The 222,234-nt window shown below is 42.3% G+C and overlaps 16 protein-coding genes and 1 long non-coding RNA gene across 34 annotated transcripts; 7 read left to right on the forward strand and 10 right to left on the reverse strand.

The window, feature by feature from the left end:
- Nucleotides 1-3,176: 3,176 nt before the first annotated feature.
- Nucleotides 3,177-4,379, reverse strand: LOC125967542 (uncharacterized). The gene is made up of 2 exons (XR_007480759.2): nucleotides 4,284-4,379; nucleotides 3,177-4,193 (listed from the first exon to the last, which is right to left on the reverse strand). It is a non-coding gene; the product is annotated as an uncharacterized lncRNA (long non-coding RNA).
- A 2,641-nt stretch (nucleotides 4,380-7,020) lies between these two features.
- On the reverse strand, nucleotides 7,021-9,969 carry si:ch211-107o10.3 (uncharacterized protein LOC407663 homolog). 2 transcript variants are annotated; one of them, XR_011086731.1, is made up of 8 exons: nucleotides 9,692-9,969; nucleotides 9,022-9,162; nucleotides 8,765-8,956; nucleotides 8,504-8,665; nucleotides 8,328-8,444; nucleotides 8,053-8,254; nucleotides 7,752-7,920; nucleotides 7,021-7,720 (listed from the first exon to the last, which is right to left on the reverse strand). XR_011086731.1 is itself a non-coding variant. In XM_049717696.1 (7 exons), the coding sequence occupies exons 1-7, from the start codon at nucleotides 9,765-9,767 to the stop codon at nucleotides 7,824-7,826; spliced, it is 987 nt and encodes a 328-aa protein (XP_049573653.1). In that variant the 5' UTR covers nucleotides 9,768-9,968; the 3' UTR covers nucleotides 7,021-7,823. The 2 variants fall into 2 exon arrangements, 1 of the variants encoding a protein (XP_049573653.1); XM_049717696.1 differs by having other exon boundaries at nucleotides 7,021-7,920; nucleotides 9,692-9,968.
- Nucleotides 9,970-10,305: 336 nt separating this feature from the next.
- tmed3 (transmembrane p24 trafficking protein 3) lies at nucleotides 10,306-12,864 on the forward strand. The gene is made up of 3 exons (XM_049717697.2): nucleotides 10,306-10,535; nucleotides 11,355-11,600; nucleotides 11,682-12,864. Exons 1-3 carry the CDS (start codon nucleotides 10,389-10,391, stop codon nucleotides 11,913-11,915), a joined length of 627 nt encoding a protein of 208 aa, XP_049573654.1. The 5' UTR covers nucleotides 10,306-10,388; the 3' UTR covers nucleotides 11,916-12,864.
- A 733-nt stretch (nucleotides 12,865-13,597) lies between these two features.
- znf710b (zinc finger protein 710b) lies at nucleotides 13,598-25,357 on the reverse strand. The gene is made up of 5 exons (XM_049717695.2): nucleotides 25,218-25,357; nucleotides 16,314-17,894; nucleotides 15,654-15,845; nucleotides 15,391-15,562; nucleotides 13,598-15,230 (listed from the first exon to the last, which is right to left on the reverse strand). The coding sequence occupies exons 2-5, from the start codon at nucleotides 17,850-17,852 to the stop codon at nucleotides 15,052-15,054; spliced, it is 2,082 nt and encodes a 693-aa protein (XP_049573652.1). The 5' UTR covers nucleotides 17,853-17,894; nucleotides 25,218-25,357; the 3' UTR covers nucleotides 13,598-15,051.
- Nucleotides 25,358-38,604: 13,247 nt separating this feature from the next.
- Nucleotides 38,605-75,082, forward strand: LOC125967521 (semaphorin-4B). Of its 3 annotated transcripts, XM_049718700.2 has the most exons (16): nucleotides 38,605-38,752; nucleotides 38,841-39,077; nucleotides 53,776-54,196; nucleotides 61,589-61,749; nucleotides 62,027-62,089; nucleotides 62,557-62,655; nucleotides 63,714-63,825; nucleotides 64,328-64,444; nucleotides 64,953-65,110; nucleotides 67,231-67,415; nucleotides 67,570-67,720; nucleotides 67,801-68,011; nucleotides 68,132-68,247; nucleotides 69,082-69,239; nucleotides 69,900-69,991; nucleotides 70,450-75,082. In XM_049718700.2, exons 3-16 carry the CDS (start codon nucleotides 54,076-54,078, stop codon nucleotides 71,220-71,222), a joined length of 2,517 nt encoding a protein of 838 aa, XP_049574657.1. In that variant the 5' UTR covers nucleotides 38,605-38,752; nucleotides 38,841-39,077; nucleotides 53,776-54,075; the 3' UTR covers nucleotides 71,223-75,082. The 3 variants fall into 3 exon arrangements, with proteins under 3 accessions (XP_049574657.1, XP_049574655.1, XP_049574654.1); XM_049718698.1 differs by lacking the exon at nucleotides 38,841-39,077 and having other exon boundaries at nucleotides 38,630-38,752; XM_049718697.2 differs by lacking the exons at nucleotides 38,605-38,752; nucleotides 38,841-39,077 and adding an exon at nucleotides 44,566-44,777.
- Nucleotides 75,083-76,339: 1,257 nt separating this feature from the next.
- serf2b (small EDRK-rich factor 2b) lies at nucleotides 76,340-77,766 on the reverse strand. The gene is made up of 3 exons (XM_049718711.1): nucleotides 77,607-77,766; nucleotides 76,809-76,917; nucleotides 76,340-76,717 (listed from the first exon to the last, which is right to left on the reverse strand). The coding sequence occupies exons 1-3, from the start codon at nucleotides 77,611-77,613 to the stop codon at nucleotides 76,645-76,647; spliced, it is 189 nt and encodes a 62-aa protein (XP_049574668.1). The 5' UTR covers nucleotides 77,614-77,766; the 3' UTR covers nucleotides 76,340-76,644.
- A 6,255-nt stretch (nucleotides 77,767-84,021) lies between these two features.
- LOC125967523 (RNA polymerase II elongation factor ELL2) lies at nucleotides 84,022-100,499 on the forward strand. Its single transcript, XM_049718701.2, has 12 exons — nucleotides 84,022-84,824; nucleotides 85,047-85,094; nucleotides 92,725-92,852; nucleotides 93,687-93,850; nucleotides 96,302-96,543; nucleotides 96,973-97,097; nucleotides 97,194-97,311; nucleotides 97,393-97,840; nucleotides 98,236-98,287; nucleotides 98,974-99,145; nucleotides 99,230-99,274; nucleotides 99,382-100,499. Exons 1-12 carry the CDS (start codon nucleotides 84,681-84,683, stop codon nucleotides 99,490-99,492), a joined length of 1,797 nt encoding a protein of 598 aa, XP_049574658.1. The 5' UTR covers nucleotides 84,022-84,680; the 3' UTR covers nucleotides 99,493-100,499.
- A 114-nt stretch (nucleotides 100,500-100,613) lies between these two features.
- Nucleotides 100,614-108,223, forward strand: wdr93 (WD repeat domain 93). The gene is made up of 16 exons (XM_049718703.2): nucleotides 100,614-100,883; nucleotides 101,035-101,147; nucleotides 101,287-101,488; nucleotides 101,586-101,650; nucleotides 101,723-101,801; nucleotides 101,896-101,960; nucleotides 102,096-102,165; nucleotides 102,243-102,312; nucleotides 102,379-102,443; nucleotides 102,568-102,654; nucleotides 102,742-102,873; nucleotides 103,758-103,962; nucleotides 104,036-104,096; nucleotides 104,176-104,332; nucleotides 104,469-104,664; nucleotides 104,741-108,223. Exons 2-16 carry the CDS (start codon nucleotides 101,043-101,045, stop codon nucleotides 104,814-104,816), a joined length of 1,635 nt encoding a protein of 544 aa, XP_049574660.1. The 5' UTR covers nucleotides 100,614-100,883; nucleotides 101,035-101,042; the 3' UTR covers nucleotides 104,817-108,223.
- On the reverse strand, nucleotides 105,982-108,420 carry LOC125967527 (putative gonadotropin-releasing hormone II receptor). The gene is made up of 4 exons (XM_049718708.1): nucleotides 108,299-108,420; nucleotides 106,891-107,414; nucleotides 106,541-106,745; nucleotides 105,982-106,475 (listed from the first exon to the last, which is right to left on the reverse strand). Exons 1-4 carry the CDS (start codon nucleotides 108,321-108,323, stop codon nucleotides 105,982-105,984), a joined length of 1,248 nt encoding a protein of 415 aa, XP_049574665.1. The 5' UTR covers nucleotides 108,324-108,420.
- Nucleotides 108,421-110,638: 2,218 nt separating this feature from the next.
- ddias (DNA damage-induced apoptosis suppressor) lies at nucleotides 110,639-114,087 on the forward strand. Its single transcript, XM_049718702.2, has 5 exons — nucleotides 110,639-111,041; nucleotides 111,141-111,302; nucleotides 111,450-111,558; nucleotides 111,631-111,938; nucleotides 112,372-114,087. Exons 1-5 carry the CDS (start codon nucleotides 110,920-110,922, stop codon nucleotides 113,465-113,467), a joined length of 1,797 nt encoding a protein of 598 aa, XP_049574659.1. The 5' UTR covers nucleotides 110,639-110,919; the 3' UTR covers nucleotides 113,468-114,087.
- Nucleotides 114,088-114,271: 184 nt separating this feature from the next.
- Nucleotides 114,272-120,644, forward strand: zgc:123258 (uncharacterized protein LOC641502 homolog). 4 transcript variants are annotated; one of them, XR_007480757.1, is made up of 17 exons: nucleotides 114,272-114,468; nucleotides 115,236-115,346; nucleotides 115,604-115,786; nucleotides 115,901-115,990; nucleotides 116,105-116,238; nucleotides 116,376-116,527; nucleotides 116,608-116,704; nucleotides 116,797-116,898; nucleotides 117,145-117,226; nucleotides 117,388-117,462; nucleotides 117,536-117,592; nucleotides 117,843-117,896; nucleotides 118,229-118,328; nucleotides 118,450-118,530; nucleotides 118,663-118,823; nucleotides 119,058-119,144; nucleotides 120,191-120,644. XR_007480757.1 is itself a non-coding variant. In XM_049718704.1 (17 exons), the coding sequence occupies exons 1-17, from the start codon at nucleotides 114,415-114,417 to the stop codon at nucleotides 120,229-120,231; spliced, it is 1,611 nt and encodes a 536-aa protein (XP_049574661.1). In that variant the 5' UTR covers nucleotides 114,272-114,414; the 3' UTR covers nucleotides 120,232-120,644. The 4 variants fall into 4 exon arrangements, 3 of the variants coding, with proteins under 3 accessions (XP_049574661.1, XP_049574662.1, XP_049574663.1); XM_049718704.1 differs by having other exon boundaries at nucleotides 119,108-119,144; XM_049718705.1 differs by having other exon boundaries at nucleotides 119,111-119,144.
- Nucleotides 120,645-121,209: 565 nt separating this feature from the next.
- trpm7 (transient receptor potential cation channel, subfamily M, member 7) lies at nucleotides 121,210-148,128 on the forward strand. 8 transcript variants are annotated; one of them, XM_068650473.1, is made up of 45 exons: nucleotides 123,959-124,942; nucleotides 125,697-125,776; nucleotides 127,112-127,150; nucleotides 127,832-128,039; nucleotides 128,160-128,373; nucleotides 128,663-128,787; nucleotides 128,862-129,033; nucleotides 129,237-129,411; nucleotides 129,508-129,631; nucleotides 129,988-130,060; nucleotides 131,388-131,488; nucleotides 131,937-132,071; nucleotides 132,158-132,211; nucleotides 132,294-132,434; nucleotides 132,518-132,652; nucleotides 132,800-133,077; nucleotides 133,189-133,417; nucleotides 133,984-134,139; nucleotides 134,226-134,369; nucleotides 135,241-135,369; nucleotides 135,444-135,695; nucleotides 135,919-136,093; nucleotides 136,304-136,436; nucleotides 136,717-136,895; nucleotides 137,048-137,180; nucleotides 137,350-138,098; nucleotides 138,189-138,503; nucleotides 138,939-139,012; nucleotides 139,097-139,193; nucleotides 139,266-139,345; nucleotides 139,590-139,627; nucleotides 139,992-140,020; nucleotides 140,253-140,306; nucleotides 140,433-140,477; nucleotides 140,653-140,718; nucleotides 141,028-141,311; nucleotides 141,402-141,484; nucleotides 142,657-142,862; nucleotides 142,944-142,995; nucleotides 143,192-143,298; nucleotides 143,511-146,123; nucleotides 146,194-146,294; nucleotides 146,649-146,725; nucleotides 146,814-146,856; nucleotides 147,404-148,128. In XM_068650473.1, exons 1-41 carry the CDS (start codon nucleotides 124,889-124,891, stop codon nucleotides 143,585-143,587), a joined length of 5,994 nt encoding a protein of 1,997 aa, XP_068506574.1. In that variant the 5' UTR covers nucleotides 123,959-124,888; the 3' UTR covers nucleotides 143,588-146,123; nucleotides 146,194-146,294; nucleotides 146,649-146,725; nucleotides 146,814-146,856; nucleotides 147,404-148,128. The 8 variants fall into 8 exon arrangements, with proteins under 8 accessions (XP_049574649.1, XP_049574652.1, XP_049574651.1 ...); XM_049718692.2 differs by lacking the exon at nucleotides 123,959-124,942 and adding an exon at nucleotides 121,210-121,409 and having other exon boundaries at nucleotides 137,350-138,503; XM_049718690.2 differs by having other exon boundaries at nucleotides 123,958-124,942; nucleotides 137,350-138,503.
- bcl2l10 (BCL2 like 10) lies at nucleotides 148,119-151,096 on the reverse strand. Its single transcript, XM_049718710.2, has 3 exons — nucleotides 150,942-151,096; nucleotides 149,480-149,959; nucleotides 148,119-148,795 (listed from the first exon to the last, which is right to left on the reverse strand). Exons 2-3 carry the CDS (start codon nucleotides 149,954-149,956, stop codon nucleotides 148,670-148,672), a joined length of 603 nt encoding a protein of 200 aa, XP_049574667.1. The 5' UTR covers nucleotides 149,957-149,959; nucleotides 150,942-151,096; the 3' UTR covers nucleotides 148,119-148,669.
- Nucleotides 151,097-151,393: 297 nt separating this feature from the next.
- Nucleotides 151,394-161,712, reverse strand: gnb5b (guanine nucleotide binding protein (G protein), beta 5b). 2 transcript variants are annotated; one of them, XM_049718709.1, is made up of 13 exons: nucleotides 161,618-161,712; nucleotides 160,741-160,892; nucleotides 160,389-160,500; nucleotides 159,941-160,077; nucleotides 155,996-156,037; nucleotides 155,183-155,259; nucleotides 154,753-154,885; nucleotides 153,849-153,992; nucleotides 153,682-153,773; nucleotides 153,327-153,375; nucleotides 152,902-152,998; nucleotides 152,657-152,823; nucleotides 151,394-152,468 (listed from the first exon to the last, which is right to left on the reverse strand). In XM_049718709.1, the coding sequence occupies exons 2-13, from the start codon at nucleotides 160,864-160,866 to the stop codon at nucleotides 152,457-152,459; spliced, it is 1,188 nt and encodes a 395-aa protein (XP_049574666.1). In that variant the 5' UTR covers nucleotides 160,867-160,892; nucleotides 161,618-161,712; the 3' UTR covers nucleotides 151,394-152,456. The 2 variants fall into 2 exon arrangements, with proteins under 2 accessions (XP_049574666.1, XP_068506575.1); XM_068650474.1 differs by having other exon boundaries at nucleotides 152,657-152,998.
- A 466-nt stretch (nucleotides 161,713-162,178) lies between these two features.
- Nucleotides 162,179-189,230, reverse strand: myo5aa (myosin VAa). Its single transcript, XM_049719082.2, has 42 exons — nucleotides 189,006-189,230; nucleotides 184,323-184,433; nucleotides 183,128-183,299; nucleotides 182,807-182,951; nucleotides 182,060-182,216; nucleotides 181,472-181,615; nucleotides 181,305-181,386; nucleotides 180,719-180,826; nucleotides 180,389-180,495; nucleotides 179,893-180,158; nucleotides 179,673-179,754; nucleotides 179,455-179,595; nucleotides 179,238-179,363; nucleotides 178,089-178,172; nucleotides 176,124-176,279; nucleotides 175,942-176,039; nucleotides 175,767-175,853; nucleotides 175,536-175,644; nucleotides 175,248-175,459; nucleotides 175,010-175,166; nucleotides 174,660-174,899; nucleotides 174,338-174,586; nucleotides 173,161-173,254; nucleotides 172,723-172,853; nucleotides 172,546-172,659; nucleotides 172,313-172,447; nucleotides 172,143-172,199; nucleotides 171,825-172,052; nucleotides 171,225-171,325; nucleotides 171,065-171,121; nucleotides 169,634-169,714; nucleotides 168,932-169,130; nucleotides 168,723-168,788; nucleotides 168,083-168,176; nucleotides 167,852-168,001; nucleotides 167,594-167,748; nucleotides 167,187-167,276; nucleotides 166,915-167,065; nucleotides 166,555-166,837; nucleotides 166,197-166,371; nucleotides 165,949-166,029; nucleotides 162,179-165,734 (listed from the first exon to the last, which is right to left on the reverse strand). Exons 1-42 carry the CDS (start codon nucleotides 189,036-189,038, stop codon nucleotides 165,582-165,584), a joined length of 5,661 nt encoding a protein of 1,886 aa, XP_049575039.1. The 5' UTR covers nucleotides 189,039-189,230; the 3' UTR covers nucleotides 162,179-165,581.
- Nucleotides 189,231-192,958: 3,728 nt separating this feature from the next.
- On the reverse strand, nucleotides 192,959-196,456 carry arpp19a (cAMP-regulated phosphoprotein 19a). Its single transcript, XM_049719088.2, has 3 exons — nucleotides 196,257-196,456; nucleotides 194,705-194,827; nucleotides 192,959-194,515 (listed from the first exon to the last, which is right to left on the reverse strand). The coding sequence occupies exons 1-3, from the start codon at nucleotides 196,311-196,313 to the stop codon at nucleotides 194,342-194,344; spliced, it is 354 nt and encodes a 117-aa protein (XP_049575045.1). The 5' UTR covers nucleotides 196,314-196,456; the 3' UTR covers nucleotides 192,959-194,341.
- An 843-nt stretch (nucleotides 196,457-197,299) lies between these two features.
- Nucleotides 197,300-220,864, reverse strand: atosa (atos homolog A). Of its 4 annotated transcripts, none has more exons than XM_049719084.2 (12): nucleotides 220,121-220,864; nucleotides 204,578-204,762; nucleotides 204,141-204,337; nucleotides 203,695-203,820; nucleotides 201,828-203,589; nucleotides 201,422-201,547; nucleotides 200,921-201,009; nucleotides 200,433-200,529; nucleotides 200,016-200,174; nucleotides 199,775-199,843; nucleotides 198,674-198,873; nucleotides 197,300-198,599 (listed from the first exon to the last, which is right to left on the reverse strand). In XM_049719084.2, exons 1-12 carry the CDS (start codon nucleotides 220,149-220,151, stop codon nucleotides 198,446-198,448), a joined length of 3,195 nt encoding a protein of 1,064 aa, XP_049575041.1. In that variant the 5' UTR covers nucleotides 220,152-220,864; the 3' UTR covers nucleotides 197,300-198,445. The 4 variants fall into 4 exon arrangements, with proteins under 4 accessions (XP_049575041.1, XP_049575043.1, XP_049575044.1 ...); XM_049719086.2 differs by lacking the exon at nucleotides 220,121-220,864 and adding an exon at nucleotides 217,687-218,122; XM_049719087.2 differs by lacking the exon at nucleotides 220,121-220,864 and adding an exon at nucleotides 213,913-214,074.
- Nucleotides 220,865-222,234: the final 1,370 nt, after the last annotated feature.

A 222,234-nucleotide genomic window follows, 5' to 3' on the forward strand; every position in this document is an offset into this window, starting at 1 on the left:
AACCCAGATTGACATTTCATCCATATTTGACAAATTTTCCCTCCCTACAGGTAAAGAATATATGCCTGATAATTAAGATCAGTTGAAATTGTTGGCCAGGTAGCCCAAAAGCAGCTAGCGTGGATTCCAACTCGTAACATTAATGAGGACAAGCATTATAGAAAATGGATAAATGTGTAATCAACACATTTTATTAACATTGATTTAGTACGATTTAATTCCGATTCCCACAAGCTTTGCACCTTGCTGTTTATATGATGTATGCCAATGGCTTGCAAATGCCATGCGGCCAATCTGGAGGTGAAATATATTGATGTCATCATCAGTTATAGGGTTGTCCTTGACACACATTTTGATTTTTTTTTTTTTTTTTTCAGGTGCTTTGTAGGCAACATCTGTCGCTCGCTATGGTTTCGGGGATACGGTGTGCTGAAAGACATGTGCTCATTATGATAATAAAGTCAGTGTGGATGCATCTTTAGCAGATCATATTTTATGTTTTTAGGTCAACGTGTGTTAGAATTACAACACAGACTGCGCTCGCCAAGGAAATAAATCAGGTCAAATTATTAGAGGCAGGCGGCATAGCAGATTCCAGCATGAAAGGAAAAAAGAGTTTTTAGTTTTGGAAGTAAAAACCACTTAGTTGTGATAAGAAAGTTGAAAACACCATCAGCGACTTCTGTTGTTCTTACACGTGACCTTTTTTTCTTTCTTCTTGTTCTTTTGAAAATAGAATTTTTAAATTACTCCTGCTCCTTTCTCTTGACTTCTTGCTTCCCGAAACTTGGACCCTCCACCTCGCAAACCTCGAACTTTGAGAAAAAAATAAGTTGACATCAGATATTATCATTGTGCGACGTTTTAATTCTCACAGCAACCTATCTGACACCAAGTAGGACAGTGGCGCCCTCTCGTGCTTGAACGCGTTATTGACAGTTCTGAAGTTTGCCGTGTTTGCAATTTTAAGTGTCAGGTTAGCGCTTGTTCTCTTTTGGGAGCCGGTTGGTGAGCAGCCAATCATAGGGCACATAAAATACAACAAATAGTTTTATTTCCTCCATCAGTGTTGTGTCAGTATTATGACTGGCTATTACAAGATTCCACGCAGACTCGCCTTATCCCACAAGGCATGTTTTTTTTTTTTAATCTTTTATTATTTAGTGATTAAATTCATTTTAAACTTGTGTGACAGGTTGGGCTGTTACAATGTACTCTTAAATTATATTTCATGATGGCAACAGTTTGACTTTTGGACAGATTCTGTTAATAGTGTGTGCTGATTTTGCTTTTCACTTGGAATAGGCCCCAACATGTTTGGTTTGGTTTGGTTTATTGAACATACAAACATAACAAAAAATATTTGATTTGATGGAAAAGGGGGAAAAATATCATTTTTTATAGATGTAACATATTTTACATATTCAAAGGGAGTGGGTGGAAGTACAAAGAATTTACTACTGTCATCTGTGTTTTTATTTAGATTATATTTCATTGTGCATCATGCTGTCAGTTTTGTTTTCTTGTATTCCATGTTTATGTTCTGTCTCGCTGAGCCCAGTCACTTGTGTCAACCAATCAGCAGGCCCGGCCGACCGGCCACTCGGTGTAACTTGCTAGCTCGTCAATTTGCAATTTGTCATATGTCTGTTTTTGTTTAAATCATACTTTCGATTTGGTCAGTTTGAATTTGTAGTTTAGTTTTTGATTCTCTTTTGTTTGCCTTTATGTTTTGGGGAAAATACAACTTTTTTGAGCTTCACCTTGCTTTGCCTCCTTGGGTCCTCCACCTTTTGCAACACCAGAAAACCCTGACAAGATAAGAATAATAGAAAGTGATGGAAAATATTTTTATTTCACTTCTATGTGAACTCACTGCATAAAAAAAACACATCAAGCGCAGCACAAGGCCCGATCGGTGGGAGCCAGAAGGGTCCCAGGAATGTGCACACTCTAATCCCAGAAAGGGACACAAGATGTTTTAGCAGAGCTCCTCTGGTCCACATGAGTGGTCCCGGCATCCGACGCTCCCGCAAACTCCGGAACCGGATAAAGTGAGGCCGAAGCGTGTTTGCATTGCAGCAGACTTTCACACTGACGAGAGCAAGTCAACTAAATAATCGGCAACAATGCCGACAGAGGCGCTTACAGCCCTTCCTGTCCTGACGCTATGCTAAGACATCACTAGATGTTAAGTGCACACTGTCAGGCCATGTGGAAAGAGGGATGTGTGTTTAACCCTTTACTGGGTAAAGAGAACTTAACTTTTCCCTTTTTGTACAGGTTTACAACATTAAGTACAACAACTCCATCAAATGAACTTTAGTACCTACAAAATTCTCAAAGTTTTGTTGTTTGACTGCTTGTCTTTTTTTTTGTTGCTTTTGTTTTTTTGAATCTCAAGCAAAATTTCCAGATGTGGTGGCAGCGGACTCAACTCATTTCTGAACAGTGAAAAGCTATTGAAAGTGAAAAACAAATCTTCAAAAAATAATCTTTGAAAAGTTGAACTGTCAAAATAACCCATAAAAGAAAGAGAATTGTATATTTAAAACAAAACTTTGCCTGAAAGTGTGCACACATAAAGGACCAACAAATATTTTTTGGGCTGTTTTACAATACATTAAGCCATAGGTGTCAAACTCAAGGCCCGGGGACCAGATATGGCCCGCCACATCACTTTATGTGGCCCGCGAAGACCAATTGTGCATCAATTTCGTGTCATTACTAGAATAGCAAATTGTCTTCACTTTTAATAATATCTTATTTTTAATATGTGACCAGTTTTTACTCGTCTGATTTGAAAACGAGTTATTTGTCAGTTTGTTTTGTAGCTTTTACTTTATATAATATGAGGTGCTCATACATTTATTTGGGTTGACAGTCATAATGGCCCTCCGAAAGAAGCTATGACGACAATGCGGACCGCGAAAAAAATGAGTTTGACACCCCTGCATTAAGCAATCGTTATTTGAATTATTTTGAGTTGCCAGCATAATCATGGAATGAGTTCAACTTTTATCTCAAGGCATAATTCAATGACTCAATTTCCATGAAGTAAAGAGTTAACAATAACTTAGACTAAAGTTCACGTTCCCAATGGGTAAGGTCAAGGGCATATTTAATATTCCATTCCATACACAATAAAAATAATAAGAACCGCATAACACCAATGCTGCCTGAGGACCTAAAGCTCCTTTATTAAATGTTGACTTGATTTTATTACTGCAATAAATGTAAATATGTCAGTCAATATGGTTTTGAGAGTGCAGCGGCTCTTAAGAAGCTGTCGGGAAGCATGTGGCACATTTGCAAGCGGGTGGGGAGGCTCAACGTAGCGTGCGCTGAGTGGATGCGAAGGCTGTCTGACTCAGCAGCTTCTCTGCTGTCTGCGTGCTCGCTCCACAGTGCCTTTATCCCCAGTGACGGGACACTGCCTCGGGCCTGCCAACACACCTAGCAGTCAGCCTGGAGTGAGATCTGGATTTGTCTCATTGATCCAGATGATCGCACCACCTTTCATTTCCAATCATACCAAAAGTGACTGATGTGTGTCTGCAGACTAGTAGAAATTCTGAGATTAGGATCTTGGTTAAGTTCGATATTTGTGGACGAAAAACTTTTGGTTTTAAACTCTGGAAAAGGGTGGGGGGGCACTGCAAAAAAAAAAAAAAAATTACCCCCCCTGATCCCAGGCCAGATAAGTAACATTTCCACCCTTCCTTCGTAGGGAACACATTGGAGGCCCCATAAGCTAAAAAAAAAAAAAAAAAGATGCCATCACTTAAGTCACACCGATCCGAGCCAAAACGCCTTTTTTTTACTTAGCTTTTTTAAAAAAAAAATATCCTTGGCCCCTCACGAAAAAAATCCTAGCTCCGCCAGTGCTTCTGGAAATTACACTGAGGTTCATTGTGCCCAATGTGAAAGAAATACAATAAAGCAGCAAGCATAATGTGCTTTGAGGGTGTGTTTAAGCCCATGTCATTATAAGAAGCACAAACAGGTTCTTAAGAGCAACATGTTCTGTCACCCACTCGCCTCTTTGGTCTTAGTCACTGGAGTTGTTCTGATGAAGCTCCACGCATGCACAGGCTAGTCCCACAGTCAAGACAACCACGACAGCCCCCCTCCGTGATCAGCCCGTGAATGCGGTAAACCTGCATTCCCGCACCTGCCTCAGGCGCTCATTGCTACAAGAAGGAAAAAGGTCATGGAGGTCAGGATTGAGAGAGGAACTTCAACTCCCCCCCCAAAAAATTGTCGTAGGAAGGAGTGCATACCAAAGGGGCAGACAGCACAATCCCTGCCTTCACGCATATTCTCCTCCAAATGTTATGATCTTTCCAGAGTTCTTGTTGGGGAGGGGGGGGGGGGGGGGGGGGGCGACTGCATGCCATTGCCTGCACCTGTATACTATGTAAAAAAAAATAAAATACACGTGTGTGTATATGTATGTGTGGGTCATTGGGTTGAATATGTATTCACTAGAGAGAGAGCGAGAAGAGAGAGATTTAGTTTGACATTATGGCGACAATAAAGGTTAAATACAACTTACCTGATTTATTCTTTCGTTCATGATGGGGTTTTTTTGCGGACTCTCAAGTTATGGCTGAAGAGCTACCATAAAGACATTATGAAAAAGTACACATGGTAAAGTGTAGGGAAGCACTAAAAGTATGTGTCCAGTCCAGTATGGCTGGTGCACATCATGACAAAAAGTTCTTTGGATATGACTCGCATGTGTTTACACTTGCTTCGTGCCTGGAAGGCACAAAGCAAGCATTTCCCGTGACATCTTTTCCTGTGACGCCGAGCTCCACCTTTCTTAAGCTGGTGCTTGAGAGAAATAATGTGGCTCTAATTTTGCATATGCGTGCCACGGGGCCTCTGCCTGTCCCTCCGCGTGGGCCTAGCAAAGCAGGAAAGCAAAGAGTGGAACAGGATGGAAGAGGTCTCACTCTGTTGGAGTTGACAGGTATGCATATATTGGAATTTGCACGTCAGCGTGCACACCTGTGAGGAAAACACACTCACTGAGCCTGTCCTCTCTCATCCTGCTGGCTCACATGACTGACAAGGACTGAGAAACTTTTTATTTTTTTTCTGCACAGCATGGGGGCAGGTTGGATGACCTTTTGGACCAATGGCGTGGAGAAGACGTCCTTACATAGCAGCCAGGCGGGGCCACACTGAAATAAAACTCCTGAGTGGGGTGTGTCTCCCAAAGGTTTGTCAGCAGTCAAACTGGGAAGAGCAGCAGGCTTCTTTTTTTTTTTTAAAGGAGAGAACCTTTTCAACCCCGAGGAGCTTCTCGACGGGACTCCAGAATCTGAGGTCGGACGGACCACTGTGAGCAGGGATGGCGGTTCCCCTTGCTTGAGAGGACCTTACTTATTAGTCACTTTCCAATTACGTGACATCAATGCTGTTTTTATCGTAGTCGCTCACATCTCCTTATCACTTTTCCAGCCCAGCTATTGATTCTGTATCCGTTGGACGGAGAACTGATAAGGGCATGTGCATGACATTACCACCAGAGAGGCGACATCAGGTCCTAAATGGTGACCAGAATCACTTGTTGCTTAAGTACAAAATTGTTTGGGTGGGTAATCGAGAAAAGAGTTTTGAGTCAAGTCCCAAAAACTGATTTGTTGTTGGTGTTGAATGCTGTAAAAAAAATTGAGCATTTTTTTTTTTTTGGCAAAGGGCATTGCAATTCATGTCTGTTGTGTTGTTAATAATTTGATTTTATCTAAAAAGTCTAACTTCATTCTTTCATTGCAATTTCTGCGGTGAAATCAGTTGCAGGGGGAATATGAACGGAAGCAAAACAATTCCCTTCAGGCAGCTCAGGGCACACCTGGTGCTTTGCTCATGTTTGTCCCAAAAAATGCAAGCGAGAGCCAAACTATTCCCGGTGCAGACAATGTTTGCAGCAGTCATTCAAATAATTGTGCAAATGTGCTTTAGACTCATTGGCACCTTAATGCAACTTTAATTGGGGGAGTGCAGGAATTAGGTGAGTCATGTTAACGTGTGCTGCAAAACGCCGGCTTGCGTGTTGAGTTTTTTTTTTTCCTTTCTTTTTTCTGAGCAGCCAAAAGCGCAGTCTTTGCATACTTGTGTTTTTTTAACGAGCGTGCATCTCATACTTTGCTCAACGTGCAAGAGCGAGCTTGTTAAATAGGTGCAAATTGACACTGGGCGAGTGAACTGACACGAGATTCAACTCCTATTTAATGAGCTTTTTTAGCAATCGTCATGTAAGACGTAAATCCCCCAATAAGGCTCATAAACCTAGTTTTTAATTAGTGGTGTCAAAGGTGTGGTCTGGGGGCTATTGGTGTACCACTAAATGATTGTTACTGGCACACATCAGGTTAGAATAAAAAATTCAAATGTTAGATGATATCCCAGAGTTTGAAGTTTAAAAAAATCCTATCTGTTTTGCACCAGTAATCTTGGTGCAACATTTTTTTTTCTGATTGTTTCTTGCATTAATTCTGTTGTGTTTTTTTTTTAATTATTAATTTTATTTATCACTGTTATACCATTCATCCATTTTCCATAGCACTTATCCCAAATAGGCCCACATGTGAACTGGAGTCCATCCTAGCTGACTTTGGGGAAAGGTAAGGTACACCACTGGACTAATCGACAGCCATCATTCACCCCCACATTAACAACTCTGGACCTTTTTTAAGTCTGTAATGAGCCATGCATGTTTTTGGAACGTGACCGTGAGAGGAAGCTGGAAATAAGCCACACAAGGAGGTGGAGAACATGCAGAGTCCACACAGAAAATCCCAAATTGAGATTTGAACCTCCAATAATAGTGATTTAAGCTAAAGGAGGACTAGTGCTATGGGAAATGGATGAACGGGGGTTCTCGTAAGGTTAGAAAATTTAAGTATACACACCCAAAGTCACAACGCCATAATAATGTTTTTTTGTTCAAACTTAAATATTTTTAATTTGGTGCACATTGTCATACCACGGGGCCATGACAGATGGGAGTTGTTTCATATATTACTTTTATTTATGTTCAGTCAAACATTGTAATACTGTTCAAGACATATTTTATTCTCTGCATGTTTGCGTGCCTAGGTTGGTAGGTACGTCATGATTCATGTTGAAACTGCACTTTAAACTGGAACTGCAGGTATGCAAATACATGCAATATTATAAACTGGAATTTGAGCAAACTCAATAGTTGAATTACCTTGAAAAAAAAAAAGATATACAGAGGATTCAAAAGTCTACAGGCCACTGTTGTTGGGTTTTGTGCTATAAAAAATGGGAACAAGAACAATCATTTTGAACCTTTTTTTTTTGTTGCTTTTTCTGACTTTTTTCTTTCAAGCATAAGCCTGAAGGTTTTGTACTAACACTGCTAATTACCAAACAGTGACACCACCTGTCACAAGAGGGTGTGCACACTTGTGCAACCACATTATTTCAGTTTACGGGTGTATATCATTTTAGGATTAAAGTTTTGGAATAATTTATCATGGCAAAAATGTAAGATTTGAACAGGGGTGTGTAGACTTTCTCTATCCATAGACAAAAAGGACATTTGCGACAGAGGACATACTGAAAAGACAGTCTTGTCTTCTCATAACAAATTATCTTTTTTAATATTACAATTTTATTGTAACTCTTGCGGCCCTAATAATTTCACAGATCACAGAATGTTTATAGTGCAAAGTTTATGAGTCTCATTAAAACCAATGTGGGAAAAAAAATGGCAGGACATGAAAATAACTCTACCGAGTTTTTGGCCTGTGCATCATGAATGGAGGGATAGCGGGATGCTGACTTCACACCAGGCCGACCATGGAAGAACTGAGAGTCCACAGTTTCTTGGCCACGATATCATCCAAGGCCGCTGGGGCAGGAGTTTTGGGGGCGCAGTCACTGTTGCAAATACAAGGAGAGGACACCTCATGAACATGGACTTGAATATCAAAATATCATAAAAGTCTTGAAAGCTAGAGGTTGGTTCGAAATTTTCCATTTTCTCATATTTTTATCTTGAGTGATCCTTGCCTGTAGTAGAGGCCACTCTCGTTAGCCAGGCTCTCGTCCACGGCACAAAAAATGGAGGTCTGAGCTCCTTCCTGGGGAGTTTTGATGGTCATCAGGTAAGGCAGCAAGAGCAGGTTCTTCCACATGGATGTAGGACTCAAGTGGCGGCCCAGCTCGGTCCGGACGACGCCGGGGTTGAGGCAGTACGTGTTCACGCCGGTGCCTGACGATGGGAATGCGTTTGACGTTAGAGCAAAATAAAACATCACAGAAAATGGATGTTTATTTTAGTGCACCTTTCATCCTGTTGGCCAGTTCTCTGCTGAAGAGCACATTGGCCAGCTTGCTTTGGCGGTAGCTTACGTTAGGTTGGTAGTCTAGATCCAAGTTGATGTCCTCAAAGTGGATGCGACCTGGAAGAAGCCACACTTACCATAGGTACATTAAGAAAATAGGAAGAAACAAACCTTACCCTTCTCATGCTCCAAGCTGGAGACGATGATGATTCGACTCGGCGCGGACCTCTTCAGCATATCGATGAGAATGTTGGTGAGCAGGAAGTGTCCTAAGTGGTTGACGCCAAACTGCATTTCATAGTCGTCGTCCGTCTTCCATTTCGGGCACATCATGACACCTGGGAAATAAACAAGAAACTTGAAACAGCTCTCAAATACTTTGGCCGACATTTAATTGTCGGAGCCCGAGTTAGAATATCTTAGTAGAAAAGACAAACCTGCATTGTTTATGAGAATGTCCAAGCGCTTCTCTGTCAACATAACCTCCCTTGCCAAGTCTCGGACTGACTGCAAAGAGGCCAGATCCAGCTTCTTCACCACCACATTGTCGTTGCCACTCTGCTGGCGGATGTCATCTGCTGCCATGTGGGCTTTGGTCAAGTCCCTGCAGGCCAGGATCACTCTGGCACCTAAGAAAAAAAGGGGTGCTATCAAAAAAATTCTAGATAAGAATCTAGGGATGGTGAGTGCTAACCTCGTCGCGCCAGATCCAGGGCTGTCTCCTTGCCAATGCCGGTGTTGGCGCCTGTGATCAGCACTGTTTTCCCATCCAGCCTGGCCTTGCTCCGACACACTCCCCCCGCCATCCACCTCCGCAAGGCCAGCAGGCTTGCCCCTGAAAGAGTGAAAACATGCTATTAAGGCGTACAGCCATGGTTGTGTTTTTCAATGTTTTTATTACAAAATTTGCCATTAAAAGGTGATTCTGGTTAAAGGAAAATAAAGCAATGATGTGCCAATGATGTCATCACATATAGAAGATCAGATCTGTTCTGATGTCACCTCTTTAAAAAAAAAAAAAAAAAAAAACACCTTCAGCTGCCCGCTTTGCCGGCTTCTTCTACATTGACAGAAATGGTCGAAGCAATATTGTGTGTAACTTATAATAAAACACAATTTCCCCCCCTACAATCACAAATTAAAGTGCAGATGGCTGGTGGTGTCCATTGCATGTGGATTTCAATGATGAGCTGTGATCTATCATCCAACAGTTTGCTCTTGGCAAAATTACTTAAGGCAGTACGCATTACATTTTTAAAAAGTGTCAAAGTAATTGATTGTACCCCCCTCCCACACTCGCGTCGACGGTCACCATGGAAACGTATTAAAAACATGATCAATTAAAAAATATAAATCCGTTTTACCTGTTACAACTGCGACGGTGATACCGATGGCGTGCGTTTTAACAAACTCTCTCGCTGTCTCAAAGTAGAGTTGCATTTTAGTTTTTGTTATTGTTGTTAATAAAAGAAAAGTCAATTAAACAATTGAAGGAGTGTTTTAACTCATTTACGTTTGACGCTTTTTGGTAACACTCGTGTCTCACACTCATCAAATCACTACCTGGAGCAACAAACGTGATATAAAACTGTATGAGCTGTAACCTGACGTGATACTTTAATAAACATTGGCACGAAGCGGAAATGACGTTATAGACTTTTTAAAAATAAGTTCTCGTATAATTCAGCAGTTTTACTTTTAGAATCCCGGTCTTTTTGCTTTCATTTGTTCAATTTAAGAGTAATCTGGTGAAGCTGAAATGCAATGGAAAAATTTACATTGCGACGCTTTTTTAATTGCTTTTATTTTTGTAACTTAGTTTCCATTTCCTGTTTCACTATTCAGAATTTGTATTTATTTAATAGAAAAAAATATAATATATATGAAATGTTATTTAGAGAATATTTTGGCGGAGGAAAATATTTAAAAACTATTAAAACATAAAAAAATATATATAAAATATATCGGAACCCGGAAGAGTCGAGCCGCCGTGCCACGTCACAGGTAACCATCAAGTAAGCAGTACTATCATTGCCAATTTCATGCGGCGCTACTGTAACAATGCAACAGCTGGTATCGCTGGCCTGTCTGCTCTTCCACGTTTTCGTGGTGTTCGCCACTGAGTTCACGTTTGAGCTCCCCGATAATGAAGAAATATGTTTCTACGAGGAGATGGAGCATGGTGACCAGTTTGGCTTTGATTTCCAAGTAAGTCTTCAAAGCTGCATGTAACGATCTGCTTCCTGCGATAAAGCTGCTTGACTTTTAAGTTTCACTTTTTATGTTTCATGTGTATTCATCCATGCATGTACGTGCATTTAGGTCAGAGGTTAATAGAAAAGTTTGACCAAATTTGACATACTTTTGTGGGATTATTGTAACAGCTGTCAAGAGCCTAACTTGATAGAATCAATGCAGGGTACTCCGTTGACGACAGAGCGACGTACGTAACGAACGTGTATGTAAGTCGGAACGAATCAAGGGACATTATTTAATAATTGTATGGAAAAGAATTATAGTCCATAAAATTTAAAAAAATGGCCGATAACCCTTCTTGTGCTGGGTTTACGCCATGCCATGTTTTATTTTTTAAAATAGAATATTTATTTGGAGCACAAAAGTGAAGAAAAAATATGACAAAGTCAAAACAGTGAAGTCACAACTAGCGTGCATTAAATTTGTATGCCAAACACTTGTTGGCCAGAAGTATAATCAGTGGGTAGTAACAGAGTTTGTCTATGTAATCTAACAGGTAGTGCCTAAGGCAGGTAATTAACCTAAGCTAACCAGTAGTAAAGACACAATTTCAGTGAATATTTAAATGCAAAACTCTGTAAGACCGTCAGTTTAAAACAAACAAATGAAAACTGGTTACTCTGTAAGACCATGAATTTGAAACAAACAAATGAAAACTGGTTAGTATGTAACTAGTTAAATGTGCGTTAATGTCAAAACTTTGTATGTGAGGGACAATGTAGATCTAATATACTATCTTATCATGCAGTGATCTCTCAAATGTCTTCAAAGGTAACATCTGGAGGAAACTATGACGTGAACTGTTATGTGGCGGACCCTCATGGTAAAATTTTGTACGAGGAGGAGAAGAAACAGTACGGCAGCTTCTCCCACACCACCGCCATGAAGGGTGTCTACAAGGCCTGTTTCACCAACAAATTCTCCACCTTTTCACATAAATACGTCTTTCTGGATTTCCGACACGGTGGCGAGAACCCTCTCCTGCCCGAAATGATCAGAACCACAGCGCTGACTCAGGTAAAACAGTCTCATTTTTTGATGAATGGCTTTATGTGTTGCATAAAAAAAACTTGAGTTTCTGGTCTTTTTCCCTCACAGTTGGAATCAATGTGCGTGTCAATCCACGAGGTTCTGAAGGTGGCTTTGACGTCGCAGAGCTGGTACCGGCGCAGGGAAGCACATGACCGCATCAGAGCAGACCACATCAATAGCCGTGTCACTCAATGGTCCATCGGCGAAACGGTTCTGCTGTTAGTCGTCAGTGTGGGACAAGTCATGTTACTTAAGAGCTTTTTTACTGACAAGAAAGGCCCAGTGGCTGCCCCGACTTAGACACCTCATTCCAGCACTCCAGGAATGCACTGTTTTTTTCCTCAGTGTCTTACAAATTGTTTGGAAAGCGATACCACTCAGGCTTGTTTGAAATTCGATTCTTTTAGTGATCATTTATTTTACGTTACTTAGTCATAGTGCAATGTGGAGGAACCAGGTTGCCTTTGTACTACCCCCGGCAAAAATAATGGAATCACCAGTTGTGTTTAAAGTTGTGTAAAATAAAAAAAACATTTAAGGAGAAAACAGATCTGGCAAAAGCAATCAGAATATTGGAACCAGATTGATGAAGAGTATTGTTTTCAGAGTAGGTTCTAATGGTGTGTTTGAAGTGCTTTAGCAATTTTTCATGATTCCATTTTCCCCCCTGTGCTAGGTCTTAAAATGTAACTCATTGACTGCAAGATTATTTTTTTTGTGTTTCATAAAGCCAGAAAGTTGCCATTTGAAATGACTTCACAATTGTGTCATGTCTGATCTGCTGGTGATTTCATATTTTTTGCCAAGGGTTGCAGTATAAAATGTCATTGTTACTCAAGTTAAAGCTGATATGTTTTAGTGTTCTTGGTCCTAAATTATGTGAGGAAAAAGATGTTCGAGAGAAAAGAGTTTCTACTTTTTCCATTTGCTATTAATGTGATTTATTTTATACTGAATGTTGGTGACTTGTAAAATAATAACAATTCATCTTATCCAACTGAGTTTGGTAGGAGGGGAACCCTGAACTGGTTGCCAGCCAATCGCAGGGCACGCAGACAGACAACCATTTGCCCTCACAATCACACCTTCGAGGAATCAGGTGTGGTCAATCGGCCATGTTTTTTGGAATGGCGGATAAAACCCATAGGAAACCCTCATGGGCACGGGGAGAACATGCCAATTCCACACAGGAAGGATAATGTAACAAAGAAATGTGAATGTTGAATGAAAAACCGAATTCATATAGAAAGGCTGGTTTGTTGTCATTCTGCATCACGTGAAGCTAATGGACAAAAGATGATGGCCGTCACCATAAACCATGAGGTAAGGGCTTGAAGTCTCCCTCTTATACTCCAGCTCATAACATGACAAAACTTTTTGCCACTTACTAAATCCTGAATTGCTAAGTACAAAAACAACACTAAAAACGACAGGGAAAAAAGGTCAAAGCAGTAAATGGAAGAAAAAATAAATACCAGTTATTTCCAGCAGATGTCAGTATTGTCTCCGGGCATGAGGCGTTCACTGCTGTGCCGTACAAAACACATCCATTACATTATACACCATTGAACCGATTCATTTTAACTACTGAAATTAAAATTCCCATGATTTGAATGCAGCAATCTGAAACAGACAACTTCTGACTCAGTCATATTAGTAAATATTTAATAGTACTGCTGTTGAATATGACTTTATTATAAGTCTCATTCCTGTCTTATTTCCATAAAAAGTTTTCACCCAATATTATATTGTCTTGATTCTCGTCGTATGCAGTATATTGCTTAATTTCAGTGTGACCCAAATGTGTTGAGAGAACGCTGCTATAAAATCAACAAATTTGCCCTTGTTTTTTAAATGTCTTCTTAGATTAACTTGATTTACATATGTGTATGCTTAAAGGAGCATCAGTCTGATTTTATTATTAACAGTGGAATTCAGATTACTTCTAGAATTTAAAGACTCAATGATGACATGCAGGCAAGTCATTTAAACTAGAGATTTTTTAATTAAATAATTCATAGTCAGTTCCCATGACATTTGAAGTCCTCATCAACTAGTCCAGTGATTCCCAACCGGAGTGCCGCCGTGGCACATTATTGTGCCTTAACAGTTCACGGGAGCTGCAGTAAATGATTAAATTCCAATTAATTTGTCAGGATATGATGTATTAATTACAAATATATCAATTAGGCCAGTTACATAAAGTGACAGGAAGAACAATGACTCGCTCTTCTATTTAATAGCCTAAGGTACAATAAATTGTTCATTTACCAGCTCCCACTGGGTAAAAAATAATTTTTGAATGTGAAACGTGTGCCTTGGCTCAACAGGGGTTGGCAAACACTGACTTGGTCGACTGTTGCGATGGTTTTGTGTGCATATCGAAGTTGACTGACCTGCATGGCAGGACAGGGGAAGCAACAAAATTGTCAATAGAAGCAGGACTAGTCTCAGTCCACTTTTAACCCACATTTCTTTTGAACATGTACACAAGCCACACTTTGGGAGCTTTTCAATCAAACGTTTTTGACCAAACTGAATAGAAAGTAAATTGAAAACAGTTCTTCAGAAAACAAGCCTCCCGGAATGGCTTTGAACCACAGTTTGTCTTAAGTTTACAGTAACGGAAATCATATTGACAGAGCTTTTTACAATCTCGTTTCCTCCAGCCCAATGAATACCACCTTAAAAAAAAAAAACTTCCTTAACAAAATCTTCATGTGACGTTTGCTCAATTCTTCAAAAGATTAAGAAAAAATAGAAGGTTAGATCATTCAAGTAAATCTAAACTGCATATTAACTTATTGGGGTGAAAACCTGCTGATTGGTGTAGATAAGAGGGAAACAAGGTGCTGATACTACTTGAGTCCTTTCACCACAAAGATTCCTGGAGCTCTCAAAAATATGAAGGGTGGACCAAAAAAATATACTAAAATGAGAGATTTAGACAGCAGGAATTCAAACAGAGGAAGGAGCGCAAGAACTATTGTTTTTGGTAGCGACTACAATGACTAGTATTTTCCAGAAGTCCAGGTAACCTTTGTGATGTGGTGAGCATATCTGAAGCGATCTTTTCAGTTCCAAAAACCAAGAATTCTTGGAGGTTGAGGCAGAAATGAGTCTACAGAAGTGCACATTAGAACTGTCATGATGAGTAAGTGGGTTCAAACCTAATAAGAGTTGAGGATGTATTAAAGATGGTGTTTAAATAGACTATATAGCGTGAGTACATTGTCGTTTTCAGTTCAGACAATAAGGGTTGCTTGTGCATGACATGACTCACATCAAATGTTATTGATGAATATGGAACTTTTTTTCTTTTTTGTAACAAATCCACACACAACATATAAGGTTCGAGTCAGTGGTGGAGCAGCTCAATGTCAGTTGTTGTTAAACCTTCCCTCTGGGCAAAATACACACACACTCGTTTGTCCACTCAAGGTGTGGTGTAGGTGCTGGTGTCCTTGCCGAAGTTGTAGTACTCCTCCATGTCGTCCATGTTGGCTGTAGTCAGCTTGGTGAGGTTTTGCGAGCCGTTATTTTCCATGTTGTCGCCGGACGGGAAGTTGAAGTTTTGGCCTTCGTACTCCGCCTGGCTCTCCATTTCAGGAAGTACTTCAGCGGAATAGAAAAAAAAAAAAAAGGTGTTTAGCTTATCAGCCAATCGGAGAAAGCTGTTTCCTGTGTCATTTTTAATAAATGCTGGTTTTCTGTGCTGACCAACTACCTGTTGAGCTTAATGACATGTCTGTGTCATCGCTCCATACTTCCTCACCTTGTCCTTCGGGTGACACATCCATGCCGTGCTTGACTTTCATGTGCCTGCTTAAGTTGCCCTTCAGATTGAATTTGCTGGTGCAGTAGGGACACTTGAAGGGTTTACTGCCAGCGTGCAGATGCATGTGGCCCAGCAGGTTGTACATTCTGTTGAAAGACTTGCCACACACCTACAAACAATACACAAAAATATATTTTTTTAAGAAAAAATGCTACCATGTTAGGGAAGGACAAGTGCCACCCTGCTGGGCAAATACCGGCCTTGCATTTAAAGGGTTTGACGGGCAGGTGGACGATCATGTGCGTCTTGAGGGTTTGCTTCTGGATGAAGCTCTTGAAGCACACGTGACACTGGAAGGGCCTCACGCTGTTGTGGATCAGCATGTGTCTCTTCAGGTTGGCTGACAGTGTGAACTCTCGTGAGCACACTTCACACTTGTGCCCTTTCATGCCCTGCAAAGGTCCCAGAGAAATTTAGCCTTTGAACATGTGACATATAGGGTTAAAATGATGAGTTGCTAGATTAAAATTCATTCCCCTATTATTTGTGATTTCCCGAAAAACTCATCTATTTGCAGTTTTTGAGTGCAGGTTTCCAATTTGAAAATTTTGTCTTGGCGCCATCTTGTGGCTGTATAGTTTAAAGCATCTTGGACCAAAGCATCATCTGACAGAAATAAAAAAAGAGCTGGTGTGCTTTTTTTCTGCAACCAGCATGATTTAGGCTCATAAATGCTTAAAAGATTTACTTGTTTTTCCAATTGAGTTGAACAGGTCACATAAAATGTGGAGTGTTTTAAAATGATTCCTCTTGGTCTCATTTTCACCAGGCATTTTAACAGTGGCAGTTATTAACCTTTTTAGGTTAGACCCGAGCTATCAATCCCATGAGTGACACACAAATAGTGAAGACGAGCTTACCTTATGTGTGAGCGAGTGCTGGCGGAGGTGGTGCAGCTGCATAAACTCCAAGCCACATTGGGAGCAGGTATAGGGTCTGGGGCTCTGGTGCTTCAACAAGTGGTTCTGGAGCTGACTGCGGTAGGCAAAGGACTTGTTGCACTCCGTGCACTGGAAGGTGTGGGGTCCCTGGTGGCTGGTCTGGTGGCGCTTGAGGTGGGCATAGGTAGGGAACTCCAGGCCGCACTGCGAGCACACGTGGCAACGGCCGCGCTCGTGCTTGACCTCATGCGCCCGCAGCTCGCTGGGGTAGGCGAAGCCGCGGCGGCAGAAGCGGCAGCTGTACGGCTTGACGTCGGTGTGCTGCAGCATGTGGCGCTTCAGGTGGCTGGTCTGCGTGAAGCCCTTTTTGCACACGGTGCACTTGTGAGGCCGTGTGCCCTGGTGGGTCAGCAGGTGAGTCTGGAGGTGGCTGGGCTGCTTGAAGAGCTTGCCGCAGTGGGGGCACGCGTGCGGCTTGATGCCGTTGTGGCCCAAGATGTGCGTGACCAGATTGTACTTGGACGTGTACGACTTGTCGCACATGCGGCACTTCCAGCGCTTCAGGCCGTCGCCCACGTCCACGCAGTACGACTCGTCGATCTGGATGTTGATGTCCAGGCGGTCCACTCTGCGGCCGCCGTGTCGCCGGGGGGGCTGCGGAGGTTGGGGTTGCTGGTGCTGCCCCCCTCCGCTGTTACCCCCGTCCGTCCACATCATATTTTGGCCGCCGTCTTCGTATTCGGTCGGCATGGACATTTCGCCCGAGTCGTAGCTGCCCACTTCGCTTGTCTGGAAGTAGCTGCTGATGGCTTCATCTTGCTGGTTAGGCTTCATCATGTTGTTGCCCTGATGATCTACCTCCTCCTCACCCTCGCGGACGCCTCCAGCGTGGCCCCCCAGGGGGCGCTGGCCCTGCAGTCCTCTGTGCTCCGCCCCTCGGTGGGCCACTTGGGCGGGAGGAGGAGGAGGAGGGTGCACGTGGGCGCCCGCTTGCTGCTGGTTGGATGCCTCCCGCTCGCACTCGGAACAGTTCTTGTTGGTTCCTCTCAGGGTGGCCGGGTCCACTTGAACCAAACCCCCCCTGGGAGCCATATTGTTAAGCATGTGGACGCATGAGGGCATGACAGAGTTCACCACTTCTCCTTTTATGTGAGGAACGGTCCCGTCAACACCTTGGAGGGTGTGGCGATCGGGGAGCACCATTTTCACATCAGGGTGCTGAGGTGGCCCCTGCTGCCACCGTCTCTGACTGCAGCTAGGTTGCATCTGTCCGTCCTCCGCCAAGTTGTCCCCGAGGTAATCTCCGTTGGCGCCGATGAGCTGGTCCGCGTACTCGTAGTCCACGCCGTCTACCGGTGGCGCCGGCGACTCTTTGGGCTCGCCGGTGTAGAAGCCGTTGGGTGCGATGGTTGCGCCGAAGACTTCATTCTGGGAGATGAGACCTAGCACGGCAGCCTGGGCCAAGGACAGCACGACCACTGGATCTGTTTGCGTGCCTGTGTCCACCAACCTGGCCATTACCTTGGGCTCACATCTACCCAGGCGCCGGCTCGCCTCCTCCTGGAATTATAGACACAGATGCTTAGTCACAAGAGCAATGAAGAAATGCATACAGTAGATATTTGTTGTAGCACCAATACATGACATATAGACACCACTGCTAAATCCAGCCAATCTTCCAGCTGAGACACCATCCCTGATCCAACAAGCTTGCCATGTGTTTTATGTGTTTTCCGCGTTGAGGGGGATTAGATGACCCACCAAGCTACACTAATCAACAAACGGCCTACGAGGGAAGGAAGGGAGATTAAGATTAAAAACAATGGGGGAAAAAATGTAACAAAAAGATGACAACAAAATAGATGGAGAGGAAAGATGGAAGCAGACAGGAGAAAGAGGTAGAGAGGGAGAGGAGAGGGGGGAAGGGCAGAGAGAGAGTGACGGAGGAGAAGAGGATGAGAGCCATGCCACAGAAGGAGGAAATACGTACGTATATGTAGGAAGACAGAAGGGAAGATGATCAAGACAAAAAAAGACAAGCAGACTGAAAAAAAAGCCCTGCTTAAGGACCAATTGGAACAAAGTTTAAAAGCCCCTTAGTTAAAAAAAAAAAAAGCAACCACTAATGAAGCCACTGTAAACTCACCACATTTCTTCTGCTGTGAAGCTTCAGGTGCTTTAAAGATCTCATTCCTGAGAGCGACAGTGCCGAGTGAGATGAGGCTCTCTCGCTATTTATACGCCGAGGAAAAGGGGAGGCGGTACCTGTTTCGGCCGACCTCCCTTCATCTCGGCCAAACGAACAAGCCGGCCTTTTTTTTATAAAAAAAAAAAAATAATAAAACTGAAGCCTCATCACGAATGCTCGCCGACGAGCATCTTCTGTATTGCGAACATCCATCATGCATCAGTGTGCAAAGGCGTAGACAAATGGGAGAGAGGAAGATGCTGTCAGGTGACTGACGTGTGGAAGAGCGAATGAAGAAGAGATGAAAAAGAGGGAGGGGAGAGGAAGAAACCGGGGGATGGGAAGAGAGGAGCAGGATGTGGTAGAAGAAAATGAAGAAGAGAAAAAACAAGGGAAGACTCCTGCCATCGCACCTCCTTCACGTTTGTTAGACAAATGAAACAGAAGGAAGAAAAAAAGGTGTTAAAACTGCTAAATAGCGCCAACTGCAGGCCAAAGAATCCATTAACAGTATGCTCATAATGTAAAGGATAAGGTTTTCATTGGCAGGGTTAAAGACGTATCGTATCAACACTGTTATTGTTATAGATGTATTTGCAGTGGTGTCGAAAAGTGTGACAACAACCACAGAAGCGGAAATGGCATGATGGAACGAGATCGTTGTGCCAAAAGTGCTACAGGCGTTTGTCCTGGCTGGCTGCTCAGGACAATATGGCTTAAATGACTTTGAGACAACAACAACAATGGCGGTGAATCAGAGTGAGCCAGTATCGGACTCTGGCGATAAGGATAAAATTGGGAAAATTCCATGGATTCCAGAAACTGGGTTGGGGGAAATCGGGCCGTGCAAGATTGACATTTTAGGCAGAGAGACCTCACAGAGTCCATCCGAATATTTCTTGTTCTGTCTCTACGCCAGACACTTTAATCACACTGCGTCCTTACTGGCAGGGTACGTACGTTCATGTCACAATTCTTGAAAAAGTACAAACGCACTGTTTTTTTTTTTTGTATGAAGTAGACCAGGCGGTGTCAGTGTGACACCACTGTTTTTGAGGCTGAGAGCTTTTTTGGGGGTACTGATTAATGGGAAGAGCTCCCAAATTCATACACATTTGTGAAATAAAATAATCTATTCAAATTACCTTTAACAAGGTTATAAATAATCAAAATCAATATTCAATCCTTTTTTTTTCTTTGAAACTGACAATGTTTAAATTTTTGAATGCCAAATGTCCCAGCACTGGTGAACTATTTTTAGAACAAACAGGCTACTCATTTGGTCTTTGGGGGCTATGGGAACCTCATTAGTGACCCTGGAATTAGATGAGGCACCGAGTAAATAAATTCAGTGTAAATTAGAGGAGTTGCGCTTATTTAAGGTGCTACGTAATAAAAATTATGACTGGCATTTTACGAGCAAAATCAAGTGCGACTGTGATGTGGCAGTAATTGTCTTTTTTTGGAGAGTGTTTCATACAGCCTGTGAAGTAACGCTTATGAAGTGATGGGGATTAAAAATAGTGAAGAGGGAACAATAATATCTTGCTTATGTTTGTGTGTGATTTTTTTATTAAATTAAGAGAATTCCATAAAGTAAATCAAGCGCATTTAATATACAAATAAAAAAATTAATATGGCATAATGTAAAAAGTAATTTGATAATAATAATAATTATATCAAGATTTATTTGTTGACTCAACCAAACTATCAACAACATTGTGCTCAGGTCTTGATTTGTTTCTGCACTGATCATATTACATCATTTTGAAGGTAAGCAAATATATTTATTCATGCATTCAATGCGCTTGTCACACACAGGATAAAGTCTGATCTCTCATAATATTTCCATCGGGTTGTGCTCTAGCCACTTGTTGCGTGCATATGCAAAACACCAGGCAGGTTTTACCAAAGAGCAAGTGACTGGCGAGTTAAATAACGAGACTGACGTGCACAAAAAAAACGGATCGACATTGTGTCTAAATTTTTGCCTTTGTCAAAGTTTGTATTTTCAATCTCACTCGTCGGGGTGGCCGGAAGGGGGGAACAAACAACAGGATAGAGAGAACATGGAGAGAGAAAGGAGGAAGGCTGCAGAGGACAAAATGGGGGCACAATAGCGGAAGCAGGGGAAGAGAACAGATGACTGCATGGAATGAAAGAGAGATTGAAGGGGGAGGAGATAAAGAGAAACAGGCTGGGAGGAGGGAGAGAGAGAGAGAGAGAGAGAGAGAGAGAGAGAGAGAGAGAGAGAGAGAGAGAGAGAGAGAGAGAGAGGTGGCAGTGGGGGAAGGGAGGATGGAGAGGAAGAAGGGAGGAGGAAAAAAAATCAAAAAGGAAGAGAGGGAGGATGATTGGAGAAAGTGTGAGAGAAGGGTGACATGGTAGCAATGGAGCGAGAGAGGGAGTGAGAAAGAGGGGAGGGGGGAGGAAAGGGGAAATGAGAGAAAGAGCGAGAGAGAAAGAGAGAGATTGCACAAAGCAAAGCCTCACAAAAACATGGCTGCAGTGAAGAGAGAAAAATTGGACTTGGGCATTGTTGGTTTGGGTGCTGTTCTGTTTTTTTTTTTTTTTTTCCTTCAACACGCGTGACAATTAAGCATGTGTCACATGTCAGCACCAGGCTGGAGTGCCATGTGTTCAAAGATCTTCCATGGACACATCATTAGGTACACTCGAAGAGGTCACAGCTTACTTGAAGATTAAACTGAATATAATAACCTTAAAGACGCAAACTTGACCATTTCAGGTAACCTTTGGAGTCTTTTGGCATTTTTTTTGTACCGGGCAGTACTGACTTAGTAATAGCAGGTACTATTTTTAATATAAGGTCAGCTGGGGATACAAGTGTGGCGAAGCGATGCCATATCGGTGCGAAATTGCAGTCCTGCCGATCGCTCATCAGATGAGTACAGCCCGTTTCTCTGCATACGGCAGTATTGCACTTCCCCTTTGCTGCAATGTTTCATTTCCTTGCTTCCATCGCTCTCGTCTAGAATAACATTCAATATCATTACCCCCGGCCCACGGCAAGAAAACTTGCTGCGTTACAGAATGGAAAGCAGAGACTGCAAACACAGACGTTCAAACTGCTTGCATCATGCTGTTCCACTCCAATCCTGATGGTGGCAGTAGTGGTCGTTATGAAGTGGCCAACTGCCAAGCAAACAAAGCAAAACTAAAAAGCTATTATCTTGCTAACACACACCCCACTACATCAATTCCTACTAAGGTAAGCGCATCTCTTTTGCATTAAAAAACAAAAAAGAAAACATTTAGCTTCCAATTAGAATAGCTCATCTTTCTATCCAACAACATCAAGTTGTAAACTCGATTTGAAGCAACATTAATATCCGAGCATTTGTCAGTCCAAAAAAAAAAGGCCAAAACCAAAGTCAGTGTTACCACTGGTGCATTGATGGAGACATTGTTACAGAAAAGAGGAATGGAGGAAGCCATGTGTATAGGACACACACGCACACACAGACACACAAAAGCTAAAATTACATTGAAGCGGTCACAAAGTGGGCCAAGTCAGTCAGGCAAACAGAGACTAAGAATACTGGTTTTGCCATTGAACAGTCTAATCAAGCACCAATGCTACATAACAACAACCAGAGCAAACACAAGGACAGCTTTAACATTTACATTTTACCCCAATTGAATTTAAGCCCCCCCAGAATGCACATGGAAGAGTCTAATCCATTTAATCATAAATCAATCTCGAGACCCCAGGAAACAGCCTGCTAACTAGCACACAAACAAATCTCAACGACACCTCAATCCTTGTTAGCCACTTGCTGTTAATTTGTCAGACTGTTCTGCTGATGGTAAGAATCTTGGTTAACCCGTCAGCAGCTTTTTTTTTTTTGCTATTGTTTAGCTTTAGAATTGACAGTTTTCCTATTAGGCTTTAATGGTTAGCTGTCCATCTTATAAGAGAGTTAAGTTATATCTGTGGCAGTGTGTGACTGAGATTTAAGTTTTGAATTTGTTTGTCATATTATTGCATGCCAAAGCCCTAAAAATCCAGCAGGCTCCTATGCTCAAAGTCCATAATTAACGGATTTACCAACATGTTTTGTTTTCTTTCAATAATGAGGCAATTACTTTCTTGTAGCCTTTATTTTTCTTTAAAGGCTTTCCTGGCACTCATTAAAAAGTAGAGTACGCTCAGCATGGTTGGAACATACATACTCGACACATTTGGCTTCTCTGATTCCAGATTTATCAGCCTCTTTTTTTTGAAAAACAACAAAAAAAAAAACCTGCCTGCAGCGCAGCAGAGAACCGCAATATGCTGACACCATCATCAAATATTCTAAATCTCTTAGCATGGCTGCATTATTTCAAAATGATAACTAACGGGCTGGGTTCACTATTTACCACTGCTGGACCTGAAGTATCATTGGAACAAAAAGAAATCTCATCATACTAATTCAGACTTCACAATTAAACATTGCTAACTCAAGTCACTACATGGTGATTAAACCAATCATGCTGTTTAACGTGTCAATAAAATTAAAGCCTGTGTTTTTTCACGCTGTTGCAGAACTCGGCTGGGCTCTACTCAACACTAAATTTTCCAATTCCATGTAATTATAAATATTATTAAAAATATATATATAATTGGTGAAGGACATTTAGTCAAATGTGTGCCACTTTGTGTGAATGAGGCTTAACTGCCACCATGACAAAGCTGTGCATCAATTTTAATATAGCAGCCAGTTAATTAAGATTTAGCCAGCGGCCATTAAACAGCTTCATGCTATCATCAGCCTTGACAGCATTGCAGAATTGTGGACACTCAAAACCTGAGTAGCTGCAGTCACTTAAACGAGTTTCTTGGTGAACTCGACACAGACAAATACATCAGGCCGACTCCCCCTGCCCCCCATCGGGCACAGTGAGAGGATGAAAGTCAAAGTGGCATCAAAATGGGTCACTTTGGCAACCAGTAGAAAATGTGCAGCATGAAGGAACATCTGCATCGTGCTGATACCAGAGTGACATTTTACTATCACCATCCATGACTCATAGACCGACAGGAAGAAGAAGAATAAACGGTGTACTTATGTTTAGCGGCAGCCACTTTGTTTCCAGCACAGCACTGGACAGCTGAAGCAGGGTGCACAAATACTGATAATCACGACTCATTTCAGCATTTTTCTTCTTTTCGGTTAAAAGTCAACAAAGGCCAGATTGTCAAATGTCTCTAATGCTCTCACACATTTTGATCAATTAAAAATCGTTACATGCAGCTTACAGAATCAGCATACCATTGACTCTAGGACCAATAGGGTGAAGTATTAAGACACACTTCTAATCAATCAATCAATCAATGGTTGCAACTGACACCTTCGTTGCGCTTCTTTTTCAGGAACCAGGTGCCCTGACATTTTTGTCAACATAGTTGGATCCTGAGGTGAAAAAGTCAAGTGTTGGTTGTTGCAGCCAGACAACATGAGGGAGTCGAGTGTCAAAAATTCCACGGGAAAAGGTGCGCCTAAAATGGAATCTTTATCACAAAGAACAAAAGCTGAACTGGAAAACATGCTAGGACGCAACCACAATACCCCTCTTGGCAACTTCTACATAATACGTTGGTTGGTAAGTAAATTCACCAAGATCCATCAATCTCCTGTGGGATAAAACTACCAACCCAAACTACCTACCCAAGATGGAATTATACGAGACTCGTGGTTGTTGTCGCCCGTTCCGAATGATGCACTCAATGCGTCATTTGTGCAGTTAGTTACCCAGCAAAACTAGTTTGAAGGCAGGTTCTGTGGCTCCTGGTTAACAAAAGCGCTACCAAAATTTACAACCATCATTTACGACTAACCTACGGCAATGTCGTTATTACAGGAGGACATGGTGTTACATTTCGAGGCCCCATAGATAAACAATCAAATGGAAAGATGCTAAGTGCAACAGAGCATGCCTTCTTGTGTTGTGAGATGAGTATCGAACTTTTGCACAAACTAGGTTGGAACCTTGAGAGCACAAATATCAGGACAGTAAACGAGGGGTCTCCAGTATTTTGCAGGAAAAATGTTACGTCTTACCCTCAGAATGCAAGCACTTTCTGTACCCTATAAATATAGAACTACGTTGAAAACGTTTATGCCGTTGTTAGGCTCCTTGCAAGTCCAATGTCAAGTGCACAAAAGTGACTGGTACCAAACCAGTGAAAAGCCCCAATGACCCCGAGAGCACGATCGTGTACTTTTAAATGATATTAACCGGTTAATATTATGCAGAAAAACAAACATCACAAACATAAAACAACAGAACATTAAGTATAAGATCGGGGCCTGTGTGCGAGGCATCCCCGTGTTGCGGGGCAGGGATGGGTAGAGTGGGGCTAATGTGGCCTGGTAGCCCCGGCTCCTGCTTCAGCATGCGGCTCGTCCACCCCCTCCCTCGGTGCCTACTGTTTTTGGCACGGCCCGACATGCCCAAATACACGAAAAATGCAATCGAGGCGGCATATGGCCGTCTGTGGATCAGCTACGCCGCTTGTTTGTGGCACAACACAAAAAGAAGCGACCGCGGAAGAGATGTGGTGGTCAGCCCCCGAGCGGGGGAATCGAACCAAGTTACCGTTGAAGCAGTCCGATTAAACACTTTAATAAGCGATCACCTCGCTCCGATGTCCGGGCGGAAGGAAACTAGCGAACGTGGTAGCTTACCTGGTTCCAAAACGGGTTTATGGTGGCGACGAGACTGGTGGTGGTTTTTGAACGGAACGAAGCAAAGCGGTTGGAACGACGGACAGCGGCCGTTGTGTGAAGCAGGAGGGAGGGGGGGAAAGGAAGAGAAGGGAGGCGAGGGGAGGCGAGGGGAGGGGAGGGGAGGGGAGAGGAGCTGACGTGATGAATAAACAAGAGCGCTTCCTTTCCTCCTTTCTCGTCCCCTAAAACAATATTCTGGTCACTAAATGTGGTAAATTTTATTTATGTATATATCGCGTTTGTAGCAATCTACATAAGTAGCAGATCTCACGTTTGTTGTTTTTGTTTTTCCAATTGTCTCTCGTGCTTTTTTGCACTAATGTAATACTCAAATTGACGTAAATGTATATTTAGATTAGACAAATGCAATCATAAAATGCTATTTAATGTTAAAAGTAAAATATGGAAGCCAATTTCACGTTTATAATGTTTACGATTTTGACGTCACTTGCGTCATTTCCGAGTGATCCACAAGATGGCGTCATGCCTTTTAGATTGACATAAAATGTAATCTTCTCTTTTAGTCTTTTCTCTCATGATTTTTCATGTGCACGAGTATAAAGTGTCATTTTGACTAATTAACAAGCACAATTAAGGCAGTGACCATAAAAAACACTTTATTTTTCTCGGTTTCCTTTTTTTTTTTAGCTTGTGCTCTGTGAAAACGTCAATGTGAGACTAAATGGTAAGTTTTTATAATAATAATAATAATAATAATAATAATAATAATAATAATAATGACAGTCTGACTCCCGAGTTTTCATTGTACGGAAGAGGATTCGGGCCAGTGAAGACAAAAAAAGAGGGTGACAGAACTTTAAAGTGAGTATCTGAAATTGACCACTTGACACTAGGGGGCGTTAACACCCCATATTTAATCCTAACCAAAGCTGCCTCAAGTAGTATTACTCTCAGTGAGGCCTCCTTGTGATTAACGTCCCTTCATTAGTTTTCTCTTGATCATGAGGGAGCATAGACTTCCTATTATATTCTGAGAGTTTAGGAGCGAAACATTGTTCAGAATCTCAGCAGTAAATCAATCGTTTCTGTGGTCACTGGGTTCAACTTCAGGAAAGATGGCCGCCATGTTTATTTTGGATTAAGTCAGAGAATGAACAAGAAAAATGAGCACAACATGAGCAAAAATTAGATAGCCCTGAGTCGGGTGGAGCACAATGTGGAGCTAGTCGGATGCTCGCAAATTAACACTGTGGCGTTAGCTCGTATTTTGAACAGATTTGAGTCAGCAAAAGAAGAAAATTATTAGTCCTGACGCGTGGACTCATAGAACTCTTTCACCAGTTCAGAGCAGAAAAACAATTGATGCTCACATTCAAAGTTTAGTATTCAATGAACTCATCATGCATGTTTCTGGAACGTGGGAGGAACCCAGAAATAAACGTGCAAACCCAGATAGCCCATACAAATTGTTGCAAGCGCAGTAGCAGACAAACATTCATATTCGAACCCTGAACCTTAGAACTGTGAGGTCGATGTGCTAACCATTAGGTTGCTGTGCTGCCCAAGCTTGAAATTACGATTTTCGACGATGCATTCTAATCTGGACCTGCATGGCAATGAGCTGAATGCATTTGTGATTGTGAATAAGTATTACTTGTGGGCGCCAAGGCGCTGCAATTGCCTGCCCACCTCCTCATGTCTTTCATGCACAAATAACCACAAGTAGGCAAATTGATTTTTGTTTGTCTCATATGGCAACTGTTCCACTTTCCTTCATTTCCTTCAGGTAGAGCGAAGTTCAACAAGATAATAACGAGTGAGCATTAACCTCTTCTTCTGATCAAGGCTCATAATTTTTGGTGTGGTGTGTGTTGTTGGTCTTCACGAGATGGAGCACAGTACATGCATGCCAATTTTTTTCCTCGCACCATGGGGTCTTGCGCATTTCATAAATGGGTAAGAAAATCAGAATGTATGTAGCCCACTTCAGAGACAATCTACCAGTAAATATTGGGTTGTCCATCCAAGCGAGCCACTTGCAGCTGACATCTGGTTGCGAGGATGTGAAGCATGTTGCATAACAGTCAATGAGAAACAGACATTGTGCGAGAGGAGGAAAAAGGAAGAATCTCGGCCTGCGTATCAACCCGTTGTGTCATCAAGTAGATTTAACAAAGAAAGTCACAGACGTACATATGAGCACGTGCGTGAATATAGAATACTTGCAAAATTACTTATTTGCTAAAATTTTTGACTCATGTCTCTATAATGTTTGACTCGTTCCAAATGGCAAATATAGTGAGCAATTATGGAGATGTTAATACAGAAGGTAGATCAAAACCATATATGATTTATACTTTTTATTTCTTAAATGGTTGTTATCTTTATACGCTATTTTTCGTCATCTGTTAACAACACGAAAAGAGCCAGATCGATAAATGTATCAATCTGCTCTTCAATCTGCACTGCGATCTGCTCGCAAAAGGCGGGACAATTAAGTATTCTTCAAGATGATTGGGTGACGTGACAATTTGTGCAGGCTACCAAACTGACCAATCACGGCAACGAAAATCCTAATCAGGAAGTAAAGAAAAAAGCAGAAACCTCTTTTCCAGTTCAAAGTCTACAAACGCCTCTCGCTGCGCTTCCAAAAGAAAACTGTCAGTAAATCTGCGAGAATTATTTGCTACTGGTGTTGCCATATTACTTTTTATATTTTCCCGGCGTTTCATTTTTTAGCGGCAGCTACATATCCCGCCCCACAATTACATTGTTGCTTTGTGATTGGTCCGGTCATCCAGTGACCGGCTCAGGAAATGAGCGGGCTCAGGACAAGCCGCATTATCTATTTTCGTGTTTTTGTGAACTCATAAATACTGTCATAATTCATCTTACATTGAGAGCTCCCTTCAAATTGTTTAGCAAACGTGGTTTCCTTTAATTAACACCCACACCAATTAGTAACCGCATAATAGAGGGAGGAACACGCAACTGAGCATCTGTTCGTAGTGCTTGGATCCACGGTATGTTTTGGTTGGGCGTAACAGAATGAGCTCATGGCGCTCTTGACAGCTCGCAGTGCTTTGCTCAGATGTACATACAGGGCGTGTCTGGGCAGCTCAAGTTCACGTTCAAATTCTAAACACATCCCTCGAGAATGCAGCTTGAGATTGCATAAAACTCTCTTTCCAAGAAAAAGAAAAACATTTCTTTTTCTTTTTTTTTTTGTCTTTAAGCGCGCACGTTCCTGTGCAGCTGTTACGGAAATTCGATTCCATATGTTAAAATTGGTTCAGTCTGCTCAGATCAGAGCTAATATGGTGTGATGGTGAGGAAAACATGATTTGTAGAACTGGTGGCATCATCTCATACAAAATTCATGCAATGTGAGTTCACGAAACACGTGACTAAAGTTGTATGTGCGGTGTTTTAATATATAGAGGTTGCAATGTTATGAAAGTGGACACTTGTAAACAATGGCAATTGTCCCAAAGGAAATTAGCCGAGCTGTTGACATAATATAACATTCATCAGAGCAGCATGTCTTCAGGAGAAGTTTGAGAATTTGTCTGGACAATACTTTGCTTTTTGACAACTAGTTAGTTGGCTGTTTAGGTTTAATTTGAGTTACAAATGCATGTGGAGGCTTACCAAAATCTACCTGCTAACTACCAAATGAATAAAACTCAACAATGTTTTCCATTTCACCTGAGTTTTCTCTCTTTGCCATGTGAACCGTTATGCTTAAATCAAAACCATAGATCTGTCACACCCTTTGAACATTTGAGTTAATTAGCTGTTAGCAGGACACACATTCATGTAAATCTTTTGTATTACAGATTCAGAAAAACATTTGCGTCTGGGTCCACAATAAAGACCATTTGCAGATGGTGAAGCTGCAAACACAGACAACATGACAGATTGGCCATCTCCTTCGACAACTTTACATCATCCATCAGGTCTGCTTGCATTTCCTTACAAACATACTTTTGTTAATCAACATTGTGCATGGCTTCTAGCAATGTGTGTTCTTCACGCATCTATTTTTAAAAGGGGCTGGTAGGAGCTGCTTTGATTGGCGACGAATCAATTTTCCTGTGTTCACGCCCACAACGGCGCAAAACGCCCATTTCTAACTGGGTGTGTCTGCAAATATACCAAAACGTAGTTGAACCTTATTTCTTTAATTGCCATACATACGTTTCATTAGGAAAATTCATGCATATTTTAAATTAGTATGTATCAAAGACAAGGCAGCAAACAGGCTTGATGCTTGTACATTTAATCCTTGGATTGGAGCAGAGATGTGTGAACTCCAGCGGCAATGTAAACACCACAGCTGGTTCGCAGCATCTCAACAGTGAGCTAAAGGTTTACTTTAAGCCTTTTTGGAAGAGACCGGCAGTTAATGCCAGGAGCATCCCCTTGCTGACTTGACTCGTCTATTTAAGGCTACAAGGCTCAGATTTAGTCTGCTCAGGAGTTCACCGTGTTAAATGTGGCCGTGTAGACAGGCTGTCCAGAGGGAAGATGTCTTCATGAGGGGCTGTCATGGTGGTCTTTTCCCTTCTGCAGCTAGAATTTTTTTTTTTTTCACAGCCAGAAGCACACTGCATTTATTTCCGGGAATCATTTCAGGCGAATAAAAGGTACATCAAATGGTTTCAAAGTGTATTTATGAGCTAATTACCACCTGAATCATCCTTGATAGAATGTTTGCTGTGCTTTTGCAGACGTGATAATGCTTCTGAAGGATATCCCTCATCAAATGATGGTGGAAAATAGAAATGGCATTGACCAGTCGCGTTTCCATGGCAACACTTAGCTGTTCCACAATGCGTTTCATTTTTGACTCACAAAACCGCTTGTACTGTATGGAGTGTTAGATTCATTTTCATCTCAAATTTCACCAAATTAGCAAAATGAGGGTGCGTGACTCAAAGATTTATTAAGTTGCCACAAGTAAAAAGTGATTTTGGAATGAAGCATTCCACTGCTCGATCAAAATGCTTACATCAGCAACACGCAGGTCACCTCAGCGCACCTCTGCCATCTGATGCGTGTGTCATTGATACATGTTCTAAAATGTCCATTAGCTCGAGCAGTCAGAGGTTATCCTCATATCTGTAGCACCGACGATCGCTCGGTCAGCACATCTCGTTACGGCACCGAAACAAGAAGCTGTATTCATCCCAGAAGCAGGATATGCTCTAATTAGACTTAATTGTCAATGGGGATGTGACTCATGTGGTTGAGGTTCAAAGACTTTTTTTTTTTCAAGTCTTCTACTTTTCTGTGACGTTTGAAGTCAGATTTTTGAGGTCTTTTTTCTTAGGGTTGACATTTGAAGACAAATGTAGCATGAAGTCATCACGCTTGAATTGCTCATGGTCACTTGGAGATAATCGTATTTTATGATCAGCAGACCATCTCGTAATGGCTTTTTTTAATTGTGTTTCAACTTTTTGACACCAAACAATTTTCACTTAGTGTTATATTGGCGTAACAGCTAAACACCCTGAAGCGAATATACAATTTCACATTTTCCTTTGAGTTTTCAAATATCGGTAAGATCAGTTACACATTGCACCCATCCAGAAACTATAATATTTTATAGCGTCTCGATAAGTGGTTGTAAACTATCATGGCCGCATTTACCGTATTGCATTACATAGCGTGTTTCTCATTCAGAGAATTTTGTGTACCTCAGCTGTAAGAATTTAGCAACTCAGCACCCAGTCGAGAACTTCTGAGTAAGGTGACAGAAGACGCCGAAATGAAAAGCATTACCACATTGTGTTAAAAAAGAAAAACTATTGTCATATATCACGCGCTTATTTATGTTGCTATGCAACACGAGAAGATGAAGCATGACGTTAAAGGGCAGAATTTTCTAAATGAGTTTATGATTCAGACACGATGTCATACGTATGCATCATATCCTCTCATTCGGGTGAACGCCATGGGCCACCATGACACTTCTTGAGAAAGAAGTGTTTGTTCTCTGTCAGTCTCCTCAAATGTGTCAGCCCATCAATGATAGATGGACCTCACCTTCTTTCAACTCGACTCATCTTTCACCCACAGCTCACCTCCCAGAGGCTCAGTCGGTCAGCCTCATTTTTTTTTTTTTTCTCCCACTGGTGCAAGTAGATGAAACTGAAGAGCCATTAAAATGACGTTAAACAGGGTTTTTATTTCATCCATTAAATAGTCTAATATAATTATAAACAAATTCATTATTAATTGCAACTATTAAAAGATAATATTCTATTCACAGAGGTCTGCACTCAAACTGAGTGCTCTTGTATTTTCTTTTTTTTTTTTTTATAGCATGTGTCCACAAGTTACCATGGCGCCCTTGTATAAGAGCAGAAGGGTGATTATTACAACTCTACAGTGTAGCCCTGCCCCTGTCTGACCGCCATTCCGAGCAGCGGCGAAATAAAACGGCTAATGCGGAGGCTGTAATTCTATGTTGTCACAGCCTATTGTGCCCAAGCCGAGGCCACGTCTATTCTCCTCTGGTGTTGTGTGTTAAATGCAAGGATGCCTCTACAGGCTCTGTTATGTTGAGTAGAAGCAGCGAGAATACATTTCCTCACAGGCGCTTCAGAAGTGACGGAATGTTGAAAACCGTTGCTTGTAAATGGAATAATGCGTTTATCTCAAATGACACATTGCTGCGGTCGGCGTCGTACAAATATGAGCAGTTTGTAATTAAAATGGCTTTTGTTGCCAATAGCTTTTTTTTTAGTTGTGCTTTATGTCACATATGGCATATTATATTCCAAAATAATTATTTGTAATAACTCACTCCATCCATCCGTCCATCCATCCATCCATCCATCCATCCATCCATCCATCCATCCATCCATCCATCCATCCATCCATCCATCCATCCATCCATCCATCCATCCATCCATCCATCCATCCATCCATCCATCCATCCATCCATCCATCCATCCATCCATCCATCCATCCATCCATCCATCCATCCATCCATCCATCCATCCATCCAATTTTAGCTAGCTAGCTAGTTGACATGAGATAAAATTGTCACCCTGATGCTTCTGTGTCATCAAAGAAATAATATATATAGTAAATTATAGTAACTATAATTACAGAAAATAATGTTTTCTTTTTGTTGGTGTGATGAGCAGCTGGGTTAAAAGTGTCCTCCACCCCCATTAAGTCTTCCCCACTCCTCCTCCATAGATGCAGCCTACACCTCCCTGAAGGGAGGACAAGCAGAGCGTGGCCTGAATGTAAAGTGTCCCTAATGATGCCATGTGCTTCTATGTGCATGGTCTATCCTGTGGATCTAATACAAGAGCTGTACCCCCAACATCACAATCCTCAATATTTGACTGACAGCGCCACTGAGGTGTTAATTCAATGATTAGCATTGAATCACCGTAGTTAATTTATTCCAGCTTTGTGGGTCCCTATACATGCCCGAGAACTCAATTTTAACAACATGCGGCTGAAAATTGTTTGGATTCTTGTTGTTGCAGTTTTCAATGTTTTTTTTATTTTGCTGCATCTCAGTTCTGCCAAATGTTGTAGCCGGTGAATCAGGGTAAACATCTCCCCGCCCTTTTGGTATGGAGTCAAACGATTATGCACACAGCATGCAGCCATGAGCCAGAATCTACTCGCCATTTAGCCTGGAGCATGTTGACCTCATCAACATGAGACTCCTAAAAAAGGTTGACATCATGGATAAATGATCCACTGCTTTAATATTAATCCACTAAACCCTTCCCTTTATATAACGGACCTCCAAAGTCAAACAGCTCCAAAGTCAAGTACCATTTGAAGTTCAAACCAAACACGCTGAAAAGTAATTGGCGACTTCGGGAGGTGATGCCACCAGACTATCCCAGAAATAGGCCGGCCGTTCGGAAAAATCAATTTTCCCGACATTCCCGATAGCCACCACGCCCCTTGCCTGTGATGGAGTGGCAACCAGTCCAAATTATTGTCTGTCCGTCACTCAAAGTCAGCTGACCTAGATTGAGTAAAATAGAGATGAATAAATAGATGGACTTGGCGCAACTTTAACTTAATAAGAATCAGTATGGATATAAAAAAACATTAAAAGTAAAACATCCAAAAATTGTGCGTTTGAGTTTGGAGGTTTCCAGCTGTAAAGCAGATTTTTTTTCCCCCACATCTGAATGAATATTTTTTCCTCTCAAATACCTTCCATCAGCATTTTCCTCATTTTCCTCATGTGCCCAGCATATAATCGTTCTCGTGGATGACTGGCTGCAGAGCTGATTAATCGGCTGGCTGGACACACTTTTCAACCAGGGAACAGCGCCGCGATTGTGTGACAGCACGGCGGATTTGCGGAAGCCTCTGACTGATCCAGGTGGCCGACTGTCGGCCGCCCTGGCTGGCTGACAAGCTCATCCGTTTGCTGTTACCCGATGGAAAAGACCGGAATGATTTTGAATTTGACGGGAGGCAGCACGGTGCCTTGTGGTTAGCACCCGACACATCTAAAGTTCTGAGTTCGAAACTCGGAATCAACTTTTCTGTGTGAAGGTTACATGTTCTCCCCGTGCTTGTGTGGGTTTTCTCTGGGGACTCAGTCTTCCTCCCACATTCCCAAAAACATTTTAGTGAATGTTGTGCTGTGTGAATCCAGCTGGAAAAGTGTTCCAGAAAATGGATGGACAACTGTGTAATTAGTGTGTCTTTTTTTAGAATAATCTAAAATGATGGTGTTCATAAACTTACAAATTTTTGGATTAAAAACTTACTACCATGTTTTCAATCCTAACGGACCACACTGTTGAAGTTGGATCAACGTTGTTTTTGTCTTTAAACCTCATGTGAGCCACAATCCCTTATAAGGTGAGGGTCACGTCTTTCGACTCAATGGACCATTCAGTCAATCTTGTTTTTAACGTTGCATGAAAGGGATTAGAATGATAAAGATGATTTTATTCTAGGTTTTTTCACAAGTTATCTCCTTAGGTTACGGCAATGATTTGTCTGTCCAGGCCAACAAAACAAAATGTTCCGCACGTGACCTCGCAGTCAAGGATCTCGGCGAGACAAGTCCTTATTTGTCCCTGTTTCAATCTCTCTTAACGCACATGCTCTGACAACTCTGAGTCTGTCTCTCGATTATCAAACAAAGACCAAATAATCCCTTCAGTGTTAACATGCAATAAGAAAATAACATGACAAAATTAGCATAAAACATTTTACTGCTCCAAAGCCAATGCATTTGTGTTTAAGAAAAATACTGCAAGGTGACAATTAGCTCCTTCACTGCTAAATCTTTGACGTTTAAAGCTGTCAATGGCAGTGAATGAATTAGGTCACTCTTGCAATCTTGTAGAAACGACCATTAGGCGTGAACATTTTGCAGTAAGTGCTTTCCGCCCTGCTGTTATCAGCTCAACATCTGCTTTTGCTCTTAAAATTGTACCCGGGCCTTGATGAATTACACTTCCACTCAGCAAGAACAATGTGCTTTTCAAGTGGCTCAGCCGAGAACTGACTCGTAAAAGGTTTGGTGCGCAACTTGAATAAATATGACCCGAGTCGTTTGAAAGTAATACCGATCAAAACTGAATTCAAATCTGACAATGTAGACCTACTGTATGGTTGCTAACAGGAAACACGTTTTGCTACTGGTTAGCATGTCTGTATTTTGAGGTTGTGGGTTTGAATCTTGGCTCAGGTCCTTCCTGGTAAATTTAGCATGTCCTCCCCGCGCTTGTGTAGATTTTCTCCAGTACTCTGGTTTCCTTCCACTTTACGGAAACATGCATGTTAGCATTTTCCAAAAACGTGCATGTTGGCATTTTCCAAAAACATGCATGTTAGCGTCATCAAATTAGCCGTAGATGTAAAAATAGACAAATGGATGGTATAAGCAGCATTTAAGGCCACTACATGCAATACATTGTGGACTAATGGCTTTTATAATTTGTAATTAGGCCTTATTCTCATGTAAACGTACTTGAAATGATGCACCGCGGCAATCAAGACATAAATTCACACTTATCAGCTGAAACCAGGGCGCTCCCCAAACGAGGGAATTTGATGAAAAATATTCTTTGCTAGCAATGCATTATCTGCACACAGCCTTCTGTATTTTGCAAAATGTTCACGTGGAAAGAAATTTCTTTAGGCTCAGAGAAATAACAGGATTCTACTGCCTTGTAGTCGGGCATCCATTTCTCCCATTAAGGTTCCCAAATATGGTTCCTTAGCCTTCACTCAATAACATTAGCAGCTCATAACTTTCTTCTGTTCTCATGCAGTCATGAAGAAGACTCGATTCACTTCCTGTTGAGCTTTTGATTCTTTTTTTGACAACCCACGGTCGTAGGAGTGTCGCATTGGAGGCGGGCAGGAAAGGATGAGCGTGTGCACCTTTTTCGAAGAAAAGTCCTCCAGCTGCTCGGAGGCGAGCACACAAGTCACCGTTGTGTCCCCGGAGAAAGAGAGAGAGAGAGAAAAGAGAGCGAGAGAGAGAGAGAGAGGCCCGGCTGGCCTAAGGTTGCCAAGGCAACAGGGAACAGTGTAGGCATGGTGAAAGAGCTGACAGGGATGAGTGGCGACGCCAGGGGACACCTTTATGCATGAAGACACTGACTTTTGGAGGAGAAATAGAGAAATATACTTTTAAAACAAATCGAATTGCGTTATTAATAGCTCTGCTTAGGCGCCGTCCCAAATCGAAGGGCACAATGCTCGGGATCGAACCTTGCGGGCAGTATATTTTACGCTACCCGGTAAAGGATGAGTGGCTCATTGCTTTTATTCCTGCAATATTAAATACAAAGTCTGCAGCATATTAAACGTGGTTACACTTAAAATGGTGTGAAATTATTCACAAGATTGATGAAAAACTTCAATCGACTGTTACGCTTTAAGATTAGTGTATGTCCACTTCTGAAACATTGGTGTCAAACTCAAGGCCCGGGGGCGACACACGGCCCGCTACATTCACATTTTCAAAATATTTGAACAGTTTTTACTTGTTTCAGATTTGAAAAGGAGTTATTCATGAGGAGTACATTTATTTGGGTTGACTGCTTCTTCTCAACAAAAATGAGTTTGACACCCGTGCTCTAAAAGGAATCGGTAAAGAACATCTGAAATCTCTGTACAAGAGTTTTATCTTCTTGTTAACGATTAATCCTCGAAGGAGGTCTGTAGTTTTGTTATTCTAGTTGTCTCACTGTTTGTCGAGTTCGCTAACCTTCTTGTGTGTTGACACAGTGGCCTCACTCTTCATTTGTCTCCAGCTGTTCTCTGTCTACATTTGCTTGTACTTATTTCCACGCCTTAAAAAAGAAAAAAAAAAACTCCCACATTAGTTCATCTTCCTGCCTGCCGGATGTAGCGTTCAGCCAAAAAAATGGCCCAACATTTTTCCAGAAGTCTTCCTTAAAGTGTCCCAAAGCAGAAGTGACAAAATTGGACGGATCCAGCGAATTACCCAGAAAGCCTTGTTGACTTTACAAACTACACCTTCCTCAGACAGCTTCGTTTTGTTTTGAGGCAGCTTCACTGGAATTAGAAAGATATACAGTGCCAGCGTTCTGTTTCTCTTTTGCCTTAAGTGCATGTTAACATTTATTTCTAAATGCGCTTTCCCAAAAAATGATATTGTTCACAGTGGGATGACGCATCCCACGTCTCTATTTCCTGCAGCGTCTGTTGGCATCGTAATAAATAGGAACACGTCAAGAACGTTGCGATGGAACAGCCTAAATTATTCACTTCCATTAACACAGGCGCCCATTACACATTCGATTTGTTTAGGCCGCAAAATGTCTGCGAGCGATCGGTCATAAACAGGAAGTGAAGAATATACTGCATGACCAATGAGGGCTCTATTTTAAACATGCTTTATCTTTAAAAAAAAAAAAAAAAGACATATTATGCTTTTTTGGCGGGGGTAGAAATGGGTTTATTAAAAAAAAAAAAAGAAAAAAGGTTGTTAGTGCTTCTCTCAGCATTATTGACGTGATTTCAACACATTTTGAATTCTGACTTTGAAGTATGATACAGTTAGTTAAGGCGGGGCAAAGTATCAATACAACAATGGATCATACCGTGCAAGAGTATTGATACACCAGGATCAAAATATCAATACAGTATGTTAACATGCCGGCGGTTCTGCCTCGGTGGTATTGATTTCTTCATAGATCAATACTACAGGGCGCCTCATGGTGGCGCTGATCAAAGTCAAATATCCTGAAATGTTGTTTGACATCCTTAGGTTTTTCTTGGAACAGCACAGTCTTCACTTTGCTACACATTTTGGGAAGGAATTACAAATCAGATACCTTCTTCTTCATATTTTGTTGTGAAAGAGTGCATTTGGAAAGAAATGAAACATTTTAAGAACTTTTAACATCTCTAACTTTTCTTGAAACACACCGCTACTGCAAATAGCTGTCATCAATTTTGCTCTTTTAGACTCACTTTATTAGTACTTCAAAACTTTACCAACTATTTCAGCTGCGTTCACTCCCACAACGGCGCCAACGCCCCCTTCTACTTACGCACACAGTTCAAATGTGACGCTGTAAATGTGATTGCTTGTCTGTCTTCTTATCTGCCCTGTGATTGACTGGCGTCCAGTCCAGGCTCTTGTCCAACATCAGCTGGGCTAGACTCCTACTGGGATGGATTGTATGCACCTAGAAATCCTTGGAAGAGGTCTCCAGTTATCTTCTAAGACGTAGCCACACTATCTCCTAACTTGATGTGTCTGCTTTCTCCATCCCGACCTTGATGCGAGGCCCCTGCGTTTACGCCTGGCGTGTGAGACTCTGATTTAACGGCGAGAGAAGGACTTCCTTATCAGTATGTTTCCCGTGCGGCTGCTGTCTCATTCTCGTGCTGTTATGACCCTGAGCTGTCATTGTTTTTACTCCTGACACCCTTTTCCTCCCAAATACTCTCCCCCTCCTCGCTTTTCCTTTTTAGGCTCCACTAACAGGTGATGTCTGTATGCTCTTGCGCAAAAGCTTTTTCCACACCCGAAAATGTCAACGCCAAAGACGTCCATCAACGCTGGTTCGAACTGACAAGTGAGCCATTAGGGGCGTTTGAAAAAGGGCGTCTTCGCCAATGTCCATCTGCTGTTCACTTTTAGCCGCTATTACATGATGAAAGCTTGCTTTATTTACTGTCTCCCTCTCAATGGTTGTTAATCACAGCTCTGTGCAGGTGCATCATGACCATGTTTAATCATCCTGCAGAAAATATACAAGGACACACACACACACGCGCGCACACACACTTTCCCCCACCCCCTGCAGAACACAACCGTTCTCCTCGCCCATGATGTAATGCTAGCAAACCCCTCCTCTACCATCTCTCGCACACCCTCTCCTTCCCTTTCGCCTCTTTCTATTGGTGGTTCCAGTCTGCATCTGCTGGATCAGCACACACACATGCACTCACTTTACACACCGGTAGGAAGAGGATGAGGAGGGGGATTCCGCCGCAACTGCAGGCTTAGATTACTCCACCTGGCTGCGGTGAGTCTCTCTTTTTTTTTTTTTTTTTCATATATGACAGGCGGCCAGTGTGGCTCACACAAAAGGATGCTTTTACTTTGTCGTTCAGGGGGTTGATGAAGTGGAGTGAGAAAGAGCACCGGTGCCGTGGTCGTGCATCACACTGAGTCAGCTTCTTGGCTGGTGCGTGTGTCTTAAAGTCGTTTATAAAAGATGGCATGCGCTCGGTGGCTGCTAACTAGGAGGGATGTCGGTCACCTTGTCGGGAGATAACGCACGCTGAAGATGCTGATGATGAGGAGGCTGCGTTAAGTTCTCAGGGAGGAGTGCAGTGATGTAGTTTGCGGTGAGTCCTGGCCAGCTACACAATGAAGATGCATTGGCTACAAATAAAGCCCTGACACTGTCATTATGTGGAGGGTGTGTGTGTGCGTGTGTGTGCATGTGTGTGTTTGTGTGAGAAACATATGCATGGCTCCTCCTTGTCCCTGAAGTCCGCGAAGCTCAATCACTGGAAGGCTCAGTGGGATTTGTAAAAGGAAAATGAGTTATTTTATCCTGACCTCAACCTTTTTGAATTCCACAAGAGCATATATTTTTTAATCTATTTTATATTTAAAATTAATTAATTTGATTGTGACCTCAGCGCATTGAATTCCAAAAGAGCTGAATTTATTTTAAGTCTGATATTCAAAACCCCTCCTTCCCAAAAAGTTTATTTTGCTTACTTGTTTCAAGTACTTTATTTTTTGTTTAATTTAGGGTTTTTTCTATTTATGCAATTTTATTTCATTTGTCATTTAGTTTATCATGATCTCAAACATTGAATTCATCTTTTATAATTCATAAATCAAGTCTAAATAACAAATCAATTTTAATTTTTAAAATGTTAAAATTATTTTACATTTCCAATTTCGGGGACCACCTGCAATACCGCCACGGCCACTAGAGGGCCGCGGACCACCGGTTGACAATATCTGATTTAAAATTAATTTGTTGTCATTTGTCTTTTATTATTATTAATATTTTTAGTAATTCATTTTCTATTATGATTCCATGATAAATGCATTTTTATGTGGTATAAGTTGGTATTTTTTAAAACGTGTAAAAGTATCTGTTACATAATTTCATTAAATGATAACACACCCTATTTTTTGCCTCGATGAAATTAGAAATCAAGCCTTGTCTCATGCGAGTAAACGACCTTATACCCCACCCTGTATCCTGCCATGTCAATGGCGTGTTCAGCTTTCATTACCATGACAACCGGGGGGAAAGCCCTGATTGCAGTGACTTCCTCTTGAGCCAAGAGCGCCCATGAAGACCATAAAAGCATTTTTACTCATGGAGGCAGTACATCATACACTACTCTGGGGGTTGGTGCATGCCCGTGCCTCTTCATGCTCCAGACAGGGTGTGGTAAACCCAAGTATTTTTGCAGTTCACTATTTGCAAATTGACCAGTTTTTTTTTTTTTGGTAGCGGTACCTCAATGTAGCTATTTGGGGGGGGGGGGAAACTCACCTAATCGCTAGAATAGGCAGATCACAAAAGATTTCGAGACCAAACTATTTGTCTACAAGCAATGAAAAAGCTATTTTCTCCAATAACATGTCCCTTTTAAGATTATCTCTCCACTTCATGTGGTTGTCATTGATTTTCCCCAGTGAGTCGATCCATCATTTCAAAGAGCTATCGAGTCAATCTGTAGAGAAGTTTAATCCAGCTGCAGCAGCAACAACACGTTATTCTCCACGCCGGGTAATCAACGTGATGCTCTTCAATTAACCAGCAAACAAATTAGCTTTGCTGTGCCTTTCAACTCACTCATTGCCAGTGATTGCAACCATCTTCATCATTGTCATAATCGTTGTTAGAGATTTGCTCACTCCAACTTATTTTGCAAGAACCACAAGAGACAAGGCAAGTTCTTTTAGACACCTGCAGGTGGAGAGTCCATTCGTCGCTGTCTGAACAGCGATTATCGAATGAAGTCTGAAAGGTCTCCTTCCTGCAAGGGCATATTTATTAGGAGGAACAGAGTGGGGGTATGAGTGGGCTGAATAGAAAGCCCTTGTCCTCTAGTCTAAACATCTCAGGGGATGTTTTACGATCTTGTGATAAGGAGGACAAGGTAAGGTATTTATTACCTGTTGCATTCCAACATAATCCTATGATAAAGATAACCTGGAAAACCCTAACAATCGTCATCATCGTTCCGAAGATTTGGAACTTGGGTGGGTGGCAGTTGTCGCCAGCCGTTTTTTGTGCTTAAGTTCCATGTCGAGTAATAATTTGAGCTGGCACAGAAACAAAGCAAAAAGTAATTAAAAACACAATTCGCCATTACACTGAATATAGTTAATTAATTAGTAAATAGTGGGAGCTCAGTGTTTGTTTCTCTTCCACATGGCTTGCGGTAAAAAGCCACTATGATGCTCAAAGTGTGTTATTTATGCCATTAATCAATTCCAACCCAAGAAATGTAGCAAAGTTTTCTATATAAAAAAAATCATAAAAATAATACAAGTGAATATAAAACATATATTTTTAAAGAAACATTTGATCGTCATGACAACAATAGCATACTCCGGGTTGAACTGTTTGCTAGCAACTGAATTCAAGCCAAGTGGTCTCTTACGGTAAATACCTGAAATGATCAATATCTTTATTTTCCGGTCAGCATCAAATGGCCCATGGACCGGTGGTTAGGACAGTTGTTGTACAGGATGTACAGTAATTAGGCTGCAACTCCAAACTAATAAAGCAACAGGAAATGGGTGCTGTCGGCTCCTCGGAAGGTTAACGTGTGCTCTTGCTGAGATGCTTCATTGATTTCTGACCGCTTTAAGTCCCGTTACAGTCCATGAGAGACACGCTGTCTCCATGGTGACCTTTTTAAAAGTGGCCTCAACACTTAATATTGTAGCTGGACCAGCAGTGGAAGAGCTGCTATCGTCCATCTATCCATTTCTACAAACTGTGAGGCGCACGTGCAAACCACTAGGACACCGTGCTGTCCGTTTTGCCTTCAAGTAAGGAAAATCTGACTATCTGAGCTCACGAACGGAGACGTGGCCAAGCAGCTGTTGAACCAGTTTGCATCTTGACTATATTGACGTTCCAATCACCTTGATGAGTCGTTCAGCCTGTTTAATCGTATTAACTCTGTGAGAGTCCAAGCTTACTTCCATATGATTTGAACCAAGGCTTTTACTTCCTTTAATGGCTTTTTGGCTGGAGACAGAGACGCCACGACTACACTAGACGCATCATGTGATGGCGTGGGGCTCGTCTCTGGAAAAAGCCAACGGAAAAGTCCATCCTGGAATCTCTGTTCCATAAGTGGCTAAGTGGACGACCTCAGCTTCCTCAGCATACTTGTGTTGGACAAATGTAAAATCAATAAGGCTCTTGCTTTGACGTAGGAATGAAAATTGAAAGATTGTTTCAAACTTGTCTTCCTGTTAAGAAAGGAAGATTAAATATCTTGACTCAGGTATTCAGAGTTGGTGCAAGATCTAGTAATATTTGATATTTAGTTCAAATATTGGTCTGCATTTTTACAAAATCATTAACACATCATCAATGCCAGTTTCTTTCTTACACCCCCAGCCGCCTCAATCCTCCCATTGTGCAGCTGTGCAGGACCTTGACCTCTGCCCCCTTACACAGACTGCAAAGGCACAAAGAAAGTGCAAAATAAATGTAATATATTCATCGGGCGTCTCATTAGAAGCCCGCACGTGGCTGACGTCATGTCACGCCGGTCCCCCGGGGGCATAAGCATATTAAGCTGGAGATAATTCATATTAATGCCACATGTCCCGCCATGGCAGATATTGTCTTTTATTGCTGATGGAAGATGAAGAGAGGAAGGGTTACTAGTTTGGCATCAGCAGGCGAGCCGCTGCCAGATGGCTTTTGGTCATTATTTCACTTTGGTGTTTTTTTTCTCTTTGTTCACTGACCACATGACATCTGCGCAGCAATAAACTTCATTTAACCGTGAGCCTCCCGGCACGGCACGACTAGACAAAACTACTCAGATTAGTGTTAATGAATCTGGTGGGTCAAAGTCCAACGTAGCCTCACTTTCCCGAGGTTACGAGTTGAAAATATTTTTGGAATGCATACAAAAACAGTTCTCCCTTTTTTTGTCGTCTGTCTGACTTTCATCTGAAGGGTTGAAGGTTATCAGACACTGAGTCATGTGATGCCCTCGTGATTTTGTAGTAGCCTATGTCAGCATTTTTGCTCCCCTCCGAAAGGCCTCTCTGATGACACTGATGCACAAATCCAGTGTGACAAAGAGAGCTTGTCATGTACTTAACCCCAATCAAATGTGACCCGATCTGAATGGCCGCAGTGTAGTCGGCGGTGCGTTGGCTTGTCTGGACAACGGCGGGATGTTATTGGAGCATGGCGGAAGATTGAGAGTGATGTGTTCAACAATGGAGCCCGCTGTCAAATGGGAACCTTTGGCAAAGTGGAGGCCACTTATTGTTTCTTATCGGATTGTGATATGGTTGCAGAGCACCTCTTTTATATTAAAATAGGATTTACTGAACAATTTTGACTTTTTAACACGAAGGCCAATATACACTGCAGGATAGCTGATACATTGCATGAATTGTGTCAACAAGAGAGAAATATAAAGCGACTAAACATTCAACTTCACTTGCATAATTACACACAGTACATAAGTACACACCCTTGCACATTTCACTAAAACAAATATGTCTTAAAAGTTACAAAATGTCTGTAATGATGCCGACTTATACTTTTTTTCCATATAATGAACAATAGACTATAAATAATGTCACCTTAATCAGGACATTGTTGATTTTGTCCCGTAGAGGATTAGTTTTGACATTTTTCTTTAGACATTGTTAGGGGGCGGAGTTATATGGATGCTCTTTCAAGACAAGACAAAAGTGATCAAAGCAATAAAGACAATACGATGCAACAAAGATCTTACATATAACCCCGCCTCTAACTGCAGGCCTGCTCCGAAAGTCGTTGGGAAAGTTGTTGCTTTAATAAGCACAAGTATACAATAGATATATATGATACTTTTAAGAAATGTTCATCATCACATTTCCCTGCAAAGCAGATACGGATGGTGTTGTTTTAAGCTTAACTGATGTCAAAGCATAGTGGAGATGACTGCAGTGTGACAAGCACAACGTGACATTTTAGTCTTTTTTGCAGCAGTGAAAGGAGATTACATGAATGGCTGCGTCCGCCTGTGTTCAAGTCTTTGCCTTTGCCCGTAATCCTCTGTAATGCTCTTTGTGCCGGACGCTCGCTGCTCTCCTTCATTGTTCTACTTGGCTGCGGAGCACAGCAGAACAACAAGAAGAAGCAGCAGCAGCAGCAGCAGCAGCGACTTAGTCATAGCCAAAATATACACACAGTAAAGACAACTTTGCCTTCAAGTTTAATCTGAACTAGTCCAGAATTCATCATCTTGAAAGATTAGCCTAAAATAAATAAATAAACAAATCCTTGTTTCAAAATTAAACAACTTGAATCTGTGAATTAAATCCAGCTGGTTTTGATGCGTATTTTGGTGTGAATCCACGTCATCTGCAAAAAAAAACAAAAAAACAAAACAAGAAATGTTTGTAAAGTCTCTCCAATACAAACTTTTTTATTCTTTTTACCCCATGTGTAGTTGAGAAGCTGTAATATCAAACTAGAGCTGCTCAAAATTTGGATTTCATGGATGACAAAAGTTGAGGACTCCCTTGTGGTACGTGACGTCACGAAAGACAGGCAGGGGGCGTGGCTTGTGGGCGGAGCTTGAAGTTTTGCAGCTTGTGGAAACTACACAAGCACACATAGGCAGAGTGGACTTCATTTGAGCGACACGTCAATGCGAGGAGTTGCGTTTGCCGGATTTAAACCCTGATCTCTTTTATGTTTTTTTTTTTAACTTCTTTTCAGCACCCCAAAGACTTCAGCCATCAAAGGATCGTTTGCATGGATGTGCGTGCGTTTTTTTTTTTTTTTTTTTAACTGCAATTGGCAGCCAGGAATGGTGAGTAACAATTTTCTATGTATACGGAGGTTTTTAACGGGTTTGTTTCTTTTCTTCTATTTTGTTTTAACTGTCTCAGGCTTCTACAGTTCATTTGAAATGAAGCAACTCAGTTGGATTCCAAGTATTTTCTGTTAAAGTCAGTCTAACAAGTTTAGTGATGTGCAAACATTGTTGGTGTTGACCTAATCAATATTTAAAAGGACTGAGTTGAGTGTAGGGAGGAAGACCATCTTTAAATATTATTGTTTGTTTAGGTTTTATAATATCAGGTACTTTTAAGACACTGAGAATTTGTGCATAGGCCGACACAAGAAAATCAGGATCAAATCCAGATTTAATTTGGTTTGTTTTCACAGCATCTTACACATAATTAATAAATGAATAGCATTTAATCTAGAGTAATTTGTCTTTCATAGATTAAAACTGTGACATCATCAATGAGCCTCAAAATCAGGATCAGAAACTCTTTTGCTCTTTTATACTGCATAGATGGTAAATTGGGTGCACACTGTTTTTTTTTGTAGTTAAAAAGCAAGAGATTGCAGTTATAGTTCATGGTTGAGGAAGTGTGAATGTTTAGTGGTTAGCACACCTGGCTCACAGAGCTGAGGTTCTTGGTTTGAATCTCGGTTCAGGCCTTTCTTTGTAGGTTCTCTCTGAACTTGCGCTGGTTTGCAAGCTTAACCAAAGACTCTGAAATTAAATTCACCATTGGTGTGAATGTGTGAGTTTTTTATGTGTGTTCCGACTTCCTCAGGAATGTCTCTAAATCATAGGTGTCAAACTCAAGGCCCTGGGGCCACATCCAGCCTGCCGTATCACTTAAGTGGCCCACTAAAGCAAAGAAAGCATGTCTACTTTATTTCTTGCTCAATATCTTATTTCTCTTTTAACGCTTTTAACTATCACACACCCAGTCCACCAAATAGTTTCTTAAATTTAAAAACAGTTGTATTATTTCATAGTTGCATGCCAGTCCAAACAGTTTGTTGAAGAGTGAAATTTCTTAAGATTTTACAAAACATTCAGGACGTGACTAAGCTTTTCTTGTGTAATATTTACCCAGAAATTTCACTTTTGTATGTGTAAAAAACAAAAAAAGCCTTTACAGGCTTAATCAAATTGATGAGTGTCTTATTGTGACATCACACAGAGGGGGAGAAAGATGAAAACAAACCTTCAGACGACCTCATGTGAGAATGAACAACACTCATCCTCCCTCATTTTACTGTAAACCAAAAACTGCAGGAAGCAGTATTCCTTGAAACACTTAAATCCCCCCTCCTCTTCTTCCGCATCCCCTCATTTTGCCTAAAAAAAAAAAAAACTCACACGCACACACATGGGATCCCCACCCACACAATCACATACACATTCAAGCACTCAAAACAAACATACATGCTCCACCCACTGCTCTGCTGAGGAATGGTCAGCATGTGGAGACCAGAGTGGGGAGACACTCATTCCTTTTAATAAAGGTTCACAAGGGCCCTTTAGTCTCTGAAAAGCAGATAAAGCGAACCCCCAATCCATCCGCTATCGACTTCAACAAAAACAAACCGGCGTGTTGATAACACTGCATGTGCCTTTAAGAGGCGGGGCTTGGCAGGTTAGCGTGTTAAAGTGCCTCCATGTGAGTGTCTGGACATGAGATGTGCTTGACAGCAATTTCTGTGGGACTGTTTGTTTTTTTTTCTCACTGTGCCATGCAAGATAAGCTAGCTGCCCCCATCCGGCCGGCCCCGTATGTCAGTATCAGTAATATCCGATACAAGTTTTTGCAGTCAGTCCACAAAGCCTTTTTGTGTTGAATGATTTGCATTTGCTGCATCATGTATGTGTCTTCAAAGTCAAGTTTTTTTTGGCTTGCCTGTTCATATTTAGGACCACTTGCTGCTCTTAGGGAATGCTTGCTGTTTTTTAAAAAAATATTATTCTTTTTAGATGCAGGTCAGCCAAGGTCCATCTCATTTGTCTCCCTTGACTTACTCATTTCCTTATCTTCATTTGGTTACACTGTATTAATCAGTGTATTTTTGTGTTTTTAGCATTTCTGGACCTTACACAATCCGCATTACCTTAATTTAACTTTGCATTGGTAGTGACACCGAGGATTAAGTCTAGAAAGAATTACCTGCTGATGGATTTGAAGTCCTTTTGGAAAATTTCTTAATATTTAACTTACATTTAATTCTTATCAACTGTTTTGTGGGTCATTTAATGTTAGTCTGAAGAAATTTATTCTTATTTGTGTTTAAAATTATTATTATTGTTGGTTTTTTTTTTTTCCGTGGCGATATATCGGGGGTGGCATTTAAGGGAGGCGCACGTTTGTCACAACTTAGTATCGGTATCAGTTTGAAGAAGTCTGAGATGGAAATGTATTATGCAACAGGCTCCTCTTTCTCCAGAGACAAATTCCTGCCTCCCTCTCTTTTTTTTTTTTTTTTTTCTGCTTCTCTGTTTTGAATCGAGTGCAGGGGAAAAAGATGAAACTCTTTCTTGGCGATGAAAAACAGCTGGTCGGGAATGAAAATCCACTCTTTTTCAAATCTCGCTGGCTTACTACGTTTACTATTGTTAAACGCAGCTATAGTATTGTGGGACCGCAGCTGTCATTCAGAATAATACAGGGGAGCAGATGCTTATTAGAAAAGAGAACATTCAACCCAAAAAAAAAAGCTTATTATTCTCAATTTCACAGTTAAAGACAAATGGCTTCAATGTGACTGGTTATTATCTATGGCCTCCATCAGGGAACTGGTGCCAGGAGGGACCGCCACATGCTGTTTTATGACTTCCTTCATTGGCACCAATCACAAAACCAAGGACCACTTACCTGATATCTAACAAAGAGCCTCAGCTGGTTTGTTTGAAACCTGCCAGACAGCAGAATAGCGCAATAGCAGCAATCTCCACTTGATTTAAATGGAGACGAGCTTGATAATCTGGTGGATTAATCGTGTCCTGAGGCAATTCAGGCAAAATGGAGTCCACTATGGGTTTGAAGTTGAGATTCATCCATCTTTGTGAAGTTTGCTCCACTTCTTGCATTAGATCTCATTAGATCGTGGAGATGTACAGACGTCTATGAATGCCCTTTTCAAAACCTTTTGTCCAGCTTGTCAAAAGCGGTAATGAAATGAGTCTTCAGGTTGATGAAACCGCAGGGGATTTAATGGCTTGCTTCCAACACTGATGTGGAAGTCATGAGATTGCTGGTCCGCTGTGGCCAGTCACGTATTTACTTTTGCTTCCTCGTGTGGCGTAATCAGCGCAGTGACCTCACGGAAGGCCTCGTTGCGTAATCGCGTGAGTGTTACTTGATCGCTTGCACGTCGTCACGCAGGTGGATCATCTACTGTACAAGCTTGTAAACAACAACAGGGTTTATCTTTGGGGAACATTTTTTCCTGAGCAATTAAATTCTTATTTCGCAGTTCAGGTTGATGAAAATACCTAAATTCCAATGTTTGAAATGCAAAAAGAGTACACAATTTAGTATAATTAAGTTGCACTCTGAAGAGATTGGAATAGCAGCAGTAGTCGAAGTGGAGCGCTTGTTTACATGAATGTAATAACACTAAAGGCCTCTAGGGGCGCAATTCATGTGCATGGCCATTTCCTAACAATTTCTCTCGCGTCACGCTATTTCAAATGAGTCGACAAGTTAAACGCACAGAGAGGTCTTGGAGCCGGGTAAACAAAGGAGATTAGTTTAATCTACTTTGCTCCTGGTTCTGAGACTAATGGCGGCCATTTTTAAATGCCATAAAGGGATTTGCTGGTAAGTGCGCGGCAGTTTGTGTAAGAGATGCCGTGGTCAAGTGGCGACTATGGGGAATTACGAAACGCAGCCCATTAATTACACTTTAGACTTTTACTGAAAATGATCTCCTACGGTTCAAAGTCAACTGCATATTAGTGGGCAACACACTTGACCCCCAAACTCTCCTTTAAGCACTCCTCTGGCACTCTGGAAAATGAAGCCTGACTCTTCAACAATACTGAGCTGTGATTGGCCGACGACAGTTCCAGGAAGAATCCGACCTTTTGCCCAAAATCAGCTCTGCTTTACCGCGACACGACTGAAGACAAGCGCTATAAATAAAAAATACATGACTAGAGCATCCTTAATGGAAAAAGCTGTTTTGTGGCCACTTTCATGAGTTGGAACACGTTAGCAAAATAAAAAAATAGTTGTGTTATTTTAGCTGCGGTCTTCTGGAAAGACGCATGTTGTGTCTTGTTTGGCCACCACATGTGCGTGCATACAGCTGCAACAAATATGCGCGTCGTCGTCGCTAATGTCATGTTGCGGTGCGCCGTGTACTTAAAATGATATATGTGTCATTTTTGGTGCCTGTATTTATGGATGTGTTTGCCACGCGTGACATTATTGTAACTGAAGGCCGTTCAGGTACGAAGTGAACAATTACTTTGTATTATTTGCAAGTATTTTATTACTGATTATCTTCTGTAGGAGTCATATTAGAGGAATTTGCTTTGAGAGTCTTATCTTGAGCCGCGAGAAGCGGCTCGACTCAAGGCCGCCGCAAATCAATAGAAAGATGATTCGGTGAATAATTAATGATACGTTAGGGGAGCCCCCTGTGGGATGTTTCGCAAAAGATGCTTTTGGTTTCAATTTGCACAGATATTCATATCACCAGTGTCCATTTCTAAGTACTGTCTGTAAAGGAGCTTGCTTATATTCCGAAGTTAGGCTCCATCTTGCCGTGACTTGGAATGCGGTGAACAGTAAACAAAATGGATGGTAGAAAACAAAAGTAAACACAAATGCGAATGTAGTAAATTCTATTGCTGTGTCTTGGCTCTGGGTGATTTATTTTATTTTATTTATTTTTTTCTTACCAGGATTTAAAAGCATTCACAGCTTGGCTATCTTGTTTCACAGTTCAACATACACTTTCATAATGAGCCAACTTCCTCGTTGCTAATTTTTTAAGCCTGCTCCTGTTTCGCTCGTGTTGGAAGTTGCCCGGAGACCGACTATTCTATCGATTCATTAATCGAATACTCGAATAATAATGATTCAATCGAATAATCGGGTACAATTTTATTTTTGTGTGAAAGTGTATTACTAAATATTTTTCCCCATTTACTGTGTTTATTTGGTATTGTTTGGTGATAAAAATAACAAAAAAATAAAACAATAACGCACACAAGGTTAATATTGTACTCGTCAAACTCCTTGAAATGTCCTCAGTTAGTGGTGCGGCGATTATTTTCTGAAGTAAAGGCAGTACACTCTAAAGTCTCCACTTTGCTACAGTGCTCTGTTTACTTTTCGCCCTCTTTCTCTTCCTGCAATAAAACATGTTTCATCAGGGAAGTAAATTCAGGAGTGCTATGTTGTCCCGCATTTTTCTTTTGCTGAAGCGTCCGATACCCGCCTGGTTTCAGTAGTTTCCAGAGGAACAGTTCTGAAATTCATAACTATTATTATTTATAATTGTGAAGGTCATGTTGACCTGTTTTAAAAACCTTACATACCTGCTACTGTTTGATCTTAAGCTGTGATCACGTCTACCTTATGATGATAATAATGATGACGATGATGATGAGGTAGTCAAGTTTAAGCTTGTTATGATAGAAACTAGTGCAACCACCCCTTGATGTCATATTGCACACTGTAAAAGGTGTGCCACACGTTTCGTTCCCAATGATGTCATCGCACTCTCCTGCCCTTTTTTATTATTTTCATCTGACTTTGTTTTGTTTTTTTTGCCAGACGTGCTGAGTCACGCTTTGTTGCAGAAAGTCACCGGCGTCGATGCATTAAGTTGTAGTCGATCGGCGGCCGGCCTGACTGCGACAAGGAGGGGCTGCAGTTTATTTTTAACCCGCTAGTGATTTATTTAGGAGTCTGGGAGACGGCTGCAGGAATTCTGTCTCCGTAGTCCCCACCTGTCTTGTTCCTCCCACCTGTCTCATTCCACACGTATATTATTGAGCGTGAGGTTTTGGGTTTGAATCCCAACTGCCGGCATAACAAAATTCCCAAAACATGTAGGTACAACATGTACATTTGTATAATGAAATATTAAATTGTAACTTAAAACATTGTCTCCAAAATGAATTAATATTTCACGTTGGTCACAGATTAATTGAATTCATTCAATTAAACATTTTTTTTAAGTGCAAATTTTATATACTGTGAACAAAGTTTAACAAGTCAATAAAAAAGCTTGAGTCAGTAAAACTTTGCTGCATCACCACTATGGCAACATCTTGATACCTTTGTGAGGCGATGAAGATGCGGCTTTTGTTATGCAATGTGAACAACTGACAGCGGAGCTTCGTGTTGACTCGTCTCTTTCCCTAATAGTGCAATTCAATGGAGTTCATGCTGTGACAAGCTCATCCTTTTGCTAATTTACATTTTATCGCCCATTTTGTTATGTTTATAATATGCAAATAAGTGAATAATGCACAGAGTGTTTTCGCCATAAATTCAATCCAAGATCATAGCTTGGAATTGGAAAGTTAATGTACTGTACGCATTTTAAATCTGTTTTTTCCCCTGCTACATTTTAGTAGACTGCGCTAAGTGTGAGTTATAAAGACAGACCCAGCATGATCCCTCTGTCTTGTCAGTCACCCACTGAGCTCTTTCTCCTCAACACAATGGCTCCGGTAACTTTGCTGGAATCCCAAACCCCAACCGGTGTGGTTTTCAGGCTTGTATTTGGGAATAACACAAAGCTCTCAAGTAGTGATAATAGTAGTCCTCCTATGAGCCGTTTTGAAGTGCCGTGACTCTGAGACCAACTATTTTGGTAGCGGATGCCTAACCAAGCATCACGTCGATTGCCTCGGCCGAAGACTCATGAGAGACAAGATGATTGATTGCATGATTGAGTTACTTGTGGGTTCGACTCTAGTTTTGGCTTGGACCGGTTGTGCGGAGTAGTTTGCATGTTTTGTCTTGCCCTGGCTTCTGAAGGCTTTTTCTTCATTCCCCATTCCCAAAATGTGCTTCGGTTAATTGAGGGCTTGACCTTCAGTGTGTCTATATGTACCCTGTGATTGACTGGCGACCAGTCTAGGGTCTTCCCTGCCTCTCGCGCGAATTTCTTAGTACCCCGATGATTACGAATGCGACTGAAATCGGTCCAATGGATGAGGTCCTTAGCATTCACGCTCTTCCAGACATGTCATGACCCGGTCCGGTCTATCAACCAATGAGGTTGTCGCGTTCTTTCCTTCATCTCAACAGATGTAGGTGTTAATGTGGAACCTCCAGGGGAGTTCTCAAGGTTAATGAATCTGTTGCTGTGAGCAATATGGCACCAGATTCCCTCAATTATCCATACAGTGCACGGAGCCTGATGAGACAGATGGGCTACACGGCACTAAACTTGGTGGTTATTTCTAGTACCAATAAATTACTTTTTTTGTGCCCCTTGGAAATGCGGTTAAATGTTTGATAGAAGTAGCCAGTTTAATTTAGCATTCGGGACATTTGAAAATTGAAGTCACTTTATTGTCAGTTGCATCCCTATTACTAAGGTCTTAATCACGGGCTGTTGCGTTAACTGGATTATCCAAATCCTCACGGTTTAAATTCTCCAATTCTTTGAAAGCATGTGATTTTTCCATTCCGTGCAAGCTGGCATGGATGCTTTGTGTGACAAAGCTGTATCAGGCCACCAACTGTACATTCACACCAGGTAAAAATCATTGTTGGTGGCCCTAAGCTTCTCATTGAGGTAACAAAAGGTCAGGAGAAATGTTTTGACACATTTTCTCTATGGATTAAACTCTATACCATTTCATAAAGAGTGCCAAGATTCCTCCCTGAAAGCACTCGCTTCTCATTAAATATTCAAAGACGTCTCATGTTGAGTAATGATATGCTGGGGAACTCCAGTCAGGGAGTAGTTTCAGTTAGAATCACAATGTCACTGTGAATAGTACTCAATACTGTTCCCCTCCAATCCTGTGGGTGGCAGTAATGAGCATCATCATCTTGAAACTATGTATTTTTTCCATCAAAAGTCTGCCTAGTCTCTTGTTACTGGGGTTAGAAAACTGAACGGCCGCATTAATATAATCTTCTATCATTAGAGTTATCTTGTCTGCTTCCACTCAGCGACTCTGTAATGGTGCCTGCCAGCTAAAGTTACGACCACCAGGAAGTCTGCCATCAGCGGTCACCAGACAACCAGGGGCCGGTCGCCCCGCCCCTCTTACCCCCTCTCCAGCCGTCCTGCCCTGCCAATGGATTTATTACCTGCTCTAAAACCCTTTGAATGAGCTCTTGAGGGAACATTCACATTGATTATAAAAAAATAAAAAAAAGGAGAAAAAAAGGCCTCATCCAGGGACGCCATTAGAGTGCTGTTTACTCTCAAAACTGTTGGGGACATAAACATTATGTCTCTTGTATTTCATGATTCATGTTCAAACTTTTTCAAACAATTGATATTCATCAATTATATCCGATTTTTTTTTTTCTGGAAGGGTTTGTGTACATGCACAACAAGCCAATACGTCACAAAGCAAAATGACAGAGTTGTCTTTGGACTTGCTGTTCTTTCATTCATCCTCATGGCATCCAAAAAATATTAAGTCAAGCTTCCCTATGATTATCTGCGGTTGCTAATGACAGCGTAGTTTTTTTGACTGGGGTATGAGAAAATCGCAAAGGTTTGTGGCGCTACCATATGCATGGAGTGCCAGCCGCTTGCATTTTGATGGCGTTCTTTTGGCGGCGTGCTCAAAGAGTGGCCTCGCTTTTGTTTTTGGCATCACTGTGACAAATACATGTTGCGCTCTCGGGACGGAGAGTTAAGGGTGACGCCTCGTTTTCATTGGTCGAAAATCCGAGTATCTCTCGCCGTAATATCCTCAGCCAAATTTCTCTTTTTGTTCTCAGAAACGGAATGTGTTGATGTAACTCAGCTTTAATTCTGCCTGTTCTTGGATGAGACTTAGAGAGCGTATTTCCCCTCTGTTCTCTTCACAGATGACCATTGCTTGGAGCTTAGTGCGGATCACATCCAGCAGCAAAAAACAAGCAGGCTTTTAATCCAGAAAGGATTCCTCGTCTTTTTGCAAAGAGTCTGCTCGCCGTGTGCGAGGACGACCAGTGGGAATACAAGGATCAAGTCAAGGGCACGTTCGTTACCTTGCTGTACCTCTTCCAAAGATGCCGGCGAGGATAGAAAGCTGAGCTCGGGAGTTTGGTGGAGCTTCATGAATTCCGAGGAAAGTTCAAACAAACACTCTTCCCCCTTGTGTTTCTTGGTGTGAGGCTACGATAACCATGTGGACGTTAGCGGCAGGCACGCGCTGCCTTGCGTTTGCCACCATCCTATTGGCCCTCTGCGTCCAATCAGCAATGACCGTGGATGACGACGTCACGCCGCGAATCACTTTCCCATACGGTAAGTGGAAAAAAAAAAGACACCTATAACATCTCACAGCTCAACATTTTTGATGAAGTTGTGACTATTTTTCCATCTCATTCCATATAGGGAACAGGTTTTGACAAAAACAAAATATCGCCAATGGGTTTTAATGGATTTTTAATGTTTCTGAATGTTCTGAACTCCTGTTTCCATGTCAGTGTTATATTAGGTTATCATTTTAAGCCGTTTATTGACCTTCAGGATAACAATAAAACACATTCACGCTGTAGCTGCTGCCGGCCACAGCTCACAACCAGACTCTCACGCCGCTATAAAATCCAGCATGCTCAACTTTTTAATGGCCTCTGTACAATACATACAACCATTTCTTTACACCTCATCCTTTGAAATTAGTGTCAGTTGCTTCAAGCCACAATTCATCAACAATCGACAAAAGACCCTAAATAATATCATATCAGGGTGAGAATGCTCTGATGAGCGAGCGAGAAATCCCAATCAATGCTCGGCCATCTGCAGGACTCAAGCCTTCATTTGCATGAGTGAAATATCGTGATGAGCGAGGCGGACCGGCATAAGTGCTTGCAAGCCGAGGTGCACGCATGCCCAAATAAAATGCGTGCAATCATAATTGTGCCCACACACACACACACACTGACGGTCATTATGCTTTGTGTTCAGGAATGGATCCACATGGCAACATAGTGTACTATACAAATATGTCTGTGCCAAGGATAGACATAATAAAGAGCGTTTATTCTGTTAGGCAGGTGTCCACTGCGTTGTAGTGCTCACTACAGCCACCTACAGGGCCGGGGTGGAATTTTCATTTGAACAGTTTTTCTCAGTGGCAACCAGACTTTGCATGAAGCAGAGTGGAAAATACTGTTTATGACTACAGCTATTGCCAAATCACTAAAGCATCATGGTAATTTAGATCTGGAAAAAAAATATAGGTAATAACGCAGAGCGGCCAATAGATGTGGTCAGTTGTCCCTTTGGATTATCTCCTGGTTTGTAACAGTCCAAAATCCTCTTTAGAAAAATGCTTTGGTTGGAAGTCACATGTCACAAGCTGCTGTTATTCATTCTCAAGCGCATCCTTTCTCTCGCTTAAGCCATTTAACTTCTTTGTCAAAGACCTAAATGGATTACGCTAAGTCACTTTGCAGAAACAATTTAAAAACGCAAATAACTAGCCTGTGCCACACCATGTCAAACAACTTTGGTCACAATTGCATGCATGGAAAAAAAAGGGGAGGGGGAACTTTCCCTCGCTTAAAGTGAACTTTTTTCCCTGGAAAGATGTCTTTTTTTTTTTGTCCTTCCTCTATTGACTGCCATTCACCATGCCTCTCTCCTAATGAGCAGGCTAATCTCTCATGTGCGCCGAGTGGAGGGTTTTTGTGTGGCGGTTGCGGCGGGAGCGCTCGTCTGTTATTCATTAGGGCTGCACGAAGGTTCATGGGAATAAAGTTGGGCATGCGGCGTGTTTTTCATTATCACAAACGTCTCTCGAGCCAGCGGACGTTTATTTCTTTCTTTGCTTGCATCAACAAAGAGTCGCTCTGAGTTTTAAACCTGAGAAGATTGGAGGTAGTTGTTTTTCACCACTGTGATGTGAAAAACCTCAGTAATGTTTGCATGTTTTAGCGCCGGGTACGATTTCATGTGGACTTTTCACGGCCTTTTCACATTGTCTGTTCCATGCTGCTCCACCAACGGCGTAAACTGAAAAAGAAAAGTTGAACGACCATTTGTTATCATAGAAAAGAAATATGCTAAAGTTACTGACCTAAGACTTTGTGGAGATTTTTTTTTTTTTTTGGACGGTTAATCTAGGGAACTGAAGCAAGAATTTTATTAAATAGTAAAAATATGACAACATAATGACTGAACAATTGGAATTTTCCCAAATCATGATTTCACGTTTCAGTTACGCCTTGCAGAATTTCTCTCCCCGTGATTGGCCATTTTGGCAAAACAATCTTAGCATTAAGTGTGATTAGCGTTAGCTTCCCATAACCAGCACATGCTCAAATGTTCGTCGACTAATCTCGAGAGCGATGTCATGCGCCATTTCTCCTCCAATAGTGGACATAACACACACTTTGAAATGATTTTTTTACTTCTGTGGCATTTGCTCCTTTCGGTGTACACGGTGTCCTTTACACACACGTGTTTGCTTTCCATTGGCCGTATATTGTGCGCCGGCTTTCATGCATGCTAATCCAACGACCTTGGCAGCACGCAGACAAGCAAAGGCGACCTGCCCGTGATTTTAGGCATCGGGCCCAAATACTAGTGTCCCTTTTAGACATGCTACGATGCACTCCTAAAACCTAGAACACGCCTACTGATCCTGAAAGAAATCCAGGCTGTGAAACCACGACTCGTAGGGGGGGGTCGTACTCATAAGTGCCTTCGACCGACGCCATCAATGACAATAGCGACGTCATTGCGACACTTCATGTGCAGTGCTCTAGCCTCTGCAAAAAAAAGATAAGAGGGAGAACGATGAATTATATATTTCTTAAACAAAATTGCTTTTAGAGCGTTTCTCCACACTCGCTGATGTCAAATGATCACTAAGGACACGCCCACTGAGCCTGAAAGAAAAGCTACCTTTGGACCCCCCACAAGTGACACTCATTAATGCTCGCATCCGACTCAACAATGGCGACGTGATTGCGGCACGGTTTTGATAGCCTCATCCCCCCTTTTTTTACACGCTCCAGAGGATGAGAAGAAAAGTTCCGCTGTGACACATTTGGACAGCTTGATTGGCGCAGAATAGCAGGCGGCGCGAAATGACCTTGTAGAGCTTAATTAAGGTGGACAGACAGGAATGCCAGGGTCATGACACTCATTTTTAGGGATCGCTGCGTTAATTTTTTTTCTTTTTTTTTCGTGTAGGCAGAGATTTTGTAGCGGTGTGATGCAAAGCTGTGATTTATGAAGTCTGGGCAACATTTCGCAACAAGTCATTTTATTTTACGACAATGACAGATACAATGTTTTGGCGGTTTTTTTTTCCACTGCAATGTCGCATTTGGAGTGCAATTAGCATTCAGCATGCATATGCAATTTTTGTCAAGAAATTACGAATTAGCATGAATCAAAAGTGACAACTTTCCCCTGATTTTGGACTGTAGAAGACATTTAAAGCATCCAATTGGCACAACTTTACTGTTAATTTTTTCCCTCTAACTAATTGCAGTTTCTTTCCATTTTCTTGAAATGGATTATGGACAGTCATGCTGCAAATTATTGCAATATACCAGATAGCATTCAAATACGTTCTCCAGAGACGGTCAGCAGCATAAATCAGGGCTTTTGCGTGATTGGATTGGGAGATTAGGTAATGTTTTGATCTTCTGCTAATGCCATGACATCATCGCTGTTATGTTTTCATGTCAAGCAGTGAACAAATGCGCAACCATATTTAAGGCTGGAATGCTACTCAAAACCAGTATTTGGAGATTTTATAATTCAGTTCCACAATAAAAAAAAAATCACCTGAGTGAAATTTGCAATCTACACTCTTATCAAGAAAGCCTCCTCCTGGTCCTTATCAGAACTCAGCCCCCGGCTGGGATAATTGGACCAATCAGCAAAGCGATGCTCGCGTGGAATACGGTGACAGGAAGCGAGCGGTGGCGGCGGTGCGGCTCGGTCAGCGTTAAAAGCTTCCAGCTGTTTGAGGAGCGCGTGCACAAAACCATCAGCATGCGACGCTCAGACCGGCCCCAACCGCCCGCTCGTTCTCTGGGCTTACTTTGCGGTGCGTGTGCAACCAGAGTGGCAGACTACTGCACAACTCATCATTATAACACACATGCACACACAATTGTGGGTCTGTATGCTGCGTTAGCACTTAGGCCTCAATCACATGGCTGCTTCCAGGGAGTGCACTTAGCAAGCTGCACAAACCATCTGCAAGAATGTGCAAGTGACTGAGACTGCGAATGTTAAAGTATGTGCACGGCCACAGGATGGACGGTCAAAAGTATTGGGACAGTTGTCAAGGTAACTGAGACACTGGCGGAGCTAGGTATTTTTTCCTTTGGGGGGGGATATCTTGGGTCTGCAAAATAATTATGAACTCAAAAGATTCTTTGGAAAACACTGATAAACACTCACAGGATGAAGAAAAATGGGAAAAAAATGTTTTGTCAAAAGGCCAGAGCCTGGAACATGCATTTTTTTTTTGGGGGGGGGGGGGGGGGGGCATTGCCCCCGCAGATCCCCTTCTAGCTCCGCCAGTGAACCTAGAGTATATGCCAGTTGAAGTAATTCAACCGCCACCTCTTTGAGTTGCTGGGCTCTCGTTGCCATGACAACCCCCTTGTATATGCCTCCTATTTCTCATCTGTCAGTCAACAGCTTTCTTAGCACCAATCAGTACAACATTTACTCTGACATTCTTTCACACAACATTTTTTTTCAGGGAACTACATATGACATGTCGGAATAAGTTGCTTGCAACCCACAAAGGCATACACATTCCACCTCGGGGATACAACCACCAACATGCCTGCAGAATGACACCTGAGAGACACTGATGACAGAGCTGACTCTTGCTATGCTGTCATCCTCGTGTGTGTTGATTCTGCACAGGTGTTAAGTTCCTCTGTAATCCTCAAGTGCCCGCATTCTATTTACTTGTCACCATGCGACACCTTCTATGTTGCTTAATCAACATGCATGAGGCACTGCCAGCCTGTAGTTGTTGTTATCTGTGAGGTGCAGCCGTCTCTCACTGTGATGTGCACACACACAACTCGGGTCTCTAAAAGCTCCGCTGAACAAAATAAAAACTGTGCATGAATATCACATAGAGAAAAAATCATAATTAGTTAATCATTGATACTATGGTCAATATTATCTTATTCTGTTTTATAAAAAAAAAAAAAAAGCGTAATCAAGAGCAAGGGCAAAAATTCGAATGTATACTAGGTGTACCTAATGAAGTGTCCAAAGCTGGACATCGCTGCCTCGTGCTGCTTCCGTCAACGCGAGGCCATGTTTACAATCGGGCCTCGTAGGAGCGATTAGCGGCCCCACCTTCGGTCCGACTCGGCGCAACAAAACATCTGGAATGCGATATGCAGCTGCGTGTACGTGCATGTGCGCCTCTCCTTTGTATGCAAACTGGCGCCAGAGAATCATTTCTGCTAGCTGAAACAATGTGAACCAAGAGACCCGAACCATTCCAAAAATGTATTTAATTCCGCAAAAATGTACAGATGTTAATTTATGCTTTTCGGATATATCAACATCTGCTTCATTTTATGGTTTGGCGTGTTTTTTTGCAGATAACATCATCGATAATACTTGGATTAAAATGCATTGTCTGGGTCGTCGTGCATGCAAAGTTGATAGGCTGTGGCGATTTCATCCCGGGAGCCTTCGGATCAGAATCGAACACTATCAGATGCAAGATGATGTAGTTATGTATGAAAAGTTCTGCATATAGATAGTCAAGCAGATACAATTTACATATTTTACGAGAACCCCGTTCGGAGAGTCGGTTCAAGAGTTGAAATGAGACTGCGTACCTCATTGTCTTGCGGACAGTTTGCACATGGTCGCTGTGGAGCAGCTGCTCGGATATACGACTTGCTCCTAGCATCCTTTATTTATTGAGGGGGGGGCGTCTTGAATGAATAGGCTACCGGAATTGAATTTCACCTGATTTATTGCTAACTTCTACGATACGGCCAAAAGTCTTGGGACAGCACACAAAGTTCCTAAAAGCAAGTTTGGATCCTTCTCTCTCTCCCTCCTGTGTCTAACCACAAATGACCTCTTCAAGACACAGTGACATGTTTTTTTTTTTTTAGGATGACCTCTGAATGTTACCACGGCTACTGTTGTTAACGATGTCCATTCCTCAATACCGCGACTTTCATGAGTGTGCCCTCCTCTGCTTTTTATGTTATTGTCCTGCACGGTGATGTACGTCAGGACATTAATGTGCCAAAGGGAAGCAGGTTTTTTTTTTTTTTTTTAAGTGAATGACTAGAACCCACCGGACCAACAGACTTGCAATGAGCAGAGATGGTGATTAACATAATTTCATATGTTTAAGTGTTTTGTTTCCTTTAATTGGATTGTAATTTTATTCTTACCAGATTAGTTTTAAATAGTTTTTAATCATCTCAAGTCCTTTTACGTTCTTCTTAGCATTGTTTCCTTATCGCATTTGGCCAGTGTTATTATTTTATTTATTGCATTTTTCATTTGCGCAGTATTTAATATTTTATTTATTGCATTTTTTTTATTTATCATTTTTTTTATTTATTTTAGTTCCTTAAACGATTAGTGTTTACGTATACTGTCTTTTATAGATTTATTTTTTCTTTCCACATGTAATTCAATTGTAATTTATTTAATTGTGATTTCCCTGCCCTCATGGCAGGAAATATGTATATATGCGTCCCTGCCTATGACTCAAATGACAGGCTTTCTCTACATTGACTCCAGATGTTGCAGGATATTCCGCAAAGTGAGAGCTTTTGGTTTGGAAAAGTCCTTGAAATGTGATGTTTCGGACAAGATGAGTCTTGTGCAGCTGGCTCGTGTCGATTTTCTTGCCAAAATGCTTTGAGTGTCGCTTGAAGTGCAGCAAATATTCGTGTTTACAAGCCGTTTATCTTATTTGGACATGCGGCAATTTTGGCTTTAGTGTCTTGGTCAATTCTTTCTATGTTTACCGGAGGAAGCAATAGATAAACATGTAGCAAAAACAATGGAGGAAAGAGCCTTGCAAAGTATGTAAACAACAAAAGTATATGTTCGATTGATTTTTAAAGGCAACTCAAGGTCTTTATTGGAGAATCAACAAGTTGCTTCTCGCTCGCTGATTGTGACATCATCTCCAAGATGCTGCATGTTTCTGTTGTCATCTCATAACGTCTTATAATTACTAGTCAACTAATTCTGAACATTCCTGGACTTGTTTCTCCCCGCCAAAGAAAGAAACCCAATGGCTTCTTCCAATGATATCACATCCAAAGCGATAAAACTAGCTGGCATCAAAAGTTGTATTTGTGAGTATTTTATTTATTTATGCCTGCCAAGTTTGTGGTGGTGTAGTGTATCGGCTCACTTATCATGGAGGAGGATGTGAACAAACTTCGTGTTAATGCCTAGCCTGAATTCCGCATTGCTGGCTGATAAAGGCTGCATTAGCTGCTATTAGTTCGATTCAAGTGGTTAGAAAACAATTTTTTTCTGCCGGAGGAGTTTTTGAGCAACTTTGGGATCGAGCAACGACATGCAGTAACACTGCAATTAATTTTGCAAGGTAACAAACATAGCCCCAAGCCCCCGCCTGAAATGTTTTTGCTGTTGCTTCTTTGTAATATTTGTAATAATGGCATTGTTGTCACGTGTGCCCCGCAGATGCAAAGGAAAGATCGGCCAAGAGGTTCTCCGCCGAGGGCGTCTTCAATTACACGTCGCTGTTGCTCAGCCAGGAGGATGACATGCTGTACGTGGGGGCCCGGGAGGCGCTGTTTGCCCTCAGCCTCTCCGACATCAGCAGGACTAAGCTGCAGAAGAATGTGAGTGTGTCACGCTGCCAGACGTGTGTGCGCATGCAAAAGTCTTGCCGTGAAAGTACAATTTCGCCAATTCATGAAAATAGCAATCTGTAAATAATGCTACAAATATATATTGTTGTAATGATAATATTTTGGCATATGCTTTTGGAGTTATATTTTGATAGGTATTTTTATTTTATTCTAATTTTAGCTGCTTTTTCAACATGAGGTGGTTGTTGCATTTTATTTATTTATTTTTTTAAATAAATAATTCATTCCAACTGTTTTTGCCCTTCAGCTGACTTGGGCTACTCCGCTTGGAAAGAGAGAAGAATGCAGCTTCAAAGGGAAGAACCTCGAGGTGAGATGTACCAGTACTGCCATCGACAAGGCTGAAACAACCGAAAAAGTTTCCAGAGGATTATTTTTATTGTATTGTCACATTCGGGAATTAAAACCTGAATGTACTACACCAACCTGTACAACTTGAGCCATAAGCAGTATTGTTTGGAGCTTTGATGCCTTGAGTTGGTGTCACCTTCAACTTTTATGTTTTGACACCATTCTACATTTACCAGGTGTGCATGGGGGATTTCTCCCTTTTTTTTTTTTTTGCTGTGTATGTGCGCCCTTATTGTAATAGCAGCTGTCGTATCCTCAGGCGACAAGTTCTGCTAATCTACGTGGTGCTGCTGTGTAGTCCCAACTCAACTCCAACAGCTTTTCTCCCCATTGAACACTTTAGTTGTTGTCCCCGCTTTATTTGATCATTTCAGGTATTTTTTGGAAAAATAACACTCATGATGTTCTTGTTTTTTTTCCCTTCAGACCGATTGCTTCAATTACATCAAGATTCTGCTGCGTCTCAACAGCACGCACCTGTACGTGTGCGGCACCTACGCCTTCAGCCCCATCTGCGGCTACATTGTAAGTCTTCAAGTATGCATTTTGTGACACTGTTGACCTCTCAGCCAAAAAAAGCAACAAAAACCCAAAGAAGCTCACTACACTCAGCCAGCATCTCAACGAGCAACTCCATTGACATGAAGTCAGAGGCGATTTCACGGGATAACGTTTTTTGCGGCGTATTTTCCAGAAAATCTAAGAGGTTCCACTCTTCAGTATTATCGAGTTCGGTTTTTCAAGCTTGTTTTTTTTTTCTGCCTTCCGTTGCCATCTGAGCGTGACAGGACCCTGCTGAGGCAATTTATCCAGACAAGTCAACAGGGGGCTACTTCGTGTGTGTGTGTGTGTGTGTGTGTGTGATTTCCAGCGTCAGACGTGTTTATTTAGCAGAGGAGCACGTCAGGAGTGGCTGGTAGACTCGCAGCGGTGTGACACTAACGTCAGCTCTGTAAACTTTGGCCGCTTTTGACGTCAAAAAGCGAAACCATAACAGAGCGTCTCAGGCTGCGGAGGACAGGGTGAATGCTCTTGATGTTGACACAGTGCAGGACGCTCTGTCACATGCATATTATTACATGTTTATTTTTGTAGCTCTTCTTTAAATAGGCAGACATGCCTTGGACATCGAACTCATGAAATGGATTTATGCTGTATTGTGCAGCGGGTACCATTTTTTTTTTTTGTACTCGATTGGCACAGTTGGGATTTGTGTCATGGCAGGCTCTGAAAATATATATATTTTGGGGTTGATTTTGTTTTAGTGGAAACCTGCGCCGATACTGAGTTTACATTCATTCTCGTTGATTCAATTACAAATGCCTCGGCGCTTTTTTATGTGGTTGAAAGAAAACAGATGTTTGATCAGCGCTTGCTTATTAAAGCAGCGTATTAAAGCTCACATGCCAGATCGAAGACTACTCTGCTCACAATCCAAACCATGTGTGTGGTAAATGACAACCTGTTTACTCACCGTTCACACTGCCAGTAAGTCAGCGCTCTCTTGTGTATTTTAGCGCCGGAGGCTGCTGAGGTCATTGTAATTAGAATGACATCATCACACTGTGCCTGTCTGTCTGCAGAACACGTCCACGTTCACTCTGGCGAAGGACGACGCCGGCGAGGTGGTGATGGAGGACGGGCGCAGCCGTTGCCCTTTTAATCCAGAGTACAAATCCACTGCCATCATTGTTGGTGCGTTAAATGAAATTTTGCCAGTCAATGTTAGCAAGTTTTGCTCTGACCAACCAATCAGAGGATAGAAATGTGCCGATGTCATCAAGGGCCAGTGCCAGGACAAATTTGACATTTTTAATCTTTTGTTATTGTAGATGGCAGATGGATAAACAAAAAAAAAAAGAATCTAACATCCACATAAATGAAGGAAAAAGTCTGTTGGAAATAAATGAATACACTTTTATGGGGCATATATTAGAATTTAGGTTGTAAATGTTGGTCAGTGCTCTTGATATTTTGACTCAAAAGGCCAGTTGAGAAGGGTGATGAGTCATCATTTCCCATCTGTCTTCTCTTCTGCGTGTGATTCAGCTATCAGTAAATAACGAGATTATTTTTAGTACTTAGCTAATCCCACATTCAGATTTAATACAAATGTATCATTTCTTGCTGATTCTTGCTCATACTGCATTATTAGATAATCCATTTTAACATGTTGCATTTTCTTCTTTTTTAATAGATGGTGAGTTGTACACTGGCACAGTCAGCAATTTCCAAGGGAACGAGCCTGTCATCTATAAGAGTTTGGGCCAAGGAACAGCACTAAAAACGGAAAACTCTTTAAAATGGCTGCAAGGTAGAAATTCTTTTCATCCTCACGTATACATAACTTGATTGTACGACATATTTTAGTTTTAATAACAGAATGAGTTGCCTCGTTCTCAAGAGGTTCTGGGTTGAATTGTGAACTTGGCTTGTATTACCATTATGTATCTGTCTAAGTGAGCAGGTAAAGCTTCCACAAGTGCTCATTAGCAGGTCGCATGCGGAGAGGACAAGTTTCTCTTTAGATGGCTGGCTGGCTGGCTGGCTGGCTTCTGTCAGCGGGCACACATGCTCTTCGTAAGCGCTCTGCCAAAGGACGCCGCACGCTGTGCGCAATTAAGACCTCTTTTCTATTTGGATCTGTCGGTAATTCATGCTGATGATACATCTGAGTGCAATTACAGTCGGGCTTTGAGCTTCATCTACTCTCCCAGGACCGACTTACAGTAGTCATACATTTAGCAAGAAAAACAAGTTGCTGTGAATAAAAGAAACACAATGATGCCATTTTTGTTTGTTTTGCTCTCTTTTTTCCGTAGATCCCGTCTTTGTAGGCTCGGCTTATATCGAGGAGAGTCAGCCGCTAGGGAACCTCGTCGGCGATGACGACAAGATTTACTTCTTTTTCCAAGAGGCGGGGAAGGAATTTGACTTCTTTGACAACACCATTGTGTCAAGGATTGCTCGCGTGTGCAAGGTAAGACGACACCTGGTCGGCTGCGCACAGACAGGAAGAAAAAAAAAAAAAAAGACGCGACACGGCCTCCAGCTGCCTTTGTCTTTAAGTTGGATAGAATTGCCACTCTGAGAGGCGAGACGCTCCCACGTTGGAACATGCATGAAGCGTGATGGAAATAATGCATCACTATTTTTCTTTCTGTCTGACTGTACCAACTTGTTTTCTGCACATTTAGTGTTGCTACGTGGGAATATTCCTCCACTCTATTTTTTTTAACTTCAATCCTCACATACACAATGTCGTTGTGGATACGCAACGTCATTACGACAACATTTTTGGTTATGTGTGTGTGTGTGTGTGTGTGTGTTGTCAGATAAAGTGGACCATCTTTAAATATCTTTGACGGTTTCCCGCCGTGTTTCTACTACTGTTTTGCTCTGCCTCATTCCGCTCGAGAGTTGCTGTTTTTCTTTTCCGACATGTCCGCCTCCTTTTCTCCCACTCAGACTTTCCTGTGTTTATTCAGGTGTGCCCGCTGGATGCGGGGATGAGGAAAAGGTAGCGGTTTACTCACCGAGGCATAGCACTGCTGCTTTTTATCAGCAGTCGGAAAAAATGGTGATATAGCGCCATACAGTTATCAATACAACAACATCAGATATTAAAGTGGCCAGACAAGTGCAAGGGAAACAGACAACCTATTCACATTCACACCTTTAGACAATTTAAAGTCTTTAATAAACCTAACATGCATGTTTTTGGAACGTAATGGCAAGCCAGAGTACTATGTTTTAATAGCTGAGAAACAAACAGAAAGCTTTTTGCTTCATTTTTATAGCCATTAACCCGTTTTTTTTCACCATTCAGTAGAATGGAAAAGTCCATTTCTCTCTTTCCCTAATTCAATAATTCTTGATTTATATGCACATTTTGTAGTTGCTATATCATTAGCGAAATGTTAATGCTATTCTGCCTGCCAATGTCATTTCCCTTCATAAAAATTATATTCACTTTATAATTCATGACCTATTCCAATTTATGCATTACATTCTTTCTGTACGTCATACAATCACTATTGACGTCAGTACGCAACTACTGTTTCTGACTGCTTTTAATAGTTTGATATACGCACTGGAGGGAAATGAAGTATAATTATAACCTTTAGAGGTGAACTTAGTTTGACCTCTTAAACTTTTAAACTCACTTGTCCCACATCTGAGTGTGTCAATTCTGACATTTCACCCAAAAGACAGTTTTTGTGAGTAATTAATTTTATTATTATTATTATTATCCTTTGTATATAATGTGAAATCTTGATGTTATAGAGGCATATTTTCACAGTCCAACTATCTTTAGGGATGGCCCCCATGCAGAAGTACAATGCAGGCATACTTTACAAGAGCGGTGGACAGCTGAGAGAGCAGGAATGCACGCTCCTCATTACGGCAGAAGTGCGGCCTAATTGGCTCCCAGGCCTGCAGCAGTCCCACCAGGCCCTCACCTCAACACGCAACGAGACGATTGTTCATGTTTAAGAGCTCGCGGCGGGAGGGAATGTGCCACTTCTCACATGTTCTGCCCTCCCGTGCTCTCGTAAGGGAGTTTGGGGTTATCGAGGGCTCGACGCGGCTACAACCTGTCGAGAGATTTCTGTGTTTTTGTTTCCTCCTCCGCACGAGCCACCTGGCTGTTGGCTACTCGTTGCCACGTGTTTACAAGCTCGCTGATAATTACCCGAGCCCGACGAGGTCATCTGATGTGTGTTTATGGAAAAGATTCTTCCTGCCTCCGTTCAAATCTCAGGGGAAGGAGTGTGGCCCGACCCTAAAATCTTTCATTAATATCTCGGCTTTGTTTACACTTGTGCACGCTCCTTTAAAAGGCAAAGGCAAGCAAGTTGTTATTCACGTTTGTAGTTTCATTCATTGACAAGTAGTACTTTTTTTTTTTTTTACAAGAAGGGGACCTCTGTCCACAGCCATGTCCACAAACTCAACTTCTAGTTTGCATAGGTCATGTTAGAAAAATAAATAAATAAATGCACTGGGGACAGAAAAGAGCCTTTTCCAAACTCTTCCCATAGAAGCATAAAAATGTCCAGCAGTTGCTAACACATACTTGTTGACACTTGTTTCCAGGGAGACAGAGGTGGTGAGCGTGTGCTGCAGAAGAAGTGGACCACCTTCCTGAAGGCCCAGCTCCTGTGTTCTCTGCCCGACGACGGCGGCTTCCCTTTCAACATCATCCAGGACATGTTTGTCCTGAAGCCCATGGGAGACAGCTGGGAGAGCACCGTCTTCTACGGGGTCTTCACATCACAGTGGTGAGAGACGTTTAAAAAAAAATACAATATATACTGCATATACTATGTTGTATAAGAAGAAGTGGATACATATCATATGACTAGTAATAAGTATTTTGTGAATACCATTTTGTTCATCATCATAACATATTTCAATTTGTAACTTTGTTGACAGGTACAAAGGTGCGTCTGGCAGCTCTGCAGTTTGTGCCTTCACCATGGCCCAGGTGGAACAGGCCTTCAGCGGGCGCTACAGGCAGGTCAACAGGGAAACCCAGCAGTGGTACACCTACAACCACCCGGCACCAGAACCGCGACCCGGAGCGGTGAGTCGCATACCGAAATGCATACTTTCTATTTGGATGAATGTGTATTTAATTATCTGACACTTATCCCCTGCCCGCAGTGTGTCACCAACCACGCCAGGCAAATGGGAATCCAGTCGTCCTTGCACATGCCCGACAAGGTGCTCAACTTTGTTAAGGACCATTTCCTGATGGACAGTGTGATCTGCAGCGCCCCCTTGCTGCTGAAACGCAGCGTGCGCTACACACAAATTGCCGTTCACAAGATTCAGGGCATGGAGAGGGCCTACGATGTGCTCTTCATCGGAACAGGTTAGACACACAACTGTGCCGTGATGGTTCTGGTCAGGACCCAAAATGCATTGTTCTGAATGATCTGCAGCTATGGTGGATTTCAAACGTGCAACTTTTTTTTCCCCTTCTTGCGCCCAGACGACGGAAAACTACACAAGGCCGTCAACGCTAACGACAAGATGCACATCATCGAGGAGATGGTTCTGTTTGCTGACCCGCAACCCGTGCAGCACATCGAACTGGACCCTCAGAGGGTAAATAGATTTTACAGAGCAAGTCAGAAAGAAGAACAGCACAAGAGCTAAATTTACCAAGCTGCCCAGGGACATCCCTCCCCTCTGGGGCCTTCTTGCTGCATTTTCTTAAGAGTTATTTGGCCATCTGGAGCAGAGTTTATGATCCTCGCTAGTGTTTTAGCCGCTGCTCAATTTCATTACCTTCCTTTCTTTATGACATAATGGCCTCTCCCAGAGGCCAAAATGGACCCTTATCGAAAGATTATGTCATTCTAATAAAGCCCGGGCTACTTTACCACGTATTTTGGCCGATGAAAGACAAACAAGATGATTCAGTAATGTTTGCTTAATACACTACTGGGAAAAACAGCCTTAATATAAACTCTATAGCGTGTGCATCAAAGCTGGTGAAATGAGTTGAGGACAATATTGCGTGTATGCGTGGTCACCCCCAATTTAACGACCCTACAGGCGCCAAGCAGGAGAACATCTGGACAGATTTTTGTGCTCTATTTACTTAAATTGTTTTTAACTATGTAATTGTTTTGGCATGAGGCAACACAGAGGAATAGCGTTAAGCACCGTTGCCTTGCGGTTCTGAAAATCTCATCTTGGGCCCAAACGTGCCATCTCCAACAGCGTGTCCTCTAGTGGTTAGCATGACTTCCTCACGGTTTTGAGGTGGGGGGGGGGGTCAAGCAGGGTTAGAGTGTACGCCACTTCTTACCCAAAGTTAGTTGCGATAGTCCAGCTCACCCTGTGACATTAATAAGAGCGATACAAAAGTGGATTTGTGTGTTTAACTGAAATATGAGAAGCTGAGTGTACACGTTTCATCCTTCTCCTGTGCAGGGTCTTCTGTTTGTTTCGTCCTACTCGGGCCTGGTGGAAGTCCCTGTGGCCAACTGCTCCAACTACCTAAGCTGCGGAGAGTGTGTCCTGTCCAGGGACCCTTACTGCGCCTGGACTGGACGGCTTTGTCGGGACGTCAGGATGGCACCGCCTGACAGGTAGGGTCACATGATCGGAACGGCAAAATAATTTTGGCATCACTCACTCAAAATAATACAATCCATATGGAAATTACAAACCTGTAAGTGTAAATATTTATCCTGCAATGACACTGCCTCCATTGAAGAAAAAACAAAGCACTGGTTGTGACGTCATTGAAAACATTAGAGCTTTTCTTAAAGGGCCACTTAACCCTTAATGATAGGGTGGACAACAATTTTAATCTAAAATGATTTGACCTAAGTCCACTTGCATCAGTTTCTCTTAGCAGCCCTTGTTAAGGCTGCTCCTTGTTGCCAAAGAAAAAGAAAAACATGCAGTGTTAACCATTTGTGGCGGGCCGACCGGACGTTTTCATGATGGCGTTGTGACTTCTGAAGTTCTAAGAGGCACATTTTGGTGGATTGAATTACCATATGTAACGTACAACTTAAGTGGATCCACACTGTGTATCAAAACAAATAAAAAACAGACCATCCGTCACGTTGTGAACTTGGACAAGATGGCGTTAAAAAGAAAATTGTTCCCTTTTGTCAAACTGAAGCGGCTTTGTGATCACACCATTAATGAAAGACTTGCGCTAGATGGAAGAGCATGTGCACACAACATGTCACTTAACTGCAGCTGTGGGTGTTTTTGGATGTCATGTTCTGTCTCAGCCACTGGCAGCAAGATGTGGAAGAGGCTGACACTCCGGCCATTTGTAACAGGACGCTCTCCGGCCCGAGATCTGCCCGACCAGCAGCTACCCGTGAGTGTTGATTTTTAGTGGCATTTTCAAAATAAATACAACTTGCCCCCCCCCAAAAAAAATTGATGTTGTGGCACGCAAATGAGTTGGAGTTTATTTCATGGTATTTACAACTCGGCACAGAGCACCTTTTGTTAGAAGCCACCCACGTTTTAAATTTAAATGTATTGGAACTGAGTTTATTAAATTAACTTGAAGTGAATAAGGCATCCTGTGACAATCTCCATGTAAATCTTTCTGTGTGGATGTATTGTACTGCCCCCAGGTGGCCAATGTGTGCATTCCATAAGGAGCTGCACAATCACAATTGATTCTTTACATTGTATTTCACTCATTCACTGTCAGCCCAGTTGAAATGGATCTATAGCCGTCATTGGCGGTGACTGAGTTAATTATGGAATTAATAATCATAAGGTTAAGTTTACATTTATTGTTGTTTGTGTGCACTTTTGGGACAGGTTGGTCCCGTTGCCAGCTGATTACAATCCCCACCAACACATTCCGGGTCTTGCCCTGCAAGCTGCGCTCCAACCTGGCCCAGAGGAAGTGGCGCTATAGCGCCAGTGCTAGCCAGTCCCTGTACGCCACGCTCGAGGGCAGCCTAGTGGTGGTGGCGCAGGCCGACAAAACGGAGACCTACGAGTGCTGGTCGGAGGAGGAGAGCTTCCGCCAGCTGCTGGCCAACTACTGCGTGAGAGCGGAACCCCGGCAGGAGGGCTACACCACAGCGCCAGGCCACTCGCGCACGCCGCACGTGAAGCTAGAGGAGGTCATGATCCTCCCCGGCAAGTCTTCCCCAAACCAGACCCACACCAAGACCTACTGGAACGAGCTCATTGTGGTGTGCGCTTTGCTGGCCTTCTCCCTCGTGGTCTTCTCCCTGTTTGTCATCTACCGCAACCGCGACCACATGAAGTCCATGCTCAAGCAGGGCGAGTGCGCCAGCATGCAGCAGAAGAAGCCCAGGATAGTCGGCAAGCCCGCAGAGAGCCTGCCGCTCAACGGCAACACCATCCCCGTGTCCACGTCGGACCACAAGGGCTACCAGACGCTCAACGACAACTACATCTGCAGCACGCCCACCCGGGAGTCCTCGCCGGAGAGCAAGAGCTTCTCCGACGCTTCCGACGGGCGACCGCTCAATGTCAAGGAGAGCCACGTGGAGTACTCGCCCACATTACCACGTCCCAGAGTGCGACTCGGCTCGGAGATAAAAGACTCCATCGTGTGAGAGCAGATCCCGGCAGCTTTTTATTTTGCTCAGTCGTTTCCTTTGCTTTCAAGCTGCGTGTGGGACGGGAAAAGCAGCTCCAACAGGGTTGAGGACTCGGCAGCCGCTTTCCAATAGTTTTAGTCAATTTCTTCACAGCCACTAATTGCATACACAATGCCTGCAGAGTGGCAATGCAAGACAGAAGACGCTCTCTCAGTATTTATGTCTTCGAGTCCTTAGACGTCCCCCGGCTGCACAAAAATCACCAAGTTCAGGTTCAAGGAGGACCAAAAAAAAAAAGCGCTCTGACTAAGACTGTGTGACAATGATGAATCGATGAAGGACAATGAGACTGTATGACATTGTAACAGATCTAAGGAGCGGCGAAAAGGGCACCAAACGCCTCGTACTGCCTGAATGTATGGCTGGAAAAGACAAAAAAAAAAAAAAGTCTGGTCTGTTCACACTATGGACCATCGGACGGCGCGCGCCTATACCGAATCGTGCAGGTACTACAAGCATTAAGCGGGGTACATGCATACCGATGACATTTTCTTTCCCTTGATCACAGCCAAGAAAGGCCAGATTTTGGGATGCCACAAAAAGATTAACCTGAGCGATTAGCCTGTGGTGTCTTTTTGTAAAAAGATCAAAAAACATAAATGTTTAACCTGATCAATATATACAATTTGACACGATTGTTCATTTCGTGGTCAACACTGAGGTGAGCTAGCCAAACTTTGTAGTAGATTGCCTGGGAGTGATTCCGAACACAGCCTCAATCGTCTTTGAATTTCTTCTTTGTGTTTTTTTTTTTGGGCTAGCTGGATGCACCACGCTGCCTCTCACAGGTCAGTCTTGGAACTGCAACAGATGTGTTGATTATTTTGAGCACACCACACTATACGAGCGGTCAAACACACTTTGGAATTTCCTCGTCATGCGTAAAAGTCGGTATGTGTATACCCCGCTTTACTTAACTGAAAGCCAAGGAGGGAAAAATAAAATCTTCAGGGTCACACCGAACCATCCCATGCTCTGTGCCAAAAAAAATCTAAACAAAAAAAAAAAACAATTATCGAAATGCAATAGTGCCATTGTGTTGTGATGACCACTCCCACCTTCTTCGTTTTTAGGAGCACACAGAGGCCTTCGCGAAAGGCACTAAAGTATCATCCTGTGTTTGGTGGCGCTTTTACACAGTTTTAAAAAACAGTTGATCACAGACCATTTAAGAAATCTACACTACTCACTCCTAATTGTCTGTTTCTCTTACTACAATATAATCAACTGTGCAGACCACAAAAAAAATGTCAAAACTAAAATTGAGTCTTTGTTAGCTAGCAGGTAGAGCAATGTAAAACAACAGAGTTGCTATTTCCTGGTCACGTCGTACGTTATTCTCAGTCACTTGTTGCTAGGCGGGACTCACGGGCGAAAACATGCCCAATGGAAAATTCCTGTTACTCTATGTGTCCTTGACTCATCACCATTGAGTATTTAGTTTTAGTTGGGAATTCATTTACAATCTAGTCTGTTAAAAATATACATATTTTGTTTCAAATTTAAGATTTTTTTATTTTTATTAGCTTTACTATGGCAAGTCTATTGCCACAGTTTAACCACTACTCAGTATTGAATATAAATTATATCATCTGCTGATTTTGGGCAGCGCAACAGTCCAGTGAAAAGCACGTGTCTCCAAATAAGGCATTTGTTGTGTCTTTGTTTCAATCTATTTTTATTTTTTTTTATTTTTTTTTTTAATGTTTGGGTTTGTCTTCACTCAGGATTTTGTCAGGATTCGGCCGCCCCACGCATATAGCAGAAAACATGAAGACAAGAAAATCATTTGAAAAACACAACGATAAGGATTATGAGACAAACTTATTGATCCACAGTTTAATTGCTACTATCGAGTTTAAAATGTGGCACCTGCTGGAATTAGTTGTGCAGTGCAACACTGCAAAATGGCCATTTAGTGGGAAACATAAAAGCTAAAGTCATTATTTTTTATTTTCTCATGCCAGCGTCGTGTTGAGCTGGTGCGCAGCTGTAGCTCAACTTCCCCATAGTTGACGTCACTTTCTCCAAATTTCAAAAACTCCCTTCTCGATAAATAGCCCAATTATTTTTTTTGCCAAACTTTGAAGAATGTAATCGTTTGAGAGGTCAGTGCAGAGATAATCTCAATACGAGCTCCCGGGTTTCATCATCACTCGAGTCTATGTGAAAGCACAAACCAGGTTCTTTGCACAGCATGTCAATTTCCACATTAAAATGCAACTACTGAGAAAACAGCAAGAAAACAGGGACCATTCTAAACATTCTTTGTATACTCTTGAGACTTAAATGACTTTTCCCAAAGATGTAAGAAGCTTGTCGATAACAATATTACCACCGCCGAGCAATAGGGCACCGCGTCACTGAACCACAAACTTGCAGCATCTATTTCAGCAGAAAAGCTTTTAAGAACAAGAATGACCGACATCTGGATCTGCTCCCCCCCCCCCCCCCCCACATCCATTTGACAAAGTAATTGCACAGCATAGAGCGCACAAAGTGGTCTGTGTTTATTTTTTGCTTTGATTCTATCGACTGTCTGTGCTTAATATTGTGCGCGTGTGTGAATTTTTAAGGGACCTTGTGTAAGACGTGTTGTAGAACTAGAACTGAATTGTTTGCTACCCACAATATTTGCTGCCGCAATAGTCTACTGCTGATGAGTGCACACGTGTTTTGTGGATCAAGCATATTCAAGCAGGAATGGTATCTAGTTATAATAATGTGTAAATGTAAATTTAACATGCTGCTAAATCGATTGGATTATTTCAAGAGTGAGCCTAGCACAAACCTAATGTAAGCAAACTGCTAAAATGTATTAAATCTGAACATTTACACTTTTAACCAGAATTGTTCAACTCTACAATCACACTGATATGGAAACTTTGACACGACAGCTTCAAAAATATATCTTCAAGTTTAATTTCCTTCAACCTAAATTTGGTCACTTATAGAGCAAGCCAAGCCAAGCCAAGCGAGCTGGGTTTGCAATTTTGTACCACTAGGAACTAATGAAATTGTATTAATTAAAGACCCTGGGAACTAGACTACATGATCAAAAGAAGCATATCCTGCTTTTATATGCTTGACAGCCTCATAAAAGTATAAAATGCCTTTGTTGTTCTGCCTTTTATTTCTTCGGCCGTGTGCCGTGTCGTACTGCCCAGCATTTACAATTCACAGTATACACGGGTCATGTTAGCATTGTTTACCGTAACTGCTAACCATAACACTAGGGGCTGCTCAAAATGTTTTTTTTGTTTTTTTGTTTGTTTGTTTGTTTATTTAATTTTTATGCACACACACATGCCTTTCTGAAGACACAAACTGACGTACGGTTACCATTTGGCCTTAATTGTCATGCGTATTTATTTTATTCATGACGAGCTTTTTGTTTCAGAGCAATTCAAGCTTAATTTTGAGTGGCTCCTCGGTGATGCAACGAATACTGTACTGGACATGAATGTAATGGCCACCTCATTGTCTTTTGTGTAGGATTTATTTTTTGTTTTGTTCAAACAGTCCCATAATATAAAGACCAGCACAATCCAACTAACATTTGATATATATTGGCGTCATTCACTGAGTTGACTGAGAAGCAAAGTAGAAAAATGTGGTCTTGCCTGCATGATTCCCTTCTATTTTTTTTATTATTATTGTTATTATAATTATTTGTCGTGTATATACTTGTGAACTGTATTTTTTTTGTATTATGGAAATGAATTGTGACTGTTGTTTTTGTTATAATGTACATAAAAAGCACTTTATTTTAAAATCTTTCAGATAAATGAATAAAATCAATGTTTTTAACAGAATCATTCATGACTACTTTTCATTGTTTGATATATATGTTAAAAAAAAAGTACTAAAAGCGATATTGAGAGCCACTCGGCGTTGAGAAGATAATTCTACGTCACATGGCGCACAAGCAGACACGGACCCAAACAAAGAAAAATATAAAAAACAGACATGCGTGGTGATCGCTGATATAAAAATAATAGAGGACACATGTCATTGCGATCCGTGAGACCAAAAAATATACAACTCTGTGTTTTTCTTCTTTATCTGGCTGCATGTCAGGTGTGCGTAACCTGCGTGTGACGTGTTACCGTTACATGCGTTCTCGACTGCGATTGGCTGACTCAGGGCGACTGGGCGAGGCTCAAATAGGGACGGAAAACTCGGGAATGGAGGACGATGCCCATCTCTTGGTAAACAAACAAGAGAACCGAGACGGCAGGTTCACAACCCCGACAAAATGAAGAGGGATTATTCTTCTGGCGGTTGAAAAGGAAGGGGAAAAAGGTGGCGAAAAGAATGCAGGACAGCGGTGAGTGTGATATGTTACTGTGTCGTTTAATGTCTCTCAATTTTAAGTAACCTTACCTGCTGTGCTCCACCAATTTAACCATGCAAACAAATTACATCACCATGCCATTGCTCCGAAGACCGAGTAAATAAAGATGTCACGTTTTAAACTCATGCTGACTCATTTCGTAATGCCAGAATGTCGTACTTTTGTGTGTTCACACACACTGTGCAGCCTGTCAGTATTTTGTATTGTAAACTGTCCCGTAGAATATTTGATTTTTAATTGTACTTTATCCAGTTCGTTTCATTTTGAAAAGAGAAACATTAGCACATTTGTTGGCAATTTTATTTTTAATGTTATTTTAAATTGTTTTATATGCTCAAAATCAATCTTCTCAAAGTTTTTTCTTACTGGTATCAAGAACATATGCACACTTTTTGTAAAAAGTGCTTATTTTCATGATCGCCATTACCCGCTGTTTGAAAGCCTGTTACATACTATTTGACCGTCATTGCTTGCTGTAGCTCATTATAATTATTTTTTATTTTACGGTACAGCCCGGTACTTTCGACATAAGATCCTGTTATAAGGTTAACAACTGTTCTCATCATCACTGGTACCTTTTTCACTTGTCTTTGCTGCCACCTAGCGGTATCACTGCATCAGTCAGATAAAAAAAAAAATCTGCTATATAAGCGTAACCCCCCCAACACTATAAATGTATCTCCAACTGAATCGATCATAAAGAGCCAAGCGAGCGTGAACTACAAAGATACTCTTTATTTGTAATCATTAGGAGACATGTTTATACAAGAAAAAAAAGTTACGACGATGCTTTGTGTGGACAATTGTTCATCTTCCTCCTGCTACTAAAAGCACCGACGCTCCTCTGCATGCACAGTGTGGGATAATGACGAACAATTTCACCCCAGAAAAAAATATTCCATTGCCATAAGAAGAGAACGTAGGCTGAATTCTATGTTGAGTCTCGGATATTTAAAAAATGACATTACAGGCGTTTATCTTTATCAGGAAGGAAGCCGAATACGGGATGAAGTCAGCTCTTCACTTGGACTTTGGGTTGTCTTTTTCTCCACCGTCTGACTTTTTCTGCTTTTGTTGCATTATTTCAGCATCCCTGGAGGGCAAAAGACAAAAAATGTCATTAAGATTAAACTAATATATCATGAATGTTAATGATGTGTTTTTCGAGGCATGTTGTCTGGTACCTCTGCTTCCGAGCAGCGGCTGAGAGCCCGTCGTCAGTTCTCTTCCCTTTGCCGGTCTCGTTAGCTTTCTTGGCAGCCTTTTGGCGTGCAAGCTCACGCTGATTTCCCCCTAAAAAAAAACGTGTTAATGCCACATGTAGTGAACCTCTAATCTACACGAATGCAGTGACGTCACAATTATAATCAATACTTGTGTTACAAACATTTCTAGGCGTTCGTAACCTCGAACTGTGTTATGTCGTAAAACCGAGGAATGATGGAGCATACAAAACCGGACGACGTGGCAGGGCGGCGCTGTGGAGCAGCTTCGCACCTCAAACCATAACAACACAAAAACAGGTCGGGCAACGTGCAAGAACGTAATTAGAGGTATAAATAGATATATTTAGACACACCCGTAATCTGGCTGACGCATTTCACCGAAAATTAATCATAAAATGTTCTTTTGAGTGATCAATTTGACAGACAGCGGCGCTTAAACAGCACTTGTATCAGTCAAATCCAGTGGACCAAAAACAAGCAAAAGCAGACACTAGTATAACAGAAAAATAAAAATGATCATTCTTATTACAGTTGCTACTTATGCAGTGCGCATCTTAAGAGGAAAAAAGAAAGTTATGTGGTCTTATTATGGACAAATTCGGAAACGTCCAAGCCCCGCGAGAGGACATGACGTCTTTTCCAGCAAATAGACGACGACGGGCCTCGGCTGCGCGAGTAACAGAAACGAGAACACTTCATGGAATTGCTGTGAAGTATATATTGCCTTACGGTAAATTTATATATGTCGATACCCACTGGTCATTTTAGTAACCGATGCTTCCGTCGACCCAGATCCACAAAAAGCTTAGCCTAAAGGCCAAAATGTCCCTCTGCGTTGTGCCAGTCGCTCTCTGCCTGGTTGTGCTGCGTCTCTACTGCGCCTGCGTACAAGACAGCCCTTGACAACGAGAACATTCCGGGATATCAGAGCGCATGCGCAATTAGTCAGACTGTAATGTGTGACATTTGCAAGTGGAGAGTTATTTGCCAGTTTACTTGTATTATTGTTGAGGACAGTAAACATACAAGAACATGCCGGTGCATTACTGTTTTCTTTTGTATTGTACTGTACTGTACTTACTGTACAAAATAGCAAATCCAGTGACAGTATCTGGCCAACAGGGGGAAGCCTTTACCAGCAAATAAAAGCATCACTGGGCCTTTCGTGTTATACTATTAGAATAAAAAAGATCAAACTGAATTGTCATGTACAGCACTTCAAATTCAACTAAGAATAAACTAGGGGATAAACAATATGTGGACTTTTAACAAAGGAAGAAAATCACATTTTATCAAGTGAATTTCAGATGTACAATTTTATTGTAGTATTGCACCTTTTGTTCAAGTATAAATTTGTGCAAGTATACATTTGTTCTCAAATTGCATGGAAAAAATACAACTGTGGTTTAAAAAAGGCATTACTCCGACAGTAAACAAGACAGTCACAATTATATCCAACTTTTTGAAGGTGAAGTCAAGTCAAACATTTCTTTAGTAATGTGTTCAATGCACTCCCACTACTTTTAACATTCTAATTAATACTGCGTTTGTGGGTTTAAGCAGTAAAAAGCCACCCGTGTTTTCCACTCAGTGGGCGGCCATTTTGCCACTTGCTGACGACTGAAAATGACATCACAGTGCCTTAGGGCTCAGGTGATGAAAAACCACGGCTCACCTGTTTTCTGAGTTTGGTCGGATCCACCAGTTGCCATTCATATAATTCTGGAGACAAGGTCCTCATGATTTCAGTATTCATACTTTTCTGTGATATTTTTGTTTAGTGGTATGTCGTGATCTTGGCCCAATGAGTCGTTGTAAACAGTACGTCTGTTGCCAGCCATAACTGAAATTGATATGTAGACTCATACAAACCCTTCAAACCCTTTTGAACTGGAGTCTGCATGTAATTTCAGTCAAGCTGACCGTCACGAAAGAAGGAAAAGAGAGACTTTTGCGGCGCCGGGAAGTCACCACACATACAGAGCGTCTCGTCTGAAGACGGCAAAGCAATGAAATGTTCAGGCAAGGATCAAAGGCTTGCTCTTTGTGTGCTGGAGCACGAAGAAAGTTAACAGCATGTAGAGGAGCAAGTTAAACACTGTGGTCAAGTTTATTAGGCCGCTGGCAGCACAGCATGTTTGCCTCTGACTTGTTTTCCTCGTCCACATCTGCTCTTGACCGTGGTGGCCTGACACGCTTCACCGAAACTATTTCGGCCTCCTCGTGCAATGACTCCCACCTGGCCTTTTTGACAACATTTTATACTTATGCAAAGCCGAGATTTTCGACTTTCCCAATTGCCAACTTTTTTTTATGTCTACAAGAGACAAGATCATCATCACCTGTATAATGCAACGCAGCGGTTTGCATCAGCGGGCCTTTGTTCTCATCACTTGTGAACAGTATATCCCGTGCGACGTTGTTATTGTGGGAAGGAACATTTAAAGTGGGTTAATGTGTTAAAAGGAAATAGGCCGTGTTAGCAACTCATCAAGTTTTTTTTTTTTTTTTTGCCTGATTCAGCAGGGGATGTGATGTCATCATCTGTTTTGCTTTTCCCATGAACGTATCAGAATCATTCATTTTCCCTTTTGACTTAAGTGGCATTATTGAATTTAAAACGTGAAAATAAATCTTGGAAGAAGAGTGAGGAGATAATTGATTCAGACAAAGAAAAATAAACCGCAGGGCTGAATATTTTTAGCTCACTGCCTGAGGGCGCTCGTGCCCCTTGATCAAAAGTTATTTTGGGACAAAAGACGACACGCGAGTAAAATCTCTCTCCTGTTGTGCAGATGTTACCCCGGCCGACCTTTTGTCTTGGAAGCAAAAGATCAATCCAGCAGGAGGCTGGATTCAATTTCACATACTTAAAACTGAGCAATGAAAGAAAGAATGAATCAGATAAGAGCCACATGAGAAAGACACCAAACAGTGCAAAGTTTATGGTGGAACACAATATGATTCCTCGTTTTGGATACAATTTTGCCATACACCAACTGAAGGAAAATTTAAAAAAAAAAAAATCATCCACCAACTGTATAAACATAAATAAAGAGACTGCACTGTTTTAGACCCAATGCCCCTGAGTCACATTTTATGATAGTGTCAGAGCAGAAACGTGCATCCGTCATGTGACTTCTTATTTTTTTAACACATCTTGCACACTTGAGAACAATCCAGACACTAATTAAATGTTCTTTTTGAGACAAGAGCGGTCATCGGAGGAGAAAATTATGTTTTATTTAATTTTCATTATGTGCTAAAATTACACCAGATGCCGTCCTCTACTGCTGCATTCGGACAGGATCGAAATGAACGAGCGTAGCACGTCGTCTCTAAATGCAACAGGCTCTTGTCAAAAGTCCAGGGTTGCATGCACCACATTACCAAGCGCAAACAACGCCCACAGATGAAACCGAAACCGTGGTAGAAAATGGACACAAGTATACTGAGAAGTCATTAGCAGGGTAAAATTAAATCTTGACATTGTCCAGACCATATGTGTTGCCACGGTAACACAACCATTTATAGTCTTATATCCAAAGTATTGGGGGTGGAGGGGATTTCTGAGTCAAAACTAATCCTCCAAGAGGAAATTTTCAAAAATAAAAAGTCTTAAGTTTCTTTTGCTGATAGCAGATGCTAATTTTGGTGAAATAAGTTTGTGACCACTGCTAAAGTTAGTGGGTGGGAAAACAAGCTCATACTGTAATTACATAATGATTCTATGTAATACAGAGCCAAGTGAGCAGATTCTCCTCCGCCAATGCACAGTCTGTATAGTAAGTAAATAAACCATCAGGCACTCCCACAGAGTGACACTATAAGTAGCATCCCAGACTTGGGAGTTTCCTCCATGGCAACCGGCCTCAGTGAACTGCGTGGCAGGACCCATGGGAAGCATTCTCCCATCTGGAGATGATGAGGATGATCACAGCGGACTGGATCAGCACAGTCAATCCCCACTCCGCTTGATTGGAGGAGTGAAAAATATGCACAGTGACTAAGAGGACGCAGCCGAGACAAATATTATGAAGGACGGAATTAGAAGCAGCTTCTTTGTTCGCAGCTCCCAGGGACATAAAAGTCAATGTGATGAGGGTAAACACTGTTGTGGTAAAAGTTCTGCCTTCACAAAGATGATTAGATCCCACAAGGTGCTGTACAACAAATCAGATGAGCTCAGACTGTGACATCTGGATATGTTTAATGGGGAAGAACGTGGTTTAGTGCTCGTCTCTGTCTCTATGCCTCATGGGTAAAAGGTAGCAGGTTTGAATCTCAACTCCAACCTAGCATAAATTTGTCTGGTTAGTCCAGTTTTCACCACATTCCAAAAAATGCTGATTAGGTTGATTCAGGATTGTTAATCTGTGTCAATGGGAAAGTGATTGGTTGTTTGTCCAACTCAACTGCGATCCTGATGAGGACAGTTTGAATGGATGTTTCATGTTCTGTTTACATTGCTTCAAGTGCACAATCCTGATCCGATCCAGATTAAAAATCCAGCTTTCCTCCATAAAATCCAAAATATTAGAACAGTCATTTTAATATTTGTAGAGGTTGAAGTGAGTTAATGCACATGAATTTTGGTGACAATATGAAACCTATTTTGTTATTTTTTTGCATACCGTATGTAAATCATATTTGTCACAGCAAACTGTTTGATGTATCTTTTGGAGCTGATTGCGTTGTGAATTTAATCTTGTGGCAACTGAGTGTATTTCAAAGCATTCAAGGAAGGCACTCTAATGATGTCGTCCAAAGTCACCTGCCTTGAATAGGATGACGTCTGTGGGGCAAATGAATCATCAGTCGCTGGAAGCCCACTCCATCGTAGATGCGATGGCTCCAGTCGTGCGGGTGAAAAATAGGCAGCCAGTGAGAGGTAATAAATTCAGACATAAGATGAAGCGGAGCTCTTTTGTGAGGTCTTTTTTTTTCCGTGGGTGGCCTTCACACATGATTACCTGGTTGTCACAGACAACTCTAATCAGGCTTCAAAAGCAAATGCATCATCTTTGTTGAAGTACTGCAACGTCCTGGAAACGCAAGCACAGGGAGGAAATACAAGCTCATAACGGGAAGGCCAGAGTAGGGATTCAAATCCCGATCCTTCGAACTGTGTGGCAGATGCGCTAACCACCAAATTATTGTTTGTTATCAGAATACATTTATTTATTTGGTATTATTTTGTGATTAGAAAACAACTAAACAACAGCTGAGCAAAATCACACGACAGATTGATGGTGATTATTTTTCAAAGTAAAAGCACAAGTTTGCAAATGTGTTATTTTGATTAAACACAAAAAGATCAAGTCTGCTTTCAAGAAGGACTAGATAATTTAAATAATTGTTAATTTTGAGAGCCTGAAATCTTATTTGGACAATATTTAGTAAAAAAAAATTCTAAACGATTACTCGATTTCTAAATTACTTAATTTGAAAATCGTTTTTTTTTTGTCAATTAATCGATACATTTTCACACACATATAGAAACAATAAAACCCAGAAAGGGATGATAAAATTTGTAAACGGAACCTAAGAGTAAAATATGTGATGTTTTTTCATTTTTTACCTTGGGTGGATTCTTTGCAGAGATAAAAGTTAAGACACCGCTTCCTGGTCCCTCCATATAAATGCTGCTGTCTGTCTTTTATTGGCTAATTCCATCACACGGTGCCCCCTGTGGTTTAAAAAGGACACGCACTCCTCTGGTGACGGCACTCTCCATTTATTGTTGTCTAACTATTTGCAGACAGAACGCGCTGCAAGCAGAATGGAACTAAAATGAAAGCAAGAGCAGAGAACATTCTCTGGAGTCATGCGAGGACACCGCAGCTCTTCATCATCTCTGTGCTCATGCATGGAATGATGCGCCACAGCAGTCGGTGTCAAAGTGGCAGCTGTAAAGTCATCTCAGTAAAACACACACCTGGGCCCTGTTTACACACGTGCGTGTGTGTGTGTGTGTGCGAGCCAGTCCAAAAAGAGAATTTATGTCAATTTTGGTTGTTTTAAATACATGTTTTCTTTGTTGTTTAATTTGAGAGAAAAATTCAACTAGGAGTGGCGCTAAACAGCTTTTTGGAAGATTTGTTAGCGTTCACTCGGCCAAAATGTCACTTGTTGTGAAGTCAGCTGATTGAATTCGCCGCCACCAAGCAGCGCAATGACGACTCATATCTCGGAAAAACTCGTGTCGGTTCATTCGTATATAAAGGCCACTGTGTTTATTTGTAAACTTTGATCTAGTGGGCTAGTGTTCCGCTTACCCGGAATGCACCCACAAATCATGAAGCTGATTGTTCTTGTTTTTTTTCACAACAACAGACCTCAAAGGTCTTCACAGTGAATAATCTACTTGCTTTGCAAGTAACACACAGCCTTGAAATTCTTGCACTTTGCACACTGAAGCCTTGACTGCTACAGTATGCTAGCAATCTTGATTTTTAATTTTTTTTGCTCCACCTCATGTTCAACTGATGTTATCTCATGAAAATGTATTTATCAACAAAAAAAAGTTCATCCTGAAAAGTAGAGTGAACAAATAATTCACACAAAACAGCTTTTTTTTCTTCTTCACAAGAATCATTGTAAATGGTGTTCAAAGTGCAACACGTTTACCACTCCTAGTTTCGATTACAAGTTTTACAATGTGTATTTATTTAATCTGTATTCCATTAAACAGTGAGCTCTTTTGAAAACTATTCACTTGTTTGTATTCTTACATGCAAACAAGATAGAGAAATGATCCCCTGGGGACAATTTGTGTACCTTTTCTTCAACTTAATTGTACCAAGGGGTTCAATTGTTAACCCTACAGAGTCCATCACAAAAATGTATACCTTGGAGCACAAAAGTACCTTTTTTTTTCTTTCTGAGACTGCGTACATTGTGAGCAAACTGAGCTTCTCGCAGGTGTTCTGGGACTTTGTGCCCTCAGGTGTGACGCATCTCTCCTGGGAGTTGGTCGATGCGCTCTACTCCCCGCGAAACAGATGGTGAAGCACGGACAATGAGTGGATGAGACTGACAAGTCAGGTAGCGATGGAAGGGGGGGGTCAAGGGTTTTATCTTCCAGATCTCACCTTTTGAAAACCTGCTGGTGAGGCCCGAAGGGATTTGGTGACCACGAGAGCACGTTTTTTCACATACTTTTAGTTCGGATGTTGATCACTGCCAAATTGCTCATTGTTAAATTTTTATTGACTCTAAAAATGTTTGTCTAGTGCATTCCCTGAAAGTAGCAAATGGTTTTCCATTAGGAAAGCTTCATTGAAGGCTTATGCAGTATGTGACGTTTTTCTGCCACCTGCTCTTGCTTCTTTGACCCACAGTAACCTCCTCCTCCTTTTACGTACTTTCATTCAGGCTTGGCGTGGCTTAAGAATTTAGCTAAATAGGCTTATACCTGTCAGACTCACCTGCTTTTGCTGCCGCCGCTGTCACTCGTGTGTTTTCACTTAGTGATATGCAAACACTCGGTTTGTAGCATCTGTAGTGTAAAAATGAATGGTGATTTGATTTTACGCATTTTGGATCACGGGTTAATTTTTAAAACTCAAATCGAGAAAGTGGATGAAAAGCATTTAATAAAACGATTTACATTCAATATTTAAATTGATTTGCTGCCAATGAATTAGAATAAAACGATTACTGGCCCTTCTCAGCAAAGCAATTAAAAGAGCGAGGCGAGTGCATAAACCGACGTCGTCATCATAGCCCCGCCCACTTTGTAACGTAGGCTGACGTCACCCGGTTTGAGCGTTACTTGGGAAAGACTGCATTAATTTGCCGAGCGGACTCCGAAAGGGAGAGCCAGCGATGGCTTCGCTCGGGCAGGACCGCCGTTACGGGCTGTCGTGCGGGAAAAACAGCAATAGCAAACTCGGACCCAACCGGACACTTTACCACGTCAAGCTCACCGACACCGCCATTCGAGCACTGGAGGCTTACCAGAACCTCAAGGTACCTGTGGCGCGTGCATACCGAACACACGCTCACTTATCACAAGTTGTTTTCCCTGCTTTATTATCTTAATTGCTACCTTTTTATTTCAAAATATATTTGTGTCATCCGTCAGCACTTTGCGCTTAACTTTACAAGCGAGACGCGCCTAATGAGAGACCATCATCGTACACACGCGCTTGTTTAAATGTTATTTTTTTTCTTTCTCTCTCTTTCACTCAGGCTAATTTACCAAGTGAGCCGACTATCTGTTTCGAGGGCAGTCAAGGGGTAAGGACATGATTAATTTCTATTTTGATTTTTTTTCATATCCCCTAACCAAATAATATTTTCGTACTTCATTTTACCACATTGGGGGGGGGGGGGGGGGGGGGGGGGGGAAATAAATTAACTCACCGCTCCACCGGTACAACTTTCAATTTATTTGTTTATGTACATTCATATACATTTGAAAAAAAAAAACATCTATTTTATAACGTATAGATGTCAAACTGAAGGCCCGGGGGCCAGATCTGGCCGACCATGTCATTTTACGTGGCCTTCGAAAGCAGATCAAGCGTGTCAACTTTCACAATGCTTGCCAAGCTCAATACCAAAATTTAAAGTTGTCATATGTAATAAATATGATATATTGATCGCAGCACCTGCAGATGGATTATTATGTTGAATCTTCCCGTATATCTGAGTTTGCCATCTCCGATCAAAAAATCGTAATATTATTAATCAAGTAGATTTTGCCTCCATAATGTTTTTCGTTGTTTATTTTACTGTATTTATCCATGAGACGACTTTGTACTTTATTTTAATTAGTAGTTTAATAATATTGTTTGCTACTGTACGAAAAAATGACAATGATCGATGCTTCCTCCCCGTCAGCAAAAAACAATGCCCTCAGCGACATTTTAAAATATGATCAAGGCCATAGTTTTTCCGCTATTGTGTAGCTGCAAAGTAGACTTTGCCACATATTGTATGTGCTGTAATGATCCATAATGGGGGTTTATGCTTACAGCTCATTGGAAGCTTGCAGGTTATTGGGTCAGGCTCGCTACTGTGGAGTGACAGGGAGTGAGTGACACACACACAAACTTTCACATTCTGAGTCACAAATGCAGTGAGGAGCATTCATCTGTCAAGCGAAAAGCCCCCCCCATGACGCACATTGGTTGCATTGCCTCGTGGGAAGTTAATGTTGCTCCCGGCGGGTGTTTACGTGTTAGAAACTTTTTTTTTTTTAAGAGGGGGAGGGAGAAGAGGGAGGGTTTCCAATAATCCAGAATCTGCAGCAAGCACCACTAGATCATATCTGTGTTTGTGTGTAGACTGCGTGTCGTCAGGGATAGCTACAGTTTGGACCTCAGGGAATGTTTTACTTTTCAGTAATTACACACGTTGGTGGGAAATAGCTGCAGCTTGCCAATGTTCCTGTCTGGACATGACTACTAACTAGTTGTGTCTACATGCCCCAATGTTATTAATATCATTATACACTTTCATAATATTCATTAGTGTAGCTGTGTGCAGACCCAACTTGAGAGTGAACTCAACTCAGAACAAGCAGCAGTTTGGTAAAGTGATCAAATCGTGATTAAAAAGAGGCTCTAAGGTGTTTAATACTAGCTACCCAATTAAAATGTAACATCATATTAAACATCAAAGACAATTACATATTCTGTATGTAGATTAAACATAACTTTTTTTTAAATTTTGAGTCTACTAGCTTGATGCTAACATAATAGTAAAGCTGTCACAAACGGTGCAGCAAAACATGTAGACAGACGGTATGTGAAAGTAGTTACAGACCTACTTATTTATCCGCTTTAAAAAATGACTAATGTTACTGCAGTTCATGGCTCCATGGACAAGTTTTTTCAGATTTTTTTTTATGTATGACTTACCTGGATGCACCACGATTGGACACCTGTTTGATGTAAATGCTCGTCGTGGTTTTTATCTGTAGTTTCCCTCCTTTGTTATTGCTACTGGATGACGGGAATTTCTACACAGTCATTAACCAAATGAATGTTTAGAGGTAATTAGGAGCCATAATACTCTGCATGACAGTGTCAGCTCTCTCTGTCTTGACTGACTCAAACGTGCATGCTTTTGTGTTAGTAGGCGGCAGAGGAGCGTATTAGCAGAGTTGATAACAATGCTCTCTCGTCTGTGTTTGTTAAGACCTAATGCTAGTTTTGGACGAGTAATACAACCTGTTGCAGTGCATGGTCCAGTCGTAAAGTCAACAAATAACCAGTTTCATTTTGCCTTTGCGTGTTTTGAAGTGTTTGCTTCTTGTTTTTGTGCTCAACGTTTTAAAGGCATGAGTTATTCATTTCCCGCAACACCCCCCAGTCCATTGTACAGCGCTCTTTAGCCTGGCAAGATCAGCTGAAATCCCCTGGGGGAACCATGTGTGTGTGTTTCCTTGCCTCTCATTTGAATAACAAGGAGCAAGGGAATGTGGCCTGTGTTTTGTCACCCGCAATGAATTGACTTCCTCATCCTAATGCATTACAGTCAGTACAGATGCAATGTACTGTACTCCATCCTGGAGGGTTCTTTTTCATAGGCTTGAGCACCATGGTTTAAAAAAAAAAAAAAAAAATCCCTGCTGTGCAGGTAACGGAGCAGAAGCTAACATTTTTGGCTCGAAGTTACGCAAGTCGAATAAAGTTTTGATTTTCTTTTTCCTTAGCTGATGATAGCTGATGGTTACAGGAAGTGCTGAATAATCAAAGTGGCTGGAAGCAGCAGAAGGCAAAACAACAACAAATTCTATTGTCCCCCTGAGGGAACTTGAATGTTACACTCCATTTCTTTGTACAGTATTTGAACATGTCACATGCCTAATGGATCCTGTGAGCATGCGAGTGGAGTGAATTTTGGGTTTAAGGATTCCCTGCTCTTGGAGAAAACTGGCATTCCTCCAACAACACAGTGACCACTGAGATGGTGGAAAAATGACTTCTGTGTGTGATCAAGCAGTTCATCTTGGCTTACAAGAATGGCGTCGCGTTTAATTCCCTCATGTGAAAATCCAGGGTGCTGGCTCAGGAGGTATAAAAGGCTGCTTGTTTCCCTGCCACACACACGTGTCAAAGTATGTGTAGAGCCGGCCTTGCTTGGGGGCCACACGGGGGTGGTGGGTGCGGGCGGGGGTTGCGCTGACCCACGATTTGTTGAAGTTGACAGTCTGGCCTCGAGCACCTGCCAGAGACAAATTCTTCTTGGCATCGGTTTTGGGGAAATCTCAAGGACGCTTCCTGACTTCTTCTCCCCTGCAGCATTGGAGCTTGTGGCTTTGTCTCTGTAAAACTGTAAATGGAAGGTGATTACAAGCTCAGTCTTGATTACATGCGCCGTCTCCCGCCGGAGGCATTCGCATTAATCACCCAGCATGTGAATCTGAGCAAGCGACACCAGCCGTGGACCCATCCGACTGAAATATTATATTAAAAATAAGTCGATAATGAAATAGAGATAAACAATTAGTCATGCAAAACTGGGTCAAATTAACTCAAGCTACTTTACTGTGGTAGCTGGTAAATAACATGATGAAAAATTACACAGTAACTATGCCTCTTTTAAAAACTGCATCCTCTGGATTGTGTCACAATCTTGGAATTTTTTGCTTTATCTGGAAAAAGTTTTTGTATTATAAAGCTTAAAACATTTTTATTTTTAGGCCTGCCTCATACCGAGTAGCATGACTGAATACGACTACGAACTTGTATTCTTTATAGTGATGGGAAAATGAAGCTTCACATGTACGTTATGAACCAGTTGTATTTTTTGACTCCTCTAGATGGCACTGTTTGAATAAAAGCGTTTAAGAAATGGCAAGTCAGTGTACGTTCACCCCGATGTTCAACTAATACTGCCATCTTGAGGAGTCAAAATATATTCCAACTGGTTTGTGAAGCAAATTCGAAGCTTCATTTCAATTACTAATTCTTTTATAACCATTGTTGACTTTTTGTGAAATTAGTCAGATTTTATTGAGCAGCCAGGGTGGAGATATGCATACCACTTTCCTATATCACAATAATTTAAATTTTTACGTGAATCAGCACTTTATTACTATATAAATCCTGTGACATCATCACGCTAAACACCAAAAGCCAAGGAAAATGAAAAGCACACGTGCAGTTTTGACTATTTGGAATATTTTTCCAGAAAAGTTAGGTCACATTCCAAATGTTATAACTTCGGGGCCAATGCAACGTAGATGTATTTTTATCTGTGTGTGATATTTCCACTGTTAAATTACTACTAATTTTTCACCCAAAGAAACACTGCCACCTTTTTGTACAGTTTGGTAAAAACGAGCTAAGCTAGCAAAATGCGTAATGACCCTACTAGGGTCAAGGGAGAGGCTATGCTCAGCCCAAAATGGCAACTAGTAGTCCTGGGAACAAATCTTCTCTTTTGTTGGGCTGAGACGAAGAGTTTATTTGCCAGCGGCGAGGATGAGGAGGCAGCCAGGCTGTCTGGTATGTGTGTGTGTTTTATGACCTGCTTTTCCTTGTGTGTCACTGAGAGCTCATCCTTTTGCCTTGCTCCTCCTCGGCCTTGCGACTGGCAGAAATGTTGATTACACCCTAGCGAGAAAAGCTCAGCCTCCAGTTGCTCACGCTGGATTAACACACGCAGTCACACGTGGGGCGCGTGTATTGTGAATCCAGCCGAGGGTGGCTCGTCTCCCGCTGCTAACAGACAGCGGTGGTGGCGACAAGTTTCTCTCCCACCTCCTTTCTCCTCCTCCCCCCCCCCATCGAACCAGAGAGGCGAGGCAGTGCCACGGCTCTGGAGTCCAGGAGGCCGGAACAAAAGACGGCCTGTTTTCAGAAGGCCATTACTCAGGCTGCAGAGGATATGGAAACAATAGGCTGCATGAGTTCTACACCCCGACACCACATTCAACTAAAAGCTCGCAGGAAACTTAAGCCCGGTGCACCGACAGCAGTCTCTCACAGTTTTTGTTCCATCAACTTTATAGTTTGATAACGCCAGGAAAAGGAGCCTTTTCCTGTCCTGTGCGCCAAGACATTTCTGATGACTGAGAGTGAAACTAATACCATTTCTGTAGAAATAAAGATTTCCTCTCGGCTCATTCCATTGAAATTTATGTCCATATATAATCAGAATACTCATTTTTAGATTTTTGCCCTTCGACGTGCCCACTTCATTTGGAAGATGAGTAATTTTCATTTTTTTTTTTCTGCCTGATGTTGCTGCTCATGTAATGTTTCCAACCTAGGGAAGGATGGAAATGGATTAGCTGTGTCCACTGTTTTTAGCGCCTAGTTAAAGTGGAGCGGCAACACATGTTTTGTAAGGGGCTTGTGCCAGAAACAATCTTCTGATCCGTAGATCTTTGGAGAGTGTTATGTCACTGTGGAAGTTTTTAACACTTCGAAGGTCGCAGAAGACGACATAGGAGTAAAAGGGTCGGAAATGACTTGGGAAAAAACACTTAGCAGAGTTCAACAGTGATCAGATTGCGCCAGCAAGCCACATGAGACTATTCTGCTGACCAGCGCCAAGTCTCCTCCACGTCCTTACAAAAGGGTCACAATGTTTATCTCGAGAGCTTGATTACTCTAAATGGGGGAAAAGGAAGTCCATCAAAAACCAAAATAGTGTCATTTGTATGATTATTATCAGTCAAACCCTGGGGCCAACCAACCAGTGGACTTTGACCAAGAATTTTACGAGCATTAAAATGACAACAAAGCAGACTATATTACAATAACAAATGTTGTCCAATCAGCTATTTTTTTTTTGTTTTAAATGTTGAATGTGAAAGATTCTAGTGAAGGCTATGTGACCCAGATTCAAATGGCTTTCATCTAATTGTGTGAACTCCTCTTGTAAAACATTTCCACTACAGAATAGTGGTGCTCCGAATGCCAGGCCACCGATTGTGGTCGGCCGATTAACGTGGAGTACATGATAGGCACATGCCTTTCTTTCATTCCCCATCACAAAAAACGACCTCCCGCAGCTCGTATTTTGCAGCCTGAGTGTGAAGTGTAGCATTCCCTCCCACTTTCCTTAACACTGCAGGTTACAAACCTAACCAGTCACTGTATCATAAAATGATTTTCTGCACTCTCAAGTTAAACAATATGTTTTTTTTATTTGTTGTGGCGGTTAAAAAATATCAAGGTCCATAAAATCCCCGTTCATACTAAACTGCAAAATTGAGTGAAAATGAATATTACGTAATTACGCCTGTAGTTAGTCATGGTAAAGCAAAAAACGAGCACAGTGCTGTGTATTATAGCACATTAATGCCATTTCCAGAATTTTTTTTTTTTTGTGTGTAATCCCACTAACAAGCAAAAAGTGCTGAACGTAACCTCCGTGGTGGCGGTCATAAGTGGAGATGAGGTTTGACGGCTCAAGACATAATCATCATGGTCTAATTAATTACTTCTTGAGGTTGACCCAGACCCTAAGTCAATTAAATTAAAAATAACATTGCGCTTAGACCAGCGGTGTCAAACTCACGCATTGTACTCATAGTTTCTTTCGGAGGGCCATTATGACAGTCTAGTAAAAACAAATAGAAGATGAATGGTAATAAAAATTGCTAACAATATTTGTAGTTTTTAAAAGTGAAGAAAATTGTCATTTTCGTATTGACACATGAAGTCAATGCACAATTTGTCTTCGCGGGGCACATAAAATGATGTGAGGGCCGTATCTGGCCCCCGGGCCTTAGGTTTGATACTGATGGCTTAGCCACAATTCTTGTCTAGCGTCGACGTGTCTATCCGCACTCTCCTCACCGCCTCTCCAAATAAATCACGTGCGGCCATGTGCTCCCAGTTAGAGAGGCTGGCTGTTTTTTTTAACAAGGCCAGCACAGTTTTATAGCTGAGTGGAGATCGGACTGCTGTCCTCCTATGAAATGGCATTTTTCCACACCACATATTTTTGCTCTAACTACCACCCACACATTTTTTAAATTCCTTTTTTTTTTTTTTAATAGGGAAGTTTTACAATTGTTATTCTTTGGTGTGCCAGTAAGGTGACCTTTGCACAACTGCCTAATGCCTTATGAACGTTTGCAATGTGTTTAGCTCTTGTTCTTTTACTCTGCGCCAATATAAACAACAGCGCCAAAGATTAGTCAGATGCTTCCCTTGCATGCTTTTCTCTCGGAAAGCAAGATTGCACATTTCAGAGACCGTTTTACTATCATGGTGGAGTAATTTTTAGCATTTTCTCAGTTATTCCTTTAGGTAAAAAATTTTTTAGGCTTGTACATGATTTAAAATTTATTGGTTAAGTCTGTTGTCTTAAATTTAGTGGTAAAAGTAAAAAGTGTACACAAAGTAGGATAGCCACTGAAAAGCAACACAATGATGATACACTTTTTTTAAATCTTAGAAATCAGAGGACATCAGAACTTGACCGGTTGTGGTGAACCTTCATGTTCTGTTCAGTTTGTGTGCATCGTGTACTCTAACTAATTGCTTGTGAAAGTGAATCAATCACAGAATGCAAACGTAACAGTGGTTCAGTAACAAATGTTTTCTGACCTCTGTCTCTTGAAAAACACATCCGGGATTAACCCTATACACAAGCTTACTCCAGTGTATGGCAGAGATAAATAGTACACCGTTCTAAAGTGTTATGTCACATGCTAAGATGAGCCACCTGCGAGTTAACTTTCATAGGAAACCACATGAAATTTGATTGAAAGACTTGCAAAATCCTGCAAGTCAAGACTTGTGCAGCTGGCAGATAAGAATGAAGTGAAACTCACAAACGCTGAGTCGGCTTGTTCTGAATGTTATTGTTAGCTTTTCCAACAGACCTTGCATGTATAGGTCACTTTTGTTTTCAAGTCACCTAATTTAGCTTTTCTCCCTCGTTTCCTTTACAGTACATTAAGCTCCCAGCTCCCACAGCGGAATCGCCAAATGCGCTTCGGGTCTTCTCCTTCTATTTATCCAGCGACTGTAAAGACCAGCCACAGGCCAGCTTTGACTGCATCCATCAGTATGTTTCAAGGTAGGAAGCCGAAGAAATGCAGGGAGTACTCTCAAGGTTGAACAGAAAATTTATGTATTTTTATGTATTTATTTATTTATTTATTTATTTATTTATTTTAATTATTTATTTTTTATTTTATTTATTGTATTTTTATTTTATTTTTGTTTTTACCATCCCTGTCCAAAACACTTCCCATCTGTCTTAATAACTCTGACATCCTTATATGTCCAAAAATATTAATAATTGAAAATTGTAGCACACTTATCACATCACATTTCTTGTCTTGCAGAAATAAGCCCATTTTCAGTTTCTTGTCTTGTTTGTCATTTTCTAATAAGTATGAAGAGGAAGGAAACAAGCACTTCTATTTGTTTAGGGAAGGGCGAAATTCAATCTTCATTCTTTTATTCAGCGTTTTAACACGTCCTATCTCGTATGCTCGCTTTGGCCCCACCAGTGAGTTGATATTTCCAAAAGAAAGTGTGCAGTCATGCGTGCAAATGAAGCAGCCCAGCCATTTCACGTGTGACGCATGACTTTTGTCCTAGAAGAATTTTGCAAGGCAGCCGTTTGAAGCCAGGTTTGACCAAGCTAAGCTGGAGGTTTTCCACAGGCCGTATCCTGCCATGAATCTTTTGTCTTGATACCACGTAGCACACCGGGCTATATCCAGTCTGTGACATAACATAAAGTAACCACGGCCATCTTGGCCAGCTCCGGCTTCAAACCGCACTGTTGCCCTGAAGTCTATGTCGGTACGCCGCTGTGCTCACTGGACTTTGTCTTGACGGCGTTGACAGCTTAAAGCTCCTACAGCTCAGCGGCTTTCTTTTGGTCTTGTTGGTTTTGCAGTGATGGCCGCCAGCAGCTGGAAGGGCAAGGAGTCATCCAGGACAAGATCACCGTGTGCGCCACCGAGGACTCCTACCAGATGACACGCGAGAGGATGTCTCAGGTCGAGAAGGATAGCTGGAGCCGTTCGGCCATTGAGATAAAACCCGGAGCCACGCGTCCCAGTGAGTGTTCATGACTCACAACCCAAAAGTCATTTTGGGCCTCAGTGTTTTTATATTACTGTGAAGGGACTTGCCTCACAGACACACATACTATCCTCCAGTGGTGACAGTTTGACTCAAGAACAGATTGTGTATCATTTAGTGCCAGTATTTTCTATAGGAAAATAGTTATGAAATGCAAAAGCCATCTTGGAATGGATTGGATTCAATTTTATTTCCTGCAGCAGCTGGGTGATGTATTGGTTAGAAGGTCGGCTTCATAGTTCCAGCTTCCAATCTTGGCTCAGGGCCGCATGTGTGGAGTTTGCATGCTCTCTCCATGCTTGTAATGTGCTTTTTGCAGCTACTCCAGCCACATTCCATTTTAGGTTCATTGAGGGCTGAATTGTTTATAGGTTGTTTATTATACGTGTGCCCTGTGATTGGCTGGCAGCCAGCCTGGGAGAGGCGCTAACTCAACCACGATTTTAATGGTGGATATGGATAGATGGTTTATAAAAATGGAATTCACCAAATTTCCAACTTGGCCGTTCTTAATGGTTCATTTTCTACTGGAAAATCCCAAAGATTACAGACCATCAAAAACTCCACCGATGCTACACAGTGCTATGTTACGCTTAGCTTAGCTACGGTGTACATCGATGCCCCTAAGAAATTTAGGAATTTTAGTTCTTGCTCAATCCCAGTGAATATTTTAGACATATTTTGTATAGAATTTCAAATGTTATGACTACAAACATTTTATTAGTGCTCAGTTAGTCAAAATCTTATCTGTTTTTATTATTTGACTTATCAGTAAGCACATGTCTGCGGTGTGATATCAGTTTTCCAGCATTTTTTTTTTTTTTTTTTTTTACCCATTGCTTGCCAGTGAAATTCCATTGACGATAGCATCTGGCTTTTGAAAGAAAAAAGACACACTTGCCCAGAGTGACATTTGAAGAGTGCGTCTTTAAACTATTGTTGCAGATGTAAGAATCCAAACGTCATCATAAGTTATTCCCTCTTATTTTTATTTGATAGGCCCATAATTCCCAGTAATGTTTTTTACGTACATCAGGAGGGAAAAAGTAAGCAATGGGATTGCTCACATCTGAAGACACATTGACGTTTTCTATCAGATGGTACGAATCATGAGCATCGTGCATCGTAAATTAAATGTGCAGTTATGCACTTGCCAGCTTCTTTCTTCTCTTTTATTTCTCCACTTCAACCCTGGCTGCAGTTACGCAATTTTCTTTCCTGGCAGGACTATCAGACCCCCGCGTGGTGCCGAGCTCCAGACTCTTGCTCAAACTGGTTGCTTTTGACCACACTTGGCCTTTGTAGATTGTGTATCAACTTTTTTGAAGGTGAAGATGATTGCCGTGCTCTTGTAACTTTTGGACCTTCTCTTAAACAACCTGAAGAAGAGTCATATAATTGTCCATAGGCCTCATTGTTTCATTCTTCCCTTAAGTTTTGCAAATGTGATTTATGTCTGACTTTGCAGATAACATAGCACATACGGTGACCTTCCAAGTACAGCTTCATGCGTAATAAGATTAGCAAGGGGAGATAGCTCTCACCCGTCCGTGCCCTAACATGCCCTACAAGCTGTCTGCTGAAGAGATCAGTTTCACCTGGAAGACAAATGGCTTGCGTGCACTTTGGAGGTTAATAGCTGTTTTTTTATTTTTTTTTGGGGGGGGGGTGAGGTCGTCGTGGAGATAGTGCGGCTAAATACGATTATCAGGTAGTTTTTAGAATTTTGTCTGCCTTATTTATCTGCTCCTCTAAGCTCATTGAAAAATGTGTACTGGATATTATTTGTGCCACTTTTCTTTGTTCGCCAAAAATGTTCATAATTTAAAATATAAATATAAAGAAACTGCATGTCGTGGGTAAACAACATCTCCGTAGCCTTTGTGTTAGTTGAATAAAGACATTTTATTTTGCCTGAAATGGTCCTGTTTAGTTTAGAAGACAAAGTGATAGCTACTGTGCGGTGACTTTCTGTCTTCAACGTGAAGTAATAAAATATTAGTATTAATTTTCACGTTTGATTCATATTTGAGATGATTTGAGTAATTAGCTGATATTAGACAGCAAAATAAATCCTGAATTGGAAGTCGTTCTGCGGAACTTTAATTGCCAAACACAATTCTGGATGATGGGTCACTTATGATTGATTTGAATGTCACTACAAATCACAGATATACCATTCCAGAGTGCCATCATAAAACTTTTATTAACTGTACTGGCAATGTTTTTTGGAACTGCCATCACACTTGAGGACTATAAAAAGCTTGATTTGATTAGAGCTGCTAACCTTTTTATACACGATGGAAGCTTAGCTGAGGTTGACCTCTAAATCCTCGACAGACATGTCACCACGTCATCGCAAGTTCCACATCCATTTTTATATTGTTACCATCACACGTTTCCCATTTTGCCTTTTCTATTGGTCAGGTAAAAGCGTCAAGATCCATAAGAGGCCGCCCATTGTGTCTGCATCAGACGGCAGCTTCTGTAAACCTGTGTCAAGTCGCTGGAGCAGCAGCATGGCCTCGGTCCACCAGAAGCCCCTCAGGGAGCGCATCATTCATCTACTGGCTCTAAAGTCCTACAGGAAGCCGGAGCTCCTGCTGTGGCTGGAGAGAGAACGGGTCGGTCCCAAGGACAAGGCAGAGCTCGGAGCTATATTGGAAGAGGTATGAGGAAGAGCATATGCTCATCGGACACTTCATTAGGTACACCTGCAACCGGATTGTATCAACTCATTTCTTATTCTAAATTGTTTTGACTGTTCTGTTCATGATAAGTTTGTTGTTTTGTTATGATGGCATTCATACATGTTTTTATAGACTTGTGTGTTTGCATGCACGTAATTGGGTCAATGCGACTTATCTCTGCAGACGTGTTTGTTTTGGGAACAGGACAATTTGTCTGTAGTTTGTAGTAGATCAATTTAACCTCAGAGTCTCATCCCGTTAAGGACAAATTTCAATTCTGAAGAAATCCAGAGTTACTCATCAGAATGAGTGCAAGTGTATTGCTTATGACAACAGTGGATGAGTGTGGGCTAGAAAGATGAAAATGGAGGCCGGGGTTTGTTTAATGGTCGTTTAATTGTATTTCAGGTGGCAAAAGTGAACCCCAAAGATAGCAGCTACCTCCTGAAAGACGACTTCTACAAGTACGTGCGGCGAGACTGGCCTGGCTACAGCGAGGAGGAGCGACAACTTGTTAGCAGGTTGTTGTTGAGGTGTGTTTGACGTGTGGACAAAAGAATTGCAGCTGTTCTCCCATGTGACTCTCTCATGTTTATTTTCCTCCATCTTTTGTTCCTGTCTGTTTTCAGGAAGTCGCAACCTCCCGTGCACGGCCACTCGAGGAATCCTCAAGCCGATGAATCGATCGGGAAACCATCCGGGGATAGAATGCCGCTGCAGCACAGTCTGACAAAAAACCCACTAGTGGTGAGAAGTCAGCGTCATGTCTTAGGTTTGATTTCATCACTTGTAGATGATCTCAATCATGCATCTGTGTTGATCTTCCAGAAACGCCCCATGCCTACTCATAGTCTACAACCTCTTGCAGCAAAGAGACAAAGGCAAAATGATCACAGGACGCAACAGCAGCCAGTCACCAACGGACTTTTAAACAATAAGGGAGCACCTGTCGCCGATTCTCTTAGTTTCCACGCCAAACCTGATTTCCAAAGGACTAATAATACTTTAGGGAGCTATGTTGGAGACCACCAGCACGCTTCCCTTTTAGCGCTTAACGTGTCAAGCACTGCAGACATACCAGTGACTGATCAGCACAGAACCAAAGCGACGAGCCCCGAGCCACCTCGGGCTGAGTCGGACTGCGCTCAACAGCAACAGAAGAAGAAAAAATCCAAAAAGCATAAAGACAAGGAGCGGGAAAAGTTGAAAGACCACCAGGACAAAAGGTGGTCAGAGGAGAGTCTGGATCTCAAGCACGACCAGGACAAACTTGGAAGTAAGGCTTTTTTTTTTTGTTATTTTATTACATTTCAAATGTCATAATCAGACTGTCAATCAAAACTCTCGCAATTTACCCCCACCACTGAGCTCCCGAATCAACATAGGTAGCCGCCCAACGCATTTAGCCGACATAATCTCCTAAGTATAGGTGTGTTTGCACCCCTAAGCTCCCTCTCTCTGGAGTGTTGGGCCTGTTATGTTCCCGACTCACTCAACAACAGCTCTTGAGCTCCCTAAAGCGACGCCTCCCCTGATGCCTCCCACCTCTGAACTCGTCTGCGTCTCCTAGATGGACGTGTTAAAGTGTTATGCGCTGCGGGGTTATTTGACTGACTCATGCTGGTAATATCTTAATCCATTATGTGTTGTGTGTGGGTTTTTTTTTTTTAGATTGTGACATTACTAATGACATTGACTTGGTGGAGAAACCGGAATATGTGAGGTAAGTTTGAACATGTTGTGATTTCTTACATTTTACTGAAACTTCCCATATCCATGATGAGTATTACATTTCCACTAATAGTCAGCAGATGTGATAACTATTTTTTTAAACAGTCTTGCAAGTACAGTATATTACAATTTCTATTAAATAAAACTGAAGTTTAGGTGACACTTTTGGAAGACTAAAGAGTGGCGTGGAGCAAGCATGTTGGAGGTGTGGTTTACTGTAGTCTAAGTTTAAAACCAGCAATGGACGCAGAGAAGCAATTCTGTCCCATAGTTAGTCGTTTTAAAGAAAAATAAAGTGTCAGATTTGGCAAATTTTCAAATTACTTTTTTGTTCAACGTTAGGATATATCTGTTGGCATAGTCATATTAGGCGTTTTATTGTATTTTTGATGGAAGACATTTTACATTAATGTGTAATATGTTTTTTTTTAACCCTTATATTGTTTATAGTATTTTATTTTTGTTAGCTAGCCCCGTCCTAATACGTTGCAGTTTACTGGAGCAGGATTTAAAATATGTCAGTCAAAGGCCGCCGTCTTGTGGCACAAAATAGAATTGCAGCATCCTGAAGTGCAGTGAAAACGTCACAAATGAAATCGTTTTAGCGGGAGTGGCGTTCTGTGACTGCTTGTGATTTTACAATTTTTGCCACACACTAAATCAGATGTCTATTTACAGCGCCTATGTCAGGATCACAAGCGTAGAACAACGTCAGCGGTACCAGGAGGATTTCAACGCAGAGTACGACGAGTATAAAGATCTGCACACCCGAATCGCCACCATCACTCACATGTTTGTTCAGCTCGCGTCCAAGATCAAAAGCATGTCGCCCGGCACCAAAGAACACAAGGTGGATGACTTTATCTACTTTATTGATGGATTTTATGCTGCCATACTAAAACTTACTTAAATTGTGTTCTTCTACTTTTAACAGGTGATGGAAGATCAAATTTTAGAAAAATACAACAAGTATCGAAAAGTAAGAAACATTACTCCAGATTAGATCTAGAATACTTGGTAGTTATTCTCATTTAGGATGTTCGGTTATTTCTGTCCAATTAAAATTTTTGTCGATTGTGTGCACAGAAATTTCCGGGTTACCAGGAAGAGAAGAAGCGCTGTGAATATCTGCACCAGAAACTGTCGTTCATCAAGCAGCTCATCGTGGACTACGACGTCTCTCAGGGCTCCTCGTAGCGCCGGCTCTCCCTTTGCGTTGGATTTGTGCAACGGAGGGATTTTCATGAACAATGTTAGGTCCACGAGCAGATTTGTTTTTTTCTCAATTTTCTCTCACAAATCGGTCCAAGAAGAAATATGTTCGACTCAGCAAAAACAGCCACCAGGAACACTGGAAGCTATGTTAATGCTAACCAGAAGCGCCTGTTCGATTTATCAATACACATTAGAGTTGCCTCCTTTGAAATGTTCCACGAAAGCCTTCTGGTCTGCTGCTTTGCTAGTGCCTCTTATCTCTTCTGCTCTTTTGATATTTTCTTTTTTTTTTTTTTTGACGATACACTAAAACAAAATGTTATATTTGTATAGTTACAAGCCCTTCATCTCTAGCAACTCTACTGTTTAATTGCAGCGTTTTTTTTTTTTGTTTGTTTGTTTTTTTTTAATGGCCTCCGAAATGCACTTGTTTAATTCAGGAGCCAGGGAACTTTTTCAGCTTTGTATAAAGTCCTCCATCTTAAATTCATGAAAATATATGATGCAAAGATCAAATGTTGTTTATTATTATGTTCTGTGCATTTGTCATTTTATTATTTCCCTTCTGGGGTTTAATTTGTAGAAAGGCACGGCAGGCCGGATTAAATGCTAGGGATCCCCTACCGCTAAACTAAAGTATTTATTGAGCGCACTTTCACATAATTGACTGCTGGTGGAATATATCAGGCGGCATGATTAAACCTCCGTCCAATGATGTGGAACAAAGTATTTTTCTCTGATCTGCTAATCTATTTATTTTAAGACCTTCTTACGTCCTCTTCCAGGCCTGTGTAGATTATAAATCACATGATATTTGCGAAGAGGGCGAGCTGAATAACCTTTTCGCCTTATGTAACTCAAAGTGACTAGTCCCTTTTACATTGCCTACATTTCCGGTTCTACCATAAACGGCACTAATACAGACTTGAGGTGGGAATTCTGCTTTTGGAGTACCAGTGTGGAATAATAAAGGCAGTGTCTGACCAGTGTTTCACCCATCACACCATACTGTCATATGCAAGTGCATCTCAATCAATTAGAATATTGTTGAAAATGTAAAATGCCAAAAGTTCAATTAAAAAAAAGAAAGTTTAACAACAATAACCCCAAATGTACTTTTACATTAACTATTGAAGGGCTCAAAAAGAGATGGCGCATCTAAACCGCAGCTTGTTCCCGCTCTCAAATCTCGCGACATTACTTCAGTGCATCGTTTCCATGGAGACAGCCGTTGTCATGACGACGGGTACAAGCTAAGTTTGACGTTTAGTTTTGTACGTTGCGATGTGTTCGGGAGTTTTTTAAGCCTTGATTCGTTGGCGAACATTTCAAGCACTACACTTTTCTAATCCATTTTAAAAGGATACAAATTCGTAAGTACACAAGCTGTTTATTAGCTCGCCAGCGTAGAAATTCAAGGTGTTTTGCTATGAATCGTGCTTTTTGTTTTTCTCGGTTAGCTTTAGCCCATGCAATTTAATAGCTATGAGAAGTCTTGATCTCAGTTGTATGGATTTTGTTTAGGGGTGTCAATGAGTGAGGAAAAAAGTTCAACTGAGTCAGAAACGACCGCTGCAAGCAGTGCAAGAAAATTCATAAAGAAACCAGCCACGATTCACCTGACAAATGCCGCACAGGTAAGCACTACATGACAGTGTTTCTTTATATATATATAGTGCAAATTTTAAAATCCTATATATTCTCAGAGCTACGTTTTTTTATTTTTTTTTTATGTGTTATTTATTTGTGTTGCATGTTATCTGTGTCGTCTTGCAGCTTCCAGAGAACACTAATTGCCTGGCGTGCTCAGATGACAGCGCATACCTCAGCCTGGGTCATTCCGGTGGCTTTTCGGTGTGGTCTGCGAGGACGCTTAGCCGTGAGGCAGAGTGGTTGCAGGAGAGAGTCGAGATGACTTCCATCCACATGAGCTGTGCCAGTGAAAATGCATATTTGCTGGGCACGATTGATGACATGGGTTGGGCATTGATTTCATTAGATGACCTTTAGGCACCATTTGTGTTTCCGTCTTCCATGCCAGTGAAAATTGAATCGTGAAATCGGTGTCTCCCCAGGTGTCGCCAGAGTCTTTTTGTATAACTTAGAAGGCATTTATTCCTTTAGTGTTATTAACATGCTGGTGAGTTTTGTGAAAACAGCGCCTTGGATACGTTCATATAGAATGTGTACAATTATTTTTTCCTTATGTCAGGATGATATCAACAAGAGGAGTGTTTGCTTAAATTTTGAACTATCCAAAGGAGGTGAATATGGCTCTATTATAATGAGGTGTAAGTTGTCTTACTATTTTCATTTTATCATTTCGTCTCTGAAATTGTGTTTCAGACTTCATATTTGAACTCAAAATTCAATATCTCCTTGCAGGCAACAATGAAATTTGGCTCGAAATCTATTATTTTCCCGTACATGACTGGCTGAAAGAGTTAAAGGTAGTATAGTATAGTTTGATATTGTAAATACAATATTGTTTACTATCCCATTATTTACGTATGTTCAATATTTCCAATTTTTTATATGGGAGGGAAAAAAGGCCCAATTTGAATCATGATTGTGTTTTTTTACAGGATCCCAAAATCTCAGCAAACATGAAATGGTCTCCTGCTGTCCGGGTGAATCGACTCAACCCATCAACAGGTTTCTATCAAATAAACATCCGACAATAAAATATTATTGAATGAGAAATAACCCAGCATGCTTTTGTCGTTTTGCAGCAAACGCCACAGAGGTCCCCAACATCTTGTCTTACTTTTTAGTTTTGGATGAAACAAACGAGCCACCAAGGTAAAACAACCCCTGAAGGAAAGAGGCTGAGAGAGGCCATTATTAATCTTGCAGAATCTTTTCCAGACACTGCACTACACATTTCCTTCTGCGCTGTGGGCACTCTGATGAAAAGACAAAAGCAAAGCCAGGTTTGACATTGTAATATTTTTTTCAAGACATCCTATTGGATCATATCAGTTGACTTCTGTGTACTACGTTTTAACTTCTACTCGATGTTCCCTCCTTTCCTATTCCCTCCCATCCATCTCATAGGCTCCCCACTTGCTCTCTGTTTTTGGTGGACTGGAAGTTACAATCTTCTCTACCTGATGCTATCCAAAACAGCAAAGGCCAAACACGGTCAATGCAGATCTTGAATACATCTTGAATTTCCAAACAAAAACCATAAAGCTCCATCACTAACATTTTGGACTTGTTTCGGAGAAGATCCCGAACCGCCACCGTTGGTGCTGTGGCCCAATTGGGCGGAAATCATCTGCTCCGCCGTCAGTAGGTGCACTCGTTTCATTGCACTCGGCCTCAGCAATGATTTGCTGTGTGTCTGGGACAGGCTCTCTGGTGAGTATGTCGAACAGATAAAAAATCAATAGATTTAGTCAGGATTAAGATGGCACACCACATCTCCAATTTTGATTTTGATCCTACCAGAACCAGACTATACACTTGTACTATTTTTCATTTGTATCCCGAGGCCCTCTTTGGAAACAAAATAATTTTCAAGAAAGAATTCAATGTTATTTTATCTATCTCTCCTCTGAAAGACATTTTGTCTTGTAAACCCAGGGGACATGTGCCAGTAAAGATATCATTGAAGTTGTTAGAAGAGTCAACGGAGGAGATGATTGAAAAGATTAAGTACAAGGGATTTTGTGACTCCTGCCAAGTCTCTTTTGTTGCTTTTGTGCCAGACGCTCAGCAGGCTCGAGCGCTATTCGCTTTTTCAAACGAATCAGCGTGCTTGTTTGTGTGCAGTCTGACATTACAGCATAAAGATCTGCAGTAAGTCGCTTTTCCTTAAAATGAAATATTTTTTGTCTTTTTCCTCAAAAATATTACAGATTTTAATCTTTTTTTGCCTTTGCCTATAAAATCTTCAAACCTCAAGTATTTACTGTACCTAATGAAGCGTCTGTTGCACGTGCACACCTTTGACTTAAGTCTCACAAGCATGAGCTTCAAATTTCACTTTAGCAGAAAAGGTAAACGAAAACAGCGTGATTTTGCGAGCCAGCTGCTGTGACATCTGAAAGAAACCCCCTGCAGCTCTTCTCCGCAGCTGCACGCTTTACTATTGCGTGACCCGATGAAAGATATATTTAGCATTTTCCTCAGAGGAGCCAAAACACTATAATGAGGCTCAAAAGCATTTGAATGACTGCCAAGCTCACAAACATCTGTCAACTTATTATTACCTTCAACTCCTATTTTTTTTTCCCCCTCAGGCTCTCCGTTGTCTATCTCAAGAGTATCATCAGAGGGTGCTTTACTCAGGCTGCACTTTGTGGATTACTGGCCTGCGTGCTCCGATACTACCCCGACTTTAACGCCGGGTGAAGTTCACCTTGTGACGCTTTACGAGAGCGGCGCCGTTCATGTCATAAGCACGAGGCAAGGAGCGGCAACCAACATTGGGCAGCTCTTGCCAAGGTTACCTCAGTTGTCAACTATTAGAACATTGCGGGGGTTATACACATTTCAATTTGTCTTATTTCACGCACAGGCCGAAAGACAGCGGTGACCAGCCCACTGTTATTGCATCGGTACCATTCCTGCAGGGCTTGGTAGGAAAATAGTTTATTTAAAGCAGACATGTTAACTACGTCTCGCAAATTCTGTTTTTCTTGTGGGTTTCTGGAAAAGTCAATGGTGGTGTGCCGAAATGGAGAAATGTTCCTGCAAGATGTCGTCAACCGAGCCACGGTGTGCGTCTTGAGCTTTCCTGCTCACCATCAATTGGCTTGCCCCTCTAATCCCATCTATTCGCTGAATATCAATCAACGCATTCTCTTTATTCGAGGTACAAATCCTGGAGAATTGTTGCTTCCATGCATAGTCCTTTTTTTTATTGAACTACTGGAATAAATGAACTTTTCTATGATGTCACAGTATCACTGATGTGATTATCACACGGAAGGTTCGTGCGTCCCCTCCAGGTGACCAAGAGCCCACCTCCAGCGTTTCCTCCCTAGATGATCCAAATCAGAGTCAGAGCCACAGTCTGCTCATGCTGCGTTTTGACGAGCATGACGCCATCAAGCCGTATGTTGTTTCGCATCCAGAATATCCATGGCAACAAGAAAGCAACGTATTAATCGGGGAGGATGCCTGCAACTTGTATCTTGAGCAAAGGTTTGAATCGTTTCATCTCAATTAAGTGTTAAAATGCAATTTTTATATTACACATTTCTTCTGTTTTCATTTTCAGAGCTCTGTCAATGGATGAGAGGCACAAAGCTATTACGCAGACTTGGAAGCGACTGCGGTGTGCTACCACCACATAAAAGCCTCATGGACAGAGAATCATTTATATTTTACACAGAGGTAACATTTTCACAAAAAATACACACTCAGTCGTATTTTGATTTTGACGTGTGGATCGTAATAACCCACCATTTTAGATCGCATGTGAAAATTGTTCCATGCCGTACTCGCAGATTTCATGAAAGCCCTCTGACCTTGACTTCCTGCTCATAAATTGTATGAGATGTTGTTGTGTGTTTGAATAATGCAACTCATCTTTTATGTATGGTGTTGAACATGGAGTATATGGGATAAAAAAAAAAAAATTCCATGTGGATGTGATCTTAGTCCGCTTCTAATTTGGGATACAGCTGGACTTATTCTAGCTATCTCTGTACATTCCGGGGGGGTAAGATGGCCTTTGTCATTTGGTCATCGACTCAGCACTGATAATCCCCTCGAGGAGCCATTAGAGCCGATTCTTTGAAGATGAAGCGTGCTGACATCACGTCTTTGTGCATCTTTGTGTAGCGTACTACACAACACAGCGCTTCACTTTCTCACGTGTGCTTGTTTTGTACCCAAAAGGGACAGCCGAGTCACAGTGAGCACTTTTAATCACAACTTACATTTTTTGGGAAGCAGGGAAACAGATCATTTGCGACTAACTTTTGAAAAAGAAAAAAAAATGTGGTTAATTAAGTCGTTTTTTCTGCAATGTGGCTGGTATGGCCAATTTAAAACTTTTAACGACTTGGATATTCAAAACAATGTAGGGTTTTGTTTTTGAAATAAGAATGAGATTTTTTACTTTTTCTTTCTTTGCCCAGACAGCTTGTTTTCCCAAAAAGTTTTTTTTCAATGTAAATACAATTTTTTCCAAAAACAATTCCATTCATTTTATACTTGTCCAATTGTTCATTTTTTTTATGTATAATTTAAATTTAAAAATGCTTTATATTGAGACCTCCAAAAATGGTAGGATCAACTAACATTGTACACACAAATACAAAACAATGCAAAACAATTTACTCGACAAGTCAAAATGTCATTTTTCTCTCTTCACTGAGAACATACAATCCAAACCAAACACAACTAAGCATGCCTGTATGGACTTTGCTTTGTGTGTTACAATTGTCTGTACATATAAATATATACAAATAAAAACTAATATCAGGCAACCCAATTGTCCCATTTGTATTCCCTTCATATGATGCTCTCCAGATCTTTGTGTACAATGTTGCTTGTTTTCAGGAAGCGGTTGTCAGTCTCCGGCGTCCCGCTATCACACATCGGGGAGGTCTCCTGGCTACCGGAACTCGCCTCTTGTTTCAGCATAACAACATTTGGGGAGCTGGGAAAAGATCCGGTTATAACCGTATTGGTGTCCGTGGCCGCTCGTGAACTGCAGTGGGACCTGCGGAGAGGACCCTTGCGGAAGCGAATGGTAAACAGGCCGTAGATGAGCGGGTCCAGGCAGGCGTTGACGAGCCCGAAGATGAACAGGAGGTGGGTGAGCGAGTGGGAGACCTTCCCTTCCAGGTCATCAGGGAAGAACCAGTACCACAGGCCGAGCATGTAATAGGGAGTCCAGCAGATGATGAAGGAAGACACGATCACCACGCTCATCTTTAGAGTCCTCATGCGAGCTCTGGGGATGTTGTTCTTGGAGCAGCGCAATTGGACCTCAGTGGAGAAAGCTTTTAGAAGAAGTCAACAAAGGTCATCAAAAATACACGCATATATTAATAAAAATAAAACTCACCGCTGTCCCTTTTCAGGCGCTTGGAGATCTCAGCGAAGATCCTGGTGTAACACGTGATCATGATAGCCAGGGGCAGCAAGAAGAGGCAGAAGAAAGTGAACATGTTGTACGCCGTCTCGTGCCAATGGCTCCCAAAACTTCCTCGTGTGGTGCACTGCGTGAAGTCCTCGGGGTACTTGATGGTCACGTTGTGGAACAGGAACAGCTAAGTTGGAACATTTAGATTTTAATGTACTGAATCTTCATTTTAGGCAGCTGCTCTTGTGTTTGGTATTTTGAAATGATCAAAATTTCAATCAGAGTTTGGTTTGTATGTCTTTAAACGTATTTTTGATTTTAAGTGAGCTGACCTGAGGGATGGAGAGCAAAACGCTCATGGTCCACGCAACCACCAGCATGAACTTATTCCTCTTCCGGGCCTCGTTGATGGCCAGCGGGTTGAGAATAGCCGACTGGCGGTCCAGGCTGATCACCACGGTGACAAAAGCGCCCGAGTACATAGCCAGGAGCTTGAGGAACATCAGGAGCCTGCAAGCAAAATCGCCCGCCAGCCACTGCACCGTGATATTCCACGCCGCATCCACGGGCATCACCACGAACGTCACCAGGAGGTCGGCTAGCGTCAGGTTGACTATCAGAACCCGGACGTGGGATTTGCGCTTTCCGTCCACGTAGGCGACACGCAGCACAGCGAGGTTGCAGAAGGCCGACACGCCGCACAAGATGAAGGTGACGATCACCCGGACTTTGGCGGCAGTGCTGAAGGTGGGCAGCTCCAGGCATGGCGACGACACGTTGCAGGTGACGTTAGCGGGCTGGAGCTCGGTAGATACTTGATACATACTAGCACTCATTTTCTGGAGGAGGACGCATTCTTCACAACCAGAAGAAGAAATGATGGGTGAGTCACACACAAATCCTTTTACAGGCTTAATGTCAACATCTCAAGTCATATGCGTCAGTTATTCCCAACCAATGTGCAGTGTTGTCACAGCTACTCATTACTTGGCTTTAAATGTAACTTAATTAAGTTACTGATTACTTGTTAAATCTGTAAAGTATGTAATCAGTAATGTAATTAAGGGTAACTGGCAAAGACATGCAGTTGCGTAACTTAAGCCGGTTGTGTTTTGCATCTCAGCTTTTTGTATTAAGTGTGAAATAATCCCTAATGTACATTTCCTGTCTTTTTACAGTCTTTACTCCTGGCTTAGACGTATTGTTATGTAAGTCTGGAGTAATAGTGCACGTGGAAAACTAATCACGGCAAACATGCATATGGTGAATAATCCGCGCAATAATTGTAAGTACTATAAAGAAAAATCTGCAATGTACTGAACCCTCAAAAAATGAACTACTAATAGCGAGGGACAGCTGTACTGTGTACATCATTACGAAATTTGCATTTAGCCACCAAAATGCCTTTTTCGTTCTTAGTTTTTGTGTCTATAGTTTAAAGTGTAAAAGCAAAATTAACATCAAAGTCACAGTTCTATTTTCACAAAATGTCTTGTTTTCTCCGCTTTTTGGTCAGAAACCGCAGCTTTTGGGAAGCCAACCAATGTTATTTACTATAGAGTTGGAAACATGTACATTTGTACTACACTGCACAAATAGCATCCAATTTTGTCCCACTAAATTTGCAATAAATATACAATAAAATAAATTGCATGCATTAATCAAGTGATGCAATGGTCCGATATTCTATCCAAAATAATTTCTCAGCTTCAGTGGAAATTCACAAGAAACTGTACTTACTCGCTGTGCAGAAATGTGCTTCCATGCATGTTTGGTAAGAATTGCAATAAAAGAGCGAGGGGAAAAAACTCTTGCAATAAACGCAGCCTACAAATAAGAGTCGAGTTCAGTATGAAGAGCTCCTCTTTGAACGCACGCACGCAAACATGCTCACCCTCCCACATGCAGCCTGGGTGCCAATGAGGGAAGAGCATAGGTGTGGCCTTACCTCTAAACATCCTGAAATAGAAATTGTGCAGTACTGTCAATTTTTATTACTACATTGAAAATAAAGCTGGTAAATGTGCAATAATAAACAATTGATTGTGAACAGATTTTAATTCTGCCTGTCATACATTAACATAATAATATATTATTATTATTATTATTATTATTATCACCTTTATCTCCTTGCACGTATGCCAGTTATTCCCGGATGTGTCCAGCTGGATTAATTTCCCGAGGTGCATTCATAGGAGCTGGTCAAGGAACACGCTGACCCAAAATAGGTATTATCTTGTCATCATACCTCCCTTTCAATAGAAGCTGGGTCACATTTGATACTGTTTGAGCTGTTTTGTTTCTCTTGTCGTGACGAACGGGAGGCTCATGGCAACATGTGGTTTAGCAAAGGTCATGAAAGGAACGACCTGATGCGCTCATCCAGATGAAAAGGTCACTTGTAATGATGTTTTGTAGGGGGGCAGTATGGTGGAGGAATAATTAGCTGACACACATTTGTAAGATTCTATGGTTCCTATAAGTTGGAGCCACACTATAAGTGTGTCACTCCGCGCCATTGTAGCCACAGCCACAAATTCAGAAAAGCTGAAATAGTTTCACACAATATCCCCGCAATTTAGTAATACATAGTTCTTGTCTTCCATCATTACGTGCTAAGCAACAAATCTCCGAATTGGTCATCCACATTGTCCTAGATCGTGTCTTCATCCGTTTACCCACTGACTCACACACAGTCGTCATACACAGAACATCGTGTTCGCCCATTAGTCGGGAATGCGGTTCATTCCATTTCCTCACTGAGTCAACGCTCTTCATGGCATTAACATTATCATGCTTTTAATTGTTTCCTTTGGGCCAAAACCAGGCGGTGGCACTCTTTTTTGCATGCTACATTTAAACAATCTCATTAGTAATTATATATAGTACAGCAATATGAGACTATCTAATTAGACTATAATTAGAACACAATTTCTAGCATGACTCCGCTTATGCGTCATTTTTCTTTGTCAGATACATAATGAAACGTTTTTTTGGTGTTTTTTTTTTAAGCGTGTGAATTAAGACTTAACAGTTAATTTAAATCAGAGAATTTTTTATGGATCAGTTTTTAAGAGATTGCTGGGCAATTGTCAATGTTTACCTAATAATTACTCCATCCCTGAATACTTTTTCTTCCCTTGGCACTTGTTTTACTACTAATTCACATGACATAGCCACATTGAGCGATAGCATCTAGGGTCGATGCAACGGACAAGGCCATTAGGTAATTGCCACTGAGAGGCTGCGTGTGTGACATCACATCGCCTCGCCTTTGGCTTCATTTTGCATTAGCTGTACTACTCGGGCAGAACTAAAGGATTAAGAGGCAGAACGTGTACAACGAAGTCAGTGATAGCGAGTGTTGGCAAGAGAGTGCGGCATGGAAAACAAGCTATTCAAATGATATTTCACGAATCATGTGCAGCTGTATGTTTTTGACTGCATTGGCTGCAGGTGCCATCAGAAACAAGCAAGATAATAATCTAGCATATATTATCTAATTAGGGCTAATGGAATGATAATGACTCACAATCAATCCAACTGCCATAAAAGAGGCCAGATTTGCTATTTGAAAGATTCCCAAAATGGCTCATAGGGAAATTAGTGCTTATTAATGTTCTATTATGCAAAAGTCTATCTTAAATCCTGGTGTCTTGGAATATTGGTATCATAAAGAAGCCAGTCACATATTCAACTGTTTCAATGTGGTATATGCGTATAATATATTATCAGATATTATATTTCATTTTCACAAATCGATAGTATTGGTAATTTTGGGTCCATCATTTTATTTTATTTTATTTTATTATTATTTTTTTTTTACAAATTACTGACCAGTCTATATAACGTGTTAAGAATAACTTGACCTCTTTGACAATGTGGTTCTGCTCAACAACAACCATGATGTTTTTGGAGATGCAAGGATTTTGCCCAACAGCAGCAATATGCTGATCTCAGTAGTTAAATAATTTATAACCATAAACATACTCTAATTTATTCAACTTAAAGAAGTTAACGCACAAAAAGTGGACATATGCGTCACTGATAAGATCCGCTAGGGGGCAGCAAAAAAGCAGGCACCACCGGTATCTGCATGTGCGTCGAACACGAAGAAGAAAACTTGAACTACTCGAGAACGATTGGATGAACTTTTTGAAAACTGTTGTTGTTTTTTACGAGGTTGTTTTAAAAATATTTTCCTCTTTTTGGGGGGTTGTGGCTTTTTAAATAAGACGTGACAACGGTGAATTGTTGTAAGGAGAAATATTGAGGGAGTTCGCCCTTTGACGTTAGCATGTTAGCTGTTAGCCGAGAGTCTCTGCAGCACCCTGCTGTAAACTTCACCGCCGGTGGACAAAATGTCTGTTCGACGAGCTCTGGTGGACTGTACCGTGCTGTCGTTACAAGATCCTTGTGTGTTTTATCCGTGCTGCAAGAACTGCTTCTGCAGAATGGATGTGGAGCCACGTAACACGACGAGGTAGGAGACTCAAAACAAACACTAACCATGTTTTGCTCTTGAGAGGAGTCAGTTTCCATAATTCTAAAATGTCCCTCTGTTTTTTTTTTTTTTTTTAAGATCCAGATGTTCCAGGTGTGCCTACAATTGTGATAGGTATCATCTGGAGTACAGATATCGTCTTTCAGTGTTGGTGACCAGGGACACAAGTATATTTGGAGTCACTGTGTTTGGCAGCTGTCTGAACCCATTCTTTGGCATCCCCGCAACTCAATTTCAAAGGTGAGAAGACGACTTTCAGACTGTGGTAGAAAAATATGATGATCTGTGGGCCTCATTCAGGCAATATTTGGAGCTTCATTTTAACATTCTCAATTGCTGTACAAGTAAGTGTATTGGATAGTCTGGCATTCATTTGTGAATTGACAGAGTGTTGGAGAACTCAGATGGACCGTCTGAGGCATCAACCGGATCCAAACTGCTTGCCAGGGCTGTCGAGGACTGTTTTATTGGCAGACATCTTGTCTTTGGGATAAAAGTGAGTTTGAAGCCTTGTATTAAATCATGTAATTGTGATATGTTTCTGACACTGCTTCTCTGTGCTTTGCAGGTGACAGATTCACAAAGTTGCCCGTGGTTAGGAGATCATAATCCAGGTGCTTCTGGTAGCAAGGACATGCCCCAGTTTACTGCCACTCAGCTGATTTTTCCAAAAGTTGCAGGCTTGGAAGGGCACTCTGTCCTCAGGTGCTATCAGTGCCTCCTTCGGAAAGCAGAAGAACATCAGAGGGAATCTGTTGATTCCAACAAGTCCTACGGGATCATGACCACATTGCCACGACGGATTCCTCAAGATTCTCCTGCCAGCAGCTTCAATGACGTCACTCTATCCCGTCTTTTTTCCCACTCCCTGCATAGGTAATGCATCACCCATGCTTGTTCTTATTAGAGGTGAGCTGGAGTTTTTGAGTGGCCCTATGTCAAATTCTGCTGAAAAGCAATTTGCTGGTAACAACCCCCTTGCCACGTAGCGCAAGATCATCTTTAATATGCCATGTGCGCTAAACCTCCACACTTAATTTAATCTCAGAGATGAATTTTACATAATTCTTGATAATGTAAAAGTTTGGTGGGCTGGATTGCTTTGCTCACCCCTGGTGAATCTGCTCTCTGACCAGAACGTTAGGTACGGTCTCATGAGACTTCATCATTTGCTCGAATGCCCTTGAAACCGCTCGAAACTCACAGTGCATAACGACATTCTCTCTCCCGCCGCTCTTTGACACTGATTTGCATGAGTGCCTCATGCAAATCTAAACGTCAATCCAGTCACATTTGTTCTCCCTCGCAGGTCACAGCACCACGACGGCATCCTCACTCCCACGCCGCCATGGCAACAATCCCTGGGACTTGTTACTTCATCTGCCGAGCAGGAGGAAGAAGAGAAAGACTGCTGCACATCAGATATCAACCAATCAACTGCCAAAGAGCAATGTACTTTTTTTGACACACCGCCGTTTTCTCTCTGCTCACCAGCCAGAAATATTATCGACTCCTCCTTGAAGCTTTTGACCCCCGCTATCCCTCCACGCATGAATTATCCTCTGGTCTCCGAATGTCAGGCCTCCAGGCAGCCGGAAGATTCACTTTCGTCTCGTTCGCTGGTGTGGGAAGATTTGCCTTTTTCTGAGAGTCTGACAGCGTTTTTGAATGAGCAAGATAAATATTTTGACTCAACAAAAGACAACAACCTGCTTAATGAATCTATTTCTGCTTGTACCAATACCACAAAAGAGCCAGGAAGGAAGTCCCAGATTTTAACAGACATCGCTAACACTAAAGCGCTCAACGAAGAAAGTGAAGGTGTCTACAATTGTTCTCTGGACCTCTTTGGTTTAAGCTCAGTAGACCCATGCGAGGAAACCGTGCAGCCGCCAAGAAGTCAAAAGCGCGTCATAAGAGCCACTGATGCTCATAAAACACCTTCTCGAGACATAACACACTGGGATCATTCTTTATGTCTTGCCTTTATTCCATCTTCTCAGTCTACTCCCAATGTTAGAATTTGCCCATCCTCCTCTTCCCCACATCCATTGTCATCCCAGAGACTTAAAAACATCTCAAAAAGACGATTCAAGAAGCATCGTCTCGCAATCCAGGGAGGGATTCGGAACGGAAAGCCGGCAAGTGAATGTGACACGCCTCGGAGATGGTCAGAGGACGACTTTGTTATTGTCCCTCCCACTCCTGCGAAACTCAAGGTGGAAAATGATTGCTCTCAGGAAGAAATGCCATCGCGTTTGGTGGTAACAAAGCAGTGTGATGCAGCAGGTTTTGGTGGAATCGCACAATTGGACCACACAATCAAAGAAATGCCAGCTAATGGTTCCCTGTTTAAAGACGAAGCCTATGATTGGTCCAGAGATCTGTTCTCGGACTCTGTATGAAAACCTCTGTCCCCTCTTCCATTTAATTAAATGATAGGGTCACAAGCAAAACACACATAAAGGCCAGGGACAGCGGTGAGGAACAATCAAGTATGTTAGAATGGAACCTTTGTTGATGTCCTCATGTATGTCATGTCATATTGACTGTCGGTGTATATTGTTACGAGCTTTCCTGCATATGACATGCATGCCTGGGTGAGAGCAACAAGCTCAGCCGCCTGGGCAGACATGTTTGGTGCCAGTTGACCAGCCGCAACAATATCAGTAGTTGTAGTGACAAAAACTAACACGAACCAATCCATCCAGCTTCTATATCGCTTGACCTCATCTTTGTGGGCATACACACGGAAAGGAGATTGAAACTCCCAACCTCGGAAGGGCAAGGCAGACGTGATGGGTGTCTTAATTTATATGCACACTGCACTTTTTATCCTATCCAGCTCAGACATGTTTAAGGGAGTGAAACTGCTGTGTGTGCGTGCGCGTGCGTGAGAATGATCACATGCTTCATAATAACTTTATGACAATATTGTGTAATTCTTCTTTTGTAATTCTTTTTAGTAGATTTTACAACCTGTATGATTGTAATTTAACAAAGATTAAATAAATGTATAACAACATATTGGTGCTGTATTTTAACTAGAAATTATTGCTGTCATGTAACTTTAAAAAAAAGAAAGAGCTGAGGAATGGACTATCAACCTTATGACGTCTGACATTGGATTCGTCGGAAATAAAATTCAAGGTTTCTTGCGGGCGGGCGCTCCTTTAGTCGTCATGACAGGCAAATTATTGGCTAGTTAAGTCACGTGACAAGCTACCGATTGCGGAAGTTGCGGTATAGCTCGCAACTGCTATACTCAGGCGACATTTACGAGGATACGACGCTCACAAATGACCACAAAAGTCTTGGTTCCCAATGTTGTGAGAAATCCATAGTCGGCGAGATGCATAAAGTCGCCGTATTTGTTATCTTTTCAGTTACCCTTCTCACGTCGCAGGTAAGTGTTAACGAGGGAACAAAGTGGAAACGAATTGTGTCATCAAAACAGGGCAGTGATTGAAGGCTTTGTATAATGTAGCGTTAAGGTAGACGCGTTTAAATAACTCTTTACGACATTTATGATAAGCTATAGATTATTTGAGACGGTGGCTTTATTCTTTCGCCTTTCTGTCAAGCAGGGTAAGGAATTTGTTACCCAAAACCACATACAAGTTCTGGTTTTTCTTCCTTTGACCTTAACTGCGCATGCGTCAGCACACATTGAAAATTGAACTAATATTGTGGTAGAATGGGCGAAACGATATTTGTAGGATTGTCGTTTTATTACAAAATGAACGTGTGACAAATTACTCATGTACATAGTTGAACTTTAGGCAGTTTCATAACTCTTTGACCAGGGAGATTCTCGGCAAACTAAATCAAATAAGTAAGCATACCATCGAAAGCTGTTATTATTGAGGTCAACGTTGTAGTTATGATTGCGGGTAATTTCGGTCAAACCACAAAAATGTCTAATCGCAAGGATAAAGGTACAAGTGCGGCCAAGATCTCAGTTGGCTCTGAAGACATCCCTTTTGTGAAAACGGGCAGATTTAAGGACATTAAAAAGCGAAATAGCAAAATAGTGGTCATCATCATTATTCAAAAAGCTGTTTTTTTTTCTGTAAGATGTTGTCATTTGTAAAATGTAATTTAACCTTTTATTGACTACTTTGTATATTAATGATAGTTTGAAACTGAGACTCGTTTTGCTTCCTCCAACAGGTAAACTGCCAAGAGGCCATCCTGCACATTTCAAATGGAGGGACACAACAGGAATTCTGCATCCTTTACAATCAGTCATGGACCCCCTTACCCGAAAGCCTTAATGCTGCTGTAAGCCTCTCACTTTTAAACTCTCCAAAAAAACTAACAGCTTCATTTGTTCTGCACTTTCTATTTAAATAAATCTAAGGGTGGAGGGAAAAACAAAATGTAAATTTGGCCTGTGACTAGTCCATAGTGGCTCATGCTGTCACCTTAACCCTGACCCTTAAGGCCATTAGTGAAGCAAAATATGATACTCACCTGTCAGTATGATGCCCTGCGATTTGAAAAACTGTAAGAGCAATAATAACATTTTTGTCATCCAGATACCGTATTCGCTTGTGAACATGACATCCACGGTGCTGTGTGATTCCTCGGGAGTCAGTCCAGAGGTGGTAAAGGGAAAAGCCTTGGTGGTGATGAGGGGGGACTGTCCTTTCAGCCAGAAGGCTCTGGTTGCCCAGGCCCTCGGTGCTACGACATTGCTCATCGCAAGCAACACAACTCTGGTAGGAAGGACGTTTGTTGCATCAATTTGTCCATGTTTAGCCTGCATGGAACACAAAGTTGGCACAAGGCCAAGCATTTGGATTCAGTGTGTTCTGATCAACTTGTCTTATCAGGTGTCTCCATCAGCTAATGGCTCAGAGTATCTAAAGGTCCAAATTCCCTTGGCCCTCATGAGATACAGGGACTTAATGGAAGCACAACGGGTCAGTCCTACTTGTCCTTAAATTTACTTTCAGCCTTCAGTTTTTAAAAATATTTTGCTGTTCCTTGTGAGTCACTAAAAAGTTGACTGTTGTTAAATGTCACATTTCAATCAGGTTTTCGGCGATGGCATGCAGGCAAGGCTTTTTGCGCCACGCTCCTCGAAGATCGACGCCAGCATTGGCGTCATGCTGCTGATCTCCATCGCTACTGTTGCCTTAGGTGGCTACTGGAGCGGAGCCTCTGAGAGGTCAGAGTTGACTGCAAGATCAGCAGTTTTGTTTTGTTCCCTCTGTCCGTGGAGCTCAGTACCAAATGGTACCGTCCCCCGAATCAGTGGGACTTGATGGGAATCCAATAATAATAATAATATTGTGTTTGTGGCAGCGAGCGTTTCAGTTCGGGTGAGGGAGGAGGAAATGGAGAGAGCAAAGTAGATAGCGCAGACCTTCCCCTCTACTCCCCTCTGAAAGTGTTTATCTTGGTCGGCCTCATGTGCGGCATGCTGATCCTCATGTATTACTTCTACAATATTCTAGGTATGATGGTGCAATGCGAAAAGGATCAATTCCAACTGGAAAAGTTGCAACTACTTTGACAGACATTTCTTTTCCCTCAGTTTACGTCATCATCGCCATATTCTGTGTTGCGTCTTCCTCTGCGCTCTTCAGTTGCATTGACGCACTGCTGGAGAAATTGGGCTGCGCCCACGGGAGGTAATTAGCAGATGTTTACCCAGCCTTTGCGGTAAAAAAAAAAAAAGTCATGAAAGGTTTCCTTTGTTTTTATATCCTGTTTGCTTTTTCAGATTCACCATTCTGAAAACCACCTTTTCAGTGAGGGCTCTTATTTTGGCCAGCATGTGCATAAGCATCTCTGTGGTCTGGGGAGTCTACAGAAATGAAGACAGGTACGAGCGAGCATGCAAACAAGCGAGCAGCTACTCAACTTATGATTTCAAAGTCATTTGCAACAAATCTAAATCATTTTCAAAAGAGCTTAACCACAGTTTTTTGTGACTTTAGATATAAATCCTGATGGAAGTCCTAATTGTAGAATTTAAAGATATTCTGATTCAGAGGTTCCACTGTACCATTTTAGTTTATTAAAAAAAAAAAAAAAACTCAAATAATGTGTGTTCAAACCACATTTGTAGGTGGATCTGGATCTTGCAGGATCTCCTGGGTGTTGTTTTCTGCCTCAACTTCATAAGGACCATCTCATTGTCCAGTTTTAAGGTAGAACGTTGCCGTGTTATTTTTTGGCACAAAGATGACACCAAAGCAAATAATTTTATATTAGACAGTGATCTTAACAACAACAAATTATGTTTTTGAACCCAGATTTTGTATTGTGTGTATTTATCCTGAAAAAAAACAAACAATTCTTTTGCTGACAGATTTGCGTGATTCTCCTGAGCCTTCTGCTTGTTTACGATGTCTTCTTTGTTTTCATCACGCCATTCTTCACCAAGGTATCACATGCCCGTTATGCAAATTTGGAAGAGAAACATGATCACAGCACGTCTGCTTGGCATTTTTTCACAGGATGGCGTGAGCATTATGGTGCAGGTGGCTTTGGGTCCGGGCGCATCAGGAGAGAAGGTAAAGAAAGCTGCTGTGCATTTGCTTAGCTTTTCGCAAAAATTGTGAAGTTGAAATGTGAACATTTTGAATAAGCAGATTATTTTTGCCATTTTGACTAAAACCACTCTGAGGAAGAGCACTATGCTAAAATTGTACTTGCTAACAGCTTTGGCTCACAGGCACCAACCTAATCTTTGTGTCCATGTGTGGCTTGATTAACATCTTTCCTGTCTGTTCGTAACTGTGCGCTGGGTTTTGCTGGTCACAGACACAAGGTAACATTGTGGAGGTGCCGGCCGAGCCCCAGACTCCCTCTGAGACAGTAAGACTGGCTTTCTCTCCATCTCTGCACTAAATGTGTTTTTGCTGTGCAATGTGCGCAGTTGATTGATGATATTTTCTTTCCCCTCAACTTGTTTTAAGACCCTCAACACACATCCTACACATGAATGCAGTTCACTCTCAAACACGTTTCTGCGTTTTATTTAATTTCACACTTGATGAGTGTGCAGCCACTCCATCGCACTAACTATGTGTATACAATGTGGAACATTTCTCCATAAACCCCCTTTAATATTGGTTAAAGAAGCCATTGTGAAGTGTGGATCAACTTCTTCCATACATTGAGCTATATCGCATCTTATCTATTTATAGCTTCCAGTTGTGATGCGTGTCCCGCGGTTCTCAGCCTGGGCTCAGAACTTATGTCATATGCAGTTCTCTGTTCTGGGTTATGGAGATATCATTGTGCCAGGTGAGTGTACCCATTTTCACCTCAGATCAGAATTTGATGTGCATGCTACATTATTTAAGATGGTCAAGATACAAAAAAATGGATCAAGAATAGCTTGTTGTGGCTTCTTTTGGTACATCAGGTCTTTTGGTGGCTTATTGCAGCAGGTTTGACGTTTGGATCAACAGCACCAGGAAGGTCTACTTCCTCAGCTCTTGCATAGGTATGTCAAAATAACCTGTGTGTTTCAAGCCTTCCACACATTACACTGCTGTGCAATAATTGAGTAGCTTATCTGTTTCGACGTGGTTTGTTCCTCGTCGTTTGTAATCTCGCGGTCCCTTTTTATTTGTAGCCTATCTTCTGGGGATGTTAACAACATTCACCGTGATGCTGCTGTCAGGGATGGGCCAGCCGGCCCTGCTCTACCTTGTGCCCTTCACCCTGATAACCGCTGCAACGGTGGCGGGCTGCAAAGGACAAATGAAGCAATTCTGGGCCGGGACGTCCTATGAGGTGAGCAGAGAGATGGTTCTTCATTCGTCAACATTGATAATGTGATTTGTTTATTTATTGCGCTGTGTAGTCACAGTTTATTACTAGCAGTTTATTCAGTGGCGATGTCATAAAAGATTTGAAAAGTGCTTGTGTGTACCAGGCTCGATTGTGTGAGAGATTGAGAGGAACTGTGGATATGAGAGACTTTGACTGTGCACACGTGTGTGAAAGCAAGAGACTGTTTAATTGTAGGTTTCCCTTTGCTGATCGAAGATCGCATTGTGACCTGACTTTGTCTTCAGCAGGTGTTGGAATCCTCACAGGAACCTTTGTTGCCAGGTGTGCTTCCCTTATCCCACCTAACAGCAATTCTTTCATGTCATGCCATCTTTTTATAACCCCTTTTCATTTTCTTTTAACATTTTAATTCATTTTTTTCCCACCATAGTAATCTAGAAAAGCTTAAAGCAACACAAGGCGATGATTGTACAATTTTCCCTAATGAGCTCAGTTTATGTAGTTTTAATCAGGAAATTGGAAAAAAACCCTAATTTTTATGTTAGCAATTCATTTTGGAGACGCGATCTCCCAAAGTGGGTGTGCCAATTTGTCGTAAATCTCATCCCCAATAAGCCCTTAAATCATGACACATTATTTTCGTGGTGCCAATGTTCGTACTGACATAATTTTTACATATCAAGTGCCAATGTCCACTCTAGTGTCCCTTTAACAATGACGCTTCTGACATTAATTCACCACTAGGTGGCTCTAGCCATCCGTCTAATTTCTATAGAACTTGTGTTCATAAGGGTCAAGGGTGAGTGAACTTGGAGGCTATCACAGCAGGTTTAGGGCAAGAAGCTTGGGACACCTTGGACTGGTCGCCAGACAATAACAATCACACACAGTCTGTGTAGCCAAACAAGCATTCACACTTATTAATCCTATGGTCAAGTTGGTGTTCCCTTAACCTAACATGCATGTCATTGGCATGTGGGAGGAAACAGTGCAAGCTCTGCAAAAACCTTTTGTGATTCTAACCCAGGACCTCTCGGGTATAAGTGTTCCAGCCTGGTTGATTTTCCTTTCCATTTAAATGTTAATGAAGTTTTCTGAAGCAAATTAGATTTTTGAAACAACACAAATATGTAAATTTTTATACATTGTGTGTATTTTACCATTGGTATAATGCCCGCAGGCTTTTGTCCCTCACGTTTTCACACTTTATGCTGTTTAACATTCCTCCGCATGCTCTAACATGCTGTCAACCTGGCTTGATTAGTTGGGGCATGTATTGATGGATGTGTTGTTTGTCGCTCTTGCCCTCTCGTTGTTTTATGAAATCCAAAACAAAATGGATTTGAACGTTTCTGGTCTTTTTACAGAGGCAAGAACTGACTACCCCATAGAAGCAGAACCATGCTGACCTTCAAGCCAACTATTGGAATTTCTTTTTGTTTGTATATTTTACTATGTAATTGACAGTAAGGGCCAATGATGAACCAATAGATTCAGATCAATATGGATCATTTTTGACTGCTTTGCAGAGTAGAGAGTGTGTAGGTTATTTTGTAGTGTTGGAAAGGCCTTTTCAGTGCCTGTTTTGAAGGTATCAGGAAAAAAAAAACACATCTTTGCCTACAACCTGCCTTGGCAATGACTAAACACATGATAGAAAACACTATATTTAGCGTAACGTGTTTCATAACATGTGGGCAAGGCGAGTAAAATAATTGTTCTATGTGGGGTCTCAATTTTAAAAATGTTTTGTGTGAACCAGGTTTGAGGTGTTTTTATAATGTGATGTTTGTTGCCTTATATTAAATTAACAAGAATGTTGTAATGTGTTTTATTGTGAATGTCTTCCATACAACATAACTCTAAACTTCTCTTTGGGGAAAAATTTGTCCTCTCAGGAAGTCATGGAAAAGATGCTGTCATGAAACCTAAATTAACTGCAAACAGCTCATAAAATAACATGGTAGTATTTATAACTCGTACAGTCATTAGGTCGCAGGTAATACCACGGTTTACCTGTTTTCTGTCTTAGCTGTGATTGGTCATTACTGCGCAACGATGACGTCATTTTCAGTCGACAGCAAGTAGCAAAATGAATTGGATAAATACAAGTGGATTTTACTACTCAATGTCACCATAAAAATATTATTCTATATGCAATGTTTAGGGTAGTGGGGGCACATATAACATTGTAATAACTAGCCTTTTCAAAGAGATATTTCAATTTAAGATATTTGTCGTTTTTTTCTTGTAAGTTACCTATTTTCCCCCTTCAAAACCACACTTGGGTTGTGGGAAGGCCAGTATGATGTGAAGTAAAACAAAGGCACATGTGGTCGGAGGCTCCTCCCCGGCCATGTGACAACTGAAAGCTGGGCTGGCTGATTCAGCCGCTCCGTCACGCCGTCACGTCAGTCTGGAGTCGCACAATTATGAAAAAGCAACCTTCCGTTGGAGCTGCAGCCGAAGCGGATCTCTCTAACATCCACCGGGCTTTCTCTCCGAAGCTAATAACACAGAGCACCGCCGATAGATGGCTAGAAGCCACGACCCTGCCTCTCCTGAGTCTCAACGGTGACGAGAATGGTACGTGGCCGCTTTCCTCATTGCGTACCCCGCTTGTGAGTAGGTTTTGTCAGCTTGTCAAATTGGCGCCGGTGGGTCGTCGTGACAGCGCGGTTCGTGAGTTGAAGATCCACCCGTGCACGCGTTTACCTTTTCGGCTCGAGATGATTATCCCTTTGTTTGTTGACACTCCGGCTAATACGCTGTAGCGTTTTAACGCAATTTAAAGGCTCCAGCGAGAAAATCCCCACGCGTGCCCCCTCCACACACACACACACGCGAGGCACAGCAGGCTAAGTGGCTAGCTTGGTAGCGCTAAATGCTAACTAGCTTACAGTAGCATCCCTGGCGTTACCGGTGGTCTCACAACACGGATTTTCCACCACAAATACTGACAATCGTAACGACATGTTTGGGTGTAAGGCGAGTTGTCATGGCCGTCGTTACTCGGACAAGGGGACACCCTATTCGAATGGTTAATTTGTTCTGTCACGGAGGTCGAGAGGTGCTGACACCGCCGTAGGAACCATGCACTCCCGCCTTAGACCTTTCGCTTCGGGCACTTTCCAGGCGATGAGTTGATGCCTTTACTGAGAGATTTAACTGTCAGATGTGATTGACATTGTCAGAGAAATTCCAGTTTGTGTATAGGATTATAGTACATTCGTTAGGCACAAATTTTATGCGAACATATCCTTAGCTATTCGCTGAAAAACTCAATTATCCACTTGCTATTGTGCTATTGATTAACTCCTATAAGATGGCACCAATAAGGTCTTGTGTGATTAATAGAAAATCACTGTGCTTTGACATACAAGTGCCCCAATATACGATTTTTTCAAATACCCCACTTTATTCCTGAAGTCTGTTCTGTAGCAACCAGTGTGGGAGAAAGTTCTGTTAAGAGACTTTCCTTCAAAATTCTCCCATTGCTGACAACGGGTTTTGCTTCGTGGAGCGGGTTTTTTGAATGGTTCTGTTCTCTACACTCCCTTTTCTAAGCTATCATGACCCCTCATTGTATTAAAAATGGTCTTGCACGCCTTGGGAGCTTGTTACGCTGCTGGCGGTTGTAAAAACAAGCAGAAGTAGTTGAATCTGTTAACGATACGAACATTGTATTTGACTGGCTTTTCCAGATGAGGAAAAAGTGCTTAAGGCAACACAAATAAAACAGAATGTAAGGACAAAAGATGGTGATGATAGCCAAGACAAGGAAACCATCATTTTCCCACAGCGGAAGCCTGAGACGGTCACATGCCCCAGCTTACCACTCAACTGGATGAGGGTCACTGGATAGAGTTTTGGACGACATGTCCAGAGTGTTGTGCGCATGAACTCGCTCGGGTGATGACGTTGCAATGCGTCCCCTCGCACAACACCAGACGTCACCAACGTAGGTCCCACGGGCACCAGGTAGCCCAGAGGGCTATTCTAAAAATATTAAGGATACATTGTGATATTCTAGGAATGTTTTTTAAAGGGGACTTCTAAGCAGAGCTTAGTGTGATTGGCTGCTTGCAGAGTTGAATAAATTGCCAAACATTAAAATCTGGACGCAGAGCCCCTCTTAATTTCCAATAGCATCATAAAGTTTGCATTTTATGCTTGTTTATCATTACTGGATGTGATCAACTCAGTCTTGTAGCCTCTGAGCGGTGAGTAATCTTGCACCACTCAGTTGTGCTCTGAGGTAAACTCTTGGCACGAGTGTGTGTGTGTGGGGCTGTGGTGGGGCGTCTGTTATCTCGCGCACTAATCCATTTACACCCTACACACTCACTTGCTAATTTGAAGATGGCTGATAAAGTTCTTTCCACTGGCCTTGAGCTGACTTTAGAACAAACTCAGTCACAGCCTCACACATGGTTTATTTTCCACTCCATCCAGTGTGATGAAGTGAAGTTTTGGCTTCCTTGCATAACCTGCCAACTGAATCGTCATATTGTCCAGTAAATCTTAAAATGCCACACATCATTTACATTTGCATTGGCTCCAGTGTTTAACGAAATGTTTTCCAACGCTCTAAGAAATTCCAGCACTGGTTAGCCCTGCTTTTTATTGGCCCACATTCTTGTTAGCTTGAGCTTTATAGAGAAAGCATCACAAGATCACGTCCTGTGCATCACCAGGATGCACACTTGCTTGAAGCTATCGCAGCGAGGAGGGCATGGCGTGCCACACCGCGCAGTGCGCTGCTGAGCCATGGATGGCCACAGGAAACAAGTGCTTGAGCTGTCACGCTTTGGTCTCATGACTCTTCCAATGGAACCCTTCCAGAGGCTTCAGTTTATTTCCCCCATCCATTTTTTCTTTTTTTGGGCTGGGGAGATATTTAATCCCAGCAGCTCAGTGTCATTACAAAAAAAACTAATACAAAGCCACTGCTGGTATTTTTTCTAACTCTGTTGACCCGGAGATTCTACTCCACCGGTTTGTTCTGTTTGACAAATTAGGAGAACAAAGACTGCAAGATTTACAATCTAGACTCGACGGATTGCTGCAATGAATGGAATCACCCTCGAGCCATCATAACAGGTTGCGCTGCTGAGGTCAGTGGTGAGCGAACAAGAAGAGCAAAAGCATCTCTTGCTTTGTGGTCGCTGCTTTTTTGGGCTCCGTTCTTGAGGGCAATTGGATTGTCTTGTCGCACTTCACCACTTTTGTTGTCTGCATGAAGACTTGAAACATTGCTCCCTCAATTCAATTTTACTCCAATAATTATGCGGATGTTGGGTTATATTTAAAAAAAAAAAAAAATCAAAACTTTTATTGCGCTGAGTCTGCGAAAATAAATTCAAAGGGGAAGAGTGAGTGAGGAAGCATAAGTGTATGTGTGTGTTTTTGGCAGGGTGTCCCGAGAGCTCTTTTGTTGTCTGACATTCTCAGGTACTATGGTTACAGGTTAGCCCAGCTCGATCCGGTTTTTAGTGCTATGCGAGGTGGATTTCATATCAAACTGATTTCCCTGTATCTATGATTTATGGGCATGAGTATTTATTGAATTATTGATTAACTTCAAGAGATTGGTTATTGATATAGTTAGTTTTCAATATGTGGATTATGACGGCTTGTTCATTTTCTATTTAGTCATCGATGACTAGAAGCAAAAGAGGACAACAGGACGACTCTTAAATGTGTGCTCGAGTGTCACAGTAGTTGTTTATCATTGAGGCCTCTGCCCATCGACAAATCCTGTCCCACACCACCTTCATCTGGGCCTCTCACCCTGGTCTAACATCTACTTGTTCTCAGACACATTCATCTGCCTCCCGAGAGACACTTCTTACACATTAACTGTCCGCGGCACAGTTGTTGGGCACCCGCATCTCGCTGATGACTCAGCTTTTAACTTTCGGCCAGATCTGTGCACTAAACGCAGGACGTTGCGCCAAGAAGCTCTGTTTAGGCGGAGGACCTTGTGATTTGATGATCGTTCTCTGAAGGCAGATTGGGGCATTTGTGGTTTTGGTCCGGGAGATGCATGAAGGAGCATTGGGATGTTTTTCTACAAAGCCCTTAAATACAGAGATGAAGACGAAGAAGATGGTCAGGTATGCTATCAGGTGATCGGGTGTTATTTTCTTTGGGGGGGGCAGATTTTACTGAATCAGCAGGACCTCAGTGTGAAGCTTCCAAATGCACATTTTGAATCAGATCCAAATTGAAATCTACATTCAGCAAAGATTTACGAATCTTATGGGTTTTTCCATCATCAATTTAAACTGCAGCCAAACCATAATTGGATTAGTGTGCTACCTTTATAAAATCTGAATTCAACTTTGTTAGAATTTACAACTTTTTGCTCTGCATACACGTTGAAAAGTAGTTCATACGACATACGATTTGCTGCTGAACTAGATAAAATTTAGATACTGATAAATGAACAAAAATGCATCCACATGTGGACTAAAATTTAACTTGCTCAAAAAAAAAAAGAAACGCAAAACAGCCTTTTCACTTCTTGTTCCAACTTTGTAAGTCTGGTCGTTGGACTTTTAGAAATAGTTGAAGTGCTTTAACGGATTCTTTGCATATCCTGGGAGGGATTAGTCCTTTTAATCCTACTGAGGGTCTCCCAAACGCCACTGTCTGGAAAATAACATTAATTAAACATTCGTGGAGTAGAAAACCTTGTTTTGGGAATTAAAAAAAAAGAAAAGAAAAACGTGCTTATCTTTTCAAATCTACATTCATTGGCCGACACCTTTAAACTCATCCAGCTGTTGATATTAATTTTCAATTGTTCAAATGTTGTCATTTTTCAGCACATTCACTCCCAAAATGTATTTTCTCTTCTTTTGTCAGTCCCAGAAACCCTGGATAGAAAGCACTTTCACCAAGAGGGAATGTGTGTACATACTTCCAGTGTCAAAGGACCCCCACAGGTATGTGTTTGCTCTCCAGTAGTGAGCCTGGTGGTGGTCGCCGTGGCAACGTTGTAATTGTATGGTGTGTGTGTGTTAGACTCAACCCCCACTCTCACCGTGGTTGCATGAGTCTGCTTCCAACCTTGCTTTTTAAACTCGCACTGTAATTATAACTTGATGATGTTTGTTACCGTCCTCTCGGCTCAAGTGAATTTAATTTGTTTTTATTTGCCAGCCATGTTTGACCTCCACCAAAAACCATGAGTTGAATTTGTTTTTTTAACACAGAATTTGGCAAAAAAAAAAACTACTTAATAGAACAATTTACTTTTAGTGTAGAGGCTAGAATGTCAGGAATTTGATAACTATGCAAATGCATTTAATAACACTTTGCTTAATATTGCAGTTAATAATGCCATCATCTTAATAACAAAATTCAGGAAGACACAGGAACCAAGACTTTAAAAAAAAAAAAAAATCACCATGTAATGTCCTTTTGGGATGATTTGGAACAATGTTTATAATATAGAACATTGTCATTACACATGTACTGTGTATACCAAGACTTTAAAAAAAAAAAAATTCTTCATCTAATATAGTTGGATTCCATAAATGTACTGTTCACTCGCTTTGTGTGATAAATCATCTCCGTTTCTAGTTACTCTTTGTAACTAATGTGCATTCCTCGACCTTCCGGCACAGTTATTCTTTTTCTTTGTGTTTTCTTTGTAATCAATTATTTTCCTACACTTCCCCTTTTTCTCCCCCAGTGCATGTTAGCGCCCATACTGTGGTTGGATTTGTGAACTTTGAACCATGACCCACATTTCAGGCTGCGGGAGAAATATTAATTTGGCAATATATCATCTCATAATCATGTTGTTATGTCATAAATGAATACGCAAGTTCATAACTGGTATCACGACGTTGTTAAAATTAATTGTGCTTGTGGAATTGGTTCGTAGGACTACAGCTATGGATTATGTTAGTAATTAAATATTCTTCTGAAAAATCAAGTTATTGGAGAAAATGCAATCCTTGATTTGGTTGTAGAGCAATTTTGAAAGAGTCGTAAAAACTTGATTACGTTGTAACAAATGACCAATTGATGTCCTTTTTCATATTAATCAATAGGTTTTATTTCTTAAATTAACATCGCCGCAGACTTTATTTTACTTGTCTTCAAACATTTGCAATAAGACAGTTAATTCGATTCCAGAACTCCTTTTAAAGGTCTCAACAGCTGAGTTGAAACTCCTCTCGGTGAAATTCTTGCATAGTCGTGCCCGTTGTGGTCTCTGCTTCAATTCAAACCTTTGAATGCTTCGTGTCATGTGTTTAAATTCCATCCAGATGCCTTCCAGGATGCCAGATCTGCCGACAGCTCGTCCGGTGAGTAACGCCTCTGTCTTTTGTTTCTGACATTCTCTGGTCAGACAAGATGAGCTCGTAGAGAATCTCTGCTCCCCACAAGCAGCCTCAAGGCAAAGAGTGTCGTCATTGTGCCGAGCAGAAACCCGCCTCAGGAAACAATTAACTTCCAGGCTTTGTGATCCCACATTCTTTGCTAAGATAATCACCTCATGTGGCCCATTAATTAATGCTTGTAGCCTCAGTAGTGAATAAAAGATAAATCATGTCAAAATGACTGTGTTTATATTCATTTCGGGTTGTTTTCTTTTAGTAGAATGCTACATAGTACTGTAAAAAAAAAAAAGATTACAAGGCTCACTTAAAGTTCTTTTAGGTTTGTTTTCTTTCATAGGCCCAAAATAGAAAATGAGACAACACAATCATTAGTCAAATGTATTCTAATGTTGTCAAAGTCAGTTAATGATGGAAGCCTAGAACAGGACACTTGATTTGTTCTTTTATGCCTTCTCCCTCTGGTTGTTTTCTAGCATACAAGACAAATAACAATGCAATAATTGAGTATGCTCAATCAATTTAGCACAGTGGCAAGAAGCTAGCAAAAAGCTTGAAACATTTGTTCTTGAAAGTCAAATGAATGTGTTGGGTAATTGTTCCTGATTTTTGTTGGTTTTTTTAAAACCACGCGCGTGTGCGCTTCAGGTGCTGCTGCGGGCGTCTGGTGCGGCAGCATGTCGGCTTCACAGCCAGCCTGGCCAACAAGTACTCGGACGTGAGGACGGCTGAGAGCGCCGGCGGGCCAGCGCCGGAGCTGGAGGAGTGGTCGGTGGAAAAACACACAGAGGCCAGCCCCACTGACGCCTATGGTGTCGTTAACTTCCAGGGAGGCTCGCACTCCTATCGAGCCAAGGTAGGGAGGATTACTGTTCTAACTGAGTAATGCTCTACACTGTAACTATATTTGTCATTCGTCACATGTGTATGTCATAGATTGTGTAAGATTATTTATTGGTCATCCCTGTCTGTCCAGTATGTGCGTTTGTCCTACGACTCTCGTCCGGAAAGCATCCTAAAGCTAATGCTGAAGGAATGGCACATGGAGCTTCCCAAGATCCTCATCTCTGTCCACGGGGGCGTGCAGAACTTTGATCTGCACCCTCGCATCAAGCAAGTGGTGGGCAAGGGTCTCATCAAGGCAGCTGTCACCACGGGTGCCTGGATCCTCACCGGAGGGGTCAACACAGGTTTGGAGAAACTGTACTTCATTTCCAGTCTTACGTTGTCTTGACACGTCTTAAAATACGTTTTAGCATTGCTTAAATGACTAAATATAAATATCTGTTTTCCACGGTATACAAAGTTGTGCCTATATCGGTCACATGACCAACTATGCGGTATGTTGGTTTTGCCCAGACTGCCTTTTTGCTGCATTCCTCCAAAATACCGCTTTTATAGGAATAGTTAAAGACTAAACGTAAGCTGCCAGTAAGTAGTCATAAAACCCCGGGGGTTATTTGCATTGCTCTGCCAAAGGTGTAGCAAAACATGTCGGTGACGCTCTCAAAGAACACTGCTCCAGATCATCAAAGAAGATTTGCACTATTGGTATTGCATCCTGGGGAGTGATCGAAAACAGGAGTGACCTCATCGGGAGAGACGTAAGACGTGTTGCATCATATTGCACCGTGTCCAAAAACAAAAACCTTCACCTTATTTTGGGATGTCCCCGCAGATCATCGCTCCATACCAGACGCTACTCAACCCTCTCAGCAAACTCAATGTTCTCAACAACCTCCACTCACATTTCCTCCTCGTCGACGACGGCACAGTGGGCAAGTACGGTGCCGAGGTCAAACTGCGGCGGGACCTGGAGAAACACATCAACCTCCAAAGAATACATGCACGTAAGAGCCGCACAATAGGACACACATGTTCTAGACCCACCTGCAAAAATTTAAATTTACGTCAAAGAGCGACCCAATAAAATATATACTTTGATTTCATCCTGCCCACAAGCTTGAAACACATTTAAACTTAAGACACTCTTGTTGAATGCAAAGTGTAGTAACTGTCCACTTCTTCTTTGCCTACTTTCTCTTCCTCTCAGGCATTGGTCAGGGCGTTCCTGTTGTGGCGCTCATCTTCGAGGGCGGTCCCAATGTGATCTTGACCGTGCTGGACTACCTTCAAGAGAGCCCTCCCGTCCCGGTGGTGGTGTGTGAGGGGACCGGCCGAGCCGCTGACATACTGGCCTACGTCCACAAGCAAACTGAGGAAGGCGGGTAAGCACTGTCGGATTATATTTTATTCAGTTTATGTTCCCTTTTTATGGTGCTTCTAAGCAATCACTATATGGCACTGTAAATTGCCCCCCCCAGCCGCCTACCAGACGGCGTGGAGGTGGACATCATCGCCACCATCAAGAAAACCTTCAACTTCAGCCAAGGGGACGCCATTCATCTTTTTCAGACTCTGATGGAGTGCATGAAGAAAAAGGAATTGGTAAAGTGATGCAATAGTGGGAATACATTCTTGATTCCATCACTGGACCACTATATTAGAAGGATCTGCATTGTTTAAATAGGAGTTTATCAATAAGGCTACCTTTTCAAAAAAGGTTTTACTGTCAGGTATTCATAAAAAATAATTTATCGTTGTGCTTATTGTTAGCAGTGGTAAAGAAATGCGGTGGCTTTCTGAAAAAAAATGGTTAGTTATTAGATTTTTTTTAGCACTTTAAAACAACCACTGCTATAGCCATCTGATTTAAAAAATTGCCGTTGACTAGTGTTATTAACCAAATATTAGTATCTATTAAATTTTCCTTGATGCTGAGCGTTGCGTTTCTTCAAAAACAGATCACTGTGTTTCACATCAGCTCCGAGGAGAGTCAGGACATCGACGTCGCCATTCTCAAGGCCTTACTCCAAGGTAGGACTTCTTCCCATACGCTTGCTTTCCTTTTCTAATAATAAAGACATATTTCTGCCAGAGTACAAGCCATGTTGATTTAGTGCTCATCTGAAGCAGAGAAAGGCTATAAGATTTCAGGGCTCTGCGGTGTTTTTCTTCTGTTATTGATATGCTTTCAAAGCAGTTTGGCCCAGTTTGATTTTAAAGAGATCGCTCTCCGTCCCTATAATCTCTTGAAACTCAGTTAAGAGTCAATTCAGAGACACAAAATATATGTCAAAAAAGGTTTACTTGATGTTATGGAAGCAATTACGTCTGCCTACCTACCTACCTTAGAGAAGGATTCCTTGCCCTCACTTTATATTTCGACAAAAGACAAGACTGCCTGTGGCGACTGCAGGTGAGCGACCATGTAGACTGAAAAGTTCACACAAACAAATATTTGTTAGCGGCGAAGTGTGTTCTTGCTAGTGAAACAGTAACTTATCCTCCAAAGGACCCTGAGCTTCCATGTTGCCATGTAACAGGGCAAAGAAGTCAAAATGGATAATGTTCCTTTTCATTGTGATTTTAGTGAGTAAATGAGTATTTGTTTTTTTAACTTTCCCATATCTGCGTATACTCTGTATGAATAAGCATAAGAAAGCAATTGGACAATTACATGTACATATATATCCTCATTGTAAATATAAAAACTTGTTACATAAATTCAATGAGTTCCCAAGTAACGGTTAAATTCACTTTTCCTCTTTCCACTTTTGGGTGTTTATGACACGCCAGTGTTTAGCAGACATGATGTGTAGTGGGAATTTTGTGGGTGGTTAAATCATCACTGTCGCCGCAAGTAGAAATGTTGTGCTAGTGGGAATAATGTTGCCAGGAAATCATTTTGAGTCACATTGCCATTACGCACACAATCCATTTAAAGTCCAGGAAATATAAAGCAATTAATTAATCAATCGGAACCGAGCTGGAGCACTTAATTCCCACGTGAATCTTAACTCTATCTTATTACAGACATTTTGCTTTATAGTATGACTCCAACTTTGTGGGAATAGTTTGAGAAAGACTATTTTCAAGCAAGACGGCTCGATTGAGTCAGTTTCATTTCCTGTAGGTGTACGTACAAGCAAGGAGTCCCAATGACTGAAATGTTTATGCACAACTGAAATGCTCTTGTATGGGGGGAAAAACAATCTGTAGTGAGCATGACAGCATTTTAGAAGTGAGCACTTGACTTTTTGTCACGAGCATAAAATAATTCAATAGTGTGAGCGTGAGTGGCACTACTGAATGATGTCTGGCGGCCCCTTTTATGAACGCATATTGAACGTGTGTGTTTCAGGCACAAATGCTTCTGCCTTCGATCAGCTGGTCCTGACCCTGGCCTGGGACCGCGTTGACATTGCCAAGAATCACGTGTTTGTGTATGGACAGCAGCTTTTGGTATGTGTGTGTGCACGTGTATTTGCTTTGCTTAGCTTTAGCCTCAAACCTTTGGACTGGCCCAAAATGACCTTAGAATCTCAAATGACCACAATGTTGCAGTCTGAGGAGCCCCGGGGGCCATGAGCAGCTTGTAAGATGAACGCTTATTGGCGTGGTCATCATAGGCTGACCTTGGTGCCACTGTTTATTTGGAAACTTTGGCATTCCCGTCTCCCTACTAGATCACATTTATTTTGATTTTGGTGGGGAGCTGTGTCCCCCACCCCATGCAAAATTGAAGGAAAATATTTCTTTTGTGCTTCATTTGTGCTGTAAAAATTTTCGTTTGTGCTGCAACGGTTTTTAAGTTATGATTTGGCTTCACGCAGGTGTGTCTTCTTTTTTTTGGGGGGGGGGGGGGTGTTATCATAAGCTCATACCCTTTTATTTGCGTTTGTGTGTGCAGGTGAGTTCCTTGGAGCAAGCCATGCTGGATGCACTCGTAATGGATCGAGTGGATTTTGTCAAGCTGCTTATTGAAAATGGTGTCAGCATGCACCGCTTCCTGACAATCAATCGTCTCGAGGAGCTTTACAACACCGTGGGTTATCAAACAGGCACAAGTAATGAACCGGAATGTTTGCAAATGATCATCTAACACTTTTCCACTATTGTTTTTTTTTTTAGAAACAACCTCCCAACAATCCAACTCTCCTCCACCTGGTTAGAGATGTCAAGCAGGTCAGCGGAGATCATTTTTTCACTTCCAGAGTACGAGTCAATTCAATCTCAAGTGTTGTTTTTCCGCTTTGACTTTTCACAGAGCCACTTACCTCCAAACTACAAGATCACCCTAATTGATGTGGGCCTGGTTATCGAGTACCTGATGGGCGGGACTTACAGGTGCAACTACACAAGGAAACGCTTTCGAATCATTTACAACAATCTCCATGGCAGCAATAGGGTGAGTAAGCCTCCACTGTTGTACGCTAGTTATCTTTTACGCCTTTCTCCAAAACAAAATCATTGTTCCCCATGTGTGCGCAGAGGTCTGGGCGTCACCCGATAGGCCCGGGCTCTCATTTGAGGAAAAGTCATGAGTCATTCAGCATGAATGCTGATAAGAAGGAGAAGACCAGGCACAACCATTTCATCAAGACTGCACAGCCTTATAAGCCCAAGGTAAGGAAAACTTCAGCAGTCCTTTACAATTGCAAGTCACTATCAAAGCAGTCACATCATGTACATAGTTAGTGAGACATTGTTTTGTGTTATTAAAAATAAACCCAAATCTGATACCTCTGCTGCTCTACCGGGCCCCCCTCTCAGTTGGAGTCCACCAAAGAGCAAAATAAGAAGCGCAACAGGGAGGAGATTGTGGACATCGACGACCCGGAGACACGGCGCTTTCCCTACCCGTTCAACGAGCTGCTGGTGTGGGCCGTGCTCATGAAGCGGCAGAAAATGTCGCTGTTCTTTTGGCAGCACGGCGAGGAGAACATGGCCAAGGCTTTGGTGGCCTGCAAGCTCTGCCGCTCGATGGGCTACGAGGCCAAGAAGAGCGATGTGGTGGACGACACGTCGGAGGAGCTGAAGGAGTACTCAAAGTAGGTTTCCTGCCACTTGGCTGACTAAGCGACATTGAACTTTGTAAATAGAGGAAGTCCAGTCATTAAATTTCAGATGCTGGCCTGACAACAATTGCGGGTGTTTTCCAGTGAATTTGGCACGTTGGCGGTGGACCTGCTGGAGCAGTCGTTCAGGCAGGACGAGACCATGGCTATGAAGCTGCTCACCTACGAGCTGAAGAACTGGAGCAACTCCACCTGCCTGAAGCTGGCCGTCTCCTCGCACCTGCGACCCTTCGTGGCGCACACTTGCACCCAGCTGCTGTTGTCCGACATGTGGATGGGGCGGCTAAACATGCGCAAGAACTCCTGGTACAAGGTTCATGCTCCATCTTAGATTTTTAACCCGGGCTTGTTTTTCTAATGAGAAGTTGTCCTTGTGACTTCTTAAACCATGTGATGGCTCAAACCCAGAAAACTAGTGAGCCGTGTTTGGTCATTAGATGGCCCCCTTAGGCACTGTGATGCCACTTTCAGCTGACAGCAAGTGGCAAAATGGCCGCCCCCTTCGCACAGCGAACACCCGGGAAGTGCCGACCCCGTGGCGCTTTCCGGTCACATGACTGTGCTAGAGGAAGCGTGACGTGTACATCTGCATGCAGGGGTCCCTCCTCCCCCTGACATGTATTCAGCACTTCACCACAATGGGAAAAAATAAAAAGGCCGCCCCCTGAAATGAGGAAAAAATAAATATGGATTTGGTTGCTTGATTCTTACTCCACAAACACAATATTAATCTGCATTCCATGTTTAGATTAGTTGGGGTGCATAGAACATAAGAAAACATTTTTATTTTACTTGGATTTTATTGTTGTGCATGCTTTGAGACGGACGGGCAAGAGGGGCAAAATATGAGAGCCCACCTACTTGTGTGTTTGTCGCCAGGTTATCCTGAGCATTTTAGTGCCTCCTGCCATCCTGCTGCTGGAGTACAAGTCTAAAGCCGAGATGGCGCACATCCCACAAAGCCAAGACGACCACCAGATTACCATGGAGGACAGCGAAAACAACTTCCAAAACATGACCGATGACATACAAATGGTCAGAATCACGCAGTGAATCTCATCTCATGTTTTCAATGCTTTCTTTGCTTTGTTTCCCATAATTCATTTTTTATTTGATTGCAGGATGTATTCAAGGAGGCCAGGTCCATCGATCCTACGGACACAAAGACTGACATGGAGACGCACGCTCGCTCCCGAAAGCTGCCATTAACCAGGAAAATCTACGCTTTCTACCACGCTCCCATCGTCAAGTTCTGGTCCAACACGGTATGCGTACTCCATGTATTCAACATGTGATAGAGCCTATTATAATCGAAACAACTTGGATCCTCCCATTATTTCCAGTCTAAGTCTTGAGCTGTCACTTTCATCTGTATTATGAAATTTATTACGCAGATACAAACTGAAGCTATCAGTTTTGCGGTACTTCAATGCGATGCAGGAGTAGTAGTCAAACAATAATGACAAAAGGGACAAGGTGCACACAGTCTTATCAGACACCCAGATGCACATGCTTTGGATATTCATCGCTTAATGACTCCCATAGAGGATCAATATTCCCACAGCACCTCTTCATGGAAAGCTCAGGGATTGTCACGTTCATACTCGTTGGTGATTATTTCATCTCGTTTTTGCCTCGGCAAGCCCGAGGCAAGTTCTCGGTTACACGGGGATGGATTGCCACTTGTTCACTACGACAATAATGAGCAGATAACATCATCGAAAGTGCTCATTAACATATCTCAGATGCCTTCTGGCATACTGACTTTCATGCGTCAATGGTAGCACTCAGAACCAAATTTAGCTGTCAGATGATTGCTTGATTTCCAAGCACTTAACTACTCAAGTGTTTTGGTTCGTGTGTTATTTAAAAGTCCACTTAGTCCGTGTTGTATCAGCTATATCAGTTCAATCCTTTAACAGTCTATATGCTAATGATGCTACTTTCCCACAGTCCCAATTATTTGACCCCGAATTAATTATAGGAAAAGTAACATTGGGACATTCCTGACTGTCATACCAGTGTGAAGACGAGAAGATAAGACAAAACAAAAGATCCAGTTACTCAACCTTATTAATTAATTGATAGTTGAATTAACTCTGACCCTACCTCATTTGAAACATTTTGTGTCCTCAGCTCTTTTATTTGGGGTTCTTGATGCTCTACTCGTACGTGGTCCTGGTAAAAATGCCTGAATGGCCTTCTCCTCAAGAATGGGTCGTCATCCTATACATCTTCACCTCAGCCATCGAGAAGATCCGAGAGGTACCTCCTTCAATAGAGTCTTAAATCGTTGCCTTCATGAATGAACTAAAGCGAAACGTTTGCCTTCTCTGCAGATGTTCATGTCAGAAGCAGGCAAAATAAGTCAAAAGATAAAAGTGTGGTTTGATGACTACTTCAACGTCTCAGACTTCCTGGCCATCGTGTCCTTTTTCATTGGCTTGGGTTTGAGACTGGGCGGAGGGAAAACCTTCGTCCCTGGCAGGACAGTTTATTGTCTCAATATCATCTTCTGGTACGTGCGACTCCTCGATATCATGGCTGTCAACCAGCAAGCTGGGCCCTATGTCATGATGATCGCCAAAATGGTGAGTTCCTGGCGCAAGTTCCACTTTCTAGCACATTTTGAGACGCTACTCATGCTTCCACCTAGAAATAATATAAAATAACTAATATTTAATAACTGTATGCATTCCAAACTATTTCCATAACAAGGTCTACATTTTTATTGGTCAGAGTAAAATGTTTCAACTTGAGGCTTTGTGTACAAAGTGGCCTTGTAGGTCACATGTGCTTGACTCCCTTTCATAGGTGGCCAACATGTTTTACATTGTGGTGATAATGGCCATCGTCCTGCTCAGCTACGGCGTTCCCCGCAAGGCTATCTTGTACCCGGACGAAGAGCCAAGCTGGACGCTGGCCAAAGATGTGGTGTTCCAACCATACTGGATGATGTATGGAGAAGTGTATGCCTATGAAATCGATGGTGAGGATGGAAAGGGAGATACGTTGGATGCCTTCTAGAATCGTGCTTCAGATAAAGGGTTTTATAATGACCAGATTTTGACTCGTTCCTAACAATTATAGGTAGTCACATCCTTTTAGCACAACAAAGGCAGTTAGATATAGTTTAATGTTGTTGTTTTTTTGTTGATATGTGTATGTACATGTCCCGATAGGTTCTTTTTCTTCACAGTGTGTGCTAACAACAGTGATCAGTCAGTGAAGAGCCTGTGCACAGCGGGAGTGTGGCTGACTCCTCTCCTCCAAGCAGTCTACCTCTTTGTGCAGTACATACTCATGGTCAACCTCCTCATCGCCTTCTTCAAGTAGGTCCACACACTTGTTCACGCTTCCAAAATTGACAACATACTATATAAAAAAAAAAAACACATTCGCAGGAAATCAAAACAAAAATGGATGACAACTTTACAACGTCCGCATTTTTCTTTCTATAAGCTTCTATTAATCAATAAACCAATGCAGTGTACAAAGGTAACATGTAGCCAAAGCCACAAAATGATATAGTTTCAAAACAAAATGAATGCCGTATTGACCCCAACCAGTGTGTGACCATAAGTGTGACAGCATCCCTGTTCTTTTCTACAGTAACGTGTATCTACAAGTGAAGTCCATCTCCAATCTGGTGTGGAAGTACCAGCGCTACCACTTTGTCATGGCCTACCATGAGAAACCGGTCCTCCCTCCACCTTTCATCCTCCTGTGCCATATCTACTCACTCTTATGCATGTGCAGGAAGAGAAAGGAGCAAAACAACTACGGGCCAAGTATGTCTCTTTTTTTTTTCTTTCTTTTTTTGCACCGAATAAACAGTATCACAACAAAACGGCATGCCGCAAAGTGAATATTATAATTTTTGGGGTTCTTTGACTAGAGTGAAAAAAGTCACTTTTTTTTCCCCCCCTTCTCTTCCCTTCAGAGTTGTTTCTCACAGAGGAAGATCAAAAGAAGCTTCATGACTTTGAAGAACAATGTGTGGAGACGTACTTCCACGAAAAGGACGACCAGTTCCACACAGGAAGTGAGGAGCGCATACGGCTCACCTCTGAAAGGTACAACCTCTAGTCCCTGAAGATAAGCGGCAAGTAATGTTGCAAATAGAGATGGTCATCTTTACATTAAGATTATTTATTGGTTTATAAACAATAGCATCTCAGACGCAAGCACTGTTGGAGTCTGATATGGTCTTTGGGAAAATAATTTATTTGTGGTACTTTTCAGAGTTGACACCATGTGCATGCAACTGAAGGAAGTGGGCAACAAGGTCAACTTCATCAAGCGCTCCTTACACACGCTGGACTCCCAGATCGGTCACCTGCAGGACCTGTCCGTCCTCACCGTGGACACCCTGAAGACGTTGACGGCTCAGAGGGCGTCAGAGGCCAGCAAGGTCCACAATCAGATCACCCGGGAGCTCAGCCTCTCCAAGAACATGGTTCCCAGTATTGTCCCCGTTGCGACAGACACTGGCCCCCACTCCAAATCCTCCGTGATGGGGAAGCGGAACTACCTAGGCTCGGCGAACATTGCAGACTCTCTTTTTGGGATTGGCGCCGGGGGCTACGGGACCGATAGTAGTCGTAGAGTCGGGCCAGGCCCCTTAGCAGGACCAGGGCTGGATCCGAGTCCGGAGAGAAGGGGCTTGCTGGCGCTCAGACACTATGCCGCCGAGGCTGGTTCCTCCGGCACCGGTGCCTCCAGTGCCTTTGTCCCAAGTGCTGCGGCCATTTCCCCTCCGGAGCCGCATTCCCGGGGCCACTCCCTCACCCGCAGGAGGCTGACCCGTCCACACGAGCCGGAGTATTCCGACTCGCCATCCAGCCTGCCCAACGTGCCCTCGCGCGTGGCGCACTTCCACATCAGCAGCACCCCCTCCCAGCCAAGCGGCTCCAGCCACCCGGAGCTTGCTCTGGCCGGGCCTTACCAGCAGACGCCTGACAGCGCCACTGTAGAGTTTGGGGCGTTCGTCGGTAAGTACGAGAGAGAATCTGCTATCGCTCCAGTGAGGAGTGAGGACGATGAAAACGGTGTGTGTCTGTATCCCACTGTGGTGGTTGTAGCTACGGCTTCAGGCACTGCTCAGCCTGCCTGCTCTCCTGCTTGCTCCGCGCAGTCTGGCAATGCACAAGGGTTAGAAGGAGGGGGGGGCTGGGCATCGGGGTATGTCAATGAGGCTTTCTGCGACGACGATGGCCGGACAGCTTCTCCGAGTAGATGCCAAACACACACTCAGAGCAAAGAAGATAGCGTCACCGCTGCCGTGACAGGCCGACGGCCCCACGGACGAAGGAGCAGAGATGTTTCTCCGCCGCCAGGCTCCTGCTCTGAGGGTCAAAATTGTGACGAGGCGATACATGCGGAAATGCAAACAAGAGGTTTGAGTTGTGGGTCGCATCTGCCGGGTACTGGCATCTGTCCACTCCCAGATCGGGTGCCATGCAGCTTTTCCTCCCTTTTGCTGTTCTTCTGTCTGTTCTCACCGGTTCAGATGTTTTCAGACATGTTGAGGCCGCTTGCATGACTTGAAGATTAACAGGTTACCTTTGATAGGTGGAGGCGGGTTCCGGGTTCTGATGAGGCTCGTGTGTTTTGATGAAGTGTGGTGATGGGATTTGACTTTTCCCTTTTTACTCTTAACTGTGTCTCCACAAATTAAAATATTTTTGAATGAGTTGCTACACAAACCTGATGAAGCTTTTCAACTGAGGAATGTTATATTTGATTGGAAAGTGGGTTTGGTGGGGTCAAATTTAACTAAATGGAGGAACATTTCATTTCACATGGCTCACACAATGTTGTTTTGCTTTCAGGACATAAAGACTGTTTTAATCCCCAGGGCTCGACACCCAAAGATACCTCCAGCCCACAGCACAGCAAACAGCTGGTCTGTCTGCCTGTCATTGAAAAAATAAGAATAATGGAAAGAAAAATCAAGTCCTCTTAACCTTGTCTGGTCATGTGTTCCCAGGTTCAGCCGGAAGGACAAGGTCACATAAGAGCAGTTAACTCCTATGCAGGTTTCACAGAATTTGACAGGAGTCCTGCTTTTCTCCATCCCGATTCAAGTAGGTTCTCATGAAAACATCAAACATCACAAAACAAGTATATATTTTTTGTTTACACTCGTGTGTCTGCAGCTTTGAGGAAGAGGGATCGTAGCAGAGTGTCAGCTGAAGACATCCTCTTCCATGAGGATCCCCGGGGTTCAGTGCCGGTAGTAAGTATACACCCTTTGCTAACCAAAACAGCAGTATGTGAACAATTTCTCACACCATTACAATAAAAAAACACTTGTAGCCCATAAATATAAAACAATCAGATAAAACGCACTCGGCATGCCTTTTTGTGATTCATGCTTAAGTTGCTGAGCAAAATAATTTATTACAAATAATTAAATTGAATTGTCATATCAGGTCATAAACCCGAGAACGTGCTGTTCTAACTCTAATTTTCTCTCTTAGGAAAGAGTCCAATTCAAATCAGCCCAAGCAGGCAGCCTGTATGTATCCTGTTTTTACTATGTATAATTATATTGTGAGTGTTTCTGTGTGTGCCCATGTCGTGTGTCTATATGTATATTTGTGTATCTATTATACCTATTTTATTTTTTAAATCTCAGACAAAGGCCAGAACATTCATGTAGCGGTATTATGTAACAAGTAAAAATACCACTGTTTTAGCATATTTGAAATGAAATTTTCATTTCACATAGCATACTAGCGGCAAAGTTCACTTGAATATCAACAGTGAAGAAGAATTCCACAAGAATGTGTCAAAGAATTTTCCGTTGCATCCAGGCCACGGAAAGTATGCATTTTGTTACCACTTTGTTTCTAACGAAACTGGCGTGTCCCCCCTTGCAGCCAACCCCCTGAGGAGGACACATTAACAGGTAAAAGTTTCACTCTTTCACCATCTTTTGAGTTCAGGACATTCAGGTTCTGTCTGGATCAGCTGGTTCTGCTGCATAACAAATGACCCATTGTCGGACAAATGCATTCAAGACGCAACATTATTTTACATAATTATAGTTTTCACTGCATTTCTTGACTTGTGGTTTAGGAATGTTAGTGTTTTTATTCCATAGTTTTATTTCCCAATTTAGTATTTTTGTTCTGTTTTAGCTCCAGTCTCTCTCCGCACACCTCGCCACACCCACCTTGGACCCAGAAAGGATTGTGAGTAACCTTTTGTCCACTTTTAAGACTTACTTACGGACGAACGGCCCGACAGATGTCATTTTGAAAAATGCTGACATACCAGTACAAGCTGTACCTTTTTTTTCCATTTTCTGCTCTCTGCAGCAATCGGGTCACCTTTCAAGCCTATGGAAAACTACCAGTACTCAGGTAGGCTTCTGGATGAAAAGCTATTATTAAGGCCGCTTGCCTCCTTTTTTTTAATTTTTTTTATTTATCAATCATTTATTAACTTGGTATTATTATTACTTATTATTAGAATCATCTTTAAAATAAAAAATCTTCTTGTTACACTGATGTGATTTACAGTTTGTTCTTTCTTCAGCTGTTGAACGCAACAACCTGATGCGGCTGTCACAGAGCATCCCCTTCACGCCGGTGCCCCCTAGAGGTGAGTGTTTGCACGCAGACGCATCATGTGAGGTTTTGCAAACAACACAGTTTGTTAAGGGCGGGATTACGAAACAGAATTGTGGTTTCTGCACCTCCCTCATCTTTGTCAACATTATCATAATGCATTTACAAACAAATCGTTAAAACAATTTAAAAGCAAAGTAATGAAAACAAATATTGAAACAAAATTGTACAGTTCAAAACTTACAATTTGGAAAACATTTTGGAAATATTCTGAAAGGCTTATAGGTCCGGGCAAAGAGCGTAGTTTTTAACCTTACTTGATTAGTATGTTTGAACTGATCAGGAGAGCCGGTGACGGTGTACCGCCTGGAAGAAAGCTCGCCCAACACCATCAACAACAGCATGTCTTCCTGGGCCCAGCGAGGCCTCTGCGCCAAGATCGAGTTTCTCAGCAAAGAGGAGATGGGCGGTGGCCTTCGACGGGCCCTCAAAGTCCTCTGCACCTGGTCCGAATATGACATCCTCAAGCCCGGCCACCTGTACATAGTCAAGTCCTTCCTGCCTGAAGTGGTCGAGACCTGGCAGAGTATCTACAAGGAGGACACTGTTTTGCACCTTTGTCTCAGGGTACAAAAACACAATTGCGCTTAAAGGCAGTGCACTACAAAACGTAGCCGTGTTGTTTCAGACTGGATTTGTTGTTTTCTATGTTTCCAGGAAATTCAACAGCAGCGAGCAGCGCAGAAACTGACTGTAGCCTTCAACCAGATCCGACCCAAGCCGATTCCTTACTCGCCAAGGTAAACACGGCCTCATGGGGCTTGAAGAAAGGAAAAGTTGATCACCTAGGTTCTGACATGATACCAGAGGGCTGGTATAAAGTGGGATTAAAATAAAATCTCAATTTTTATCGATATTTCCTCTTTGCTGATAGAACAAGGCAAGTCTGATCATTTGTAAAAAAAAATTTTGCGACTATGACTTCCTACTTCACATAGTGTAGTATTCCTTTAACGAACAAGGGCGCTATTTGTTAGTCAAATCATTTTGTGATAGTCACAATGACTCTGCAACAAACAGGTTTCTTACCAAACGAGATTAACAAGGTGCAGTTTTTTTTCCCCCCGTCTCATTATTTTGCCGCCTCTCTTTTTGTTTGTACGTGATCTAACTTGTCACCTACCTGTCCATCTATGTATTTATGGTGCGTGTTCTTTCAAAATATTAAAAAAATATATATATATATTCAATATGCGTCACACACCACCACCACATTTTATGTTGGAGCCTTCAAAAATAGATTACCAAACAAAAGACGTCCTATCCTCATTAATTGTAGCAGGTTTTTCCTCAAGGGTGAACAAAACAATCTTGTGAGCTGCTCCACCTCAACCGTTGCCGAGCATGCATAATTAAAGGGCGTTCCCATATGCCTCATTCTCACTAAGCAGCTCCTGCTGGTTTTACCGCTTAAAGAGAAAAGAAAAGGTGCCTTTCAGGTGTCTATTCGTGTTTCGACAGGAGCTGTTGAGGTGTGTCACATGCCACTCTGGAAGTTTAACTGATTCCTGCAAGTGCTGAAGGAATGAATACATTATGAAATATTAGCCTGGCTCAACATTAAATAATAATTCAACATCACTTATTCACTGTTTTTATGGAGTTTGCCAACTGACTTACTTCCTGAATTGGCCGCCAGCGCACAAACAAACGTGCACACATTCAGCATATACGTTTGCACCAGTGATCGTGTCATGTAGAGACTTGTACAGAGAAGAACCTGGAGAAACCCCAAGCTTTGTGAAAACATGCAAGCCCTGACATGACATTCCAACCATGAAAATTATAACTGTGAGGTAAACATGCTAACTATGATGTGATTATGCTCCACAAAATGATCAAAAGCCAAAAAGATTATGAAAATCCCAAAGGCATGTTTTTAGATGTGCCGCCATTTTGTGTTTGCATGCAGGTTCCTGGAGGTCTTCCTGCTCTACTGTCACTCTGCGGGCCAGTGGTTTGCCATCGAGGAGTGCATCACGGGCGAGTTCCGCAAGTTCAACAACAACAACGGCGACGAGATTGCTCCCACCAACCTCCTGGAGGAGACCATGTTGGCCTTCAGCCACTGGACCTACGAGTACACGCGCGGCGAGCTGCTGGTGCTCGACCTGCAGGGTAACATCGACATGCCTCTCGCATGGCACTTTTCTTTTTCTTCCTTGAGGCTCTTATTACATTTCGCCTCTTTCTCTTCAGGGGTCGGAGAAATTCTGACTGATCCGTCGGTAATAAAGAGCGGCGAGAAGGGGTACGTTCACGTCTGTCACATGAACCACACCATGACCTTCATTAAATGGACACCTCTATTAGCTTGACCTAAAATTACACGTCATATGTATTTATTAGAATAGGTTGGTTGTCGGCGTGCTTTTGAACAGGGCTTTATTTGTGTCATGTTTTATCATGTTTCTTTTTCATTTTTGTTCCATGGCGCCTGCACACAGGTCTTACGACATGATCTTTGGACCCGCCAACCTGGGTGACGACGCCATTAGGAACTTCCGGGCAAAACATCGTTGCAACTCCTGCTGCAGGAAGCTAAAACTTCCCGGTGAGCTGTTCTGCACTCATGTTTTGAGCATACGCAAAATCTGTTTGAACATTTAATTCAGTAATTATTTAACATACCACTAGAGGGCGCCTCCACCTGACACTTTGGGAATTGCTATTAATACTATACGATATACTATAATACTATATAGCCAGCCCTGCATAGCGTTTTAATGTTCAAGTGTTTTATTCAATGTTGGCGTTGTGGTTTAGATCTGAAGAGGAACGAGTACACACCTGAGCAGGTGTCTACTCGAGGGGCGGAGCCAAGGAACCGCACCAATCAATGAGGCTAAAGACGCTGTGATCAATCAATCAACTGGAAATTTCTCACTTGTGTTTCCATGGAAACGGCCACATGCTGTGTTAAAAGATTCAATCATGTTTGCATGCGCATACATGAGTAGGTACGTGAATAATTATTTATTATTGTTTGATGTTGCCTTCTTTTACCATATATATATATGTATATTACAAAAAACATGAAATCAAAAGTGCATTGTATACCTGTTACAGCAGCATTGTTATTATTCTAAATGTTGAAAAATCTTGTATCACTGCTTTTTATCTCCAAGTTTATGAAACCATGTTTTGAAAAAATAACTTTAAAAAAAAAAGGGCAGATTGCAATGCAAGTTTTCCAGGCGTCGATCGTGTTATTTTTTTGCAAAAAAAAAAAAAAGTGTGTCCGCCCTCGCTAGATTTTGTTGTTCCTAAGGTACGATTGCATTCTTTTTGTCATCACCTATCAATGCGTGCAGATGGATTAAATCTAGTGTATCTTATAGATACTGTTATCTGCATGAGCACGAGCTTTGTCATCTTTTATCCAGGGCACACTTTACTGTACATGTTTTGTACTGAACTTCATTTATAACTAATAAAATCACAAACAAATTTACTGTGTCACGTGGTTTAAAAAAAAAAAACATGGTATACCAGTTTATATTTTAATTTTCCTGAATTGTGTGCAAGTCTTGTCCAGTGGTACCATCATTTTTGTCCGGACCTGTTCCATAGGCTTCATGGTTTCTTTTTTTAAATAATTCTCTTGAACCATAACTCAAAAGCAAGATGTCATTTTTACTAGTTATCATTCTAATCTTATTATAGCTTTTGTTGATTCTAAGTTCGGTTAGGGGTTACCAATGTGGGGGTTTTTTCCCCCATTAAAAGAGAACTATGAACAATTTTGTCCTTGTGTATAGGCTACTAGGACATTTTGGTCTGTTGATGAATTTAGCAGCTTCGTTGCTCGTACCAGCGACTACACCCAAGTTGTTTACTTGAGCTGACATTTACTGTAATGTTGGGGTATTTAAAAAATGTTGAGTGCAGCCTTCCCAAACAAGGCACATAATGTACTCCACCAAAAAACGTTCACTCATTGTTTTTCTTGGAGAGCTGAACAAAGATATGTTTTTGTTTTTTTTGGGGAGGTTTTTTCCCCCCCAAACTATGCATAAGTAATCTTTTGACAAGGCGTTCCTTTATGTGGCCAGTGTCTTTTATTCATAGTGAAAGTGAAAGAGTTTCCAACTTTCTTTCACTTTCCAAATGAGCTGCAAGGATACAGACCACCTCATTCATGTCAAAAATGCAGATAGTTTTTATTACCCTCTTTGGACTTGTTATATATGCCCTGCTTGTGTCTCATTGCGCAATATGCAAAGTTTCACGGGAAAGTTAAACACATTTATCAAAGATTTCTTTGTGCAGCATTGATATACTAATGCATAGATATTGATCATACATATACTGTAAATAGAATTATGTTTATTACTTTTTTGTTTTTATTTGTATTTTATTTTTGATTAAAAATGCAGGTGCTCACTGGGGTCAACATCATTTAAAAAATATATTTTAATATATTTATTATTAATCATTGGTTTTGGGGCAAGAGAATCCAAACTGTTGTTGTTTTTTACTGCTTTTTGTTCACTGTTATTGTTTTTTAATGTATGTTTTGTTGAAAATGCATCTGCATATCAATCAAATATTGCCTTGTGATTTTTTTTTATTTGTAATCATAATTTTTTTTACATTTTTAATTGACAAATACAGATTCTGACTTTGTAGTAAGCCAATCATTTAATGTATTTAATTTCTATCTATTTGTTTATTTATATTTACTTGGCTGGGTTTTTAAAATGTTACTGTGGTGCCTTGAGATCTGAGTGAGTCGATTCAAATTTTTAGAAATACAAGCTGTTATTCGGACTTTGAAAGGGGGAGGATTATTTGAAATATGAGTTTTGAATTGTAAGGGTGCTCATAGAAGGAAGTAAACTTGTATCTCGTCTCGACGCACCACTCTATTGTTTTTTTTTCTGAGTTAAAATAAGAGCTCATTTAAGTTTTTGGTTGCACATTTTAAAAATTGAGTTATGTCAATTAAACACTTTACATTTAATTACATATGCATTCGGTTTTAATTGCAAGTTTTGTTTCTTAAAAAACTTTAATTCGCCAAAAGATTTTTTTTCTGCATTAGAGGTTTTTTTTGTGGATTAACAAATGCAGAAGTCCAAAAAGAAGAAGCAAATGAACACACTTTGTGCTTTTTTGTTTCAAGTCTGAGTTGATGAAAATAGGAAATTGCAAAGTGGCTGATGTCACATGTTGATACCCAAACTTGGCTGACCGGTTGTGCAGCAGTTACCTCCCACTGGGTGTGTTTCATTTTCGATAATAAAAGCAAGTGAGACGGAAGTGACTGTGTTTGCTCCGTTCTCAACAAGAATCTGCCTGACTCATACTGCTCAGCCCAACAGACACACACACGCACAAAAAAATCAAAATGCATCACATTGAGGTCGAGTACTGGTGAGTTGTCCTTCTTATTCAGGTCAAGTGTTTTGTTGTGTTGTTCACACGTGTTGTTGTTGTGTTACAGCGGCAGGTGAGGGTACGCCCCGCGGTACAAGAAACTGAAAACCGCGCTTGAGTCACGCTTTCCGGGCAAGCTCCAAATAACCGGAGGCATTGGCAGGCAATGTACTTGTCCTTTTTTTTTTTTTTTTTGTCTACCCCTTAATGTAAATCACTTATTTATTTATTGACCAATTTGAATTCTTTCTGCTCCAACTCAAACAAGACTCTAAAATTTGTATCTAAGTAAAAAGTGTTAAAATTGCCATCAAACACCTATCAAGTGTAACTGATAAATCTTTCAATTTATTGAAGTTGTTACAAAACAATATAAAAATACAATGATATATATTTCATGTAAAAATCGCCCAAATCCACAATTTTAAGAACCTTAAATTAACAAGATAAAGTTAAAATTTGATGATTAAAATATCATGAAGCGCTGTGGAATAGTAATAATAATGATCACTTTTCCCTCAGCGAGTTTTGAGGTGAAGATGGACGGAAAGTTGATCTATTCCAAGTTGCAGAGTCAGAAATTCCCAACTGAGCATGAGGTGAGTGACTTTTACACACCCAACATTCCTAATTATTATCCTGCAATAATTAATAATTACTTGTGCATGTGTGTGTTCGTGTCCCCAGATCATCACCTTGATATTGCCCCATATGAAATAAAGATGAGATGGTGAGTGACACTACAAAACAAAAACAGGCAGAACAATTATAATTAATAAAATTATATTTATTCAAGGGCGGCTCGGTGGCGCACTGGGTAGCACGTCCGCCTCACAGTTAGGAGGGTGCGGGTTCGATTCCACCTCCGGCCCTCCCTGTGTGGAGTTTGCATGTTCTCCCCGGGCCCGCGTGGGTTTTCTCCGGGCACTCCGGTTTCCTCCCACATTCCAAAAACATGCTTGGTAGGCCGATTGAAGACTCCAAATTGTCCCTAGGTGTGAGTGTGAGTGCGATTGGTTGTCTGTCTCTGTGTGCCCTGCGATTGGCTGGCAACCAATTCAGGGTGTCCCCCGCCTACTGCCCGATGACGGCTGGGATAGGCTCCAGCACGCCCGCGACCCCCGTGGGGACTAAGCGGTTCAGAAAATGGATGGATGGATGGATATTTATTCATTAATGGATGTGTGTAATAACAATATATTGTAGATCGACGAAGCAACAACTGCACTAATTCTTTACATTATATTTGATTTTGTTTTTTTCTTTTGTGGCCACAGAAAAGCACCAGAGCATGATGGGAAAGCCTCCGAGGGGCCGGACATGGACTGTCCTTCTATTGATGACTGTGCGCGCTGAAACGACAAAAAGCGTGACACACGATGCCTCAGAAGGCTGTCTGCTGATCTGGAATCTGTGGAGCGACTCCCATCATTCACGCTGGTTTACGCTAAATATAATCAGCAATAGGGGACGGCATGTAAGAAATTTGCTCTAATTTGATGCAACGGCAAACAAAAAGTGCAATTTTGCTTCGGGATCACAATTCAAATCATCAGGCTTGCTGCGCAATACACGATGAATCAGTAGATAATAGCACTGATCATGTTTTGGGTGTTTTGTTATAAACCACATCGGTGTTAGTTCACTAATGGACAAATGCTTTTTCTATAATATCTTTCCCCCTTTTTGCCTTGTGGAGACAAAGGTGCCAGAGTTAGTTGCTGGATCGTCCTAAATTTATGATGTGATAATTACACTTTAAATGGTAGATGAAAACAAAATGATTACATGATTAGTAATAACATGGGTAATATTTTTTTAGTAGATATTTCAAATTAAAGGGGAATATGTATAAAACAATTGTAAGAGTATGTAAATTTTAAATTGGAAACTGGGGCACCACATTTGCTAGGGCCGGCCTTCAACCGCATGTTTGTGCTCGTCTGTCTATTCAATCAAATAAACTGCCGTAATAATAAAACACAGAGCTGGTGAAATTTTAGTTTTGACTTTTTATTATAAAACGAGTGACAAATAAATACAACCAAAAACAATGTAAAAATAGGTTGGATGCTCATTTTGAAATGTCATTGGTCCCTGGCTTTAAGGAAAAAAAAAAAAAACACATTTCAAAAAGGAAACATTTTACAAATAGCACCATCATTAAATGGCCATGCCAGCCCTGCTGACCGGGCCAGACACAAACACACAATTGCACACGCATCCAAACAACAAACCAACCAAAAGAAGATGAATCCCGTCTAGAAAAAAAGTGTTTCATTTCTTATAAATATAATATATTAATTTACACGTCGTAGCAAAGAAAAGGCTGTCTTTACCGACCCAAGTGTTCATGGTCACTGGCTCCAACGTGTGTCAAGAAGGCTTCCGGGATCCGTTGTACAATTGCGTGGGGCAATGACTGCGTGGTGAAAGTTGAAACATTCAGCTGCCTGATTACGCAGCATTGATGTCAGAAAAGAGATCTATTGTAACAACGGGGAATCGCTAAGCCAACAGAGAAATATTCTAACAACTGTGCGTTAGCGGCCTAGCAGGAAGGTGAGGCCGGCGAGGCCTACGCCGGCCACGGCCAGCAGCGCCGTCTTCATGGACACATCCTGGTGGGACTGTCTGCTGCTACTGCTGCATGACTTGCAGAAACCCTCCTGCAACATGACAGACATGACATTGAGTTAGATGGTGGAGTGACAGTAAACACTCAGCAGAGGGCACAATAGAAGTCAGGCCAGTCACCCTGAAAAGCATTCATTTGACACAATTGTGTATGTACCTATGTATCTCTCGCTTTTTTTTCCTCTCTCTCATTTTCTCTCTCACTATTTCTCTATTTTTTCTGGGTTTCTCACCCTTTCTCTCTTTCTCTCCCTTTCTTTCTTCATAAAAAGAAGACAAAGGGCACGTCCACCTGTTGTCGTCGTCATGTACACAGCTGCTGCTTTGTCTCATGACAAGGACGACAACTTTAGTGCAACCCCCCTAACCCACACACACACAGACACTTTGGGACACGTGCATCCATGTGGCCGAGTTGCCTTTGTGGCAGTTGAAGGCAGCTGCTGCCAACTCAACCCAGGAGGGGCCTGTGTGCGTGTGTGATCCCATTCATAAAAGCAGTGAGGCTATAAAAGACGTCTTGATTCAAATATAGAACATTTTCCAGTAGCCTGTCCCCAAAAAGGCATCTGTCAACAAGTGGTCTATCACCAAAGTAAACGTGAGGCTGATAAAAACATGTTTGTCTGTAAAATGTAACTAAGTGTGGTTAACTTGTGTTTGTGATGATGTTAACAGAGTAACAGCAGCACTTCAAGATAAAAGGCAGGACCAACCCAGCCGTTGTTCTCCAGCATCCACTCCTTCTTTTCCTCGCCTAGGAAGTCAGCGACGGTCTCCGCCAGTTTCCTGCAGATTTGCGGCCACTCGTTGAGGTCCGGCCCCAACTTGGTAGCGGCGGTGGTTCCTTTCTCCTCCTGCTCACTGTGCTCCCAAAGCATCCTGGCCAGCACCCCCGTGAAGGCAAAGAGGGACACCACCCTCCCCCAGTTCAAGAGTCCGTCGCTCACCATCTCCTGCATCACCGCCCTGAGGCCGGAACACATGTCCGGTCCGCACTGACTGATGAAATTCTGGGCCAGGCTCCGGAGAGACGCTTCGTTGAGCGACTCAGCCAGCTTGCCCACACGTCTCATGGTGGCGGCAGCCTCGCTGGGAGGAGGAAGAGCCTCGCCGGGGTCCGCCGTGCGGCACAGGCCTATGTAGTCCTCGGCTAGGGCCAGGCTCTCTTTCCACAGCCCGCACGACGACATGTTCTGTAAGTGCACACACAACAATCCCATTCATTTACAACACTAACACTCAAGGTGGGACAGTGTGAACATTTCACATGCGCAAAATTATTAATATTAGTCCTTCTGCTTGTCATGTAATGTCTTGGCATTAGAATTCAGGTTACGGTGTTGTAAACCGGGAAATCCTTTCAGGTGTACCACATCAAAACTTTTTGAAGGTGACTGATGGGAAACTTTTTCGTTTTCCCCAAAGATGAGAAGCTATAAAAAGATTTACTGTAACAGATAATTTCGTTATACAATTGCATTGTAAAATGACACTATAGGGCTTTCTATTCTATAGAAAAAAAATCCCCTGAGCCTTGCTTCACTAGTTTTCACACAGTTTTTAAAACGTCGACGTATATAAAAAGTTGTATAACTGATAGCGAAAGCGTTTGGCGTGCACTCCGACCTACGTTACGAACGTACTGGGTTACGTCGCCACTGTCGAAAAAGAACCACAGCCTCGAGATAAAAGCAGTTAAACACGATTTAAATAGTTATTTTTGTATAAGTTTCAATTTCATCAGAAGAAAATGTGCACGTAACACTGACAGCGTCTAGAGACACGTCAGGCGTTTCTCACGGCTCGCGAGCGATAAACGCCTTTTGAATGCTTGAAGCCGGGTGAAAAATGTGACTTGAATGTGACCTTTCACCACGCGACTTCTTTACAAAACCTAACCGAATAAAACAAAACCTCGTTACCCCGGTTAAACCAAGGTTCGTGCCGGTGAACTTGCCGGCGAGCAACAATGTTAGCTGGCCGTTGATGTTACAACATGAGCAATGGAGGACACAAAGGATCTCATTCAAATTCCCTACGCTGGCTCTTGAAAAACTCAGGCAAGCTGAGACGCCTTCATACATTGTCACCGTATTAATTCAGTATAATACACAAACTACCATCATAGGTAGCGTGACATAGAAAGTAAAATACAAATAAAATGAAAGCACTTACCCTCCCAGCGATGATTAGACGGCTCTACTGTGCAGTGCAGGAAGCCGGCGGATCGGCGGAAGGAGATGTTGGAGGCGTGCGTGCGTGTGATGGCTTATGTATAACTCCGCCCGTGCAGGTCATCACCATGGTTATATAGGAAAACGAAATCAAAGGTTGCAAGACCCTTTATTACGTCAGTCTATTTTTTTTTCTGCGTAAATCCCCAACCATAGTTTGAAACCCTAATCCTTGTTTGAATCCCTAGTGTGAAACCTTAACCCTAGTTTGAAACCCTAACCCTAATTTGAAACCCTAGTTTGAAGCCCTAACCCTCGTTTGAAATCCTAGTTTGAAACCCTAACCCTAGTTTGAAATCCTAGTTTGAAACCCTGACCCTAATTTGAAACCACATCAAAGACTTCAAACACATGATTGTTTCATAAAAGATAGGAAAACACACTGAAACTGAATTGTGAAAAGGTTTTGCTTACTTTAATGTGGTTCTGAAGCACGTTTCGACTCAAAAATTAGAATAAATACATGACAAAAATACAAACATTTTTGCCCTACATCAGATGATTTAACAATTATCTTAGGTGATTAAATTAAGAGTCAAACAGGTTTTCTGCAGCATGAATGACATGATCAACCATTTCATCACTGTAATCTCAATAGATGCAGTTGTGGGTGATCAAATCACATCAGAATCTGAAATCTTGATCAAACCATGACAGTAGCTATTTCTTTGTGGTTTCCAAATTCATTAACAATGACAGTGTCCAAAGCAGTGTACACAATATGATTTGCATGACTTCTCAGCATGAGGAAGTGGGAAAGAACAACACAACATGTTTGTTTTTTGCTGGAGTCAAACCGTCAGAAAGTTTGATACATCTGCTGTTATTTATCTTCTACGGCTTTTCACTTATCTCTCCCGAACACCAGGTACTTTCCCACCTTTCCAATGCTGAGAAATAGTGAGTCAAACACTGATGAAATGGAGATTTTCAGTAACTTTGGTATTTTTTAAGAGGTACAAAAATAGTCCATCGATTGTCTCAAGACCTTTAAACCTATGCCGTAATCAATTTAACACGTGTCACTGTCAAAATGGTCAATATCAGGTCTTGTGGTGCCTGACTCCAACAAACAACACATTGAATTAAACAGTGAAAAAAGTAGTGCTTGAATTAGAATAAATACAATTAAAGACAAACTGCTGTCCTTCCAATTTTATACTCATGATTACAAAGTATTTTTTTTGTATATATACAAAGCACATACAGAGCAACCTGTGTTGAAAACGAGTCACCTTACTTGACTTTAACATAATTAGTTGTCAGTGACATGAATTATTCAGAAAATATACCACCACTTAGTGTTCAAATAAACTCCCTATATTTATAATGTTTTTTTTTTTTAAACTTATTCACTTATGATTTTTTATTTGTTTGCCATTTGGTCTTTGTTCTTGTTTCTTCTGCTGAAAGTTGGTTTTAACTATTGTCAATTCCACATGCTCGTTGGTAGAATCTAGGCCCAAATCTGCATTAGAAAAAAGTGAAGATTAACAATAGTAACATAATGTTTGGCTAACACAATCATTCAACCCCCTCTCAAAAATATGTATAGCAGGTGGAAGAAATGTGTGAAAAGTTACAGAACCAAATAATGATGTGTATTTTGCTTTTTTCTGTTGTGTGTGTGTGCATGCTCGTGTGTGTGCTTTTCACCCGTAAGGTGTTATCCCAAGAGGCGGAGCAGAGCGCCGTGCCGTCCGGAGACAATCGAACTCTGCTGACGCGGTTCTCGTGACCGTACATTGTGGAAATGCGATTTCCCTTCAAGACATCCCACACATTTATGGTGTAGTCGTTGTAGCCGGCGAAGAGCAGGCGACCTGAGAGGAGGTGAGAGGAAGTGTGACCGAGACTAAAATAGTCTTTTTTAAAAAGGAAACTTTTGGTTTCAGATTTACCACTGAGGGAAAAGTCCACGGTAGCTGCCCCAAAGATGATGCTGTCTTTCTGGTAAATGGCCACTTCGCGATCAGCACGTAAATCGTAGAAGCGACACTGAAACCAGCATGACATACACTGTGTTATCTTTTTAATATCTTGCAGACAAACAGGGGAAATTAAATTTTAAAAAAATCTACAAACCCCTGTGCAAATTGATATACAAAAAAAAAGAACATAAATGATAGGTCACACTAATGGTCCTTTTTATATTCAATGTAGTGCAACATGAGACGTAAACTAATATGGTGACAGATGAATGAGGATGTTTCACTTTCCTTCCCGTTTATGACGATGAGAACTTTCCCCAAACGTGAGCGAGGTTTCGCACACACACATGCATTAGACCTCATAGTGTGTTCATAACACGGAGGATGTGACTCACCGTGGCATCATCAGAGGCAGACGCAAACGCGTCTCCGCTGGGGTAGTACCTGAACACACAAGAGTAGGTGGAAGCATCTTACGATTAAGGTTAAGCCACCATCGTTGTCATCGATAACCAGTGTAGACTCGATACGAAACCAAAATTCCAATACCAAAGTCATTGATTATTTTGCAATCATCTACTCCATGTTACTGTTACCGACAGTGAATTATTCTTTCTCAAATTTAAAAGGCTTCTTTTCTTTTTAGGTTCAATCTCACAAGGAATAGGACGACTTTGCTGGCGTCAACATGGTTGAAGAAAATCATGCTGAAAATTGATCTTATGATTTTATTTAGTGTGCTGCACTCACTTGACACAGTTGATGTCAGACTCGTGGTTCTCAAAGGACTGGATGTTCTGACCGGAGCGCATGTCCCACACGTTGGCTTTCTTATCACAGCCCTTGATAACATGCACAGTACACCATGTCAGTCGATATTGTCATGTAAGAATAATACGAATAATCTGCTCTCTTACGCCAGACACAAAAGTGTTCCCGGTCTCGGAGGGGGCGAGGTCCAGCGACAAGATGTCGGCGGTGTGACCGTGGAAGCTCTGCAGTAGCTGTCCGCTCTCCACGTCCCACAGAGCACACGTGCCATCGCCACTGCTAGTAAGGAGCTAGAATACACACACACAAACAAACCATTGAAGACCACTGCACTTAAATTGATTTTAATATTAAAAAGATTTTTTTTTTTGGGTCTGTTTTGCATTCATGCTAAAGTGACAACATGAACAGCTTGCATGATGAACAGATGATGAGCACTTAGGAGACAAACGCCTCCATCAGCGGTCCTGGCGGATTAGAGAATTCCCGCCGGGTGACCAATCCAGACGCACTTCCTGTTTAGCGTCCACGGCAAAGCTCCGGTTTCAGTGCGAATGCGTCGCAATTATCAGTAAGCCACAATTAGCGACACGACAGCAGATGGGAGACGCGCTGATCCGACATGAGAGCTTCATCGTGGAGTATGTGTGTGTGAAAATAAAAATGGAACACGTCACGCGTAGTACTAAAATGAATAGATGCTTTCTGAATATCCGCCTGGAGCTCTACTTAGCAGGATAAAGACTGTCCTCGTGTGCATGCGTGGCCTCAAGGCACAATGTTCCACTCTGTCTCAGATAAAAGCCACTCAAGTTCTAAAAATACTGACAAGTGGTGACCCCTTTGTCTCCGCCCACTAACCTCACCCCCACCCTCCACGCTTTCTTATTTTTGCCCCTACGGCCTCCTCTGTCGTCAATCAAAGCGTGCGATCTAATAATATGTCCATTTTGTCTTGAACAATAATCACTTCAACTTCGGCTTCGATGAATATAAAGTCCGCTACTCTGGCTTTCAAAATCAACCACTTCTGTTGAAAATGGCGCTCACCTGCATGTCGGAGTTGGTGAAGGTGCAGCCTGACACATAGTTGGTGTGCATGGCTACCGACTTCTTCTTGCTCACCGGGTTCTCGTTCGGGTCCATCGAAAGCGGAAACACACAACATTTGTTGTCCAGACCTCTGCGGGACCATAAACACAACATGATGAGAAAAACAGGGTTAAAGTCAGATTAGGGTTTTAAAGCAGGCCTTGAAATGACAGATTAAGAGACCGTCAACGTTCCATTTCGAGTTTTGAACCATGATTAGGATTCAAACAAGAGTTTATAATGAGGATTATTGATTGTGATCAAGGTTTGAATATAAGGTTACGGTTTCTATCATGGGATTAGAATGAAATCATGGTTGAGGGTTTCGAGGAAAGGGTTGTGGTTCCAAACCAGGGTGACAAATGTAGGTTTCAAGATGGATACACACCCACATGCCACTGCACAACCTGAGGGTGCGTACGCACACGCCATCACCCACGTGCACGGCAGGCTCATGGCATGCTCCTGTAAAGAAAAAAAAAATACCCACAGACTCGATGAGCTTTTTGGTATGATGTTACAGAGAAAAGATGGCAGTGCAGACTATTTAGGAGGATTATGTTATTATGTTCATGTGGTTCTCTAAGTGCATATGTGATCTTTTCATGTGTTTCATGTGCTAGTGGAAGTTGTCATGTGAAGAAAGAACAGTGTGTCAGGTTCTACTGGGCCAGCAGAACCTGTTTTCAAATTACTTAATTCTAAACAACATGTGACTCATTTCATTTCTCAGCTACATAATGTACATGAGGGTAACTTATGGAATGTATTTATTTTATTTATCAATAATTTCAACAAGTGCCACTGTTTTTAAATATACAGGAAAAATTTCATAAACAATTATTTTAAAATGTCTTGATAGTGACTGGTTAAAAAACTAAATACCTGATTAAGTGATACGATTTGAAAAAGTCACATGAAAGATTTTGAAAGGAAAAAAACAATCAGACCTATGGCAATGGAAAACTAAATTAAAAATATATTTTTTTATATGTTTAAACTTAAAATTATTGGTGAGAAACTTTAACAAACTGAATGAAGAAAAATAATTTCAGGTGAATATGCACAAGAGTCACAACCTCATTAAAATCAAAGGTATGTTATAAATGAACTGTTATTAAATTGCAAATGAATACAAAGTCAAATAAGGGCAGAGGGAGAATTTTGTTAACCCTATGTCATTTGTTATAGTTCCACTTACCTTATTGAGAGTGAATGCATCCCACACAATCACTTTTCCATCCTACATAACAAAAAAAACTCAAATGTTAATATCCAAACACATTTATGTACTAAAGCAGTGGTCAGAAATATTTTCGCGGACCGGCCTTTATATAAATAAATAATACATTTATAAAAATAAATAATACATTTGTAATGGTATAATGGACTGGTATAAGTCAAACTGTGTTGCAAATTTTTCCATAATAAAAATTATCAGTCTCATTGGGGTTTGAATTCGGGTCAATGGGATGAGAGTCCAGAGCACTAATCACTGCACTATGGAAAACTCTCTGGTGATACAGGGAAATTACATATATGATTTAATGGAGCACTTCCTAAAGTGATTCCTTCTTTTATCAGGTCATATGACTTCAACCAGTAGGTGTCGGTAATGCGCGTTGAAGCTGGTGCCACCTCGCCGTAAAACAAAACGAAGAAGAAAATGACGTAACTTCCTGTTTACAAGCGAATCGTGAATTGCATTTCCTGTTCATCAACTGAGCGGAGGTGTGAGTGAACAAGTCAGTGCTTTGCATTTCCAGTTCATCGCGAGAACGGACCAGTGAGGGAACGAGTCCTGACTTTCCCATTCGCGAACGAGTGAATGGGTGAACCGCCTTCCTTGCCATGCGTCAGCGGACCAGTCAGTGAACGTGTTGCGTCTCCTGGCGTGAACTATGCAAGCCAGCATGTCGATGTACGATTTGCCAAGGAAAGAAAGAACCACTCACTGAAATACCACTTCTTTTATGCATGTTTTCTCCAAGCTAACGGCTAACTATTGCATGAAGGGATGCGCCGTTATGCAACAACGGGGAGATTATGCTTCTCTTTGGGTAATCTTGATTTTATAGCACTTAAAATAACTTAAAATATGCATATATACGCCTTAATATTGTTATCCAATGTATCTACTGCAATGTCACATTCGATTGCTGGTTTGAAATTAACTTTTATCATTATTATTATTATTATTTTAAATAAACATTTATGTTAAAACTTGTCTGGTGTTTTATTCCTTGTTTTTATATTCGCCAATTAAAACTTAAAAATCAGACATTTGGTTAACTGCTTTATATGACAATATGTCATAATATATACAATATAACAATAACAATATTATATGAGTTGGTGTCCCCCAAAATAACATGTCAGCATACGTAACCCCTGGTAGGTTTTTTTTTTTGAGTTTTTCCTTGCCCTTTTGGGAGCTTAAGATCAGGGGACGCTTTGAGAATAATTATCAATTGTTTGTCTATGTGAAGCCCTTTTGAGACTGCTTGTGATTTAAGACTATACAAATAAACTTGACTTGACTTGATAACGGATTTTTTGTTCAACCTTTTATTCATACACAAACACATTCGGTATAATAACACCATCAACTACAATCCAACAAATACAAAATTAATACATCAATGTCGGCATAACGTGTGTCGGCTGGCATAGCAGCAACGCTGTCTGTCACTCACTTGTGAATCTTCAAGAATGAACCTGAAAATGGTAGTGTACCTAATGGAGTGTCCGTGTGATGTCACAGATCAACCAGCCAATCAGAAAGTGGGGGTGAGGGCGGGTGTGGCACTTTTCACTTTCAGTTAAGCTTTGGCCATGATTTTTCCCTAATGAATTGGCCTGTTATTAGGTACACCTGAAAATGGCGGTGTACCTAATGGAGTGTCCAAGTGATGTCACAGATCAACCAGCCAATCAGAAAGTGGGGGTGAGGGCGGGTGTGGCACTTTTCACTTAAACCAGGGGTGCCAACCTCCAGTCCTCGAAGGGCCGCGTTCCAACATGTTTTCCAAGTGACCCTCGTTAAGCGCAGGTGCGTGAAAAGTTTTAGCTTCTTTCACGTTCAAAAGGAGCTAAAAGTTTTCACGCAGCTGCACTTAACGAGGGAATCACACGGACACTCCATTAGGTACACCGCCATTTTCAAGCGTCCCTAATAACAGGCCACTTTATTAGGGAAATATCATGGTCAAAGATCACAGGTGTCAAGCTCTAGCCCTCGGGGCCGCGTTCCAACATGTTTTCCAAGTGACCCTCGTTAAGCGCAGGTGCGTGAAAAGTTTTAGCTTCTTTCACGTTCAAAAGGAGCTAAAAGTTTTCACGCAGCTGCACTTAACGAGGGAATCACACGGACACTCCATTAGGTACACCGCCATTTTCAAGCGTCCCTAATAACAGGCCACTTTATTAGGGAAATATCATGGTCAAAGATCACAGGTGTCAAGCTCTAGCCCTCGGGGCCGCGTTCCAACATGTTTTCCAAGTGACCCTCGTTAAGCGCAGGTGCGTGAAAAGTTTTAGCTTCTTTCACGTTCAAAAGGAGCTAAAAGTTTTCACGCAGCTGCACTTAACGAGGGAATCACACGGACACTCCATTAGGTACACCGCCATTTTCAAGCGTCCCTAATAACAGGCCACTTTATTAGGGAAATATCATGGTCAAAGATCACAGGTGTCAAGCTCTAGCCCTCGGGGCCGCGTTCCAACATGTTTTCCAAGTGACCCTCGTTAAGCGCAGGTGCGTGAAAAGTTTTAGCTTCTTTCACGTTCAAAAGGAGCTAAAAGTTTTCACGCACCTGCACTTAACGAGGGAATCACACGGACACTCCATTAGATACACCGCCATTTTCAAGCGTACCTAATAACAGACCACTTTATTAGGGAAATATCATGGTCAAAGATCACAGGTGTCAAGCTCTAGCCCTTGGGGCCGCGTTCCAACATGTTTTCCAAGTGACCCTCGTTAAGCGCAGGTGCGTGAAAAGTTTTAGCTTCTTTCACGTTCAAAAGGAGCTAAAAGTTTTCACGCACCTGCACTTAACGAGGGAATCACACGGACACTCCATTAGGTACACCGCCATTTTCAAGCGTACCTAATAACAGACCACTTTATTAGGGAAATATCATGGTCAAAGGTCACAGGTATCAAGCTCTAGTCCTCGGGGCCGCGTTCCAACATGTTTTCCAAGTGACCCTCGTTAAGCGCACCTGCGTGAAAAGTTTTTGGTCACTTTCACGTTCCGCAGGAGCTAAAACTTTTCACGCAGGTGCGCTGAACGAGGGAGTCACACGGACACTCCATTAGGTACACCGCCATTTTCAAGTGTACCTAATAACAGTGTCCAAATGACGTCACAGATCAAACAGCCAATCAGAAAATGGGGGTGAGGGCGGGTGTGGCACATTTCACTTTCATTTAAGGTTTGACCATGATTTTTCCCTAATGAAGTGGCCTGTTATTAGGAACACCTGAAAATGGCGGTGTACCTAATGGAATGTCCGAGTCAGGTCACAGATCAAACAGCCAATCAGAAAGTGAGGATGAGGGCGGGTGTGCAATTTTTTTCATGATAAAATAATTTTCTTATCCCTCCGGGATTTGAACTTGGACTGCTGGGGTGAGAGTCCAGAGGACTAACCTCTACACTATGGAGCCCACGCTGTTGTCACCTGGACTTTACATATATGTTTTTATGGAGCAGCTCACAAGCGAATAGTATAGATCAGTGATCCCAACTTTTTCTGCGCCACGGACCGGTTACGTGTCAGAAATAGTGTTGGCTCCTGAGTGAACGATTCGTCCAAAAGAACGAATCTTTTCAGTGAACGAGAGTGAGTGGGGCAGCACCCGAGCAATTGAGTTGCAAATTTTTCCATGATAAAACATTGGCGATCTCACCGGGATTTGAACTCGGATCGCTGGAGCGGGAGTACAGAGCCGTAACCACCACACTATGGAACCCTTGCTGCAGTTTCATGGAAATTACGTATATGGTTTAGTGGAGCAGCTCACAAGTGTATAGATCGGTGGTCCCCAACCTTTTGTGCGCCACGGACCCGTTACGTGTCAGAAATATTCTCGCAGACCGGCGCTGCACTTAACGAGTGTGCACGCGTGTGCGTATACCTGGGATGAGCTGACCATGCGCCGCTTGTCTTTGCACCAGTCCATGCACAACACTTTATTGTTATGACCCTTGAGCACACGTCTGGTCTTGATGGACAGAGACGACACCGTCTCCACCTTCTCTGCCAACTTGCTTACTGCACACAAACGCGAATGCAGATATATAATAATTTATATATTGCTATTTATCTTTTTTAAAAATAAAATATTTAAATTATTGATTATTTCCTCATTTTAACAGTAATTTAGAAAACGGATGGATTAATTACTACATTTTTTCAAATTGTAAATAACATTATTTTACTTTTTATGAGAGAGTCTTTAAAAAACAAAATCAAACCTACAGAATACTACAGGAGTTGTATAAAAAAATTAAGCTTCATGAGGGTCTGTTAATCAAAACAAATAGGACAATTCCATGAATGTTTTGAAATTTTTGCTGACTTACACTCGACGTCATTGAGCTTGTTCCTCTCTTCGTCCAATTTCTTTTTCAAATTGGCACTTTCCCTCTTGAGCGAGGCCAGACTTTCCCCCGCCTGGAGCCCCTGACACGCCATCTTCGCACATCCAACCACACAATCACCACAGACAGCAGCACATTCACAAGAATCTCAATGTCGGGATTGAAGAAGAGACGCGAAAAGCATACTTGTGGTATGACTGAGAGGCACAGCAGAGCGCTCGTGCACAGGTCCAGCTCGGCTTGCATGAACGTGAAATTCTAACCTCAAGTGCGCCCTCTTCTGGCCACCTGTGTCACTGGCTACACTGTGTGACATGGGACGTGACTCGATTACCTTCTCCACGCAGAGGGAGCAGTAGTTGATGGCCTCGGTCTTGATGTAGATGTTCATGAGGGGGCTGGCCTTGTCGCAGCTTTCGCACGGCCCAAAGGTGACCGCCACGAATGTCTGGTCACACATGGCTGCACTAGGGATCACGCACACGTCTGCGCCACACAAATACACAACCAACACGCGACAGTCGATGACAACTTGGTATTTTGATTGCAACACCACGAGAGCACATCTTGTGTGTATGTGTGTGTGTGTGTGTGTGTGTAGGGGGTGTTAGACGAATAAGTAACCGGTAATCTAGTCAAGCTTGATCCTTCTCTAGAAAAGCAGCAACTGCTATTCCGAGAGCAACAAACAGGAAAAAAAGACCCGATAATGAATATACAATAAATGGGAAAAAATACCAGTTCCCCTTTGCTACATTAAATGTATACAATTATTCTATCAGATAAAGCATATTATTCAAAATACAAAAAAACTTTTTGTATTAAGGCACTGATACTGTACAATAAACCGATCACTATTTATTCTCAATAGGAAAAATGTGATAAAATACCAAATTAATTCATAATATACACACATTGATATTACATTAAAATAACTGTGATTAAAAAAGTGCAAATTTAGAGAGAAATAAGTATTCCTGATATAAAAATTGATTAAAAAAACGAGATCAATGATATGGGGAAAAAAATACATACTTTCATACAACCTACAGTAACAAGCAACCACACACATTTATCCTTTAGTACCCAATGCATTGTATGCATGATCTCATACTAATTAGACATTAGAATAAACATGCAACAATACAATATTCCAAATGCCCTCTGAGTGGTTTATAATAAATAGCAATGATAAGAGACTGGATCCTTACCTTAGAGAATATTTTTTGGGGTACGTACGTGTGTGTACGCCAAGCAGGTATTTATTTGTCCTGGTGGAAGTGAGTTGAGTTTTGCACTGAAGAGGATTGCAACTAAGCTTCTTATACACTTGCTAAAGCTTGTGACTCTGCCCTACTTTGACTGGATACACTTGCAGGTGGATCTCCTGAGTGCCACCAATGAAAAAAATTCATAGAGCAGAAAGACATGTTGAAAATCAATTGACTGCTACGCTTTAGACTCCAATTGAAAAGTTTGAGGAAAATCAACGCAAGACTGACAATAAAGGGCTCATCTATTTGAAAATCAAATTATAATTCCAGGAAATATAAATAGCATCAAATAAAAACTAGTATTCTAAACTTTTGTCTCATATTCATCTTCTCCACTAAAAACTTAAAAGGTTACACAACAAAAACAAAGCATTTAACCTTGCTAAGTATTCTTCTTCTGTTAACCAGCACATATTTATATCATATTTATATATTTAGCTAATAACCCAAGAACATTCTCCAAAGCGGAACGAAACAAAATGTCTTTGAGGCAGCATGTCAGTGCTTGGATTCTTTTATTCATCTTTGTTTTTGTCATACTTTTACAGATTTGACAATTGAAGTTGTTAACAGTGAACACGTCCACTAAAGCACAGCTACCAGGAACTACAAACTGTCCAGTTTGTCAGAGATGATGATTGGACGGTGGAGCATCGGCAGGCGACATCAGTGACGGAAAATGAGTTCTTCTTTGTACAGTCTTCCTCTGGGTAGGGTTTTAAAAAGTCTAATAGACTGTGCGGGACAACAAACAAAAACTAAACAAAAAACAAGCCAAAGAAAAGAAATATTTGCTCTTGATGTTACACTCCAACTTAAGACTTCACAGATGACAATAACAATGGCACCACGCCGACCAAGTCACGCGTGTAAGGCTTTGTCCACGACTAATGTGATGCTAAAATCATAGGAACACTTTTCATTAAACATTCAGCAGGTGATGAATCCATCCTCTACATAATTTTCTCTCTCTTATACAAACTGCATGTTTGATTTCTTTACACACATACTCAGCCGAATAAAACATCACGAGAATAGCCATTTCTATTTCACAGTAAAAAAAGTGACATTTTAAAGCCAAAGAAGTGTTTTTAAAAAAATATTTAACGACATGCTGGTTTCTACTGTCTTGTGGAAATTGCGACATTCACATTTAATTGCACATCATTAATAATATGGATTAATGTCAAAACAAGAATTGTTTTTGTAACATTGCATCTTTTTCCACGCTTTATTACTGCTGACAAAACAATTGCAATTTGACGTTAAAAAAACAAATTCAGCAGATGTTTGTATGATAATTTTATTTTTTTGTGTATTATTCTCTTTATTTCCAAGGAAATTGAAATTTTCTGGGGTTTTTTTTCCACGTTGTGGCCCTAACAACCACAAATCAATAACTATTTTGTTAACATTATGACTTGACTAATATGACGTTTTTCTTCAAACTTTCAGATTTGAGTCAGTAACATTGTAACTTAAACTTCTTGCAATTCCACAATTTGATTTAATAATTTTGCTATTTTTTCTGACGTCTTTAGAACTTTTCCCCTTATTCAACTGGCCTTAATAATTAATAGATGCAGTGAAAAGCGACATCTCCCGAGCTGTTCAACAGTTTACAACAAGCAGTACAATTGTATTGGGATTGGTTTCCATTTTCCGGTTGCTGTTATGTCTTCCGCGCCAGATACTGTTTACATTGGTTTGTTTGTTTTGATCGTGAGCGGGATAAGCGAAATGAAAATTACGCCTTCACATGCCTGAGAAGATCCAATGAAATTACGTTTCCCCCAATATTACGCACTACTTGTAATCGAGTCTAATGGACCAGATCAATCAGATGGAATTGTCAAGAAAAAAAAAATAAAAATATTGAACCATATAACATTTTAGCACAATCGTGTACTCTCAGAGTACCTAAGGGGCGGAGCTCTGTTATTTGCTGTAACTTGATTGGCTGATTGAAAATAGTCACGGGAACTGTCTCACTTGTTGGAAAAGTACATTCAAATAAGAAAACAAAACAATAGAATGATACAAGTAGAGTCAAGTCAAAAATAAACAGAAAATAAATACTCTCTTAGGTTTTGAGGCTAAATAAACTTAGGTGGACGGAGGTTAACACTGTTGGCAAATGATACGAGGCAGCAGGGCAATGGTACCAGTACATCTCTTTCAGATAACATAAATCATAAAAAGCACTCTACTATGCTTTTTTTTGCAGCCTGTGCAGTCTAGAATCTGTTGTAAGCATATGTTGTCAGGTAGGTCCCGCCAAACACACAAGAAAATAAACATCCGACATCTTCAGCTGTTTTTTTTTGGTCATAAAAACAATGTACATTTCGAAATGGTAAAGGCAGAGAGAGATATGACATGAAGCTGTTTGAGGCACTGAGAAAGAACCTCACAATGCTGCTCGATGATAAGAACAAATAAAGATCAATAAATAATAGCAGAGCAATAGCGTCGCCTGTTAAGCGACAACCTGTGCTACATACGCTTGGTCCAATGAGCAGGATGAGCCCGGCGCGAAAGAAAGCAAATCAAAACGCCTCGTGGCAAAGCGGGTAGAGAATGCAATAAATACACGCATTGATCATATTTATATATATTCATCTATATGTGCATAAATAACATGGCGCAGACGACGTGTGATCGACCGTCATGGCTTGACTGAGCATGAAAAGGCTTGTTATTTAAACGCCTGACCTCAAAGAACTAAGCGACCAAAAAGGGGTAGGAGGGATTTAATTACAGTGATCCTGGGTAAGTTAATCAATCAAGCTGCACTACGTGGAATTTCTCCATAAAATATCATTACAATATCCTTTTCCTTTGATCATTGATGACAAACACAAATCACAAAACAAATAGTGTACTAACATTTTTAGTTGTGGGTTTTCCTGCTAGCCTCTAGAAAATAATTTTGGGACAGGAATCGGGTTCAAATGTCTGAGTCGCGACAGGAAGCTATTATTTCACTGTAACGGATTCTACTTAGGGCGGCTGGCGCACTGGTGAGCACGTCCGCTTCACAGTTAGGAGGGTACGGGTTCGATTCCACCTCTGGCCCTCCCTGTGTGGAGTTTGCATGTTCTCCCCGGGCCTGCGCGGGTTTTCTTTGAGCACTCCGGTTTCCTCCCACATCTAGGTGTGAGTGCGAATTTTTGTTCGTCTCAGTGCGCCCTGCGATTGGCTGGCAACCAGTTCAGGGTGTCCCCTGCCTACTGCCCGATGACTGCTGGGATAGGCTCCAGCACGCCCGCGACCCCCGTGGGGACAAGCGGTACAGATAATGGATAGATGGATTCTGCTTACAAGACTTATTAGATACCCACAATTTCTCAGTTGGCAGTAGTGTCCAATTTCATTTTTCAGCCACAGGTGGCACTAGCGCTTAGAAACTCAATATCCCGTGGAGTGGAGCTTTAATTTGTTCTAAAATAACTGATTTACTACTAATAACGTACGTTTGCGTAACTATCAATGCTAGCAACGTATATGGACAGGCAAAAAAATTACATGCTCTTCCCTTGATGACACTGTAAGTAAATGTCCGAGTGAGTTTTTGCCATTATTTCAGTATGCAGTGAATCCACACATGTTTTCAAATTCATGTCGTGTTTAATCTGAAAATATTGCTTTGGTGTATTCAACTACTGTGAAATTAGTGCTTTGCCCATTTGTGGTACAATTGCCAGCCATTTTTGGGTCAATTGCTCGGCGGATTCACTGTTTTTGGTTGCATTTTTGTCCGATGGTAAGATTGGGAAACGTTGCTAAAGAGATGTGAAGAAAACAGCACGTGGGGCATGCACGGTGTGTTTTGTGACGCTCACGGTTTGTGTGAGAGAGAGAGAAAGATACAGTAGATGGCCACTATCCTCTCCCCGGCTCAGACGCGGGTAAGGAAGGACAGGTTGAGTGAGCTGGGGATTTGAATACTCTCCAGGGCGAGGGAAGATGGGTTGAACGGGAAAGTGATCGGGTAGATCATTTTGGTGTCCATCAGCAGCTGTGGACTCTCGCAGCGGTCCCGCAAACGAGTCTGGAGAAGGCAAAAACGGTTAGTACAAAGTACGCACTGCTGGACATGGAATTGATGATGACTCCTGTTTTGGTTAGCAAAGGAATGACTAAATTGCATATGAAGATTTATTTTTTCCTTTAGCCATCACACAGAAATTTCAAAATACAAGCCCTTGGGCACTTATGTGAGGTTTGTAATTTATTATGACGTAAAATTCTGAGTTGTTACTCACCTGTATATTTCGGATGAATGAAACCGACACCCTCTCCTCAAACTCGTTGACCGGAGTGTAGAGGTTCAGAACCTTCACGATCTGAAGGAAATGGAAAAACATTGAGAGAAGTCATGAAGCTCTTTTCAAGTATTTGTTGAGAAAGAACAAAATGAAACAAAACTAGACCAGCTGAAGGCAAAGGAGTGACTTCTGATTGATAAGTTGCAGTAATCAAATCAGAGCATGGGTCGGTCTTGGTTGTGTACCTGTGCGGTGGTGAGGGCCAGGCACATGGAGCAGATGGCTTCGGCGTCCTCGTCCGTCTTCTTCTTGACCTGGAGCAGTTGGGCGGCCTGGATGAGAGGCTCAAGAGTCTCCTTGGCCCCGCAATTCATCAAGTTTTTGTCCCGCAGCCACTCCTCCAGCTGGCTCACGTTGTACCTGGAACACACGCGCTATGTCAATTACCTCTACATTGTGTGAAAATGTTTATTTAATGTAATTTAATGTATCACTAATTTAATTTTCCAATTTAATTGTTAAATTACTGTGAAAACTTGTCCTACAGCATTAACACATGAAATTTTCATCTTCACTAGAAAGCTCCGCCCTTTTTTTCCCTACCTGATCTGCATGCCTTTGCTCCACGAGCACATATCCTTGCGCAGCAGCAGGTTGTTGAGGGTGACGGCGCCGATGACGTAGAACTGCTGTTTGACCACCTGCTTGATGAGCTCAGGGTCGGTGCCGTGCTGGCACATGGTGGAGTGGAAGGCGTTGAGCTGACGCAGGATGGAGTCCAGCGTGTAGGTGCCCTCGTCGGCGATGCTGGACGTCCGCTTGCGCAGGCCTGTCGGCTTCACGCCCGACACACCCTGGATGGTCTCATGCTCCAGCATGCCCGACACTGATGAAAAAAACCCAAAAAAACTTCAACCATATGTATCTTTGGACTTGGATATCTGCCAGTAAGCAGGTACGCACCTATCATGGGCTGAAGTGTGTTCTCCATGCATTTGATGAGCTGCTGGTAGATCTGGATGGCCAGGTCACTGATCACCGATCTGTACTCGGTCAGGTCAAAGTTGGACAGACAGTGCTCGTTCTGCCGGGATGTGTTGTGCTTCATGAACACCTGGCGGGGAAACATTTTTCATCAGAGAATAATAATGAGGAAAATTGTCCTGCCTCTATTATCTGGAGTATTTTTGCAAAACATTTTTTTTTTCCAGAGGGAGTTTAGGAAGACTTTTTACATCATCTCCACTGTACTGCTTGAGACAATGCAGGAAGCGGCAGGTGTTGGCCAGCCAGAAGGAGACAGTCTCAAAGTCATCTCCTCGTTTCTGAAAGGAAGAGGCGAAACACACAAGAGCTTGACTTACGAGCTCAATCGCTTGTATCATTATTTAATTTCAGCAAAATGAATGAAATGCCATTCATCCCTTATAGCATCCCAAAAAATAAAAAAATATATTATTTTCCATCTATTTTTTTTTTTGATAAGAAAACGCGAACTGCATAATATTGGACTGAATAAAAACAATGTAAAAATCTTAGACGTTTTAATTCAATAATTCAACAGACATTGTGTCACTCCTGGTGATAAATTGAGATAAACTAATGTGATTACAAAAAAATCTCCAAATGGAGATAAACAAACCTTGAGGATCTTCTTGATGCTGTTGATGGTGGAGGTGAGCAGCGTGCGGACCTTCTGGTCATCGTTGAGGTAGTCGGCATGCCTTACACACATGAACAGAATGTAGGCAGGCAGACCCGGGATCAGGTTGACGGCCACGCCGCGAGGCTTTAGCTCTACACAAACACAAAAGGAACAAAAGTGTTACTTGGTAGATTTATACAAAGTACATGTTTGTGGTAGCTCAACTTAATCCATCATAAACACTGTCAAACTTACCGAGGATTAAGTTCTTAACCAGTTTCATCTCGTCCTCCTTCTTGTACTCCAGCATACCCTGGAAGTCTTTCTCCCGGCGAGGAATGTTGACCGGGCGGATGGGCTCGTCCACCATCTGTCCCGGTGACGTCTGACCCTCTGCTTGGCCGGCTGCAATGCAAATGATTTATGATAGTGATTTAAAAAACACAAGCAATAATATTAGAAACAGTTGATGATGTTGCGCCTTACCTCCCATCTCGCCAATCCTCTTGGAGTAGACCTTCAGCTGCTTCTTGAGCTTGCGAATGGTTCGGTCCTGTTTTTCCAGCTGCTCCATGAGATCCTGTAATGTGGATACAAGGGAGAAGCAGACGTAAAGGAGGCGAAGACAAACTGGAAAGGCCTTCATCTTGAAACAGCTTTTCACTGTCGCCCTCTATTGGTCAAGCGACGCACTGACCGTTTTTATTTTTTTACAATTACTAACCTTATGAGGGGCAATTTTTCCAAGCACCCACTCATCATCCAAACACCAAGTAAACATAACTACCATCTATATTTCAAAAGTAAAAAGTTGCTTAAATAGTAATCATGCTGCAACAATAAATTCCGAGTGAGCAGAATCCAAACATTTATAGACAAACAAGCAAAGACAAAGCAGAAGGTAGTTTGCTCTCGGGTCAAAATGAGAGCCGCTGAACTAATTTGGAAGAAAAAAACTGTTAAGCAGGAATTGGTGCCAGTTAAAAGAGAAGAAATATATGCATAGCTGCTCCGCTGTAAATTAGCCACTGCGGTAATAAGAGTTAGATGCCGTCAGCCTTTGGAAACAAACTGCTGTTAGTTGAAACTCTCGTGCAGAACACACACGCAGACAGTCTGTACATACAACCATCCGGCGTAAAATGATGACTCGCGCCTCTCGGGATGCTGTGGGGTCGTCAGCCACCAGCTCCTGTCAGGTAACACCATCCACACGTCACACGCGTGCTTGTGCGTTTGTGTGTGGGAGCTTATTTTAAGTCAGTGTTGAAAGACCCTTGGAATAACTTCTACTATGAATTGCCGCGTGATAAACAAATGGGCTTGACAGCGTACCAGGTTCTCGTTGGTGAGCCGGGTGATCTCATGCTGCAGACTAGCTTCGATGCGGGCCTCCGGAGGCAGCTGGAGGTTCTGTGCCAGGAGCTGCTGCTGCCGGTTGTTTTCCTCCTTGACGTTCTGCAGCTCACCGCGCAGAGATTCCACCTCGCTGTCGTAGCTGCGCCGCTGGGTCTGCAGCTGGTGCTCCAGGAGCCTGCCGGGCAGGAAGGTGGTGGAGACGGGAATTGGGAACGGGAGATAGAGAGGAAGATGCGGAAGATGGAAACATGGGGCGTTTAAGTGGGGAAACAACACAACAGGGATGAGAGAAAACAAATTAGTGTGATGAAACAAGCAAAGAAGTTCAAGATGACTTTAGGGGCACTTTTTAGTTATGCCAATACTCGGCACAAATCAAATGCTAGTTTTTAGAAATGACAGATGAACTTCAAATAGCCTCCGTAGGCTGCATCTGGACAGGCCTAGCGACTCTCACTTGGCTGTCTTCTGTGCTCGGTTGCTAGAAGAGGTGAAGTATAGAAGAAGCTACGGAAGTGTGCTCACAAGCAGCCTTTGCTTAATTGCACTTGAATTGGATCCATGCTTTATCCATAATAGGAACGGTAGCAGAAACAAAAATTTGAAAGTGTGATGGAGATTAATAGCTACGCTCTCCCTGAATCTTCAGTAAAATGCAGAAAGGTCACACATTTACACCTGACAGTCTCCTTTAAGCCCTGATTAACCAGCCACAGCTCCCCGTCCTCATTCAGCTTTTGGAAGTCTGGAGCAGCCGATCTGACCGACACACAACACAAAAGGAACCACAAAGGAACATGAAAAGCACAATGACCATATGAAATCATGCAGGGAAGGAAGAGGATGTTGGGGTTAATGAGTCCTACATGGTGTGACTACGTTGCAATTACTTTAATGGAAAGTGTAAATAATGAAAATAATTTATTACTATTTAATGTATTTTGTAACTTTGTATTAGATCAGCGTCCCTGAATAATGTAAAAATTCACTAATATCTATAATGTACTGTATATCGTGGATTTTATACAAAATCGAACATTTTAAACTTGTTGTTCATTACATTGCTGGAAAAAAGTAAATAATTGAATCTAGAACATTTAGCAATGATGTGATTCATGACAAATGGATGTAAAAATGCTTTATATATAATAAAAGAATAAATCAATATGTTAAAATATTAACTCGTCCAATTTCTATTGAATATTTTATATTTATTTTTTATTCAAATTTAATACTGTATCATTATACTATTATGGTAGAAGATGTTAATCTGGGCTGAAGGGCTTATTCGAGGTAATTCAAACAAATGTTATTTTAGTATGACCATCCACATGATGCGGTTAGTTCCTATTGGACTTGTTAGGTGGAACGTGACTAAAGGTGAAAATCTGCACACACAAAAAACTGAGAAAAAAAACAACTTGCGTGAAAGAAAAGGATACAGCACACTGTTGCATATTTTAACACAGGGCCACTGTGTAAAAATATGCTCAACACAAACACAAGAGTGACAGATGCTGAATGACAACTAAGAAGGGGACAACATGTTGATCCAAAACACTCATTGGACACTCGATTAGGTACACCTGCACAATCAAATGAGGTCCAATCCAAAATTTGCACCAAAAATATCAACTATTATCATACGACTTCAATGAAGTTCCATCCTAGCTAACCAAGCTAATAACAATACCATTCTACAAATACTTTTGACTTTTTTTCATACAGATTTTATGAGACAGTGCGGGTGTATTTCATGTTTGCCAGCGAGTGCCGTTCTAAAAACAATAGTGTCATTATTTGGCTTTTATGAATCAAATTGTGCTGTCCACCTTTTATGTAAAACAGAAACAAGAAGGGTTTCATGCAAAACGCATTCCATGACAGTGAGGCTGATGACTCTGCAACGTTCAATCTGCTTCAACGTTAGTCCCAGATTCTTCACTGCCTTCTTTGACTGCTTAATAAAGCTCTTTGGAAGCTGGGAAACAGCAACCTCACTAAACTCTACGTGGACATGCTGTTAAGTCTTCTTGGTGTGGAATCAGTGAGAACGAGTCACTCTTCCCGCGTGGTCATGCACGATGCATGGACCACCTCATCTGTTACCTGAGCCTACTCAGCAGATGTCTGACTTCTAGCCGCTTACACGCAAACCTGGGAGATCTGCACGGGACAAGTTGGCGTTCGCTCGTCAGCGACGGAACACCAACGGTATGGAAGGTGGGAAGAATCCAATGCTGAAAGAAGAGCGGGCAAAACCGGGTACCTGTTTGTATCTTTGAGACCGATGTAGGCTTGTTTGAGCTCATCAGCGTCCTTCAGTTTGGAAACGTCCTCCACGTGGACGGCCACTTCTGTCATGGTCTCCTAAAACAGACGAGAGGAAGAATATTGCGGAGGCTATTAGAGATGTTTTATTTACTTAGAAGATTGACGTCCTTTTCTAAAAGAAGGTGTTTATATACGACGTAAGTTATGTAACATTGATGCAGGGCAAGCAGTGGTTTAACAATACCTTCTCATCCTGTGGGAAAGCGTGGATGGAGGAGAGAAGGTAGAGACAGGAGCATTAGAAACTGAGGGTGCAACCAAACACATTCAAAACACATGAGAACAGACGCATGAGGAGGTTCACGGACTTGAGGAACACATTCGATGTCGTATTAGTAGCACAATGGCATCACAAGTGACACTTCAGCCAGAAATATAGTTCATTAAGTACGCCTTCACAATCTAATGAGATTGCTGGAGTTGGCAATTGCACATAAAGTGGCAGCAAGAAATTACGAAATGATCAGCTAACATGGGTGTATTAGTATGGAACATAGAAATGTTAAGCAGCAGGTCAAGTAAACGCGACGTGTACCTTGTGCTGCATGGCTTCCTTTTGGCTGACCAGCTGCGAGCGCAGGATCAGCACCTCCTCCTTGCGTACCTCCAGCTCCTCACAGGAGGAGTTCAGCTGATCCAGGAGCACCTTGTAAGCCGGAGAGCCCGGTGCGCCGGAGCTTGAAGCCGCGCTGCCCAGCAGGCTCTTCCTCATCTCGGCCAGGTTGTGCTTCAGCTTCTTGTTCTCAGACTCCAGTTCCTGACGCTGAGGATCGAGAATGTTAGGTTCTAATAATAAAAAAAAAAAAAAAAAATGCGCACACAGAAAGATTATGTACGCATTTTAGCAACTCACTTTGAGGGACTCGTACTCCAACTCTGCCCCACGAGCCTTTTTGAACTCAGATTCATCCTAAAACAAGGAGCAAAGAACAACCTTTAGAAATTGATTGAGGTCCATTCATTATGTGGAATAATAATACAATGCTAATCAAGAAATGGGTGCGATTGTGTATTTGCACGCACCCTGGCTCGGGCCCTCTGAAACTGTTCCTCCTTATTTTCCAACTCATTGCGCAATGACTGCTTTTCTTGCTCCAGCTCTTTGAGTCGCTTCTGCAGCTTGAGCGTGAGCGAGGTATCCATTCCTCGAGTCAAATCCTGCAAGAAAAGCCATTCAATGTCAACTTCCGCTGAAACAAGAATCCGGAAATGCAGAAAGTAAATCAAGAAGGCTCGTCTGAAAACAAGTCCAGTACTTCTGTGGCATGGGAAGCGTCTTCCGATTCGGCGAACTCTGAGTTGAAGGTGTATTCGGACTCGTTGCTGCTGTGGGTGGAATCTGTTCTCCTGTGGCCAGGCTTGGAAATGTGCTAAAAAACAAAGCAAAGTGAGTGGGGGGCAAAAAAAATACAAGAATAAAATGTGTCACGCACTTCTTTGAGGTCGTCGAATTTCTCCTCGAGGCGAAGGTGTTCTGTCAGGAGATTCTGGTAACGAGAGCGCTCCTCGTTCAGATCTATCTCCAGCTGCTGAGTCTCCGCTGCAATCGCACGAGCCATTTTCTCTGCAAGAAGCCAAACACATTAAGTTATTAGAAATCCAAATCACTTTTGATATTGTACTTAAAGTCGATTTTTTTTCCCCCCAAAATCTGTATTTGTCCAATTATTTTTTGGGACAACTTTTTACATAGGAAAACTTAGTGGGCAACCTTCAATTATTAAATATTATTAGCATTTGTGGGTGAAATAATGTGTTGAGGTTTAACTGTATTTTTTTTTAATATTGCATGATGCTTGCCAAATTAAACGTCACATTTGAGGCCCTTTTGTGGCCCGCTGGCCATATGTTGGACACCATCCAAAACTCACCTGTCATCTGCTGATTCTGTTCCTGAATCAACCTGTTCAAGTCGTCTTTCTCTGTCTTCAGCAAGCCGTTCTGGTCCTTCAGTTCTGACACCAACTAATACACAAAATATCCCAAAATTACATCTTTGCTGTAATCTGATTTGTCAAAACCAATTAATGAAGAAAAGTCATGAAAAAAAGGGGGGGGGGGGGGGGCGGGGGTCGAGGACAAGCACACAGGGCGAGGTAAAAGTTTCCCTTTTGTTTGTTCTATTCAATTCAGAGGTAAAAAAAAAAAAAAAAATTCAATTTACAACAATTATTAAAAAAATCATTTAAAATTCTGAATTAAAGTATTTAAAAAAAACTAATATTGTACTGAGAAAATATATGATGTGCTAAAACATACCTGTGAACCTATAAATAAACTATAAAATAAATTAATAAACAAGTAAAACTAGACATAATAAATTATTATCTTGTGTAGAAAAATAAGGATCTAAAAATTGTAATTAATTGAACATATTAACATATATAATCAGTCCGCTTCTTGCTCTGAAAGAGCTAAATATGGGCCCTAAAGACCATAAAAGACTGCTACAAACAAGTCCCGCTATTTCTACTTGACTGGGCTACAAATATGAGGATGCTAAAAGACCAACGAGCACTATACTGGGTGCTCACCTGCATGGGGGCAACTGCGTGCCCAATGTCCCCTGCCTCTCTGAGCCGGCTATATTAACGGAAAAAATGTTTGTCTTGGATGAAATAATTTGGTCTAAGTGGGATCACTTTCTAATGATACTTATGTAGAGGAGTAATTACTAAAATGTAGTCAAAAATCAATATTGTGAAATAATAGCACTATTGGAGGAAGCAATTATTAGCGATGAACCAATACAGAACTAAGGTTGTTAGATTCTGATAAGTTACATTGGAATTCTAATAAAATTTGCCTTACGTGTTTGCTTAATTTGTTCACGCTTCCCCTGAATGTTGCATTATTGCTTTATTTTTATTTCCTGGTGGCATTCGGTGTTAGGCATTTAAAAAATTGTTTGCGGTGCAAAAACTATTCCTTTGGAAAATAGACAAGCGATGATTAAGAAAATCATCCGGCTTCAGTTCAGTAAGTTGAACTGAATTTTGAACTGAAGAGGGAACTTGGGTGATAGAACGCAACCAAAAGAGAACGTACTTTCTCCATTTCGCCCTTGTAGGATCGTGCCCAGTCCTCGATGGTCTTCTTCTCCTGCTGTGTGGTGCGCAGCTCCTTCTTGAGCTTCTCCAGCTCCTCCAGGAGACAGTTGACCTGGTTGCCTTTGGTCTTGGCCTCCTCCTCCACGCCTCGAAGGCGACCCAGCTCCCCACGCAACCGCTCGCTCTCTGTCGTGTAGGTGTTCTCCAAGCCCGCCAGCTTCTCGTTGACAAACTTGTTCTCTTTGGTCTGGCGGGCCAGAAAACGGTCAGACCAAAGAACAAAACAAAACACCACCAAGAAGACAAACGATGGGGCCGACCTGCTCGTCGATCTTCCTCTGGAGCTGCATGATCTTGTTCTCCATGCCCTTGTTGAGCTTCTTGAAGTGCTCTACCGAGCGGGCTTCGATCTTCAGCTTCTTCAGCTCGCGCCTGGCTATCATCCTGCGAGTGCAGCACTGCAGGTACACGATGGAACTGAGGCAGCGCTTGTACCAGCAGCGAGCCAGCCAGCCTCGGGCATGCTTCTGGATGATCACCGCCTTGTGTTCCCGCAGAAGCTACAGATGGCAAGGAAGAGACAAATATCAAACACTGAAAAATCTCAATTTGGAACTTTTTTGACAGCACTATAGAAGCCCGATCATGTTGTTGTATATGTGCGCATTACCGCTTGGTACTTCTGGCGGGCCATGTAAGATCTGAGGATAGTCTGTATGGCAAGCGCAGCTGCCTGCTTCTGCCTGTAGCGTTTCCTGGCCACGTACATCTTCTGGTACTTCTGGATGATGGTGGCGGCCTGCGTGCGCCGCATGAACTTTGCCAAGCTGACGATGAGAGAAGATTAGGAAATTACTTAAATAGTTAAAGTTCTGGGGGGACTCTAAGATCCAGTGTGAGTGACCTACCGGCGAGCCTGGTATCCTCTGGTGAACCTCTGGATGGTGATGGCCGCGTCGCGCTTGCGTAAGTACTTCTTACGCGCCAGCCAGCAGCGAATGGTTTTCTGGATACGGATGCAGGCGGCGCGCAGCTTGTCGGCTCGCAGTTTCTCCAGGTAGGCCACCTGGCCGGCCCTGAAGAAGATCTTGGTCTTACCAAACTGGTATTTATCCTGATCCTGCCAGAAGAAGGGAGCATTTAGAAATCACAAAAAGATGGAAGCTTTGAGCAGAGGGAATGTTTGCTAGGCGGACCTCCACGAGCTTCTCCAGAACGTTCCTGCATGTCAGCTTCTTGTCAGAGAGAACATCTTTCTGCTTCATCAGCACTCTGTACCGGCTGAAGAACTCCTGGTATGTCCATCTGAAGTGTGCACACACATGAAAACATTAGACATGATGTAGAACAGTGACGTTTAACATTTGTAGTTGTGATTCATTTTGAATTTTTTTTTTTTTTTTGGATTGCCGAGATCCAATCGGTACCTTGACGGGAAACCTGCAGCAGAGATCCGAATTGTCTCCAGGACGCCACAAGCTCTAAGCTGCTGTACCGCACGTTTCGGGTCAAACCTGTCAATCAACAAAATTCACAGATTTAAAAAAAAAAAAAAAAAAGTTTGCTTTATGAGTTTCCATTGTTGTAGCGGCAGAGACTCACGAGAAGGCCTGCTTGAAGTCGTTGGGTTTGATACAGCGGACGTAGTGTGGCGTGGTGGCGTTCAAGGTTTCCATGAGCATTTGAAGTGAGTTACGGAACTACAAGAGAGAAGCATCCCTCTTACACTCCTTGTGAGGAGTTGTCTGGAGTGTGCGTAAGGTAAGGGATGCAAAGTATCAAACCTGGCAGCCGACGGTCTTCTTGTGCTCCTTGCTGCTGGTGTCGCGGCTCTTGTCAGGTTTGACGCTGAGACGGGTCCTGCCTCCCATGCCGGGGGGCTGACCCGTAGGGCTGGTGGCTTTGCCCTCATCCTGGAACAGCTCCACCAGCAGGTCGAACTGGGTAGAGCAGTCCAAATTACAGTCATAACGATATCGAGATTTTGGGTTAGGAGGATTTAATGCCGGGATGCAATGTACTGTGGAACCTTGAAAACTTGACAGTACATTACGGACCATTTTACAACGTTTACGTTCTACTCCCTTTTATTTATTTATGTTTATTCATTCATTTTTTTCAAACAATTCGGTTGCTAATGTCCTCACTGAGGGCAAACAAAGCATCAGCAGTGCCTCTTGATTTGTAGATTAGTTTTGTTAAAAATATTAAATAAACAAAGCCAAAGACCATCATGTAAAAGTTATGATATTATGACACGAATAGCTTTGTATACACTGTGATGTACAGGTGCATCTCAATAAATAAGAATACCGTACAAAAAAAATCATTACTTTCAGTAACCGTAATTCAAAAAGTTATCGTATATTAGTAATCGCAATTCAGTAATTAAAAATACAGATTATCTTTCAGAAAGTCAATTCCAATTTATTTTCTATACTATAAATAATTTTCATAACTGACATATAATATAAATGTTAGCCATTTGTGTAAAGCACTATCTTTGTCCATGTGTATTATTTGGAATAGCATGCTAGCTAATATTGCTAAGAGTCATGTGGCAGTGCAGTTTTTGTGTTGGATAATTTAACTACTGAATGTTTGCGCACATTCTATACAGATATTGATGCTTTATGATCTGTTCCGTTTCAAGTGATTTGCCGCTATCTTGAGTCTTCCATAGACAAAATTAAACAATACTGAAATCGATTTAGTTTCCCACAATATTCAAATAAATTGGGATGCACCTGTACATGCTTTTAGTACGGCATGCAGAAATGAACTGAGAAGTCCTCCTCAGTGCTGTATTCCTCTCTTCACAATCAGAAAGCAGGAAATCCAAAACAAACCTTTCAACGCAATACCACTTCCAAATGTCTTTTATGTCCGATCATGCTTTATTTTTAAACTCAAAGTGCCTCTAGTGCTCACCATGCAGCAAACAACGGCACAGAACGAAACTATGTGACCCAGTGCTGTTAGAGCGATTAAGTCGGCGAGTGAAAGAGAAGATAAAGAAAGCGCCAGAGGCAGATCGGCGTTGCGTGAACGACTCCGTTTACCTTCTGCCGACGGGTGGGGAGGGAGGAGGGTTGTCATGATGAAGACAAAACCACATACATGGGACAACACATGAAGACAAAATGACAGCAGAACACAATGACGTCATCATTTGCATGCCACATGTTTGTTCATGGCAACAAAAGGGAAATAAAAATAAGCAAACTGGTGATGATAATGATTGAATTTTCAATTGATGAATTCAATCATCATGTCACACGCATACACACACGCACAGTGAGATCGACGGGATAATCTTGGCAGAAAATCTTAAATCCTAATTAAACCAAATCTCATTAAGACCTCATTAAGGTTTAATCCATGTTTAAATCTCATTGATGCAGACAACATGCACGTGTTTGCATGCGCCTCTGTGGGTGCAAACCAATCTTTTTGGCTTCTTCTGCTGACATCTGAAGAAAGCACACTGCATCACAGTGTGTGCGTATGAGCGGTCAGGATTGAAAGGGTTTCAGTCCAGCACGGTTATCAGAAACTAATCTGAGTCAATTTAAACTCATTTGCTAACCAAAACAGTAGCGCCTACAAAGCACCCAAAACGTCAGCTATGTGACTGAAGAGTCCCAGTCTCCACGGCCCATAATGAAGTTGTTCATATAGCCACTAGAGGTCACTGCCACTCCAAGCCCAAGAGACGGTAATGTTATGGTAATGCGTATATGTCGTACCTTGCTGGCCTTGAGCACCTTGATCTGTTCTTCATTCACCGTGTCCTTGTTCTTCTCCAGGAAACCATCGCATTGATATTCAACCTGTGCGAGTACAAGAGAGTGAAGTTTGTGTAAAAATATCTCTGCATGCATGCGCACGCACACAGACGCACACCATAAATATTGCTGTCGTCGGGCCGGAATCTCTAAGATCACAATTTGGTAAATGTACTATTTTTTTACAACTCTATATTATTGGTTAGTCCACCAGTGTTTTATTTATTTATTTGTTTGTTTGTCGTAACTGATTTTGATGATTAATTATTGTGTTTAAAAGGGCTTGCTCTCTTTGAGGACATAATTTTAATGGTTGAACAAAGCGATTTTGGGGTGATGATTTAGGAGGTAAGAACATTTCCAAGTTGCTGCTTGACATAATTGCCCTACAGAACTAACAATTGAGGGTTGTGTTTACAATGGAGTGGTTTGTGCGTGGCAGGCTGCCAGCTGAATTCTTGTTTTTGGCAAGTGAAAAGCAGTTTGCGATACACACCTTAATTGCACAATAATTTTAAAAGTACCATCTCATTCTAATTATTTTTACTTTAAAGGTGTCGTGATCATCACAAATATCAAATGAAATAAATAATGAATAGTTAAATCAATAAATATTTTTTATTTTATTTGTATTGCACTTGTATTTTCCATCTTTATACAAATGATATGCATGTTTCAATTTGCAGTCAGTTTTATTTAGAGGCTTTAAATATTTGTTATATTAATAGATAAATAGACTAATTTCAGACCACATATGTATATGCGAGACTCCATTTTCATATCAGGTAACCTCATTGGAAAGCGTGTGTTAGTCCTTGACCCGTTTAGATGTAATCTAATAGCGCAGTGGCTAAAACCGGACATGATAACGCTGCGTTGCACCAAAAGTGAATTTCAAGCGCCACTTTAAACGCTCATCTTTTTTGTGGGTGAGAGCAGAGATAAGAAAATAAAAATCCTCCAGCTATTCTAAAAATAACTGACAAGAGCGCTTGCTGCAGCCAATCTTTTCCTAAATCTTTACTAAAAAGAGACAAATCACCTAAAATGGTAAGATAAACGAGTGAGTTGAAAAAAGCGAGCACCATGCAAAGTACGTGTCCGGCCCACCTTATCAGCAAAATGTTGGATGATGAAGGCGCGGTTGGACATGCGCGGCTTCTCGAAGAGCGAGCACGTCTTCAGGTGGGTGTTGTACAACTTCTGAGCCCATGAATCATCCGAGCCTTTTGGCATCTGAGGAAAGACGAGGCATGAATGAATCAACCTAAATGCCTCAGTTTTGGACATTTCTTTGAGATTATAAATCATTAAATATCAAATGTACCCGGCACTCTTCATCCAGCAGGTCCAGGACGCCCATCTTGGCTTCGATGAGGTTGATACAGGGTTGATTGTCATAGAAGTCAATGAGTGTCCAAGGGATCTGCTCCTTCATGTACTCCTCCTGCTCCAGCTTGAACACGTGCTGCACTCACACCAACGATGGACATTTAGATGCCAACGTGCTTACATAAGAAAATAAGATAATTTTATTCTGCATACCATGTTGAATTGCTGCTGGAGCTTCTCGTTGGCATAGTTAATACAGAACTGCTCGAAGCTGTTGATTTCAAACGTCTCGAACCTTGTAAACCAACAGAAAACATATTTTTAAAATCAATATTTAAAAATGAAAATACAAAATGGCAAACGGTGATTCTTGTGCACCGTGTATTTCATTTCCATAGTGGTGGCAAAAAGCACACATCTTGAAATCCCGTACCCGTAAATGTCGAGGACGCCGATGAAGGAGTGCTGTTTGATATTGGTGATGAGCGCTTTGTTAACGTGCTCCACGATCCAGTTGAAGAGCTTGGCGTAGATATGCTTGGAGAGGGCGTCGCGGGCGTTGGTGGCCTGCAGGCGAGGGAGGGTCTTGATGTAGGTTTCAGAGGCCGTCTTCAACTTCCTGTGGCACAGCCACTGAGCCATGTCCTCGTAGGTGACGCCGACCAGCTCGCAGAACTTGGTCAGGTGATGATTGTTGGTCTACGAGAAAGAGGAGAGCATATATTAGCCCCGTGATGCCCTTGTCGGGCTCTCATCGCTAATGCGATTTAGCTTTAATTTGACTTTTTCTTTTTTCTTTTTGGGACTGTAAAAGCCAAAGCAAATATAATCATTTATTTTTATATGCTTGTCTAATGTCTAATCTTGGCTAAATCAAATCACGAAGAGGTTAAAAAAAAATAGGATGAATGAATTCATGGTAGCCTTACGGGAATGATGCTGCTATCTGAATCTTTGTCTCTGATCTCCACATTTCCCAGATGAAGGATAGCAGCCAGAACTTGAAATAATCCCATCTGATAAGATTCGTTGATACCTGCGGGGGGAAAACATTTTGTTTTTCTAGTGAAGTAATTTGGGCTGGCGCTGAATTTATAGTGGATCACTCAATGTAAAAACAAAACCAGTAATTGCTGTAAAATAGTTAAAATAATAATAAAAGATATTATTATTTTTTTTGTTAGTTAGCATAGTACCAGTATTGCCTGGTTTCATGAAAAGCCACCTCGAATCCTACACAGACTTAAATGATGAGTTACCGAGCAAGGAGAAGGCGTGGCGGGTGGTGCCGAGCTCCTTGCTGTCATCCACCCCGTCAATAACGGGGCTGCATCCCTGCCGGGTGTACAGGAAGTCGTTGGCGTTACCTGAAAGGGACAGACGCTGATTTTAGACAGATTTATTCTTTCACTCTCGACGGAAGTCATTCTTCACATACCAGCACTTTAAATCAAGGAATGAAGTGTTGCCTGGCAACAGTGGCACAGCCATGACTCTGTGACAACTCCTTGATTTACCAAGCCAGCAAGTCAGCAAGAGAGGAAAACGGCAGCTGCGTGTGTGTGTGTGTGCGTATGCGTATGTGTGTGTTCCATGTCTAAGATGAGCAGGTGCAAGTTCACAGTGGGAGTGCACTGCATGAAAGCTGCTTGGACAACAGACCCTTATGTGTTTCTACTAGAGCGTTGACATCATCAGACAACAGGACATGAAATGTAACAAGTGATTCAAATCACCTCCTCTTCTATGGTTAACACTTTTGGAAATGTAGGAGGTGTGTGGGAGTACCCATTAAGATGTAACGCTGGCTCCAAGTACATTAAGTGTGTTTTCTGCCTTACGTACTTAGTTTGAGGTTTTTGAATTCCGGCAAATGCGATGATGCGCAGAGTTGATAAAAGATATGATAATTCCTCTCTTCGTCCGCCTGGAAGACAATATCATCATCAACACCAAACAAATGCTTTTCATTCATCGCATTCAATCTGAGAAATAAAGCAATTATTCCTCACCTGGAATACCACTCTGGACTTTTCCAGCAGATATGTCCTCATGTTGGCGCCGATAATCCGGTAGCGGTTGTCGAAGCCGATCTCGATGTACTTCCCAAAGCGACTGCTGTTGTCGTTACGGGTTGTCTTAGCGTTCCCGATAGCCTGATGCGGGGAAAACATGTTGTCATTTTGAAACACAAACAGTTTTGGGACTGCAATATCTATATAAGAGGGAAAAAAATATTGATAAGCTTAAATTTTAAATTGTCAAAGCAGCTTGATTCAATTCCGTATGATTAAAAATCAACAACCCCTAGAAAGGTTGTTGTACTTTAATATGTGTTGTTGCCGAGACCAACAATCCAGTCTCTCATAATCTGCCTGCATCAGCCAAAGCAATTTAAATGCCTCACACAAACATCCCTGGGCAGGTTTGATAATATGGGAAAAGGCTGAGGCAGTTCTCGATGTCGCAGTGACATCACTGCGACGCAAGAAAGCTTTCTATTCATTCCGTAAGCTCCAATCTGATTGGTCACAGCCAATGTGGACAAGAGGAGACCAAGTGGAGCGAGCGTGAGAGAGGAGAAGGAATAAGAGAGTCACCTCCATGATGGGGTTGGAAGCCAACACCTTCTCCTCCACGTTGGCCTCGCTGGCCGAGCCACTGACCGTGGCAAAGTATCTCATGGCGTATTTGGCTGAAACGGTCTTCCCGGCTCCAGACTCGCCGCTCACAATGATGGACTGGTTCCGCTCATCCCTGCAACGAGACATTAAACTAAATCTGTATTTGGAAAGTACAATTTTCCTTATTGCTCATAAAACTTTGGTTATTGCTTTAAATATTTCTATTTGATTATACAATGAGGAAACAATGCGGGCTGCTGATTGCTTGAATTGGATCATTTACTGGTCATGTGTCACATGGAGTGAGGAGTCAGCTGCAGTTGGCTTCTAAGCTCCCTATTTTTTATGCTTTAATACCAAGAGCCGTCACTGTAGAAGAAACTGGGCCAGCTCTGAGAAGCTTGACATTTTTCATCTCAAGCTCCCCTTCTCTGAGGAGACAGAATATTCCTGAGAATGCTCTCTTTCATGAACTCTCAGTCAGACTACCCTTTGGGCGGGGGGGCGGGGGGGGAATGTTTCTTTACTTGACTCCAAATGCTGCTGGAACACACTCGCTGCACTGTTATTTGGAAATGTCAACTAGGTAATATGCAGGTTAAGCGTTGGTTTTTTTGCAAGTCAGGTATTTACTTATCTAAATTTAAAGGGCGAGTCGGGCAAATCATTTCAAATTAGTTCCTGCTGAAGAGAAGCAAGAATCAAGTCGAGGATTGTACAAACCTCGCCATCTGCTTGTAAGCTTCTTCTGCTACAGCAAAAATATGCGGGTCCATGTCTCCCATGTTCTGACCGCTGTACGCATTGATGATGTCCGTCCCGTAAATGGGCAGCGTCTCGTACGGGTTGATGGCCACCAAAACAATCCCTGCAGCACACAGGGAACACCGAACATATGATTGGGGGTGGAAAATGTCAAACACTTATTTGTATCAAGTCACTGACAAACCTGACATTCATTCAAATAAAACTTGATTAACAAATAAGTTATGTTCTGAGTTTAAGAATTAAACACTTGATTCCGATAACATTCGTCCGTCTTACCGCAATAAGTGTAGATGAGCTTGGAGTCGATGAAGCGGACTTTGAGGTTGTGCAGCACCGCCGGCTCGTGGAGGTAGCTGAGCGCCGTGAGGTCATTCTCACCCACCAGGATGTCAGGGTTTCGCAAGTAGGGCAGGTTCTTGGTCTTGGGGTCCAGCTTGTGCTCAAGATTCTGAGAGTGGGAAATCAAAGAAAGGTGTCATTAAAACCTGGACTGGTACTCAAAAACATACCAAATGACTGACGGTGGTAAATATTATTCAAGTTCTTTGCTTCTTCAGTCTTTAACTTTCTATCTATAAGCGCATCCGTCTGATGTACTTACTGGTGCCTTCATTGGAAGAAACATTTTCAATATAGATTTCCTCAAAAACCACATCAAGTGGAGTAACAGGTAGAATCCATTTTGAGGATTCGCTGGAAGGGACAGCTCGAGGCTCGGTCAACATGTCTGGCTGGACATGCGGACTGCTTTCGCTGAAATAATGATTAAAAGGTCTCCGCCCACTGAATGTATTCCAAATGCATTTTACACACACACATGTGTATCGTATCAGAAATATGTCATGAGATGTGATCCTCGTGATGTTGATAAAAATACCCCGCTCACGTTGTTGTTTACAAGTGGTGCGGCCGCAAATGGCTTTTTGCCTGGCGCGTTTCATCTTCAGACATTTGGAGAAAAGAAAATCAATTATACATGGATTGGTGTCTGATGCTCATCTAATCGGGCCACAGGAAACCAGAGCGGCGTTTTGTTTTGTGACAACAGCTTTTTGTAAGACAAAATCACACCTCGGTGTCGCTAAATACAGTTTATAGTGACAGTGATTGTCTAATTACAGCACTGAGATGCTGCAAACCTGCCTGACACGAAAAAAGATTGAGCTAGTCTTCCAAGGTCTAGTAAAGTAAACACATGCCAGACCGTGGTGTAATTTAAAAAACAAAAAAACAGCGATTGAGGAAGCACTCCACTGCTTTGAATGTTCATCTACCTGACTAAGAAATATATGATTTCAACAATTTTATATAAAAAAAATAAAAAAAATTGGTGGTGGTGGTGGTTTTGAGGAATGAAATCTGTAGCGAGCTATTAGAAAAACTATTAAGGCGAATGAGAGTCTGACGTTCATCAGCCGTTGATGAACAAAAGAGCCGAAGAGTCGTAGGAGGAAGACAACCCACTACTAACCGTTCCATCTTCCAGCATAAGCTGCAGGGAGGCGTCGCCATTTTTGTAGTCTTTGCTCAGCTCGGCCGACTTCCACACGTCCTCGACGTCAGGGATCCACACCCGAGCGCACTGTGAAAGACATGAATGAGAAAAAAGATGTCAAGTCAGATGATGGGTTTACACACATGCCCTGTGGACGGCAGGGGAATATTGTGGTCCAAATAGAATTCATTCCAAGAGGACATGTTGTTTTGCCCAAATGAAAGTCGCACTGTTGGCCTCAGATGAAGCGGAAGTCACGACAATCAGATGTTTGTGGGAACTCACTGCGAAGGCAAACGGCAAGCCAGACTGAGTACTTGTGGATTGTGTGCTGCCGCACAATTGTCTCTTTACCACACACAGACAGACAGCTAGACAAATGTGTGCACACTTGAGTATTAAAAAAAGGCCTCAGGACTGGACACAATCAGCTGATCACAGAGCGTGGAAAAACAGCGATGAATCCAGCCAGTCACATGGCGGTAGAATCCGAATCGTACTGTACATGAAATTGCGTGCACACACACACACACACACACACACACGCACACACACACACGCACACACACACACACACGCACTTCATGGAGGTCTTCCTTGTAATGATACAAAGCCACCAGCGCCACATTGTGACCTTAACAACTGTGTTCATGTGACATTACATAAGCGGGGCGAAAAGGAAGGAGGACTTAAATGAGGTTTAGCGAAACAAATTTGAGCAAGTTGCATCCACTTAATCTGGATTTTATAGGGATTTTGTAACGTGTGGAATCACTTGTTTAGTTGATAGTCTGTCGATTTGACTGCGTCTTCAGTTTAGTTACATAAAATGACAATTCTAATCCCATGCTGGAGAGACAGAGAGGACTTATTGTGGATGCGCACGACAAGAGGGCGACTTTTAATTGGATCTGCTGGTTCACTACCAGTCAACTGAATCGTGACATCATGGTCACGCCGACTTCCTGAGTCTTATCTGCGTGACTGGTTTTAGTAGTAGGTTGCTGCATATGTGTCACATGACAAATCAGCAAGCAAAACAAAATCAGAATTTACTGAGTTCCAATACAATAGGATTGCAGCCTACTTGAGCTGACGTTGGCCGGACCCAGCAAAAACCATTCACACTCGTATTCACATCTGGTCCAATTCAGATCTGAGAATATGTGATTCCATGCATTTTTTTCCTCCACCATTTACACTGGCATGACGCATATCCCAGTTGTGCCACAAAAGGAAAAAAAAATACAATTGCGTCACTTGAACCGACAGTAATAATCCAGCCCGAGATGAACATTTCTATTGGGTCATAAAAATACAACATGGCACAATCCACATTGTCGTGCTTTTAACCGTGAGACTTTTACAACCATACCGAGCAGCGTAGTTCTTTTTAACTAGGTATGCATTGTTAAAGTAGGTAACAAAAGTAACCACGGCTACTTTCTGGCAGTGTTACAAAGGATAGATACAGTCCAGTTGTCACTAGCGTGCAATAATGAGACAAGAATGGCACATTTTTGCTCACCATCAGGCAAACATCCAGAAGTCACATAAATACACACACACGCACGCATGCACACACACTAAAAGCCAATTCTAGCCATGCCAAAACATTGTGTACTGTTCCAAACGTTGCCATGGTGAACTGAATGTAAAACTTTAAGAGTGAGCTTGTGGAAGCGCCATTTAAAATGGTTCATTTTTCAAACAATTCGATTGCTAATGTCATCACTGAGGGCAAACAAAGCATCCTCGGCGCCTTTTGGTCCCCGCTATGCTTCATTTTCTAATTTCCCTGCAAGGAGTGCCAAAGCAGCCAGCCTAGCAACCAAGAGGGGTTGGGTTGGGAAGCAAGGATAAATGGAGAGGTTGGGAGGAGGGGAGGGGAGAGGGGGGGGGGGGGGGGGCGCTAAAAATAGCAGCAGCAAGTTTTGAGCAACATCACACCTCGTGGAGACATCACGGCTACACCAGTGAGCACACGACTCCATCCTCGTTATCACCCTCGCACATTTGCAATTTAGGCGAGACGTCAAGCCCAATCAAGTGGAATTAGGCCTCGCGGAAATATGCTGCAAATCATCACACGCTGACGCGATGCAGAGGGAACGAAAAAAAGCGGGGTGAAGGTTGGAACACACTGACGGATAGTTAACATGTTTCAAAAATGAAAGGAGAGAGAAAGCTGTGGCTTGTCGCTGGTGTGTATCGGGTGGCAGACATTAGTGACATCACAAATCACTGGCTACTGATACTCAGGCTTCATTGAAGCTTGTCACAACCTTTCATTTGAGCGTGTGTCTTGTAAAACAAAGACATGGTGGCTCTGATCAACTGCGACCACAAAACGCGTGCCATGTGCAACTAAACTGAACTTGGCCGAAACAAGGCTGCAACTGAACAAGCGACCCCAAGAATAAAAGACAGACGAGTAAGATGCCAAGTACAACAAGACAGAAGCATCCATGTGATGTTCTCCAAGGCTGGGAGGAGGACAGGATAGCATGACGCTAATCCCGCTTTAACTGAGACGGAGGATCCAGAGCTAATTAGTTCATCAAAGGATTTGCACCAAACTAATCTGATTTCACCTAATGCTACCTTTTAATTACCATTACTTTCACTTCTGCGTGGGGACAGAAATTTCAGAAGGAATATTAACTTTGGTCCATAAATGAAGACAAAAACCTGGACATTTTTGGAAGGGAACAATATCATTACCACCACTTCATCTGGTACAGCTGAGAATTGTGAAAAGAAGTTAATTTTGACTGAAACTCTCAGAGAGGTAGATATCCATTCAACCATCTAGTTAAGAAGTCTGTGAAAGAAGAAACTTATGCCATTCCAAGCAATGTTAAAAGCTCATCAAATCACCTTGAAGATCGCAAGTACGGATGCGTTGCCAGACACCTGCCGAGTCGAGACCATTTCTGATGCCACCCTGACTTTCTTCTTCCTGGAATGCTCGCGCAAAACTCTCTGGAGTTGAATCATGGCGCCGACATGAACTTCAAGCAAAGTCTATAGATGTCCTCATTTCAGACTGAGGTTTGGAAGTCACATGCATCACAAGAGTGGTGACTACGCAGAAGGGAAGGCTTGAAGCTGGGCGTGGCATTTAATTTACGTGTCATTGGCAGATTAAAGGACTTCACCTTGCTAAAGCTGATCTTTGAGCCTTTCACTCTTCATCAAGCTGACCTGCTGTGACTGCTTTGCACCCGTACACAGTTAATTACCTTATCTTCCACCTAATTAGGCAAGATTCTGATCACTATATCTTGATTGGCAAATTTAGTTGTACACAGGAAATACACTTAATAGCAGTATGAATCTGTGACTGAGGATTTTTTTTTTCACCCTCTCTCTTACGGGCCACATACATCGGCTATGAAAACAGCTTACTTTGTTTTCATCGATCAAGTCACTTGGGAAATGCAACACCGTCCCTTACAGGACTGGAGAGGAACTGTGTTGCATTATGGCCGAAACCTGACTCGACTATTTTTTGTTGAAGGAACTTTGTCACGGCAATTCAGCATTTATTTTTCTTCTTTAGAACTAAATGTGTATTTTAATAGGTGCAAATTTTTGAAAAAAACAGATGCATTTGATACGTTCTTTTGTTAAAATGACACTTCCTTTGACTTTTCTATCATAAAAAATACAACCATAGTCTAGCAGGAAGTTGTGTGCTATCCCTCCTGTGCTGTGCTCTGTGTAAAAGGCAGCTAAAGCTATTTTTCACAAACTCTGTGTGAAACCACCACACTAAAACTGTCTTGGCAAATACAACTTCATCACTGTCCAGTTGAAAGAATGCCCATACTGAACTTTGCATTTTTGAACTGCTAATTCATTGAGTCAATGACTCCTACAAAATAAAAAATAAAAAAATAAAAATCAAGATAATCCCATTTTGACCAACGTGCAGAATGGAATGTGATATGCAACCAGTTCACAAAACCCAAGTCAACGAATGGAGTGGCTGACTGCTAGGGCGTCGTCACATGATGCCACTCATGTGAGAAGCTGCTGTTTTTCTGCTCAGCATGACGATGTGGGGCCGGAATTCTCAGCATTAGCAGCCAGAGAGCGGTATCGGGAAAGTCCGCTACCACCCAAAGGTGCAGCCGAACTTAATGACAAGACCCTCTGATCTTGGATTAAGACTGTGCATGGTCTCGTTGTGTGGATCAGTGGTGACAACTTCTCGCCAAGGCATAACAAACTAAGTCTGTGAGAATTTCATCAACAAGGAAATCAACTTCATGATTCATACTTGTCAGCATTGCTTCACATCCACTGACAGTCATTGAGTACATACAAGTATCTGACCACCAGGGCACAAGTCTCAATAGGAGACCACTCTAAGACCTAAAATAAGTAACAGGACACCTCAAGTTTCAATCAATGAGCACACACTTAAGACAGAAGGAATACTTAAAATAAATATTGTCTTCAAAGACCATTCTGCACCACCACATTAAGGGTGTGTCCCCATGAAGGCTTCACATTCTCCACCACGAGACTTGACAGCTCGGCTCAGTTAAGAACCACAATTCTGATTACAAACAAACACACAAATAAACAAATAAAAATAGCTTCTTGATAACCATTAGACTCAATCTCATCTGTTAAGCAAAAACTTACATCAACGAACATATACGCCAATTCCCGGTTCATGTTTGTCGGGTGAGCTTCTAGCTCATGCTTCTTCTCAGGATGCCTCCAACTTAAAATCACTCTACGGGATGGAAGCTCCCCATCGGATCGGCAAACATGAGACACGCCGTAGACGCTCCGGAAGATTTTCTAGTCCTGTGACGTGCTAAGTGGTTCTCGCGGCTGCCCATCACACTTGCCATCCTCCTTCCTGGATCACATGAGACTCCAGCGAGGGTGAAAACAAGGCTTTCCCACATACTCACCACCACCGCTGCCTTCAGGCAAGCCGTAGTCTGATCCGCTTCCGGAAGGTTGGACTCACGATGGCTGACTCCTGTGACATCATTCTTTTTGTGAGATAACAAGATTGTTTCAAATACATGCAATAAAATTACTAGCACCCGGTTAACCTCAGAAACATGTCTTTGCTGTGTCAGAACAGCGATGTCAACATGCCAGATAGGACATGACTGTGCAAATGCTTAACTGAGTTTTCTGACTAATCTAATTAGGAACTGGTCAAAACAAAATGAACTGATGGCCGACGTGCAAGTTATACAGTGATCAACTTCATTTACTGCAGGCCGTTTTCAAAGCAGAGGTTAACCCCAATTGCCTGCCATTTTAAAGCCAAAAGCCACAGAACATTCAGTTCTGGGTCAATAAGAGCACTGATTCAAAGAATGAGAAGTCTTGCTTCTTTCACAAAAATGTTTTTTCTTGGGAACAGACAATATAAGATTCCCATATCCAGTCCTATAGCTGTAACTATGCTAATTTGTCCATTGTGGTACTAATAAAAATTATCTTACGATTGTCATACGGCATTTTCCTATCTCTTGTTTGGATAGGTGTGTCTAATGAAGTGTGGAGTGGATTCTGGTGTTCTTCACAGCGTCACATCAAACACATTAATGGAAGCAGACTTGTTCAGCGTGCGCATGCTAACCACACACAGCAGATTGGACTAAATGAGCCTCTCTATAAGGCAGACTCACAAACAATGAACGGAGTGTATTCCGCCCCGTGTTGGTAAAAGTAAACGACAGAGCGGTGTTTGACATCAGAGACACACACCGCTATTGAAAGCCACACAAACACTGAGCGCTGTGTTTGCAGCCATGCTAATGCCGTCATTTAGTGGATCTTAAAAAGATTCAACAAGATGTTGCGTTTAATTTGGTGGGAGGGCGGACAAAGTGCTGGATTCAAATACTAAAATTTGTTCTGAATTATGGCTAAATAGTAAAGAGTAGCCATAACAAGACACAGCTAACAAAAACCCGATCAGAGGATTTACATATATGTTTGAGTGGTTAGGGCATCCCACAAGGTTATGTTCTAGGACCCTTTCTATTATTCATCCTTCTTCTGGCTAATTTTTTCTAGCAATGCCAAGTCACAATTCAAAAGCAAATGACGGCGTGTGTGGCACACATGCCTAGGCTTTTTGAAATTTTGCAACTTTTTGTAATTTGTACCCATGTGTCTCTAATATTACGTTTTCTTCGAAATACAACAAGGGTCAAGAATTATCTGTATATCACACTTAACACATCAGGTTTCTTGTCTTGCTGTTTTGAGCGTTCAGCTCAGTCTCATGGAGTCAGCCAGCCCTCATTCCGCCCCATATATTGCTTGGCCAATGACGAGCACGGTTTTCCGCAACAAAACATGACGACGACCGAACAAAGCAGGGGGATGGGCAACCCAGCCAAACACACACGCACATACACTCGCACGTGACCTTGCGTAGCTTGACTATAATATGCGTCCTCCTTTAGGCGTCATGTCTGTCTGTCTCTCTCTCCCTCTCTACTCAGTCCAAGACAAAAACAAGCAGTGCTAACATGACAAGGATGCTCCAGTGTCCGGATGTGACGCTTGATCGCAGCATCTCCCCGGGACACAAACTGCTGCACATACAGGACACACTGCTGACAAAACCTCATCATATCCCTCTGTATGAGATAATTTAGACCTCAGGCATTCCATGGCATAATGCGATACAGATTTCAAGCACAAAATGCTCAAAGACAAACACAGCTTCCCTCTGCCACAACACAACAATGACGACAGCTGTCAAAGCAGGAGGATGGGGGAGCTACACGCACATGCGCAGGCACGCGCAGGCACACACATGCACATGCGTGCATACACCACTATTTTTTTTAAACACAAAATTTAACAAAAACAAAGATATTCAGAAAGAAAAATACGACAAAACTGGAAGGAAAATACACTAATATTTATACATGCATTTCTTCTAGATTATATTATAAAAGAAAAGAAAAATACTAGGAAAAAACAATAGGGACTTAGTAAAAGTAAAATATACATATATACACTAAAAGCAAACAAAAATAGTAAAATAGAATACAAAAATATTTGGCAAAAATATTATAGGAAAAATACTAAATTACAAAATATATTGGATGAAACATTTTAACTAAAAATATCTACAAACTTTAGGGAACAAATATTGGGAGCACTAAGAATATTGGATGAAAAATACCCATAAAAAATGCAACAGAAAAAACAAAATAGAAAAACAGGAATATGGGGGGGGGGGGGGGTATATTTGGGGGGGAAATGTCTCATGCTAGTTATCTTGCGTCGCACAAGGTTAGAAAATGACAACACACGCAAAATTTCAGTGCTCGAATTTGTCAAGGCCGCTCATTCTCCTTCCCCGATCAACAACAAGAATGCGGTGTGCAGATGTAGCGTTTTAGAGCATCATCACGTCCCACCGCTTTTCATACCTCACCACACTCCTTTCATACGACATTGCATAAGCAATAATGAAGTAAACGAGTTATTTTGAAGATACTTAAGTATTAAGGGAGGAAATACGTGTCCGTGACGGCAGGCACCGCCTTTGCATCACCCAGCCCATGATGCCGCTACAAGGCCAGCGATGAATGTCATATTCGGGGTAAACAATCAAGGTGACACCCATTGTGAAGGCGTGATTCACGAAGGATTTGCAGCTTAAATGATGCTCAAAATGAAAAATAAAATAAAAGTAAGTTTGTGATTGCTTTACATTAGCAATGCCTTTGATGCACCTTAGCAAGCGATCAATATCAAGACTACATTACCGCCGCCTTCCTTGCAACGGTTTCGGATGGAAGTGACATTTTCATTAATTTTAGCACAGCAAGACACGTTTTGGGGGAAGTCTGCATGCAACGTCAACCCAGCCCGGTTAGCTTTCGCTCGTCTGTGCTTACCTTTGTGTACAGCTCCGACGCTGCCATGACAGCCGCTACGAGCTCACGCCAATCAGGGCTAAAAGTCGGCTGCCTGTCCTCGCTGCATGGGACTCGTCGTGTCTTCTCATGAGGCGGACCACGTCGCCGTTTGGTTTGTGTATATGCACACTGGTGTATCTCAAAAAGTGAATGTCTCCCTCCTGGTCATGATAAAACTGCAAAGAAGACAGGAGCAAGGCTACCGAGGGTCGGCTATCTCACTTTGCATTCTGGGTATGATGGATGAAATGAATCAGCCCGTCCAAAAAAAAAAAAAAAAAAGAAATGAGATGTCCCATGGGGAAACAGCGACACAACGTGGTGGCGAATTGAACTACAAGCAAAAAAGCGAGCTGCAGAGGGGCGTTGACAATCCGTTCCGAGCACACCCAACTCACTCAAGAATCGTGTCTCAAATCATCTTCCCAATGAAGTAAATGAAATCATGATCCGTTCCACTGCTCACTACATACAATACTCTAAAGAATAGTTACTATAACAGAATGTATAAAATGAATGCTTGTGCATTGTGATTTACTACTTTAACATCCGTCATTCTGCTCTTTGTAGTGTTTACAACTTGGCCACCAGATGTCAGTATAATCCATCCGTGATAAACACATACTTGTTAACCTCCCCCCCCCCAAAAAAGAATGGGAGAGAAAGAAAACAAACTGCCAATTTGTGCAAAACTATTTTATTTACATAACAAAATGGCACAAATTAACCGGAGGGCAGCCATATACATGCACAGCTCAGACAGATGAGTTGCTCACTGAGATGTAGCACAATCTGATGGTAAACTTCATCTACAAGGACCTTGGTAAAGCGAGATCAGTGTGGGAGAGTGCGTCATACTAGCGCAAAGCTACTTCCTCCAATCTGGCAAGTGGGAAGGAGAATCTCTGAGCTGCACGCAACTGTGTTGCAAAACACCTCTTAATCTTCACGCTGAAGGCAAAGTTCCTGCTCCATGGGGGCCTTTGAATGCAGTATCGAAATTCACTCTGAGCATGTGTTCGGAGAGAGAATTCATTTCTCAACACAGCCCATGTTCCAAATCAATCAGCAGCCTGTGCTTGAAATGTTTTTCTTTGTGCTACTCGACGCACCCGCGCACTATGTCTCTGGTCAGAGCATCTAGTGTGCGCACTGGCACTCCGTTTTCGGTACCATGTGCGCCCCTGGTATCCTTAGCCATGATCTTTGCCGCTGGATTATTTGACCTTCTTGTAATCACTTCCTTATTCGTTTCAGGGGGTCCTCAAACTATTCTAAAAACTGTTGTATCCTAGTGAGAATGTGTTTTCTGGGATCCAACACTAGCATTCGCTCAACTTCATTTGTGCCATGGACCACATTGCCATAATTTGACAGCCCAGCATGGAAATAAAAACAAATGATTAAATATATACGACTCATTATTATACTGAATGTTATTTGTTGTGACTCATCAGACCTGCGCTTGTTCCGCCAACAAATAGTGTTGCGCGTTGATGTTCATCAACCAATACAGTGTGTAAACTTATGCAACATTCCTTTGAAAAAGAAATGTTTGTGAACTGACTTACTCTAAAATCGAGGTTTCATTATGATATATTTTACAAAGTTTGGGATCTGGAGAGGAAATTGATTTCGAAGTTGAGGGGGGGCTGCATTAATTAAGGGGAAAATACAGAAAACAATAATACAAATGTGAAATGCTAAAAGGCTGATGTCTGCCCCCGTGCCTAAGAAAATGAAATGTACTATATACACAAACACACACTTTCACGCCTTGGAGCATTTAGCCCACGTTGACGTGCTGCCTTTCAGTGTATATTACATGAGAAGAATGAGAGACAAATGGAAATATACATGGCAAGGAAGAGAGAGGCAATAAGGGTGGGAGGAGACAAGAGCATGGTAAGCAGCCAAAGGCGGTTGGGGAAGGTAAAGACAATTTGAAAGGTAGCAAGGCATTTCCTGCTGAGTGGCTAAACAGGTGGTCCTGGAAGGGGGCTGGAAGAGGTAAAGTTACAAGCTCTGGACTAGATGGGGGTGGAGGGGTGCAGGACGGCGCCATCACCCTGCCAATTTACTGGCAACCAGGGAGGGTTTCCTCTGGGGCAGGTCCTGGGGGGTGGGGATGTGGTCCCCCGTGATCTCTGTCTTCTCGGGTGCCGCTGCCGTCGGCAGCTGCTTGTTCTTTATCTTGGCTTTGGCCATGTTGTAATCACCTGAGTCAAAGTACTTTTGCTGGAAAACATGAGAGACGAGAATCAGCAAAAGCAGCAATTCAAACGTAATATATAGACACTGGGAGACAAAAAGGAGGGTTTATAATTCACAGATAATTGAGATAAAAATTGAGAACAAAATGAATTTTTAGTAGTTGTATATTTGTTAACTTTTTTCAAAATTAAAACAAAATACATTGTTTCTTACCCCCTTCTGAAGGCGTTTACGAAGCAGATCGGAACCGCCAGGTTTATTGCCCAAGTTTGGGTATCTGGCCTTCAGTTTGGCCTCCTCTGCTTTTTCTGGATTGATCATTTTGTCCTGAACCTCCTGAAACACACACACAAATCAAAATCAACCAAGCAAAAGATTATAACCCAAGAAACGTTCAAGTAGTGGTCATTAACCTTTTTTGACAGCAAGAGCTACATCCTTGAGAACTCACACACTCACACTTTTCTGTAAAACAGAACGAAAACTACTTGGTGTAAAACAGCTATTCACATTCTTCTGCTCTTCCTGAGGCTTCCGGTAATGAGACTTCCGGTAAACATTTTAAGTGCCAGATGAAGGTTATGACGCTCCAGAAGATGGTAAAATGAACTCCTGCATGTGTTCAAAGAGGTGAACGAGAGTACAGAATGGGCTCCAGCCACTGGGCCGCCATAAGGTATTGGCTCATGAGCTATTTGGCATCAGGCCACCCAGAGACCAAACCAAAATGTCATTAACCTACAGAGCCTCAAAGACGTTATATTTTGACAATAAAGTGCCACTGTACACAAATCAACCGGATGTCACGGAATGGAAAATTCAAGCCACTAAAGTATAGGTGGGTGCCAAATAGGGGTCGCAGAATACAATTTGTATTGCAATGCCATTTGATTTGATTAATGGCTCAGCCCTTGTGTTAACTAAGTGCACAAAGCCTCCATAACTACTTTAAAAATGTCAACACAGTAAAAAATGGTTGCCTTTTTCTCATCGTTAGAGATATCACAATCATCATCAAACTGGTCATCTCCCACACGATGCAGAGTATGACCTACATTTTGGAATCAAAATATGAATACATTTAGACAAGCCAAAATTTGGCAAAGGTCGAATTTCACGTCAGTCTTGGTCCCTAACCACTACGGGAAAATAGTGACTGCTATTTGAAGTTGTGCCATTGATAACAAAAGACCAACACGAAGATGCGAGACGTATGCTCGACAATGCCTTAACACGCGTCAAAAATCAGTCAAGCTAGCATGCGGGAGGCTACCGAGCTTGGATCAGACCGCTGAAAGTGCTGTCAAACGCCCCTCGGGTGTGGGTTTAAAGTGTCAGGGCCGGTTAGATTGTAAGACGTCTCTAATAATACAAGTTAACAGAGCTTTGCGTGAAAAATGCATATATTTTTGTAGGCCATGGCTGTCAGCACGGGCGGGACCGTGTTAGCTCTAAAGCTAATCGTTTTTTCCTCCAGAATGTCATGACAGTGGGTTAGCTTTGCTACCATTAGCTCTCGTTAGTGATCCATAAATTACATCGAACATGTATTCATCTCACCAGAGCAATTAGTTAGTAGATATCAAGACGTAGAGTTTAATAAACTTATTGTCAAAATGAACTGCGACGGAATGTTATTAATAAACGTGACAGGGGGGAAAGGGCTACCCTTAGCTTGAAGCTAACACTCGTAACAAAGTCAACCGCGCTCCCGCCTATTTCCCTTCTATATCAACGGGTCGTCATAAACGGCCACGTTACATACCTGCTCTTCGACCAGCGTCTCCTCGGACGCCGGAATGTCTTCGGTTCCGTCCGACATTGGCCAATGTTCGAGTTGCTTTCAAGAAAGGGGCCGCTCAAGCGTGGCCGAATGGTCCTCCTAACGGTGTGAATGAGTGAGCAGCCGCCGGGATCCCGCTGCTCAGTCTGGTGGTAGCACTGCCGCGCGCTCCCGCAGCTGGTTCTACGTCACTGACGGAGACACCGTGCGCGCTCACGTGGTTCTCGTGAGTTCGCGAAGGAGTTAAAAAAAATAAAAAAACATCCCTAACGTGCGGATCAGCTGTTCGGCGCATGTGCTGCTTGTAACCAAGGACAATCTTCAGAGTGTCAATTGCAAAATTAAAACTAAAAAACATGATGTAATTTGTGTTTTAAATATTTGTTTACTACATTTGGCAGAACAAAATTAATACATTAGTTTTAAGTTGCTGTTTATCTCATTGACCAGTATCCAAAGTCTATAGTGCACGGCAACCCATCTTGGTAAATGTTTAGTGATGGTGGATACGAAGTTTGTCAGAGAAATTTCAAGACTGTTGTCACAAGACATACATCACGTCCAAATTTACACGCTTTCCCCTTTTAAGTAGTCCCTCTGGAAACTAATAAACTTTGCAAGCTATCTCTGTCACGTCTTCATATGCTCCTGGGATGATTCTTCCCAGATCCTCTGCAGCTTCGTCATCATCATACTCTGATGTCATCCACTTTACCAATCCTGGAGCTTTTTTGACACCCGTTATCATAAATTAACTTAAATAAATACAAATTTCTCTACAAATTGATGTTATATTTGTCTCTTCATCTCATTGGCCTTTGTTTAAAAACCTGCATGACACCAATTGAATTGGTAAATTGACTTTAGCTTTATCCTCCTACAAGCTCATTTTAAGTATTGGATTTATGAGGGTGAAATTAATAATACATATTCTTAAATCAGTATAAAGAAAATGTCAAGATCGTTATGATGGCTTCTATCAGACTTATAAATCTCTTTGCAAAAAATGACAGACAGAGCCAATATAAAGATTGCTTTAGAAGATAGATATATTTTTTAGATTTGAATATTAATGTCAAAAATACTATGATATACAGTTTACACTAAATCATCTTGGCATGACAGACATCACAAATAGAAACTGAAATATTAATTTAAATATTAAATAAACAGGATGGTTAGGTAAACTGAAAGTAAACACTTAAAAACTAATTTTACTCTTTCGCTATTGCAACACTTCCAACAAAGTGGTTTTCGTAACAGTACAAAAAGAAATATGACGATTATTTTTCACTTTCTTTTCCAGTTTGGACATGGGAAAAAAACTAATCCACAGTGCATTTCTTGATGATTTCTGTAATGATCAATTCACTTTAATTCAGTGCGATTGCATGGTCAATGGTGGTCCTATTGTGGGGTTTGTTTTTGGTGGGGGTGGGATGGGGGGGATAATGGGAAAGCGGTTTGCCACTGCCCACTTCTTCTCCACTACCCGACACAGCTGCTGTTTCTCCAAGCTCGGGAATCATTAGCCTCTTTTACACAGACGCCGCAAAACTGTCATAACATAACTTTGCCTTTATAACCAAGCGGTGTGAAAGAGGCTAGTGAGTCCAAATTAGGCTTACTTTACCTTTAAAAAAGCTGCGTAAAAACAAGCAAAGTTTTCTTCCTCTTTCAAAAGGCCATGTATTGCATTTGTCAAGTAACTGAGGTTCAACATGTATTTGCCATGTCACAATGAGGTCCAAATCAACAATCCTGTTTAGGAACTGGTGCACAAACTGTGCTGAATTATCGAGTCCAACTGGTCCTGGGGACAATCATTGGTCTCGACTCTCCCGCCAGACGCAGGAGGTTGGGGGGGATACACAAACATCAAGAATTCCTTTTAAATATTATAAGGCATTTTCTAGCAGGATCTCAAAACCTTGCACACTCCAGCTGTGAGTCTCAACAAAGTTCATGCACGTCGACAAAGAATTCCATTCTGGCAAGTGTCCCACAAGGGGCTGCACTCCATCATCTGCTGTCCTTCAATCTCTCTTCCAATACAAGTCACAGGCTGACACAATGAATGACTCATGGCTGGCATGGAGGTGCGGCTATGGCCTGCCAGGTGGAGAAGGGAGGGGGGAGGGCGGCGATGGGATCGGGGAGTTAGTGGAGCGTCAGCAGCGGGGCGAGAACGGCGGGTCGATGGGGGATTCGGTGAACGACTGTAGCTCGTAGGCAGCACCGCTGTCCACCTCCATGGACTTCCTGGAAAACAGCAGACGGATGTCCCTGTGGAGGTAGATCTTCCCAGACTTTGAGCTCTGGAACCTAGTTGGCAAAAAAGCGAAGATTAGCCACATCCCGATAACAATCATTGTCAGGCAATGTCAAAGGCTCCTGACCTCAGATGAACGAGGTAGCGCAGAGTGCGTGCCTGGCCCAAACTGAGAGGCTTCCTGTTGATCTGATGGTTGGAGTCCCGCCTGACGGGGACGGAGAACGTCCTCTGGCGTAGAAAGGTCTGGTGTCCCGCTGGCATGGCTCGTAGGTCGTACATCACCACAAACATCTTCACCACCGTCTTGTTCGGGTTGAATAAGGTCTGAGGTAAGCGCAGAACATTGTGTGAGACATACAGTAAATCACGCAGCGTGCTGAAATATTATTTCAGGGCTAAAAAGTCACACTATGTGGACAAAAGAATCAGAACGCCTTGTAGCCACTGTGCTGACACAAAGGGAATATGGAAGAAAAATGAGGTTGGTTCTCTGCCTTTTGAAGTTAGAAGTGTCCCACTCATATAGGAAGCCTTTCAAATGTTGGAGTGTGTCTGCGGAGATTTTGTGGACCTGAGAGAGAACCTGCTGGCTCACAATCTCCATTCTAGTTCGTCCCAAAGGTGTTTGATGGGCTTTTCTACACCAAATTCATCAGAATTTCTGGAACTTACTTGTGCACTGGCAGTAGAAAATTGACTCAAAAACCGTTACTACAAAGCTGTTTAATTGTCCAAAGGAAGAAGAATCCAGGGGAGCAAAAAGGGCTCTAAATAATTAACTCATAAGTTTGAAAAGCTGCTAATTTACAAATCAGAAAAACTATTTCAGACAACAAGTTCATATGTTATATTAAAAAAAAAAAAAAAAGACTTAATTGGCTCCCGCGAAACAAAACGAAGCAATTATTTCCAGTTCAGATCACTGGGGAGTCCTACATAAAAAAGTTGCACATAAAGTTTGCAAACGATGTTACATTATTTATGAGTTTTCGTGAAAAGTTCAACATTTTTTTCTGGTGGAGTAAATTATTAAATTTGTCCAACTAATGTGATGAAAGACAAAGCTTAGCTTGAGACACTGCCACTAGGGGTCTCTAACGACCTGACTTGCCGTAGTCTCCACATTGCTTTGTAATCACTTTGAAAACATTATGCTGATGTATTATGACCCCCCCCCCCCCCCCCCCCCCCACCACCCAGTACAGTACTTAAACGACATTATTACCACTTGAATGGTTCCTGATGGAGGTACTCGGTAGCCCCTTTTCCCCAGCGACTCCAGGTTGATCACACCCTGTGCACGAAACACACAAGATTCCTCTAGAATAGGCATATTTTATGACTTCCTAAGGAAATGCTTTATTGTCAAGGTATAATATATCATGTTCAGAGCACAACAAAGTCATAAATATAAAATAGAGACGCTGCAGTATACTCCACAAATATAAATCAACACTGATGTTTACCATATAAGGTGAGGGGGCGTTGTCATCGGAGACGCTGTAGAATGACACGTCCACGGGTAAGGTCAGGTGACTGGGGCAGAAGGACCCGCTGGCACCTACTTCGGCCGTGAAACCTTCCACAGTCCCTAGAGGCTCCAGGCGGTAGTTTAACACACACTCCTGCAAGAGTCCATTTTGAGAACACCATTAATTATCACATCCAACACATATTTTACACCACGGATTGTGACGCCCAACAATGATTTCGTATCCATATGCTCGCCACTTGCCTGCCTCGCACAAACCCACGATCAACGAATCAAGTGTGAAATCTCCCAAAATATATTGTGGTGAAATTGTGACTATAAATGCACGATATCTCTTTGAATTAATTAGAGTTATTGCAAGAGCATACACTGAGTGCTGTTGGTACTGTACCTCAAAGTTTCCGAGGAGACTGAGACTGGCAGGTGGAGCACTTGCACTGAACAGCTGCTGAGCGTCATCTGCGTCCTCGTCTCTCTTAGGGCACACCCTGAGGGTTTCACACACACACGTACACTTGATTGACCTGTTCACTCCATGAAGGAATTTTAAGGTGATCTTGAAACACGCATGCTGAGTAAAAACTGCTGAGGTGAAAGAAACCCATACATCGATATACATGCTCTCCAGATAATGGAAAAAATAATGAAAGCTACACAAATGTGTCTGTACGAAGAGAGTCATTAGTGTTGACTGATTTCAAGCTTGGGAGAATAAACTTTGCAAGTAGCTGCTGCATAGAAAGTGGCACGGAGCACACCGCCCACACACGCAGCGAGTAGGCAGTTGCTGCTGCTGCTGCTGCTGAGCTCGCAGAGTTTTGTTCTGGCTGCCATTTTGATGTGCACAAAAGTGAAGAGGTTTGAAAATCTGAGGGCTACCTTTTCCCAGCGGCCCAGGGTAAACCCTTACAGCCAACCAGAGAGGTGTCCACGTCAAAGTAGCCAGATTGGTTTCTCCTCTGAGGAACCTGCCGGAGACACACAGGACACGCTACATAAGTACGCTGCCATAAGGATGATTTAATGCAAATATAACTGCGTTTCCTCTGTGTGTACATTTTAGTGATGAGGTCTGAATGAGAAGGGGCATCGTTGTAATGTGACTCACGGCTACCTCCGTTTGAGTGAATCATGCTGCCTTACTGTTGGAGTGCGTGCTCATCGGCTAACTACACAGTTGCCTCGCAAGATACTTCAAAGGCTCCTTCATGATGATTGCATTGTGAGTAACCAACATCACAGATGGCTACTGAGCGCGGTGGTAAGACACATGCGCATGTACTGCAACTGCCGATGCTTCATCCGAGGCTAAAAAGTCTCTGTGTGTTGAGTCATTAAAACTTTTGCCAGTGGGGTGTGAGTATGTGTGTGATTTCGTACAGGGCTGGAGAGCAAGGGTAGGCCCGTGCATGGGTGGAAGGCTTTGGTCGCCGTGGTATCTAACGAGTGGCGATTCTGCTTCCTCCAGCCGTTGCAGGGCCCCAGGGGAGAAGGTCCGTGAGTTCGCTGGAGAGTGAAAGAAGCAGAGGTTAAAGCACCTGGCAGAGTAAACCTGCATCGTCTTTGAAAACATGCCCTCGAGCACCATGCATCATTTTTTATATCCACATTTGTCCTGTCTGGTCACGGTCATAAACACTCACAAAGAATGGTACTGGTACTCTCAAGCCATATTTTCTTGTATGTTCCCAATTTTCACGTGTCACATGCATTACGAATGGGATCACTACTATGATTGACAGTCTTGCAACTGAGTTCACAGGATGACAATTCAAGAGTCTCTTACCAGGACAGTAGGAGGGGGAGTCAGGTCTGGAGACTGTCTAGGAGTTTGGTTCTCATCCTGGGCCGACGCGTTCGCCCGTGTGGGTGACTGAGGCTTGCTGTTGTTTTTGATTGCGTTACAGCTGAAGGTGGTTCCTTTGCAGGTCTGACTGCGGGGCGGGGCACTTCTAAGTCCGTTCTCGAGCGAGGGAGGGAAAACATGACTGCTGGCTGTGTGGACAGTGAGCTTTTCCTGGGTGGGAGTTTGTAAACGCGGACCAGCGTGCAGCTGGCCTCTGAGTGAAGGTTCTTCAAGTGTAAAACGGGCGCCATTTCGGGCCCGAGGAGAATGGCAATCGGTTCCCGGGTCGAGCCGGGGTTTGTTTGTGCAAAGAGGCGTGTGTGGGGCGGCGGCGTGCTGGCCCCTGCAAGGTTCGTGGTTGTGGCCATTGGTGTAGCAATCAGGTGAGGTGTCTGGGCCGTGTGCAGGCTGCGTGTACGTGCGTATGGTGTGCGTGATCGTTGTTGTGTGGGTATGGCGCAGAGGGCTGCCACACCTGCTGTGGGTAGGCGACAGCGAGGGGACGGACAGTCTTTCCTGGATGAGTCGAGTAATGTCGTGCACTGCCTGAGCGATGAGGGAGCCTTCTGGCTCTTTCTCGCCGCGTTTCTCTCTCTCCCGGTCTCGCTCCTTCTCAGCGCTCTCATCTCTCGTCTCGGTCAGCCTCAGCTTCCTGCAGGCCGCAGGTTTCGGGGAGGACGTCTCCCGCTTCTGGAAAGATGTGCTGGTGGAGGGTGTGTGGAAAGGGGAAGGCCAAGCATGTCCCACACACTCGTAGGGTGGTACCTCTGGCTCTTTGGTCTTACTGGCGGCTATGTCATCATGGCTACTGCCCCACGTGGCTTTGGGGGGGTTGTCTGTGGCAAAAAGGGCCGAGGGAAGCGGCGGTGCCGTGGGGTCGCAGAAGTTGAGCCGCTGTGCGATGCGGGCTATAACTTCCTGTCTCTCCTGTAACAGAGAGCCGATGAGGGGATTGGTTTCGTTCACCACGGGCCGCGGTGAGGGACAGCGGGCGGGCTCGGCCAAAGAGAAACTCTTCAAGGCTCGGAGCGGCTCAGGGAGAGGAGCTTTTGACCTGTCGCTGCCGTTGGTGCTGCACCCGTAATCTTCCAACGGCGACGGCTCCGATGAACCGTTGAGGGATGAGTAAAACCACTTCCCTGGGAGCGGGGAAGGAGAATGGGAGCGCGAGGGTGTGGGTGAGCGGGAGGATCGGCGGAACAGTGGGGAGTCCTGACTTTGGGCGACGTTGACCTGGGGAAGCTCTCCATTCTGATACGCGTGGTTTTCACCAGGCTCCTGGTTCTTTTTGACGTAAGGTGGTGCTGTCGTCGTGTGCGGAAGGCTGTTAATGGGAATATTGTTAATGGGAAGATTGGGGATGGGCATTCCGTTGGGAAGGAGGCCCGACATGGAGCTGGAGCTCTTGTTGTATATGTTGGAGCTGTGGTGGAGGTTCTCTTTGCTGGGCTCCTGGCTTTTTCGGAGGGTGGGCAGGCCACCATGGCTGTTGAGATTCGGGTTGAGGCTGTGGGTCTTGCTGTAGAGCGGGGGAAGGCCGGTGTGGATGCTGCAGGCCAAGGTGGGATAGGTGGGCTGGCGGGGCAGCGACTGGACGCGGACTTGCAGCGCAACACTCTGAGACACGTTAGGGACAGGGAAAATGTGTTCGGATGGCGGCTGGGAGAACTGCCACACCATGTCCTCATCGGCAGCACTGATTCTGTTTCAAAAGAAATCAAGTGTTAGTCTCAAATTAGAAAATACACTTATGTCAAGACATTCCATGCCCGCCGGTGTCAACATATTGCATCGTGTGGGATCCAACCTGTATAAGATGTTTCTGGGCACGATTCCATGGGAGGCACTGAGCCAGGCGCTGAGCTGCGAGAAGAAAACATACGAGCGCACGGCCAACAGCAAAGTCTTCTCCTCAATGAAACGGTCCCCGCTTCTATTTAAAGAGGAAGGGGGGGGGGGGGGGGGGGGGACAAATTAAAATGGTGGAAATGTGTCATTGTGTTGGGTTAATGAAAAACTCTTCAGGGATGCGTGTTCACGACTTCTTCCAACCAAACTAAGCACAAAAGTGGGTCAACTTTCCAGGCTAATTAACCCGTTGGGTACCAAAGTATTTATTGGGAACGAATGTGGTTGTCTTTATTCATTTAAATTCCTGTCATCACTTTTAACAGTAAATGTTTTATATATGTGTAAGCAAAATGAAATGAATGCACCCAGCCACTACATGACTAATTGAAAGTTTGCTCTTACTGTCTTGGAACTGGCTGCAAAGTCCATCTCTCCAATAGCAGTGCATCTTGTTTGATGACCGGGTCACTGATGGGGTCGCTCGGTGGGCACTCGTCGCCATAGCAACAGTCGGGCAGGAGCATGACCTCGATCATGATGGGGATACTGTTCCTCCAAAGGAGGATCACCTCCGAGCGGGTCCGCCGCGCCTGCTGACACTTTTGACATGGACAAAGGTGGAGAGTGGGTAATCATTAGTAAGTGTCAACACGAGGTCACATGACAGTGTGTATAGGGGGGGCAAAGCAGATGGGGCTCGAGAAAGAGAGACTCGGAGGCCCACTTGGTGGTCTTAATTAATTGCGATTGTTCTCAAAACTCCATAAAGATGCAGCGAGGGACATTAATGAGGTTTAAAATAAAAAAGACAATTCATAGCAGGAATACAGTTGTTCTACCTGTGGCAGTTTATCGTTGCATTCGTGCTTGAGAAGAGGCGGCATGGCCGACTGGGCGGGCGGACAGTGCAGCCCCTCGGTCCTGCCTTTCACCGAATATTCCGGCGTCCGCCCCTCTGTGATGAGCAGAGTCAGGAACACCAGGAACTCCTCCGCATCATACTCGAAGAACTCCTCTGTCGCATCTAGATAGGGTACAGGAAATGGCCGGGTCAGTGTTGTCACTATTCTTGATGATTGAATCGGATCCTTCCAGATGCAAAGGTAGTTTTTGACCAGTCGTTGGTCCAGCTCTCACCCAAAGTCACTTTATCATCATAAATATTAGATTTGACCTCAGTTGCCGTTTATAGAGTGAGAACGTAACGCCATAGTCTGACTAGCCTACGCCAATGCAGCAGTACAGTCTCCATTATATTAAATACAGAACCTTTCAAGGCAATTACCGTCACGAGTGGCAAAATCCAATGAAAAAAAATACAGTATTGGTGTCGCTGAGGAGGCAGTCTTGTGCCCTGCGATGACATATGTATGTCCGATCCCTTCCAGCCCAAGAGCCCCTTTGTGTGCAGCACTCAAACCAGACCTAACATGGATTGCGCATTTGGAAGATATTGACAAAAATATCCCATTGCTAATATGTTTGGATTTGGTTGGCAAGTCTCATTCTTGTGACTCTTTTATGTTTAACTAAAGCTCTTCTTGTTCCTACAGTGTGCGTGGCACAACATTTCCACTTTGGTGGCTTCAAAAGGGAATATATTTAGACCTTCCATGTCAGCTGAGTGTCAGGGCTGATGTCACCACCGTCTGCTGCCTCCCTCACAGACACACACACACAAAACCGCAAAATAAGCATCCTTTCACCAAATAAGGTCCAGCTGGGTTGTGCTGTCAGTTCTGAACCATTAGGAAACAACTACGAGTCTAACAATGACTTTGTTGTCAAATGAATGGCTGTTTATCTATGGGTGCCCTGTGATTGGCTGGCGACCGGTTCAGGGTGTACCCTGCCTACTGAACGAAGATCGCTGGGATAGTCTCTAGATAAAATATCTATGGATAGATATTGTCATCCCGTAATTTAATTGACAGCAAGGAGCTTTTTTTTTTTGTTAGCACGTCAACCAGTCAAACCAAGATGAGTCTGATGTATTTTTAGAAGTTGAGGAGCTCGGGGAGGAAGCTCATGAGTCCCACATGAGGCCAGCTGACAAGCCGCAGCTTCCTCCTTCACGTGGAGATTGTCTATAAAATGGAGTCGGATATCTACCACACGCAAGGTCCGCCTCTGAGGCTTATGAAGAAATCTGGTGCCCAGCGACAAGGCGGTCGGCAGCATCTGCATTTTGAATGAGCTGCTCCATCCTTCCAGCTGTCCCATTTACACGCCAGTCAATGCACCACTGTCTTCATCGCTGTTATCAATGTAACATTTGCGGCTTTGTAAAAGAGGCAAACAACCAACATCCGGTGTCTCTCATCGCAATATGGAAAGGCGTAGAAGACATACTTTCAGATCTGGCTGGACCGCAGCCTCAATTTGAACAAGAGCACTCAGGAAGTGCAGATCGCTGCCAAGGTTTGAACATTTGTCACCTGTCAAACAATGCAGGCATTTGTTTTGTACATTTTGCTCCCGATCTGCATGATCTGATGAAATTCAACAGAAACGCTAAATGCGATAGTTTCATGTTTCTTACAAATTAGCTAAGACTTAAAAAGCTCTATATCTATTTTAGTTTTTAAATGAGCCACGTTAATCTTGTTTTTTCTTTAAAATGTTGATGACTATTCACAGATGGTGCCATATTATGCTGTTATTTTAAATTTGTGTGATCTCTTTCTATAAGGGCGCCAACATAAATAAATATATCATATATCTTGATGTCGTTATTAAAGAATTGACTCTTGATTTCTTTTAAGTAACTGTGGGTAAAATTAATGCTAAATTCATTTTCAAAAAAATTGAATTAGTCGTCGATTAATCGATTTATCGTTGCCCCACTACTCATGATAAGACAGCCCTCTTGCTATAGTAAAATCTGTAGACGAGGCAAATTAACACCAGTGACGCTTTGGCCAATAAAGAAAAAAATAGTATATATTTTTCATTTCTTGAGTATGGAATTATTTACCCATATGGACCCACAGGATCATTTTGCAAACTGAGAGAGACTCTCACAATGTCCTAAGCATTCTGTGTGTGTGTGTCACACACATTCCTGCGGGGGGAACTACTACTCCACGCTTCTGAGCGGCTGCTGGTGCACGTGGAACAAGGCGCAGTCCAACACAAAACATACGAAGGAGGGGATGGCGGTGGGTCGCTCTGGAGGGGGGGGGGGTTGTTCTGTTCAGCAGCTGGTAGAGCGCTTAGATCGTTCGCTTGAATCGAAACGCCTTTAATGAGAGCCCAATGATGAGGGTATAAAACAAAAACGGAAGCTGCGGTAATGTACGACATAGGTCATAGCTGGAGGTGACAGTCCATCAACTCCTCTACATTTACGCTGACTGCAGCCACACGCGTGCACACACACACACAACTGGGCCGTTACCATCCATCCTACTATGGGTATTCGGTCTAAAGGTACCGCTCCGTGACGCAAGCGACAAATGACCCATCGGAATATCAATGATGGCGGCTGATATGATCAATGGCGATAAAAAGGAAAAAGAACAATAACCACGTAAACACACGTACAGAGCACCAGTTGGTGTCAGATTGTGGCTTTTCAGGAGGACACATTCTTGGGTGCATGCACATTACTACCCCGAAGGCGTGCGTGTTACAAAAACACCCATGAATACTAACAAATACGGGCACAGTGACACACAAACACACTCTTTGAGGCACGCATTCATACTCACATGGAGCTGGGCAAATTGTTAGTGATGGAAGGTTTGGGGGGGGAAAAGGGGCCCAGCGTGCGCACACATGAGCGCTGTCATTCTTTAGGGGCGTCATGCTTGAATAGAGCATTCTGTTGAAGCCTACACGCGTACACACACACACACACACACACACACACACACAGACACAAACAAAGACACACACATCTTGAAGGGAGGCTGGATGGGAGGTGATCGGGATGCAGGACAGCACAAAGAGACAGATTGGCGGGAAAGCTCCCGTTAGACATAAAGAGAGAGCTGTGCTCAACGCTCACTAAGACATTTAGTGCTGCTGGTAAACACATCAATAAAGCGACATAAACCGAGAGAGTCTCGTTGTCGACGGAGATATTTACTGTTGAAAAAAAGCACATCTCTTTGTTATGCGGTTTGTGTAATTCGGCACTGGCAGATTGATGAAATAATCCACATTATTTATGAATGATTAAACCTTAGCAGGGTTCAATGTTCAGCAGTAGGCCTCTTGTACCCAATGGCCCATGACCCAAAACAGTGTTATTATCTCTATAATGTGTAACCGGCCTATACTTGAGGTTTGGAACTACTTTGAGTATCATTAAGTTAGTTTTCTCTGTTTTTTTAGTCTTTGTCCATGTGAGTGTGGTCTAATCTAGATCACACTCCTCAAAGTAGATTTCCACTAGACAGCACAGTTTGATTCGATTATCAAAATTTTGAAGGGTAACATGGTGCTTTCATACTAGCACATTTCAATGAGTTTGAATTGATCCCGTTAATTTGGACCCTTGGTCAATTAGACACGGCAACTGAACTTTATGGCCACGTCTTTGGTTTATCATGTTTGCATTTAGCAGTTGGATTGATGTCCGTCAGCAGCATGTCTGTATAGACACAACAGACTAAAGAGTAACGTCTCAACTCAATAACCAGTCACAATGCCCTATTTCTCCACATTTCTTATGTCATAGGGGGAAGTATCAGTTTTCTTGCTTTATGGCTTCAACGTGATTGCAGGACTTCATATACAATATCCTCGCTAGGTTGTGTGTAAAAGATTCAAGCCGGTTTAATCCGGGACTTTCTTCTAAGACTGATGTGAATGCGGCTAATGCGTCATGCTAGCTTCACATCAAGCTAACGTGCGTAGCTCCCAATTGTACCATTGCGAACTGACGGTAAGAGGCTTGGATAAACGCATCCTGCTACAGATGCGGATTATACAACGGCACAGAGCAACACTTGAGCCTTGCCATTCCCACGTGCCCGCGACCTCTCCGCTGTTTGTTTCCACGAGGCAAATACGAATTGCGTAACAGGTCAGATTTAGATTAGGGCTTCTTATTATTAGAGGCTGTGACCGCCTGCCACCAAGTGTGAGCTGGAGTCCTGCCTGTAAATGGGCCTCTTTGGCCACGACGCAAACACGCACCTCTCCGCTGTCTTCGTGTCACCGGCTGGCCTGGCCGGCAGCAGATCAGTGCAGTTACTATGTGGGTTGGAAAATGTCCTCCAGGATGGTGAGCGGGGGTCAGCTTTGGTAGCAAACACGTTATTTAGAGCCAACACGGCAGCGGTGCACACTGTAGGGCAATTTGTCATCGCTGAAGAAGGCAAACGTGATGCTCATTTGTTGCAAAACCAGGCAAATAATCCAAATTCAGCGTTTTGAACACAACGGCGTTTCTATTTTAACAAAAACAGATGGGACGATAGAAGACACGCAAGCACATGCACACTTTGATACAAACTGGCTCATTAATCCAAGCAGGGAGGACAAACAATTGTCCTGTTCTTTATTGGGTAAGCTGCTGCACACAATACTGCTCACTCTACACTCCCAGCTAATTTGAATATTGCTTAGAGAAGAATCCCATTCCGCTCGGTTGAGATCTCTTTTTTTGTTTATGAGCACGTTTCATTCAAATGACACCGAGAGCAGCAGCAGCTCCAAGTCTCGCCAGCACACGATCAAAGTCAAAAGCACTGTCGGGGCTTAACTGCACTGCATCTGCTCGATTCAAAGGGCTGCACAGTACTGATAATAACGTGCGGTCGGGAGCAATGAGGCGCAGAGAGAGTGAAGAAGAAGAAAGCTCTGAGCTGATGCTGGGGGAGAAATCATTGCCTGGTTGGACATTTCGGAAAGAAAGAAAAGTGCCAATTTGCATGAACAAAAACAATCAACGGCTGTGATCACTGACAGGATGTTGACTGAAAGACAATCAATCTGGTCGCTGACACTTGGTTCATTCAAATAAAGTGGTGGCGAATAACAAAGCTTCTTCGGCCGGTGTTTATACAAAAGGAACCGCAAAATGGTACAAACCGGGACTTCATCAAACTTTGACATCATGCTCCACCCACATTAGATGGTATAGGCAAAATTCTTCACAATTTAGTGCCATCCATCGGTCAACCAAATTTCATGTCAACTAAAAATTGCAAGTCAAGAAATCCGAATCGAAGAGGGGAAAACCGGCTGGGTGACTTGATGCCCTCCTTTCTGTGTCGATCATACAAAACAGCAAACTAGAAAACCGGCGTTTCCTGCTGGCTTTTACAGGCCGGGTCAGATGATTCTTACAATATTGGCTTTTCGCAGGCAATCAATCTTATCTTTTTGCAATTCTAATTCCTCCAGGTGCTGCATCGGGACATTTATCTAGCTTTGCATACAAAGGAGGAGCTCAGACGTTGATTGTCCGGGTAGTCGTGCACCATCACCAAAGCAACACTACAAACAACACAATCGGAATCTGAATTCGAAGCATCGTTATTGGTCAAAACCCAAACAAAGCTTGACCATCATTCGTCTAGTGTGACATAATCATAGATGCATCCACACACACACACATATCTCTAAAAAAAACATAGAGAAGCAGAGTGGGAGATTACCCTGCCAGTGCTTCCATGCCAAATCTTCTTACTGCAGCCCCTGGTGAGATAAATATAGACAACTTTGTAGCTCTCACGATTTCCCCCCCCTTCTAACTCTTGATTTCAAAGCACGCTGCTCTGATAACTGTCTGGGATGCGTGCAGGCTCCACCCTTCCTCTCCAAATTAAATTCATTTATGCGTAACAACAATAAACCATTTATTACTAGCGGCTAGCTGGCTAAAACTTGCAATCTGAATGTCAAAGCCACATTTAAGGGGATACAAAATACTTTAAAAAGAGGTCAGCCAAACAAAAAAATAGAGTCTGCAAAGTGTGCTATAATTCTTGATCCTCGGAGCATTTTGATGAAAGCACGTCACACATATATAAGTCACATGGAACCCACTTAAAAGTTGTGGAAAAAATATCTTCTTTAGAGCCTTACAACTGATACAGTACATCTAGTCAGAAATTTGCTTTTTCATGAGATAAAAGTGTTAAATACTGCTGAATATATTTTACTTTAAACAATTATCAGAGTTTCCCCTGTGGCGATGCTCGACAGCGCTTTTCCTTTTCTCGTCTTGACATAAAAGAGGAGCTCGCAAATACTAACTGACTTGAACACAAGCGGGGAGCAGTCATCAGCGGTCACACCAGATTAATAACCTGAGGGCAAAAATGGATGTTACCACGGCAACAGGGACGTTGCGTTAAACACTCCCATCACGGTGATTAAAGGAGTGGAAATGAAAAGCGCATGTTTGAATCAGTGTAACTGACAGCAGCGGATTGAGCGTTTAAGGGCAGCCGAGGCCCGGGTTGTGTTGGGGCTAAAGGCTGCGCTCCAGAAACAATTGTACTGAAGTGATTACAGCACGTCGATTTGTTTGGGCTGCTCGTCAAAAAATGTCCTCATCGGTCGGAGTGCATCTTCTCCTTTGTGCGGTTTGACTGCAGGAGCTGCCCTCCACCCTGTTCAACGTGACACTAACAAGACGTCATCTTCGAGCTCACCTTTCCTGTTTTCGTCCGCTTTGTGCCAAAGCAATTAAAACAATGGAAGTGGAAGTGCGGCCTACATGCAAAATGACATGCCCAGCCCGAGACTTGTCGTTACAGTCGTTTGAATTGTCAAACGTCTGGTTGTTAGTACAACCGCCAACAGGTTGTCAAGCTATACAAGACATTTTTAAATGCTAGGGGGGCGCTTTGGGTCATTTAGAAAAGAAAACAAACAAAAAAAAAAGTCAAATAAACTGCTCCAAGAAACAAACATGACATTTCTCACTGCAAATTCCATTATATTACAAGAAGTCGCTTCCATAATGGTTCCTTTATCAGATCCCTAATGAATAAAGTGGATTCAAATATCACCCAGCAAAACCTCAACAAATTCACTTTGCCAACTACTAGTTGGTAGCAGAAGGCTAAAAGTCTGTCAAGTTTGGCAGGGGCTGCTGTTTCATTTGCACAAATGCCACTTCAAAACCATTAACTCGGGACACAAGTGCGTTTACCTCGCTCCCACGTTGCAATACAAAGGGGCAGATTTTGAGCACTCATAGCAACAAGCTCTGATTGGTTTAGGAGCCCCGAGTACAGTTCCAGCTGAGGAGAACCCTTCCTCTGTTTTGTCAACTCAGCTGCCATTGTTCTCTCTGCGCACACACACACACACACGCACACATGCACACGCACGCAGGCATGCACACACACTTTGTCCTCTCTCACACCCGCCTGCAATTGTTAGGCACAATCAGCAGTTGTTTGTCAGCTGAGCAATAAAACACACGCTACTGAGGTCACATGACGAATGAACCATAAGTCACTCGCAGGGGAGAAAAACACAAGTTTTCACGAAACGGACAACAGTCGGCTGATGTGGAAAAAGTCGGCTGTCGTCTCCTGTTCAAACCAGACAGTGCTAATTTGGTTTAGATCAAGGGCGACCAAAAAAGCTACACTCATAATTAAACAGTTAAAACCTGTAATTTAACTCAGAGGATCTTTTCTGAGTACATTCAAATATATCCACTTAAACGTGTCCAGAATCAACAGTTGAGAATGACATGAAGACAGATGTCCAAACAAAGGCTGCCTTTTAAAGGTTAGGCAAGTGTGTTAGGTTTCCACATTTCACCCAACAGGATCAACTTGTCGTGAAGTTCCGCAAAATACTCTCCCAGAGTGACCTCAAAACAAAAGCCTGAATGTTTCCAGTTAATATTTTTGTAATCCCAGTGGGAATAGAAGGAATTTAGCCTATTTAGGCAGTGGCCAAACACACATGAGTGGCTCCCGAGTCTACACGGATGTCATTGCCATGTCGGTCCTTTTTGGTTGTCAACCGGCATGGCAACTGCTTAAGAGACTTGAAGGCAGCAATTATTCAAAAGAGCTGCTGCTCAGTAACCAGGATGACACACTTAAACGTCAGTAACATTTTCCAACTCTCTGCACGTCACAGTTCTGTATTAACGGCACCGACGCTGAATTGGAAAATTACGTCAACAAAATAATTTTCCACCGTGAGTCGTTGTGTCAAAACCGAGATGTGATGGTGACAGTGTAAAGGTATTTGCAATTTTGTGCAAAGATTTAACACTCAAATTGAAACTAATTGTCGCCAACTGACAAACTATATTAAACATTTTTAGACTTGATGCTTAGAAGTAATCTTGTGTAAATTTAAGAATAGTAAAACGTTACTTACAAATGGCCTGTATGTACAATGATTATGACATTCACTTTTTCCACATCCTCTCATTAACTGTAATCATCATTGTGGTGTGAATCTGACATTATGACCTTGAAATCCTTACAGGACACATTACTCAGAGTCTCAAAGCACTTAATGGGGTGAGAGTCCCAAGTTATTTTATGCAATGTGAATAAGAAGCAAGCGAAGAAAGATAAAGAGCACAGAAGGATTACTTGTCCTCATCATGCAGAATTACGTCAAACAAATATTCCATAAAAATCACATCCGAGCATTCTATCGTATTATTAGGATGAAAACATGGAAGAGTTTTTCTTTTTTACCGTGCAAAGTACTGACAGAGTCCAACCACATGGGAGGTTTCTTTGCGTCCCTGGTGGAAGCAGCAGCAGCAGGTTTGATGGTGTGTTCAAAACACTGGGGCAGTGGGACACACGGGCTTGTAACCAGAGCCAACCTCAAGCGTGAACGCATGGGCCTATGACCTCGCCGCCGCTTCTCATGCCAACTTCTGGAAAGGGGAGAACGAAGCAATCCGAGCAACGACGCTCAGGAGGCTGTAAGGAAAGTGTGTCACTGGTGGAATCGACACATGAGCTAGCGGTTGCCGGCTACCTTAGACACGAGCTTAAACTTGAGACACAAGCTCCGCCACGCAACAAAATAAACTCGCAAGTTAAGGTACCACTGAGCTAGCCTTCTCCTGTCAACTACAAAATTGATTGCACAATTTCGAGCACCTATTACTAAAGTGCTATCAAAGGATAAAAGGAAAAAAAACTGACCAATAAAAATCAGCTGAGTACAGGGGGAAAAAAAAGAACATTAACCTCGTAGAACAGGATAGACTTACTGTCAGCTAAACTGGTGCGAAGATGAAGATCTACAGCGTCGGTGTCTCCCAAAAAATGCCCCGGCTGATCGGTTTGCCTGACTTGACGAGATTGGTGTGAATGAACAAGTGTTAAGGGGATGGCGGTTTCAAATGTACTGTTGTTAATAAACAATGTGCTCAAGGCTCCCAAAACGAGTCCCCGAGGTGCCCTCTGCTAACCCTGTAACCATGATTCTGCTATGAGAAGAGCTACATGGTCACACTGGGAGACAACAAAAACAGATAATGAACTGCCAGTTTTAGATTTTGCCTTATTAATTATAATTAGGACAAGGATAAGTAAGTGCCCTTCCTGCGCTGCTGCATTTTTGGTCACCAAAGAGATGTTTGCTCTTTCATGAAAACAAGACCCTCCCCTTTCCTGCTCCTCCAAAAAAAAACCTCCAATCGCCTTTCCGACCCTATCCCTTCAAAGTTCAAACTACCATGTGCAAAAACAACAACAAAAAAACAGTAGGACAAAAAGATAGAGGCGGAAAGGGACATTCCAAGAAACTAATAAGGGCAGTGTTGCACAAGTCTGGCCTTGTTTATAAACTTAATATGCCACGATATCCTCCTAAGATAAAAGTAAGAAATAAATCATTACATGTTTTCTCAGTAGCGGGTGAAAAAAATTTCAATACAAATGTTTTCTGTTTTCTAATCAGGTCTGTGCTGGAAAATACAATTAAAAATCTGCTTTTAATTTGGAAAACAACGATCAACATTGTTGCCTTTTTTCTGAAATGACCCAAACCAGTAACTGAATCATAATTAGTCAATTTGAAATAATGTAACCTTGTTTTACTCAACAGAAATGTCAATTTTCCAGCTAGCAAACTTGACAAACACATAACCATTCCAAAGACAAATCTAAAAACACAAAAACCTGAGAATCATTAGACAACACCCGCTCCATTCCTTGAAAATAAACCGCAAAGTCCAGATGGCTCATCCTGCTGTATAGCGATGACATCACAAGACAAGCGTTGGCAAGCTGGCAGCAGAAAGATGACCCATGCTGGTACTTTCAGCCTTAACCAGTCCACCGCTAACATTGAGCACTTAGCTTGTGCACATCATCACGAAGCATGCACGGCACAAGATGTCCCATTATTCCGCAAGCGATTAGCGCACTGGTTAGACTGGGAGGTCCAATCCCTTGCGGCGACGACGCACGGCTCGGCTACTTAACATCGGACTTATCACAACATCGTCAGGGATAAACGCTGGCCCAGGATTGACCTTCATTAGCCACTTGCATTGCCCATTAAAGCATTTTTCCACCTTTGGGATGAGCGAGACCATCAAATTGCACATAGATGGCAGCGTTTCAGTTAAAATGGTCTTGTGTGCATTTCACAGTGCAAAATGTTTTAGTTAGGTGAAGCTACATTCGGGAATAGTGGTCGAACGGCCTGTGTTGCCTGAAGCTCCTGCTGTTCATCAATAGCAAAGCGGAAATCTTTGCAGGAAAAGACGCCTTCAACACCTGTTGTATGTAGTTGCCTCCTGTTGCGGGATAAATCACCACCGAAGGAGCCGGCCCAAACAATACGAGACGAGACAGGTGCTGTGTACGTCACTCTGTGTTATCTGGGGCTCTTTGTCAGCGAGAGTGCAGAGTCGCTGATCCGCTTGCATGCGTCTGGGACATCTCAGGGCAGCTGTAATCTGGCTGAGGGGAGGACAGAAGGTAGGCAGAGGAGTGGAGTCGGGTGCGGGTGGGGGTGGGGGGTGGGCTGTCTAACGGTCCAAAGCAGAAGGCATCGCCATACAAACACAACAAACAGAGATGAGTGCCATCTGACCGGCTGGACCACATTCACACAGAACGGATCTAGATCTTTTTACTTTTCAAGATGTGTCCCCTAAAGATGTTCCAAGAAATGTGTCTGCACAAAAAAAGCTAAAACTGCCGTCACAAGATGTCAGCAAAACACTCTCAGAATATTAAATCAATCGAAACCAGGCTGGTTCTGTCTTGCCGTTTGGCTTCACACCCAAGTAAGGCTCCTTGAGTTCCAAAACATAAGAATAAGAAGCTTGTTCGATGTAAACATACTCACAAGAATGGCAGAGTTGTAAAGAGAAAGTTCTGTGACTTGCTTCAAGTTTTTTTGACACAGATTGATGTTGTTCTGCTGGTCTGCCTTACAATGATGGACACAGCCTAGTATACTTGTGTCGCACCAAGTTAAAAAAATAAATAAAAATGCAGTGACAGTTCCAACTGTGTCAGACGGGGCTTGTACACAGTATCAAACCTACTGGTACTTTGGCTGAAGAGGTTTTGAGATCTAGCAGGCCAAAGCCTCTTCTCCAGTAAGTGATTCAAGCAGTCTGGGGTTTTCTTTATGCGCCATGTAAACAGCGGTCGGTCGAGCTGCAATGGTTCTTAGGAGCAAACTGTTGAAGGCACACTCCCACACTGACCTGACTCATCGCTCAACCCGCAGCAAAACAGGAGGGTCAGATGACTCCAGTTAGCACGGCATAAGAGCTCATGTTGTGCCCTGAGTAACTTAAGCGAGGCCCACGACATGCAGAGACCTGCTGCAAAATCTTGGAACAAATTGAGATTGTTTGTTCACATGTTTCATTTGTTTGACTTTGCTCCCATTTTCATGGACATTAGATCTGGATCTATTTATGCTGAAATATAAAATCTTCATCTTTTACAGTTTGTGGGTCAGCACATGTTGGCAGATGGGAGACTCGATGATTCCCTTCACCTTGACCAGTTCAGTTCCTCTTTTAGAAAAACAGTCTCAAAGCACTCAGGACGTAATTCTTGGTAATATGCAGTGTTGTTTTTGTTCTATGAATACTTTGGGGAATTGAGACCAAATGGTTCTATCCTGTTTTCGTACAACTCATTTCCCCACATGCTTTTAAGGAGATAGACATGCATGTATTTGAAAATGAACTTTGACCATGGTTAAATGTATTTTGTTTACGTAAAGCAACTTACACACATGCTCTTCTTTGCTAGCTTGCTTACTTTGTAACAATCTCAAATACTTTTCCCAAAAGTGCGCCTGCTAATGCGTGACACTGCTTACTTTTTTGTGGACCAAGCTTTTGTTCCAAGGTAGGTCAACCGCAGGAAATATCCTGCAAGATCAGCTGAACTATATCTCCATGTAATAGCAATAACATTAATATCTGACAGAAGAAGACCGAGTAGTATTTTACACAAGTCTGCAGATGTGCAGAAGCAGCCAGTTCCTTAGGTCCCGGTCCATACATTTAGGTCGTTGTCATTTTTTTACAATTGCATCCCCCAAAAATCCAAAGAAAAGCACAACACACCTTTAAATGTTCACTGAAGAGTCTCGCGGTACAAATTGGTGATTTTAGTAGCCTTTTAAAAAAAACAATGAGTTGAAATTCAAATGAATCCAGACAGGTTAGCAGCTATTTTCTAAATATAGCAACAATCTTCCTATTTAACAACAAATGGCGAGGCACACTTCTGGACAAGTCCAGACACGTCCTCCTCCAGCCTAACACTGCCTGGGGTGGCTCAAATCAGTGCCCCAGAGTGAGAGGTCCTACTCTGCACTCCTCCTTCATGCTAATCAAACAACGCAGTGCCTTTTTGTAAGCAACGGCGGCCGGGCAAGGGGTACAGACAAGAGAAGGGCGTCTGAGCATCACGACCGAGTTCACCCGCATGGGAAGAGTACGGCATGTTCTAAATTAACAACAGCGCCCCGCTGACTGCTAGCCGTGGCGTAGACTTACCACCGTGGGCCGGCATCTACTGGCACAAGCTGTCCTAATTGGAACACGGCAGCCAGCGACGTGCCAAGATGACACGGTGATCGTCCACGACGGACGGGCGAAGCGCAGCCCTGAGGGAGCCCGTTTGTACTTCTACAGTTTTGACTGAAAACATCGACATGTATATACATGACAACAGCTCTTTAGAGCCTTAAACTGCCAACATTTGAAAGGCAAAACATTGCCGCTTGTTTGCATGAAAACGGCAGTTTCGCAATATTCGAAACTGAAAACACGGCCATTAGTTTACATGACAACGGCATTTTGGAGCCTTTAAAAGGGCAACATTTGCAAACAGGCCTTAAGGCATATTGATTTACATGACAATGATTACATTTTCATGTTTCATGCCCAGATGATGAGAATGAAGCGGAATTAAACCCGGGATTTAAGTCTGAACACTCACCAAGCAAAAAAAAAAAAAAAAAAAAAAAACTACACTATAGCATCTGTGACTTTGAGCCCTTGAAACTTTAAAAGAAGGCCTGACGATTCCCCAAGCAATCAATGTAATAACCGATAGGATCATCGATTGCCCAAAAATGTGTTTACGACAGCCTTAATTACACGTTTCTTTTATGACTGTTTGTTCAGCGAAGCAATAGAAGGCGCGCTGCGGGCTGCGTCGATCCTTGACCACTTGTCTGGGACAGGACAATATGTTCTAATGAACGTTCAAGGGGCGTTGAATCAATCACAGGTGCAGTGAGTAATGCGCAAATACATAAATAGCGGAACGCAAATAACCACTCAGCAGGCAAATGGAACAACACACACGGGCTACCTCTTGGGGTCAACACTCGGATGTCTACACCGATGATGAAGTAAACATCAGATGGGTTGAAGGAGTGAAATAAGCTATCTACGTGAAGGTAGAAAGACCTTCTCTAAACACGACACCACGTATCTCCCTTCACAGACAGAGCCGCACTTTGACCCATTCCATCGGAACTCAATTTGGTCCACAACAAACAGTTCTCCTTGACCGCAGGGGTGAACCCACTCCTTTTTTGCAACTGAAGGGAATATTAATGAGGGAGTTTCCGCTTAATGACTTGTTGGCCGACAAAGGCCTCTCTGCAAGGCGTCTCAACGATGGCCGTTCTGCATCCCAAAAGACCGATACTCCGTTGAGCATCCATACGGGTGGGGTTTCTGCACATGGTGACTCCCTCATTAATATTCTATTCAATTGTAAAAAAGGTCATGGAGCTGGCTCAGCAAATCAGAAGTGTGTTTTCTTTTCCCTCCTCAATTATTTGTTGGAGGCAAAATTGAGACTTGCATTGAATTGAACAAGCTATATGTAAAAATTTTCTGATTGAATTGCTTAAGTTATTGGATTCGTTTTTTTCGGCTAGGGATGTTCTACATCTTTTTTTTTTTCAGACGGATACCAGTATGATTCATTCTGAGTACACACTGTTAATGAGTTTTGCACATAACATTTCATTTAACACAATGACAAAAATTACAAACAAAGACCTTTCTTTCTGATGCGGATGATGATGATGATGCACTGACGTGTCAAACTGCTGCAAAAAGAGAACTTACTCGATGTCAGACTTCTTTTTGGCCATGAGTATCCGCACCTGGTATCGGGAGATTTTAAAAGTACCTGAAATCTTTAAAAAAGGCTGCTATTATTACTGGCTCATCCCTAGTTTCGGTAAACATCAGTAAACTAGTGCAGTTTCACCTTACTAGTAAATTGCATCTCACTATCGCTCAATCATTCGTGGTCATCACGGTGGCAAATAACAGCCGCTATCGCCATCTTACTGTTCATCACAGTTGACCCAGCATGCAAAGCTGCATTATATAGGAGGCTATAATTAACCTAGAACCCTTTCTATTTATTTTCTCCGTCACATCATCTCCTTCCGTACAAAAGAAGCCCTCAAACGGGATTACAAGTCAGAGTGACTGCAGAGATGCATGTCAGCAACACAAACCGTGTGCCTTTTATAACCTCATCAAAACACACAGGGCCACCAAGTGATTGACTGCAGCTAATCTCATCACGGCACTGTCACTGGAGTACAATCAATCACTAAATGCAGAGTTTTCATGATCAAGAATGCAGACACCGTCACCAAATGAGTGCCTGGGTGGAATTCACATAATCACAAACAGGGTGTCCTCTCACTTGTCCCGGTTTCACCCTAATCACTGCTGCAGACATGGAAACAGGTTGCCCAGCACAAGGGCTTGCACACACGCACACAAAAGGCAAAGAAAAAACAAACAAGCTGACATGGATCAGCAGAAATGGGTGTCCATGAAAACAGCGAAGCAACACAGTGACATCATCATCACGTCTCTTGGAAACTATTCTAAACACATATAAGGTAACACGGTGACATCATGTTATTTCGAGGGGTGTTCAACCTACCTCTCTCGGGCTTCATGTTGTCCAGTGTCATCAGGCTTGCTGGGTCGTCTCCCCCCCTCTCGCTTCTTTCGACAGCAAACAGTAGACACGAAGCCACGTTAAGCTCGGCGTGAACGACCCCCTTTGCCGTGCAGCCTGGCTGGGGATGGCTTGGCCCTATCCCGCTACAAAGCGTCGCTTTGGTAGCATGCTACTGTACCCTGCCATTTTGTTCGAAAGACACCTGCGCGCCCCGCGACTAACAGCCGTGCCTCGCTCGGGGTAATAATGGAGACTGTGGTCGCCAAGTAGCTTTGTTGAAGGGGCAGCCTCTCTCGTTAAACAAACAGGCGAGCTGGCTAGAGTGACAGCCCCCTTTTAAATTCCACCAACCCGGGCATCATTTAATCGCAACACAGCTAGCTAACTTCAACTACGACTCGTACGTGATCAGCGTGTCTTCTTCGTTGGTCGCCATCGACTTAGCTGCTGTTGACTCCTCATCTCAAAACTTTTCTCCTCCACAAAAACAACAACAAAAATGGCACGACTACGCTCGGGCTAAAGCTAACGTTTCATTCGCGACGAAAAGCTGGCGAGCCAGTCGACTGAACACGAAACGGACGATTTGATCAAAGCAAATACGGATGAAAGGAACACAGTCAGCCTTCCTCGTCGTGATGCTTATTACAGTCTGACCTCTCTTCTTCTTCCTCCTCCTCCTTCTCCTCAACACACACACTCCTCCATGGGTTCTTCCCTCCCCACTCTTGTCAAAACTAGTAATGGGTCATCGCGAACGAGCTGGTACAAAGGAACGATCATTTGTGCAATGATTTTTATTTTAAATAATAGTGTTTATCAAATAACGAAAAGGTCAAATAAATAAACATATAAATGACCTGTCAGGCCCATCTTAAGAGCAATGGTAACGTGAAACAGCGCACTTGGATACAAACAGCGCACGTGTTAAATATAAGGTTCATTATGGAAAATTCTGGAATCTGTGATATTTATTTTAGTTACATTAGACGAGATTCATGCAAACAGAAAAAAAAACTGTTTTAATTAGACAAGATTATCAAACGACATGTTGGGGTGCCAAACTACATGTTGGGGGAGCCAAAAGAGTCGAATTGCAGCGAGTCAAATAATTCAGATCACTACAAGCGAGCCCGAATGCCCATCTAGAGTCAAAACACATGCAGCTCTCGTCACGTGTCCCAACAACAGCCCCGCTGGTCGTCACTTCCCTCTTTTTCCTCCACGTGAGCTTGCAACCATGGCAACTGTCAAGCATTTAAAACTGAAAACTTTCATGAACAACCAACATGCATGGCGTACATCGTACGTCGTTGGTGTCATGTTGATGATCACAACAAAGCGAAAAGGGGGCGGGTCGGCGTTCCAATCTGCCAGCTGATTGGTTGGGCGGGGATTTGGGAGCGCGTTCACGTGCGCACGTGCGATGAACATTTTGTTCTGGCGTATGGTTGGATAGTATGAGCACAAAGATCGTCTATGATAATTAAGACAATGTGCTGCTTGATTTTGCTTGACACTTTGCTGGCACCAAGTGGGGCCTCATTGGGCGATGATCAAAATACATAAGTAGTAATGTCATGCACGCATAGTTTTATAACATACCATGCTATTGACTATTCTTTCTGCATTTGAAGAATAAAAAAAATAATGTTCTAATATACAGTTTAATGAATGTGTGTGATATGAGTCACTCCTATGCCCAGAAAAGTGAGTCACACTAACCATTATCCCCCAAAAATTGATATGCCCCGCTCAGTGCCAGCAAATTATCAAGGGCGTTGCAAATTTACACTACTGTTTTTTTTTTAATCTCAATTTTGGTGATAAACCTAACAAGGAATTTCCCCATCGCAGGGTTCATACAACAATTTAGTTTCATTTGCACACAAATGATCCCCCCCCAAAAGACTCTCTTGTGACCAAGTATTCACATTTGATACAAAAATAGTAAAAGCATAACGTTACAATGAAATAATCTGCTTATTTCCAAGAGGTAGTACTGCATTGTATTTCAAAAGTAGAGTGGGAACTCTTTGTTGTCATGCTCTCTTTGTTTTCACTTTGTGTTGTTCTTTGTTTTAGATCCTGAC

This window comes from Syngnathus scovelli, chromosome 4, assembly GCF_024217435.2.
Source record: "Syngnathus scovelli strain Florida chromosome 4, RoL_Ssco_1.2, whole genome shotgun sequence".
In the NCBI taxonomy this organism is placed as follows: domain Eukaryota; kingdom Metazoa; phylum Chordata; class Actinopteri; order Syngnathiformes; family Syngnathidae; genus Syngnathus; species Syngnathus scovelli.

Bases quoted from the DNA above. Each gene is read 5' to 3' on its own strand.
- si:ch211-107o10.3 (XM_049717696.1), bottom strand. From the start codon at position 9,767: ATGCAACTCTACTTTGAGACAGCGAGAGAGTTTGTTAAAACGCACGCC. The intron at 8,957-9,021 runs GTTAGCACTCAC...TTTTTTTCTTAG, and splicing joins CCTGGATCTGGCGCGACGAG to GTGCCAGAGTGATCCTGGCC. The intron at 7,921-8,052 runs GCAAGGATCACT...TATTTGCAACAG, and splicing joins GAGAGTGGCCTCTACTACAG to TGACTGCGCCCCCAAAACTC.
- tmed3 (XM_049717697.2), top strand. From the start codon at position 10,389: ATGCAACAGCTGGTATCGCTGGCCTGTCTGCTCTTCCACGTTTTCGTG. The intron at 10,536-11,354 runs GTAAGTCTTCAA...ATGTCTTCAAAG, and splicing joins AGTTTGGCTTTGATTTCCAA to GTAACATCTGGAGGAAACTA. The intron at 11,601-11,681 runs GTAAAACAGTCT...TTTCCCTCACAG, and splicing joins GAACCACAGCGCTGACTCAG to TTGGAATCAATGTGCGTGTC.
- znf710b (XM_049717695.2), bottom strand. From the start codon at position 17,852: ATGGCCAGGTTGGTGGACACAGGCACGCAAACAGATCCAGTGGTCGTG. The intron at 15,563-15,653 runs GCCGGTATTTGC...TATTGTTTGTAG, and splicing joins TCAAACCCTTTAAATGCAAG to GTGTGTGGCAAGTCTTTCAA. The intron at 15,231-15,390 runs GTGAGGAAGTAT...ATTCCGCTGAAG, and splicing joins TGTGTCACCCGAAGGACAAG to TACTTCCTGAAATGGAGAGC.
- LOC125967521 (XM_049718700.2), top strand. From the start codon at position 54,076: ATGTGGACGTTAGCGGCAGGCACGCGCTGCCTTGCGTTTGCCACCATC. The intron at 61,750-62,026 runs GTGAGTGTGTCA...TTTGCCCTTCAG, and splicing joins GGACTAAGCTGCAGAAGAAT to CTGACTTGGGCTACTCCGCT. The intron at 68,012-68,131 runs GTTAGACACACA...TCTTGCGCCCAG, and splicing joins TGTGCTCTTCATCGGAACAG to ACGACGGAAAACTACACAAG.
- serf2b (XM_049718711.1), bottom strand. The intron at 76,718-76,808 runs GTACCAGACAAC...TTTGCCCTCCAG, and splicing joins GCCGCTGCTCGGAAGCAGAG to GGATGCTGAAATAATGCAAC.
- LOC125967523 (XM_049718701.2), top strand. From the start codon at position 84,681: ATGGCTTCGCTCGGGCAGGACCGCCGTTACGGGCTGTCGTGCGGGAAA. The intron at 92,853-93,686 runs GTAGGAAGCCGA...TTGGTTTTGCAG, and splicing joins ATCCATCAGTATGTTTCAAG to TGATGGCCGCCAGCAGCTGG. The intron at 99,146-99,229 runs GTGGATGACTTT...TACTTTTAACAG, and splicing joins CCGGCACCAAAGAACACAAG to GTGATGGAAGATCAAATTTT.
- wdr93 (XM_049718703.2), top strand. From the start codon at position 101,043: ATGAGTGAGGAAAAAAGTTCAACTGAGTCAGAAACGACCGCTGCAAGC. The intron at 102,444-102,567 runs GTTTGACATTGT...TCCATCTCATAG, and splicing joins AAAGACAAAAGCAAAGCCAG to GCTCCCCACTTGCTCTCTGT. The intron at 104,333-104,468 runs GTACAAATCCTG...CGTCCCCTCCAG, and splicing joins ACGCATTCTCTTTATTCGAG to GTGACCAAGAGCCCACCTCC.
- LOC125967527 (XM_049718708.1), bottom strand. From the start codon at position 108,323: ATGGAAGCACATTTCTGCACAGCGA. The intron at 107,415-108,298 runs GTAAGTACAGTT...CTGGTTGTGAAG, and splicing joins AGCACATTTCTGCACAGCGA to AATGCGTCCTCCTCCAGAAA. The intron at 106,746-106,890 runs GTCAGCTCACTT...GTTCCAACTTAG, and splicing joins TTTTGCTCTCCATCCCTCAG to CTGTTCCTGTTCCACAACGT.
- ddias (XM_049718702.2), top strand. From the start codon at position 110,920: ATGTCTGTTCGACGAGCTCTGGTGGACTGTACCGTGCTGTCGTTACAA. The intron at 111,559-111,630 runs GTGAGTTTGAAG...TGTGCTTTGCAG, and splicing joins ATCTTGTCTTTGGGATAAAA to GTGACAGATTCACAAAGTTG. The intron at 111,939-112,371 runs GTAATGCATCAC...TCTCCCTCGCAG, and splicing joins TTTTCCCACTCCCTGCATAG to GTCACAGCACCACGACGGCA.
- zgc:123258 (XM_049718704.1), top strand. From the start codon at position 114,415: ATGCATAAAGTCGCCGTATTTGTTATCTTTTCAGTTACCCTTCTCACG. The intron at 114,469-115,235 runs GTAAGTGTTAAC...TTCCTCCAACAG, and splicing joins TTACCCTTCTCACGTCGCAG to GTAAACTGCCAAGAGGCCAT. The intron at 115,347-115,603 runs GTAAGCCTCTCA...TTTGTCATCCAG, and splicing joins CCGAAAGCCTTAATGCTGCT to ATACCGTATTCGCTTGTGAA.
- trpm7 (XM_049718690.2), top strand. From the start codon at position 124,889: ATGTTTTTCTACAAAGCCCTTAAATACAGAGATGAAGACGAAGAAGAT. The intron at 139,346-139,589 runs GTAAGTATACAC...TTTCTCTCTTAG, and splicing joins CCCGGGGTTCAGTGCCGGTA to GAAAGAGTCCAATTCAAATC. The intron at 141,485-142,656 runs GTAAACACGGCC...GTTTGCATGCAG, and splicing joins CCGATTCCTTACTCGCCAAG to GTTCCTGGAGGTCTTCCTGC.
- bcl2l10 (XM_049718710.2), bottom strand. From the start codon at position 149,956: ATGTCGTCGTGCGGGCTGTGGAAAGAGAGCCTGGCCCTAGCCGAGGAC. The intron at 148,796-149,479 runs GTTGGTCCTGCC...GTCATGTTGCAG, and splicing joins TGCTGGAGAACAACGGCTGG to GAGGGTTTCTGCAAGTCATG.
- gnb5b (XM_068650474.1), bottom strand. From the start codon at position 160,866: ATGTGTGACCAGACATTCGTGGCGGTCACCTTTGGGCCGTGCGAAAGC. The intron at 160,501-160,740 runs GTAATCGAGTCA...GGATGTGCGAAG, and splicing joins GCTCCCTCTGCGTGGAGAAG to ATGGCGTGTCAGGGGCTCCA. The intron at 156,038-159,940 runs GTATACGCACAC...TTTGTTATGTAG, and splicing joins GCATGGTCAGCTCATCCCAG to GATGGAAAAGTGATTGTGTG.
- myo5aa (XM_049719082.2), bottom strand. From the start codon at position 189,038: ATGAACCGGGAATTGGCGTATATGTTCGTTGAT. The intron at 174,900-175,009 runs GTAATGCGCACA...TGCCATCTGTAG, and splicing joins CCCGCCAGAAGTACCAAGCG to CTTCTGCGGGAACACAAGGC. The intron at 172,660-172,722 runs GTGCGTGACACA...TTTGTTTTTTAG, and splicing joins AATTCGACGACCTCAAAGAA to CACATTTCCAAGCCTGGCCA.
- arpp19a (XM_049719088.2), bottom strand. From the start codon at position 196,313: ATGTCGGACGGAACCGAAGACATTCCGGCGTCCGAGGAGACGCTGGTC. The intron at 194,828-196,256 runs GTATGTAACGTG...TGTGTGTTTCAG, and splicing joins AGACGCTGGTCGAAGAGCAG to GAGGTTCAGGACAAAATGAT. The intron at 194,516-194,704 runs GTAAGAAACAAT...CATGTTTTCCAG, and splicing joins GTAAACGCCTTCAGAAGGGG to CAAAAGTACTTTGACTCAGG.
- atosa (XM_049719083.2), bottom strand. From the start codon at position 213,533: ATGCGTTCACGCTTGAGGTTGGCTCTGGTTACAAGCCCGTGTGTCCCA. The intron at 200,175-200,432 runs GTACAGTACCAA...GGACTCTTGCAG, and splicing joins GTCTCCTCGGAAACTTTGAG to GAGTGTGTGTTAAACTACCG. The intron at 198,600-198,673 runs GTCAGGAGCCTT...TTTGCCAACTAG, and splicing joins CGCTACCTCGTTCATCTGAG to GTTCCAGAGCTCAAAGTCTG.